At 40.9% G+C, this 285,891-nt stretch overlaps 5 protein-coding genes and 2 long non-coding RNA genes across 29 annotated transcripts; 2 read left to right on the top strand and 5 right to left on the bottom strand.

Annotated features, from left to right (window-relative positions):
• Positions 1-591: 591 nt before the first annotated feature.
• VIT (vitrin) lies at positions 592-37,221 on the bottom strand. 10 transcript variants are annotated; one of them, XM_083496843.1, is made up of 18 exons: positions 36,854-37,221; positions 25,419-25,483; positions 24,799-24,861; positions 24,225-24,381; positions 22,587-22,720; positions 20,323-20,397; positions 19,626-19,847; positions 18,445-18,495; positions 17,121-17,159; positions 16,939-16,995; positions 16,142-16,204; positions 14,997-15,044; positions 11,815-11,877; positions 7,721-7,868; positions 6,939-7,042; positions 5,481-5,707; positions 3,644-4,157; positions 592-3,065 (listed from the first exon to the last, which is right to left on the bottom strand). In XM_083496843.1, the coding sequence occupies exons 2-18, from the start codon at positions 25,450-25,452 to the stop codon at positions 2,887-2,889; spliced, it is 2,178 nt and encodes a 725-aa protein (XP_083352969.1). In that variant the 5' UTR covers positions 25,453-25,483; positions 36,854-37,221; the 3' UTR covers positions 592-2,886. The 10 variants fall into 10 exon arrangements, with proteins under 10 accessions (XP_083352969.1, XP_083352971.1, XP_083352972.1 ...); XM_083496845.1 differs by having other exon boundaries at positions 37,006-37,221; XM_083496846.1 differs by lacking the exon at positions 14,997-15,044.
• Positions 37,222-52,530: 15,309 nt separating this feature from the next.
• Positions 52,531-74,016, bottom strand: LOC310703988 (visual pigment-like receptor peropsin). The gene is made up of 6 exons (XM_083496922.1): positions 73,094-74,016; positions 68,452-68,657; positions 59,161-59,260; positions 57,662-57,766; positions 55,971-56,194; positions 52,531-55,426 (listed from the first exon to the last, which is right to left on the bottom strand). The coding sequence occupies exons 1-6, from the start codon at positions 73,395-73,397 to the stop codon at positions 54,983-54,985; spliced, it is 1,383 nt and encodes a 460-aa protein (XP_083353048.1). The 5' UTR covers positions 73,398-74,016; the 3' UTR covers positions 52,531-54,982.
• Positions 74,017-74,039: 23 nt separating this feature from the next.
• LOC310704050 lies at positions 74,040-77,539 on the bottom strand. Its single transcript, XR_014524526.1, has 3 exons — positions 77,052-77,539; positions 75,230-75,294; positions 74,040-75,099 (listed from the first exon to the last, which is right to left on the bottom strand). It is a non-coding gene; the product is annotated as an uncharacterized lncRNA (long non-coding RNA).
• Positions 77,540-78,512: 973 nt separating this feature from the next.
• LOC310703968 (microtubule cross-linking factor 3-like) lies at positions 78,513-103,079 on the top strand. Of its 11 annotated transcripts, XM_083496867.1 has the most exons (11): positions 78,968-79,041; positions 79,702-79,756; positions 80,711-80,935; positions 83,025-83,183; positions 89,707-89,778; positions 90,808-91,983; positions 93,627-93,823; positions 96,211-96,310; positions 97,109-98,344; positions 99,516-101,109; positions 101,142-103,079. In XM_083496867.1, the coding sequence occupies exons 3-7, from the start codon at positions 80,738-80,740 to the stop codon at positions 93,792-93,794; spliced, it is 1,773 nt and encodes a 590-aa protein (XP_083352993.1). In that variant the 5' UTR covers positions 78,968-79,041; positions 79,702-79,756; positions 80,711-80,737; the 3' UTR covers positions 93,795-93,823; positions 96,211-96,310; positions 97,109-98,344; positions 99,516-101,109; positions 101,142-103,079. The 11 variants fall into 11 exon arrangements, with proteins under 11 accessions (XP_083353001.1, XP_083352996.1, XP_083352998.1 ...); XM_083496875.1 differs by lacking the exon at positions 79,702-79,756 and having other exon boundaries at positions 78,513-79,041; positions 90,808-91,974; positions 93,655-93,823; XM_083496870.1 differs by lacking the exon at positions 79,702-79,756 and having other exon boundaries at positions 78,513-79,041; positions 90,808-91,974.
• A 4,468-nt stretch (positions 103,080-107,547) lies between these two features.
• Positions 107,548-129,710, bottom strand: FEZ2 (fasciculation and elongation protein zeta 2). 3 transcript variants are annotated; one of them, XM_083496926.1, is made up of 10 exons: positions 126,104-129,710; positions 124,057-124,165; positions 123,121-123,237; positions 122,619-122,763; positions 121,291-121,559; positions 118,293-118,373; positions 114,252-114,327; positions 111,407-111,472; positions 108,922-108,950; positions 107,548-108,472 (listed from the first exon to the last, which is right to left on the bottom strand). In XM_083496926.1, the coding sequence occupies exons 1-9, from the start codon at positions 126,592-126,594 to the stop codon at positions 108,940-108,942; spliced, it is 1,365 nt and encodes a 454-aa protein (XP_083353052.1). In that variant the 5' UTR covers positions 126,595-129,710; the 3' UTR covers positions 107,548-108,472; positions 108,922-108,939. The 3 variants fall into 3 exon arrangements, with proteins under 3 accessions (XP_083353052.1, XP_083353051.1, XP_083353053.1); XM_083496925.1 differs by lacking the exon at positions 108,922-108,950; XM_083496927.1 differs by lacking the exons at positions 108,922-108,950; positions 118,293-118,373.
• On the top strand, positions 127,905-132,588 carry LOC310704046. The gene is made up of 2 exons (XR_014524519.1): positions 127,905-128,013; positions 129,704-132,588. It is a non-coding gene; the product is annotated as an uncharacterized lncRNA (long non-coding RNA).
• Positions 130,604-259,474, bottom strand: CRIM1 (cysteine rich transmembrane BMP regulator 1). 2 transcript variants are annotated; one of them, XM_083496818.1, is made up of 17 exons: positions 258,731-259,474; positions 241,405-241,575; positions 181,196-181,438; positions 178,992-179,112; positions 174,065-174,186; positions 167,993-168,175; positions 166,478-166,675; positions 158,452-158,580; positions 148,323-148,479; positions 144,397-144,518; positions 142,984-143,193; positions 141,061-141,276; positions 139,531-139,752; positions 137,003-137,197; positions 135,779-135,901; positions 134,724-134,911; positions 130,604-133,439 (listed from the first exon to the last, which is right to left on the bottom strand). In XM_083496818.1, exons 1-17 carry the CDS (start codon positions 259,080-259,082, stop codon positions 133,263-133,265), a joined length of 3,129 nt encoding a protein of 1,042 aa, XP_083352944.1. In that variant the 5' UTR covers positions 259,083-259,474; the 3' UTR covers positions 130,604-133,262. The 2 variants fall into 2 exon arrangements, with proteins under 2 accessions (XP_083352944.1, XP_083352945.1); XM_083496819.1 differs by lacking the exon at positions 241,405-241,575 and having other exon boundaries at positions 258,731-259,451.
• Between the last annotated feature and the right edge of the window lie 26,417 nt (positions 259,475-285,891).

Here is a 285,891-nt window from a genome sequence, read left to right as displayed (position 1 = left end):
CTGAGAGTAAGCACATTTGAAGGCACTTTCATACACTGCACCACGTTAAGGCCCATGAAAACATGTTGGGGTTGAATCCTGGCACACAAATAAGTTTGAGAATATGCTATTGGAATGCAGCCCCTAAACTCAGTGCAGGCTTGTTCAGCCATTCCTTTAATCCCACTGTAAAACTTTCAGCACTAATGCAATGTAGAAAAACTCGGTGGTCCATCTAGTCAGAATTATAAGGCTATTTAAGAATGGACCAGTCCGGATGTTTGAGGAGGGTCCAAGCTTGGAATGGAACACATGCTTGACTTACGGAAAGTCTCCCTCCCATTTAGGATTTCCAGTAGTATTGCTGCGAAAGACCCTGGCGGCAACCCTGGAGAGCTTGGGAGAGCCAGACTGAGCAATATGAACCAATGAATCTGATGCAGCTTCTTATGTTCACAATCCTAGGAAGCAAAAAGGGTCTACTCATGCCTTCTTTACAAGGGAAAAAGTCCGAACGCAGGCTTTAGCTTCAGAAGTTAGAGGGGGGGGAAGGTTTATTGGGTTTGTGTAAGCGTTCTTTTTCCTCCAAAGCAAATGAGATCTAGCACACCCTTTTTGTAACTTTTATTGCAAAAGGGTACAGCAAGTTATTTTTTAAAAAGCTCTTTAATGTAGGTGCATGTGCAGAGAGGGGAAAGTTAAAATAATATTTACAAACTCATGTTTCATCCACAAATCCTTTGCAAATGTTTGCATTCAGCTGCATTCTTTGCACTTGTCTTCGTTGCAGAAGATGTGGAGAAATACCATGTGTAAACTGACTTTTTCAGGGAGGCGAGGCAAATGATGATGATGAGATAAAGTTCTAAGTCCTAATGACGATTTAAAAATAAATCTCCAAGCCTGGATGGTGTAGACACCCAAGAGTTCTTAAAATAACTCAGATGCGATATTGCTGCTCTTATGTAATAATATGTAAGAGGCCTCTGTACCTGAGAGCTGGGAAATAGGCAACACAGCACCACTTGGGGGGGGGGGAGGAAATCCAGGAATTTACAAGCCAAAAAACCGAACATCTGTTCTAGGAAAACTGATGAAAAACATGAAAGATACAACTAGCAGATACACAATTGGTAGGGAACCTTGGACCCTTCAGCTGTCGCTGAGCTTCATCTCCCATCAACCCCAACCAGCATGGTCAAGGCTGACCATGTAGCTGTAGTCCATATGCAAAGCCAAATGCCCCTCAATACTGATATTTTGACTCACAACAAATTATTTAAAGGCTGAGTCCTGTTAACAAGCACATAGGTGTGATCCACTAGACAGTAAGCACCACAGTTGCCATATTTCAAAAAGTAAAATTTCTGGCACCTGCAAAGGTGTTGAGCTTTTTTCAGGAAGACCCCAAAATGGTTGGGCTTTTGGGGGAGAAACCTCCCCCCCCCCAAAAAATAGTCATTTTAAGCTTTTGGAGCTGCGGTGCATAAACACCTGGGTTTTCTCTGGCATTTTGCTGGCAAAATCCCCCCTGATGCCATTTTTAAACCCGAAAACATGGATATGTCAGGAATTTTCCTGACATATGGGAAGCCTAGTGAATACTCAAGACTTTTTAAAAGATCATAAGATCACTCTCCAAAGGCTCCTGAGTAAACTTAGCAGTCAGGGGTTAAGAGAACAAGCTCTCTTGTGGAACAGCAGCTGGTTAAAAAACAGGAAGCAGAGAGCAGGAATAAATATCTATTTGACATCTTATGCAACACACCAAAGGCCCACTTTGCTGATAAAACTATTCTTGGGCCTGAGTGCTAATAGCTGTATATTAAAATCAAAGAGAATTGACAGGGTCCGTTGCTTGTGACAGCAGTTGTAAAATCAGCAGAGGGCATTTGATGCTGATGTCCAGTGATAAATACTCTGGCTTATGGGATATAGAATAAATAATAGATTGCCACTTTTGCTTTTTGTAATGCATCACAGCACCAACCCTAGAAGCATCTGTAAAAACTGCAGATTCCCTTAGGCTGAGGCTTGATTTTAGAATCTGAAGAGATGGAAGGAATATGATGTCACTGAACTAGGCATGTGGGAAGCTGCTCTCTGGACTCGTTTATGAAGACAGGAAGGAAACTGGTAGGAACCATATATATAATTTACCGCCTTGCTCTTTTGGTGCCAGGTTACAGACTCTGTCTGCCTGGCCTGCATTGCAACTAACTTCAGTTGAACGTTCTGTGATGTGTAATTAAACAATCTGTAAGCTTCAATTTTCCCCAAACTATTCTTTCAACACTTGTGCTGTTATGCCCAACAAAGCAATTGTGGACAGCTGGGGTGAGTGCCATACTCCATCTTTGTTGATACTGATTCCCCCCCCCCAACCAAATCCTGATCTGCCCTGCTTGTTGTAGTCTCTTGTCCTTTGCTTGCTTCCTGTCCTCATGTGTCTGCCAACAGCTCTTAATTAAAGGCCGGGTTCCAAAGCGCCATGTAATATTTTAAAGCCAGCTGTTGGTTAGCCATTCTGCATCACTGGAGAGCTGAAATGGGGTGGTACCCAACAAATGCCATCTCTGGCATGCCTACTAAGTCCAGTGCATCTGGGTTACAGCCTTAGACCTATTAGTCTCCTATTCTATGTGGAAGTTAACTCCAATCTATAGATTTGAGTCAAGTGAATTATCTAACCAAGGACTGTAGCCAGCTCCTCTACTGAATCAGTTTTGAAACCAGCAAGGGTGGGGGGAAGGAGATTGATCAGTCTACGCCGATTATTGCCATGCATGGAGAACAGAGCTGACATTGGCTCTTAGCCACAGATGCCTTTGAGCCTCCTGGCTGGCATTGCTTGCCAAACATTTTCTCATGTAGTGATGCAGTGTTTCCTGGAGCCTGCTGCTGATTTCAGTTCCGTGGTTGCGAATTAAACTCGGTACAAATATTCTGGATGATCCTAGGAACAAATCTGTAGAGGCTGTCAAACTCGTCCACAAAGAAGGAGTGTTCTTTGTCGGGGTCAGTAGCAATGGCTTCCAGCTCGTCTTGGGCAGCCCATGCAATTCCTACTGAATAGGCTATGACTCCTGAAGTGAGAAACATGAGTACATAATGAGGTTAATGCCTTATTTGAAACAATATTGCATTCAAAGTAATATCCATATAAGGGCCCAAAAATATTATCAGAAGTGGTGAGGTGTTTAAACTTAAATAAATGAGGCATTCCAATCCCCAGACTTGTTGTTCCCCATTGTCTTGTTGAATGACTCATACTTGTCCTTCCTGTGTTTCAAAAATTGAAAGGCTTAATGTTCACCAAGAATATACAAATACACTACTTTTTTATTATTATACCAAACTTGGACTTCTGGCTTGCAAAACTTAGATGCCATATTCTAGATCCAGAGCCCCATTGTTTGGGTGCTTTATGCAAAGCTTTATTTTTAAAATAAATGAGGGGTTCTAGCGTAGATGGGCCTTGGTCTGATGGAACAGGACTCTTCTGTTCTTCAGTATTTTCCAGATGTTGCAGGACTCCAAATCCCATCACCTCCAGCCAGTATAAGCTATGGTTGGGAATGATGGGAGCTGTAGTTCTGTGACATCTGGAGGGCTACAGGTTGCCTACCCCTAAAATAGGTGTTTATAGGGTCTTCTGGCTTACCATTCTGATGTGCCGCTGCAGCTGGCCCCCGGACATCATCGTATGATCTGCCATCTGTAATAAGAATCATTATCTTCCTCTTGTTTGGTTTGGATTTGCTGAAGAGCTGTTCAAAGGCATAGTTGATGGCTGCTCCGGTGCTGGTTCCGCCGCTCCAATAGTTGATTCTCTTGATAGCGTTTAGGACATCCTGCTTCGTTCTGTGCTTGTCGAAGCCAAACTCCAGCCTCTGTTCGTAGGTGTACTGCACAGCTCCAATGCGGGTGTCTGTCTCGGAAATCTCGAATTCCTTGCTGATGTTAGCGACAAACTGGAGGAGGGTGCGGAAGTTGCCAGTGCCAACGCTGCTGGACCCGTCAATGACAAATCCAATATCCGCTGCATTCAGACAGGTCTTGCTGCATGCCAGGCGATCAGAGTCACAGACTCGCTTCACTAACTGCTGCACTACTTTGTGTAAGCTGAACCAACTGGGCACATTGATGGAATAGTACCCATTGGTCCTGCACACAGCCTGAAAGAGAGAAAACAAAAGCAATGAATTTCAAGAGCAGTTACAGCAAAATTCATGGAGGCAACTTATTACTGTCAGTCATTGATTTCACCTTACGACAGCTCTGTCCCTATGTATGAAACGTTTTTATGAGACAAACTGGTATTGCATCAAACTGGTAGAAAACACAGCTGAATAATACCCGCCCTTATCGTTTCTTAGATGTTGAGGTCTACATCCAGCTTAAAGGCAGCTAAATGGTAGACTGTTGCGTTTATACTTACTAATCGAGTACCTGCCACATTGCAAAACTAGCATCTGAATTGACTCTACTTCTGTCAACAGGCTTAACATTCATTGCAGGCGTGTTTGCTCTCATGTCTTAAAGTTATTTCCATTTTCTAAGATACAGCTACCATTAAGTCACTATGTATGAACACAGGGCTTCTTGCCTCATTCTACTTTCCCAGTCTGGCAAGTGCACAGAGGCTTACTGTGGCTCTTCCCCCATTCAAACCTAAAGGAAATCGAGACCATCAGCCAGTCCAATTCAGTCTGGAGGCTTCCCAGGTTGAAGGCATTAAGGGGCTTTGAAGTTCATAGGAAATGTATTTCATGGCACAGACACAGTGGAAAGTGCACAAAATTATCTGAAAGGGTGTCCAGAGGGAGGGGGAAAAAGATGTATTCTGAAGGACAGTTCTCAAAGTCCACTTTGCTTCCTGAACTTGGGCTCATTTGCCAACCTTCCAGGAAAGACTACGTACATGCCAGACTAACACCACTCAGTTGAAGAGGCATTTTGTCATGAGTACCTGACCTATACTACATAGCTTGTGAGAATAAGTTCTAACTGAAGTGTATCCAGAACTTTTGTGTGTTTTGGAGGAAAACTGGAGGCAAGAGCACACAGCATTCAGTAAACATGATCTAACACTACACAACTTGATTGAGGCTTTGAAGTGAGTTGATTGCTTGAGTCTTGCAGTCTCACTTGCTGAACCTTCATAATCTGCCCTGTGTGACTCCACTGAAGAACTAAGCGTACATAGATGCATCCTGTTTATAACGGGGATCTTGTAAAACTTTGCCGTATTGAGTCTCAATATGGTGACTATTGTAGCATGTGAATATTTCAAAGAGAGAACTATATAGCTATAGCTGGACATTGTTGGAACAGAGTGGTAGCCAGTTTGCTCACTCATACTTGTGGGTTTTTGGCCTGGCAAGGATGTCTCACTTTTATATTGACTTGCCTACATGTGATGAAGAGTTCAGATCCCACCTTTCATCAGAATCAAGAAATCTTGCCTCTTTCTTGATGGATCCCAATGTACCCCTTACCTTGTCCACAAAGTTTGTTTCAATAACATTCTGCTTTTCATTTTCATCTGGTCCTTCAATGGTGACAAAGAAAATGTTGATGCCGGATTCCCTTGCCAGCCGAGAGGCCTCTTCCACTTTATCTGTAGGCCACCCATCCACCATCACTATAGCAACGTTGGGTGCACTACCTCTGTTCCCATTAGCATCCTCAAAGAAGTTTTTGTTAACAAAGGACAGCGCTCTCCCTGCATGAAGATTGGGTGAGGGGGAGTAAGAGTTGTAACTTGCTGAGCAAAACAATGAAAAGGAACGTTAAAATCTCTTAGAACCTGAGCTCCTTGCCATTTATATGATTGTTTTGCCTATTATTGTCTATAACTAACAACAGCAACTATAAAATTGAGGACAGGAGCAACAACAATTTGAGGATTCTCTCTAATCATCAGTGGCCCAGATCTAGTTACAGGCAACAATGCACATTCAATCTAAGTCGCTGGTTGAGGATACATTTTTCTGTCCACATGGAAATGGACATATATCCCCCCACCAGAGCCATGTGATGTCAAATGGTTGCCTCACATCCAAATGTGCATAACAAAGCTGATGCAAATCTCATTTGTGCATTCACATCCCACATCTGCATGCGATCCCTCATCCAATAATGGAACCTGCCGTGGAATCTTCTTGTATGTATGTGTCTTCCTTGCTTGCTTGCTTGGTCAAATGTGTCTCTAACTTCTGCCTGATACCAGTTACAGATAGGTAGCCGTGTTGGTCTGCCATAGTCAAAATAAAAAAATTCCTTCCAGTAGCACCTTAAAGACCAACTAAGTTAGTTCTTGGTATGAGCTTTCGTGTGCATGCACACTTCTTCAGATACACTGATCTGAAGAAGTGTGCATGCACATGAAAGCTCATACCAAGAACTAACTTAGTTGGTCTTTAAGGTGCTACTGGAAGGAATTTTTTTATTCTGCCTGATATGTTTTAAAAGCCGAAAGAGGGCATAGATTTGCAATAAGGGATACTGAACTAAAGTCTGTGCTTTTTTCTGGGGGGGGGGGAGCAGGGGTACGCATACCCCTAAACATTTTGTGAATCTAAGTTTGGCCTCATTGAGAGGCAGTATTTCAATATGAGTAGGAAAATGGTAGTACCCCTAAACATTTTTTTAGAAAAAAAGCACTGATTAAGGTATTGGATATTTTACTTTCTGTTTGGAACTCTATGGTGGTTGGTGTCTCACCAATGTGCTATATTTGCACTGTGAAAGGGACAAGCTATTCAGAGAAAACTTTCAGATATTAAATCCTGATTCTCTGGAAGACAAAGTATTTTCCAAACTAAGGGAAGAGGAACCAGAAATGAGTGAGGACAGTCTAGCATACCAACATCTAGCATACCATACATCTAGCATACCAACATCTTTTGATTCTTAAACTGATTAGCTGTGGATGTATTGTGCAGGATACATACCAACATTGGACAATCCTCCTTTCTGTAGTATTTTCTCTATGGCATTTTGCAGATCCTTAGAGTTTGTATAGGTCTTCAAGTTAAATTCAGTTGAAGGGTCATCACTATTTGTAAAATGAAAATGGAGCAGTTTCGTTTTGTGTTATCCCCAGGAAAATAAGTTCATACACAATATGGCATTAACTCTTAACACATTAATGATACCAGTTGTAATTTATAGTAATTTCGCATGAATTTTTCCTGTGTTTTCATAGAAATGTGTAAACATGTCATATGTGAAACTTACATTTGTGGCTGCTTTTTAAAAATCAATTATTTGACAAAAAAAAATGTTTGTAGGTGGGGCAACTGCCCTTGATGGGTGAGGGGTGAGGAACCTGCAGTCTCCCCCAGTGTTGTTGGACTCACATAATCCCTGAAGTATGGGCTATTAGAGAGGTTCTCAAATGGTGGTCTACACACTCCATTCAAGTGATCTGCAGAAAGGTTGTGGAACAATCAAGAATCTCTATACTTGGAAATCTTTTTCTGACAATGGAGATTAAGACTGGATTTTGACCATGGTTGGATATATCAAATAAGCTAACAAGGTCCTAACTTAAGATATATGATTTTTATGATGCAGTGCTGGTGCAGTCTAGCAATGTGAGATACATATTTGTAGAACAAAAAAAAAAGTGTATTAAGTAGTTTGCCACAAGAAGTTCCTGTGGTGTTGCCACAGACATGGAGATGGATGTTAGGCAGCATAGATGTTATGAAAATACATCATACTCTCTTACCCATACTGGATGATGCCCATAAGAGGACCAGCTGGGCCCACATCCAGGGCTTGAGCAACATTTTTGAGGAACTGTTTTTGGATCTGAAAGCGGCGCTTGCCAATGCTCCAGCTGCCATCTATCAAGAAGGATAAATCAACTTTGCAATCTGAAAAAAGAATAGATTACAGTTAACTTGGGAGTTCGTTTTGCATATATTTTGTGTTTTTCCTGCATGACTACAAAAACACACCTCAAACCATGATAAGAGAGTATGTACTCAATCATTCACAGAATTTACCAAAGATTACAAAGCTTCACTTGACATAGATAACAATAACCCTACTTGGCAAGTAGAGAAGATCTAGTGTTTCTGTTTCTGTTCAGAAAGAATTCTGTTTCTGTAAATGTTCCATCCACAGAGCTGGGGAAACTTCAGGATTGTTTAATCTACTTTTCTTCCCCCCACCCCCCACCCCCAATTTTTACCAACCAGAATTTAGTATAAAGATATGCACATGAACATGGTGCCTTGGAGCACAGTCTGAGCTTTGAAATGTGTTTTTATTACCAGAACTGAACCAAGTTTACAGTTCCTAAACCTAAAGGTTCTCTTGTCTTGGTCCACTTACTTCATTTCAGCAGGCTAATCTAGGTGGGGAGGTTGTTTGGCTGTTGCTGTGGTTTGACAATCAGAAGTCAGAAACCCTTAGTGATCCACTGCAGACTGCATCCATATCTAACAATGGTTCCCAATCTGCCAAGGTTGCAGGTTTGATCCCTATATGGGACAACTGCAATATTCCTGCATTGCAAGGGGTTGGGCTAGACGATCCTCAGGGTTCCTTCCAACTCTATAATTCTATGATTCTTCCTTCTACAGTGGTGCCCCACAAGACGAATGCCTCGCAAGGCGAAAAACTCACTAGACGAAAGGGTTTTGCGGTTTTTGAGCTGCTTCGCAAGACGAATTTCCCTATGGGCTTGCTTCGCAAGATGGAAATGTCTTGCAAGTTTGTTTCCTTTTTCTTAACACCGTTAATACAGTTGCGACTTGACTTCAAGGAGCAACTCATAGAACGGGGTGTGGTAGCCTTTTTTGAGGTTTTTGGCGATTTTTGAAGCTTTTCCAAAACTTTTCCGACACCGTGTTTCGCAAGACGAAAAATTCGCTAGACGAAAAAACTCACGGAACGAATTAATTTCGTCTTGCGAGGCACCACTGTACTTCTGCTATCTCAGCTGATACAGGCCACCTTGAAATCACACAGACCTATGAAAGGAAAGCTTAGCTCAGAAGGCACTTTTAGGAGTCCCCACATACACTAAGGATACAGTCATATTATGCACACTTACCTGGGACTAAATCCCATTTGAACCTAATGAGGCCAACTTCTCAGAAGATGTATAAGAGGGCTGAGCTTCATGTGGGCTATTTGAATACATCAGGAGCAGTCATATTCAAATCATGTCATTAAATGATTGTGTAAGATTTGACAACTTTGCAAGACTTGGACTTCAGAGGCACTTGAGACAAGCAGTTATTTATATGTGACTCATGCGGACTGAGCTACTTCAGGATGGTGGTGTGAGGTTGAATAATTAGTTGTGTCTCTACAGAACAAACCCAAACTAATAAACAACATTTTCCTTGCGCCTATAAGATGAGTATATTGTGAGTTAGCAACAGAAGAATTTTCCCCTCTCTGCTAATTTTCTATATGCACTGTGTTCTACCCCCCTCTCACCAAGTCTGAAGTGGTACAGTCCAGCAGCAGTCTTACCACATGAAAGTTTTACCACACTGAGCGCCTCTCTTTCCTTCCTGCATTTTAGTGTGCATTGTGGTTATATTCTCTATTCCTGCATTCTGACTTGTATAGCTATTTGGGGGAAAAACAAAAAACAAAACAACACCCCCCCATACAAAAAGTGTTCTTTAATTAGTGCTGGAACAAAAAATCTCCTTCTTTATTGAAGTGGGAATTGCTATTTTGCCAGACATGGAAGTAATTCAAGGAATGATAATCTCCTTTGTGGCTTTCAGATCTGCCTCTCCAGTCTGGATATTTAAAAACTTGATTGTAGTCTTTTAAATGCACGTGTCCTCACTCATCTTGCTATTTTGGCTCGCAGAACAGTAGACAAACACCCAAAGCTAAAGCAACCTCCTCTCTCTATTTTTTTTTTTAAGTAACCAAATTTATTGATTCTGACCTGCAAGGAGTGTCTTCAAGAAATAGCAGTCTATTCTTCTTTTGCTCTAAGCTGCTGAGAAAATACTCGTTTCCTTGAAAGGGATCAACATTTGGATAAGCTTAAATGGCAATTAATGGTTTTTGTTCCTAGTCAGGCTTCTTGTATGGTTTTCTTTGAAACTGCTCCCATGAAGACAGGTGTGCCAATAAAGGTATATTTCACTAAAGAGGTGCCAGGCTTGTAAAGATTCCCCATGCCCTTCACAAAACCCTTTGTGAGTGATCTTGTTCCGAGTGTGTTCCAACTTCCTTACTCCGAATCAGGATTTGTACTGTGTGCTGAGATTGTTCCTGGCTCCTGCATGGCATTCCTTTCATTACAAGATTGGCTCCAGAAGCATAAACCCCTGACAAAATCCAGCAATTATTTGCGGAGAACTGTGATAAAACCTGGTGAGGCAGATACACCCGCCTTGCTATTTTAGGAGGAAAATTAGCACTTTCCTGCAGCTGTTTAAAGGTGATTCATAAATTTTGTCCCTGAGTAGCCATAATCTAAGATTGATATTGATGGCATTAAGAGCAAGAATTAGGAGGGCAAGTTTTGTGAATGAAATTAATGCCTCTGGGGCAGAGAGAGAGGAGAACAGGATGGTCTGATGGAGAACTCAGTTCTGGCACCTCTCAGGTGGATGCCATTGCCATTCTAAGACAATGAGGGAGGCATTCATAGTGCGTTCCGGCACCTCTCTTTCTAGTAAAATGGCACTGTTCTTATGATACCCTTGCATTCTGATTTGCCTTGCATCCACGCTTCCCTACACCAGGTAGCTTTCTCTCCAATTGTGTTTGTACTTGAAGACAGGAAATGGGGAATCTGCGGCCCTCCAGATGCTGAACTCCAAATCCCATCACCTCCAACCAGCATAATCAATGTTCATGGATACTGGAACTGCAGTCCAACAACATAGCAGTTCAGCCCCTAAGTTAGCATAAAGCATCACTTTAAATAGAATTCTATATTGGGTCAGAAAAAAGAAACCTTACTGTATAATCAGATATATATAATGACTGCTCAGGAGCCCCTGATGGTTTTACCATGGCAACAGACCAAGGATAGGGGACCAGTGACCCTCTAGATCAGGGGTCAACAAACTTTTTCAGTGGGGGGCCGATCCACTGTCCCTCAGACCTTGGGGGGGCGGACTATTTTTTTTTGGGGGGGGGAGAACGAATTCCTATGCTCCACAAATAACCCAGAGATGCATTTTAAATAAAAGCACACATTCTACTCATGTAAAAACACCAGGCAGGCCCCACAAATAACCCAGAGATGCATTTTAAATAAAAGGACACATTCCTACTCATGTACAAAACACGCTGATTCCCGGACTGTCCGCGGGCCAGAATTCAAAAGCGATTGGGCCGGATCTGGCCCCCGGGCCTTAGTTTGCCTACCTATGCTCCAGGACTAAAACCGTCTAGCTAAAAGGGTGGATTGCCCGTTGAGCATGCTGTCTGGGGCTGAAAGGAGTAACACCCTGGGCTGCTTCACTGAATTTTTAGGCAAACTTCTGCAGCTCAAATGTGTGCTTCAAACATCCAGTTTATATTATCTTGAAAATCACAACTAGGTTAAACAGCAGCTCAGTCCGCAGCAGTAAAAACCAATAACTAGTCCTGGGTGATTTCTCTTCAGCTAACTTAGGAATGGATTCAGCAAAAATTAAGCTCATTAGCAAAATGTGGATTCCACTGCAACCCGGATGACATCTTTGAACCCTGATACATCCATTCTTTCCCTTCCCCCAGAAATCACAATGGGGAAGCCCTCTAAGAAGGCTCTCCCTTCCTCCCAATGGCTGAAGCTTTGAAAGGGTAGACTCTCAGGTGCCAATACTTGGCTGGTGCACATACTTGGGTTTCCCTGTGAAACTGGTTCCAGGGGATTGGGGACCACGTCTTCCTTGGAACTGAAACCTGGAATGATCAATAATGACACAGTCGGTTATTAAATGCAAAGGGCATAAGATGATGACATCATCATATTTTTGAGGGCCTTCTCAATAGTGGAGCCCTCCCTGTGGAAAACCTTCCTTTCAGATGTCAAGGAAACAAACAATTATTTGACTTTTAGAAGACATCTGAAGGCAGCCCTGTATTGGGAAGTTTCAAATGTTTGATGTTTTAGTATGTTCTGACATGTGCTGTGAACCACCCAGAGTGGCTGAGGAAACCCAACCAGATGGGCAGGGTATAAATAATAATGTACCACATACATCTGAGATATAGTGGTAGCTACTAGCTTTTTTGACTTCAGAATTCATGGATGTTAGACTGTTATATGTGTGGTTGATTCACCTACTGATTAAACTTCACAGCCCTACTTGCTGATATAAGAGGTGGGATAATTACATGAGCCATGAGGAAACATAGAAAGGAGTTCTTGTCTCGCCACAATGAACTGTAAATTCTTGTCTCGCCACAATGAACTGTAAATTATCACCAGTTATTCTTGCACTTTGGGGCATACCACAAAATGGGGCTAACAAGGCTCTGTTCCGCACATTAGACTGTGTTTATGCACTGTGTCATCCTACATGGAATTTACCCCACAACAATTTCATTTTGAAACATGAACAACATGGTCCATGTGGTGTTTATCTTTATTTGAACTTTACACCTCTAGAAAGCTGAAAATTAGATCAGTAGTAGGAAATCTTCACCTCACAGTATGGCTTGGCTCAATCCGTGGCCTTTACCCTCCCCATCCATCACCAGGTGTCATGGACAGGTAAATTCACAAGATAAAACGGAAAAGAAAGCACTGAGAGTGTGCTCTAGCTGCACTCCTAATTCTTCCTTTTCGTGGCTGGTCTGGTGCTTTTTGAATTTGGTGCCGATTCACAGCTGGAAAAGAGTCAGGAGAGCATTCTCATTCTGACTTTGCAGCTGCAGCCATTGTTTGAGTTTAAGCTGAGGCTGTAGAGGGAGGTCTTTCCTTTGCAGCCTGGCTTTCAGGCCACTGCTTGAATGCAATTAGATAATTATATAGTTCTTTTTAATAAAAATGCCACCCATCATGTATCACTGAGAAAAGGCAATACATTGAAAAGGCAGCCCTTTCTAGTGAGCCCTTCTAGGTTGCCAGGCTGGCTTGAAGACTGTATTGTCAATCCTTCGAATTGTCAGTCCTGGGACTATTCCCTCACTCTGCCTTGGTGCTTCACTGCAAGCCAATTAAGCTTTTTCACCACTGAGTTGTCACAGCTGTCCAGGCTCATTAAATCTCCACTCAGGCAATACTTGTCACATACAAAAACTAAAAATAATTCTCTTTGAAGTGATAATCAGCATGCATCAAACTTAATCACTGAGCTAATTTTTTATTGTATTCTGGTCCCTTGGAAAATTTCCCTTTTCTCACCTCAAGCTGTGTGATGAATAATCTTGCCTGCAAATAGGTATCCAGACATCCACCTGAACATTTAGAGTGTTTTTACTTTCTGTTGATGGTAATCTCTTAACATCCTGATACATGTGCTGAGATTCAACTTGGAAATGTAAACCTTTTGGCTGTTCTGACCTGTGTATATGGATGCATTGCCTATGCAAGCCCATCCTCGCACAACAACTCTCCCACTTAAGCAAACAAGAAAGGGCAAAGCATAGCTAAAACATTATGGAATAGGACTAAGGGTGTGTTCACAAGCACATGTACTCAGTAACTGCAACATAATGACTTACACAACCTGCAAGATTCATGTGATGAATCTGCTTTGGGGCGGATTAAGTTAAAATCCCTTTCTCTTTCATGTATGGCAGGATCCTCCATAACGTTGACCCCTCATCTGCAGATTCATCATTGGAACCTCACGTTTCAGCTGTGACTCTCTGCTTTCTGATTTTTAGAAAGGCTTCATTTAATAGCACACACATGCAGACCTAAGTATGAAAACAAATTGCCTCTCTTGCCATAGCTTAATATAGGCCTCTCCTGGTATGCCCCGCGGAGGACCTTACGGTCCACAAACAATAATACTTTGGAGGTCCTGGGCCTCAAGGAAGTTAGACTGGCCTTGACCAGGGCCAGAGCCTTTTCAGCCCTGGCCCCAGTCTGGTGGAATGCTCTGTCGCAAGAGACCAGGGCCCTGCGGGATTTGACATCTTTCCGCAGGGACTGCAAGATGGAGCTGTTCCACCAGGCCTTTGGTCAGGGCCCAGTCGACTCCCTTCTTTCTATAGGACCCTGTATGTAAGTGGCCTCCTTGGCTCTTTCTATCGGCCCATATGGGACCAGCACAAGTGGCCGGGCCTGGTGAGCTTTTAATTCCTTACCCCTATGGTTATGATTCATGGGTTCCCACTTAATTTTATTTTGAGTAGGGTGGGGTATAAATAATAATAATAATAATAATAATAATAATAATAATAATAATAATAATAATTATTATTATTATTATTATTATTATTATTATTATTATTGCAATTTTCTTTTCCTACATTCCATTTGCTCCTGTCAGGGCTTGTCCACCCTTTCCTCCACCCTTTCCAGGCATGGTCCATACTCCGTGTCTGAGTGGCTCTGTTTTTTTGCTGTGGAGCTTTCCCCGCAAAAACCCACTCCTCACCATTGGATCGGCACAAATAGCAATCCATTGGAAACCCAAACTGTGAATTGCAAAAGTAAGAGTGCTTGGACACATAGCTTTGAAGTGCAGACCTGTGCCTCGAAAGCCCAGGACAAAAAGTATGTGTGGATTCGCCCAATTCATACTCAGGATAGCCACTGTTCACAACAGTTCTGTGGAAGTTTATAATGTGTGTGATGATCATACCGGTAGATTTCTTGCATATAGCATGCAAATGCTTCTCATGTAAAAAGGGCCTTGTAATTTCTTCCTAAAGCAGCAAGTGGGGGAGCTTCTAGTCTGTGGACTTAATTAGGTATTGCAATTAGGGGTGCTAATTTGGCCTATGAGGCTGTTTCTCCCAAGCCACGCCCACCTACGTCTGGTGTGAGGCAGGTAAAGATGCAGCTCCAATCAAAAGCCTTAAAATGACAGAGTTGGTGATTAGAAAACATTGCGTAATACTACCTGTGTCAAAAAGGCTTGATCCCAGTTTCCACAAGTCTGTTTCTATAGCTTCCACACACAAGAGGGGAAAAACAGTAATTACTTAAAAGTAAAAGAAACAAAAGCAAACCACTAACCCAAACTAATCTGAAGTTAACAGAACAAATGCTGTTCCTTTAGGCAAGACCCTTTGTAAAATAAAGTATATGTGAGAATAAGCAGAATAAATAGGGCATGACATGGATATGATAGATCCTTCCTTAAGTGAAATATTAAGTTAAGAGACATTCTGTGCCAGAAACAAATGAATTTTTTTTTAGCTTTGACATGAACTTTTGAGGAGGGTACTTATGTGGCTTTCTTCATACTGCTTGTTCCAACAACAAAAAAGTGACAAGCCATCTCTTTCCTGGGTATTTGGCTTGTCCCATTTCTTTTAATAATTGTTTCTCAAAGAAGGGGCTGGTGCACTATGGAAATTGCCTTTTGTGTTGTTGTTTTTTGTCAGCCTTAATCTCCAGTGTTTGGGCAGATACTGTGATGTGAGACGGGTGATTTGTGCTCATAATGCTATTGGGGCAGTCATATGTGACCTCCTTTTCAATACTGTATGCATCTGCAAAGGTTTTTGGTTTTTTTTGTTTTATTTCCAATAACCACATATCCTGCAACTTCCTGATGAAATCCCATAACTTTTTAAACCAGAAATGTTCTGATTTATTTTTGCTTTTGCTTTTATTGCAATACGGCCCTTCCAGATAGCAATAATGTCATAGATAGCTTTGGGAAATGCTGCAGAACAAACCAAAGCAGGCTAAACCCACTACTAATGCACTATGATAATGTCAAGAATATATTGCAGTACAGATCTGCAATGAAACACCAGGCCCTTACGAACAATACTTTAATCAAGACTAAAGTTTATTCTGCATATGTAGGAAACTGCCTGAAATGAAGCAAATTGTTGCTTGGTATCATGAGCACCAGACATAGGGAACTGGATGTAAAAGAATACTCAGATGACTCAAGCACTGCTCTGTTGAAAACAATATATTTTTTGCATACAAGGTGAGAGGAAGTAGTGCTTCTGGTTCAGACTAACAAGCCCAGAGAAATCTAGGTGACAAATCCTGTCAAAATCTGCCTTGGTTTATGGGGAAGCTTACCCAGATTGGCAGGAGAGGTGGAAGGCTTCCGGAATGAGACAATTGGCTCTTGCCGTTGAAGACCTGTGTGGTTTGTCAAAAGGGTCAACTTTAATACACAGAGGCATAATTCTAGTGAGTCTATTTCATTACCTAAGAACCACCAGTTTTATAATGGGGGTAGTATTAATAGGGACTTCCCTGTACGTCAAGACAGTTTAGCTTCAGCAAATTTTAATAGTATGGGCACTCTGCTCCTCAGCATTTAGAGCCTGAAATGCTATCATAATGTCACAAGGAAGTCAATTGACGTCTCCTGGGCTTGGGTTGCAATCTATACATGATTTAATCAGGTCGGTCCTGTTCACTTTATTAGAACTGCTCTGGTGATGTAAATGGGTTATGGATTTCAACTCCTACAAAATAACTTGACTCAAGTAGTTTGAACTTTAGAGGATAACCAGCAGACCACTACAGGCCAGTGGGTATAGGGTGGTATATAAATTCAATAAGTAATAACAATACAGAAATGCTTCAAAATCAAAATGGCTGCAATCCAGCCAAATCTTTTTATTTTAAATCCCAGCGATTTCACAGGGAGAGTCGAGCATGTGTTTCAATATCTTCTACTGAAATAACAGGGAATTAAAATTCTTAACTTGAGCTAAATTGTATCCAGGATTTCTTAGGTGTATTTCCTAAGTAGTAATTGTAGGTAACTCAGGGAAACTTACTTCCAAGAGAACCTCTTTAAGAGTGGGCTCTGGTTGCTGCTATTTATAACCAGAAAAAAATTTAAAATCATATGAAGGTTTTACCTGTATTAGTTCGAGCGATATTTCTGTTACTTGCATGGCTGGAACTGCCTCTGAATGCTTTAAAAATATTTTACTGGTCAACACATAAACTTGAACATAAATTGTAATTAGTAAATATGATTACTTTAAACTAAACTTAGCTTAAATGAAGAAAATATATATTCATTTAAGTTAGGACATACCTTGATTCTGGGTTCTTCCTTGTACAGCTTGAACCTGCCCTAAAATATGCATTAAAACAGAAAATGTTATTTGCAGTTCCCAAAACTATTTTTAAAAGACATTTCTTTTTAAAAGTGATAATTTTATAGCTGCAGGAGGTAAGAGACTCTTGTCCTAATCCTTTAGTTTTTAACATAGAAGCACACAGGTCATCTAGTCTAACCGCTTGCAATGTAAGAATCTTTTGCCCTATGTGAGACTCAAACCCATAATAGTAATAATAGTAATAGTAATAATAAATTATTTATACCCCGCCCATCTGGCTGGCTTTCTCCAGCCACTCTGGGGTGGCTTCCAACAAATGATTAAAAATACATTAAAACATCAATCATTAAAAATTTCCCTAAGCAGGGCTACCTTCAGATGTCTTCTAAATGTCATATAGTTGTTTATTTCTTTGACATTTGGTAGGAGGGTATTCCACAGGGTGGGCACCACTACGGAGAAGGCCCTCCGCTTGGTTCCCGGTAATTTCACTTCTCAAAGTGAGGGAACTGCCAGAAGGCCCTCGGCGCTGGACCTCAGTGTCCAGGTAGAATGATGGGGTTGGAGACGCTCCTTCAGGTATACTGGGCTGAGGCTGTTTAGGGCAGGCATAGGCAAACTTGGCCCTCCAGCTGTTTGGGGACTACAATTCCCACCATCCCTGACCACTGGTCCTGTTAGCTAGGAATCATGGGAGTGGTAATCCCAAAACATCTGGAGGGCCGAGTTTGCCTATGCCTGGTTTAAAGCTTTAAAGGTCAGCACCAACACTTTGAATTGTGTTCAGATCCCATAACCCTGAGATTAAGATTCTTAGGCTCTACCAACTGAGATTAAATATAGGATTTATGAAACAATAATTACAGAGAGAGAGATATTACTTAGCAGAAATGGGGAACTTGTGCCCCTCCAGATGTTTGACTCCAACTCCCATCAGTCCCAGCAAGTGTGGCTTAATAGCAGCTGGAGTCCAACAGCACATGGAAGTCCAAAAAAGTTCCCTACCCCTGTTATGTAGAGACGGGTCTAGTCACAAGAAAGATTCAAACTAGTGGAACAGTCATTATCTTTTTCCAGGGAACCTTGGAAACTGTAGTTCTATGGCATGGATGGAAGGTATGGAGAACATCTTATAAAACAGGGATAATTGAAGTTAAGCTACTTTTTCCTTAGTGAAAGAGATAAAACAATGGCCGTAAAGACATTCCCGTGGTGTGTAATCAGACATAAGCCCACTGATTTCCATGGGCTTCCTAGGATTGCAGTCCTGGTATGACAATGCACTGCCTCTGTACTTACTTGATGCTACAGCTGCCACTGAGGAATAAGCTGGATGGACGTTGCTAGAACCTAATAATAATAATAATAATAATAATAATAATAATAATAATAATTTATTATTTATACCCCACCCATCTGGCTGGGTTTCCCCAGCCACTCTGGGAGGCTTCCAACAAAATATTAAAATATAATACTCCGTTAAACATTAAAAGCTTCCCTAAACAGTTCCCTAAGAACAAACCAGAGAAGCCCTCACTATAGCAAATGGAAAAGGAGAAAAATCAGTATGCAAAACAGAGGATGAGGCGATGGAAAACAAATGGTCAAAGTGCACTGTTCTTTGAAGATGATGATCCTTCTTTAAATTGTAAGAGCAGAGGGTGGGGAGGGGGTGAACGTCAATGCACAGGAACCAGAGCAGCAAGACCCATTACCAGAGCCAGAGGGGCCCCTATCTCCATGAATACAGCAGGCTCTGAGGTGTAAGGAGCAGCGGGAGTGGCATTCTAGGAGGCTGAGACAGGCAAGGGCCCACCGTCCAGCTCCCTAGTTGGCCAGGTGGGGCTCACTAGCTCTGGGAGGACGGGGTGTGATTGCTCAGCTGGAGTAGGCTTGGAGCAGGTGAAGTTCACCTGCCTCATCAAGCCCAGATGCTGCAATCAGCATGGAAATTACAAAAGGGAAGTAGAGCTGAGGGGCTGTTTTTTCTCAACCGCCCATGTCGATAGGCTTTGACTTGGGTGTTTTTGGACCGCCACAGGACTGAGCTTCAGGTTTGACTCTGTATTGTATCCTGACTACTGGACTTTGGACTTGGCTTGACCATGAACTTTGTTTCCTGGCCTTTGGATTTTGGACTTTGCTTGTGTGAGCTGACCCTCAGACATTGAACTTGGCATACTGACTTGCTGCCTGGTATGACCACCCAACTAAGCTGACATCCCATCCTACGGCATCAGGTAAATTATAAATCCAATCCTTTGCAGCCTTTGCTTGACTTCAGAGTTTTATGAATTCACAACATGGCTTGAACACACTCCAGAGTCTTCCTTTTGAATTTAGCTGTGCTGAGATTTTACTCGTCACACTACAAGTGACAGCTTGGGGGGCCTAACTAGACCCACGGGTTGAAGTTTCCTCACTCCTGTTATAGCACAAACACATTGTTAAGCCACTATGACCTCTGCCATTCTGCTCACCTATGTCCCTGACCTTGTGAATCGCAACTGGAGGCTTTGTAGCTACACCAGTAGTTGCCTGGATAGTGATGGTTGTCGTGACTGTAGTTGGGATTGTTGCTGGCTTTGGAGTTGTGCTGACAAATTCGGTTGTCCTGATAGCAGCTTTTGCTGTTGTAAATGCACCTTGTGTAGTTTGTAATGGCACTGCAGTTGTCCGATACTCTTTCCGTTGGGAACCTCCTATATTAGTATAGAAATATAGTGAATTAATATCAAAGAAAATGCTACCTGCCATTTGCAGAGATGCAAAAGTATAGGTGCTGTGAATTTAGTGTCAGCCGCACATTCCTTTGGGATGCTTGTGTGTGGTGGTTGCTACCAGCTTTATTGGACACTTGGCATGGTGTTGCTGAGTCTCATATGGCAGCCTTTGCTCCCAGTCCCTAAAAGCTCTGAGAGGAGAATAGGGCCTCTTAATAACTCTCAGTGCACTTAACAAATTTGAGGACTCTGGATTATTTGGGGAAAACCATGACTACTTAAAGACGTAAGATGCTGATATAAATGTATAGTGCAGGTGGAGCTGTATATGGAAGAACACAACACACACACACACACACACACACACACACACACACACACACACACACTCCTCTCTCTCTCTCTCTCTCTCTCTCTCTCTCACTCACACACACACACACACACACACACTTGCCTTTAACAGGTGTGTTTGAGGAAGATGAATATTCAAGTGTTGATGGGTACTGCACACCTTTTTTGGGTTTGCCCTCTGTGGAAAACAAACAAACAAAAACAAACAAGAAAAGCTAAATTGTAAAGAGTACATGACCTTGCAATAAAGCAAACACATTTTAATCCAGTAGATCTACAGCACATATCTAATGCAGTATAAGATATACATATTTAGCATAATATAAGTTCTTAAATCAGCCTTCAGGTAATTAGACCTTTGCAATTTCCCCCAGGGCTTTCAATTATTCACCGCAAGATCTGCCATGCCAGCTGCTCTGTGGTACAAAAGAACATGTGGGTGGCCTAGTACCTTTTATGCGTAAAGCTGCTTTAATATTAAAGAACAAGCAACTTCATATTGCTTTGCCATTCATGTCTCCTGAGGTGGTGGTGGTGGTGGTTGTTTGCAAGGGTAACATAACAAAACTCATTCCACTGAACTAACCAAGATTTATGTCATGGATGCAAGTAAAACACTACCTCACAAAAATACCCCATGCCTCTAGGTGGTTCCCCTTATTTACCACATACATAATTTTTAATCAAGTTCCATTTCATTACAGATTGTTTTTAGAGCCCATGATTTACCATGATAATAGTGAAAGAATTCAATGGGTGTGTAAGCTACATTTGAGTTCACATTTAAACCACATACGGGATCGTGACAGTTATAGTCTGGTACAAACCATGAACCTTTCATTGTGCCACACCATATGTTACCTCTTGACATTTCCCACATCAAACTACATTATAAAGCAACATTTTTAGAAACGGTAAATGTTTTTAACATTTACAGTGGTAAGTAAATGTCTTAAGAACTCTTATAGCAACAAACAATCATATGCCAGACCTAGCCAGACTTGTAGATGTGTTTAAATCACTATTGTTAATTTTAACTATCTTTAAATCTGTTTTAACTGAATTTTATCTTACAATTTTAATCTCTCGTGTATACTGCTTAGATGTTTTACTGCAATCAAGTGGTATGTAAATTTTGTTAAATAAATAAATAAATAAATAAATAAAATAAATAAATAAACCCAATAGGAGTAAATCCCACTGAACTCAATGTGGCTTACATCTGAGTAGGCATGTATAGGACTGCACTATCAAGCTCCTTAATTTCAATGGGCTTAAATATACACAACTGAAATTCAGGCTGATGTGTGATAAAACTGCAACATGCCCAAGACTAAGCATGTAATTAATCAGAGGGAGTGAATTAGATTGGCTTGCCATGTAGCATCTAGTCATTGGTTTTTCATTTTAACCCTAAATGTGTAAATACATTCTTTTTAAAGAAACAATTGGCAATATAGTTAGTTTTGATCATTTTTTAAATGAATACTTTAATTGCTACATGGAAAACTAAGATGAATATAATGTCCATAACTTCCCCAAAGACATCCAGAACAGATTGCGTTACTTCAGCAGGGAGCTCTCATTGATGTGAATGGAGTCATTCATTTGCACGTAAGCCAGCACATTTCAATACTCTGAAAGTGAGTACCAGCCAATTTGCATACCTCCTAGTGTCCTCATCATTTGAATCCTGTGAACTTGCCTCTCTTCTTCACGCTTCACAATATCTTGCTTCCTAGCCTGGCTTCCTAGCCCTAATTCTTTGTTTTCTATGGGTCTTTGTACAGATCCTGATTGGCCAAGCTGGCAAATCCCACACTCCTAATTGTTTGCTAAGTGGAAACACGCTGCCAGTATGGTTTTTGTTTTAAACTTTGAAATGCCACTATTTTTGGCTTGTAGACAATGAGCTCAGTTGCAATGGCTACGGCTCAACTGCTCAAGCTTAGCTTGGCTTGCTATTTAGATGTCACTCACAGATGACTTGTTGCAATTTCTGTATTTGCAGTGGGAATTACTGAGTAGAGGGGAAGAATTTCAAGTGATTCAGACTGGTTTCAATCTCTGGCTTGTCTGAATTACTTGAAAGAATACCCCAAAGCAAAATTATTCCAGATAACCCCTGCAGACTTAAACCACATCTACATTATACATTTAAAACGCTATTATATCACTGATAACAGCCATGACTGCCCCCAAACAATCCTGGGGACTATAGTTAAGGATGCTGAGACTTTCCCATCATAGAGCTATGTTTCCAGAATAGTTGTGTATCAACATTTCAGTATCAATAATCAGATCATCTGATTTTTAATTTTCAAAGTATGGCAGTGCCAAAAACAAAGAGATTGGCTACAAAAATACCTGAAACAATGAAGGACTCCCGCCACCGTGGTAAAGACAACGATCGGATGCCATTGGAGAAACTACCCTTGTAGCCAGATTGTCCAGCAACCTTTTGAACCAGGATTTTCCCTCCAGACTTGTCAATTGTACCACTGCAAAAATAAGGCATTCAGTTCAGAAACACCCTAGAATGCTGAATGGCTTTTGAATGGCAAGCCTAACCCACACAGGTGCAGAATTCCAGGTGCCTTACACATTTTCTCCAGACTCCCCTCAGAACTGGACTTGTTCTAACCCAACAGATAGTTGTTGTTGTGTGTGTGTGCTTTTGTGCTTTCTGGTGCTCATTAACTCCACAGTGCAGCGCTAAAGCCATTTGGCAAGCTACTTTATAATTACAGGACTAAGGATAATTCTTAGGTGGAATGTACCTAGTCTAAACCTCTGATGTGAATCACTTCCAAGTGCTTAATCTACCCTGATGCGCAAGAAAAAGATTTCAGAGTTTCCAAATTAAGATCAACGAGTTCTACCCACAGCACATACCGACCAACCAAGGCCCAAACATGGAATCCATCACTGTGGTTCCATTGTTTGACTGGCTCCTGTGATGTTTGCCAATGCACCTCCTTCCACCAACAGTAGTTTACATGGGGCTGCTTCTGAAGGCAGTTTAGAAACTTCAGCTGGTGCAGAATCCAGCAGGTTGCTCACCGCAGCAAGACAGTTTGAGTATATTACAACAATCTTGGCCTGCCTGCACTAGTAGCCAGTTAGCTTCCAGGCTCAATTCAAAGTGCTGGCTTTGACCTATAAAATCTTAAATGGCTCAGGACCACAATACCTCAAGGACCTCACCCATATGAACAGAGCCAGAACCTGCAATCTTCATCTGAGGCCGTTCTATGTCAGGCCCCTCCATGAGGTCCAGAGGGTGACAAGAACCACCCTTTTCTGGAGTGGCTTCCCTCTTCTGGAACGCTCCCCCCTGGGTGTTCACCTGGTGACTTCATTATATATCTTTAGGCATCAAGCAAAAATATTTCTCTATAACCAGACCTTTGCCTGATTAAACAATCTATGGCCTTTTAAATGTGTTTATTGGAACAGGGTTTGATTTTGCTTTTTCATTTGGTTTGTGTTGATATTTTGTAATTTTATGTTGTGAACTGCCTGGGATACAGGGCGGTATACAAATGTAAATAATAATAATAATAGTTTTGCATTTAAACTTTTCCAGTTTTACAGAAATTCCTCTTAAAATAACAAATGAGATAAATTGATGAAAGGTAAAGCTAAAGTTTGTCTGAAGGAGAAGCAAGACTGATGTTCATGCCAGTATTCAACCTAAAGGCATGCACACCTTTTGTGAGAAAACCAAGCTCATCCCGTGGCTGTGAACTCTCTACAGAGTGCTTGCTGGTACCCTGAAAAGGTTGCTAGCCCAAAATAAATGTGCTACAATATATACCTGGTTAGCTATCAAGTGCAGCAAAGTTAAAGGGAGAGAAGGGATTATTAGTTTTAAGCGACTGTGGGACTACTAAACTTGTAGAATTATTCACTCACACCTTGTGAGTTTCTACCACTGAAGCAGCAATCATATTTCCCTGTGGTTCTGTGCGCTGTCTTAGATTGAAGGGCAACCCTGCTGACCTGTGAATAGCAGCGCCACATATACTGGAAAAAGAAGCATAGATATCAGTGCCGTAGACACGATATTTGACATCCTGACATCCAGAGGGACACTTAGCGATAAATTCAGGGTTGATGATCTTTGCAGCTTTGATGTCGCAGTCGATCTGAGGAACATCTGTGAAGGCACAAATGGAATGTTACTTTTAATATTGGTGCTCTTGGTAGCATTGAAACCATGCAATTAACACAGAAGTGTTATGTCAGCAGCTGCTTGTTCATATACACTTAATGAATGCCATTTTTGTTTTTAGTACTCAAATGGTGTATATTTTTAGGCAAAGAAGAGTAAGTCAGAATTCTGGACTAGACGGCCCTTTGTCCTAATCAAGCAGCACTTTTCTTACTTTCTTATGTATTTAAAGCTGTGTGATACAACCCCAGTTTTGGTATCTTGCTTTAAGCGGAAGAGATCTGGTATGCCCCCAAGATGTGCAGTGAATACCACACAGGAAGCCTCTCCCTATTCTCACACATGGTTGAGGTTGAAAGCTCCCATCTTTCACCAGTCAGGTGCATTGCTTTTTTTACTTACATAGTTTGGATTTCTTCTTCTTCGTGGCTTCTTTGGTGGCATAGATACAAGTCAGCAACAAAGCTGAAACAGAGCAAGTTGGACAGTGTTAGAGAAGCAGACATTTGCAGCATCAGTTTGCATGACATTGAATGTTTTCTGGAATGTACAGTGCAGTCCTATGCATGTGTACTCAGAGATAAGCATCCCTTAGTTCCATGCTGCTTACTCCCAGGTTGTGTGCTTATAACGGGTAGCCAACATGATGTCCTCCAGAAATCCTTGAACCCCAATTTCCATCAGTCCTAGGCACTGCAGCCAAAATTCAGGCGTGATAGGAGTTGCAGTCCCATAATTCCAATAACCCTGGTGTATAGGACTGCAGCCTCCTATTGTTTATACTGGTTTTAAAATTCTCCAAATGAAACATCCGTACTGTTATAATCTACCTTTGTTACTCCAAACCTTGTATATCAATTATCTTAGATTTTAAACCCTTTTGGAGGCAGTGGCTCATCTGTCTTTTCTGATGGATTTGGTGTAACCCAACCTGAATCTGTGGGATAGGGTGGCATAAGCAAGCAAGCAAACAAAGCAGAGATGGTAAAATATGAAAGTATGCCCCTTACTTGGTTACTTACCAAATATTGTTGCAATTGTTGTTCTTGACTTCATGATGAGAGTCTTGGAATTTTAATCAGGTTCACTGTAAAGTAAAAATAAAACATCAAATACTTCCTCACTTAGCTTAAAAATCTCATTTTCTTACCATTCATCTGTGGTTTGGTTTATCATTGTTTGAGTAGATTAAAGTTATGTTTCTTGAAGTCCTTTCAGAGAACCCTAGTTCCTTCCAATGTTTGCTTATTTATTTTTAAAACTGACACATTTATCAGAGGGACGTGGTTTTTAAAATTATTTTTCATTGAATGGATATGTTACATGCTGTTTTTTAAACATAATGTTTTTGTTGTTGTTGGATTTAAAGACTAAATAATAGTAGCAGCAGCATCAACATTCTAAGGTTGAAGTCAGTGATGAATGCTTTTTGGAAGGACATAGGTGTGGGAGAAACACAACCAGTGTGTAATTCTATCTAGAGAACCATACAGCCATTCCAAAACCTTGTGTAGATAAATCCTGGGACCCAACAAAGGGCTTTTTTGCCTCCTTACTTGCTTCATGTTGCTTCTATCACACCAGAGTATCAGTATTGGAACCCAAACAGCAAGCATAGCTCGTAGAAGAGAGGCTTTTGTGGAGATTTTGATTTATTGTAGCTGATTTGGGGCAATCTGAAGATGTGTGGCAGGACAGGAGTTCTGATTCATAGCACTGATGACCCACAAGTCCACTTGGCTGAAAATGCCCTAAAACCTGGAAAGGTGGTCTCTTTGAACACACTGATCACACAATTAGATATCTCTTTGAAAAGAGATTTTATTTTTAAAGCAACCATCTTTTTCTTCTTTTGAAGAATAATATTGGGAAAGTTTTAACATTTTAAAGAAAATAGATGTTTTGAAACCACACCTAAGCCACAGAATTCTTCCTTTTAAATTATGTTATTGATAGTCTGACTTTTAGAATGCCCTTTGAAGGAGCTGGAAGATTAAAGAGCTTCTACCAGTAGATTGTTTAATCTCACAAGCAGTTTGACCATGGCTAATCTTATGTTTTTAAATGGAAGTGCTGGTTTTCAGTATTTGATTTCCACCTGTGGATTACATGTGCAAACAGAAATTCTTTATGGGAATGATGTGATTATCTTGGGCAATGTAAGCGGTTTACTGTCACTAATCTTCAGGAGTAAGTTTGCACAGTCTTTTCTACAGATGCAGATGTTTTCCTTCTCTCTCTCTCTCTCTCTCTCTCTCCCCTGGTGATAAAGCTGCTTCAGTAATAGCATAATAAACAGTGGGGGACTATGGTCATTTTAAAAATAGTTGGAGGAAGTGACTTATTGGAAACACTCTCAGCTTTGCATGCAGGGCTGGAAGTTAAATATAGTTTTATATGGGATTCAGAGAATGCCTAGTATGGGAATAGGTGATTGAGAGGTAGATTGACATATGTTTTGATTACAGCAGACCTGCACAGCTAGTGATACAGCCACAACTTCCACACTGTAGTCTGCCAGGTGCTTGATAATTCCTGTTTTTGCAGTCCCAAGAGGTTTGCCAAGCATGAATGATTGGCTGCAGTCGGTTTAGAGGGTCACAAGATGTGATATTGGAGACTTTATACCAGTGTGGGTCTTATATAGCTTAGGCAGAACAAAATGTGCAAACATTTAAGATGAGCACTTTCCTTTAGTTGGAACTATACTAAATGGTGCTGAAACAGCACAATAAAGGAAAAGCCCACCAAGACAGAGGAGATTTGTTTAACACTTGAACAAGACAAAAGTCCCTCTGATTCCAAAAAGGAAAATTAGGCAATTATGGCTTGCAAACTATACAGCCTGCCAGTCCGAGCATCTTTCTAGGAAAGACAAATGGTTAAATGATTAGGGCGGCCATTGAATCTATGGCATGGGGGCATTTACCAGTGCTGTTGTGACAATGGACCCCTTTGCTGGTGCAAGGAAATAAGTCACTCTTTTGGATCCCATTTCTCAGTGCTGTGGCTTACATGGCCAGACCGTTGGGCATAATCTCATATGACACCTTAGAGACTCAATGGTTGATTTGGCATGCGTTTTTGTAGGCTCAGAGAGCCAAGAAATTATCAGGATTGTTGATTCAGTTACAGCTTGGCCAGAGAAGGTGGCTTAGTGTGTCAAATTTCATAGCCTATAAAACTGGAATGGCAAAAGAAAATACACCATTCAAGCAAGGTGTGAGTTTTCAGCTGAACTTTCAGTTGCAAGGGTTGAAAGTGTGCAGCTGCAGAATAATTAGTTGGTCCATTAAAAAGGTATACATTTGCCTGCTGTATAGATCCCATTTTGGGGGACCTGCATGGCTATAAACAACTCGATTGCCTTCCTCTTAGAAGTTAGTCCTACACATCTGCTTCCAAGGTAGAGAAAAGCAGTTGCCAGACGTAGTTTTGTATCTGTGAATATAAGCAGAGCTCAGCCTGGTAGCTCTATAAAAGAAGAAAGGACTGGAACAAAGTAGAACACACACGTATCACTAGTAAATATTAAGCATTATGCATTTTGCAAGCAAGGATTGCATGCTGCTGGCTACTACTTGGAGGTGCTCCCTAAATTCAAGTTGTAGGGTTGCTAAAGCTTCTTGCTTTAGCCAGTACTGCCCTCTGTCTTAAGGGCTGTCAGAAGACAGTCTTCTATTTGAAGGCATCCTCTGTTTCAGGCATAGTCAGTGTGGCCCCTCCAGATGTTGTGGACTACAATTCCCATAAGTTGCACCAAGCATGGCCAATAGCCAGGGATGGAGCTGTAGCCAAAAATACCTGGAAGGTATGAAGTTGGCTACCCTTAGATGAAACCTTTGCATGACTATTGCTTGTGTGGGTTGGTCTGTCCTTTGCCTTATCACACTGTTGAGGACTGCTAAATGACACCAGGATTCCATCCTTAATCATGGTGCACTGACTGAAGTTGAATTGGCTCCAGCCTGGGCTGCACATGAAAAGAGCCCTTGTTAAAGCACTGCTATGAAAGTGTCACAAACACTCATTCAGAGTGTCAGCTGTTTTCAAGCGTTTCCCTGAGCATGGGCTCTGCTATAGGATTTCATAGGAACACCTGACACTGAACTTATGGCTCCACATAGCAGAGTTCTAAATGGCGGAAATGTGAAATCTCCTTATGATGATTAACTCCTCCTCCAGGCCCTGCAGGCATTCAGCTTCCATCCCAACTGGCCGACACCTGTGGAATGTTTATACTTTTATTCAAGCATCACTCACACACCTCCATTCATTATACACATCATAGGAACTTGCATGCTTCCAATAATTCTCGCCTAGGTAGTCAGGAGGGGAAGTGTACATTAATTCGAAGCAGTTAAATGACTAGTCTGCCATGCGTTCAGAATGCAAAATCCATGAGGTTTTATAATTTGAATTTTTTTTGGCGTAATTTTCCTTTGATCCTGCAAACTACCTCACTACTCCTTTTCATTTGCATATAAAATATTTTAAGGTTGCTCTTGCAACTACCCTGTGTAGTATGATTCCCATTTTACAAATGGGGAACTGAGGCAGAGGGAGAATAATTGGCCTTGGGTCACTCTGCTTCCCCCAAGTATTCTAGGAATGAGAGACTGTGAGAACAGTGCTTAGAATACATGACTAGAGAGGTACACAACTACAGGTCCCAGAGTTTCATGGGAGAAGGAAGAATGATTAAACCAGTTAAAGAGCTGTCCAGGCCACAGTTCTGGGTTCTACATTCTAAGGACATTGACCAGCTGAAGAGGGAGGGGTGATTGGGATGGTAAAAGGATCTGGAAGTCACATCCTATGAGGAATGATTGAAGGAGTTGGGTATGTTTAGCCTGGGGAAAGAAAAGCTTAAGGGTAGCTGATGGCTGTCTTCAAATAACTGAAGGGCTGGAGCAGGCTCACTCTCTGTTGTTCCAAAGAGCAGGACTAATGGGTGGAAATTGCAGGGATGCAGCTTTCAACTGATTGTATCCGTTCTATGATTCTAAGTGTATGATACAGACATATCCAATGGATCCATTGCAAATGTATTGCTTTAACTTGAGGGCAACTCTAGCCCTACTCAGGGGTTTCTCTGCTCACAGGATGAGGGGGACTTCCCAGTAGTTCTGCCACTTCTCCCACATCCTAGTCCACAGTCCCACCACTGTCCAGGAAAATGCCTGTAATGGGGACCCTGTTGTATTATCCATTGTGATTTAGAACCATACACAATTTGGGCTCTACATTGCACAGGAAAACTCTCCAAATGCATTGGATTCCTCACTACAGACCTGTTTGCCCTCCAGTTCGCAGAGGGTGGTAAGGCAAGGTGGTGGAAGTGCAACAGAAGGAGTGGATCTCACTAACCCAGCCCCACTGGTCTGTCATGTGATTCTCGCCATGCAAGGGGAACACCTGTCTCGGGCTTCCGTTTTCACTGGCTGAAATCTAAAATGTCACATTTATAACCGTTTTCACTCAAAAGGCAGTATAGAAAGGCACCAAATACAGAAATGAATGTATAGTTATTAGATTTATCTCTGGCCATGAAAGAAAGCAAAGCCTTGTACTTGCATTGTACTTTTTTGCAACCTAGGAACGATTTTGCAGTGCCAGCTTTCCCCTGAAGGTACATATTTAGTCTAGGGGAGCAAAGAATTCACGTCTAAGACTTTTTGCTCCTTGGAAAAAAAGAAAACACCCCAGGGTTGATTTTATGAATTTTTCTTACATGTCCGCACAGAGCTTGACATCCTTCTGAAGAGAAGGGCTTAAGAGCAGCATTTCATACAACTCTGTGTTGTTTATACAGTCTCCCCTCGGTAGAGCTAATCATACACTATAATTGTCTCTAACTGGCTGAAGCAAAATGATCTCTGTCTGGGTTCACCTGTTTTGTGCTAAATTCAGATTTATTAATAGAGCATCTTCCATGAACCAGGATGATGTGATATTTGCTCATACTTGTTGCATATGCATCCAGTTAGAAGCTAGGGAGGCTCCCATCTAGGATGTGCCTCAGGCTTTATGGGGCCCTAAGAAGCAGCTGGTAGTGAGGGGAGAAGCTGAGCAGAGGCCGGGAACAACAAGCTGCTCTTCAGAAATGGCTCTGGATCAGCAGCTATGTCCAGATAACACATAATGGTGGGATGGTACAAGGGCCTATGTATTGGTGTGAAAAAATAGCAAAGGAAATCTTCCTCAGTGCTATTTTTCTAGAAAAAGAGTGCTGGATCTCACCCTGAGGACCTCCCCGGTTCAATTCCAGCTGGAAAAAAAAATGCCCTGCTCCTCTTCATCTCCTGTACCACTTCCATGTTTTCCTTCTCTTTTGTTCTGGAAATGTCTGGCAGCCATTTTGGAAAGATCCTCGCTGCTGATTCATAGAATGGCACTGTCCTTCAGTCAGCTGTGGCCACATGAAACTCTGGGACCTGTAGATGTGTACCTCTCTAGTCATGTATTCTAAGAACTGTTCTCACATTCTCCCATTCCTAGAAAACTTGGGGGAAGCAGAGTGAGTAGATACATTGTGTGACCCAAGGCCAATTATTCTCTCTCTGCCTCAGTTCCCCTAAACATTTTTTTAGAGAAAAAGCACTGGGCTTAATAAACCACTTGGGGAATTGCAGCTCTGTGAAGGGAATAAGGGTCTCCTAACAATTTCGGCACTCTACCAGACTACAGATCCCAGGGTTCTTTGTGGGAAACCATGAATGTTTACATCCAGGTAAGTATGCATGGAGTTATACTATAGGGATACGTGAACAATGAACAGCATTGGCAGGAATCAAGTCAAACAGGTTCTTTCTCTGGTCCCTTAAAACTCCCAGATAATTTATCACTGCAAACATGGGTGCAAACTAATAATTAGGATGGCAAGGTAGAAATGGGAATTGCCATGGAGCCAGGACTGGATCTTTCTAAAAATTACGAGCAACTACATTAACCATTTATATGGATGTATATAAAGCCAGGATGTATAACTAGTCCAGTTAATGATTTGAAACAGGCTATCATTAAAAATGTATGAATAAATGTGGCTTTATGCCATAATCAAGATCTTGAACTCCCTGCCCTCTACATTCAGACCTTTGGTTAGTTAATTTTTACTGTAATGTTTTTGATGGCCTTTAAGGATCTGCCTAAAACAAAAAGCAGGCTTTTGAACATTTAGCTGTACTTCCATTTTTTCAGAACTTTTTAGAAATCACAGCTTGTGGTATGACATTGATTTGGAATGGGCTCTTTAGCTGACGTAGGGGTGCAAGTCATGGTTGTTGCTGATTCCCAGAGATTTTGGTCACCTGTCATATTCCTTTACACCAGAGTGCAAAGGACTGAGCCATCTCAGTTAAATAACAGTTTGCTGACTATAGATCCATGATGTCACAGGGTGTGACGCAGGAAGCCTGAGCCAATCAGGAGGTGCTGAAAAAAAGAATCCACAGGCTAGAATCAGGGCTGCCCCTGCCAAGTGAGGTGGGTGCCTCAGGCAACAGGTGCTGGGGGGCAGGCAAGAGAGTGGTGGTGTTCAGTTAGATGACAGAGCTGTGGGTGCCATGTGGCTTCCTTGCTACCACCCCAAGCTAGCCTGCTGCCCCCCTCAATGGGCGCTTTGCCACTGTGTCAGACTGGTGGTTTTCTGTACTTTATCACAGCAAAATGTTATGGATTGACCCTCAGGAGATGTCAACTATTTTGTAAAAAGCTAAGTGAATACTGAATAGTCTATAAACTGGGGCATTGGCAGATAGATTAGGGTATCAGTTTCTGATGTTTCTGTTTAAAGAGCCAGGCATACTTTTATATATTTGGCCCTTCTCTCTCTCTCCCCCTACCCCCCGGCACACCACCAATCAGATTTTATGACAGCTTCCTAGCCTCCAGAAATAACATCACCTTCCCCTCTGCTTGGCATTTCTTCTAGCTGGCATGTGTGGGTGTGGGTGTCCATGTTAAGCAAGAATTATATTCTTAATTTTTGTATATCATAAATGAGCACACAGGTGCTCTGGGAAATGGAAGAGCTCATGCTATCAATTGTATAACATGAGTGTGAGAACTCGGTGTTTACTAAATCCTCATCAAACAAAGCAGCAGACCCTCCTGTCCACTGCCCTGGTAACGATACACAGCTCTCTCCATGTTGGTGGGATAATAACTGACCACCTACACAGATGCCTGCTACACACTAGCTGGAATGTGGTCAGCTCAGCTGGTAACTGGCCAAACTGAAAAACTCAGCTCAGCAGCAGTTTTCACAACCATCCACCTGTGAAAAGGTTATGCCTCTCGCATTGAGAACTGTATCCCAGAAAACAAACAGCACATTCCAGCTATAGGAAGCATCAGGAAAGGGGTGGCAGGTGCTAGATATACATTGATTCCTGCAAAAACATCACATGATGAATGGGAAAGTTTCTTTGCCCATATATTTTTTACCAAAAATATAAAGCATCTAGATGTATGATATTAATAGCTCATTAGACTAACTGGATGCCAAATCAGATGAGTGGAATGCCTACGCTTGGCGTTGCCAGTAACAATAAGTGAGCCTAATCTCCCAGCTATTGCTCCCACAAGGACCACATTTTTTCCAGTGGAATTTGTGTGGGAACAGCATATGTTGGATTGTGCCCAATATATTCAGCATTGTGCAAAAAAGACTCCTCGGTGGAAGTGTTAACAATCAGTGAAAATCTTGGGTTGTATTTATACCAAGGTGTGAACACGTCCTTTGAGGTTTCCAAAAAGTGCAGCATAGCTTACTTTTTGCAGGTTTGAAAATAACATTTAAGAAGCATTAAACATACAAAAAATAACCTTGAGGTTATATGACGATTGCAGCCTAGGGAGCAAGAAGGGCAGTTCTAAGCTCTTCGTTTTAATAGCTTGTCTTGTGAATCTGCCACACTGTGAGGAAGGTTATGGTAATCTAAGAGAGACTAACTGGCCGAGAGGCACCCAGCAAGTTTCATGGCTGTGCGGTGTGTGTGTGTGTGTGTGTGTGTGTGTGTGTGTGTGTGTGTGTTGAGCCCTACTCTCCCAGTCTTAGTGCAACACTAATTACTACACAACTATAGCTCTCAATAGTTATTTGGTATCAGAAGTAAGGTATAGAAACATTCTGATAAATTGGATTAGTAAGGAATAGGTTCTGAACACAACTACAAACCATACATGGCATATTTCTTATTTTAAAAAATTCCATACCTGCTAATGTTTTGTTTGCAAGCATAATTGAACTGATTTTCAAGAGTAGGCATACCATGTGCCCTGGTGTCAACGTTGCATTGATATGTTTATATAGAAGACATATGATTAACAGTTGAATGCAATATGGAGCATAAAAGCAGTCAAGAAACGTTAGAAACACATGATTTGAACTGGGTAACACTTCCATCATCTGAAAATGATATAGGCTTAATTTAAGATGGAGCTCATTGCTGCTGTGCTTATCCTTATAGCTTGTCTTTATGTGAAGAAATGATGGACAAAAGTGTAGCTTTGAGTAACCACAAGCCCTTACACAACTGAGATTAGGGTTGAATGTGGACATTCATTGGCAGGTGATAATTTATACCATTGTGCATGGAATAAATGTTGGATGTGGAAAGCTGTTTGCCTGAATTTCCCTTCCAACTGGTGAGGAGCATTCTATCACACCTCTCTTTCCAATCAGGTAAAGTTCTCCTGATTGCTTGGCAAGGAGATGCAAGTGCTGGCACAAGTGCAATGTGTTAGATTACCCACATGCTAACTGTTTGCATTCATCCCGGGGCTCTCTGGAGGGAGGATACTCTGAGACTTAGTGCTATGTTGACTACACCCCCAAGGCCGATTCCATATGCATCTACCATTGGCACCCCCAACCCAGTCTCCCCGGCAGCCATTAGCATGAGACAATTCAAGACGCTAGTCTATCCCCTCCAGGACCAAAATTATTATTACATGTATATGATAAGTTTTAGTTATTAAAAGTGTATACTGTGTAATTTGGTAAAAAATCTCAAGGCAGATTACATAAGAACAGTAAAATACAGTTAGCAACAGTCATTAAAGTCCTAAAACCCAGATTTTTTAAAAAAGCAAATAAAACTGAGCAGTGTACTGAACCAAAAAAAGAGAGGTTAATTAAGTAATTAAATTAAAGAAGTTTAATTAATAAACTTAATGGAGTATTTTTAAAATGTGCTTTTATAGCCCAACTTGGCTTTTAAAGCACTGGCAGGTATGTCCAGAACCTGGCAAAAGTGAAATTTGAAGCAGTTTTTGCCTGGCCCACATCTCTTTGCAGACATTTCCAAGAGTTTGTGGCAAAATTTTGTACTTTTGCCTGGTAAAAAAATCTAAACCACCTTCCCCAACCTGGACCCTTCTGTGATGGACCATCGGAAGAACCAGAACAATCTTCCCATCTTCTTTGGTGAGGCTGTCACCAATATAATGAAGGAAGAGCAGCCAAGGAGAGGGTAGCTTTCCCAGTCCCCACCTTCTAGCATGAAGGGACCTTCAAAAGGAAAGTTACTTTAATCCCAGTGAAATTGCTTTACATCTACTTTACATCTACAAAAGAAATTGATCCACTTCAAGCCATTGATGAATGCAACTGGTGGCAAACTTTCCAAACACCAACAGCAACGTTAAAGTGTGGCAATAATTGTCCAGGTGAAAGAGGAAAGTAGGGAGAAAATCCCCCACTTCTCCAACAATTCTGAATAAGCTCAACGATAGTAGCTACTGCCTGAAATGTTCGGTTTGGGCAGAGTTTCGATAAGCAGCAATGTGGTCCTCCCTCTGGCTGCTTCAAGCTGGCCAAACTCCTCATAGAGGGTTGGTGTTTTACTCTGCCACATCAGCCATGACCAGATCTCAGCAGCACTTGCAAATGCCACAATCCCTACACGACTCTTCCCCTGCCCCATTTTTGGCACTGTGCCCTCCCAACCCTGATTTCAGCCCATCATCAGGGTCACATTAAATCATCTTGATAGTGATGTTTCCCCCATTTGTTTCCTTTTATGCATGCTTTTTTTAAAATAAAGAAATAAGACGTCTAAATGCATTTCCCTTTTTCTCCCAGAACCCTCACCTCTGCCAAGCAATTTGTCAGATCACATTAAAATGAAATGAGAAACAAGTCTGTTCAGAGTCTGGTAGCAATCCGCATTCAGATGTTATGATGTTGTCTTTTGGGCAATTTTAGTAATAATTTCAGTAATAAAACTATCTGTATTTCCTTTCACCTAATTACACACACACACCCCACCCGCCACCACACACACCAATAAGGATTGCAGGAATATACAAACACACTTTCTTTTTTTAAAAAATGTTTGTAACCATGGCATGGTGAAATGGAAGCTGGCTGATTCTGTTTGCTGTAAAATCCCTTTTGAAAATCTTGTGACATTGACTGAATTCCTTTTGGGGCAGTTTGACAAGCTAATGAATGATGGGATTTTAGCTGCTTTCTGATTTGCCAGTTTCTGAAGGATCTGTTTTGTTTTCTAATTAATGAAAGGCAGAAAGAAGGATAACTACCCAAGAACCCATCCCCAAAGTGTGATTTCTTTATCAATCCGAAAGTACTAGAATTACAAAAAAAAAAAAAACACAAAAAACCCCAACTTTAAAAAAACACACCACAAAAACCTTTCTTTCTCTGAATTTTCGCTTGGGGTGATCGGTACATGTTGCTACTGGCCTGACACAAATCACATTGCAGAGACTTATCAAGAATCCAATCTCCCTGGGAGAAGGTGAGCTGCTGTGACAGGCTTGATAATGCTATTCCTCTTTAAAGTCTTACTAGCATAGCAGCCATTCAACACAAAAGGATATTGGGGGCGGGGCGGGGAGCACAGGGGTGAAAGGAGAGGCAGAGAGATGATTCCAGTGCCTTACACACACACACACACACACACACACACACACACACTGCATTATCAACCCTCTTTTTCACATAAATTTATATATCAACCAGTGAGACAATTAGAACCCCCAGCAAGGAGAAAAATATATCAGTGCCCCAAGTTAGCTCAATATTTGTGCAATTGTAAACTAGTGGTGCTAGTTATTAAATACGGAAAGAAAGAAAAAGGAGAGGAATCCTACTTGAGAAAATAAATATGGTTCTTAAAGTATTAAACAAATTACAGCCACCTTACTTGCCTGTAAAAGTACTTAAATGATGTATTTATCAAAGCTTTGTAGACATTGTGTGCATCTGTATGCGCATGTGTGCATGCACTTTGTGGGCATATCAATAATGCATAGAAATGATGGTATTTTCATCACAATTTCATTTTAAAGACACTTCTTACTCTCAGGGCATCCCCCTAACATGCAAAGCATTGAATTATCCAAAATATAGAATTATGTGCTTGTTCTCTCCCTTCCAAAATTAGATCTATAAATGAATCATACATAGGGAAACAATCAGTATTACCTTGCCGGAGGTGTGTGAATTTTTAAAGAGAAAACTCCTTGTCTCCAACCAGTATGCCTGGGTTATTTTTTTCCAAGATATTCTGCAGCACAAACTTCAGACAATAATATTCTAAAGAATCAGAAATGAGCAAGAAAAAAAATCCAGGGCACCTTTTTCCTTTCTCATCAAATATTCCCGTCAAGCTCCCAGGAGTTTGAAAGACACAGTAAACTCTCTCTCTCTCCCCACAAACACAGAGCTCCTTAGACTGATGTAGTTGCTGAATTAGGCGGTGCTCTTTTAAATTTCTTCTCCCTCCCACTTCCCCCCTCCTTTTCCTCTTGTGGGGATTTTTATATTGTGGAAACTAAATTGGCATGTGCTGTTTTATTCAGAGTGTCAAACCTTGAGGAAAAGTAAAACTCACTTGTCTCTATTTTGGTTCTACTCAGGGTGCGTGCGTCCATGTGTACATTTATTTTACCACTCCTGAAATCGATACTTTGCAACCTCTTTGGTAGGAGAGGGATTAACAAACAGAATACTGATTAGAATCTCATCATCTTTAGCTCACTTGGTAGCACATGAGACTCTTAATCTCAGGGTTGTGGGTTTGAGCCCCACGTCGGGCAAAAAATTCCTGCATTGCAGAGAATTGGACTAGGTGATCTTCATGGTTCCTTCCAACTCTACAATTCTGAGTCTATGAAATCATAAACAGAGCATGCACACAAGAAAAAACAGTTTTCTCAGACAAGTTAGCCCTTCTTTGAACAGTTAATATAGACCCAACTGTAGAGTTAGGACCATTTCTTGGGTTGATGTCAAGAGCAGCACTCTATTATGAGGTATAAATTCACCTGTCTTATCTGCCTCATTAGATTCCATGGAGATCCCCTGAAGCTGTTCCGCTTCCATTCACAAGGGCTCACAAGGGTGACTAGAAAAATGGACTGTCATTTTTGCCAGGGATGCAGAACTGTATGACCTCATGCCTGACTATTGGCCATGCTGTCTGTGGCTGATGGGAGTTTAACAACAACATCTGGAGAGTGACAGGGTTCTCCATCCCTGTTCAGTGTCGTCTTCATGGTCTCTTGCAATGAGCAATAATAAGTCTTTGTGTTCAAGCTTAGACTCTAAAAGACATGGCACAAAAGGAAAGGTTATTGATAAGGAGGAGGAAGAAAGCAAACTTGGACCCCAATTCTTTCTTACAAAGTCATTAGAATTGCTCTGATCCATGGGGCTGGGGCAAGGCAAAGCTCAGTACCTTGGAGAGGTACCTAGGTGGGGGTTTCAGGACCACACTTAGTGATCCTGCAGCTCAGGCAGAGCATACAAGTTGTCTCAACGTTGTCAAGGAGCAATTGACAGAGCCTTGTAGCTTGGTATTTGAGGACCCAAACCCTGGCCCATTAAAGGGCCAGTGCCATTGGCTTATTTTAGTCCTTGGGATTTTAAAATGGAGGAATATATCCGTAGGGCTCTTCTGATCTCCGCAAGCAGTTTGTGGACCAACCAGCATAGCCTGGTGGAGGAATTGCCTCCTCAGGATTCAGGGAAGGAAATTCAAGCTCTGGTTACTGCAGACCAGGGATCAACTCCATCTCCTCCTCAGGGCTACTGTCATTGGAGGACTGCCTCCAAGGACTCCTGACCTGGGACCATAACAGTAATGAGAAGCTGGAATAGAAACAGTTCAAGAAGGAGACATTGCTGGTCTCTCTCAGGTGAACCAATGGCACCAATCCCGTCTCTCCTTGTGCTGCATGGGATGGCAGGGAGGGAGAAATCTGAGGGCTCCTCACCAGAGTTGATGGTGATGCTGCTTCCCTTCTCTCTCTGAGTACGTTTCAGAAACACCTATATTTCTGGTTATTATTTCAATGTCATGTCAACAAATAGTATTAGGATACATTATTTTACTTTTTAAAAATCTCCTAAATATCCCAGAGCACACCTTTGAGTTACAGGTGCTATTTCAGGTGTTGGGGAGGAAAGGTGACTTCAGTGTGAATTTTTCCTCTCCTCCAGTCCATAAATTGGATCCTTATTTTGCCTAGGCAGGCATGATGCTTTGTAACTCTTCTTGCCACAAGGAGTGGCCATCATTCATTCATTTCCCTCATTCCCTTAAAACAATGGTGTGCAGCCACTGACATTTCAAAGAGTGTTTTCTTGCCATACTAGAGGCATAAAACTCTATACATTTTGTTCATACCACTTTGTGGTGAAGGGCCATAGACCAGTGGTTAGAGCATCTGCTGTGCATGCAGAAAGCCCCAGCTTCAACCCCTGCTTTCTCCAGGCAAGGCTAGGAAAGGCTCCCTGCCACAAACTCTGGAGATCTGCTGCCAGTCAGTGCTGACAATGCTGAGCTGGATGGCCCATTGGTCTGACTCAGTAGAAAGGAGCTTCTGCTGCTCCTGTGTATGTCTCATGTTCTTTGAAACTTTGCTGTTGTTGTTTAGTCATTTAGTCGTGTCCGACTCTTCGTGACCCCATGGACCAGAGCACGTCAGGCACTCCTCTCTTCCACTGCCTCCCGCAGTTTGGTCAAACTCATGCTTCGAGAACACTATCCAACCATCTCATCCTCTGTCGTCCCCTTCTCGTTGTGCCCTCCATCTTTCCCAACATCAGGGTCTTTTCCAGGGAGTCTTCTCTTCTCATGAGGTGGCCAAAGTATTGGAGCCTCAGCTTCACGATCTGTCCTTCCAGTGAGCACTCAGGGCTGATTTCCTTATGAATTGAGAGGTTTGATCTTCTTGAAGTCCTTTGAAACTTACTTCAGTTCAAAAGACAGAAATCAGCACCTTGTATGTAGAAGTTGCAAAACAATAACAGCCTTGCATTGTCCAGCCACAATAACTAAAAGATGTTTGGGAAGGCCAGTGGCTGGCAGAGATTATTATCACAATGTGAGGAAGTGTCTGAGCGGATTGCGCTGCTTTCATGACAACATGTCTATAGCAAGAGGGACAGTCCTGCCCAGTTGCGGCAGTACTGCCTAACAGAAGCATAAGTACATAATAAGAGCCTGCTGGACCAGGCCAATGGCCCATGTAGTTCAGCATCCTGGTCTCACAGTGGTCAACCAGATGCCTGGGGGAGACCAGCGAGCAGAACAGGGGACCAAGAGCCATCTTCCCTCCTGGGGTTTCCAGCAACTGGTATTTGGAAAAGCATTGCAGCCTCCAATCCCCTTATTAAAGATGATGGTGCCAATATAACTGGCTTTGAGGAAGTGAAAATGCATCTAGAGCATCAATTCAACACAGACCAGTCTAGTGTCACTTCTGTTGAGCTTCCTCTCTATCATTTCTGTTCCCTGTAGGAGCTGTTTGTGATGCGTCTAGGAAGTAGCAGCTGGCACATTCTTGCCTCTTCCCAGTTTACCGCACTCCATGGCTGCAGGAGTCAAATGTGACTCATTGGAACAAGAGTGACTTTGGTGTCCACCACTAAAGACTTGTTTGTTCTGGCTGACTCTTGGTGAAGGGGGCTAGGTCAGGAAACTGCAAGTCTTTCCCAACCCTACAATTGTACAAATCTCTCTCTCTCTCTCTCTCTCTCTCTCTCTCTCTCTCTCTCTCTCTCTCTGTGTGTGTATGTGTTTTTGGGTTGTTTTTCAGCCTCGAGCAATAATTGAGGATGGAGATTTATATGCTTAGACTCTGAGGCTTAAAGTATACTTAGCAAGTCGCCTCAAACATGACTGCTACCATGGATGGTGTTTCTTGTTTGAAAACATAAGGGCTCTGCCAGAGTTCAGCAGCTGAGTATTCTGTTGATTTTGCAGGTTAAGTTTTGCACATGCTTAACAGTGCAATTACATGCACATTTAGTCAAAAGTAAGTCCATATAATGGGACATCCTCTCAGGAAAGTTTGTAAGGCCAGTAGCCAAATCCCTCAAAGGGATTTAACTTGGACTGAAATGCTGTTTTGGTCAACAGATTTAGGTAAAATGTGTTCTTGAAATGAACTTGTATGACTAGGGTGTGGTGTATTTTAGTCTGTATTTTTAAAAAAAATAATTCTTATAACAAAACTGAAATAAACACACACATACATATCCTACAAAGAGTTTAAAGCATGGGAGTCTAACCCCCACTTTGGGAGTCTGATATGCCCCCCCCACACAAAGCATTTTTTCCCCAGCCTCCTATAAACCACTGTTATGGTGACTGCAAAAGGAAAATAATAATAATAAAAAGTAAGCCCAGCTCTGTGCTTAGCTGAGCCCGAGCACCCTGATAGGAGGAGTACAAGATGCCATCCAACCATCTTAGGGACTCCAGTCTGGATTTGTGTAGGATTTACTCCTTAGTGTTTTTTTCTTCTGATGTTCCACAAGGCAGCGGGTTTGTAGGGTTGCAACCTCATAATTTGGACAGTGTCCATATGTTTTTAGAACTCCTGGTAAGGCAGGAAAGAAAGCAAACTGCACCTCCTTCAGCTCATTCCCTCTGCTGCCCAGTCAACCTCCTCCCTGCCATATTTGAGACTAGCATGCTATAGCAGGTAAGGGCTGGGACATGTGTCATGGCTATAGTTGAACTGGGTGGAAGGAGGTGTGACTGTCTGTCTTTCTGCTTTAGCAGGAGATTAAAAAGTGCATGAAAGCTGTCTGGGATGTGAGGTTAGAAAACAACAGAGATTCCTGTGGCAAAGACTAGGTTGTAACTCCATGTGATGCATCTGCATGGTGTTATAAATTAGATACAATTATGCAAGGTAAGGATCCTCTGCATAGCTGTCAACTTTTCCCTTTTCTTGCGAGGAATCCTATTCAGAATAAGGGAATTTCCCTTAAAAAAAGGGAAACGTTGACAGCTATGATCCTCTGTCTCTCTTTCACACACACATGAACAAAAATCTGTTGAAAGTTTTAAATATATAAGACGAGGAAGGAGGGAGGGTAAAAGATGACAGGGATATTGTGCGATATAAATTTTAGTGTTTTATAAATGATGATGCTATTATACAGTCTAGTTATCGCAAGATGACACTGGACTTACCTGGACAGAGTTAGGTGTTTCCTGCTGCTGCTTTTCCATTCTGGTTTTTAGAGACAATAAAGTTTTTTTCTAGCTTCTTGACTGGCGTGTCCATGACAGATGAGTAAACTCACAATACCTAAGAAATATTGCACAGTCTATAACCTGTATAATGAGCTACTTTGCTATGAAGAAATTTGTTAAGTGTAGTACTGACCAGGCCAGGATGAATGATAAAGTGTGGGCTGCCCAAGCCATTTACACTATATGCAAAATGAGCCAGACTGGCCAGCCAATTTTGGAGCATTGACCAAAGCAGGATAGCTATGGTCACATATTTTAGCTATTTCCCTGACAATGCTGATCAGTTAGAGAGGTCATTTACTTTCAGTATAGAAAACTGGGGCAGTGAAAATTGCAGAGCAAGCACTGACCTACTGAATGAAGTGTGTTCTGGAGAAGCTGCTTTTTCCTAGATGATGCTGGACTTTGTACTGTATTTAGAACTTGAAATGCCCACAAATTCCATGTTGTAACTTAATTACCATCGACAGCAAGAGTCCAAATTTGAATGGTGCCCATTAAATTTGGAATCAGGAAATACCATAGGGTAGAGTTGGGGTGGTGTTGGTGTTTTGGGGTCTTTCTTCTTCTTCTTCTTCTGAGGAAGCTTGTGTTCATTATAGACCACAAGCGTCTTGTTAAACCGTTTGCAGCTTAGAATGAGGGTGCCAACTTCAGAGGCCACTGTGGTGAGAGAAGTCAGGCTGGGTGTTGCCTGCTTTTTATATAGGCTTCAAGCAAAACTTTACTAACTGGGTGAAACATTTCCCTCAGTTAATCCTTTTGAAACCTTGTTTTGACAAACAAGGTGTAAAGTGATACCAGATTGCATTTGATCCTAAGTTTGCCTAGGCCAGGGTGTGGAATGCTCTCAAGGGTGCCAAATCAAATGTAAATAAGTTTCTTTTATGCAAAGCAAACAAGGAATAACAGAATGTAAGAAAACAGAAGCAGAGGTTCCCAGTTTTTTTGGGTTTTTTGTCCAGTGGTCACATTTGGAAAGTAACATGGGTGTCAGTCACAAAATAGCTGCTCTATGGGATGTGGTATAATAGAAAATAGCTGCCGTATCTAAAAGAGTAAGAAAAGGGAAAGGAACATTAAATGAGGGGGATTGCATGTTCAGTGTAAGAGAGTCCAAGCCACTGCAAATAGGAACTGAGCAGGAAGAACAAACAGTTTCTCCTGCATTGTGGAAATTTGTGGGGATATTTACTGAGATATTTTGTAGGCACCAGAGGATGTCCTGGTGGATGCTGAGGTGCCCATTGGCACCTGGCTGGCAACCTATTGACCTCTTACCAGAATCCAAAGAATTTCTTTAGGCACATCCAATAGCTTGTGTGTGTTTTGTTACATTTTTCATTGGTTAGTAATCTTCATGACATAGTCAAAGCTCTCTGTGGACAAACACCAGCTCCCTCGGCCTGAAAGCGAGATGAGCGCTGCAACCCCATAGTTGCCTTTGACTGGACTTAACCGTCCAGGGGTCCTTTACCTTACCTTATGATGAACTGCTTGTGGACCTCCCCTCATTTTCAAAAGTAGTTAATGAGTGTCTGACAAATTAATCTCACCCAATGGACTAGAATGTGGCGTAAACCTCCCTTTAAGTCCGTAGCAGCCAAATAAGGAAACTCACTCTGAAACTCACCTGTAGGTGGTACTTAACACCATGGAAACTGGCACTGATATGCCCAGGAACCTTATCAAGATGTTGGAGAGGCTGCACCTCCACAGGCACATACTTCCACATGTCATGGAAATGCCCTAAAACCCTACCCTTCTGGACAGCAGTCCTACAAGAGATATGCAAAATAACTAAACAGGTATTAGAATTCACCTCAGAACTGGCCCTACTGAACATCTTCCAAGATCATAATGACCACTCACATTATACAGAGCTTATAACCCACCTATTCTCAGCAGCCAGAAGCTTCATAGCCAGACACTGCAGAGACATGTCAGGAGTAAACATGGACCAATGGTATCAAATTGCATGGGAAACGGCCTTACTAGAAAAGCTAACCAATAAAGTGAAACTCACACAGGGACAAATAGAAGAGGATGCTTTCACCCCAGTGTGGCTCCCTTTATCACATACACAGCCCAACAAGACAACAACAAGAATCCACCAACAGCATGCAAATCAATCTGGCCTACCTGACCCTACAAGTTCTTCCACACTCACAAATGCAAACAAACCCCACTGTTGCCAACCACAGATAGCCAACCACACCCTTCCCCCCAATACCTCTCACTACTGACACAAAACCCCACACGCACACTGTACAAAAGAATATGCCTCACCACACCACCCCTCCTCTCGCCCCTCTTCTTTCCCAACCTTATACTGTACTCAACATCAATGTCTCACAACAAATGTAACTGATTTGTAAGAAATATTGTACAACCTGAAAAAAGAGGCCAGGTGTTCTTTTGCAAACCAAGAAAATCTTTAATAATTTTTTTAAAAAAGAAACTTCTAAAGAGTTGACCAATCGTTCGTCTAACCAACTGAGGGAACATCCAGTGGTCTTCAAGCAGGACTTCAAAACTAAGATTTGATGTTACTATATTATTTCCCACTGGGCACTTGCTATTCATTCTCTCTCTCTCTCTCTCTCTCTCTCTCTCTCTCTCTCTCTCTCTCTGTCTCTATCTCTCTGTCTGTCTCTCTTCCCCTCTCTCCCTCCCTCTCCCTCTCCTACCATTATACACAGTGAGGTGACTGACTTACACAGCTGATTTTGGCTTGATTTATTATTGCTGCATTTTTACTGTTGAGGAGGGACTGGTGGGATGGTCTGTCTCAGGTGCCAAAATAACTTGGCTGCACACAGATATTCTGCTCCTTGTCTTGGAGGGGAGGGTGCCATTTGCTGCTTTGCTTCAGGCAGCAAGATCTCTTGGGCCGGCCCTACCAGTGGTGTAAAAATATTTGCTAACCAAGCATTACACAATCATACAACCACAAGGAGTTACATAGTGCAGGTCCTCTAAAATATGGGGTCCTTCTGCCGTAAGCAATCTTATGTAGTGCTCAGGCAGTTAATCAGTTGCTGGAGCTTCCCGTAGCATTGAACCAAAGTGGAAGAGCACAAAGCTAAGAAGAGGTTTTGTGGTTCACAGCTGAATCTGAGTGACTTTTACAGTTTGCTTTGCCCTTCGCTGTAAACCAGGCTTATGAAATATAATTCCAATAAGGGCCTCCGTTGTGCTGCTCCTCACAACTTTTCCTACAGGGCTTCTGCTGAGATTCCGTGTGGCACCAGCCTGTCAAAGCAGGTAGGCAGTGCCAGCAACAACTACTTAGTGCCTGCTTCCATGAAACTGAACAGATCCTCTCTGTGGTGTTCTTGTCCCTGGCTACTTCATTCAGTTCTCTAGGGATTAAACAAAATGCAGATTTCCCCCCTTTTTTCCTGGAGGTAACACGCTGGAACTGTAGTACAGCACTGGCACTTTTACATTTCCAAATAGTTGCTGCAGCCAGAACTGCCAATGTCATCAAATGGGAGATTCATTTATTTCTCTCTCCTGATTTTGAGATAGTTGGAACCCTTCAAAAGAAGCCACATCTCCCCCACTCCTCCTAAAACCCACACACTTCAGCTGAGAACGCAACCGACCGTAGTTTTCCTAACCGATACGGAAAAGGGATTTATTTTTCTGAGAGCTTAACTATATGCCATGGACAACCCACCTAGGTTGTCTGTAATGGTTTTATGGTCACAGTTTTATAACATGGCTCTCATGGGAGAAACGGTGTCCGAGTTCATCACATAAACTGCACTAGAAATACTGGCTGTTCCTAGTCGAGAGTACATACAGGCCAAGTGTTGTTTGAGGAACCAGCTTGAGATCTTAATGAATGGCTGGCACAATCAAAAGCAAAACTCGACACTGGAGGCTCCTTCTTTCAAGATCTCATCAATATTGCCAAGTGTGTGCCTTGCTTTCATTTTGGGTGGCCCTCCTGAGCTCAGAATAGCTCGAACCTTTGTGAAGTGGGAAAGCCTGAATAATTCCTAACAGATAAAAGTGGGGAAAGATGTTGAGGGCTTTGTGTGTTTTCTCTCTGTTTAACAGTTGCACTGCATAGCGGATGGAATGACGTGTGAAACTTACTGCGCCCTTATATAATGTGCTGAAGATGGGGCATGCCCTCCACTATCGTAACACAATCTTGGTGGTGATAGGCTGTTTCAGGGAATAAAGCTGGGATGGTGCAGTCAGGTATACCAGGACAAATATTTCTAACAGCCTTCCTGGAAGGTTGGGGAAGGAGGGGTGGAAAATGTTCCTTTCATTAACTTCCTTAGGTTTGAATCCAAGCATGGTTTGGGCAATTCCCCTCTCCCACATCAGTCCCTGGCTTGTGTCCCATTCTTCATGGCCGTTGTCTGTTCAGAGAGGGGGGGACACAAGTGCCTGCAGAGGAGAACAAGGGAGATGAAACTCGGAATGAACTTCCTTACTTCACTTTAAGTGGTTTATTAAGAGAAGCAGATATGTTGCTAAGTGTCCGCACAAACATTAGCCCCAAATAAATAGCCACCTTGCCCTGACAAGTTGCACATAATCAAAAGTAAGTCAGAAAATATGAGGATGGGCAATGAAGCCAAATTGTTAGTGTGCGCGACATGAATGAGGCCCAGCATCTGTTTACAAAGCTAATAATATGGAGTGGCACATGAACAAAGAATGTCACCCATTCTCAGTTTAAATTCCCTTTAAGATACTTAGAGAGATCAAAAAGAGTTTAAAAGCCTTCTTTGAAAGCTCCCTTTGAAAATACCTGTTCCTTTGTTAGGTCTAAAATGCTGAACATAGCTGTCCAAATCTTGTTAGAGAGATAATGCCTTCTAAATATGTCCCTGACCCTCCTGCTCTGACACTGGCCTCTGGGCAGTGTCTTACCAGGTAAGTCCTCTGTTAGATCATTCTGATAAATGCACAGCCAAACTATGGAGAGACACAGGCCCAGAGGTGACACAATGGTGTCACCATGTTCAATCCTCTCTGGGCCAGGACAGAATAAACCACAACCAAAATTTCCCTACACATTAGACCATATAAAGCCAGTGGGCATCTGTCTGTCTCGAGAAACAATGGAAGAGTCCACCATTGGGGGTTGAAGTCAAACCACTGGAGAGTTACAGTGCCTGCTGTGGCTGTAGAGACCAATGCAGGAGAGACATGTTTTAGTGCAGCTTGGGCAGATGATGGCATCCAGTTTCGCTGTTACACCTTAAAAACCAACAACATCTATTATGGACTTTAACAGACGCCAGTCCACTCCATCAGAAGTATGAAGCCTTAACCAGAGCTGTATTTTTCCTGCATGGATTGACTGAGAGTACAGTATGGTGAATCAGCCATCTTGAGCACAAAGGTTCAACGTCTCTATATTAAGTGAACATAATTTGTTCTTGCTCAGTTAATTCAGCCTCTCTGCTATCACCACCTCATATGAACCCCAGGAGATCTTCCAAACCGCATTAATGTGAAGTCTTCCAAGTTGCTTTTGTATAATTGGAAATCCCTCCCACACCCGTAACCTCATCTCCACCTTGCCCCATTCATAAGGACGATGGCACTGCAAACAAGCCATTCTTAGAGAAGTGCTATGTTGAGCTCTACCAGTTTAGTTTGTCAGTGGTGGTCAACAATCCCTAGCTCTCAAACCCTGGACAGGTACACACAGCTAGTGTGTCTTCAAAGGCTTTTTGAAGGAGCTGTAAAAACCAACTTCCTAGCCACCTTAGAAATTACCCCCTGCTCCACTGGTTTGTTTCACAGCTCGCCCTCCCACGCAGCCAGCTGTCCACATTACAGCTTAACTAATGTCAGATTCGTTTGTTTGAATACACGCCAGGAGGTGTTGGCGAGGCAGGGATGTCAAGAGACGAATCAGCAACAGCTTTAAGGATTCCAATTGGTGTGAAGCTGGATTGCCCATTGCTGCCTCCAGCATACCCTCTTACCTGTAGGGATGGTGGTTAAGGTTGGGGTGGCACCTGTAGAACAAGCACTGGGAATCTGATCCTCTTGCTGATACAATCATGACACATGTCCTGTCCAGGTAACAGCAATGGCTGTTCCCACCCATGCCCACTGTCTGAGATTAGTCTACCTAATGAAGGGATCATATGACAGGACTAACCTATCCTCTAATCCACCAAGTTTTCGGCACTTAGGGGTAATAATGCTGTTTCAGCAGATGACAGTATCGCTCTTGCTGCGAAAAAAATACTGACGTTGTGCTCCCCTGTGTTCCTCCTCTGCTACACTACTGGTCTATCTTCTGGGGGGGACGGACATGATATAAAACTTTGATTTTGATAGTTTCTTGGGTCATACCTTGTGTGCTTTGTTGCGATATGAATTGTTCAGCTCCTTCAAGGAATGAGGTCTAATGACTTGATAAATCTTTCCTTGGGTTGTATTATTTTTTTAAAAAAGACGACAACAACAAACAAACCTGTTAAATCAATCAGAAGAAGTCAGGAGAGTTTCCCCTACTCAACCTGGACTCCTGCTGCTTTTCTATACAGCTGAGCAGACAACCCTGTCACAACATTATAAGGCCAATTAACATCTCGGCTGGATAGGGGAACCATGCAGCGACTTTTTCAGCAAGCCACAGACATTCTGGCAAGGCACACCAAGACTTATTGAAAGAAGCACCTTCATTCTGAAAAGGGCTAGGAAAACTTCCCTGACGTCCTTGTGACCGTATATTAAATCAGAAGTGAAGTATTACTGTATATATGCACTTGTGGGTGGAAGGAAGGCCTGTATACAGTGCTTGGGGTAAAAGCAACTTGCCAATGTTATTATAATCACCCTACTGATGTGGAATAGGGCTGAGGACTTTAGAAAGATTTGGACAAATATGGTGTCAGGCTATTGCCCTCATGCCCTGCTTGTGCACATCATATAAGGCTCTGTGAGAAACAGGATGTTGGACTAAGCAGTGCTTTGATCCAACAGATCTCAGGGAAAACCTGCTCTTTAGTGCTAAATTGGAACAAACGTCAGTCCAGAGAAAACTCGAACTTCCGTTTGCTCTAACTGAACACAAAAGAGAAGTTTTTCTCAAGGGAAAGTTGGAGGACAAAAGGAAGTGTGGCTGAGCCCTCAAAGGTACTCATGGCAAATGTTTCACCTTTCTATTTGCCACCTTAAATGCTGAAAAACTAAGCCCATTGTTACTCTTATTCCTTTTCTTTCATGTTTTATATTAATATTCCACAATTACCTTACCTCCCAATAGTCTCCCATCAGGGAACAGATCAAATCCGCACCTGTTTAGCTTCAGCACTTAGGGAGTAGCAGGTGTTCCCTGAGCCCAAGTAAATGTTGCATTTACTAATCTACTGACTAAACCAATTAAAGTTTGCAACTATGTTTGTAGGTGAGGGAACTCAAATAACACCCATCTAATCTGGCTGGGGAAAAGATAATTTAGTGGAAAGAGTTATAGACATGTTAATTAAAACAACTAGTGACCCTCATCGTTTGCATTGATTTAGGGAACTCAGTTAAAAACAAAAGTCATTATACCTCACATGAAGTCTCCACGGAGAAGGTCAATGGCTTTAGGCCTCTCTCTGCAAGGAAAATGGCTAAAGAATTAATTTCTGAGCACCAGTTAAGATTAAGCCAGTCACAAGGCATCTTAATCACAAGACTTTTTTTGCACAGCGAGGGTCATGCTTGGAGCAACATTCTAAGGGAAGCTGATCCAAAACCCTTCTATTTCCTTGGTCCAGATGGGACAAAGAGGTGTTTGGTTCCCGAAAAGAGACAGAGTTGAATTAAAAATAGCAGAATTGGAATTAAAAACACTAAAATAACCACCCCCATCACTACAAATCCTTGTAAGAAAGTTGAGTCTGTAACACAGATGAAATGAAGTTGTGGTTCATAACCTCCTTCTCCTTCCCACCTTAGAAACAAAAGCTGCATTTCTTAACAGATGACCTTTTTTGATTATTCACTAACAGCAGTCGGCTTGAATAGCTAGGGAAATGTTACATAACCCATTGCTGTGAGTGCACTGTTGAATTCGAAGGAATGCCATTCCTGAAGTTTGTTTAATTATAGCCCAGCACATCAATGTGGTGTCCATCTTTGTTCTCTCTCTCTCTCTTTGGATTGCCAGTGAAATGTCACAGCTTTGGCTTTTGTGGAGGTCAAACACCAGCCTCACTGTTAAGTTAAACAAGGAGGGCTTCTCAAGCAACCATTGTTCGGAGATTCTTTCCAGGAGGGAGGTGCCGCCGACCAATTATCTGCCCTGTTCCCAAATACTCCAAAGCACTTTTACACTTTGCTTCTTTCATTAATTGGATTATTTGTTTTCAAGTATCTTGCTGAGAAAGTCAAATTGTCCCACGCCTGGTTAGCAAAAGCCTAGGATAATTGTGATTGGTTTGAAATGGTTTGAAGTGGGATGAACAGAGCATAGAGGTCTGTTCTGGTTCCTGAGCCTGCTGTGACCATTTAGTACATGCTGGGCTTATCCCCAGATGCCAGGGGATCTGAATCAGCCATCCTATAGTTTAAACATCATGCATTGCACACATGTCGATCCACTTTTAAAGAAGAAATGAATCCAGTCAAACTACTGGCAGGACTTCCAAAATTAACCACATCACCACTGTGGAGAACACCAGCCCTTTGTGTTCCCCACCGCAAATGAACAGCGTTTAGCACAGAAATCACAGCCCCAACATTTTAAAAAATGTAAAAAGTCTGCAAATTAAGCAATGGTGGCATGGAGACACAGCACAACTTACTTGCTGTTAGAGAGGGAAAGGGAGGAATTGGTGATGGTGGGAACAATAAAATGGATAGGTGTCAATGGTGGGGATAAGTGTCGACGCAATAATGTGGGAGCATTGGGAAGCATTGCAGAACAACTGATAAAAGTGGGATGTGGATGATCTGGTACAAATGTATTTCAAATGCACTATTAATGCAATCAGCAACATGTTGCTACATACCTCTACAATAAAGCAGCAGTCTGGATGGGTTCTACTGCTATTTTATATATTGCTGTCCTTGCCATGATCTAATTCTAGTCCTCATTTTCTATCTCTGTGTATCTTCTCGGAGGTTAGAAATAATTGTATTGCCACGCAAAACATTCCACACACCTGAACCACTTGGCAAGATGAGATAGCGAGCTCACTGGGGTGGGAGAGTTCATCCCATCAATTGTATGTGCTGTCAGCCTCATTCATAGGCTTGTGGTACTCTACAAGGCCAAGTATGCCCCCCCCCAACAACAAATGTGCTTTGCATCTCTTCTGCTTTCTGTCTTGATAATAGCTGTACTTCTCCACATTGGTTTAAAAGCCACTCCATATTTAGCCCTTTATTGCCTTTTCAAAATCTTCATCTTGGCACACAACTGGCACACAACTGAGGGCTGGTGACCAGCCTTTGAGCATGATAGCACTGAGCATGTGGTGCAGAATTAGCTGCCTCTAAACAACACCAAAAGAACATTTGTCTGCTGTTAGATGAGTGGCAAAGTTGTGTTTAGGAGCCTGCACACTTTATGATTGATACAATATATGATCAAAAAATGATAGCTATGAATTTCATACTTATATGAATGGTGGAAGGAAGGAAGGAAGGAAGGAAGGAAGGAAGGAAGGAAGGAAGGAAGGAAGGGAATTTGAAAAATACTCGTGTTCGACAGCATCTATTTTAAAAAGTACAGTTGCCCACCCTGGACTGTGGTGAGGCCTTAAAAAGGTAAAGGTAAAGGACCCCTGGCAGTTAAGCCCAGTCGTGGACGTCTCTGGGCTTGCGGCGCTCATCTCGCTTTACAGGCCGAGGGAGCCGGCATTTGTCCGCTGACAGTTTTTCTGGGTCATGTGGCCAGCATGACTAAGCCGCTTCTGGCGAACCACAGCAGCGCACAGAAATGCCGTTTACCTTCCCACCAGAGCGGTACCTATTTATCTACTTGCACTTTCTGGTGTGATTTTGAACTGCTAGGTGGGCAGGAGCTGGGACCGTGCAACGGGAGCTCATCCTGTCGTGGGGATTCGAACTGCCAACCTGATTGGCAACCCAAGAGGCTCAGTGGTTTAGACCACAGCGCCACCCATGTCCTTAGTTATGGTTATTATGGACCTCACTGGTCTAGCCAGGGACTGTGGCCTTTGGCCCTATACAAACAATGCCTCACATGCAAAGACTGAGGCACAGATCTGGAGGCATTTTCCATACAAAGAAACAATGGGGGAAAGACAGCTTTTGCTGCTAGACCAACAGGTGGGCAACTAAAAGGATAATCTGTCACAGACATAATATGTGAAGCATTGTGTTGAACATCAGGAGGGAGTGACAGGACCATTTTTTTAGCCATCCTATGGCCTCATCATCCTGCTTCAGCTTCCAAGGAAAAGGAAAAGACTTGGCTATTGGCATCATTTGGTTCATTTTGCTTCTGAAATGAACCCAGGATGAAACACACTATATGTATTAGCTTTTCATTAGTCATGGTAATGAAGTCCCTCGAGAAAAAAATCTCCTATTTTCTCCTAAAAATGAATGTGCCCTCAGTTCGTCTATGGCCATGAAAGACATCATAGTCCTCTTTCTTATTGCTTATAAAGTTTATTTGTTTTAAAATTGAAATTAGAGATGATAATCTCAAAACAAACATGCTGAGGGAGGAAAGGAAGGTTTTTTTGTAACCATCCCAAGGAATACAAATAGAAAAATGTACCTTTTGCAAAGACACATTAGGCTCTCCCCCCGCCCCCTCCCTTCATGCCAGTGAGTGTAAAATTCCACAAGTTTTAAAAATGATAATGACCCCCCCCCACACACACACACCACATTTGGTGGTCAAATGTACAAATAGGATTCTATAGGCGCATGAAAAAAGAATATTCCAGAGCACAGATCTTTATCACATGTGCCCACTCATGGATACTGTGCTGTTGTCATGGCAGTCTTTGTATAAAAAGCCAAATGAGAAAGAAAGTTGTTTATATCCATGTTGAAAAAGCTGCACCAGGGCCTGAAATCCATGCCAAATCATTTTAAAAACACAAAGAGATCTCTTTCTCTCTCTTTCTATGGTGAAGCAGTGTGCTTTTCATGGCGCATGACTGCAGGCTCCTGGTCTCACCAATGGCATTTTAAGGGCTCTCTGATAGAAGGGCAAGTAAACCCCTCAAATGCTGACCATAGAGAGACCCTAGGTACACCCCAAAATTTGTATGCCCCAGACTTACTCCTAACTACAACAGCAGTTCCTACTTAGCCTTAGCACCTTTGTATAAATATAAGACCTCTCCTGTGACATTTCTGTTTATTTCACAAAAAATAAAGTATGCCTATTAGGGTTTTGCTGGGGGTTTTCTTCCCCCCTGCATGAACAACACCCCCCTTTTCAGTGGAGAGATAAGCAATACAAATCCCAATCTCTCTCTTTTATTAATATTAGGGTCTTGTCCTGCTTGGCAGAAGGTTTAGAGATAAGATAATTCTATGAGGGCCAAAATAGGGACATAGCATTCAGCTGCATAACTTGCTATTGCTCAAATGATTATAAAGGAGCCTCATTCTTACTGGGATGGCAACCCATGGATGCCACCAGCCTCCCACCAATTATCAGAAGAGTCTCCCCCACTCCCATGTATTTTGGAGCCTTGTTTAAAAAAAGAAGTATGTCTTCCCAGTAAGAATTAGGTTCTTCTGCACCTGCAATTATTTAAGACAAAACAAGGTACATACCTTCCTGCTACATATTAAACTCATTTCTTGGTTTGGTTTGATCTGTTGTGGTTTTGCCATGAAGCTGGTGTTGGCAATTAAGAAAAAATCCTTCTGTGGTAGTTAGTTGATCTCTGATTTTTCTTTTTTTTTAATAGAAAAATGGTTTGTATTATATGGTTTTATGTACAATGGTTGTAAACTGCTGTGATATTTTTTTAGAAGTGGCGGTATATAGATATAATTATAAATCAGTAAAGCTAGGTGAAGCTGCTTCTGAGGACAAAGAGGGACGCCGCTTCCTCGCCTCAATCTGCCTCCTCTACATATTACCCACAATTAGCAGGGCAAAGGTGTCATTTGTATTTGTTAATTCAGGCGGGAAAACATGGTAGCAATAGCAACAGGCATGAAAAGCACCGGGTCGTCAATATGGCGTGCAGGGCAGTTTATTACATCTCACCTGTGGCCTGAGTTTCTGTCAAAGTGGGGCTTTGGGGAAAGAAGTCCAAGAGTCCCATTCAGAAGAGGAACAGGAAGGCCCCTCCTCCCCACTGGCAAGCAGCGCTCGGAAGTAAGTGAATTGATGCATGTTGCCACCTAGAGAGGGCTTTCCCCCATAAGACCGTTAAGTCCAGAGTCTAAAATGACCTAACTGCACCTGCGATTAAGGACTCAGGACTTCGGCTCTAGTGGCTCAGTGACAGCCTTCAGATTTAAGAACAAGGGGTTTGGCTCTCATAACTGCTCTCCGGTAGGCAGCACCTGGGACCTGAAATGTTTAGTCTCCCACAGGGAGTATGTTAAAAGATTATCCACCCTCTGGTGGCTGACTGTGGAGCAGCATTGCAGTGCTATTTCCTGACCGGCCCCTGAGTAAATGCACTGTTGGGAGGACTGCAAGCAAAGTGTATAAAGCCAGGATTTTTAGCAAGAAATAAAACCAACCAAAAAGATATGTAGCTTCTGAATTATATTATTTAGGTGGAGAAAATATGGGCGATTTTGTTTTTCTTTTTTTACATGCCGGTGAATGGAGTTTCCCACAAAAACGTCTTTCACTTGCAGCTGCAGAGGGGGAAACGAATCCCTGCTCAGGCTAGATGTGCTGCTCACCTTTATATTTAATCAGCCACGCAGCAATTTTTATGAGTCTCCCCTATGTACCGCACATGCTTTTAGTGCTGGTTTTATGTGTCCTGCTTCATTGGAAGTCGAGCTGGTATGTCATGTTAAGTGCTAGAGGAAAGGGCAGGGGTGGAAGGAATTGGGGCAGCAGTATCCTGTGGGTTGTGTTCACCGGCTGCACGTTTTGAACAGCCGGGTCACAGCCTGTCGCATTCGATATCAGGGTTGTTGGACGGGGTATCAAAAGCACCAAGATACACCTCCCTGTTGACAGGGGGCGGGGTGTTAGAACGACTCCCCACACCAGAATCAGGACTCAGTGCAGGATGAACCTCTGGCGCGTATTTCTCCTCTCTCTGAGAAGGCGAGTTCTCCTGTTTCTGCTTGAGGTTCTTGAACCGCTTGAGCTTCACGGGGTCCTTGATCTCTTTGGCACAGTGCAGCAAGACGAGGATGTCCTTCCGGAATTTGGAGCTCATTCCAAAGTAGATGATGGGGTTGTAGAAGCTGGCAGATTTCGCAAAAAGGCTGGCGAGGATGCTGGTTAAATTGGGCACAGAGTAACCATAGGCGGACCACATGGAGATGACCGCGTATGGGGACCAGGCTGTGATAAAGGCTGTGCAAATGACTATGGAGACCTAGAGGAGAGAAAACGAGACTTGCCAGTTTCCACTTTCTTGCCCAAGGGATCCCTGTAAAGAAGGTGGTCCTGGAAAACTGGGAGACTTGGATCGTATTTCCAAGTGTCTCATTGGCCCACAGACCTAATAAATAGGTTTCAATCCTCTAGAATTATCTGTCTCTTAGCTACCTCACATTTTAAGGTTGTCTAAGCTTCACAAGTGTTTTATATTAGAAAATTTAGTTTGCCCCTCACAAGCGCTGCATTTCCCAGCACCCTCAACAATTTACAGTTTCAGGATTCTTTTGGGGGAAGTCACGTGCTTTAAATGCATGGTTTGTATTCAGCCACACTGTGTGCATGTGTGTTTGAGAGGAAAGGGGGTGGCAGAGAGAGAAAAGGAGTATCCGTCCCACTTTTGACTTTAGCTCCATCCACCACTGGCCTCAATTCCACCCACCCCTTGTATGCTGCTCTGACTACTTCTCTGAAGGAAATGCAGCCCATGGCTTTTAAAAGTTTCTCCACCCAATGCAGACTAAAGAAAAGCCCAGACTGACCCTTGTGACGCTTCGTTCCATTCGCCTCTGTCTATCAGTTGGGTCACCTGCTCCGCTTAATGCATGGCTCGACTTGACAGTATTGATGATGGACACATAAGCGAAAACCATGACAGACACAGGCAGGAAGAAACAGCAGATGAAAATGGACACTATATAAGACTTGTAGATGGTTGAGAAGTTAGCTTTTGCCCAGTCTATTTCACATGTTCCATACATGCGATCTAGGAAGCAAAATAACTTGGTTAGTCATTCGTTGTTGTTTTTTAAAAAAAGCTTGCTGCGATTTACCAGGTTTAAAATTCATCAAGATTAATTTCTCTTTAGAATTCCAGGTGGAAAAGAAAATTGAAATGTCTTAATGAAGTCCAAAAATTACAGCAGAGTTATTGCTGCAATCTTCACTTTAGTTTAGCTTTCCACCAGAGTAATAAGCAACCACTTATTGCTTAGGGACGCGGGTGGCGCTGTGGTCTAAACCACAGAGCCTAGGTCTTGCCGATCAGAAGGTTGGCGGTTTGAATCCCCACGACAGAGTGAATTCCTGTTGTTCAGTCCCTGCTCCTGCCCACATAGCAGTTTGAAAGCACGTCAAAGTGCAAGTAGATAAATAGGTACTGCTTCGGCAGGATGGTAAATGGCATTTCCGTGTGCTGCTCTGGTTTGCCAGAAGCTGCTTAGTCATGCTGGCCACATGACCTGGAAGCTGTCTGCGGACAAATGCTGGCTCCCTCGGCCTATAGAGCGAGATAAGTGCACAACCCCAGAGTTGTCTGTGACTGGACTTAACTATCAGGGGTACCTTTACCTTTACCTTTAATAAGCAACCACCTGCAACCTGCCCTTTTTAGCACAGAAATGGCAATGGGTTTCATTGCACCACCACCAAAAGTGGCAATAACAAAACAGCCATACACTGTTGTGGGGATGTAAAAATGCACAAGGAAAGAGCTTCCCAGCCTCCTTTGGAGATAGTTTTTCTTGAGTGGGTGAGGCATGAAAGATGCACAATCCAGTGGCGTAGCGTGGGGGGTGCAGGGGGGGCCGGCCGCACTGGGCGCAACATCTGGTGGGGGCGCTCGCTCGCACTCGCAGCTCTCTGCCCCTACCTGGCTCACTCACTCTCTCTCACGGGTTAGGGGGCGCAGATTACTTGCCTTGCCCCGGGTGCTGACAACCCACGCTACGCCACTGGCACAATCACAGTAGTGCTACAGTGCTCCTATGCTGACAAAGTGATCCCCCCACCAACAGGAGTTCCTTTGAAATAGTTCCCACTGAGCAATGCAAAATGCTAAGTTAGAATTTTAAAAATCCATATGGATTTTCAGGATAGATGTGTGACTCTTCCAATGAGATTTAGTTTGGGATTTTGAAGACTAAAAAAATTAAGATTAGTGATGCAATCCTAAATATGTCTATTGGACTCAAAAGTAAGGAAAATAGGGCTTACACTCAGGAAAGTGCATAAAGGGTTGCAGTCTAAATTGTAAAATGGTGATGCCTACGTCTAGAATGCTTAGATCTAGAAAACTGACCTAGATTCCAGCACTATTAGACTAAAATAGTGTAAAAATAATACTTTATTTAAATTGCTCATTGTAGATATTGGTTGTTGTGTTTCCAGATTCCCACACATACTTTAGAGAGAAATTCCCACAAAGACCTTCTCCTAGAGAGAAATTAATTACCTGTGTAACTGCCCCATCCCAGGACTGGAGCTACTGACCAGAAGAAAGCTGCTATCCATATAAGAAAAAGGGCCACATTGATGTTGCTATTGTTGATACAATGCCCTGAAATACACAGCAGAAATTTGGTGCATAACTCATTTTGCTATTGTACACTTAAGGCACACAGTCATAATAAAGAAAAATGGCATGGATACATTTGTGCAACCAGGAATCCTTGTCAGTGGCGTAGCGTGGGTTGTCAGCACCCGGGGCAAGGCAAGTAATTTGCGCCCCCTAACCCGTGGATTTGCGCCCCCTAACCCGTGGATTTGCGCCCCCTAACCCTAACCCCCAGATGTTGTGCCCGGCCCCCCCTGCACCCCCCATGCTACGCCACTGGAGGGACTCCCAAGAAGGTGAAGCGGGACTTCACCCCAGGGTATCTTGGAAGCCCTCGAGGCAGCGACGCTTCCACCCCCTGGAAACAGCAGGAAGGGAGAGCGCTCTTGTGCCCCGGTCCTGCTTTGAGTGCTTCTCATTGACGCGTCTGCTTGGCCACTCACTCTACATGGGCCCTTGTGGCCTTGATCCAGTAGCCGGGTCCTTCTTTGGAAAGAGCGAGCGCCTCCCTCCGCCCCCACCACGCGGAGCTCAGCCTGCACGTGGGCAGGCCCTTTGCGTCACGTGCGCTTGGCACGCTGCTCTCTCCAGCTTCCTCCCGGCCGGGCCAGCGGCTCCACCTCTTTTCCTTTGCCTTTGAGCCGCTTAATTCCCAGCAAGCAATTAGCAGGCTTGCTCCACCTCCTCCTCCTCCCGGCTTTGCTGCTGCTGCTGGGAGGCTCTTTTCCTCCACCGACTGCGCGCTGCACCTTGGAGAGGTTCCCGCTTCCTCGAGGGGGGCCGACCAAACGCGCCCCCCAAAATGTTGCGCCCGGTGCGGCCGGCACCCCTGGCACCCCCCACGCTACGCCACTGATCCTTGTAGATTCCCTACCCTTGATGGAAATATTGGGATTGCAGCCCTTAGGTTGGGAGGTTTTGCTGCAGATTTAATGAACCACAGATTAGCAGTGTTGCCAGAACCATAAACTGTGGTTAATCTTAACAATGGTCAGTTGAAACAAGAAAGCTTCATAAACTATAGTTAAGACTAACTGCATTTTGTCCAGGTTTGGACACAAGGCTTAACTGTGATCAGTCTTGAGTGGAAGCAAAAAACTTCTGAACTACTCCTGGCGCTGATAAAGGAGAAAATGGCAAGTGAGTGTGCACAAGTTTAAGGTTCACTTGCTTGCTACCTTAATGATAAACCATGGTTTATTGTTACAGTCAAATTAGAACAATATGTCTATAAGAGATTCTCTAGAATCAAGGTGGAGGGAATAACCCAGTTTTCTTTTAAAAACATTTAAATTAGGGCAAGTTTGGCCTATTGTGAGAAAGGAATACCTGTGAGACAGGATATCAAGCCTTAATAACACAAAGCCATGCAGTTTGTGTTGTCCAAAATACCTTACCTCTGTCTGGATGACATCCTTTTATATAGCGAGTCACGCTAATCACTGTGAGTGTGTTAATGCTAGCAAGGCCAAACAGCAGTGTCAGAAATCCATCAACCTGGAAAAACAAATAGTAATAGGGTTGTTCCCACATCTAAGTTTCAGAATGCCAGGAGCAATAACAAATATTGGGATGGTGCCAGTGAGCTCATATGTTCTTTAGGGCATACAAGCATCTTAGATATCAGTGAAATATTGAATGTCAGGGAGAGTTATCATCCATATGATCAGTGAACATGTAAGTATCTGAAAACCAGGGATAAATCATGTGGTTGAGGAGTACATTAAATGAACAAGCAAACACATGCTTTAGACACACACTCCTAAGCTCCTGAATTACTGAAATGCAAAATAAAGAATAAAAGTGCATTTAACATTCTGTACAGAGAAAGACTATGAAGCAGTCAATCGAAGTATGCCATTGATTTCAGTGGAAGAGGCTCAGTTAAGTCAGTGGGGCTTGCAAAGTGCTTAACTGTGGATGGACTGTAGCCAAAAGAACTAAGCAGAAATCGAGCAGCTGAAACTCCCTATGCCAGGGAACGATTCACCCGCTAAAATAGCTTAGCTACAATGATCCACACTTGTCTGCCAATCTCCTGGTTGGACAACTGTATACATGGAGCTGCTCATAAAGATAACTCAGAAATTTCAGAATTTAGTTCAGAATTTGGCTGCCAGAATTCTGTCGTGGGTAATTATCGAACTTCTTAGAGTATTTCAATGACTGCCCATTCACTTCAGGTCACACTTCAAAGTGCTCCTGCCTACCTTTAAGGTGCCTTCTCCCATACTATCCTGCCCTTGCAGTAAGGTCTTCTCTAAGAACTGTCACTTGTTGAAGTGTCTTATGCTAGGAAAAGACCTTTACTGTGGTGGTGCTCTGACGGACTGGCATTGACCTTATAGTCCTTTGGGCACAAGGTTTAGACATGATTCTTTCCCCAATGATTAAAAAGCGACTACATATATTTGGTTATCAGTTTCTGTCTCTTAGTTTTACTATGGTTTGTTTTCATTTTTAGGATACTTTATATCTGGTTTTTATTGCATTGTGTTATTGTTGTCCTGCTGTCCATTTGGATTTACATGTTCTTGGAGTTGCGTACTATTTCATTACCCCTATTCTTGTGGTTTTAACAGCAGCTTGACAACGGCGTGCAATTCTTTATCAATAGGGATTTTCAAATAATGCAATGAGCACATTAAAACTTAATGCCAAACCATGGTTTGGTGTTCCAAGAACAATTCTTGATGAACATTGTGTTTGTGGGCTCTTGCCTTCCACAGCAATCATTCTTGGTTTACAGAAAACTATGGTTTGAAGAAATTAAGGAAATCAGCCCTGAGTGCTCACTGGAAGGACAGATTGTTAAGCTGAGACTCCAATTCTTTGGCCACCTCATGAGAAGAGAAGACTCCCTGGAAAAGTCCCTGATGTTGGGAAAGATGGAGGGCACAAGGAGAAGGGGACGGCAGAGGACAAGATGGTTGGATAGTGTTCTCGAAGCTACCAGCATGAGTTTGACTAAACTGCAGGAGACAGTGGAAGATAGAAGTGCCTGGCGTGCTCTGGTCCATGGGGTCACGAAGAGTCGGACACGACTAAATGGCTGAACAACAACAAATGGTTTGAAGAAAATAACAGACTATGACTTTAAATGGCAAAGAACTATCATTTGCTGTAAAATTTTCTAAGTGCTGAGCATGAACAGAGGAGGGAGGGCATAAGCCCAAAACTTATTTAGCTTATTTGACTAGTTTATTTACTCATTTGGTCTGTGTAGTTCTCTTCTTCCATACATACAATAACTGCTCAAAAATCCTACAAATAATATTCCATTAACAAATGGGGACTATTCAAACATTACACCAACAACCTACATTGGTGACTGGAATATTATTTGTTGGATTTTTGAGAAGTTACCATACTTACTGAAGTGTGGAATAAAATAACCACTCAGGCATCTAAACTGGCAAATTAACTCTGACAACTTTACTAAACATCAAGGATGTTTAGCCATTCTCAGTATTGACTCTGTCAGCTCTTCTTACCAATTAGAAAATATTAGCAGATTGTCAGTTTTGCTTCCCATCCCACAATTACATCAATACTGTTGTGGGCAATTTAGAGAGTAACAAATTTTTGTTCACTGATTGCGTGCTAAGACATGAACACAAGGAAGGGTCCCATATTTTAAACTGCAATATGCCCAGAGAACCCTATATCTATATCTCAATGTGCCTTTGCTTGAGGGCAATTCCCGTTTAACTCAAAAGCAATTACTTCCTGGTAAACATGTACAGGGCTGAGCTGCTAAATATGGAATGTATGTTTTTGGGGACTTCAGCTTCAGACAGCAAATTCATTTATTCTCCCAACTCTGGTGCACGTAACAAAAGCCTGACACACAGAAATATAGATGAAGCTTTTTCTGGTATGGATATAAGGGGTGAGAAAAGCTTCACTTGCTAAATTCCTGTATGGAATTCCCAGTACGTTTCCGAGCACAATTCAAAGTGTTGGTGCTGACCTTTAAAGTCCTAAAAGGCCTTGGTCCAGTATATCTGAAGGAGCGTCTCCACCCCCATCGTTCTACCCGGATACTGAGGTCCAGCACTGAGGGCCTTCTGGTGGTTCCCTCACTGCGAGAAGCCAAGTTACAGGGAACCAGGCAGAGGGCCTTCTCGGTAGTGGCGGCTTCCCTGTGGAACGCCCTCCCACCAGATGTCAAAGAGAACAACAACTACCAGACTTTTAGAAGACATCTGAAGGCAGCCCTGTTTAGGGAAGCTTTCAATGTTTGGTGTATCACAGTATTTTAATATTCTTTTGGAAGCCGCCCAGAGTAGCTGGGGAAGCCCAGCCAGATGGGCGGGGTATAAATAATAAATTATTATTATTATTATTATTATTATTATGCTCAGCAAAGGTTTAATACACAGGAACACTTCTCCCTAAAAGTTGATAACCATAGGAAGCCCTTGCCTTTTAGAGGACACACTCCTATCTGAAACCCCAGAGAGCTCCTACTAGTCAGTGTATAAACCTTTTGAGATCAGGACACATCACCGCACCCCTTAAATACTGTGTTCTTGGGGGGCCCTCCTGCAGATACCATTTTATCAGGAGGCGAAGGAATCAACCCACAGCAATTCCTTTCTGTTAAGTGTTAAGACAGGTGCCATCTCTATTGTCTTTTGGGCAGCTTTTGAAGATCTCCCTCTTCCAACATATCTCTAGCCATACCGTTCCAGTATGACTGGCAACTATAAATCCAGGCCCTTCAGACAATGAAAGATCCATGCATGGTAGTCAGACAGCAGCAAATATTCTATTTTAAGACTGACAACACCAGAATTTGTAAAGCAGATTTTTGGGGAGGGAATCCCCCCCCCCACAACCATCTTTCCTATACAGTAGTAGGCAACAGGAAATATTAGTAGGGGAAAAGCTCTCTCCACCCTTTCAGCTTTTGGTTTTGCTCCGTGAGTTTATTTTAAAGAGACTCCATTGTTAATTAACCAGGATGCTGAGGTGAGCTTACACAGCGTGTCTCCTCAGCACTTTTACCACCTGCTTTATCTGTTAATGCTCTTAAGGGCTGTCAGTTCTATGGTTTGGTTGTTATTTATTTCCATCTTATACAAATGTCAGGAATAATGAACTATATATAGGCATGAATCCCCAGGAATACCTGTGCTTCAGCTACTACTTAATTAAGTCTGAGAATCTAATTCTCAACGCCCATTCCATTTAACAATTTCCAGAGGGGTATTCGGGTTAGGCTGCTGTAGCAATACCAACAAATGTTCCTGTGGCACTTTAAAAACTGATTATTATTTATCCAGGGGTCAGACTCTTCGTCCCATCCATGCAGTGTTATCCTGAGTTATAGGTAGATATGGAGGAGAAAACTGATGCATTTGAAGGTGAACCTACATAATTCACAATAATAATAATTAATAATAATAATAATAATAATAATAATTGAAATTTGTACTTTTGGAAATCTTTCAATGAAGATCTTCAATCACGTGGGGAGCTGGCTTCAGGCATGAGGCCCACTGGCAGACCAACACTGCACTACAAAGATGCCTGCAAACATGACATGAGCCTGGTAACATCAACCCTGCTGTGTGGGAACCGCTTGCAGACGACTGCCTGGAGACTGACAGTCAGGTCATGTACCCATAGCAGTGACCAGAGGAGGAATGGCCACTGGGAGGAGGGCAGAGAAAAGAAACACCATGATGCATCTGCAGCAGCACAAGCAGACACCTACCTCAGCCCCAGCTGCAACAAAACATGTCTCCCCCATATTGGTCTCTACAGCCACAGCAGGCGCTGTAACCTTCCAAAAGTTTGATTTCACCTCCAAAGGTGCATCCTCCATGGTCTCCCAGGACATATGGATGCCAACCAACGATACTTCCCTCTTGTTTCCCAGTGGCTCCTTTTTGGCAATAGTCCTGTTGCCGCTCAACGCCTGAGTTCTCTATTAGGAGTGATAAGGACCACCAGAATCCCAAACGCTGCTCACGGAACACTACTTTCATGAACAAATGTGTTTTGGTAACTCACGATATGAGAAGACTCACCAGATGAGACATACGTGGAATACCAACATCACTGTGAGCGCAACTCTAAAACATGTTGCTTACTCAGATGTAAGTCCCACAATATTATGTGAGGCTGCTCCCTAGTATGAGCATTTAGGATTGTAGTCTGTGTGCATTTTGATGCTTCGGGGGATTCTTTAAAAGTCAGTCTGAGTTTCAGTCAGTTCCCTTGCAGCTGACATGACTAATTAATCCATGTTGGCAGCCTCTGCCAAGGCAAAAGGTTAAACACGTCCAGGGAATGAACTGTTTCTTGAGGACCGCTGGGTCAGTTTTGACGCATGCTAGCAGGGTGGACTGAGGAGATAAATAGAGTACTTCTATCAACTTCGGCTGATACACCAGCTACAACCATCCAGCAGGATAGAGAAAGCCTGGCCACAGTTACCCATGCTCTGGTATTTAGACTACAGCAATGCATTGTGGGTGGTGTTGCCTTTCTTTTTTAAAAAAAAGTCTAGAAACTGCAGGTGGTTCAATGTAGGCTACAGTACTGTTAACTAGGACTTTGTCTCTCACTGCCAATGTTTCTTCAGCTCCATAGGCCCCCAGTCTGTCCGCGGTTTCAACTTAAAGTGCTCATCTAAAGGTTACAGAGCCCTTAATTTCTTGGAACCTAAATGATTACCTTCTCTTATATATGCATGCTCTCCTTAGAGGCTGTGGTCTATGTTCCCCTCCAAGTAAAGTGGGTAGTGACTAAGGAAAAGGACTTCTTGGTGGTAGCACCTCGGCTATGGAATAGCCGCCCCTTGGAGACTCATCTGGAACTTTATCCAACGACTTTTCAGCACCAAATGAAGACTTTTTTATTCTCCTGGGTTTATATTTATTTAGTTGATTTGTATTATCGTCTTTTTTCACAAACCACAGAGCAGTTTGCAGAAGAATCAAACAAGGCAAAAACAATGCATAAAATCCCACTAAAAACCCACAACCCTAAATGCAAAACATAGCAACCCACAACGGTTTACTAACTGCAGCAGAAACAAACCTTGTACTGCACACTAGAGCTCCTGGCCCTCCTGTCTGATCCTCTTTGGTGATCTTAAGAGCCTTTTAAAACCTCAAATGTTCGCATGTATTCCTAGTCCTCTGGCTACAACAGATGGTCCTGGCTCCCTTTCTATCTTCCCCATCTCTCTTGGGCTGCCAACTGGCTAGAATTATATTGGCCCAGACGGAATTTAATCCTCAATGCTTGTTGCTGGAACAGCAGTTTGTAAATCCATGTGCATGTTAGTCAGTGTTCCTTGCTGTTCACTGTAAAGTAGTTAAGGTGTACAGAATGTATTGAGTCATGAGCGTTCCTGCCGCAGTAAACAAATTAGGCCACAATCCAGTGCAGATGTAGGTGGATTTTAAGGCCCCACTATTCCCGAAATCTTCTTTTTTCAACCTTTTCATTTATTGTCACCACAGGCCTCTTTCTATTGCATGTCTTAACACTGCTATTTTAAATAAATCCATTAGTGAGATCCATTTTCAAAGCACCAGCTGATTTCCTTTATGGGGGAAAACACTGAACATACTCAGAAGCACTGTACCTGTAGGTACTTCCTCTATTCTGTACCAGACAGAATCCTTTCCAGCTCTATATTCTGAACTCAGTACTAATAGAGAATCTGTTCCCATTTTGAAGGAATATTTAGCCATGCAGCCTAATCCTGTGCAGGTTTACTCAGATGTAATTTCCTCACTGAGTTTAATGGGACCTTAGATTTTCTGGAGATGGCCCTGGCCTCTCCAGCCAGATCCGGTCAGGGTGCCATAAGAAGAGCCCGCTTAGATCAGACCAAGGCAGTGAGCAGTGAGGTGGCAAGTTTGCAGGTGGCATTAAATTATTCAGGGTTTGTAAAACAAAGCAAAAAACAGGGTTACAAAGAGCTTTGAAAGGATTTCTCCAAACTAGATATATATGGGCAATAAAATGGCAATTGTGGTTCAATGGAACTAAGAGTTAAAGAGGTGCACATTGCAGCAAAAATCACTAAGCGGTAACTGACCAGAGAACTTGGGGTAGTTGTGGCTCTCTCAGTGAAAATATAGTCTGTGACAGCTATGAAACTGGCAAATTACATGGTAGGAATCATCAGGAAAGGGATTGGAAAAATAAAACTGCCAATATTGTAATGCCTTCATACAAATCTATGGTGTGACACAGTGATCACATCTCAAAAAGGATTATTGTAGAGATGGAAAGGTGCAGCCAGGTTGATCAGGAGCCTGGAGCAACTCCCCTATTGGAAAAGATTGCATTGCTTGGAGACTTTTAGGTCAGAAAGTAAGGTGGAAGGACACACATGATAGAGGTGTATAAAATTAGACGTGTAAAGAAATGAATTATGCATGGTGTGGCTAGAGAGAAGTTTTTATTCCTCATAACATCTGAACCCAGCGAAGTTCAAGATTTAGGGAAGTACTTCTTTACACCTCATTATTAAACGATGGAATTTGCTACCACAATATGTGGTGACAGCTATCGACTCAGATGGCTCTAGAAGAAAAGTAGACAAATTCATAGAGAATAAGAAGGCCACTATTCATGATGGCAACACGCTGCCTCCAGGGTACCAGTTGCTGGGGGATAGCAGTGTGAGAGAGCTATTGCTCTCATGTCCAGCTTGGAGGCTACCCATAGGCATCTGGTTTTCCGCTGTGGGAAACAGGGTACAAAAGTACCGTAGGCCATTGGGCTGATCTACCAGGGATGATGATGATTTAGATCACCATCCTGTTTCCCAGCCTACACTGGGTGTTCATGGTTCACTATTGTGTACCTTGTGTACCATTCTATTGTGTAGAATCACTTATTCAACCCTTGATGGTCAAAAACTTACTATTCACGTTTCACCTCACCCTCAGCAACATCTCCTTATATTAGAGTTTGCAAACAGAATTAGCACTCTTCATTTCTGGTGAAATGAATGCTTAGGACACTCTTCCCAAACCACTGAACAAATGAATTTCACTCCTATGTATATAAAGTTTGTTTGGCAAGTATCACACACATCAAGTATTAGGTATTTTAAATTAAGGGCAGAAATGTGTTTCTATACATGTAAAGCCAAATTGTAAATTCTGGTGTGGTTTATTTTCCTTCAAAATATTACCAGTGATTTCAGTATTGGTCATTTCATAGAAATCTGATGGCATACTGTGACTGCACGTTCTGAAGTCTGTTAACACAATTTTAGTTTCCTCTTTGCAGGTTAGAAAAATAATTAAAAATGGAATGTTGTTGTTGGCAAAAGTTTGTTTTGTGAAGCCAGAGTTCTAGTCAAAATGACAGCCAAACAAACACTGACAGCAGAAAGACATAATTTTTCTGTCACCTGATATATCTGGCATACCTCTCAACAAATTAGGTGGCAATTAACTCATGCTACACTTTTAAGAAATGTTGGCAAAAACATTTCTTCTTTAATTTAAATGTGGACAACGTTCTTCATATGTTCTGTTTAAAGCTCTGTTGTGGACATGCATTTGTTTTAATAAAATATTTACACAGTCACTTGACTAACATTTTTGCATGAAAATTGAATAAAGGGGCATTTGTTTCAGCATCTCTGCCCAAAATGTGGCCCAATTTGGATTTCCATTACCTGCTAAATGGTCTCAGAAACACTATCCTTCAGTTTTTACAGGCAAAATGGAGCCAGAAGTTGACTATAAAATGAATAATCCAAAGGAAAGTGTAATCCCGAATTCAGCTCAGTTACAAAAGAGAGTGCAAACCTGCACTCAATTCAATTGCCTAAATCTTACTGGATATTTTACTGATTGATTGATTGATTTGATTTGGGATCAGTGGGATTTAAGCTGCCTAACTGTGTGCAGGCCTGTAGCCTAACTGTGTACAGGATTGCAGCCAACTGACAACTTTCCCATGGGGGGGGGGGAGATTACATGGTACCTATAGCTGAAAATTGAAGGCCAGTGTTCTGGTACTGCAGCGTCCCAGTGAACATCAGTGTCATCTGGATATCCAAAAGTTACGTTATCTCCTGCTGGTCTCCCAAGCTTTGAGCAGAGAGGTCAATGATTTTTCATTGCACCTTTTAAAATTTATTTATTTATTTAGCTGGACCAGCTCCAACTTTTTTTCCACCAAAGGAAGCACTTGTAAATGCTGGAGTAAATCCACCCCTCTCTTTCCCACATTGATCTTGATTTAGCACAGAGTGCACCCAACAGAGCCTCACCGACGTATATCATGACCTGCCAAGTACTTGATGACCTCTCCTCCCATTTTTTTATTGCACATCAGGGAGGGGAAAAATAAATGGGAAGTTTACTGAATGCTGGATACTTGTATGTAGTTGGTGAAAGGTATTCGGTTTAGTGATTCACAACTTATGCAGCACTAGTATGGCATTATATCTGCCCTAACCACTTAACGAGGGTTTGTAAACCAGCTTCCAATTAATGAATAAGATGCAGGACATGGTTAGCATTGGTGTAGATGTAACACTAATCCATGATTAAAGTGACAAGGGAAGAAAGGTGGTTGAATTTGCTCTGGAGAGGTGAGGAGGGAATGCATTGTGTCTGTACTAGGCCATGGATTATATGATATTTATGTTTCATGACTGACTGGCCGAGCCACAGAAATTTAGTTCTTACCTGACAAGTCCATATGGATGTGATCAGAAATCCATCATCTCTGAATACGTTGAAGATTTCAATGATCCCACGGGAATAACCAAAGACAGACACACTGGCATCAGATACAGCTAGGTTAAATGTCAAGTAGTCCGTGGGCTGAAGGGTAGCCCGCTGTCTATAGAGTACAAAAATTACAATGCTGTTCCCAAACCAAGACATCCAACCTGGAAAATAAAAGGAAATGCTCAGAATGAAAAGCTGCAAAAAGCAGCCCTTGTCAAGTAGGAAACACTTCACAGCACGAACACACAACATTATAATTATTGCAGCTTCTACACTGGAACCTTGTAGTGCTGCAATCAGCTGAACGTAAGTGAGGAATGGGACTGTGTGTTCCTCTTATTTGCTTTTTAATGAACATGCAAGAATATGTTGTGGTACCTTAAAAAGTAACAAACTGTATAATAGCATACGTGTTGGTGAGAAGGGCGAGGTCAGAAGGAAATTAAATGCATGCAGTACTGATGGCCACTTGCATTGTTAAAGCCAGCTGTTCAAGAGCAGTTGACAATAAGTTTGTGAAGGATCCATAGTCAAGCCTTACCAATAGCCCATTGAACATCATAGGACTTAGTTCTCAGTAGATAATGGTTAGGATTGTGTCATGCTTAATGAGATCACCAGGGACATGCCCTCAGGCCTCAGATTTCGCCCTGAAATCAAGGTCTGGGATGCCCCTGACCAGGGAACCCTATAGAGGAGATAGGAGCATACCATTAAAATAAATGCATGTACCGTAACTTCTTCACAGACATAGGAAAATAATACTGGTAGACTGATGGATAAGATGGTCATACTAGCAAAAGTAGTTTCTTCAAGAAGCATTGCTTGAAGGGTCAAAGAGACTTGGCAAAGGCAGGATTTAGAAAGTTTCACCACAGGGTTGAGGGACCTTTGCCCATCTGAGTGCCAGATTCCATCATGCAGAAGCCTTTGAAGGCCATGTTGGTGGGAGAGATCAGAGGAGGGAGAGCTCATAGTGGGGCAGATCAGAAGCAAAAGTGCATGAAGTCATGGAAAGGGCTCTTACCTTTGTACAGTGGGCTACATTCTAGCCGTGAAAAAGATAGAGGTTTCCATGTGCATCTTTTTCCAGCAAGGCAAGCAAAGAGGCCTCATTGCAGATCAAAGACCCATTCCAGCCTGGGAGAAGCACTCAAGAGGGCACAGAGCTGGGCCAGTGAGGACTGTGGCATGGACAAGGAAGGGCTGGATGAGGAGGCCTGAAGGGCTGCATCCTGCACCCAGGCTGGAGGTTCCCCACCCTTACTCTGCAGCATCAATCTGCAGATGGGGACCATCTGTTTATCAAGAGGCTTTCAACCCACTGGACATGTAACCATTTTCCTTTCCTTTTTTGAATTGGGCATCCTTGAGTATATCTGAAGATAATTTTAAGAACACAAGGAAAGCCTGGTATGATCAGACCAAAGGTCCATTGAGTCCAGCATCCTGCTCTTACTGTGGCCAACAAGATGCTTTCGAGAAGCCCACAAGCAGGACAAGAGAGCACTCTCCCCACTTGGGGTTCCCAGAAAGCGCCATTCAGAGTCATACTCAGAGGCGCCAGCTTGTAAAGGCAATGGGGGGGGCAGCATTGTGTGTGTGATGTCATTACATTAGGGGCGGAGACAAACACAGCGGTCACATGGCTCAATGGGCGGCAGTTCCTCTTTCGCCGGCTCTTGGTCCTTTGACCCTCCTCTGCAGCAGGATTTAACTCATTACTGAATGTATTTTAAAAGGTAACTATCGTCAAACAAGGAAAATAAAAAATACCAACACAATTTTGTGATTTTACAAAGCATAATATAACTAATAATTTTCTTAAATTATTGGGGGGGCAGAGCCCCCCCAAACGAATTTTTGAGGGGGCTCGGGCCCCCTCAGGCCCCATGGAGTCGGCGCCTATGGTCATACTGCCTCCAACGCTGCAGGGAGAAGATAGTCACTGTGGCTCATAGTCTCTGATAGCTTTATCCTCCGTGAATTTGTCTAGCCCTCTGTCATGTGACTGGTTTTCTCTTCTTTCTCCACAATTCTGCTTTGTTTTTTGTTTAAAGAGGAAGTGACACATATACAAACAATCAGCAAATACAGACTTTCAGGTTTAATTTTTGTGTTCATTTTTTATGACTTTCTAGTTCGTTATGTTTTCCACACGCCCATCCAGACTGAAGAAGATGAAGATTGTGGTTGTGCAACGTTAAGACAAGCAAACTGCTCAAACTCCAGTTAAGACAAATCAAGGAACATCGTTACTTCAGTAAGTACTGGTTATGTGCTAGAACAACAATTAAGCACATTTAAACAAACATAGTGCACTAATGACACTTAAAGCCCTAATTACTTAGCAGCTGATGATTACAAGGACAAAAAAAAGGTTTTAAACTAAGAGGTGGTTGTCAGTGGCAATTAAACATTAGGGAGCACCTCCTATAAAATTCTGCCAGTGATGCATTAGAATCTTCTTCTTATTTATCTATTTAACAGGATTTATATACCACTTAATCATCAAAACCTCCAATTGGTTTACACAAATGTATTTCAAACTTGTACCTTTCTGAATCTGGCAATGGAGTTCTCTGATCAAAAAATGTTTTCAAAAATGCACATATTGGGGACATGTGCATAAAATGTATATATTAGTGAAAACAGTTTACAAAAATGCATTATACATATTGCATACAGAAATGTACTGGACAAAATTGCATACATAAGGTGAATATTGGGAGAAATCTGCAGTGAAATGCTGATCAGGTCTCATGAGGACTTTTAAAATTTAATTTCACAAACTGATGCAGAGATAGGGAGAACGGAAGAGTAGAAAAATGTGAAACTGAGAGAAACTGAAGTTGACAGATTCATCTATTCCTACCATAGTAAGGCCAACATCTTGGATGGTTTACAACCAGTGGCGTAGCGTGGGGGGTGCAGGGGGGGCCGGCCGCACCGGGCGCAACATTGGGGGGGGGGGCGCTCGCACTTGCAGCTCTCTGCCCCTAGGGCAGAGGGGGCGCAAATTACTTGCCTTGCCCCGGGTGCTGACAACCCACGCTACGCCACTGTTTACAACACACTACATTGTGTTGGAGGTGCTCCTTCTGCTAAACACAGGTGAGAGGTGAGGTTAGGAGACAGCATTCCAAACTGTTTGCCATGACACTTTAGTGTGTCAGTTGCAGTGTGTATGTCTGTCACGCGAACGCTCCCCGTGCTCCTCCCAGGGCTGGAAAGCGGTTGGTTTAACCTCCAGTTTGCTAGTAAAACTGAATTACGGTACTGTGTCGTGAAATGATGTATGTCTAAAAAGTGTCACCAACACGAAATGTTTGGAAAGCTCTGGGTTAGGGCAATGGGTATTCATATTCTCTGTGTGAATTAATTTTAACAAAGCACTCCTATATCAGAAGAGAAACACTTCAGTTTTGAATTATTGTATTCATGTGTAAAACAAAGTTCTAATCAGCTAAAGTAAAAAAGAAAAAGTAGAAAAGAAAAGAACAATTCAACCAGCTGTCCTCCCGGTGTTAAAATTGTAGGAGAAACTGCATCAATAATTTTGACCATTGCCTTAGAAAACACATATTTAGTTCACTAATACCGATGTAGAACGTTATCTAGCAACTTCGGGATATCGAATGCATTAAAAATTAAGAATTAAGAAGATTCTGCTCTTACTCTTAATAGTGTCTCTCTTATTTAAAATGTTTAAAATCTTGACACTAGGACTCTCTAAAATATTGGGTCTATAAGAACAGTGATATTCCTATGATAGGCCTCAGCTATTCACCAGCTTGTTATATTACAGGGTCAGTATCTTAAAGGGGGGGAAATGCAGCACTGCTGTTTTATTATTAAGTAAGCACAGGAGTGCCAGTATGTTCAAACTTCTGTACTCAAATGTCTAGAGTTTAATAATGCTTGTAACAGTAAATGTTACACAGTGTAGATTACTTTTTTGAATGCAGAAACAGCTTAAAGTCTTACAAATTTAACAGGGCAAATGGCATAATTTATTAGTCTTTTATTGTTCCACAATATTTTTATATTTGCTGCAACAGACTAACACAGTAATCACCCTGGAAATTATCAGCTACATACATCACACACAAACTTTAATAAACTGAATTATTTTTAGCATGCAAAGCAAATACATCTTTTAGTTAGCAAGAGGTAGAGTATTGGAACAGTAAATAAGTGACAGCAGTATTTTGCTAGAATAATATGAGGTCATCTATTTCCGCACATGATTCTTCTCCCATCCATTTTATTTCTTTGCCAAAGAATCTTCAACTGCACTTTAGTAGAGGAGCAGCTTGGATTATATGTAGGCTGGTTAACCCCAAGTATTTGGACTCAAGCCATTTTAATCCCTTTGAAATGAATGGGAGCTAATCCAGTTAAAGTCCAGTATTTCATCTTACCTGGACTGGACTTAACAATATTGTCTTCCCCTCCCCGCTTCCAAATGTTTCAATGTTTTCTTTAGTAAAAATGCACCACTGTTCTGTTTCAATAAGAGCTGCAACTAATTAGGCTCAACAGAAGTCCCTGTGAATTTTGCAGGCATGCTTAATCCATAAATCCATATACATACCCAGAGCCAGTAGATAGAAGCCAATGATCTTCTCTCCTTGTTCTGAGACAGGAGCGTCTTTGTTCAAAAAGGAGATATTGTTGTTTCTCCATGGTGCCTGAGGGGAACTCTGAAAAGACATTTTCTGTAGTTTCTGACCCAGAACTTGCCCTTTCCCCAGGTCCTGGTGCAAAGAGAAAGAAACCGACCTGTGCCGTCCCGAAACCTCCGATCGCTCTCTTTCTATGGAGCCCCGAGACTGATAAGGCAGAGGGGAATCTAAGGCGACAAGTAGCAGCTTTGCAGCCTGCTGGCCTGCTTGCATTTGCTAATCCTATCTATTAATACTGGTGATCACCAATCTGTGACTAGACAAAGACCCTGGCGCTTTGTCATTTACCTGGGGCTAAAGTATGCAGATGGTCACTTCAGCATGTAAAACTGTGGCATCAAAAAATGGAGGTCAGCTTGAGAAAAAATATGTAGTAGGTAAAAATCAGGCTTACAATATGAAAACACAAGGTGCCCACATTCATTATGTGCAGAGACACATAGCCATAAATTGTTCTGAAGGAATTTCATCATCATAACAACAGCAACAATAATACCCCAGCCACCTGGGCAGCTTCCAGCATGTATAAAAATGTAATATAACATCGAACATTAAAACCTTTCCAATACAGGACTGCCTTCAGATGTCTTCTAAAGGTTGTACAGTCATACCTTGGAAGTCAAACGGAATCCGTTCCGGAAGCCCGTTCGACTTCCAAAACGTTCAGAAACCAAAGCACGGCTTCTGATTGGCTGTAGGAAGCTCCTGCATCTCCTTGACATCTGAGGGGAGGGCATTCCACAAGGAGGGTGCCACTGCTGAGAAGGCTCTCTGCCTGGTTCCCTATAACTTCACTTCTCTCAGTGAGGGAACTGCCAGAACGCCCTGGGAGCGGAACAAATTAAGTTCTTAACCCAAGGTACCACTGTACCACCCAAATAAGACATTTTGGTGTTTTGTAAAAGAGATTGAAATACTAAGCACCCTCAAGTTACATAACAACATAGTTCCCTTGTTGAACAAGCTACATGAATAGCCCTTAATATTTGTATTTTGGAAAAATGACCTCCAACTTTTGGGCATCCACCTCCCCCCCCCCTTCCAACACGATGGGAAAGGAATCAGCAGTGCAGTTTCTGGGAAATCAAACTGAGGTTTGGCTTAGCATTGGGTCGCCCCTGGTTCTTTTGTGTGCTCGCCAAAAGAATTGTTTATGGAACGCAGGCATTTAGGCCATGTGGTAAAGAATATGAATTTCATCACAAGGCATTATTTCATCACAGCTCAATAGATGCATCGTTATGTCACAGACAGGATATAAGTATTTTGTGTACTTATAAGATTTTTGGCACATCATACTGGCTGGCAATTTGAAGCAACCAGCTTTCTGCCAATATAAAGCAAATATAACATTTTATAACCAAACCAATAGTGCAGCCTTTGTATGCGAGAGCTTTTACTCCGAAAGGTACACGACTAATACTGAAGTACTCAGAAGCCATTAGCCTTTTAGTAATTAGAAAGACACTAATAATCTTGTTCAACAAGCTAAATTATTCACTGGAAAATCCCCCCCCCCCTCATACTGGGATATGTTGCTATGAGCCATGATGTCCCTTTAGGCTTTGGTATAGACAGGTTACTGAAGGCAGGGAGCAGTGATGCCCATATACCTGCAGAAACATTTGGTTCCAAGCATCTGAAATGTTCTTTGAGTCACACATGAACACAGTTTTGACTAGTTTGGCAGCACTACCAACAAGTTAGGGGGAGGGACGTGGCATCATGGCAGCCTTCTGCACCTCCTTTTTCAAAGCCAACTGCCATTGTAACAATCATGGCCAGTGAGTATTTTGATCACCTTTCCCCTTCACTGTTGAGGTTTTGACCAGGGCTGCATTTGCTGCCTGTCCTCATCCCGGCATTCATGGGCAACCTAGGGTTTATTTCTAGCCTTCCTTACAGCACAAATCCTCTTCTGTGGGAAGGACAGAAAGAGAAAAACAACAACAAACGAATATAAGCTTAACTTGTTTTAACAATGTCAACATAGCAATAGGACATGGGGAATATTTTCAGACTTAGAAACAACAACGAACGTTTACTCACATTTTTGATAAACTGTATGAGTAGACTTCTTGTGCTAACATCAGAAATGGTTCGTGAACTTCTGAATGGAACAGAATAACAGAAAATCGCTTTTCATTTGGAAAACCATGTGTACCTTAAAGAAGAGTTCCACACTTGGAGAAGGGACTAGATTACCCCCGAGGCCCCTTCCAACTCTACAGTTCTAGCCCCTTCAATTTATCCTTTAGATCAGAGTGCCCTCTAGAGTCTTGTAGCATTTTATGCAGTCCTCTGATTGTCAGTTCCCTTTCCCAAATCCTGCTTGGTTCCTAAATTAAGACTCTCTCTCTCTCTGGGTGCAATGAAGAGCTTCAACCAGACTTGTACACTTTCTTTATTGTGCTCTCAATAAGAAGTCTTCCTCCAAAGACAAAAAGGTTTTGAATAAACACCGCCAAAGGGTAACAAACACCATATAAGCCAAATGTCAATCCCTTCCAATAAAAATGGCCACAGTTGAAAAGTGCTGGAAATTGACACATTAAGCCTTTTTACTGTTAAACAAGCATGTGATTATTTTTTTCTGTGTAAACTATTATTCATTTAGAAAATTAATAAACTGCTTGATCCAACTACATAAAAACAAGACTCAAATATACAGGGGTACAGAGTTACAGAAGAACAAGCACCATGTATCTTAACAGGCATGTGGTTTAAGGGGTGGGAGCTGCATAGGTAAAGGTAAAGGGACCCCTGACCATTAGGTCCAGTCGTGACCGACTCTGGGTTTGCGGCGCTCATCTCGCTTTATTGGCAGAGGGAGCCGGCGTACAGTTTCCAGGTCATGTGGCCAGCATGACTAAGCCGCTTCTGGCGAACCAGAGCAGCTCACAGGAACCCTGTTTACCTTCCCGCCGGAGCGGTACCTATTTATCCACTTGCACTTTGACGTGCTTTTGAACTGCTAGGTTGGCAGGAGCAGGGACCGAGCAACTGGAGCTCACCCTGTTGCGGGGAATTGAACCGCCGACCTTCTGATTGGCAAGCCCTAGGCTCTGTGGTTTAACAGTGCCACCCGTGTCCCTGGGAGCTGCATATCACACTTTAAAACTCCTGTGTGGATCCACCCTCACTGACCAGCTCCAATTCTTCTGGATTGGAGAACTACTTTGGGCCAAGTGGTTTGAATGAGGCTGGGTGGGACATCTCTCATGGATGCTTTTGTGATTCCTGCATTGCATGGGGTTGGGATAGATGACCCTTTAAGTCCCTTCCAACTCTACAATTCTCATTCTATCATGAGAAAACCGGCATTAGAAAAGCTGCCCTCTTAGCCTGCATTTTGATCTGCCCAGCCTTACAACAAAGAAAGCAAACATCCAGTGAGTGGGCTTTTGGTCAAAGCTTCTTTAGCAGCAGGAGAGGTACAGTGGTGCTGGTGATGATGATGATGGAGGGCGAGATCAAAGCTTGACTTGGCTGCAGAGATTTAAAAGCAAGCTCCACAGGCGACTGCCTCTGCCTTGGAAGACAGCCCTGCACCTTCCTACCTCAGGAAGCCTCATGGAGCAGCTCCACCCTGCACCCTCTTCCCTGTAGGCACCTTGCACCCATGGGGTAAAACAGCCTTGCCTGGTGGCGTTACGAAACGACCCCTCTGCAGTGCCACAAATCCAACTCAATGGTGTAACACTGGAAAGGGTCGATCACTACCTGGGCGGTTATCTTTCCACAAGGGCCAACATTGATGCCGAAATGCAGCATCGCCTGAGCTGTGCAAGTGCAGCTTTCTCTTGAAGACAGGGACATTCGCAGGGAAACCAAAATGATTGCTTACAAAGCTATTGTACTACCAACATTACTGTATGATTGTGAAACATGGACCACTTATAAAAGCCATCTCCTTGAAAGATTCCATCAACAGTGTCTCCGAAAATTTTTACACATCACTTGGGAAGAAAGGTGAACTAATGTCAGTGTACAGGATGAAGCAAAGATCACCAGTGATTGTTCAACATCAACTTCGTTGGACTGGTCATGTTGTTCGGATGCCTGATTATCATCTTACAAAGCAACTACTCATCATGGCAAGAAAAATTGATGGACTCTGCAGAACTGGCAAAACTGACATATAAGCTATGGGACAAGGATAACTGTGACTTCAAAGATGAATGGGAACCCTTTACAAAGTATTTGAAGACGCAACAAAGCGAACTGGACTCCTTGGCAGGCTTTGAATAAACAGTCACAAACTTTTTTATTGATGATAATCAGCTAAATAGTTTGAGGATCTATATAACTGTGTAACATGCAGAAAACAGCATTCTTAAAGAAATCAAAGACTGGAACTGGGGGGGTGGGGGGTGGGTTTTGTGCGGGAGTGTGGGGGGAGGGAGGAAAAATGGGGAAAAAATAAGGATGATATGTTTCTGGATAATATGTTTTGTTTTAATTTTGAATATAAAAAAAAGTTTTAAAAAAAACAAAGCAACTACTCTATTCCAAACATAAAAATGGAAAGAATAATGCTGGTGGTTAACAAAAGAGGTTCAAAGACTATCTCAAGGCCAATCTAAAAAAATGTAGTATAAACACTGACAACTGGGAAACACTAGCCTGCAAGCGCTCCAGTTGGTGAACAGCCTTTACAGAAGGTGTCATGGGCTTTGAATTACAGATAGGTAGCCGTGTTGGTCTGCCATAGTCAAAATAAAAAAGTTCCTTCCAGTAGCACCTTAAAGACCAACTAAGTTAGTTCTTGGTATGAGCTTTCGTGTGCATGCACACTTCTTCAGATACCTGAAGATGATACCTTCAGGTATCTGAAGAAGTGTGCATGCACACGAAAGCTCATACCAAGAACTAACTTAGTTGGTCTTTAAGGTGCTACTGAATGGGCTTTGAAGACACTCAAACTCAGGATGAAAGGGAGAAACGCGCTAAGAGGAAGGCGCGCTCGGCAAACCCTCACCATGATTAACTCCCGCCCAGAAACCTATGTCCCCACTGGGGAAGGACGTGTGGACCTAGAACTGACCTCCACGGTCACTTACGGGCTCACTATTAAAACCGTGTTTACGGAAGACAATCTTACTCGGCTACGAGTGATCGCCAAAGAAGATGATGAAGACCCTGCGGGGGGGGGGGAGGCTCCCTTACAAGAACCCCTCAGGCCTGCTTCTCTCAGCCCCGGCAACATCAGCCCTGGAGCAGCCCCCGAGCGGAGGCAGCACTCCTTGTCCGAGGGGAGCCCCCGCCGAAACGAGCAGCAACCGGCCAAGCGTCTCCCTCCTTCCCACCCAGCCTGGGAAGGGCAGTGGGCGGGGACCGCCGGCTGACAGGCAGGCCGCGCCTCTCGAAGGCGCCGAGCTCGGGGCTCCCGGCAGCCCCCCAGACGGAGGGCGGGCGGCTGGCTTTGCGCTTGCTCAGCCGCCGCCCAAGTCCGGGGGGAAGCCGGCAGGTCTCTCTCTGCAAAGCGAGGGAGGGAAGGAGGCAGCGCCGGCTCCTCCATCTTCTTGTGGCGCAGGGAAGGGGCAGGCCCGGGCGGGAGGAAGGATGCCCGCCAATTGAGCGCCTCGCCTCCCATCCCAGAAGGAGGCCGGTGCCGTAGGGGCGGTGGGCCCAGATGCAAAGCAACCAGGGCGACGGCAGCGCCTCAGCGGAGGAGCAGCTCCAGCCTGCGCCTCCCGCCGCCTCGCCGACCCAGTCTCCAATGGCGCTGGCTGGGCCCGAAGAGGGCAGCGGCCGCGGCGGAGCCCCGGGCCCCGAAGGCGCCCTCAGCCTGAACCCTGGGCAGCAGCTGCAGGAGGAGATGGAGAAGCTGGAGGAGGAGAACGAGGCCCTCAAGGTGAGCAGGAGGAGAGGAGGGCGGCGGCGGGTGTGGCCCAGCCGGGAGGGGGAGGGGAGCCCTTTATTCTGCTCTTTCTTCTGTTGTCAACCCGGCTTGTAGGAGGCGAAGTGATAGAGAACAGATACCCCCCCCCCATCTTAGCAGCAGGTGCAAGAAAAGGGGAAAGAAAGCAGGGGTCCGTCCTTTTTTGGGGGGGGGGTTGTACAAACGATAGTCGTTTTTGTCCGCCCCCGAAAAGGAAAACCATTATATTCCATTCTAGTTCTTAATAGTGCAGCTTCCTGTTGTTCTCTTCCCTTGGTAAAATGTGGGAAACTTCTGCCTCAGAAAAGTTGAGCTCCCTTGGAGGAAACTAGCCCTGGCCATTTCAGACCTGATGGTAGCCCACAGATGGCGAAAAGCACTATATAGTGTGTGCCTTGCCTCATAATCACTCCCTGTGGCATGCTTTTCACATGTCACATACGTGTTTTCCCTTCAGACGCTCTCAAACATGCATGGCTGACATGCTGTGCAATGGTAAGGCCCTGGCTTTTCATCCAGCAGAGGAAGCTATCCATCCTGTTTGCTGCATGCACTTGTGCCTTCATGACATACTTTATTCTGAATGTTAAGGGAGAATGCTTAACATAACAGCATAACAATTACTCTTTTCAGATCACATTCCCTCTACAGTTTGTCTCATCCGTGAGGGAAGGGTCTTGCATTCCAGGCATGTCTTTAAGAGTACATCTACACTTTTACAGTTAGTGGTAAAATGTTCAGCAGAGTAGCAAGCCATCATTCCGCTGTCTAGCTATGGCTATGGTGTGTTGAGAAAGTGAAGACTCAGCACACAAAATTGTGTTCCCATGTAGAACTGGTAAGCTGTATCACAGGGGTGGGGAACCTTTTTCAGTCTAAGCGTTGGATCAACTTCCAGGAGTTGCATGACACCAGAGGGTATGGTCAGGGGCAAAAGTGGGTGGGACAACGGATATGACTCTTGCCTTTTTACAGGAGTTTACATCCAGTCACTTGTCAGAAGTTGCTCTACACCAGTGTTTCCCAAACTTGTGTGTCTGGCTGTTCCCATGATCCCTGGCCTCTGGTCCTGCTAACTAGGGATGATGGGAGTTGTAGTCCAAAAACAGCTCAGGACCCAAGTTTGGGAAACACAGCTTTACACACACACACACACACACACACACACACACACCCCCACACACCTTTCTCCATCCAGGCAAGCAAAAGACCATAGACACATCCCATCCCAGCAAGGGAAAGCCACTTGAGGGAGTGGAGCAGGGTCAGCGAGGGCACTGCCTAGTGAAAGGGGGTGTGGCCTTAGAAGGGCACATGGCTTAGGGAAAGTTCTGAGGGCCAGCTATAAAGAGGCCTGGAGGGCCATATTTGACCCTCTGTCCCCCACTCCTGCTGGTGGAAAAACCAAGTTCTTCCCACACTGCATAACTCTCATCCACCCATGATTTTATCATTGATTACCTCTTCGTATACATGTCACACATGTGATGTTTGAAGGGCAGGCATAAGATAGTGATTGATGCTTCTGGTTGTTGTTGTTTTAAGTGAAGATCAACTTAAGTCCCATTTTTCCTTTCGTTTTATTAATGTGAACTTGCATTGCCTGGTGCATTTCCGACTATCCTTTCTGAACGGGTGCCAGAATGAGATAGATGAGTTGAGGACTGAGATGGATGAGATGAGGGACAGCTTCTTTGAAGAGGATGCCTGCCAGCTGCAAGAAATGCGCCACGAATTGGAGAGGGCCAACAAAAACTGCAGGATCCTTCAGTACCGTCTTCGAAAGGCAGAGCGCAAGAGGCTCCGCTATGCACAGACCGGGGAGATTGACGGAGAACTTTTGCGAAGCTTGGAGCAAGACCTGAAGGTAAACAGGACCAAAAGCTGGCAAGTAGGTGGGAAGGCAGTGAGGGGGAAGTACAGGTAGACTATGAAAGTATCGTAGGCTCAAGTCGTTCAACGGAAAGCAGAGATCTGATTTGCCTCATGGCTCTGAGAGCCAGTAATTTGATGACCTGGATCCTGACTCTCAGAACTCACTTTCTAGATAGCTCACTTTCAGATACAGTGGTACCTCCAGTTGCGAACGGGATCCGTTCTGGAGGTCCGGTCGGATCCTGAGGTTTCTGCAACCTGAAGACTGCTTCTGTGCATGCGCGCAGTGAAACCTGGTCAAATACTTCCAGGTTTGCCGCTTTCGCATCCTGAAGTTTACGTAACCAGAGGGTTAGGTAACAGGAGGTACTACTGTATTTACCCCTTTTCCAGTTATCAGAGAGTAAATTCCCAGGTGTGTTACACTCTGTTGCTTTGACAGTTGTTCCATTGAGCTCTGTGGAAAGCGGGATGAGGCTGTGCTGCTCACTTGACCTCTCTTCAGCTGAGCCACTACTGCATATTGGGATGGAAAGAAGGGAGGACAAAGACAGCGCAGTAGAAAGGGCCAACTAGAGTGACAGGTTGGCTCCACTGGCATGTTTGCACCTCACTGCCTGACGCCTCAGTGACTCGGCTGGAAGGGAGGTCAGGTGAGTGGTGCAGCCACCAACCCACCATGTTGTTCACTACTGCTTTTAACTAATTCATTGATCCGTTAATAAGCTGAAATACATTTCTGTAATGCCAGAGCCTCTTAGCTTGAAATGAATCTGCCCATTGACACATCTTGAAAATATAACTTAGAATTTAATAGAGGGTTGAATCCATTTAAATTATACTTGCAGTAGAAAACAATGAACTTTTAAGTTGTATCAATTGTTTTCACTGAGTATGCTTTGAGTGTGATATAAGTTGGATACAATCTGTAATTCATCACTCATTATTAGAAAGAAAAGCCATTTTAAGGGTTTCCTTTGCATTCCATTTTGCACACCAGAAGCAAAATAGCTCAAAAATAAATGTTTGCCCTTCAAACAAGTGAAAATCTGTACTCACCAAATAAAATTGCTACCCATGATTTATCTACTAAAGTGTTACTTGATTAATTAACTAATTATAAGGTGTACAGTTCCAGTTGTAAATAGGTTTCACTGAAAAAGCAAGTGAGACTCCCATGTTAAAGTCCAGCTTTGGGTAGCATTGTGTCCAGTGTTCTAATAGATAGAGAGTTGGTCTTTGACCTAGAAATTCCATATACAAGTACTACCTAAGTCCTGTAATCATGGGATACTATCAGTGCTCAGAGTCACACTGTCTGGAAATAATCAGGAATAAGCTAGAGTGTATGTGAACTGAGCTTTAATAATAATAATAATAACAATAATAATTATTAATTAATTAATTAATTAATTAAATTTCTGTGAAACCCTTCACCCAAGGATTACAGGATGGTTTACAATATATATATAAAAAGAATGCATACCATAGTAACAAACAAAAACAATACCCCCCACAGTTTAAAAGGCCATATAAAGTATTTAATTAGCCAAAGGCCTGGGAGAAGAGTTTTGGCCTGGTGCCTAAATATTTGTAATGAAGGCGCTCATGTTTTTAAAATGGAATTGGATTGGAGACAAAACTAATCAGAATGCCATTCTGGCTCTAGAATACACTAATCAGCTCTGTTTTTGTTGGCTGAAAACAAGATTATAAACATCACATGATCATAGGGTTGTATCAAACTTAAGAGTAGACCCATTGCATCAATTGACCTAAGTGAGTTATGCCTATTAATTTTTATGTGTCTATGCTGAGTATGACTAACATTGTATACAACCAGCGCTTTTTTTCTGGGGGGACGCAGGGGTATGCATACCCCTTAATATTTTGTGAATCTTTGTACTTTTGTCCATTTACTGTATTTATTTCCCCCGATTTGAACTATAAAATCATGATTTTCTTGAGTCAAAATGAGAGTACCCCTAAACATTTTTTTAGAAAAACAGCACTGTATACAACCCATAATTATCTTCGCCACAAAAATGTTGTCTTTAAATTTTAAAATTCTGTTCCATTAGGTTGCAAAAGATGTTTCAGTGAGACTTCACCATGAGTTGGAAAACGTGGAAGAAAAACGTACCACCACAGAAGATGAAAATGAAAAGTTAAGACAGCAGCTGATAGAAGTAGAGATTGCTAAACAGGCTCTGCAGAACGAACTTGACAGGATGAAAGAGGTTAATGTTCAGTATTTACTTTTGGGGAAATGAGTTTTTATTCTACCCTGAATTTTATAATGGTTGGAATAGTAGTGCATGCACTTAATGGAGGAGGAAGTCAGAGATTCTCAGAATGCTTGACTAAGTAAGGATCCTAAAACTCAATGAATAATTTGCTTCGTAGAAATGAGAACATAAATGAGGGAAACAGTAAACAGTTCCTAGAATTAAAAATGGCTGCCCCTTTCGTACCTTTGCTCTTAGTCAGTTTTTGCCTTCTACTGTGAATTGTTGGTTTTCATGGATGAGTAGAAAGGTTTGAGATTTGTATTTGTTTGCTGAAAAGCATTCCCTGTACCTGTTTTTGAAATGAGATACCGTATTTTTCGCCCTATAAGACGCACTTTTCCCCCTCCAAAAATGAAGGGGAAATGTGTGTGCGTCCTATGGGGCGAATGCAGGCTTTCGCTGAAGCCTGGAGAGCGAGGGGGGTCGGTGCGCACCGACCCCTCTCGCTCGCTAGGCTTCAGGAAGCTATCCGCTAGCCGTGGGAGACCCACCTCTCCCAGGGCTAGCGGAGAGCTTGCCTGCACCCAGAAGCTTGGGCCGCGCTGAGCTCCGCACGCCCCAAGCTTCGGGATTAGCGCAGCGCTCCGCTAGCCCTGGGAGAGCCGTGCGGCTCTCCCACGGCTAGCGGAGACCTTGCCAGCACCCAGAAGCTTGGGGCGCGCTGGGCTCCGCACGCCCCAAGCTTCGGGCTTAGCACAGCGCACCTGGGGGGGAAATAATTTTTTTCCCCTTTATTTCCCCCCCAAAAAAACTAGGTGCGTCCTATGGGGCGAAAAATACGGTACATTTATTCTTGAATGCTATTGAGAGTGCTCTTGTGCTTTTGTTTTGTTGATGAAATTCTCATAGGTATCTGGTAGGCTGGACTGGATAGACACTTGATCTGATCCAATAGGACTCTTCTTACCTTAAAATAAGGCATGTCTGTGCTACTGGATTTTTAGAAAAAGTAAAGCCAAACAAAGCTGCTAGTTCAACCGCTTACACTCCCATTGAGTTTAGAGAACATAGAACTATGGGCCATAATCCAGTGGTCTTTGTAGGTGTATCCAACAACCTGCATGAGTCCTATGAGATTTGTGATAGTGAACTGCAACACCCAGTTCAAATATTACTAGCCCAAATTTCTTTCTTACTGCCGTGCTTCCTAATACTGTAACCTGTGTTATTAATTAGCGATAGATAAATCCACATAGCCTTTCAGGTTTACTGAACTATTTACTGGTTTGTATTTGGATAATGAAACTGCTAATCAAGCACTCAAATGGCTATATTAAGAGTTGTTAAAATTTGGCCTCCATTGTGCTGGTGTGGCCCAGTTGCATTGTGCCTCATTACAAAAGGGTCTAGATCATTCACTGGCACCCACGCTGTGAAAGGGAGTGTTTGTATTGGCTTGCATCTTTCGCTGTCAATCTAAATTGACTGCAGAAATATCCTGTCTCTTGAACATCATATTGGATCCTAATTGACAGCTAATTATACACCAGGATTTATGATGCTCTTTTAGTGTGCGTTTCTGTTAATCCAGCCCCCATTTTTAATATCTCTGCTGCTTCTGTTTTCCCAACCCCTCCTCCCCACCCAGCTTTGCTGTTGTTTTCGGGTGGTGATAAATTCACATTTATTGTTTGATTGGTTGATTACTTATCTTTGGGCAAGCTCTCACTGGAATTATGTATGTTGGTGCAGAGAACATTTCATTGGTAAAAAAATTGAATAGTCCCCAGTTTCCATACCAGGAAGAATTATTTTGTGGCTTCCTGTAATGGAGTAAGGAGCCAAAGAAGAAAGAAGTCTGCTGTATCTATGCTTGTAAGACAAACCAGGCAGAGATTACTGAAAGAAGATAGATGGTGATACCATTGATTAATATCTTGACACTCAGGGTATTGGAAGAAAATAAATGAGACTCTTACCCAGGTAATTTCTGGGTAACATAATACCTCAGTAGTTTGTATTACACCATTCTTTTCTTCTCTCATGAGGAGAAGTAGAATATGTGCAAAGTGACACTGTACCACACTGATTAAATGGTTTAATCAGTATTAAACACCAAAAAATGTAATATCTGAATGTATGCAGGGATTGGGTTACAAGTGCTAATAACTGCTCCAAATTATGAATAGTTCTTCTCTTATTTCTGCTCGTACTGCTGCTAATAATAATTACCACAGTAGTTAGGTTTGTTTTTATCATGTCTATGGAATGGACAGGGAAAATTTGGTTACAGTAATTTATGCTGTGGTAACTTCAGGGCTGAATTACAGTGGTGCCCTGCAAGACGAATGCCTCGCAAGACGGAAAACTCGCTAGACGAAAGAGTTTTCCGTTTTGGAGGTGCTTCGCAAAACAAATCACCTATGGGCTTGCTTCGCAAGACGACAATGTCTTGCGAGTTCCTGCTGGTTTTTTTTTCATCCCCCCCCCCTTTTCTAAGCCGCTAAGCCGCTTATCAGCTGATCCGATCAGCTGATAAGCCACTAAAAGCAGCTAAAAGCCGCTAATAGGGCTAAGCCACTTATCAGCTGATCCGATCGGCAGATAAGCCGCTAAAAGCCTCTAAAAGCCTCTAATCCGCTAATCCTTCAATGGGCTTGCTTCGCAAGATGAAAAAAACCGCTAGACGAAGAGAATCACACAACGGATTCTTTTCGTCTTGCGAGGCACCACTGTATTGCAATGTACTTTATGTTGGGCTGCCTTTGAAAATGAGTTGGAAGCTTCAATTACCTTCAAGAAGCTTCAGTGTATCTGCCCAACTGTTGACACGTTCGAGGCAAACCTGCTCTGTCCTGGCTACATGTATGCTTCCAAGTCCAATTCCAAGTACTGGTTTTGACCTATAAAGCTTTTTCTGGCTCAGGGCCCCAATAATATCTGGAACACCTTTCCTGCTGTGAACTGACCTGGACCTTTAGACCTTATTCTGAGACCCTTCTTTGGTTCTGCCCTTTGCAGTCTCAAAGGATGGTGACAAGAGAGGAAGGCCTATTCAGTTGTGGTTCTGTATATTCAGGTGTTGCTTCCATGGAATGCTCTACCTAGTGAGGTCTGCCTGGCATCTCTCCTAACTGATTTTGTTTTGCTGTTTGTGTGCTACCCAAGCTGCCTGTGGCTGTTATTTTTTTGGGGGGCGGGTGTGTGTGTGTGTGTGTGTGTGTGAATGAATGAATTGCAGGTGTTTGTATGCAAATACTAAATTCACCACATTTGTCAGATAAGGAATTTGAAATTTAATTTTAGTTGAAACTTGCATATCCAATAAATTTATTGTTCCAGTTTTCAGATGACTGGCCATCATGCCTTGGAAATATTTCCTCTGCACCTGCTGCCATTCTGGTTGCTTATAATAAACAGATACTTATATTAATTTAAAGCATGATTGATAGTGTGTGCCCTAGAAACCTAATTACCAGAAGCATATGACTATGCCTTTGGTTTGACTCTGCCTTTAATTGGAATAGATGCCAGCAGTTTAGATTACAATAATGTGATTTAGTTCAATGGTTGTAAAAATGACAGTATACCAGGAAAGTAGGCCTTCCTGATATTGGTAGAGGGAGGTAGATTTCACACAGCTCAACTGGTTAGAGCATGGTGCTAATAACGCCAAGGTTGCAGGTTTGATCCCCATATGAGACAGCTGCATATTGCTGCATTGCAGGGAGTTGGACTAGATGATCCTCGAGGTCCCTTCCAATCTACAATTCTATGATTCAGTGTGGTTGACTTTCATTTGAGAGATGCAAAATCTGAGCAGGAGGATTTTCATGAGAACTTAACACAAGTTGGTTAGTTCCCCATCCACTCTAGCACTATATTATTCAGCATAATTAAAACAGCCGGAGAACATGTAGCTTGAATGTAAAAGGGGGGAAATGGATCTCAACCCTATAACAGCACAAAAGATGAGAAAAAACAGCACCTAGCGTTGCACTGAACAGAAAGGTGTGTATTTGATAAAGTAAAGGTAAAGGGACCCCTGACCATTAGGTCCAGTCGTGCGGCGCTCATCTCGCTTTACTGGCCAAGGGAGCTGGCGTACAGCTTCTGGGTCATGTGGCCAGCATGACAAAGCCTCTTCTGGCAAACCAGAGCAGCACACGGAAACACCGTTTACCTTCCCGCCGGAGCGGTACCTATTTATCTTCTTGCACTTTGACGTGCTTTCGAACTGCTAGGTTGGCAGGAGCAGGGACCGAGCAACGGGAGCTCACCCCGTTGCAGGAATTCGAGCCGTCGACCTTCTGATCGGCAAGTCCTAGGCTCTGTGGTTTAACCCACAGCGCCACTCTTCTCCCCCGCTCCCCAGGCCTCTGTATGTGCTCAAAATCAGCTGTGGAGTGTTGGGTCACCCTCCAAAGCAGATTTGGACGGAAAGCAGGCAAATTTAAAGTCCCATTGTGCCAGCAGTTGTATGTGTGTAAACCACTGGTGCTTTTTTCTACTTCCATTTGAATTCTTAGCTGGGCTACCTTTTAGAATGCTAGCCTGTCATCTTCCAGTTACTTGCAGTGATTATGGACAACTGTGGATCACTGCTAGTAAAGATGAATACTTTTGCCACTTTTAAAAAACCAGGATCACATGATTATGATGCGGACATATAGAGGCCCATCCTTAAATCCAATTCAAGTACCGTGGCTAAATCGAGTTGTGGATTGTCTATTTATTTTTCCTCTGAATTTTCATCAACTTTAATATGCTATTGAAAGCAATATGAAGTTTGTGTATTCCATATATATATAGAGGTAGAAGAGTGGTAAACAAGTGCTATCTCTTTCTACTGAACTGTTAATACGTTGCTTGTCAAAACTGCCTTTAATTTCTGTTGAAATTCAAAGAAAGGATAAAAATGCTTTGCTTTTTGCAAACCTAAAAACATCAGACAGGCAACCGAGGATATTAAACTTGTCATGAAATGTTCTTCACAGAACACTGGGCCTCACAAAGCTGTAGGGCATACTGGGGCGGCAGGAACACAGCATTCTTCAAGTCAAAGATATAGAACTGTAGGGGATGACAGTATCCAAAGGTCATCTTGTCTACCTCTTGCCTGCAAAGGAACCGAATGTTTTGCATCTGGCCACAGTTATTTATGTACGGGCAGCATCTTGTTTAGTTCACTATAATGCTTTCTACGTGGGGCTGCCTTTGAGGTCTGTTCAAAAATGACACATTTTGCCAATTCCTTAACAGTCAAACTGGTTCCTGGTCTGTTTCCATACACTGTTCAGAGTGTCGCTCTTGACCTGTAAATCCCCAAACAGCTTAGGGCCAGGCTACTTGTAGGACCACTGCTTCCACTTGAAAGCACCTGGGTGTTAAGATCAGCTCTGGAGGCCTTGCTCTGGTTTTGTTACCCTTTGAACTGGTTAGTGGCAGGCCTTTTCCACTGTGGCACTTTATATTTGCAACTCCCCTTCTGGGAAGTTTGCTTGCCACTTTCTTTGTTTTCCTTTTAGTAAGTGGTGAAAAACTTTTCATACCCCCAGCCCTTAAATGTGTTTCAACATTTAAACCGATATGGTGGTGTGGATGTCAAAGAAAAAAACAACTATCTGATGTTTAGAAGACATCTGAAGGTAGCCCTGTTTATGGAAGTTTTTAATGACTGATATTTTAATGTATTTTTAATCTTTTGTTGGAAGCCACCCAGAGTGGCTGGGGAAACACAGCCAGATGAGCGGGGTATAAATAAATTATTATTATTATTATTATTATTAGGTAGGGGTGTGTGTAATGCTGAGGTTTTATTTCCTGCTTTCTCTTGTTTTGAGATTTTAAAAAAAATATTCTCTTAAACTGCTTTATTTTAAACCATGCTAAGAGCATTTGCTGAAGACCTCCAAAGAAATAAACAGACCTTCCTGTTTTGTATGGGGAAAGGAGTTCCTTTATTGCATCCTTAGATCTTCAAAGTAGTATCAAAATCATTCTATTACAGAATCATGATAAATAAAGGGCACATATCTGGGAGACAACTATTTACAATTATCTTGGGTCATTTACTTCCAACTAAAAAGTCTGTTTACAGTTATGCTGAATATGCTTTTTGGTTCCAGGTGAGGTTTTTTATGTTACTTTTTTTTTGGACTGTTTGCGAATTATTGTTTTTAATATTCAAAGTACTCCAAAGTATGTTATACATGAATTGTATAAAAATATCCTGGTCTCTGAATTGTGGAGCAACCAATATTTTTGGGTAAAAACAACATTGGTTTTTGAAAAAGCTTCTTGTGCTTTCAATGGTTTAATGGATTTATATTGCAGTCAAGCCTATTGAGTTGTTAACTTTTCTCAGGATTAGCCAATCGTTTTATTATTTTGCATTGTTTTAACAGTGTTCAATGTTTTATTGTATTTGCATATATTGTTGTGTATTAGTTGGAGATACACAGCTGTAAAACAAATAAATAAACAAACACATTTAGTAAAATGCATACTATACCTTATCTTTCTTTTATAGCAGTCCATGAAAAGAAGAGGAAGCAAAGACTTGCAAAAATCAGAAAAAAAGTCACAGCAGACACCCACTGAGGTAACCTCAAATACTTCTGTCTGTCCCATGGCACAACCCAGTAAACCTTATGGTTATGAAATAAAAAAAACATTGATGCAAGCCTTTCCTTATTCAACTTAATTGGAAAACAGTGACTATTTTTATGGCGCTCATTTAGTAGCCTGTTAGTAACCAAATTTTTAAATGTAGTTTTAATAACTATAGCAGTATATTTTTATATATTGGGTTGTGTTTACCAGAGTCATATACATTGTTAACCCATTAAAATAAATGGAATTGTTGCTGGGTCTTCTCCAAGTATAACTGTTGCACACAGTTGAATGGTGTTCAGCTCAGTTGTGTTACAGATAAATTTATTTTGTCATCTATACCTATCAGTCCACTTGAAACTATTTAGAAGGTAGTTATAGAGAAGTTCCTAGCATCTGCACTCCTGAAATTTATTTATTGAAATTTATTCTTGAATGGCTCTTACAATGATACTTGGAAAAATAATGGAAACAGCTATATTTTACTTGAAAAGATGGCACAGACCATGTCCCTGCTATATTGATGTCCTTTATTTCTTGGTCAGAGAGATTTTTAGCTTTCAGAATCTTAACAATTCTCATGACCAAACCCAGGGCCACTTCACACATCACTTGTTTTTAGGTGAACCCTTATACGTAAAACATAACCTGTGAATGCAATAAACACAAGCGTGTCTGTCATACAGGGGTACTGTTAAGGGAGTTATGATAGGTTGCAGCTTCCTGTTGATAGTACATTGACAAATTGCTGGCAGATTGTTTCTGTGTAATGTGTGAAATAGCCCTTGGTAGAGTGTAAAACCTGCTACTGAGTAGGTTTTGAGGTGTAATGGTTCAGAACATGGAGTAATGATTTTTAAATCATTTTGATTTTGTTTGATATTTGAAATGTGTATCAAATAGAGTAATAGAGTTCACTGGGGCTATTATTCTAGGATTTGGAATTTTCATTTGCTGAATTGCCAAATGGTGTCATCACTTGTCTAGTAACTGTTGGATCTTCTTTCTTTTTTCTAAGGAGGACAATGAAGATCTGAAATGCCAGTTGCAGTTCATCAAAGAAGAAGCTACCCTGATGAGGAAAAAGTTGGCCAAAATAGACAAGGAAAAGGACAGATTTGAACATGAACTACAAAAATATCGATCATTTTATGGTGATCTAGACAGTCCCTTACCAAAAGGGGAGGCTGGAGGCCCACCTACCACAAGAGAATCAGAACTCAAGCTTCGTCTGAGGTTAGTAGAGGAAGAAGCCAATATTCTGGGAAGGAAAATAGTGGAGCTGGAAGTAGAAAACAGAGGGCTGAAAGCAGAGCTTGATGACTTGAAAGGAGATGATTTCTCAGGGGCAGCCAACCCGCTCATGGGGGAGCAGAATGAATCACTCTCTGAGTTACGGCAGCATCTGCAGCTAGTTGAAGATGAAACGGAGCTGCTGAGAAGAAACTTGGCTGATGTAGAAGAACAAAACAAGCGCATCACAGCAGAGCTGAACAAATACAAATACAAGACTGGGGCTCATGACAGTTCAAGGCATCATGACAGCGCCAAGACAGAAGCGCTCCAGGAAGAGCTCAAAGCTGCCCGCATGCAGATCAATGAACTCAGTGGTAAGGTCATGCAACTTCAGTATGAGAACCGAGTCTTGATGTCCAACATGCAGCGCTATGACCTGGCCTCTCATCTAGGGATCCGGGGCAGCCCCAGGGACAGTGATGCTGAAAGCGATGCGGGGAAGAAAGAAAGCGATGATGATTCTCGTCCTCCACACCGCAAGAGGGAAGGTCCCATCGGTGGGGAGAGTGACTCAGAGGAGGTCCGCAACATCCGTTGCTTGACCCCCACTAGATCCTTCTACCCAGCACCAGCAGGGTGGCAGAAAAGCTTCACAGACCGGCAGCAAATGAAGGACATCCGCTGCGAAGCGGAACGCCTTGGCAAGACGATTGACCGCCTGATTTCGGACACAAGCACCATAATAACAGAGGCAAGAATTTATGTGGCAAATGGGGACCTGTTTGGACTTATGGATGATGAAGATGATGGCAGTAGGATACGGGAGCACGAACTTCTTTACCGAATAAATGCCCAGATGAAGGCATTTAGAAAAGAGCTCCAGGCCTTTATTGACACACTAGAAGTTCCAAAGTCTTCAGATGATCGAAGTACAGATGAACCTTTGTCAGTGAGTCAGGTAGACTTTTACTTCATAAGATGCCTAGGTAAAAACTTTCAGCCCAAGGTGTTGTATGGATGGTTGACTGGCATTTTCCTTACATTCTTATATATCACGAAAGACACATTGTTTAAATTTGCTGTGGCTTTCTTAGTTTCAGGTTTGTAGCGTAGTCACAATAATTGGGTTACTAGCACCACACAGGGCTGGTATGGGTTGGCATGACTTGGCAACTGCCCACACCTCTTCCATGAGCCCATTGCCAAGAGCCAAGAGCCCCCTCTTCCCATCTGCTGCTTCTCCCTGTCTCTTGCCCCTTCCTTTGGACTCACCGGCGACAAATTAAGGCATCCTTGAAGGAGAAATACCAGATACTTCCTGTGGTAAGGAGGTAATACAGTGAACAGTAAAGCAGAAGTGGTCTCATAATAAAATTGTCGGCCAAAGGTTCTGCTACAGTTTATTCTGGGGGAGCGGATCATATTTTGAAATATGCCACATGTTAAAACCATGATCAGCTCAGGGTTTAGGGAGCCCCCATCTGCACATTAAAATTGAGATAGTAACATGGCAAAAATGATCAGATGCCTGGCAGAATGTTTGAATAATTATCATTTGAGATGCAAAGAAGTGACCTGGTTATATAGAATTATGTGCCATGAAGATGTATGGAAGATGGATACTGAATTTTAACCAGTATTTTCTAGGGCAGTTCTGATGTTCTTCTTCCCTGTCTTACAAAATGCACTTATCTCTTCTGAACCTGAAACTATTCAGGCCCCTATCCGTAGCTGAAAGGACTTCCTGTTACAAATTGTACAGATACATTGAGATACAGTTTGTTCCTCTCTTAAATTGCGGAAACTTGGGTTAATTCAGTGGAATTGGTTGGCAGGCATTTCATAAGTCATTTTAGACAGCTAGCTTCAAAGTGACCTTGTACATATTTCCCTTTTTTGGGGGGGGGGGGTCAGGCGATTTCTGTAAAGCTTAATATATAATAATATCTTTAAGCACAGAAACCAAAAACAACAGCAAGAGGCAATTTAACAACAATACAATTTAATACAATTCAACAGCAACAGTGTTGCATATACAACTGTTACATTAATGCAAGTTACTAATAAATATAGACCAATATCCTTCTCCTCCTGACACACCTCCTCAGCTCCAAGACTGTACACACCCACCCTTGCTCTCATTCAGGGCTGAACAAACTCACAGTTCTCCCACAAAATCTCACAATAAAGAGGGTTCCTGGAATTTGCTGGCATCATCCTAGTTTCCCACTCTAGTCATGTTTTGGAGGACCGGCACCAAGGTGGAAAGAGCTTCCTGAGACTGCTGCATCTTTGTCCCATGCAGCAGTCAGCCGTACTGCACACACCCAGTTCACAAGACTAAGCCTAAGGTGTGGTTCTTTCATTCTTTTCACTTGAAATGTTACGTTTGCTGCTTCATTAACATAGCGTTATCTTGTCTTTGTATTTACCTTCCCAGATGTTCCAGCCTATCATTTTACTTATTCTCATCCTTGTATTATTTTCATCCCTTTCTTATGCAACAATATTTAAACTTGTCTTCCTTTTCACATTGTTCTTTGTGCTGTAGTAAACAGACCTTTTTCATCATTTTGCCATTCATTGTAGTATTCTTTTCAGTTTGTTTTGTTTTGTCCATCCTTCCAAGATAAGAAGTGCAAGAGCTGTAGTTTCTGTAGTAATCGCTGCTGTAAAAACACTGAAGACTACTCACTGGAAAGAAGGGATGCCAGCCCTCACAAGTCAAATAATATAGAACACAAAAGAAACAAAACCCCCCACAACTGAACCAGAATTGTGCTCAACCAAAAAGCTAGGTAAGCATGTGAAAAACAGGTCTTTATTCTTTTTAGAATAATCTTTCTTTTTTAGTAAGTTTGGGATAAAAATGAGGCTGAAACTTACGCAAAAGTTGGCTTTACAGTAATTGAAACATAATTTAGAATGCTAGAAATGTTGTGTGTTCCTCATCCCAAATTCTTACATTGCAGTTGCAAGCTAACTAAAGGTTCCTGCAGTTTGTGCTATGCAAATATACACATTTGTATAGGTGAGAGATAGCAGAGTTGTTCAAAACAGGGACTTTGAGTTTGTAATAGTTCTACATGGAGTTTGCCTGACTTCTGCTCCTGACAGTTTAAGACACAGAACTTCTACTGATATCCTTTGGGAGCAAGGCTCTCGAGTCCACAAACAGTCCTCTGGCACATGAGTGGCAGTTAAGTGAATCTCTTCTAGTCGAAAGCTTGTCATATAAATTATTAGAGCAAGATTGAATTGTAGGTGGGTTTTTCCCCCTGTGTGTGCTTTAAAAAAAATTTAAAAATTCATTCCCTTGAGGAAAAGTTGCTTTGAGAGTCACCATTTCCAGTTTCTGAAAAGCAATTAAAAACCCCCCAAGAGCAGGCTGCTCTGCTTACTCTCCCTTTCTTCTGTTAGGCTGGGCTGCTGCTCAACCCCCAGCACAATAAGCTTGACAAGTTTAAAGATTTAAAATACCACTGGAATGGCTTGTGGATCATGATGGTGCTACTGCAAATAAGTAGAAGGTTCTCTCTTAAAGACTGCAATATTGCCTTGCTCTGAAGAAATTTGTGCCCAGAACTCCTGATTACAGTCATAATAAGACATGACTCCGGCGACATGTGTCATCAACCCTTTGGAAGCAGAAAAATACACAGCCGTTGGATAACAAGACATTCACAGAAACAGTGCCAAAGTCTGTCATGATGATAAAGAGAAAGAAAGCTAGATAGATGAACTGTAGATGACCTTCAGAAGTTGTTTACAGCATGTCTACAGCCTTAGGAATATCACACTCCAGTTCCTTTGCTTAGCTTGTGCTGGATTAATTTCAGGCTGCTGCTATTGCAAGGGAAAACAAAAGCCACACCTGAATTCTATATGCTGGTGCAAAATCCTTACCAGCAAAATGATTATGTGAATGCTATAAATAATCATTTAGTGAAAATGATAGCCATCCATTTCCAATAGGGCACATTAGAAAAGCTACTGTTATCATAGCTATTACTGTTCATTAGATTTATATCCCATCCCTTCCTCCCAAAGGAGCCCAGGGTGGCACACACACACACAAGTGATAATACACTTAAACCAGCTATTTAAAAAGTGAGTACAGATGCAGACTGGAAAAGACCTCTGCTTAAAACGCTTGTTGAAAAAGGAAGCTCTTCAGTAAAGACTACAGAGGGAATTCCAGTGCTTAAAGGCCCAATTCCTGTACTGATAAGATGGTATCTGTGGGAGCCCACACCTGCAGAATGCAGTGATCAGTTGAGACTAGCTTTTAGGTATCTCGAGGTGCCCATCAAATAGTACAAATAAGTGCAGCCTTGCATTAAAATGTTGCAGTGTTGAAGGCTTCTATTCAGAATTCCAGACCACCCCTCTTCCCACTCCCTCTCAGGCTTTCCACCTTCTTCCTCCCTATTCTTTTTTACTTCAGTAAGTCTTTGGGTTCCCCCAGCCTTGATTATACCTTCCTCTTGTATGTAAGTGGTGCTGTTGTGGCTGCCTAGGGACTAGCACTCAAAGATTTAAAATTCCTATTGTTACATGCAAGCGTAACTACATGCAGCTACACCCAAATGTTGTAGTTTATCTCTAATGTGCATGTGTTATCATGCGTTATTTGAGCCTGTGTCTATGGGATTTAGAAGAGGTAGAGTCTTAACAGGATCTGGAGGACAGCAAGTTCCCTGGCTGCACAATAGATGGCCTTATTTTTGTTTTGTTTTTTAAAAAGCAAAAGCTAGTTTTGTTTTTGTTTTGTTTCTACATATGATTGATTGATTGTTAAGATAGATAAATGGAGGAAGGTTGATACCAGGCCTGCATTGAATATCATACATACATGGGCCAGTAAAAGAATTCTCCCTTAGAAAAAGACCACTGCATTTTATAAAAGAAGTCTTAACGTTTTGCACAGGGTGCTTTGGCAAGGTTTTAAAATGAGCTCTCTATGAAACCTAAACATATCATAAACAGGAAATTATTTTTACATAAACTATGAGAATATGCAATGTGATACAGATGGCAGAGACTTCAAAACTCTTCCAGGCGCTGATGTTACATGAAAACCAGTTACTAAAATGATGTTAAATTGTCTTCAGCTGCAAAGTTGATCTAACAGAGTTCCAAGGGTTTTCCTAGTTGATAAGCTGATACTCTCCTTTCTTTGAAGGATATATGTGTAACTGGAGCCCTTTCCCCTCCTCACTGCATTCCCTGCTACGTTGCATCTGAACTGAAATACTGCTGAAAAGATTCTTCCTCTTTGAAAGGTTGGTGCACAGTTTGTTTTTCATTCTAAATTTTATTCTTATTTGATGATAAGAATAATTTCAAATTGAGATGAGTTAAAGCGTGGGTTTTTTGCATATCTGTCTAGTTTCAATCCTGATTTGAATGAAGGTCAGTAACCATGATTTTTTAAAAAAGAATATGCTAAGTGAGGCTTTCCTACATAACTTGACACCACATTTTGAATGTTACTTTTTAAATTTTCTTAATGTGAGTGAGTCTTCGATGTGTACGCACCATAGCACAGAAGCTTGGGATCCAAACTAACAAATGTTATTGTGAGTTCCCAAAAGTCTGGCACAGCTGAATGACTAGGTCACTTGTAAAGAAGGCTGTACATATCTGACAACTGCCTTTAACATCCACTGCTTTCTGCATTTGTCAGACTAGAACACTTCTGCGGCTGACATCTCTGTCCACTATTTTTATGCTTTCCATACACCATTTATTTCAAACAATAAATATAAACAAAGTGGGATATAAACAAAGTGGGATATAAGGATTGTTTAATGCTAGGCAGCATTTTGTTTTGTTTTGTTTAAGGAGAATACTTATTTCAGAGAAGGGCGAGGAAAGCACAGCTGATGCTTGGGTGTGGCTCTTAACTTTGTACAGTACTTTTCATCAAATAGATAAATAAATGAACGTAAACGAGGATAGGTCTCCACTTCAAATTCTACACTGACCATAGACTGATTTGCAGGACTGATTTATGTAGTGCGAAGTAATACAGATGAAAACACTGCTTATCACTTAAAATGCTTTTCTCATTTGTGCAGAAAGTACGTGTTTCCTTTCCTGGGAGAATATGCAGAAAACTGAAATTGCACTAATTACGCAAGAGGTGAAACATGTGCAACAAGAACACACAAGCAGCTTCGGTTGCATTTGAAACAGGAGAAGGAAATAATGGGAAGGACTTGAGTGGCACCAGCAGGTGTTTGAAGGAGATGCAGTCTGATGCTCTTGCTGAGGTTGATTAAATAGACAAAAAGGAAGAAGGGTGGGGAGAGCAGCGAGGAGGGAAATACATCCCTTCAAAAGGCATTTCTCCCTTGTTCAACAAGCTCTCTCTGCACAGGTTTCTGGAGCATTAGCAAAAGACACAATGCACAAAAGCAGTGGTAAGACCCAAGAACATCCAGATGGAAATGGATTTATTAATCCATCTTCTGCAAAGCAGTGTCCTGATTCAGTGCCACTAGTGAAGAGTGGAAATGTGTCAGTGGTTCTGCAGGGGTCATCTAAGAAAGGGATCCATCCTTTGAATGAAAGCTGCCAGCAGGATTTTCTCACAGCTTGTACTCTTGCGATGCTAGCAAATTTGGGAAGTGATCTAAAATGGCTCTTCCCCTCGCTCTGTCCAGAAGATGTCTGGGGAGACCATGAACCCAGATGACATGACAAGCCAAGATTTGTGGGTTGTTGCTCCCAAAGCAGCATGGCCAAGAGCATGGGAGAATGGAGACTTTTCAGCATAGAACTCTTTTGCATAGAACTATCAGTTAACATGTGCAGCCATAGCCAATGTGCGATACAGAACTGGAAAGATGTAGATAAAACACTGGAAGCAAAAGTGGATGAGTAGGCCTAAAGGCCTGAAATGGGCTGAAATAGAACCAGAATGCTTCTTGCACCACCTGCCCAAATGCCCACCACATATAGCGGGACTGTATGACTAGCAGAGCACCAAATGAAGAGTCTTCAAGAAAGAGGTACCAGTGCAAACCCTGCAAAGTTTAACAGAGCAACAAAAGTAACTAAATTGATTTCTGGGTGGCTGAGCTGCCTCAAGATCCCGCTATGTTGTGCTGGAAAAGCTTCAAAAGAACGGGGGGGGGGGATTGACTTTCTCCTGCAATTCAAAGTTCCACGAGGAGCAGTGAGTGCAGTCAGGTTCTGAATTTGCCAGAATGGTAGGAATGAGAAACTGGGACAGGAAGGTTGAGGAAAGCAGGACCAGCAGAAGGATTCAACCAAGTACATTGGCAAAGAGAAGCAGAATTTTGCAGGAGGTATAATCTACTTTCAGGTAGTATAATCTACTTTTTAAAAATGTATTCCATTTTTATTCTGCCCTTCTTCCATTTTACATATTCTGCCATAGTAGAAATTTTAAGAAGAGCTCTAAAGGATGATTTAAATATTTTGATTCCCATTTGGAAGCTGTCAAAAATGCTTCCTGGTTGCAGGGATTGTTTTCCTGAGGTGAAGCTCCACAAACAGGGGCTACCACTGAAAAGGTCTATTCTCATGTGGCCACCGCCACACCTTTCTTGGATGAAGCACCTATACCACTGCGAAAGAATATGCCGCTGGTATATATGTTGTCAGTGTTCCATTGGATGCATTCTAATTCTAAAAAGTACAAAGACCTTGATGCAAGCATATGAACAATGATGACAAGTATGTCATTCTCAGCTAACTGCTTGTCTTTGGTTTAATTATTTTTCCACTTCCTAGAGAGCAGGGCAATTTTCTGATATTCATTTTCATAATAGTAATAACTTTTAATTCTAGAACTTAGCCTTTTTACTCTAAGAGGATAACATGGCATTAGTAAAGGAGAGAAATAATCTCATTATGCTATTGTAAATCCTTTGCCATAATCTTCCTTTTGAACAATGTCATCGGGCTGCTGTGAATGCAATCCAGATAAAATTACACTCTTTTTTATCCTGGGAAAGAAAGAGAGAAGAAAAAGGATTAAAAATAAAAGCAACACCAGGTTATCAAACTGGGTTGGAGAAGGAAATATTATTTAATGAGGAAGAGATTATTGTTTCATTATATTTTTCTCTTTCCACCCTGGAAGAAGGCAACAAAAGTACCCTTCCTGTGTGGAAGCTAGCCAGCTTCTCTAGTGGCAATAACTGGGCATATTTGGTTGTGCTCCGATTGTCTTGCTAGGTTGCCCCAAGGTTGCCCCAAGTGGCCTTCTCTAGTGGTAGAAATCACCAGCTCTATTATAACATGGTTTATGGGCAGTGATTATGGGAGTTCTCATGCAACAACATATGGAGAGGCAGATTTCTCACCCACTTCAAACTCTTTCTGCCTCAGGCATTTTGTGTCTTCCTTAGTTTCTTGACACATACAAGACTTCCGTCATTTCATCTTTCTATTACATGGTTGCTGAGGTTTCTTCTGACTTCTTTACCCAAGAAGCTGCCTTTTGTTTTCTAGGTGCCTTTGCCAGCTAAACAGTCAATTGGGAAAAGTTTCTCTCAGCCTACTTGACAAGCAACTAGATGGGACCTGCAGGTCAGCACCACATGCAGTGTGAAGGATAGCCTGGAATTGACACACTCCTGGGTTTTTATTGAGAGATCCCAGTGGATGCAAACTCAAAAGATGATTCAATGCTGTTGTGAAAACTCCATACCTCACCTGGACTCTCATTTTCATGTTCCTAACCGTGGCAAGTTCTATTGCAATCGTATGTTGGTCAATGATGACCCCACCTTTTGACTTTGCTGGAGAAGCATATTGGATTTGTAGATCATCCTTAGAGTCTTCAGTGTTTTTAACAATAAGAACGCCCTTCTCCACATGTGTATATATATCCTTTCGTAGCTCTCAGCGGTTTTGGTTTTCAATTACATGTGCTGATGTTTATCGCCTCCATCATTTTTTGTAATTTAAATAATGTACAGCTCTGTATATTCTGACTTTCTCTGCAAACAGCGGGAAGAAATGCTGTACGCATGGTCATGTGTTTGTAAGTGCATGTGTTGGAATAGGAAGTATACCAGTCTGTATTTAGAAGAGACAAACTCAGTACTAGTACTGACACTGAAATTATAGGCCTACACACACACACACACACACACACACACACACACACACACACCCTAACTTTGTGGTTTATTTTGAAGGTTAGAAAATACATAGCTCTGGTGATAATTATATTTTGTATATATTTTACAGGTTTCACAGGTCTGATCTAGTATTTAATATACAGAAACTGAAAATAGGCTTTTTGTTTTTGTTTTTGTAAATGGATAGCAGTGATAAGGCATTTGCACAATATTTACCAGAGGCAGAATAGCTCATTGGATCAATTCCTCATTCATGGTTGGTGCTCCTTTTTTTCCTGCTTCACTTCTCTAAACATTGCAGTGCTAGGTCAAAATCAGCTGGGCCTATTTTTCTGAATTAAATGAACTGCTGCTCGTAACTGCATTAGTTTACATACCTAAAAATGGTCAACTTTCATAAAGCGCTTACACCTGCCATTCGTTGTCACATTGCTTGGAGACTAAATTCCAGTGCATTTTTATTTGCAGTGTGCAGTGTGTGTTGCACAGAGGGGAAAGGACAAGACAGACGGCTGCACAATGTCTTTGTGGAGAACTCACCCTTACAAGAAATTCAGAGCTTCTGCTACAACTGGCCCCAAGTCTTGAGATGCCCATTTCCCTGTCAGCTGCAGAACGTGATAAGGAGTTGAGGTTACAGTGTCCAGACATGAAGTTAGATTATATCCGTAACATGGCGGGGGAAGGACAAATTTTCCCTTTCCTCTAAAATTCTGCTTATTAAGGTGCAGCCAAGCCATTTAGGCAATTGCTGTCAGGGTTTGCTGAACGTCGGGGCTTAAAGCTAAACTGGGTGGATTTTGTACAGCTCCTCCTCCTCCCCATTACATTGGTCCAGACTGCAGTCAGAGGTCTGGCAAGGCAAAGTTTGTTTGGAACAAAAGTAGAAGCTGTTGAAGTACAGTGGTCTACTTCTCTTCTGCTTTTCTTAATCTCCAGCTGGGCTTCAGATGTCCAAGGCAATTGCACACATTCTGCTCCCATGCCCAAGGCAATTGCACACATTCTGCTCCCATGGGTGATACAAGCAGCTCTCTGCTGTGATGTTTGCTTGCATTTTGGCATAAAGTACATGCTGAATCCAGATAACTTTTCTGACTTGCCAGAATATTTAGACTGATGGCATTAGAAGTATCTATTTGTCATAACCCGTCTCTGTGTTTTGGGCTATTAGTGTGCTGTGTACATGGCCTGGCTTATTTCCCTTCCCAGCAGTCTTAATGAAATATAGATCCTGCTGAGATGCCTTATTTTAAGTATCATAAAAATGCCTTCTTTTTAACCGCCTTAGAACTACATAGGAGGAGCAAACAGCAATCCACTCAGCTTACTTAGGAACAAAGAGGCAGTTCTGTTACATCAGCCTGGTTTCTTACATTTCCCTTCCCAACTCCAACTAAGTACAGGTAGCATGTTCACAGACATTTCGGGCAAGCTTTCAGCATCCACTAATAGCTCAGTTGGTTAGAGCATGGTCCTAACGCCAAGGTTGCAGGTTTGATCCTCGTACGGGTCAGCTGCACATTTTTGCATTGTAGGGGGTTGGCCTAGATGATCCTCAGGGTACCTTCCAATTTGATGTTTCTATGATACCATTTTGCTTAATGGGCATTTTCTTAAGGTTGCAAAGAGAGGGACTTTTGTTGTCTTGTAAGGTGACTGTAATACTCTTGGGGAAGTTATTGTGCTAATCCAGATAGTGATTCTATTACCGTCATTGTGTCAGTAAAAGAACCAGAGAATAGACTAGTTTATATACTGCACTAAAGTTTGTTTTTTTAAAAAAATCAAAATTCTGTGCTACGTAATTCATGCCAACAAAAGCGTTTTCTCCCTTCCCCCAAAGAATTATATCTTTCTAATCTACATAACCAGATATTTGAATTCTATAAATAGGTAGGTAGGTGGTCGATAGTTTGTTTTTTGGATATAAACACTCAGCCTGATAAAACAGAGCTCCCATTGCAAATAGTACCCAGTGGCTGCAAGGAAAGCTTCAGTGCAATGTGTTATCTATCTACATCTCTTTTAAATGGATAATGGTGTGAAATGTGTTTAGCATTGTATAAAGAAAGTTTGTGACTAAACTTTGTGTAGTGTGTGGGTTCTGGTGTGCTGTGCTCACCTCCTGGAACTTCCAAGGAAACAAAACAGACTTATTCAGACTCTTCCCCCCCCCCCCCGATATTGAGAAACTGTACCAACACTGGTGATGGGTTTACCATATTGGCATAGCTTACTTCCTCCGGCCTCTTGTGTTGGTCTTCTGGCTTCCACTGCTCTCTGGACTAGGAAGAGGAGCTGGCAGTGGTAGCAGAGAAGGATAAAAGGAAGATCCAGGCAGGACAGCAAGTGGTGCTGTCCAGAGATGTTTACAGAGGGACTGACAAATCGCAGTTAAGCTAAATCTTGCTGCTGCAGTTTCTGTAACCCTGTAGGTTTGTGTCAGTGGGAAACTAGCAAACATTAGGTACTAAATTTCCATTTTCTGCTTGATCAGACCTTGCTGAGTGCTTCCCTAGCTCTAGAAAAAATTCTGAAGTATATTAAAGAAGTGCAGTCCTATGATCCCTTACTTGGAGTACGCTCTGGCAAGCAAAGCAGGATTTACTTTCAAGTTAAGATTGGTCTGACATGCTGAAATCCTGAGCATAGTTACTCGGGAATAAATCCTATTAATCACATTTGGACTGATTTGGGAGTAAACATGCCAGAAATTTGGCTGCACCTGAATTCCCCCCCAATAGACTTTCTAAACTATTATTTTTATTTTAGACCATCATGATAGAATTCCTTTTCCATTCTGTGTCTTTTTTTCCAGCTTCACAAACATATATTGAGGCATTCCTTTGCTGCCCTGCTTTTGAGGTGTGTCTTTGTGTTTGGCATTGCCTTTGAAATAAACCAAACGTGTGTTTTATGAACCTTGCATGAGAATGAAGTAAGACTGTCTAAACTGCAACAGAACCAGCTATCTTCGTGGGCACAGAGGACTCCGTCATCAAGTGGTTCACACTACCAACTATTAAAATGTTAGTATGGTGAGGCATGTGGGAAACCCTGGAGTCTGAAAATAGGCTTGATGTAGGCACCCCACTATTTGAAAACTTGGTTTATTTAAAAAATGGGCTTTTGGGGTGCCTGGGAGCAGAAACAGTGGTTGATAAAGCGAACGGCCCAAAGTTTTCTCCAAATTTGGAGTCGCTCAGTGCATGTTTGTGTGCCAGGTGCTGCTTGTCTGTGCAACCAGCATCCAGTGCAAGATTTTGGAAAGCCCACAATATATTTAATTGTCTTGTATGGCCAGAGGGGTAGCCCCTGGAACCTGAGAATAGGCATGTTCCCCCTTCCGTTGTTAAAACACAAAAGGGGAAGATTTTTGCACTAACCACATCTCTGTAATATGTAGCTCTTTGTGTGAAAACAAAAGCATACCTCACAGTGGTTTCCAAGATGAACAGGACTGGACAGCAATACGTGCTCTGATGATGAGTGCACCTCCTGAATGAGAGCTCCCACATACAATTTTCTAATTCCAAAGTTGACTGCCAGCTCCCAGCAGCACTTCAGGGTTGCCAGCCACCATATTGAAAATTCAACCTGCTTCTCAACTGGAATGGCACACCATGTGACTAGGGTTTATTCGGAGTGGTGGCCTAAGAAGCTCGGCCCTCTCAAAGCTGCACAGTTCATCCTAATGTAAGCATCCTATTAAGTTAACATTTTGTATAATAACACACTTGGTTTAAAAAGGCTGCTGTTGACTAATATGTCATAGAAAAAGACATACTGTCTTTTGAGGAGTCACAGTTGTCTGTGGGGCTATCAGCTACATAAATCCAGCACAAGGAACCTCAGCTGGTGGTAAGCATTACTTTCTGGGCACATTTTCTCTAATTCGCCTGAGTGCTAGGAACAGATGCTGCAAGTGAACACTGCCGCCATGTGGTCGTGTTTAAATATGTTTGGAGTCGGGGAGAAATCACTGCTAATGAAATTATAGAGGCAAAATTTCCCATCTTCAAAATACTAGGTTAAGGCCTGATTCAGAAATAAGATGTTAACACTTGAAGACAATGCACTATTTGCTTTTTAGTCATGTGGTACAATATGAAGGCACATTATATAGAACTTTGCTAAACAGTCCTGGGCCTAGACCGTGTCTGGATTGGAGGTTGCTAGGAAAGTTTATATATTCTGCTTTCAGCTGCATGGAAGACGGTGGGATATTAATGAGTTAATGACCGATAACTTTTTGTTGGTGTAATGTGAACAATGGGTAAAACTGCACAGTGCTTGGGCTCATGTCTTGAGGTGCACATCCCCCATCCCTGGAAGTTCTGAGATAAGATGCCAGGTGCACTGGGTTACCATAGCAACACCAGTGAGGCTGAGTCATTCACCCTCCCAATGGTTTGAGATATATGCCTACATGTAGAGATGGGTATAATAGTCTCTAGGGTATCGATTTCATTATGTCTCGCCATGTCCTGTCCTGTTTGCTGTCAGGGTCTAACTCTGAATCTGTGAGAGTCAGGGGAAGAGGTGGTAGGTTTTAACACAACAGCATTAGCTAGCATGGTGATAGTGGATCTCTCTGTACTTACTTATCTTTATTCCAAAGACCAAAAGAACTATATATTGTAGATAGTAGTGTCTAGCTTTGTCTTGCATCTGGGGACAACAAACACTTCGTTACTTTGAACTGTATGGGAGAGGAGTTTTTCCTTTAACCAGGGACTCTGGAATAAGCTATCTGCTGGAAAACAAAATCTCTGAAGACTCTGCTGGGGCTTCTCAAACTCTGCTGATACATCACACTGCTTGATGAACTACCAACTGACTTCAGCAAGTCAACAATTTCCCCCCTTTTCTGAGCATCTTTATTTGATATGATTTTTTTCTTAAAAACTACAATTTCAAATAGTGTTTTTTTCCTTTTATAGTGCATGCCTCAAATAATTGTAAGCTTTAATTGGGTGACTGTCAATCATTCCAAAGTTTTGTCATTATAAAATATTATTATTATTATTATTATTATTATTATTATTATTATTATTATTATTATGCTAAGATTCACATTCTTTGTGACGTTATTTGGGCTGATCCATGCCCAAAGCAGCCAGAGTTGGGGCAAGGTATTTGCTTGGTGTCCGTGGTATGGACCAAAGGAGGAGGAGGAGTTAGATTAGCTGGTTTGCACACACATTTCCCTCCCTCCCCCTCCCCACCCACGCAGGAACACACAAAGAAAATAGTGACACCACAGCCTTCCTGTAGAAGTTAGTGACACAGATGTTTTACCTCAAAATGGAAGGGCAAAGAGGAAATACCCTTGTCTCTAATACAGGGGAAAAGAATACAATTTGAAATTTCATTCAGCCCCATTACTGCATGCAGCTTTTTAATGAGATCTGTGATATAATCTCCCTCAAATCAATACCTATTCACCATTTTTAAAATATTGGGCCTCTGCCATAGAGGTTTAAGCTCTAAAGCTGAAAAGTCAATAGTGTTAATTTATATTTGATCTAGCCCCATGGGAATGGAAGGTTGTTTTTTTAAAAAGGTCAGGCATTGTTAAGCATTTAGACATACAAAAAAAGGATTTTAAATTTTTTTTTTAGTTTTAACTTCTAGGATTGGATTTAGAGTCAGTGAGTTTGACATCTCAAAGTCTTCCATTCAGACATGTAAACATGTGGTATTGACCTAAATGTAGAATAGTACAACTAGAAGAGACCTTAAAGATCACCAGTCCTCTGCAATGACAGGATTTATTTGATTTAAACAGCCCCTCACAGATAATATGGCCAATTCCTCTTTTAAAAGTGCCACAGTAAGTGCCATAAAGTTAGATGTCTGTTGCCTGCGTTTCTATACTATGCAAGAAACAGGAAGGATACCTGACTATGACCTTTTTAAATGGAGCTTCAAAGAAAATCAATGGGCTGGATCCTGAAAATAACAAGCAGAAGAATAATCTGAAGGGGGCTTTCACCCCCCCTTCCTTGCATTCCCTCCTCAAGCCATCTCCAGAGGGTTGGGAGCATCTCCTGAATGGCATGGAATGGGGGGGGGGGGTTTACAGGGGCAGGGGTGAGGAAACGGGCCAAAATCAGGATGAGACACATTGTGCAAGTACAACACAACTATCAAAATACAGGACAGACACCACCAATTAATTATAACTATATCAATCCATGTCTATTTTTGTTCTACTGGTTTAATTGCTTTAAACAGTCCATTGTTCATTGTTTCCTCTGTTAATACTGTGTCATTATTGTTTTATGGTCCTTGACCTAGTGATTTGACTTTTTAGAAAACAATGCAACACTCTACATCTAGTAATCAGTTAGTCGCTTTCCAAACCAGCTTTGCTGGCAAGCAGCCATTGGCCTCTGTAACATGTCATACCGTAGATATGCTTAATATGCAATGGACAGGGCTTCAGTATTATTATTTTCTGCACCAAAATCACTGTACACAATGGAGCCACACTGAGGAGGGGGGTGGGAAATGCACCCTGAATTAATTTTCATTACTTCGGGGGGGGGTATATGAAAACTTACCAGATGGTTTGTGCCCAGGTATACCACATCTATAAAGAAACTGAAAGTCAGTAGATCTTGGAAAGCGTAGGTTAAAATCCGTCACAAACACTGTTGCTAAGCACACAAGCTGCTACCCTCTCAACTAGCTGCTATTTCCGGCTGTCATGAAATATCCTGTGCATGGAGGCAATTTGATCTGGAGGTGGCGAAGATACGTATCGCTGTGGTGAGATTAGCATCCCAGAGGAAAAGTCATAACTTCCTGCTCAGACAGAGATAACGTGAAATCTTCTCAGCTGCAAAATGAATCTGAGATTAGGAGAAGTCCATAAAGACAGGATACCCTTGATAAAAAGAATTTCCTTCTGCCTACCCTCAGACTATATTTCTTACTTTACTTCTAACCAGAGCTGCTGTGATGTGGCTACGTTTGATAAAGGAGGAAAGATTGAACCTGCATAGGTGTTCCTAGGAACAGGGTAACTTTCTGTTCTAGTATTAGAGACACCAGCAGATAACTTGTGTATTGGGTCACATTCTTGACATTTCAGGAAACGGAAGGCTGCAGCAAGTTGCACAATCCTGAAGTGAATGCTTTTTTACAGCCAGTTTTTTAGCACATTCATCTTTTAAGCTATTGCTCTTTCCTGTCTGCAGTTTTAAGGATCCTTTGTAGCTGCTGAGACACTTGAAAACTTGGTGAGACTTCTATTTTGTTGTTATTGCCAAAGTCCCACCTTTGAGAGGAGCTAGTATGTTATGCACCGTAAGCAAAAGAAGTGCAGTGGGCAGACATTGTGCTGCGATACATAAATAAAATCAAATAACAACAGGACAACAGTGTCTTTTTAAAAATGTTCATTAATATACTGCAGCATATAAAATGTTATACTATGACCAAACATTTAACATGTGGACTAAAAAGCACAATAGCAGCAAGATATCCATATTCAACTACATTCATTTAAATAATTAAAATACTGAGCACAATATTAATAGGACAATAATTTGAAACAAATCAATCAGGAAGATTTCCCATGCAAGGCTGACTGTGGTCTTTCACATATCCCATTCATTTCCGTGGGAATTGTGGAGAATAACTTCCTGGTGAATTGTAATCTCATTAAGCGAGCCAACCAGTAATGGAAAAATGATACCCTACCTCTTTTTACTTCTGTAGAGTGCTGAAAAATTGATGAGAATCGGTAAACAGTAACACTAAACACAACAATACTTCTTTTTAACTCTTACATTAAAAAAGGTTCAGTGCTAGTTCCCATATCACTATTCTAGAGTCTCCAATGAAGGACTTCAGTCAAATTTTGCAGTGCAGGTTCAGCTTTTGAGCCATTTTACACATTTAATGCAATAACCTATTGCGGTTATTATTAAAGTTCTGTTTAATGTAATAGGTTTTTATTTACACTAAGGTTTCTTGTTCTTCCACAGACTCAGATTGCTGTGGAGGATAATTACATGCCATGTGTTTGTAAAAAATACTGTTTAAAAAGCCAAAACAATGCATGTGGATAAAACTGTACAGCATTTGTTCTCTGCTCAAATACATCACACGAGTGAAAAAAAATAATGGATGAATTCTACATACTCTGGAGGACTCACTCCAGGATTGAAAAGTCCAAGCAGGCAATGAAAATAGTAAATACATGAGAGCACAGGGCCAAACTGAAAGGTTTTGAACAACCTTTGTCACAGGAATTAGCCTGGCTGCTTTTCACCAAACACAGCTCTCTTCATGTAGGGCACAAAACTGGAAAAGAATAAAGATATGCATATTGGTATTTTTGGATTGGCTCATCCCAAAACAGTGTCAGATATGAGCTAATAAAACTAGAATGCTGAGATCTCTATTCTAAAAGCGTTACCAAATTCACAGGAAGCAATTGCTATGCATAATGAATATGGACCTCATTCCCCATCACACAAACAAAACAAATCCATAAAGGAACACACACTACCATCAACTAATTACTTACAGAAATGAGTTAAATAGAAGGTCATGTCTTAGGTGACACAGAATATTTTTTTAAAAAATAATTGTACTGGATATCTAGCAGATCTCTGAGATACTCCATGCAGCAACAATGAAAGAACAACTCGGATGCCAAGTGTACTCTCTCCACTGACAGATTACAGCGGGAGTCAAGACATGTCCTTTACATATTCCTCATTCCTGCTTCAGAGCTAAAAGACACAAACCTCAGAGCAATCCAGCTTTCAAACCAATGCTAGCACAACACAAAAGCAAATGAAGAAGTAAGGTTTAAGGTTATCAAAAGAGGAAAAAGTACATATTTCTTTAGTATCATGAACATTTTGTGCTCATCTGAAAACAGTTTTTTATTAAGAAAATCTTTACCCTACAGGTAATAAACTATAAAAGTAGTGTTAAAATCCCATTTTAATTCAAAAGGTTGGAAACAAAACCCCAAAGCTCCAAACCACACCAAATATATATATATATATATTTTCTTTGATAGCGCACAAACGTTCTCGTGTGTTAAGTTCTCTTCCACCCTTAAGTCAACCTAATGAGATTCTTGGTCGAATCTGCAAAAGATACTCAACCAGGAAGGTGAACAATTTCTCCCTCTTGTAAATGTTCAACACATTTTACACAAAGCTTGACATGGGAGAAGAGGGGTGTAACCCTTTCCCTTCCCAACCCTGTTGCATGCCAGAGCTTTAAGCAATTTTCTTTGCTGTTCCTCTGCTGCTGCTTTTTGCCATTGGTTTTCATTCCACTGCCTACTTATTTAGGTTCAGGAACCTTTACGCCAGCAAGGGGTTAAAAGTATTTTTTGTATTCCATTTGATTAGCCTTAAGCATTGCATTGGGTGAAAAGTTTCTCTCTTCAAAATTCTGCTTTATTGGCAGCACCAGTCTGCATGGGCAATTGGTTTAAGAAGGTATAAAAAGTTTCATTTCAGATGCCTGCAACAGGAGATACTACTAGATATGAGAACTGTTTTTATATAGGTCTTTAGGTTATATTTTGTGCCTTACTAATGTGGGACATTGCTGGTTTGAAAGAAATATATTTGGTTAGAGTATTGTTTGGTTTGTTAGACATATTTGTACTGATATGTCACTCCAAGTAAAAAATCACAAGTAAAAGAAATATGATAATTGTTTCTAAAAAGTGTATGAGGAGATATTTTTTTAACATTTTATATTTTTTATCCCCTATCCTATTTATGCTATTTGCATATCTGCAGTGCCCAATGAATTTTCCAAAGCCTAGAATAAAGCTCATTTCTAGCACTCACACCTTGAATTCCAACAGGCACAAATGCAAATCCTATACTCTTACTGCTACATTGAACTGACACAAAAGTATTTTGCAGCAGTATTGCACCAGGTATGTGAACAGCATTACATTGTTGTACAGTGGTGCCCCGCAAGACGAATGCCTTGCAAGACGGAAAACTCGCAAGACGAAAAGGTTTTTTGTTTTTTGAGCTGCTTCGCAAGACGATTTTCCCTATGGGCTTGCTTCGCAAGACGGAAACGTCTTGCAAGTTTGTTTCCTTTTTCTTAACACCGTTAATACAGTTGCAACTTGACTTCGAGGAGCAACTCATAGCACGTGGTGTGGTAGCCTTTTTTGAGGTTTTTGAAGACTTTGGTGATTTTTGAAGCTTTTCCAAAACTTTTCCGACACCGTGCTTCGCAAGACGAAAAAAATCGCAAGACGACAAAACTCTTGCGAGGCACCACTGTACTTGCTTTTTTTTGACAAGTCAAATGATAAAGACAAAATGGATTTTCTAAAAACCAACTTAATGGATTGTTGTTTTTTATTCAGCTGCAAGTTATCACCCTAACTTTTGAAATCCTTTTCTAAAAAATCCTCATACTACGGAAAGATTTCTTTACAGTCGACTCATAACTTGCACACATTTAACTTAAGGTGCTACTGGAAGGAATTTTTTTATTTTGACATTTAACTTGTGTGATTGCCGCTTTATGTGCTTGGTGGCCAGCCCCACACTCAAATTAATACCATCACACAAATTAAACACACACAAGGTGGAGAGTTTAAAATACCCCTTTGAAACACTGCACAGGTAGAACAGAACACTGCTTTTCTCACAGCTTCTATAAGAATACCAGGTAAACAGTTAATGAGGAATATGTAATAATTCTCTAGAACCTCAAACATTGCATGGGTCTCATTAAGACATGAGCAACATAGCTTTTAGTGCTGGCATATTTCATGAGAGCAGCTTTTCCATGTGGCAAGTTGTTTACAACCCCTATAAAATACTGGTGTGAGGAAGCGTTGCCCTTTGAACCATTTCCAAAGCACAGACAAATGACTTTTAAGTCTCTGCACCCAATGTTTAATCTCCACATCCCAGAGCTCTCCCCATCTATGTGTCTTCACCTACTCCATTCGTGAAGCCAGCAGTGTGTTTTGATTTATTTACTATTTCAAATTCACAACTCACACCCTTCCTCTCCAAAGGGACCCCAGGGCAGCTCACAATAATTATATTACATAAAACAAGTTTTAAAAACACTGTAACATACTGCAGACCGCAGTTAAAACTAGTAGTGAAATGGCTTTATAAAATTATTGGCCAAAAGCCTGAATGGATAAAAGCCTTGAAATGTAGAAATATTTCATACTCTCAAAATTAACATATTTTTTTTTTAAAAGATGCAAGACTAGCTCACCCTTCAAAATGTAGTCTGTTAATAAGCTTGGCACTTTCTCACTGTCTTCTTTCATGGCATGAAGAACTGTAAAATGTGGAGAAGATGATCAGTGGAAGAAGCACCAACTTAGTCAATATAAACATGGCATTTAGAGCAGTTCTTCCCAAACCCTTTTCACACAAACTATTGGAAAATTGCCAAGGGTCTTGGCAGACCATTTAATGATTTTTCTGCCTGTTGTAATGCACTGTGCTAGATAAGGTGTGATTTTAACTGTATTTTTACAGGCACGTCGTCGACTTACTAAAAGAAGTGCACTGACAACTGTTTAGAAACCCCTCATTAGAGCAACTGTATTGAAGGTTATTGTGCACATTATTTTGCCCCCCTACTTTCATCCAAGTCAACCATGGATAAGAATATTAAACAACCATAGCTTTAATTAAATGTATGTCTCCCCAGCAAAGTGGACTGTTCTATTAATCTGTAATAATAGGGTTAATTTTCCATGATAGCACTACTTGCCTGGGCACCCTACAAATGTCCCCCAAGTTCTCATGGTACAAGGGCAGGGGTGCCCAGCTGCAGTATTGGAAGCTAGAGTCTTTAGCGTTGCACTCCATGGTCAGAAAGTGGTAGATAGCTCACTTCATGGCTGCTTTGTCCTCAAGGCACCCAAATAATTATTTCTTAAGTGCATTCAAAGCAACCCCTTCCCACAACAGGTCTAGAAACCAACAGATGCTGGTAATTTGGTAAACTGGCCACTTGTACCAACCTGCCAAGTGGCAAGGATAATTTTACTATTTCCCTTTTGAATCAATATTCAATGAATCAATGTTCAATGCCATATCTGGATTTTCTGCTGGAGAGGGAGAGATGAGAATCTACCCTAGAAGAAAAGCTATCTAAATGGAACTTTATGGACATGGGACACGTTTTCGCTTTACTAAAATATAAAATTCAATGTGTTGAGATCAAACACAACCTTTTGTCAGTTTCTAGAAGCCTCACTTGAAAAACAAACAAACAGATTAATACCTGTAATTAATCCTTTAGTGCCTTCATAAAAGAATAAGAAGGATTTATATGTGGTGCTAAAAAGATGGTTCCTAAGATCCTTCTACAAAAGTAGCCATTATCCGCTTTGGTTGCTCAAACCACCACTTACTTTTTAAGAAAGAACTCTTGGAATGTAAAAGACATTCATGCCTACAGGGTTTTAATTCATGCCTATGGAACACTGAAGCCACTGCAAATGCAGTAAGAACTTGGGTAGGCAAGTGCCTCCAATTTCCAAGAAGGCAAGCTGCAATTGGGAAGCTGCTCGAAGAGTCAGAAGCATTTGTGTGGTGTGACGAATGCAAAAATGTGTTTAAGAATTTGGAAGATTAAAAAAAAAAAAGCTTGGTTAAGACATAAGCCTTTGAAAGTGTTTTTGAATGAATTCCAAAACTTTAAACATAATATAGCATTCTGAATCTAAGCACAGTTACTCTGTTAAAGCATTCTATACAATCTACAGTGGTACTTCGGGTTACATACACTTCAGGTTACAGACTCAGAAATAGTACCTCGGGTTAAGAACTTTGCTTCAGGATGAGAACAGAAATCGCGCGGCGGCGTGGCGCGGCAGCAGCGGGAGGCCCTGTTAGCCAAAGTGGTGCTTCAGGTTAAGAACAGTTTCAGGTTAAGAACGGACATCCGGAACGAATTAAGTACGTAACCAGAGGTACCACTGTATTCAGACTGTCCAATAATGGCAAAAAGCCTGCTGTTTACAGTATGTGGACTATTTACAAATAGGGACACCGATTCTTTGATAATGCAAATTGCTGCTAATGAATTTCCAAAAAGGTGGCTTTCTTAAATTGTATACAAAAAATGTACAGGGAACAAAAAATTCTCTTGTGGGAAGTTTACAACTCAAGTGTTGGCATCAGCCAGCCTCTCTGATTTCTTTTTTTTAAACCAATCATTATATAATTAAAAGCTCACTAGACAGAGGAGTCAAATAATGGGCAACTTTTATGAAGAACACACCCCAAACTCCTTAATATTTAAGAGTAAATATGTAGAATTATACTTGATTGTAGCACATTTACTGTTTTGTTCTGAAATATTTGTATATCAACAGCTGAGAGTCTAGTGCTCTAAATAAATGTTTTGAGGCCTGCCACACAGTGTTAGCAGGGAGAGTCAGGAAGTCTGTTACTGAGTCAAGAATCAAGTTGCAGCTAGTCAGTGGAAAACAATACCGTTAACTCTTTAGACAGTGCTTCCTCTGAAATGTTTATGAATGGAGAAAGGGATAGTTCTTCATTAATATGCCTGTGACTCTTGCCAAGTACTTGATACGGAAAAACAATCTGGAAAAGAAATGTTTCAGGAGAATTGGACAACTATTTGCTTGGAAGTTACTGCTACCTTGGATGCAGACAGCGAACCTGAAGAAATTTGGCTAATCGTATTATGTACCTGAACTTCTTGGCTGATTAAAGATAAACAGTAGAAGTTAGTTCTACCAGTTTCAGAATATTAATGCATATCTGAGCTGGGAAATAACACTGATTTCACCAAAAGATGCAGGAAGGGTACAACCTTTTAAGTCTTCATTTGATCTCTCTGCCATTGGGCAGTTAATGGCCTCTCTGGATAACATGAACAAGCATATGGCCGCTGATTAACTCCAAGCATTTTTGAGTTATTTCAGAGTTTAGAACATAAAATGCTTGCTTGGCCTTCTAATGCAATTTTCCTCCAATGATACACTGGGAGATGTGCAACACCACTGACTCTTCCGGACACCTGAGAAAATAATCTAGAATTTGACTTTTGAAAATAGTCACTGTTATATACTTACTTTTTGTTAATGTTTGGAGATCTTCAACTGATGGAGGTCCACTTTTCTTCTCATAAGGAATAACTGTTGTCAGGTACTGCCAAATGAATGCAAGGATTACTAAATAGCATCAGTGATTCTGGGCACAACTTCCAGTTTACAGTCATACGATAAATATATCTCATTATGTACAAACCAGATCTGTTAAATTCTATCTAAACACACTGAAGCCAATTCAAATATATTCTAGAAAGCAACAAAATGATGTGTGTTAATACAGTGTGTCAAAATTGATCTTAAATTCCAGAATACTGTTTACAAGGTAGTATCCAAGGGTGTCCATTCCCTTACTGATGGAAAGAATCCGTTTGCAGAATGAGGACAAAAACCATTTCTGGTGATTCCGCAAAGCAGATTTGATGCAGACAAAATGCTGAAAATTGTTTCGCTCTCTCATTCTTCTGACGGATTCCTTATGCCAATGGACACTGTTGGATACGACACATTGTAGTTAGCCAAACTCTTCCTTTTAGAGATTTTCTGTACTGTAAGGAAGTTATAACGGGATAGTACACACAACATTTTATTTTTGCATTTGATAACCTGGATAACCAAATGTAAACCCACAGATCATTTAAATGCCAATAATAAAGAATAGTTACTATATTTGTTCAGGAATTGTCTGCTCAATTTTTTCATCATGGATATGCTATATGTAAGTGTGTGCGTGTGAGTGTTGGGAGGTGACTCCATGGAATGACTTGCTGCATGAATTGTGAAATGAGTCAGTGTAACCAACTGACCAGCATCTGGACCAAGGAACACACCCAAATATATTTGGATGAGTGAAATCGCATTCTGGCAGGCCCAGCTCCCCCAGCTGCTGCTAGGAAAGGTTGTGTGCTAGCTTCCCCTATGCACTTGCATGCAGGCTTACTCAGTGGCAGTGGCAATGTAACAGTCCAGGGAGCTGAGATGCCCATACCATCTGAACAACCCTTATCTGCTTTCACTTTGTGGACATAGCCCATTTTGCTTGGAAAGGCATCTCTGAAGCTAAATATTCTTTTCCACTGCAGCTGCTTTGTGCTGCTGAAGAAGCAAGGTGCTTTAAATCAGCATTCTGTCTCTAGTTCTTCAGCATTTTTCCTTTGGTGGCATGTTTTATTATTGCCACACAGAAGTGTGTAGTAGTAATAATAGTAATGGAAAATAGTAGCAGTAGTAGTAATGTTTTATGGCAGACACCTGCCCACTACTCAAGTCTTTCCAATTATGTATTTCAACTTTAAACACGGTTGTTCCCCATACATGGGCTTACATTATCCACATCTGAATGTAGTTCAAATTGGTTTGAATAAATATACAGATTTCAGAAAACTGAACGTGTTTCTTTTGAAGCTTTTACTGGCAATATTTTTTTGCTCCATAATTTCAAATTTGGCATTCATTGGGGGGATTTTGTAGACTCTCAAACCCAAAACTGAACTCTTGGGGATTTCTGAAATAAAGAAGCCCTCCTTGCCAATAGGTCACAAGGCAAATGCAGAGCTGTACCCATTTTAAAACTCTTTCAACCATTGAAACCAATTGACTTGTTAACCTATGGCAACGTATGCAGAGTATCCCCCCCATGGTAAGAATAAATAGCATAACCCTATACAAGTTTATTCACAGAATCACAGCACGAGGGTTATCTAGCCCAACCCCCTGCAATGCAGGACTCTTTTGCCCAATGTGGGGCTCAAACCCATAACTCTGAGATTAAGAGTCTCATGCTCTACTGACTGAGCTATATGAAAGTCCTGCTATGTTCAACCACTTATTCCCCTTAAGTGTGTTCAGGACTGCAGGCTAAATGACTGAGAAGCTGCTGCCTGAGGCAGAATACCTTAGTATGAAAAGAAGCATTATGCATTTTAAAATTCCAGAAAAAGAAATATGCATGTTAGCATCTCTGTATTTGGGGTAGAGAGCTATCAAACTAGTAAAATACCTATTTTGCAAATTACAGAAGTGGTGTCAAATTAATGTACATAGTACACATACCTTACGATGAGCTTCTAAAACAATGTTGAAGGTTCTGACAGCAAACAATATTGGAGACCCCAAACTGTGCTCAGCAAATGTCACACGGCCCCTCCTTTCAAAACTCTGCCCACACCAAAAGTTGATACAAACTTTGCTCCAGTTCAGAGACTGATAAGTAGTACATGGGCTTTTGCAGCCACAGAGTTCTCTGCCAATAAGTTGGGCATTTATTTCAACAGAAGGGCTTAATTTGCAAGCACCAAGTTGAACAGAGATCTAGGCATCTGCAGGAGCTCAGTGTGCAAACGGATTGTATTCGTCTAGTAAAAGGACTACCATGGAAGCACTGGCAGGGACTGCTTGGAATGGGCTCCACTGGGGACACTGACAACATACACAGCAGTCCAAAAGACCCCAGCTCATTCATTTTAGCTCCATGGCCGCCTTCTGGACTTAGATCGCAAACCACTCTAACCAACTGAGCTACCCAGGCTGACCCAATAGAATTATAGTTGGAAGGGCCTCTGAGGGCCATCCAGCTCAGTTGATTAAAGTGTGGTGGATAACAAGGTTGCGGGTTCGATCCCCGTAAGGGACAGCTGTGTGCTCAGACATTGCAGGGGTTGGACTAGATGATCCTCAGGGTCCCTTCCAACTCTATGATTCTATGCAGCTGTCCCATCCAGGGATTGAACCTTCAACCTTGTTTTTATCACTGCTCTTCTACCTTCCATATTCTTTAGGGACCTGGGATTTAAAGAGTTCTCAACCCTAATGTTCCCAGCCTCTCTTCAGGACTCTCCAAGATGAGGGCTGGTCAAAATTAGATTTTACCCTCTCCAAATCCTATTAGCATAAACTTTGGCGTGAGTAGTGACAAGTGGTGCTAACTGCAAAGAGAAGCTGTCCAATGATTTTAATATTGTTAAAAAGATGACCACAGACTATGAAATGCATACATAGGAAGTTACCTTGTCTTATACCATCTGTCTCAGAATTGTTTTTTCTACCTTTATTTAAAGCCTGTACAAATATAGAAGTACATGCTCTATCTGAGATTTTTAAAATGAGTGTGTTTAGTAAAAAAAAATTGTGTGTCTTGTCTTTTAAGCAATTTGATCCTCATGAAAATTTGCATAGCAGCACTAGCTGTGGGTCTGATCTAAAACAAATATGCCTGATCATAAAAGCCAGCCAAAATCACATACACACCTAGTCATTTGTGTCAATACTATACAGCGACAGTTTTTGATCACTACTCTATATACACACTTCTTCAATAGAACTACATAACTGTAGAGTTAGAAGGTACCCCTAGGGTCATCTAGTCCACCCTCATTATTGTAAGGTTGAATAGACATACCTTTTCAATACTATAATACAGTCTAGCAATCTGACATTGGGATATAAATAATAATAATAATAATGATAATAATAATGATAAATTGTTTGGAGAAAAAAAGTATTTATGGCATTTAATATCCCTTTGGATTGTGGATTACACATATATTTGCTTAAAATGAAATAAAAAATTGTCCAAGGAAACACGTGATGTTTTAGAATCCACAATAAAGAGGCTTTAAACATATTGGAAGTTGCTAGACTTATTTACCATATACTATTTTCGTGCATTTCTTTCTTCTTGTGCTGAAGTATTTAAGCTGACATGACCTTCTACTGCTGATTTCTTATGCATGCAGTTCATTCCAAGTATGTATTATGCTGATGCCTATATTTTATTTTCAGAGGTTAAATGAACCCTAGAGGGAAATTGTTCATTTGCTGCAATTTTTCTGTGCATATCAAGGCTTGTCTGCTCTTTAACTACCGAGGAAAGAAAACCTTTGCAAACAAATCATAGCCTTGAAGGCAGAGAAGACGCGAGTAAGCATGCTAATATCCCCCCCCCCTCCGGTGATCACTTGTAGTCTGAAAATGCTACCGCTGCCAGCTTTTTAAGGCCTTGATTTATATAAAGACAGAAAGGATAGCACAAGGAAAAAAACAAAGCGTCAGAGGACAGCCCAGCACCTGTTTTTCTCCACCCGAGTTTCCAAACGTTTGACGGAAGCCATTCTGAATAACATTTGAGATCCCTTCCATGCTGAACCGCTATAGGGAGCAAGAACATGGCAGGAGGGAAAAGGGAAGGGAGAACAGAAAAATTTAAAAGCTATTAGTTAGGATTTACTAAAGATGCAAGCAAGGTAAATGACAGAGACAAGCTGTTAGGAATGAATAAATGCAACTGCAGTTTAAGCGAAGAAAAACTTACTTTTTCAATATTTAGTTCTTTAGCAAAAGAAAACTATAGAATTTAGAAATAGGACCATCAGTACAATTTTATAAACACAGGCCTGATACCAAAGTGTTTTCTACATGAATTATGTGAGATGCTAAATGTCATAAAACAGACTTGTTTGCAAGCCACAGCCTAAAGCTTCAGACATTTGCCCACCTGTCAAACTAACCTGTGGAGGGTTCACTACTTCTGGATCCGACCCTCTGGCTGGATCCAGTTCCTCACCCTTGCTATAGTAGCTAGTCTTTTACTTTATTCACACCAACCATTAAATTAATATGCAACATGTAGAATAAAGAAGAACACCTAAAACCTAAGATATAAAAAAACTTATACTTAGTTGTTCCAAAGGGTATGTCACGCATAAAAACAAGTCCCACTGGTAAGTCACCTTCTTGACTGGATCCTTTGCATTTAAAAGGATGCTGTGTGTATAGCACATGTGAATGTACATGGGGAGATTGGTACTGGGTAAGGTGTGCATGTGTATCCCCTAACATGGTTTGATGACAGTGGCAGTCACAGGTATGTATTCTACCTTTCTCTGTTCTGATCTCCCCACTGACACAAAAAAGTAATTAAAGATTATAACATGAATAAAACCAACCATCTGCTTTGACTGCTTTGAATGTAAGGCGTTATTCTCACGCATCCCAAAAATGTGCAGGTGCGCAAGGACCATTGATTTTGGTTAACACATCAGCTTAGTTTCTATTTTACGACCCACAGGTGGGGAATCTCAGGCTTGGGGGCCAAACGCAGTCCTCCAGTCTCTCTGTTTGGCACCTGGCACTTTCCCTAGGCCACACCACTCACTGGCCCTGCTTTGCACCCCATGTGTTTTTTGCCTGGCTGAAATTTGCACGAGCTCTGATAATACCTCCTGCTTGTCCTAATGGAGGATAGGGAGGGGTATGCAAATGTGATTAAAAACTACCTTTGTATAGAAATATAACATTTATATTAATAGTTTCACCTCCAGCTCCACCCTCTAATGGAATGTGGCCCTCAGGCTGAAAAAGTCCCCCTCCCCCCCGTTTCAAACCCAATTGTTTTGTATACCAGATGTTCTCCATCTCGTACAGCATTTTTAGTTCCAGCATCTTTTGCAGAGACTGCAGCCGGAAATCCTTCTAATGCAAAGAGCACCCCTCTCAAAACTACTTTTGCCTTGGCTGAGGAGGGGAGCAGAAAGAGGAGTTGCATACCAACAACCCTTTTTCCTACAAAGAGCATATAAAGAGGTTGCAAAAGGGAGAGTAGCATTTAGGGGCAGCTCCCGGCTGTCCTCCTGCATTTCCTCAAGCCCCTCTCGAAGATAAGCAGGCCACAAGGCCCTGTGCAATGCCAGAACCTCTCTCATCCTTTGTACCACTTGCGATTAGGGCCACTTTTTGAACCTGGATACTGTACTCAAGTAAAAAGACATGCAGATTGCATCACACATAAATGGTACACATGATACATGTGAACAAAGGTAGCGAAAAAGACAGTGCCTCGGACGCATCACTAGGGTTCAACTAGAAACTCCTTGATGCTCTAGCACATGATGTTTGAGCATCTGTATACTTCTCTCTGGAGCAGACTGACCTTTAAAATGACAGTCACTTGTGGTACATGTTCCTATTCCTCTTAAAATTAACAAAGCTTATGACTAACCAATCTCCTGGCCAATGCAGAGCCTATTAATGCTGTTATTTATGGATTTACTATTAAAAGTGCTCTATCCTTTTTATGGCACTATTATTTATGCATGAAGTCCTTCATAAATATCTTTCATTAAGCACTTACTCCCTAGCTTTTAAATTTTTTTTTAATGAAGGTATAATGCCTTGAGGCAAAGCTTCCTTGACACTATAGCACAATCCTACTAAGCACAGATCTTACGAAAATCTGTGGCAGGATCTTTCTGGTCCCCCAAAGTCCCTGACATTAAGAGGATGCACTGTATGTGGTAAGTACTCCCGCATCTTTAAGTCGTAGTGTACCTGGAAAAGGGTTTTGATGGGCCTCTACATGCTGATGACAACACTGGCAAAATAACATGTGATCCCTGAGCAACTGGAGGAGGCAGAGGCTTGAGCAGGACATAGAAGACATAAAGAATTGAGAAAAAAGAAGGCTAATGAAAGGAGATGGGGTATGTGGAAAACTTTGTATGACAAAGGGTATGTATGCTATTGCAATGACAGTTACTGAAATCTGTCCAACAGTTCTGCATCCTTATGCACAACTTCACTTCTATTCCATTTCTGTAATCACTCTAATGAAAAATTACTACCAAGACCTCTGTACTTCGGATTTCTAGATTTTAGACTGAAAGGTTTCCATCATTTTCTGAATTTCCAGGGCAGTATCATTCCTCTTTACTCCTTACAAGTTGCTCAAGCAGGTAAAACAAAGCATGTACAGTACGCATTCCCTAAAACATAGTAAGTGCAGTGTTTATCCATAAGGAGTACAACTTCTCAAAGTATTTGACTAAATTGTACTATTGCAAGGATTAGCACTATGTTGAATAGAGCCCACTGTAAATGTATAACTGTTACAGTTTGATGAAGTCATAGTTGCCAATCAGAAGCTATGAGATTCCCCAATAATGGCAACCAGAAAGACAGGAGCTGCATATACTTTAAGAAGTAAGACGTAGATAGAAAGAAAGTGATCAACTAGAGTTAAAATTCTAATTTGGTTTATATCTACAGACACAAAGGACAGTGTTCTTACTGTTCCAGGCATATGACTCCTCTCTTGCTTGCCATTCTGAGGACTGCCATTTTTCAGTTTCTTTTTCTTCTTTGCCATTTCCTTCTGTTCTCTTTGTTTGTTTTGTACTTCAATAAGGACAGAGATGAAGCTGTTCTTTACTTCCTTCTCAAATTCCAGCTCGTCTCGTAGTGCCAACTGCTGTACTAGCTCCTCAGAGTAGTCCTTGATAGCTGTCTCAATCTCTTCTAACAGATCATTTAATTCTGTCACAGATAGATTTTTCACACCTGTTTTCCAAACAGAACAAAAAATTAGGTTGCGTATAATAATGCATACATATCAAAAGCACCATAAATCCAATACTTTGTTCATAACAAATGCACCCAAAGAGCAACAGCTGCCAAATCTATGAACTTATGATGAAACACTCTTCTGCAACTGCAACTCACTTCACATGTGATGGTGCATATCACCTTCCAAGTGTTGTTGGACTACTTGCATCATCCCTGACTATTGACCAGAAGAATTGAAATGCTATTTTCAAGAGGTGTCACCAGTTTTAAGGACAATGTGTACATCTGTCCTACTCAACAGCTGCTTATAGGAGGAGAAAGCCTCCTATCAGGATGGGGCAGAAAAACATTTAGTTATCCTGGATAACTAAAATTCCTCAAGACTGTATTTCTCCAGAGAATTACAGACATGTGCATCACCGAATATAGTCTGCTTCCACTTCCACTTGGCCTTATCTGTGGACAACATTACAGCAAAACTACCAAGAGAATGATAGGCAAACATCATAAATTGAAACATGGTAAATCAGGTGTTCATAATTCTATACTGGAAAATACTTGGGGGGGATATCACTTTTGGGTATATGAGGCAAACTTCTGTATGTTACACAAACCGGTATTTCCTTTTAAAAGTTTTCTTACAATATTTATTATATCCAGATGGAGATCAGTGCCATGCAGGCATTAGCTTTTACAGACAAAACCTTGTTATGTGAAGATGACATTGCAGTACACTGGAGCATAAAGGTCTTCAGAAGAATCCCAGCTCATTGCAAACTATTCCATAATCAGGCAAGTTCCAAAAAAAGCAAAAAGAATCCTGACAAAATGCAGGAAAGTGTTCTGGAAAATGTTTTATTTTGACACATCAGAAACAACTCCTTGGGCTTCATATGACTTACTGTTCTGACCTCTTCAGACAAATCATCCAATCAAGGCATCTAATGAAAATCATGCCTAACTGTGTGTATAGAAGTGAAATGCTCTTTCAAACATTGAACAGTTTGTAAGAAGAGAAAATCAAATGCAAAATACAGCAGAAAGATTCCTTACGTTCTTCATAATTGTGGTTTGTACTAGATCTCTTAAGCGTTTGAATTTCCTGGGACAGTAAGGACAGGCGGTCTGACTGGGTTGGTGTTTCTTCATCATCTGGATCTGGAGATTCCTGCATCATTTCCTCTATTTCTTCAATCACCTTTCAAAGTAAACACACAAACACAGAGTTATGGAAAATCAAAGACACAACGTAACATTCAGGGCTGATTTTCAAAACTTAACGATAACTTTCTAAGTATTTTCCTTCAATAGAAAATATTGTCATATGAGGCAAATCTTCTCCCGATATTTCATTTGTGTCTTTTTATGAGAAGGAAGCATACCTGTAAATCCAAACAAAATTACAATATGATAGCAAAGGCTGGACTTTGGGTTACATTCCTGCATTCCTATCGTTTGTCTCCAAGTGTATTTAGTATTTCTTCCATTAGAGAGATAAGAAGCTTAATAACAAGGTGCTGTTATCAAAGCTGCATGGGTGCTTTCCGTTCTTTACCTGCTCAGCTGTGAAGAGCGGTTCTTCATTGATGCAGGAAACTATAATAGAATGCATGTCTAGTTGCTCTCTCAACTCTTCATCATCTGATAAGTCAAGGTTCATGTTGTCATTAACCTAAATAACAAAAAGAAGAGTAAGAAAATTATTATTAAAAGCATCAAGACATTATGTGCCAAATCCCAACTATTGTTTTTGGATCCTAAATCCTTCCAAGAAATATGTAATCATTTTAAACCAAAGGCAATCCTAAACCCACTGACCTCAGAGCCCCACAACTCCATGGAACTTACTTTTCAGTAAACATGCATAGGATTGCACTGCTAAGCAGTGGAAACAAAACAACTAGGTCAGAACTTTAGCCCAAAATTAGAGGCAAAATTGCTTTTAGCTGTAACCAAAGAAGTCATTTTCTGATTTGGATATACACTAAATAAGGTATGGTTTATGTGCATGGGTACATACACGGTTCAGTATTTTAATATGTTGTAAGTCACTTTAAGATTTTTCAGAAAAGTGATGAACAAATATAAACAAGCAGCCACTAACTTAAATAGAACTTACATAACATTGCATAAAAGTCTGCACACAACTGCAACTATAAATGGAATAAAAGGAATGTTAAATATTATTACTTTAATTTATTACCCACTGTTCATCCGCAGTCACAAAAAATAGGGTGGGTGCTGAAAAAACACAACTCAAGTGTCAAAAGGCCAAGGCAAAGAGGTAAATACGTCGACTCTCATTTCTAATCATAGAAATTTGGCAGATATATTTTTTAAGAGGCAGCCTCAAGATGGAAACAGAATGTTGAGAATTTTATGTCGAAAGTTCCTTCATTTGACAAATGATGCAACAACATTGTGGTTATGTGCCACAGCATCAAGCATTCAAGAGAAAGCTGTTCAGAAAGTATTGCAGGCATGCACTTACTCCCTTTTCAGAAAGATTCAGTGTTGGCAAATGCAGTGCTCTGGTGTGTGAAGACTTCCAGTCAACTGGCATTACATTACCATAATTATCTGTCAGAGCATTCCAAATCCTGAGGGGGGGGGGGGAGAGAATAAATTATATTTTAGCCTTCAAGCTATACAGCAACTACTATATTAAATCTGACAAATAAACTGAGCAACACTGTAGTTTTAAAAATGCATTAACCAGGTGAATCCCACAGTGGTTCCAAAATCAAACATTTTGGAACTACATACATAACAATAAAAATGAATCTCTCAACTAAGATGGGATGGCCCTAATCCATCCTTCCTTGTGTGCAATAAGCTGTGCCCCAGAAGGTAATACTCATTCCTACCCTCTGCCCTTAGGTAAATAAAAAGCTACATCCAGCCAGTTCAATGGGACCCAGATGGATTTCATGATGCACATTTGTAATGCCTATGTGTCCATGGAAGTATACTTGCTTCTGCATGTGGATTTGCCTTGCTGTGATGGAGTGAATACTTTTAAGGTAATAACATACTGTGGGGGAGGGGGAGTATTTGATCCCCTGCTAAATTTGCCAGTTTGCCTCCTGATGAAGAAATGGCCAGTCCATAATTTTAATGGTAGGTTTATTGTAGCTGTGAGAGACAGAAGAAGAACAGGAAAACCCCCAGAAACCCAGAAGACAAAAGTCAGATTGGTGTGCATTATAATGAGTGAAATAAGTATTTGATCCCCTATCAACCAGCCAGATGTCAGGCTACCTGGTATCTTCACTGTATTTCTTCGTCAGAGGGCAAACGGGTAAATTTAGCAGGGGGGAAATAGTCCCCCCCCCCCACTGTGGATACGTGAATAACAGCAGCAATTAGCTTTGCATGCACAGAGGCAAGAATCTAACAATTGCCTTGCTCGGTTAGACTGTATCTAGTCCAATACTCTTGTCTGTAACAGTGGTCAAATCATATTTCTCTGGGAAGCTCACCAGCAAGTCAGCAACACAAATAGCTGACATGTTTATTGTCTCTAGTAACTGGACTGTGTTGTCTGGTTTCACAGGGCTCTGAAGAATATTCCTCAAAGGCTTATTGCTTTTGGGGCAACCCAGAGAATATGTGTTTATAAACACAGAATCTAATCTGAGAGGATTAACTGTATTGGAGAACAAATCAGAGCAGATGACAAACTTGTGCTTGCTAAGAAGCAAACAACATAAAAGGACGAAGTCAAAGTTCCACAGACTTTAAAGAGAAGCCTCTAGTGAGCAAGAGGTTTTAAGAACACTGACAAGCTGGTTCTCAAATATTATGGTTTAGAAGCAACAAATCATGTCTGTGTATGGAAGCTTCCCATGCCTGAGGCTGCAATCTTTTGACCAGGAATAAGCCCAATTGAATGCAGCGAGTAAAGGTGCAGAACCAACACGTCTGGACGGTTTTGTAAAGGGCCTCTCCTTAAATAAATCAAAGGGCAGTTTTCTGCGCACAGATAATTCTCCTTTCACCAGACAGAGAAGTCCCCGCTCTAAGCCGTGTGTTGTCTGGCCGAGTCCTGACGTACTAATGAAGCTTCATAGAATGGCAGAGTTGGAAGGGACCCCGCGGGTCATCTAGTCCAACCCTTGGCAGGCGCAAGCTGGCACGATACCTACAGGAAACAGTCCTGATCTTCCGAGCAAGCCCCCCCCCCCCTCACGAGCAAAAGGCCGAGCTCGCCGAACGCCGCCCAAGCAACCCTAGTGTTGCATTCCGACGTCTTCCTCAAGGGCCTCGGGGACCGCGCAGTGCTGGGGAATGCTGAGGGCGGCGCAGCTCGCTCCCGCCTCCTCGAGGGGGCGATTCTGCGCTCCCAGCAGCCCCTTCATCCCCAACCGCCAGCTCTTCGCGGGGAGAAGCCTCTCAGGCCCTACGCTCCCCCAGGGCGTTAATATTTGCCCCCCCCCCAAACTATGCACCCCGTCCCGAAAAGGCCACACCGGCCTGGGGGGGGCGGGCCCGTCACGCACACCCCCCCCGGAAGGGTCCCTGGCCCGGCCACTCACTCGTCTTCGTGCAGCGCGCTCTGGTCGCTGAGAGGCCGCGGCGGGACCCGCGCTTCCCCTTCGGCGCAGCTCGGCGGCGGCGCCTGGAAGCAGAGCGGCAGCTGGGCCGCCAGGTCGTTGCCTCCTCCTCCGCCGCCGCCCCAAGAGCCGCCTTCCCGACACGCCGCCGGGGCCTCCGGGCAGCCGCTCTCCTCGGCCGGGGGCTGGAAGCCCGAGAAGTCCTGCCAGTCCCCGGCAGGGTCCCGTTGCGAGGCCGCCGCCGCCGCCGCCATGGCCGACGACGCAGCGACTGAGAGGAGAGAGGCCGGCCGGGCCCGGCCTGCGCGTGCTCGCCGCCTCGCCTCCGCCCCGGCGCTCCGCAGCGCGCGCTCCCGGTTTGCCCGGGCGGAGGGGCGCCCCGTTAAGGAGGGAGGCCGCCCATCGCTCGCACCGAAACCGAGATCTTGGCCTCTTGGTTTGGGAAGCTTCGCAATCGGAAGCCAGGCCCGCATTGTTGAGCGGGGCTTTGCTCCCTCAGTTTATCCACTCTCCTCTAGAATTTGCAGCCTCTTTGAATTTAAGAGCTAGCCAAGTGCCGTAGTAAACCACACCTGTGCCCGGTGCGAACCGTATCCCGCCCCCATTGCTACCTATCACTACCTGCTTCAATTAGAACAACCGATTTTGAATTGGATTTAAACAAGAAGAGTTACATCAGGGGCCGCTGGTGGTAACATTTCGGGTGGGTTGGGCTGCAGTTTTTAGCCTGACATGTTTTCATAGGAAGTGAGTGTGCGGCACTTTTTAAGGAAAGGGTGCCATTACACATGTGCAGAGTGCTGCTGTCTCCACACTTTCTCTAAAATAAAGGGGGGCGGCGGAATTATTCTTGTGCATCTACGGACATCTTCCAGGCAAGAGCACTCAAGTATGATTTTCAAACAAGGTTGACGCCATAACTCTTATTTAGAAATTTAGTTGTTCCATGTAAGTTTTAAAATGCATGTATCGATTTCACTGACCATAGTACACACAACTTTTTTAAAATGTGAGGAACGCTTGCTTCCAATGGCATGCAGTTTTCTTGCCCCTACAAATCAGTTTAACTTTTAATGGAAAAAAATGCTTTCCCCACTTAGGTTTTTTTTTAAAGGATTCCAACCAACAGACCAAATAAAATAAAATAAAATAATTTCAGCCAGGGCATAGCAGCACATGCAGAGCATGACACTAGGGTAATCATAATTGGCCTCTGTGTTAGGAATAGTATTTTCCAGATTTGAGGAAGGATGTTGAGTCAGTCACTGTGATATTTAAACAGGCATAGAGACCAAACTTCATTTTAAAAATTCACTGACAAACTCTCAAAAAAGCAACCTCTAAATAATAGTGACTGCATTTTCATGCATTCCTTTGCATTCAAGATATACTGAACTTAAACTAGGAGAGAGGCTTGTTGGAAGCAGATCTACAAGCTCGGTGGATCAGGGGAATGCTGTGGACATAGCGTACCTTGATTTCAGTAAGGCTTTTAAGCATCACTTAAATCCTAAAATGAGTGGTGGGGATGAACTTCATGGATGTCCTCCAAAATGTTTGCACTTTTCCCCTCCAAAAAACCAAACAAAAACATTTTGCTTCTCAGTGAGTGACTGTGAACATGTACAGAACACCTTTCCTATTGGATGGGAAGCATCTAAAAATATATATCTGAGCATAGAGTCCATGGGTAGCCAACTTGGTGCCTTCCAGGTTAATGGATAGGACCTTCCCTACCAAGCAGAGAGGCACTACTTCACACAACTGAATGAGGGTGTCATGGAAAAGCAGCAATTCATTAACTATTTATTTCTATTTTAGTGCCAAGGAGGAAGGAGAGGTGCTTGTGGGATTTTATGTCTCAGCTGTCATAATAACTTGATAGGGCTTGGGTAAGCACCTTTATATGCATAGCCATATGCAATTCTGCTTCTTGACATATGCAGGTGTAGGAGTGAATGTGCAAGACAGATAGATGTATTGCTGCTGTAATGGGCTGGATGAGAGCCAATAACCTGAAGCTTAATCCATAGAAGACTAAGGCAATGGTAGGAAGTGGTTCCTGAGACTGAATGGAGTGGCTTGCGCTGGATTGGGTTACACTACCTCTGAAGGGCTTTTGGATCCACTACTGTTGCTCAAAGCTCAAGCCTTGCAGTGAGGTGCCTTCCACCATGCACCCTGCATGGACAAGCACAGTTTAACATCTGTTGTCTAGGCTCTGGTTAGATTGCTGCAATGCATTGTATGTGGGGCTGCCTTTTAAGATGCTTTGGAAACTGCAGCTGGTGCAGAATTCAGTGGCCAAATTGCTGACCAGGGAACGATGGTCCAAACATATAAAACCAATTATGGTATGACTGCTCTAGATACCAGTTACCTTCTGGGCTCAATTCATAGTGCTGGTTTTGACCTAAAAAGCCTTATGCGGCTCAGAACCTCAATACCTCAAGGACTGCCTATCCCCTCATGAACCAACCTGGAGCATGTGTTCCCTTTCCAAGACCCTTCCACAGGGTGTGGAAAGTGGTGACATGAGAACAGGCTTTTCAGTGGTGGCTCCCTGCTTGTGGAATGCCTTTAGGCACCAGTGGACAGCTTTAATACATTTTTTTGTGAGCTAGTAAAAATGTTAACTCTAAGTTGTAATTGGCATTTCTGCTATCTAGTACAGTACCTTGGTTCTTGAACTCAATCTGTTCTGGAAGTCTGCTCAATTTCCAAAACGTTCGAAAATCAAGGCCCGACTTCTGATTGGTCCCGGAAACAATGCTGACAGCCAAAACAGACGTTTGGCTTCCAAAAACATTCACAAACCGGAACACTTACATCCGGGTTTGTGGCATTTGGGAGCTGATTTGTTCATCAGCTAAGCCGTTTGGGAACCATTTTTTTGCCATTATATGTATTTCTTTCAGATACTTAAGCCCAGTAACTCTGAAGTAGCACAATTTGAAGCAATAGTTGGCTCCTGTTTCTACATGCTGTGGAACCACAACCAGGAGCTGATTCTGTGTGTACAGCAGGGGTAGAGAACCTTTTTTCATTTTGAGGACCACAGTCCCTTATGAGGGGCCCATGTCAGTGGTGGACAGAGGAATAAATGCAGATTTTACCTTTGTACATGCTAAAGAGCGAGCTGGCAGTAAATTACAGAGTTCAGAGTTGGAGAAAACTTTATCAGCAGAAAGACAAACTGCAGAGACAAGGTCAAGTGTCGGGCCTAACGAGCACAGCCGCTCCTCCTCAGTAGGTCTTACTCCATGAATCAGTTGCTGAGACTCACCACAGCTGTCAGTAAGTCCACTCCACTCTAGTGCTTTTTTTCAAGAAAAAGTGCCTGTGTGTAGCCAATCCTCCACCCCTTTCATGCCTTTCCTGGTTCTGGGAGATTGAGGGTGTGGGGAGCTTGTTGCAGCAGGAGAGGGGATACCTGTGACTTTTCAGCAGCCTGACTCATCTCTGCCTCGTTCTCGCCTCCTTCAGCTTCTGCATCCGATTCTGGTCTTCTTTCTGCCACACTAAGCCCTGTTCCCTCTTCAACTTCTGACACCTCTTTCCATTCTTCTCCCTCGTCTCCAGCGTCATCACATCAGTGCTCCATGGTCTCTGAGTCTTCTTGTCCTGGTGGTTCTCCAGCTGGTTTCTCTCACTATTCTGCGTCCAAAGAGTTCATGACAGTACAGCCCTCTAGTTTCTTTGCACTCCCACATCCCTCTTTGGCCTCCATCCAGACCCCCAAGAAGCACCATCAGAATTCAAGGAAACATTCCAGCCAGGTAAAAGCACTCAAGGAGGGTGCAAAGCAAGACCGGTAAGGGGTGTGGATTTGGAGGTGTTGTGACATCATGAGAGCTTCAAGGGCCAGGCAGAGAGGCCTGGAGTGCTGCATTTGGCCCCTGAGCCCGAATGTCCCCGCATACAGTGACAACAGTGGCAGTTGGGTCCTATTGGTTACATAAAGATACTTGCTGTCCCCCTGTGCCACCCCCTTCCCATTTTTGTACTAAAATGCTCTCAATCTCTTTAACAATTGCTGCAGTGCCTGGTCAAGTAAAATTTTTTGTCATACATCAGTATTAGTGGCATACCAACAGAATGAAGGGTAATGATAGAAAGTTCTGCATATGTCGCAGTTAAGGATTATGTTAAGGATATGAATGCTTAAGTGTTGGTGAAATGTTTGGTACAATTCTTCAAAAATAAAGGGGAGAAATTCCCCTAAACATCCCAATATGGACTGAGCATGCTTAGTGGACACAAAATGCTGACTGTTGGAGGAAGGAAAACAGAAAACTGCAGTCAATATATTGGAATATCCTAGCAGAGGGCACTGTTTGCTGGAATCGTGAACAGGAACACTCCACACTGCAACACTGTGGCAGCAGGTTCCACTGTATACCTTTTTTGCCACAATGTAACTGGGAAACAATAATACACTAAAAGATGTTAAACATAACAGAGAAGAAATCATTTAGAAACTTATGAAAAGTTCATCAAGTTAATTTTTATTGTGCTGCCAAGAGCCAAATTACAAGAAACCGTCTTACATTTTAAAAAGTAAACAAGCAATCTGCCGAATTGCAGTGCACTCCAAGTGCCACATATGCATCTATTTATTTTTTTTCCAGAAAATTATCTGCATTTCTCTTACAAGAGCACAACAGGAACCAAAGTAAAAGAATGTAATGGATACAGCACATAGGATAAATAATATCTTCAAAATAATAATAAAATAATAATAATAATATAATAATAATAATAATAAAACATTTTACACCATGTCCTATATCCTGCTAATATTTCTCAGAATATGGCCTTGACTGTAAAATAAAAGCAAGCATTTACAATTTCTGGATAACGACTGCTTACTCTTATGAAAGGAATGGATGATTTATCTTGACAGAATCTGGGTAATAACTGGAGAGTAACATTTGTTTCAGTGTTGTCATATGAGTATAAAATGCTGGGGGGAGTGACTACATTTTTTCTTTGTTTTTTGGAAACTGAATTTATAAACAGAAAAAATGTTGAGCCTTTATGATACACCTATTTTTCTCTTTGATGCAAACAGCTAGAACACTTTTTTGATATTCTAAAACAAGACATTTGTTAATCTTCGGATTAATAAATTAGGTCATATAATAAATTAGGTTTTTCAGTTTTAAAGTTCAGTAACCTCTGACCAAGTATTTACAACAATACTTGAGAGTTCCTTTACAAAAAATACATTTTCTTTTCACATTAAGCATACTGGGTATCTGTGTCTTATGACAAGCAACTGTAAAAGAAAGAGGCATACACAAATGGGCAGTTAGTATAAAAGTGCCAAGACATATTTGGAAAAGTTAATGTTGTATGATACAGTTAAAAGTTACGAGTCAAGCTGCAACAAACTTCCAGCTAGTTGTAGACTGTACTCCAGTAGTTGTTTCAAACAACTGTTTTCAAATATATCCAAATGCTGATGCAGTTAAGTTGTGGAACTGATGAGTGCTGCCTGTATGTTATCAGTGTATCTAGCCAATGCATTGAATTAACAGCCTTTTTAAGGCCATGCAGGAAAAGAAAAAGGAACACACCCTGAAATGTAGCAAGTAGCAAGAGCAATGCTTACTGCTAAAATTGTGCACATACTGTACACATATGCAAACACAAGGGCACGCGTGCACACACACTTGCATACTCACACTTTCAAATCAAATAAAACTAGGTAGAATGAGATACTCTCATCTCGTCTTTCCTAAACACAAATGATTAAGCAAAAATGTGGAATGCCTGTGTTTCTGTTCTGGGTAAAATCTCAGTTAAAAATACATTCAACAGGGGAAAATACAAAATTATACTGATATATACTGTATATATAAATACCATATATATATACTGTATATATACATATATATATATACACATATATAGTGTGTATATGTGTGTATGTATACACACAGAGACGTATGTATACACATACACACATATATACACACACAGACATACAAATGCTTTGTTTCCAGCATAACTTTATTTACATAAATATTTCTATAAAGCTAAAGTTTTAAAGAAGCATGATCTCCTTTCTTTCTGAGCTTCCAAAAAGGTGCTTGAGTAATATACAATTAAAATTAAGCAGCTTCCTAGCATGGAAGTTGTTTCTAGTCTGCATAATCAGTAACAGAAAAAACCCTTAACATGATTAAAAAAAAAGTAATCTGAGCAAGATCTTCATCCATCTAATCTATTTCTTTTCCTCCAATGAAATATCTCTGAACCACCTGAAATTGATACACAATGGTAAAAGAAAGAAAAAAAGACACACGCACACACACAACACGCACACACAAGCTCTGGAATCAGATAGTGTTTTTAACTTTCCCTCCCTTTCTCTCCCTCGCCACTACTGTTGTCAAAAGATCCAGTGCTCATATCAGGAATTATACAGGCCTTAGCCACTTGCTGATTGCAAAAAGAAACTTGACAAACAGCATCAAAAGGAAAAACAAAAAGCAGCACAAGGTATAATTGTACACAGCTTCAATAATTCACCCTTTGTAATTCTGCTTTAATGTTTCCCTCACTATGTCATTAGCTCTTGCAGCTTCTGATCAGGTAGAAAAACATAGTTGCAGCTATACCACACCTGTGATGTGACAGGTACTATATTTTTGTAGCACAGCTGGAAAAAAACCCAGACTTGGTTATTTAAGTTCAGGTATGGTTATGCTTATACTTCACTGCAATAAATGCTATTTTGGAGTGATAGGAAAAAAGCTATATTCTTATATTGTTTGACTCCAAGTCAAGCTGACCAGCTTTTCTTCTTTGAGGCTTCCTGTTATTACCACTCAAACTCAACCCCAATTTCCCCTTTCCAAACAATCTCTATTACTATGTTACAAGCAAAACATCTTAACAAGTTTTAAAACTTTGGTTCTAAGAAAACACTTGGTCAGTTATCGCAAGGAGAAATGGGAATGCTTGTTCTGGCACACTGCAGGAGTCAGAGCCCATCCCAGTAAGGTCTTAGAGCTGTACATGAAGTCACAAATCCAATACAATCCACTAAGCAAGTGCACAATTCTAGTTTTATCTTAATAGCAGACTCAGTCTTTGTTTCTTCTTAACTTCTTTGTAAGGGTGCAACTTCTCACACTGTCTGATAGAAATTATCTGCCTGTAAGTTGTTCTGTTTTTGCATGCTGTAGAATCCACTGTATCTTGAGTCTGGGTCAGCAATTCTGAGCATCCTTTGAGAACTGTCCACCTGAACCATAGTTCCTTTCTTGCAGTCTACGTACACCAACTGATTGTTTAGACAAGAAGGCTGTTGGAATATAGAAAGGCAAAGGATAGGAAGTCAGGATATATGAAAAGCCACACGAGCTAGTAGCCCTTGCCACATCTTTTGGTAGAGCATTTCATAAGTCAATTATGTGCTGTGCGGAACAGTGATTTCTTTAACTTAGGAAGCTGGCTTTTACCAAGTCAGACAATAGCCCAACTAGCTCAGAATTATCCATAATGACTGGGAGATGTTAACCAAGAATTCACACAGGAATCTCCCCACCCTACCTGGAGGGGCCAGGAATTGAATCTGGGACTTTTGCATGCAAAGAGCATGCTTTACCACTGAGCTGTGACCTGAACCTACTGCCAACAAATTAGCTCATGCTTTGCATGTAAAAAAATCCCAGGTTCAATCCTAAGGATCTCCATTTAAAAGAATTGTGTAGCAGATAAAACCCCGAAGAGCTGCCATCTGTCAGAACAGAGTAGATAATATTGGATAAGATAGACAAATGGTCTGATTTGGAATCAAACTTCCCAAGTCCCTGTGATTTATATGAATGCAAGTTCTAGCATTGTGAGCATCACTGTTAACCATAATAGTTGGTCCCAAAAGTTGGAATCAAAAGCTAGAGAACACAATCCAAATAGCAGAAGAACACTCAGTTAATTTGCATGCACAAAAGTGACCTCCATGAGTCCATCATTCAGATCCTTCACAGTGTACTCCCACTCTAGTGAATAATGGCAAGCAGAGAGGATTCAATAAGTACCTGATGCAGCCTTTGGCCACAAATGAAGGTCTCTCTGCTACCTATGATAAGTAATATTACGGCAGAAGGGACAGCTTTATTTAACAAAGGCTGCAGCTGCATCTCTTTATCTACCAAGGCCCAGGCAAGCGTTGATGTTTCAGACCTTGAACCTACTAGGGGGCATACTCTAGATCAGGCACCCCCAAACTTGACCCTCCAGCTGTTTTAGGACTACAACTCCCATCATCCCTAGCTAACAGGACCAGTGGTCAGGGATGATGGGAATTGTAGTCCCCAAACATCTGGAGGGCTGAGTTTGGGGATGCCTGCTCTAGATTTTGTTTGAACTAGACCCTATACAATCTGGGGTGTAATCTAAAACATGTTCAAAGGGAACAGCCAGACAGACATTAGTATTTGCCCTCCTGCCTTTTTGGAGCTTTCTGCCATCCCTTTTCAATTTTTGTTCAACTTTGTTAGCCAATTCAAGAAATCATGCTACCTGTTTATACCAAATGCAGTACAAGAAAGATGGTTTAATGCCTAAATATATGAACTCCATTTACCTTTGTTGGTGCTCTGTAGCAGGACACTGGTATCCACTGCTTTTTCTGATTGATAAGTAGAAGTGCTATTATAAGAACGAGAGCTGTCATGATGGGCACTGTCACCCAGGCAAGAGAACTAAGAGATGCCTCTGTACTTGGTTGCGATCCTCTGGTTTCTCTATAATCCCCCTGAAGATGACCCATATCTGAAAGGTGTGAATAAGCATGTTGGCAATGAACAATTAAATAACACCACTTACAGAGTAGCAGACAAGCTCCATCATGCCACTATTTTTAAAATCCCAAGACAAAACACCCTAACTGCTACCTTGAGTAACAAGAATTCTACACTTTACCCTATCAAGTTACCCTGGATATGCATTATCTTACATAATAATATGACATGTAACAACAAAGTGAAAGAGTACTATAAAATTACAGTAGAAATTACAGTAGAATGCATGAAATATTTCCATGGCACTAAAACATCCTATTGAAGACATGGAAGGGAACTGATTCTGGTAAAATCCATAATGTTCGAATCCAACATACCGTATTTTTCGCCCTATAGGACGCACCGGCCCATAGGACACACCTAGATTTTTTTTTTGGGGGGGGAATAAAGGAATTGCTTGAAGTTTTTGTTTTTTAATGCACCAACTACACTGATTACCCCAAAAGAAATAATCCTTGTGTTTATTATCTGCTTTGCCTCAGGTTGTTTTAATCTCATGAAACCACATGAATTTAGAGGCTAGTCCTATTGTCTTATTGCTATAAGACAAATGTGAGATATGAGGTTGATTGGAAAGGCATCTACAATAGGTGATGTGGGTGAATGTAGACTAAACATACAATGCTTGTATCAATAAGTAGAAACTCCTAAGTAGTTGGATGTAAAAAGAGAAGAAAAAAGAAGAGTAGCATGTCGGTAGATACTGGACTTAGGCTCTGTAGTGAAACCTGGTTCTCTTAATCATAGATTAAAGTTTTTTTAAAATACCCCAAAGAGTGCTTATGAGCAAAAAAACTTCCCAAGCAGCCTCTGATTCATGACATGAAATACAATTTACCTCTGTGGATATGAACAATGTCATTTTCACTGTGTGTAGGCCAAACTGGTGCTTCCCGTTCATTATCTCCTCTATGATTTGTCTTCTCAATTGGAATGTTGGTAGGTTCAGGTACATACATTTCTATTAAAAAATGAAAATTGTCAAAGGAACTTATAGCCATTAAGCTTCATCCCTTACATTTTCTGCATCTTAATGTTCTACTCTATCCTGTCCACCTACTGCTTCTATCATGAGGCCAAAGTAAAACTAAGAAGTGTTTGAGATACCTTTTGATACTTCATTAATGTTTTTCTTGATATTTTCTGGCACATTTGTTGTTCCTGAACATGACCAAGAAGGCAATTTTTGAGTCATCAAAAATAAAATAATTTAAACAAAGGGCTGTTCTAAGTGTATCACTACTGGAAAAAGGCACAAAACGTAGGCTTATGTGCTCTTCTCTCTTCCTCCAGTACAGCTGCATGGAGATTTGAGAAAGTTGCTTCCTCTTTAACAGGAGCTGTAATTTATTGTTAGATCCAAAAAGGGCAAACTGTGGTTCAACTACAGCTTATTTTCAAACAGTTATGCCTGAGAGGACAAAATGGGTAGGGGAGTGTGTGAACCTATGGCTACCTAATGTTAAATCACAGTTTACTTAACATCTGAAATAGGCCAAATAAAATACTGTAGAACAAGCATAACTTAAAAACTGTGATAGATATAAATAAATAAGGCATTTCTGTTTATTGAAGCATATTTGAATGGCTGAATTATTTGTTCTGAGAGAAAACAAGAAAATATTCATTTGCTGTATTCCAAATCCTGATTCAAGATATATTATATCTGAAACAAAAACAAAATGTTTACTTAATCCTCGGTCTAAATCAGGCACCCCGAACCTTCGCCCCCCAGATGTTTTGGACTACAATTCCTATCGTCGCTGACCATTGGTCCTGTTAGCTAGGGATCACGGGAGTTGTAGGACAAAACATCTGGAGGGCTGCAGGTTGGGGGTGTCTGGTCTAAATGATACCAGTGGTGTCGCCTTATCTTTCTCAATACAGTAGCTAGATTGTAAGATAGTTGCTGGGAAGGTCTCAGAGGAGACAGTTTGGTTACCAGTACATCTTGCAATCCTAGATTTGCATAGTATTTGCATGTGTAGGTGAAGTGATTATCTATTTTATGCTTGTGCAAAATTCCTGATAAACTCTTAACATAAATATGAACGTAACTTACCTGGACACATGGGACAGCAACTTCCTTCCACGTTGATGGGCTCCACACAAGGAAGAGGAGGGCAACTGACTGTGGAGCAAAGGGTTTGACCCTGCAGACAGTAGCAGTGTGTGCAGCTATCAATATCCCAACGCTCTTCATCTGCGTATGTTTTCCCATTAAAGTGACACACTGCCTTCTTTGATGTTGTGTCTTCTGTTGAAATAATATTGCCACAATTGGGAGTTTAGAAAGCCATTTCAGAGTAATTGAAAAAGAGAAACAAGTGATTATAGACCCTGCCTTGGGACTAGATGATTTGTTGTCCTCATTGCGTGGCAGGTTGACATTCTGCTCTTGGCTGGAAGCATCTGTTTACTGCTAATCAAATAATATATAGCAGGTACTGAAGTTCCGTTAGGAGAAAGGAATCAAATAAATTTTGCAGATCTCCTGAGATCTGAATTGTTCTCTTCAACTTTTCCAGTTAGTGAGAAATTAAAACATTTTTTGTGTTAACATTTTTCAGTTTATAAAATAGATAATGTATCTATTTAATGTGGTGTTGTGACTGGAGTATCAATACTAACCAGCAAAATTAGAGTTAAAACCTTTGCTCAGTTAGTTATGAAGTCATTAGGTTAGTCTCCTTTTTCTGCATTAATTCCTCCTCTGTCAAATGGTAATAACAGTCTGCCTTACACCTGATAAGCAGGTATACCCTGATAAGCAGTGGAAAGACTTAAATGTACTGGAAAAAATTATTAATAGAGTCATTATGCTAAAACCAACACTGGTTTTACTTAAGCTACCTTAAGTAAAATAAGTCCACAGTTCTTATTTCTCTTGGTTTCCAACGAAATTCAAAATAAAAACTATATATTTCTGTGCTTAATGCAACTATTGTTTAATTATATTTTAAAAGTTTCAGAAACTAAAGCAGAGATGCATGAAACTTCTCTAACAAAGCAAACCAAAACCACTCTTATTCTGGGCTGGGGTATTTGGCTTAGGTGATCTTTTGGCATCCCACTAGCTGCTGGGAGGTTTATGTAAGGTTCCCCCCAGTGGGAATGGTATGTTCCGAGGGCAAGAAGTGGGCAATGGATGCCAATATGGTCTCACAGCCATTGTGTGACAGCATGCCCTTTCCTGCACTGCTGTCACAACCCTAAATTGCTAAAATCAGTGACTTTACATTTTAATTCTAACTTTCTTCCAAGATGCTCGCTGGGGTGCACATGATTCCTTCATTTTATCCTTATATCATGGTTCATACATTTCTGGGTTACTGGATCATTTCTATGATCTTCCCTATTCAGAAATTTCTGAGGAAATATTTCAGTATCCAGGTTTAGGGGATTACTCTACAGTGAACAACTAGGATGGCATGATTTGGGTATTGACTTCTATGTAGTGTGGGGAGACCCCAGTGGAAGAGGGGTGTTGAAGAAACACAATAACCTGAGGCATATTACAGATGTGATGGGGTTAAAATATCAGCCAAATGACCCCTAGATATTTTGGACTACAAGTGCCATCAGCCTCAGCATGGCCAATGGTCCGAGATGATGGGAGATTTAATTTAAAACTTGTGGATGACACTAGGTTGGGGAAGGCTGTCCTGGAGTCTTGACGTTAAAAAATCCCATCAAGCACCCAGCCACAACCTTCACCTATCTGTTAAAACATCTGTTCAGAATCTTGGTCTTTTGAATATACACCTGCCATACTGAAGGCATGAAAAACACTGGCTGTTCCCAAGGTTCACTGCTGAGGAAGGCATTTTTATGCGCATCTGGTCTCTCTTCTGCACAGTAATTTTATGCTGTTGACAACAAACGAAAGCCAAATGCATGGTATGGAACCATGGACTGTGCCAGGATGAGTGGGATCAAAAAAACAACAACACACTGTTTCAATGTGCAGTGCTGCCAAAAATAGGGGTATTTGCATATGTAATTATTTGTATGCTGGGGTGGGGGCAATAGTTATTATAAATTAAATCTGTTTCTAGACAGAAGAGGGTCCTCTTAATAGCTAAAGATGATCTTTTTGCAGCTTTACTAAATAAAGTTTAAAATAAGAGATTAAAGGATAATGCCACTGCATTAAAAGCCAACCAACCAACCAACCAACCAACCAACCAACCAACCCCCTTTAATGTCTAGATGCACCCTTCAGCTCCACTGACACCAATGAAATACAGTTTTCGGTTAAGTCAAGTTCCACTGCTTTTAGTGGGAGCAAGGCATGACTCATTATGGCTGGATTCTGGACCGTTGAAAATAAGAACCTATTTTGGCCCAAAATGCAACAACACATTCTCAATCCTTTGAAATACTTTCATGTTAGAAGATGACATACATAAAAATATATCTGCTAATAGTATTAATAAAAATAGTATCACTGTTCTCAGCAGAAACAGCAGGATACACCAGAAATAAAGCATAGAAGTCAAAGAAGGTAAAAAGTGAGAAGACACCATGACATGGAGTAACTGAAAAAGCCCTCCTACCACATCCTTCTTTCCCCTTTTCAGAACTTACCTATACAATAAGGACAACACTGTCCCTTTCTCAAAACAGGTCTGTCACAAGATACTGGAGGGCAAGACTCAGAATAGCAGCTGATTTCACCATCCATGCAAATGCAACTGGTACAAACATTGGGCTTCCAGGATTCAGCAGTCAGGAAAATATCACCATCATCATTTTTGCAGTAGCTGGGCATGCTCTCGTTGCTTGACAAGGAAGGCTGAACCGGCTCATCTAAAAATATAAGCATGCAAGTAAGCAATCAAGACTTGCAAGGCCCTCGCTATCCAAACCAGTAGGAGGAGTCATCCTGTTAAATGAATGTCCTCCAGTCCACTCAGGCAAAATCTAGGAAATGACTTTGGTGAGCAATTTAGTTCTCAACAGATGATCTCCTATCTTTCATAGTGTAATTTTTATTTAAAGGCTTATCTGCACAGTTTTTTGTGATACAAAGTATATACAAGCCATGAAAGATTTCTGAATTTTGGCAACTTTACCTATCACACAGTTCCCTCATTCTTATATCACTATAGACTTGCATCTGGAGAAAAAGAGGTACAACTTTGAGATAGCATTATGAGAAAGTACAGCTAGCTGTTAATTTAGTCATGCCCATCAGGAAGTTGATCCACATATACCTTCCCCGAATACAAAGGCTACACTACTTCTGGGGTATGCTTAATCAACAGTAGTGAGACTCACAAAGCCAAAGGAGCAACTTGGCAGGAACAGAAAACTCATCCGTAATTTTATTTTATTTGTATTTAAAGTTACAATTTAATTAAAATTAAAACTTTTTTTTAAAAAAACGAGGACTTAAGTCTGAAGTGAATTTTTGCTGGATTAAGAAGCCCATCACTGATGCTGTTTACAACACTTTTTCAGGAAAACACATTTTAATACCTGTTTTGATAAGAGTTATAAATAGTGAGTTGTATCCAATGAAGCTTTCCTGTTCATGCAAGGACTTTTGCTTGCACAATTGCACCTCCCCTCCCACCATGCACCCCCACCACCTACAGCAGGTCAGGGGGTGGGGTGCACAGGGAGGGGGAAGAGAAGTTCTGTTGAGCAAGTCAAAGTCCTTGTATGAAGGGGGCGACATTCCTGGATATAATCTAGTATTAGCACTGTGCTTTCAAATAATGAATTGTACAAATATACTAATGAAAATTCATTTTGTCAGAATGTAGGCTCTAGAACAACCCATAGTAAAAATTCTGCATCACAGTATATGAATGTCTAATTAAGCCAATAACTTTTCAGTAATTCTTGTTAAGAACATCTTGATTTATGACTGAATATCTGCATGCTGACTCTCATACTTCCTGTTAGCCACAGGTTACGCTATTTGTATCAGAGCTTTCAGCCCTACTAAACACTCTTCTAGCTTCACAGACTTTTGTTCAATAATTGTCAGTTTAGCTTACTTCTTGCACACTTTAACGGGGAATAAGTATCATATTTTAGAACAGCATCCTGCACAGAGAGAACAAACAACTGGGAAGTGTATGCTGAAACCTGGAAGGTAATGCTCACCTGGGCACTGTGGACAACATGAGTCCTGAGTACGGGAGGGGTTCCGACAAAGAAGAGGTGGGCAGACTTCCGTGTCACATAAAACTCGTGCATTATGACATGTGCACTGTGTACAAGTATCAATATTCCACGTATCTCCTTCCAAAAAATACTCTCCTCCTGGAACATAGCAGATGGTTGGACCACTGAGTTCCGGCTTCTGCACAAGGGATTCATCTGAAGGGGGGAAAAGAACCCCAAAACAAAGTAACAGAAAATTAGACTCTGCGGAATTCAAGCAACACATTAAGTTTTGCAACAATAGATTTATGAACTTGTTTATGCATAGATAACATGTAAAAAAAATAATATAGTACAACATTATTATGTTAAAAACCCAGTTTCCTGTATTTCATCAGCAGTGCGATTGAGTGACACTATTTTTCCGCATGCTATCTCATATGTGACAGAGCCAAGGAAATTTAAACTAACTACAAATCACCAGTAATGAATATTCCATATAAATAAATGTAAAACGAGGCACAGAATGTTACCATGGCTACCAGTCTCACAACAACTTTAGAATACCAATAACATAGCTGTCCTCGGTCCTTTTCCCTTACACAACTGACCTTCGAAGTTTGAGAGAATTATTAGCAATATATCAAGATCACAACAGTAAATGACTATTAAGAAAATGTGTTTTTTAGATCATGTTTCTGGACAAATGCCCATCCAAAGTAGCTTAGGGGCAAAACAAAAGATCAAACCAGGGCTAAATTTAAAACCTACAAATCAATCCTTGACAGAAAAATCGACTGAGCTTTCTCACAACACCTCCCCCTTTCCCTGGGTCAAGCGTTTCAATACTGTCCTGCACAAGACTTTTATATGCAAGGAGGGAAATAGGAGATTCCTTACTTACTTCTGATTTCTGAGTCAGGTCACACGGAATAACCATGTTTCCTAGAAAGCCTAACCCTCTCATCTCCAGTGATCTACTTTTGTCCATAATTTTTCATGCTACTTTTTCCCTTTCACTATAAAACCACAGTGGGCAGCAACTAGACTCTTGCATGCTACTTATAACCTTGAAACAGAGCACAGAAAACTTGCTAAACCCAACACTTTAAAATTGTCCCCCATAATGCTTAATGTGCTTTTGGCACACCTGATAGCTGCTTGCAAGGTATACATGTGAAAATGAACACAGCGTGAAAATGAAATATACAGATTAGTATTCAAACCCTGACCTAAATTCTGGGCTTGAATACAAATTTGTATTCCAGTGCTCCAATGGTCAAGTATAATGAGAGTTGCAGTTAGCCATCACTGCTTTAGGCACAGGCTAACACATACACACAGCGATTCAGATTCTGTTATGATTCAAGAAAAAGCAATAGTTTGTAGTGATGTTTGGGTTAGTTTCCTTGCCACATCAGGGTGAACTCTGTGCATAGAGTATGAAATAGGTGAACATATGCAGTAAGAAAAAATACTAACTCAACTAATAAATTGGATTCAAAAGTCACTGACAGGTTGGCAGCAACTGGGACAGAATTTGAGAAATATGCTGTCTGCCTCACAGTAAGTGCATCTAAAATTTAGAGAATTCTACTCCCCTCCCCCTTTATTGGAAATAAAAACTGCTAAATGCTGAAATACACCTCCTTCCTTCTGCTCTCAAGACTTTATTTGTCTGCATTAAATAAAAATGCTAACAGTACTCAGAAAAAATACTAGGCAATATATTTTATGGCTAAAACTGAACATTTGTGATATATAAACTTAGTGTCAATTGTTAAGTTACAAAGGTCAAGGCAGAATTATATGGAGACAAAATACTTTGTCTTTACTGTTCAATTTTCCTCCAAAAGGAGAAAAAGAGATGCAGACAGAAAGCAAGGTGTGCTTTATAGCCCAATAGGGAACACAAAATGGTACCTGGACATGATGGGCAACATTGCCCTGGATGTATGGTGGGGTTGCCACAGTTCGGTACAGAGCAGGTGATCAAAGCACACATCTCCCGTCCATTATGACAGTAGCATTCACGGCAGCCATCATGCCAACTTTCTTCATTTTCATGACGGTGCCCATCCACTGACAAGCAAGAACCTGCCTTCGCTGGTGGCATTACAGAAGCTGGTATCTCTGTATGAGTTTTTTAAAAAAACAACAACCAGTGCATCAATAGGATGGTAATAACAACCGACAGCTAAATCTTCTCTTGTATTTGTTGTAGCAACTTAGTAAAATGTTCAGACTGAGCGGCTATGTATAGCATAGATTTCTAATATGCAGCAGAATGCTGAAGGGCACACATACAGAGCATTTTATAGTTAATGGGAACAAACTCAAAGAACTAGAAAGAGATCTGTAGGTTTATTTTTTCAAAAGTTGGTAACAGAAGAATATTCAAACACTGCATTCATATAGTAGTATTCTCCTGGATGTATCCACCAAAAGCTGGCTCTGTGAAGGACAATACTATCTTTTAGAATGCATGGGAGAGCGATCTAACTGAAGATTGTGAACATTTCCCAACTATTTTGGGTATTGAAGTCTGGAGAACAGTTACTCATTGCCTCCTCTCCTTCTGTTTAACATCTACCTAGCCAACAGCTGCCCAGAGTGGCTGGGGAAACCCAGCCAGATGGGTGGGAAAGAAAGAAAGAAAGAAAGAAAGAAAGAAAGAAAGAAAGAAAGAAAGAAAGAAAGAAAGAAAGAAAAGAATAATAATAATAATAAGTAGTAGTAGTAGTATGCTAGGTATTACAGGGTTGTACAGATCTGTTTTATACCACTGTTTCCTACTGAGAACTGGTATCTTACACTAAGGACCAATATCCTGGTCCTGATAATTTCCTTGAGTGATGCTCACATCACAAGGGCTTCCGTGGTCAGTTCAAGAGAAATGAAGATCCATGTGTCCATTCCTCTGAATGCCAATTAGATCTTTCCAGGGAAACACATGCACTTAAGAGCTCTATATCTACATAGATGCTCTGGATAAGGGTGCATAATGGATCCATTACAAATAATTGGCCATTTTTCAAATAACTGACACCTATAATGTACAGTGATCTTTTAACTGTAGGTTAAAAAACCCCCACTTTTTAAGAATATGATACTATACAGAGTTTTTTTTAGATTGAATAAAATAAGCAAAAATTCAATCTGCTTGTTCAACTTTTCATTTTCAAATTCCTATTATCATTATCATCATCATCATCATCATCATTATTATAGTTGGGGTTAGATGGGACTCGCTTTCAAGACACATTACTGAAATATACATTTCCCTTAATATCAAAATGGGTTGGAAAGAAACAGCTCTGAAGGAGTTGAGTCTACCTGTACATTTGCAGACAAGGCATCCTTGATTGTTTTGCTGGTAGCCCATTGGACAAATCTTACCACATGAAAGTTCTGGGCATTTTTTACAGCGGCAAATTTCACAACCATGTTTGTTCTTCCTACACGATTTAAAAAGATATATACTTTGATTAGTTATACTTTAAAAATCAGTCTAAACATTTGTAATTACTGCAATTCCCCCCCCCCCCAAATGACAAATGTTGAAAGTTATTTAATTATAATTCTGTTCTCAAAGGGAGTGAAACAAAAAGGAAAAAAAACCTTGTAAAAGAAATTTAAGCCTTTTGTTTGTATTGTGAGATGGCTTGCAGCAAGGTCCTGTTTATAACATCACTTAGGAACTACTGTTTCGGTGTGCATATAAAAACACCTATAAATTACAGAACATTATGAACTCTTCTCCATCTCATAGGCAAAGAAACAGAACAAAACTGGACAACAATTGTGTAAACAAGATTACAAGTTTTTGATTACTTGCAATCTTTTATAACTTTTAAAGAAAATGACAGCTTCCCCCACCTCAGGACTGAAACTATGGTGGTGGTAACCCTTCTCCTATAGAGCAGGAGTGTGGAACACTTTTGACTTGGCGGGTCAGATATCCTGTGACCACTGGCCAAACATGATGTCACAGAGACATCAGGTGACTGATAGGTGGTCGCTCCCACCCCCGTGGGGGAAAGGGTTGTGCTTCACCATTGCAGTGCCTGTCGGGATGTGATGCTAAAGCAGCATCCAGCAGGACTGAACTGTCTGCTCATCAGACCTTCCTGCTCAATACAGGAATCTCATTCCCCAGTGCATTCCCCAGGGAATAAGCTGGCAAAATAACACCCAGAACAGAACCCTCTGTTCTAGCTGACGAGTGATGGTTAAATTCTGCTGGCTGAAGGGGCTGGTTTTGCTAACACATTCCCCACAGGATGGGGTTGTCAGCTGATGGACAGGTGACCATGGTTTGGGGGATATGGCCTCACAAGCTACCGTAACCTGGACTTCCAGGTGGGCCAAGATTGTCCTGTGTGCCAGACATTCCATATTCCTGCTGTAGTGTTTTCACAACAAAAACTGACCACCCCACTTCAAAAGGTGTTTTCTTTCTTTCTAGGGCAAAAAAGCACTCTGTATGGGATTCTCTGTATGGGATTTTAGCTGGGAAAATGACATCAAGAAAAGTTTATAGCTCATTCCCCTGCAAACTCTGAATAGACCTACTGAAATTAATGGACCCAAGTTAAGTCATGCACATTAATTTTAATGGGTCTATGTTGAGTAAAACTTAAGCTGAATATCACCTTCTACCTGCATTTGGGCTCACTGCAACTTTAAAAAAAAAAGACTTGAGGAGGTACAAAATCCATGCATGCATGTTTAAAATTTACTTGGGCCCTAAGATTATGATTTTAAAAACATTTACTATGGAGCGACACAAAGTGGAACATACTTTGGAGTACAAGGATTGCACTGTAAATTTATAAAAGGATCTAACACTATGAGAAATCAGAAAGGAAAGATGCACATGAATACCAGAATCAACATTTTAGAAAGGTCTGGCATATCTATCTCGTAAGCTTACCCAAAACCTTAAAAGAACCATTACCACTTAGGCCAACCTTGTGCTCAGAAACTCAGTTGGCTGGACCTCTGGGCGAACAGCTACAATTCCATATTGGAATTGACAACACTTAGAAGTGTGTGCTGACACTAGTAGCAGCCACAGAAACTTATAGGTAACTTAAGAAAGATATGTCTTTTCCTATGTCATTTTTTAATAGAGCTTGGCACAGCTACTCCTGTTCATAGAATGGTAGAGTTGGGAGGGACCCTGAGGACCATCTAGTCCCAATCCCCTTTAATGCAGGAATATGCAGCTGGTCCATATGGGGATCAAAGCTGCAACCTTGGCATCATTAGCACCACGCTCTAACCAACTGAGCTATCCAGGCTATCTCAGAACAGAGAAAAAGTAATTCTTGTCTAAACTATTACAATTTCAGTAAGATTTTGGCTGTGGCCTTGTCTTCTTTCTGAGTTCAGAAGAAGAAACTAAGAAACTCATTTCATGTAGGAATATGCAAGATGCATCAGTCTTTATTCAAAAGTACAAGTGCAGACATCATCTTATCCACCAGATGGGGCACCAGTACAGAGTCTGACCCAATGGTTAAATTTCACCAGCTTCTGTAGACACAAATGGAAAAGAGAACTAGAGCTGGGTCTCATCTATTTATTGATGACACAACACTCCAAATCATTGGCTGAGCTCTCCCAGTGGTTTCACACGTATATTGAATAATACAGAGGAACAAGATGGAACCACGTGGAAACACCACAGACCAGCAGTGAAGCAACTAAAAGTAGTTCCACAGTAGTTCCTTTTGGTTTGTCCCTCTGGGAAGGACCAGGAGCCACTGCAGCAAAGTGCACCCAAGTCCTATCCCAACCAGGCAACCTGGAAACTTATAATGGTGATGGTAGTGAAAGCTGAAGAGAAGTCCAGCAGAACCAACAGCCTACCCCCCCCCCCACCGGCCAGTTCCTCATCAATATATCAAACAAGGTGATAATGACTTCTCTCCATCCTGAAACTGAACTTGAGGCTGGACTGAATTAATTTAGATAATTTCTAACATCCAGGAATCCCTTGAATTGAGCTGCGACCACATGCACCAAGCACCTTGTCTCAAAAGAGATTATGGGAGACTGTCTGTAAGTTGTCCAAAATGTTGTGACTTAGAAATAGTTTCTTCAACAAAGTTTTACAACAGCCTTGTTGTAGATTGTGGAGCTATATTCTCCATCAGTCTAAGGAGGCACTGACCACTACCTTTATGTAATCGCCTCTGGCTGCCTTAAAGGCAAGGGCCAAGCACTCAGGTGCTTGGCATCACAGTTCCAAGAATCCTGCTTATCTGCTCAGGCGGTACAAATTGGGATCACAAATTGATTGGAGTCACACTTAAGGATGAGATTTGGTAGCTTGTAAGTGCCCAGCTAGGTCCCATCTTGGGGAGAGAGGATCTGGCCATAATAATCCATGATCCATCAAGGCTGGAATATCGTAAAGCAGGGGTAAAGAATCTTTTTCAGTCACAGCATGACATTCCCTTGTGGACAAACGTCCAGGGGCCACACGCCATGGGTGAGCATAGTCAAAACAGGTGGACATACCCACCGCTAGGCTGATGGAGGAGATAAAAGTGCTCAGTGAAGACCAAATATCATTAAGAAGGGGTATTGGGGTACTTTGCTAAGCAGAATTTGGCAGAAGTTTTTCTTTTGGCTAAATTCACACAAACTATTTCTCCTGATGACGCTTCAGTAGTGCTCCTCAAACAACTGTTCAGTAAACCACACATCAATTTCAGCTGGCCACAGGAGGTGGGATAGTAAGAAAATACTTCTCAAGTTCTAATTTTCTCTTTTTATAGTATCATTTTTTGCCATTTCTAGGTAATCAAAAGCATTTGTAAATGTATACACCGTATTTTTCGCTCTATAAGACGCACCAGACCACAAGACGCACCTAGTTTTTGAAGGAGGAAAACAAGGAAAAAAATATTCTGAATCTCAGAAGCCAGAACAGCAAGAGGGATCACTGCACAGTGAAAGCAGCAATCCCTCTTGCTGTTCTGGCTTCTGGGATAGCTGCACAGCCTGCATTCACTCCATAAGACGCACACACATTTCCCCTTACTTTTTAGGAGGGAAAAAGTGAGTCTTATAGAGCAAAAAATACGGTACATTCAAAGCTATCCATGTTGATATGTACTTCTGAGTCTATTACATACTGTGCTTGCTACATGTTTTCCTATAATACATAGAACAATGTTAGTGGGCTCTACACAGTATTATTTGTTTATGGATTGTGATAAGTATGTTTTAAAAGTAAGAATACGTACAAGTATCCAAATGGACAGTACTTGTCACATACTATGGGTTTGCATTTCTTAGGTCGTGGGCGGCACTGGCAGGTCTTACAGTTGTGGACGTCAGTCTGGAAGCCAAAGGCACAATCCAAGGAACAATCTGACATGAGGTCAGTACACAGCTCTTCTCCTGTGAAGAACACACGAAACTTAGCAAAAACCGCTAATAGTTATTCATATCATAAAATGCAGGCACATGAAGATTACTCTCCCCCCACCCCCGCAACACACCTCACAGAGTATGGTATCTTGGAATAGGTCATGGCAGCCTGACTGGAACCACGAGCAAGAACATTTCATTTTGATGCAGTTCACATTTGTGTAGACTACTAGTTAGGCAAGTGTTTAAGAAAGCACAGGAGGGAGCCAACAGAACTAGTTGCAAAATGAATTTGCCTTTTCTGGAAGCAATAGATGAAGACAGTAGTTGTAGTCCAAAGACAACATTTAATCATAACGGACCTCTCTATTCAGTTAAGAGCCCCCCCCTCCATATCTTCTCTACTGCAGCTTCCACGCATAAATTGCAAACTGCAGTTTAAAAATCATGCTGCCTCCTCAAAACTGGAATCTGTTGCAAAAGACCACTAAATAAAAGCTTTGGGTACATGGGTTTTCCCCTAAACTACATAGAAATTGCTTCCCTAGACTGCAAGTAGGGAACTTGCCTACATATACACCAATTAAACTAATTATGATAATGGTTAAATCAGTAGGAGTTTCATGTAATGCATTCAGAATTAGGCATCAGAGCCTTGCAATTCTGAAAGGGCTACAGAATCCTCAAACCAAAGAAGTCTCTCATTTACAGATTTTCAAACCACTTGCCATTGAAATTTACATAAAATCATCATATTTTTGTCTAGAATATATCCACAGGATTCGGAATAATACTAATAAATGAGACCATTAGTACTGACCTGTGAATTGTTATTTTTCATGCATATCATGAAATCAGGTGAGATGTGAGCTCCACCAAGTGGTTGAAGGCAGAAATTGCTGCTCAATTTGAAGAGGCTTCTGGTGCTTTGTTGTATACACAGCCAATTGTACGCAGATAAGCCATGTATACAAGAAGCAAGAAGCAAACAGCAAACACAAAAGGCAAACATGCAACAGTATCTGCCTAGAGAAAACTGGAATGTGGGAAAAACTGGCAAGTTTCAGAAATTTTAACAGAAGGAGTTAGGCAGCCAGTATAACCACAATAGGGTGATGTCCTGGTATCATGTTATATGTATGAAAAAGAACCTTCACAGGTAAGTACCAATGGTAACTTTTCTCTTGTGTATCATGACATCATGTGGGCCATACCCAAGCTGACCCATGTAGGGTTGGACATTAATAAAAGGCTGGCTACCTGTTAGGGACAGTATGTTGTAGGACACACTTCCCCAAAGCTGTCTCAGCTGCAGCAAAGAAGTCCACCTTATTTTATTTATTAGATTTATATACCACCCTTCATCAAAAGATTTTCGGGCGGTTCACAATGTATAGTGCTTGATACATGCACTGGGGTTAGCCCAAGCAGCTGCAGTACGGTGCAGGAGCATATAAAGAGAATGCTGCCCCTCTTTTGGGGATCCTTAAGAGACCAGAGACGGATGGAAGCGAATTCCAGCTGTAGAACTTTGCAGCACCCAGCAGCCCAATGTTATGGACCACCACCTATCTCAGTACTTTAGAATATCACCTCCCACTGGTGGCAGGGTTGTGTCAGAACTGATTTTTTTTTTTTTTGTATTTGAACTGAGAGGAGGAAGAGAACATGCTCTGGAATTGCTGTTGCCCTCTACTTGGAGTTGTTGCCTATCCCAGAAGGGGTGAGAGGACCAGACATATTTTCCTCTGAATGGACAAAAGGACTGAAGCAGTTGGTATGGGTGGTAGAACCAGTGAAAAGGACAGTGATCTTCTAATTTCTTGGCCAAATGCATAGACTTCGTCTTGTCTTTAGACTATACCAAGTCTGTGCAAATAAACAAGAAAAATGTTGAAGGAAAGAAAAAGTGGTAGGTGGCTAGACCAAGGGAGAAACAAGAACTCAGATTAACCACCAAGGAGAGCGACTTTACTGAAAAGAAGCTAGGCAGACCCAAAAGGTTGAACACACTCATACCTACTCCAGAAAATTAGATACAAAAAAGCTTCTTCAAATTGAACAGATATTCCTTCAACCACTAGGGGGAGCTCACATGATATGTACAAGCAAACAGATGCAAACAGTTTTGAGTGACTAATAATGTACTACTGAAAACTTTCACTTTTACCTTACTTTTTAATAGAAACTTAAATAATACACAATTATTTTACAGCTACAAAGGTTGCAATCCTAGGTCAACTACCTTGGAGCAAGTCCCACTGAATACAAGAGGTCTTACTTTTCAGTAAACAGTATTGCACTGTAAGGCATAAAGGAGCGATCCACAATATAAGGAAATGCAAGGCAAAGGCAACAGAAAAGGAAGTCACGAGGTGAAAATGAACTGATAATAAAAATGGGATGTACCTGAGAATGGATGAAACAATGGATCAAACCATTATGACAAAATAAAATACTGAGAAACTTTCGTAATAGGGTAGTAACTGCATAGTTCAAAAGGATTCTAAACGTCAATGTTGTTAATCTAATACAGTAGAATTCAGTAAGGATACACTCTGATCTCCTGAATAGAAGAACTAATTTTCTGAATGAGATCAGTGATAATCCAGCACCAGTCAGATGCCACTGAGTTAACAACCCTTTTTTTCCAGAGTATGGTAATCAAAGGTACAAGACATCTGAAAATGAAAATGCCATTTTTAACTATCATTATAGTCATTGATTGATGATTTTTCTAATCCTTTTTTAAAAGAAGATACATGAGCTTATGTCCATCACCATATCTTATGGCAATGAATTCACTAAGGCCAAGGATATATTGCATCAAAAATACGATAAGTATCTTGAAAAGTAAGCACAGTAACAGCATGTATGATATGTAATCCATTAATACAGATGTCATAAAGAAAACAGTGCAGCTTTTCCAAAGTACTATGCAACACCTGACATGCAAAACCTTCAACAACATTAATGGCAAATTATGTTCCAATAACATTAAAGTCAAATTAAGATCCTTCAGACCACTTCTTCCAAATGCAGCTTATAACTATGTATGGGTGTATATCTTGCAAGTTAGTATAAATTCACATATATTCATAATACAGCATTATTACGCATTACAGCAGAGGCAAAATCTCCTTCCCAAATTGCTCTTGGTAATTTGGATGTGTGGTAATAAAAAATATTTTTACCAAATACATAATGTGGGATTAGCCATTTGTGCCTGCACACAGATTCTTCATACACAATGAAAATCCTGGACCACTTACTTCAAAGACTGTCTATTGAAGCTTGGGACCCAAGAGAAAGAGGAGGCTTCCTTCAACTCCACAGGCAGCTAGTGGCCTCCATTGCTTTTGGAAACCAAGAAAGTGATGGAAAAAAGTTTCACGTTCCACCTAGCCTGGAGGAAATGGAATGGGTCTTTTCAAGTGCTCAGGCAAGACAAGGAAAAGTCATTCAAAACTCAGCAAAGAGATTTAGGAATGTAAGAACAGTATCCTGTGTTTTTCGTTGGTTGCAACTGTACTGCCATATTCCTAGTGTATTTCTGGAGCACTTCTATATATATAAAATAAGTCAATGATCTGAGAGAAACATACTCAATTCTCCTCATGTTTTGCACAGCATCTGCTGAATCAAGTAAGTTCTTCGTCAGAATTGTTTTCCCAAAGTGGTGCTACTTTTCAAACTTTGAGAAACATATATGAGGTACCCCCTTCCTCTTTTTAGATGGGTACTTTTATTATAGAGGGCACTTTGTTAACTGAGTTCTGATGCATTACATAGTTTTTGCCGGTTTTAAAACTACAGTGTTTTATATTTGCATAGTTTATTGTTACTGGGTTGGATCCAAAGAAAAGTCTACAGAAGGCGACTCCTAAAAATATATTATAATTTAGTAAAATATAAGTCATAATTATAAATATTTAAAATAAATAAATAATTACTTTCCTGCCCCCTCCTTTCCCTGGCAACTTACTGAAAAGCCCGTTCAAAAGGCGGGGCGGGGCGGGGGGGGGGGCGGGCAGGCTGTGGCTGAAGAAGTGGGCCGCAGCATGGGAAGTTAAAGGAAATCCCCCAGATTGGGCAGAGGCAACTTCCACAAGTGAACCGCTCACACTATTCAGTAGGACCCTCCAACCTGCAGGAGCAGTTTTTCACAGGCTTGCCTGGGAGAGAAGAGGAATGGTAAAATCAGCACCTGGCAGCCCCCTTCTGTGGGCTTTTCCAGATCTACCCCATTATATTTTATGCCAACTGCTTTAGGACTGCATAGCTTCTCCACTGCTTTAGGCCTGAATTGGATATTTCATCCTAGGCCAAAAGGCCAGGTATAAATTAAGTAACTTATTTTTTTCTATTTTGCCTCATTTTTTATTTGACTTTCTTCTGGTTAAATCCTTTTACCACATTCTATCTCCCCTCCTTTCTTCTTGATCTTTCCTATTCTTTTTCAAAAGATGGCCAGGCAAAACAGTAAAGAAAGAGAATTCCACACTTGGTGGAAACTAATACAACTTGACTAAAAGCTGATGAATACAAATAGCAACCCACTTCATGGATATTATTTATGAAAGCAAGCAGAACTTTGAGCTACTTGTTCTTAAAACTCACCCAACAAGTGATGCTGCTTTTCTTATTCCCATTTCCTTCCCTTTTACCACACATGTAAAAGGGAAGCCCAACTTGTTTGTTGTACATGTTACTTGGGGACAGAAAAAATAGTAGGTACAAACTCAGTTCAGAGGGAACAGGCACATGCTGCTGCTACACTGTTAAAGCTAAGTAGGTCTCAGCCTAATAACTGATTGTTAAGGGAGATAACCTGGAGATTCCATGTAAACCATTCTAAACTTCTTAGAGTGTGCAATATAAACAAACAAGCAAACAAACAGGCAAGGTTTTGCAACAACCTGAATATGTTATCTTCAGTTTGTGCTCTCAGCAAAGTGCCGCCTACTACTACCTCAGAAGGCCTATCAAAAATTGAAACACCACCTCCTCTTTGGAAACTTAAGATCCAAAACCCCATTGCATATGAATTTGTGAAAGCTGACAACCTGATAGTCAATTCAAATGTACAGAAGAAACATGAGGACACTGCAAGTTCACAGATATGTTAGTTTTTAGAATTTTCAAACTATGGTTTGTATGAAAATATTGGTAAGACAGAAAATGATGGTCACAACTTGTGTTGTACAAAATAGTAATGAGTAGCTACAGCAATAACCACATGTGATTTTAAAAGCTATGAACATGTATAGAAAACCAGCTTATTATATCCTTCAGTGTACCTTGTTTACTATATGTTCACAACCATAAGGTGAATCACAGAATCATCATAGAATTGTGGGGTTGGAAGGGACCTTGCAATGGAAATCTCAATGAAAGCATACATGACAGGTAGCCATTCAACCTTTGCTTAAAAACCTCCATGGAAGAAGAGTCCACCACCTTCCAAGGGAGACTATTCCACTGTTGAGCAGCTCTTGCTGTTACAAAGTTCTTCCTGATGTTTAGTCAGAATCTACTTTCTTGTAACTTGAAAGCATTGGTTCAGGTCCCAGCCTCCAGAGGAGGAGAAAACAAGCTTGCTCCATCTTCCATGTGACAGCCCTTAAGATATCTGAAGATGGCTATCATATTTCCTCTCTGTCGCCTCTTTACAAGGAGTGTAATTCAATTGTGCCTCGCCTCATAAGGCTTGGTTTCCAGACACTTGATCACCCTGGGTGACCTCTGCACATGTTCCAGCAACATTCTTACATTGTGGCACCCAGAACTGGACACAGGACTCCCGAAGTGGTCTGACCAAGGCAGAATACAGCAGTACTGTTACTTCCCTTGACTTGGACACAATCGTTATGTTGATGCAGCCTAGTACAAATTGTGTATAAAAATGTTGAACAACAATGGGCTCAGGACAGAACACTGTGGCACACTACTTGTCACTTTTTTACAGGGTGACAGGGAACCATTAGTAGTCTTTAGGTTTGGTCAGTCAACCAGCTACAAATCCACCTAACAGTTACCTCGCCCAGCCAACATTTTATCACCTTCTCCACAAGAATATCATGGGGAACTTTGTCAAAAGCCTTCCTAATATCAAGATACATTATGTCCACAGCATTCTCCTGATCCAACAAGTTTGTAACTATCAAAAAGGCAAACCAAACCAAACCTGATGTGATTCATCTGGCATGACTTGTTTTCGAGAAACTCATGCTGGGGTAATCACAGCCTCCTTTTCTAAGTGCTCACAAATTGAATATTTAATTATCTGTTCTGGGACCTTTCCGCGTATCAATGTCAAGCTGGTCGGTCAGTAGTTACCTGGGTCTTCTCCCCCGGCTTTTTGAAAATGGGGTCAACAATTGCAGGCCTCCAATCCACAGGGACCTCACCAGTTCTCCAACAATTCTCAATGATTATAGACAAAAGGCTCTGAGATTACATCCACAAGCTCCTTTTGAGTATTCCTGGGTGCAGCTCACCAGGCCCTGGAGATCTGAATTCATTTAAAGCAGCTACGTGTTCCCTCATCACTCTCTTTTCCTATCTTGGTCTGCACCTCCTTCCTTGTATCATTTATTCTGTTATCACCAGGTGGGGCACTGTTTTCCTTTTGCATGACGACAGAGGCAAAGTAGGTGTTGAGCAGTTCCACCTTCTCTCTGTCACCCAATAGCACTTATCCATATTCTCCACACAGAGGACCTACCACTTGTTTGTTCTTCCTCTTGCTTTGAACATGTCCGAAGAAACAGTTTTTATTATTTTTAACCTCTCTTGTAAGTTGGCTACTTGTGCATACTCCTCCTTTGTGATTTCTCCTTTATTCCATTTCTTATATATGCCCTACTTAACATCTCAGCTCATCCTTACAGCCACACTGGCTTCTTTAGGTGCCTCTCACCATTTTTTTCTTGTTGGAATTGCCTGCATTTGTGCCTTCAATATTTCACCTTCAATGAGAAACTCCCATTCACCTTGAACTCTCTTTTTCTTTGAGTATTTCTGACCATGGGATCTCACCCAGTAGCTTCTTAAGCCTTCTGAAATCAGCAGTCTTAAAGTCCAGAGTGCATGTCCAACTACATTCAGCTTTCCCTTGCCTCTATATAATGAAACCCAAGAGAACACGATCACTTCCTCCCAAGGTTCCCATGTACTTTCACTTCATCGATCAGTTCCTTCCTGTTGGTGAGGATCGTGTCCAAGAGAGATGACCCCCTCTCTTGGGCTTTACATTCTTGGCAAAGTTTGCATTCCAACAGATATTGGGGTAATTGAAGTCTCCCATGATTCATATATCTCTCGTTTCTGAATGCTTGGTAATCTGCTCTATCAAGGCACACCCAAGTCTTCAGTCTGCCTTGGAGCTCTATAGCAGACGCCCCCATTAAGGTCACTATTGTTTCCCTCTCCTACAATTTTTACCCATAAACTCTCAATCTGCCTTCCATGTTCCAAGTCACAGATCTCTTCACAAGTGTACACATCCTTTACATATAATGCTTCTCCTCACTTCCAGCAAGGGAACCAAATTGCACTTGCAGGAAGACAAACATGGCATAGGTGTTGCGGGTCACTGCAGCAGCTCCTTCATTGTCCATGTCTCTTGGGGCCCACCTGATGCATTAATTCCCATTTACTGGTGGCAGCAGGGACAGCAAACCCTACTGAAACCAAAGGTATGGAGAAGTAGTGCTTCAGGGAGCTCCACACTCAGGACTGATTTTTCATTTGGTGGAGGTAAAAATGCAGATCATGTTCAACTAGATCAACTCTATAATGTTAGAACTGACATACATCACAGTACATTTTGCTAACCATTATTAGTTGTTTAAAAGAATTGCATTATATGGCAGAAATGCTAATGAATATTTCCTCCTTGTATATATTTATTTCTAAAGGTTTTTTGAGAATCGCAGATTAAGTATTCAGCTACCATAAGCAAAGTGTAGTTCGAATAGCAACTTACCAAAGAAAAAATTGCTAGCCTGTGCTTTCTTGCCATTTATCGTCACTGTTTTTAAGTACAAATAAAACAAAACAAATTCAAGAGGTGGAGGAAACAACAGGACAGCTAGTCATGGTGCCAGGCAAATGGCCAAATGTGCTAAGAGGAAGGCACACTTGGCAACTCCACACCGTGATCGACTCCCGCCCGGAAACCAATGTCCCCACTGTAGAAGGACATGTGGATCCAGAATTGGCCTCCACAGTCATTTACGGACTCATTGTTAAAACCATGTTTATGGAAGACAATCTTACTTGGCTACGAGTGATAGAAGAAGAAGAAGAAGAAGAAGAAGAAGAAGAAGAAGAAGAAGAAGGCGGCAGTGGGAGCATGCCCTGCTCCAGAAGTTGCAAGCAGTTTCCCTTCTGTAAACAACCCTGTGCTGCTCTTTGAACCGCTGGTGCTTAAAACTTTTAAACCTCTGGAAGTTTAAACAACAGTGCAGGACTATTTAAAACCTCTTTCACAAACTTCCCTACATTCCTCTTCAAAACTCTAAAAACTAGCTGGTTTTCTGAAATTCAAAGAGTAGCACAGGACTGTTTGAACACTGCCCAGCTGCGCATTACATTCAGAACACTCAGGGCTTTAAAGTGCAGCATCTCCTGATGTCACAGGGACATCTGTGAAATTGGATATGGATAAGGATCTAGTCCACCAGTGAGAAATGGTTCACCATCCCCTGGACTGACCAGACAGAAGAGAAGGGCAATCGAAAAGAACAGCAAATTGCATTCTCTGTAGTCTGAAGCCTCTAAATGACAGTTTGTCAAAAGCACTGTCAGGCTTGGAAAGAAGGAAAATGCAGGACTAAACTCCTAAGTGCAATTATATTTAAACTTGTCTATAATTATAGCTATAGATCTGTCTATGTTTTTAGCTTTTGTTTATTTCAATCTGCGTAAGTGCTATCACAAATCACTGATCATTCTTAACCCCTTGAAAATGCACTGCTGATAAAGTTACAGCTTATGGCTAATACAATCATTGTTGTACTTCCTTCAAAATCCTCTTAAAACTGACCTCTTCCATGAAGTCTTTGGCACATCCCCTTAGTTCCCATGATGCACTAGAACTCAACATTAAGCTTTCTTTAAATATGTCCAACTAAAACAACCACGTAATGCTTCCCTGTTAACCACTCCCCTCAGTTCTCTTTATTAGGACTTGACCCCAAACATCAAATTTGCAATCCCACCAATAAACACTCCTTAGAGCATGTCTGAAATCCAGCATTGTGTGAGTTGACTTCTGCTTGTGTATGGAGACCACTGGGTGTCAGTTTGTGGCTTCACACATTCAGGTCTAAGGTGGAATTTATCTTCCCTCATCCCCAAACCATCTCAGAAGAAAGCCTGGTTGAGAGGAGTTAATCAAGAGTCTAGTAAACCCAGACATTCATGAGGGACAGGGCTATCAATGGCTGTTCTGCCTCCATGGCTGGAGGGAATATCCTTCTGAATACCAGTTGCTGGAAATTGCAATGGGGAGAGTGCTGGTGACTCCCTTAGGATGAACAGGTAGCTAGCTATATGTAATGTGTGAATAGCGCTCTCTCCCCACTCCCCATTTTCATGGGCACAGAAATGCTAACTGAACTGTTTTACATCAGTAAATCAGGATCACAAACACCTTTTAAAAATGGTGGATGACCATTCAAATGCTCCCAAACTGTTTATAGAGCCATACTGACCTTTATCTGCAGGGTCCAAAAATATGACTGACAAAATTAATATCAAATATATATATATATCTGGAAATTTATTTCTGTTGCATAGATTTTTCAAAAGGGTATTCTCCCACCATAAGTTTATTTATTTATATATTTTTTGGAAAAGAGAACATGGTATATTGTGCATGAGATAGTACTGAAGACGGAAAAAAGAATGCAAAGATGCTAAGAATATTTTGAAAATGATTTTGGTCAACGTAGGCTCTTTAGAATCACAATTCAGCATCAACTGTATACTTACTAGTTTTGCACTGGCAGATGCGACAACCATTTTGGTCTACTCTGAAGTCATAAATACAATCCGTCTCAGTTAATGTGCAATTCACCAGAGGATAACACGTGGGTGGACCTATTGTGATGTATGTTGGCTCTAATGGAAAGAAACGAATAATTTATTTTAAAATATGCACATGCTAAGATCTAAGAGTCATTAATGGAAATGCTTATTCAAGTGAGTTAAAATTTGGACATTGTCGGCTCTAGCCAACTAGAAAAACTTGACTACGTTTGTAGCAGAACAGCATTTAATTGCTCAGATCCCATTAGCTATCTGCTTTGAAATCTGAAACTGAGATTTGTTACACTCCCCCAGTTCCTGCCCCTAACAGGATCTGACTTTATCTTTGCCATAATTTTGCTCAAGGTGCTAACTGTTGCTTTGTGCAACACACTTGGTATGGCTAGGGACTAAAACCATTGTCTGCAGTGGAGAGCCTACCATATTTGTTCAGTGACTCATAGTTTCAGCCTGCAACCAAACATATCCCAAAGCTAAGACCAGTCTCACCAGAATCCATCTTTCAGTAAACAAAATAATTAATTTCACATATTATGCAAATGAGCTTGTGGCAATCATAGCCTGCACAACTCCTTTAAAAGATCAACTGGAACTTAATGTGTTGGATCCAATGTTTACTTAAAGCATACAAAGATAAAACTCAACATCCATAAATTTGAACCACATGCCTGTATCTCAACTTTCTGTGGCTTGTTAATTACATTGAAGAGTATGCACACTAGACAGTACATACACAAGTGTTATATTCATAGATGTATGTATGGTGTGTTAAGCTTGCCTAGTAGGCAAGGAAATGCAGTCTTGTTTCGCCACCACAAATACTCTACACATACAGAAGTTCATTGGAACCAGACCATAATTCTTAATTTCAAATCAGTTTTCTAGTTCATATGATAAATTTCCAGACCATCAGACACAGAAATGTACATATTTTATATTGCATAGTATTTGCAAGATATTTTAGTGGCCATTTCGCACTATTTTTGTGAATACATAAAATACACCATGTGAACACACAATACAGATATGCTTTGTCAAGTTTGAAAGACTTATGTATACACATTTCACCATGTTCTTTAAAACGCACATGACTGAGGTCTCAAACTGGCCTTTTGTTAACACCATTAAATTCATACATTCTATGTGCATAATTTCCTATGAATGCAATGAAAATAATGCTGCCAAGGATTTGTCAGTAATAAGAAAACAGATGATTTTTGAGAGAAATTCAGAACACCTTACATATTTGTCAGGGAACTGCCATCAGCTCAGAGGCGAGAGGTGGAAGGGCAGTTGGGTTACAGGGAGCCTCCAAAGATCGTGAGAAGCAGCACTTCCTCTGCAGAGGAGGGAAGCCACACTTCCAGTGGGGAAGGGATACAGGGCTCGGAGGATGCAAGGGAGAGCCACAGCACCGAGCATGAACAAAGCGGGAGGGGAGGCAGGTTTCCCTTTGCCCACGCCCTCCCTGTGCAGTCGGTTTACGGCAGAGAGGGGAGGCATAGGATGGGGGTCAAGAGACTACTCTGCTGGGGAAAGTTTAAGGACCGCCCACTCCCAGATTCTGCTAGCGACTGAGAAGACATGGAAAAGAGTCGATCTGCATTGTGAACGTTTTGGACAGATAATAAAGCCTTGAAAAGACCAACGGGGAGTCTTGCCTGTTTGCTCTCGAGCAACCACGCCAGCACTCATAACAATATTTAAAAAACAAAACAAAAATATAAGCTATTGGTATTTGGAATCCTCTGATTCTGCAAGGACCAATGCCAGTGCCAAAACAGATTCGGTTCATTGAACTGATAAATGCTGCAAACAATTTAGATGAGCTTGAGAATTCTATTAGATCTACCACAGAGGCATAACAAAGTGAAGCCAGCAAAGGCAGTTATTAGTGAAACCATTATCACTCAGAAAGGCTTTCATGTTTTGCTGTGCACTGTGCAATTATTGTAAAAGAAAACCACTGAAATGGTGCAAATATCTTATTTCTAATGTCATAGTAGTCCCAATAGATTTTAAATGAGTTTGAAATTTCATTTTGTTAGGCACAACGTATGTAGACTGACTCCACAAAGAAAATGTATAGTCCAGACAGCCATGATCAAGTGTGCTAAATCATTATTTTGTATTTGTGATATCAGATATAATGTTAAGCTGAAAAGAGCTAACATTTTTAAAACCTTCATTTATGTAAACAAATTATTGCAAAATTGGATTACAAATACATGTTAGATAAAGCTAGATGCTAGCAAAACAGCTCCCTGTACATCTGAATGTTTTGAAACTTGAGGTAGGAAAAAAAATCAAATTGTTAACAGGGCCTGGGGGGGGTCAATGCGCTTTTTATCTAGAAGGTGCTATGCCACATGTTCAATATGTGCGTCTCAGTGAAAAATCACAATGTTTGATAAGGAAATCCTTCAGAAAACTTGACGAACAATCCTACCAGAATATGCATAGCTTAGTATTTACCTAAGACAAAGGTTTTATTATTCATAAAATTATTCATGTCATGCAGCTAGAGAATGGATATTCTTTCCCATAAGGATATAAGAAGAGCTTGCTGGATCCTAACACTAGAGTTCATGAACATAAGATGGAACGGAATGTTGGACAATTAAGGGCAGATACAAAAATATACTTCTTCATGCAGCACATAGTTAAACTATGGAACTCACTCCCACAGGAGCTAGTGATAACCACCAACATGGATGGCTTGAAAAGAGAATTAACAAATTCATGGCAGATAAAGCTATAAATGACTACTAGTCATGATGGCTATGCTGTACCCAAAGGAGTGTTCTTGTGGGTTTCCCACAAGCATGGGTGGCCACAATGAGAACAGGATGCATCCATTGGCCTGACCCAACAGGCTCTTATTATGCCCTTGTGTTAAAAGCCTGTTGAAATTTTAACATGGTGTTCAGGAAATATTGAAATATTTATTTCAGTCTTTGTTGGATGCTGAGAAGAGATCTGGAAATAAATTTTAAATATTTTATTTATACATTTACATTGCTGTGCTGTTATTCTCAATTACTTCTTTCAACCCTTGAAAACTACAATTGTTTATGTTTTGCATATTCCTGAAGGATAGCTGTTTTTTCTTGAATAATGTGTTAGAACTGCTGTAATGCCTGGCAGAAACAACTGCTGGTAGTTATTCATATGTGGGTTGTTGGTTTTTTATGCTGCAGCTACTCCCATACAGATTCCAATTCTATACATCAATTTTTTTTCTCAGAACAAGCTTATCAATAACTAACTTTTCCTATCCACAAAGGTAAATCCCAAGATAGAGTAATTTTATATGGATGCCTGAGTTTCAATAAGCTGCAAAAGAGGACAAAAGAAATAATTTCAGTCCCCTCCCTCCCCCCCCCAAATGCAGTTACAAAAAAAGGAGGGGGAAATCAGCTCTTTTCACTTCACTGAACAAGACTCAACAAATAAAGCTAGTTCAGCTACTGCCAGGCTTCTAGCTATTTGAATAGACAAACAGTTAAGCTTGAAAAAGCACACATGGTCATGTGACCTAGGTTAGCCTTTCATTGCTGCCCTTGACAAACTGCAGAAGAAAGACTGAGTGCACAGATGACGAGACAATGGATGGGAAAATAACATTCCGTCTCTGTATATTTTAGATGTGACTCTAAACTGTAGAAAGATTTTTTTAAAAAAGGGATGGAAATGGTAAAGAAGGCTGCTGTTGATATTACTGATTACAATTATATTTAAAGATAAATGTAATTGCATCAGACAGCCATTAATTCATAGGAATTTCTGTGGAATAACACTGTGGTATTTAACAAACTATATACACCAGCATTCAGAAAGTCTATCGAGAAAATAACATTGACAGACTAAAGCTTAATGCTGAACTAGCTAAATAATGTTGACAGGTTTACTTGTCATAATAAACACCCAATGTGATGCCATTTTAAAAAGTGAATCCACCAACCCAGCTGCATATATGTCTGTAACCACTGGGCAATTTTATTTTTTAGTTCATGAAGAATTAAAAGAATGCTCAATGTAAAGTTTCAGCTCTATTTTCAGTGTTTCCCTGGTATAACTGTCTACTGTAAACAGTTTGTCTACAGATCACCAAATTCATGATGTCATTATAGCTGAAATTGTGCAAGGTCTCCAAATAGTTACAAAATATTTGGTAACGACAATACGACATGCTACATTATTATTATTGCCTGCGGAGTCTAGGTTTCACATTACTGTATTGCAATCTCTTGGTCAGAAGATGTGGAACCCTGCCCTTAAAAACCAACTCAATCCTCTTATTTTGTGATCACAAAATCGCAGAGAACACAGAAGGCTTTTCTCCGCTGGTCCTACAAGAACTACACTAGTGACCTGGCAACTTTATTTGTAGGTCCCTGTGTGTACTAAGTACTTACAGAAAAAATGAAGGCAGCAGTAGAAAGAGCCTTATTGAAGGGTAAGTCAGTTACTGAGGTGTCATGAGTGGGAGAAGAGTTCGGACAGCTAAGTACCAGAAAATACTCAACTTCTCTTTAAATGCCTCCTGTATTCAGATTCTTTAGATCATGAAACACAATGCAAATAGATGTTTTCATTTTCTTTATGAATATGAGCTGTATTACCTACAACTGCTAAATAATTTCTCTGCTGAGTACTTTCCATTTATGAGTCATTTCCTTTCAAGTTTAGAAGAAAGTGTTTTAAAGTTTCAAAATGCAAGGTGCATATTAGAATTACCTCAAATAATTTGTCCACATCATCTAGATCATGTTGCGTCACAGTGAGAGAGACGGCATTAAGAAGGTGGCACCTCTAATTAGTGGCTTTTCAAAAACATCTACTCTCCTTACCAGAGACTTTAGTTAAAACAATCTAATAATTCAATATACTCTGTCTTCTATAATAAGGACTGCTTGGTTAATTAATTTTTACCTGCCCACATTGCCCAGTGATTGCTTGGGCACTGAGGATCAATAAGGTTTTGGTAGTCTATAAAAATTTTGAAATTGCTAAATGATCGGCATATATGCTTTGCATTATAAAACATTCATGAATATCCAAAAGAATTCAGATTTGGCAATGAATTGTAAAAAAAAACAAAAAACAAAACAAAACAAAACAAAACATGCACGAAAAGATTTAGCAGACAATACAGCGGTACCTCTAGTTATGAACTTCATTCGTTCCAGAGGTCCGTTCTTAACCTGAACCTGTTCTTAACTAGAGGTGTGCTTTTGCTAATGGGGCCTCTTGCTGCCACCAGCACACAATTTCCATTCTCATCCTGGAGCAAAGTTCTCAACTCAAGGTAACTCTTCCTGGTTAACGGAGTTTGTAACCTGAAGTGTTTGTAACCTGAGCCGTTTGTAACTTGAGGTACCACTGTATTTAGGTGAACAATTTCTAAGATCTACTCATGCTGTCTCCCAAAAGATAGGAAGGGTAGAACGGCCACCCCATTCCAGAACATGATAGTCCATCAACATAAACCAAAAATCTTTAAGTGTTATGGTCCTCAAAGGAGCTGGACTTATTGTGGACCCCTTGTGTTAAATTCATATGACAGAGCAGGCAATAGAAAGTTAGTTAAGTTTCTTGGATCTTAACTCCCACACACAGTGTTCTGCTCATAGAATGGAGCTTCCTTACATCTTCCTTCCTAGCTCAATTCCTTCCCCCCACTGCCCCTGAACAACCCCTGGAAGCTTGGGGAGCCTTCAGAACAACAAGGGTGTGATTCAGGGAGGAGATAGGAAATAAGCAAAAGTTTGGGGCCTTCCTTATATGCATGTGGAAGTTTCTCTCCTCTTATGCCAGGGATCTTTCTATCTAAGCCACAGAGGCAAATGATTCATTAAAATGCCTATATCATAGTTTATTAAAATGTTATAAAGATATGCTCAAGTGCACAAAAGTGTGCAGCTGCAAGGTTAACTGATTAATCAAACATAACAGTCTGTTTTGCCCCTGACAAACCTGTTCCTTAATTAACTTTTTAAACTTCCATGTTCTTTGTGGAACATTGTCTGTCTTCCAAAAAAAGTTAAATGCTGCCTCCTGAGCTGCATAATATGCGTTTACTTAAGCTTCCTGGAAAAACATTCATATCATTCCAAGGGTGACTAAATGTTTTCCATCCTCATAGCTAGCATTCCAGACAGCTTTTCTTTTCCCCGAGTTCATTACATGAAAAATACCAGTTCCAAGTTCAGTGCTAGAGAATTTCCTTCCTGGTGCCCAAATTCCTAATGCAGAAACAACAAAGTGGTTTTAAGGCTGCATTGCTTGGTTTGGTCCTTTAATTAAAACTTTACAGAAGAAATAAAAGCAAAGAATTCACAAAGGAGGTGATATTCTACAGCAACAATAGAGGCAAAGGAAGAAACATGAAAACTCTCCCAACAGAGCAGATATGAGTATGGACAAGCCTGGAACAGAGTTGCATTCATTTCTCTTTTTTCAACATACCTCCACCTTCTCAGCTTTTTATATGAAGGGCAACACAGATTCACCAACTTCACAAGATGCATATCAGTTCAGGAATATTTTCCCAAAACAATGTCTAAACCACGGGACTCCCATGGCTATGTATGGTTCAAGCATTGTGTGTCCTTTTTCAGAAAAAGGTCACAAGACTGATCATTGGAAAGATCATGGAAAACTGCCACAAGTGAGAGTGCTCTTCACCATGGAATTCAGGTTCCAAAATTAATGAATTAATTAATTACACCTGAGGTATCTAGCCAAAGGCCTGGCTCTCTGTGAAATCAATGTCACCGTGGGCATCAAAAAAGGAAAGTCAATCAGGAGTGTGGCTTGTTGCTAACCTATCACAAATTTGGCCTCTTAGAATTTTGAACAGCTGTAGAGCTAGTGCTCTGAAAGTATCTAAAACCAAAAAAAACCTAAACATTCGGGGGGGGGGCATATTTTTGGTTCACATGTTCTTATTTTCAGAAGCCTAAATTTTTTTAATGCAATTTATAGTGGGGAGCCTGAAATAAAATTTATTTCTTTCAGAAACAATGTTGTTTTGAAGCCAATTCAGTCTTGTTGCAAATCCCTTAGATCTATGATCCAAAGCTAATAATATTAGTGATGATAGTACTGAAGAGGAAACAGGACTTGTTTTTTTGAGAGAAATACTTTCCAGTGTTTCAGAAAACGGAACATCTTCAGATACTTGGCACCTTCTCATTTTTTCACTCCTAATCAACAGTACTCAAACAACTACTAAGTTGCAATGGGAAGTACATTCATGAAAATGTTCACCGTCCCCCACTATGAAATACAGCCCCTTTTCATGGCATTTGTATTCCTGCAAGAAAGTGTGCAAAGCTGCCAGGAAAGCTTGGGAAGAATTACAGAAAGAATCACCCAGTTACCTGGGCAACAGAAATATATCCTCTCTCTCTCTCTCTCCAATTCAGAGTGAGGGCAATGGGAGGGCTTTGTTTGCTTTCACTACTATTATCACATAGTCAAACCTGATCTGATGGTATTCAGAAGGGGGTGCATAACAGAAGGAAAAACAAACATGCCCCCCCCCCTTGTCAGGGCAAGGGAGGCAATGTACCCTCATCAGAAACTAGCTGAATTTCAATGGCTGATTGCAAAGCAGTAGGGATGGGGACCTGAATCTGCATCTAGAACAGAGCAGAAAACATTGGTGGGCAACGAAACTACCAGCAAATATGATGAAGCAGTGAAAATTTCTGACCGATAAAGATGTGTTCCTTCTTCCTCCTATGCAGAGTGTGGGAAATGGGAAGGCTTCATGTGCCCTCGGGAAAGTTAGCACCTAGTTGCTCTGATGTTCACTATATAATCTGTGCCTGGCTGAGGTCACATACTAGAGAAGCTCCTCTGAATGTTAACAGTAACTCTAGCACCACATCGAAAATTAACACTAGAAAAGTTTTTATGCCAATTCTTAAAATGGTATTTTGCATTCTCCACGCCTTACCTTCACACATTGGACAGCATTCCCCAGGCACTTTTACAGGGTTCAAGCAGCTCTGTCCACAGGCTGTGGCAACACAGTGAGATTCTCCATTGATACACTGGCAGAAAGTGCAGTCATCTTCCCTCCAGCGGTCACCGTGTGCTTGAATCTGGCCATTAGCGTAACACCCAGCAGGGTTACTAACGGGAGAAATGGAATCTAAAAACAACAACCCCAAACCACATCAAAATGGTTCAATTTATTTGTAGTGTTTAATACATATGTTTTATTGATACTATAGCATTTTGAACATTCTGAGAGAATGTCAACACAGGATTAAAAATAATTTATTACAAGACCACATTGATATTCATTACAACAGCAAGGGTGCACAGCTTTAAAAGTGTCAAAAATGTAAATTATCTTTCCCAAATGTTATCAACAGTGAATTATATTTTTACAGAACTTTATGAATTGGACTCTCTTTTAATAAGGAAAACTGACAGAAATACTACATTTGCAGAAGATATATAAGCACTAGAGATAATTCAGATTATTTATAAAACTCTTGGGGTATCAAGGAAGTGAATAGCATCCTGAGCAGCCGTCCCAATTTCAAGGTTCTTTTTCCAGGAATTATGAGCTATCGCTTCAACACATTAAATAATACTAAAATCTATGACGACTTACAACTGGTGCAGGGGTTAGCTTCCAGGGACTACATGTAAAGCTGAAATCATGTACAGTGGTATCTTGGGTTACAGACGCTTCAGGTTACATACGCTTCAAGTTACAGACTCCGCTAACCCAGAAATAGTGCTTCAGGTTAAGAACCTTGCTTCAGGATGAGAACAGAAATCGTGCTCTGGCAGCACGGCAGCAGCAGGAGGCCCCATTAGCTAAAGTGGTGCTTCAGGTTAAGAACAGTTTCAGGTTAAGAACGGACCTCCGGAATGAATTAAGTACTTAACCCGAAGTACCACTGTATAGCTAAAACAAGCCCAGAACCACACCCGTGTGACCATCCCAACCTTCCTGAAGCCAGTGTGCTGAGTGGGCCTTGCCCCTGGGTGTAAAGTGGAGCCTTGCTTACTGGACTCTGGGACACTTCAGTGAGATCCCAGGACCCATTTGAGACTTTCCCAGAGCCCAGTAAGCAAGGCAGAGAGCTTAAAAGTGCTTTCTGTGTCAGGGAAAACAAGCCTGGATAGCCGTTTTAAACTCTCTGGTTTGCTTACTGGGCTCTAGATGTTTCACAAGATCTCAGATGGTCCTGTGAGATCTCATGAGACATTCCCAGCGTTCAGTAAGCAAGCCTGGGAGCTTTCAAGCTCTTCACCTTGCATGCATTTAATTTGTGCAATCGCAGCTGGCTGGCCACCAAACACGTAAAGCTGTCATTGCTGAAGTTAAATGCATCCAAGTTGTGAGTCGACTGTACTTTTAAATCAAATTCAAAGAGCACCAGACCTATAATAATAATAATAATAATAATAATAATAATAATAATACAGTAGTAATAATAATAATAATTACCTTCACATACTGGACAGCATTCTCCTTCTGGTACATAGTATCTGTCACAATGTAGCTCACCACACTGTGCCGAGAAACAAATAGACACACCACCTTGGCATCGACAAAACCGGCAGGCATCCATTCGAAACATATCTCCATCATAATATTCCACACTATTAAATATACAAGCTGGCTTCACTTCTGAAAATAGCAACAACAACAACAAAATAACTTTTCATGAAGGCGCTTGGCTATAAAAAGAACAGTGACTTAACTCATGAAATTCTCAGATATATGATTATCTACTCCTTGGTAAAAAAAATAAATCTGGATTTTTGTTTCTGAAATGTTTCATGGTTTACTTAATATATACCAGGCTGAAAGTGCCTCAGCTGAAATTGCTCCTACTTGTGAAAGCTGGGGAACATGATTTTTGCTAATCCTACCTTCACCTACTGTAGTCCTCCATGATACATCCTATTTTGTTCTGGAGGGTCCCCTAACATTCAGGAACGCTTTTCAGGAGGGACTTAAGCTTGGAGGGTATTTTTTTTCTGGATGGCAGCTGCATATTCTAGGGCATGTTCTACATCTACAGTTATAAAAAAGAATGATAGTGACAGAAGAACTACTGGTGTACTCCAGCTACTCCATCCATCTATCAAGGAAAGAGCCACTTATTTTGAACTTAGCCTCAGCTTCATCACACCTGAGCTAGGCCTTTGCAAAAAGTCGGAAGAATTCAGGGTGCAGAAACAAAAAGTTCTATACACAGCCTCTTTACTGTGAGGCCGTAGGGTGATATTTAGCTCTCTTGTTTTAGTTCTGCTACCAGAGTTTGCTGGTGAACACCCAGCCCATGTTTTGTTTTGTTCAATGAAATATGACTGTTGCTGTTCATTTTACATTTTATTTCAATAAAGATGTATTTTTTGAAAAATGCTCATGACTATGCTGGTTTCACAGATATAAATTTGGGATAAATTTCCTTCATTGGATCAAATGTCATGGCAAGCCCCCACATTGCACAGAATCATTTGGCAGCACTCCTGCCCTTTTATCTGAGCCCAATTTATATGCCAAACCCCATTCTAACTTTATGTACTACAAATACTTATGCAAGGAAAAAGGCTCTGTTGAAACATATTGCTAATTATTGGTTGATAATTAACTATCCTAATTTTTATTTTATTTTTTATCAATTATCCTGGAAACATTCATATTCAAGAGTGGCACATGAAAATGAATTATTTTACCGATTCATCTCATGGATAAATTGCCTAAGAATTTTTAAATATTGTCTATTCTTAATGGAACCTAACATACCACAGCGGCTTCAGGCCAAATTAGATGCAACATTAAACACCTGCTTTAATGTTGCATGTATACCTTTACAATTGCAAATAGCAGCACCAGCGCCCCCAATCAGGAAGTGAGGGAGGAGCCTTTTCCTGTGCCTGCACTGTAGCCCTGACCAAAAAAATGCCCTTTTGAATGTATTTACATTGGGAAGGCAGCTCCCACTTAGCCCAACAGGAAATTCCCTCTTAATGAAAATTTGTTGTGACTCTGACCCAGGGGAAGCATTAAGCTCTCCCTCCCTGTTGTGGTCCAATCCTAATTGGGGGAGTCAATGACTGCTATTTACAGTTTAAAAAGGGCACATGGTCATTAAACAACATTAAACCACAGAATGTGCAGTGACACAGACATCTCCAATTCAAGGTGGCTTTGGACTAGCAACACACTCTTTCAGCCTTAGCTTCTTTACTGGCAATAAAGGAAAAAATAAATATGGATCGATCTCACAGAGTTGTTGCAAGTACTACTGTGATAATGTATACCTAGCACTTTGAAGACACTAAGGTGGAATCTACTCACATATTAAAAACATTCTGAAAATGCTTTTTTTAAAGCATTTTTAAAAAATATGCTGAATTTTCCATTAGGCTCACCATCGCCATCTATTGTCACATTGTATATTGCACTTAAAACGTTTTATTTACAGCTGTATAGCTGAGTCCTAAGATTCTGTATGAGTAAATGAAGCTTTCTCATTATGAAGTCAGACCATTGGTCTAACTTGGCACTTACACCGACTGGCAATGGCTCTCTAGATTTCAGACTAGTATTGAACCTAGCATTTTCTGCAAGCAAATCATGCAGTCTATCACTCTGATTACATTAAAAACAAACCACAACCCCTATTCACTCGGTTAACAGAAAGGTAGCTGATATATAGCTAAATGTTATGGGCATTGGGGTGTGACAAATAGTCCTTTGTCTCACAGCCTATCAATTTAGAATGCCTCATAATGCATAATGATTTCAGAAGAGTCCATGTTTGCAGTGAAACATCAGTGCACCTTCTTACAACTTCTACACTACACTGCTGCCTGTGCCTCTTTCTGCTCAAGCAAATCCCAGATGTACCTGGAGCTTAGGAACTGTAGGTGGATCAAAGAAGTCCAAGCATCTCTGGGTCAGGAGTTACATACCTATGTTGTCTGGCAATTCTGTCTGTCCACTGGACTATCCTGGCTTTCATATATGCCTGGGGTTTCTTAGGGTTTAGCTATCTGTACTGACACTGAAGGGAGTTATTTCAGTGCAATGAACAGAAACAGAAAATATTTGATGGTACACTATTGGATTAATTAACAGAAACTGCACTACATCTGGAAAGTTACTGGAACTCAGAGAATGTTTTTAAAAGGCGATTAAGGTCTGTTAAGAGCAAGATCATCTTACTCCAACCGTTTTAGAAGTCAGAACACATTAGGAAAACAAAACAATTGCAGACATTTCTTTGCAGACAATTTCTAAAGGTGACTGCAGCGTCTTTTGATTGCTGTGAACCCTGGATGACACTTTTGTATTTAATTCCGAAGATTATCAGCAGGAAGTTCTTTTTCCTTCACTAAGCCATGTAGCACACTCATGGGATATCTGTTGCCTAAATGTCCTACCTAACCTATCTTAAATCTGCTTTTGCGGCTATGATAATTAGTAGCTGCTAAATTCCACATAAATAATAGGTTTTATTCTGTAACACTATAGGAAGTTACCTCATACCAAGTCAGACCACTGGTCCATCTAGCTCATTACGGTCTACACTGATTGGCAGTGACTCGCCAAAGTTTCAGGCAGGAGTCCCTCCCTCCCTGAGAATTGAAGGAGGGACCTTTTGTATGCAAAACAGATGCTCTACCACTTAGCTACAGTCCTTCCAATTATGAATTTTATTTTACCTGATGCTACACTGCCAGCTCAAATAGTCATCATAATACTGTAATTACCGTCAGACAACTTCTTTTGTCTTTTCAAAACAGGTACCACCACCACTGGGTGAAAGCCCACATTCCCTCTTGGGTAATTTGTTCAGAGCTGCATGCTAGTGCTGGAGAGGGCCAGAACCAAAAGTGCATGAGCTAGAACCTCCCACACAATTTCTTTCAAAATCATCACCATCCCTCATTCTTTTTCTCAAGATCACCACCATCACTCCTTCTCCTAAGATCATATCCACCCTTCCCAAAAGGATTGGATCACACTGCCATCTCCTGCTCCAGCCTGGCTGCATTGATACCATCACTGAACAGCAGCAGCCAGTCCACACAAACTTGGGAGACTTTCAAGATTGCTTTCTAGATCAGAAAACACGATTACAGGTAAACTAGAGAGCAGAAATCAAGCCCTACTTTGCCCTCATCTACTCTACCCCTCACAGTGTTTCCTTCTCTGCCAGAAAACACTAGGAGAAAAATCTAAAATTGCAAAGCACCTAGGTCTCCTACAGAGTATGCTCACTTCATTCTCTTTATCATTATTTGGAGCATGGATTTCCCTCTGACCCAGGTGTGTGTGTGTGTATGTGTGAAGTTTCAGGAAGCACCACTATGAGGTACTCAGCTTGCTTCCCCATCTCTGGCTCTTCTATATCAAAAGATTGTTGAGGGTGCTTCAGGAGCCGTTACTTCAAGGCTGCCGGTGAAGCACACTTTTTCCACTGGTAACCAGTGGGTGGAGGGGCAATGAGTAGGCATAGGATGGAAGGGAATGTGAGTGGGCTGTATCTGGCCAGAAGCCAGTAGATCTAAATTTAAATAAAGAACCTCTGTTATATTTATAACTTTATGACTTTGGATATAGAACCCCTAAAGGATACTGATTTTTAAACACATATTTGGACAGTAACATTCATTAAAGAGCGGTACATAGCATGAACAGAAATTTCAGGAAAAGAGAGAAAGAAAGAATAAAATAATAATCCTTAATTGAGTTTGCCTTTTAAAGGCATAACTTCACTGTTGTTAGATCTATAGCCCAGTAGCATACTATACATTTATTAGTTTGAGTTGTTATTTGTATAGTAAACATTATTTCAGAAGTGGTGCTTTTTGTAACATAATTCTCACAATGAGAGTTATTATTCTATCATATCATTTTGTTTGTGATCTTTGATGTGTTTTTTATATCAAGCAAACAAAAGATGCTTCACTAGAATACCTGCATCTTGCCTGGTACTTAGGGAAAGTATATTAATGTTTACTTGGTTTACATGTTATAATTACACAGCATCTCAAAGAGTAATTAAAATAGCATGTGTCCCTTTGATTTTTTTCATTCAAAATGAACTCAAAGATATGAAATGTAACAATATAAAGAGAGGTGGCAGAAAACCTCAAAAATTCTAGAGATTATAGGCCTGTTCACCCTTAACGCTAAGTCAAATCCTGGCTAAGCATGAACGAGCAAGTATGTGGGCTCTCACAGCAAAAATTGTGGCGGCTTTACTTTCCCTTGATCCTGCTGCTACTGCCCTAAGCCATGGTTTAGCTAAGCATTACGTACATCTAAATCTGGGTTTGTATCAATATCTATTGCCCAATGTACTAGTGAAGATTTTACTTGCTCATCCTTTGTCTCCTAATCCAATAATATCTTATACATTTTAGACAGCACTTTAACATTACATTCCAACAGATCTCTCTCCAATTGTGATATTTGTTTCCCAAACCCTCGTTTCATATCTTTCTTAAATACTTCATTCAAATGGTTTTAGTTTGTTTTAAACTGATTTGTTTTTGTTCTTGCCATCTGTCCCAGATTTAATTAAGTTTAAACTACTATTTAATTAATCTAATACTGAGATGCACAGACTCTGAACATTTATAGTAGTTTTGTTGATACTTATTGTTTATTATTGATATTTTGGGAACTAATGGGTCAATAATCTATTTACACAGAGGTGTAAAGAGGGCTGGGTTCACCCCTTGAAACATGCCTCCCCCTCCATCTACTGAGTTGCCTGTGATGGCACCTGCAGCAGACTTTGAAAAACAACAACATGAACTGCAAATAACAGCAAGAGCAAAGGATTGCCAGGAAGATGGCTGCAAAGTGCTCAGGCACCAAGAAGGGGTGCTCTTTCCTGAGTGGTTTGCAATCATCACCAGGACTCGGAAAACATTGTAGCAGATCTGAGTGCTCCTTTCCATTTTCTAAACGCAGTAAGCACATCATCTTATTTAAGACAGCCTTCTGTTAGCACGATAAATAGGAACATGGTATACCTTTACCAAGAGATAAAACTCTGTAATGATTTTGATCAAAAATAGGAACAAAATCTTGGAGGCAGAAGTTCAAAATCTTGGAGGCAGCAGTTCCTGACCTCTTTTGGGATGAAGGGTAGGCATAAATCCAATGAAATAAATATTTGCACGACTTCTGGCACATGGCTAAAACCTGTCTTTCAAGGTCATCGTCAAAGGTTCTGGTAGTGTGTTCAAGAGGTTTTAAATTAATCTATGGCTGTGGACTATTTAAAATGGCTTTCATATTGTTGTATTATATGCTTCTTTTTTCTGAAAAATAATTAATTCATAGAAGTACCCTATCATACCCAATATGCACAGACCCCTACTAAATAAGGTTAAGTTTTAATACCCTACAAGTTTTTAGTAGGAATATTGTCCTATGTAAACTTATAGTTTCTACTTGTGCCCCATATTGGACAACATATTTAAATTAGCCATAAACCAAACTCCTCAAAATGTTCAGTCCAAATACACTGAGAACGTAACATACCATTGACACATTCAAAGACATCACAGCACTTGCCAGGTGTTCCGTCTCCACGTGACACTATTTGGGGGATGTAGCCTGCCTCGCATTTTGGAACACCACATAAACCAGAGAGACATTCGCACCTGAAACCGAAGCATTGAAAGCTCCATAAATAAGTGAGGCAACATATGAGGGAGGGAAAGCACAAACATGGGGGGAAACAGCTGGTGATAGCAAGTTGGTTTTCTGCTGTTACATAATAAAAGACAACATGACTATTTAAAACACAACACAGTAAACAAGATTTAACACTTGTTCCAATGGACAATGCTTGGCTTTGATCAGAAGACTGGTGTTCCAAATCTTACATACATCCCAAGCAGAAGTAGGTCTGTTGAAAAGCCACTAATTCCTTAGTTCTTGATCATAAAAACCATATATCTCACAGGGTTTTTGGGAGAATCATCAAAATAATAACGAAGGAGCATTCTATGCTACGAAACTGCTTAAATATTGCTGCTGTACTATACAGTACTAACACTATCTCTTAACTCTGTGATGTGATATTTAATTTGAAATGGCATGGAAATGTAACATAAGGTGACATGAGTAATTAGGATCTGTATAAATATTTCAGAAGCCCAAGGACAGTGTCGCAAACTCAACCATCAACATTTAAAGTTTACTTACACAAGTCATTTCAGCCTCATTCATGGAAAGTGAACAACATCCCACCCCAGACATTTTCTGGTCATTTGCTTTTCAAACACATATGGTTAATAAACCTTAAACTGTCCAAACAATCCAAAATTCTAATCTACCTACAATGAGTACTTAGGAGGTTTCTGAGATACACAAAAGATACTCCTCTTTAAAGAGGAGATGGCACTGAAGACATTTGCAAATTATTTTTTAAATCATGAATGCTAATCCCTGAAATATCCATCCAGAGAAGTGAGAAAATATAGAATCATCCTTTAAGAACAAAACATCATATACTTATATATTAGATAAGGGTAACCAATGTGGGACCCTCCCCCCCATCCCTGATCACTATCTTTGCTGGTTGAGGCTGATGGGAGCTGAAGCCTAACAACATCTGAAGGGTACCATATTTAGTACGCACATACTGAAAATTACTGAAAATATATGTTTGAAAAATGTCAGCACAGGGGAAGAGAATTTAACTATGGCAGCAGATTCCCCCCTCCCCCATTTAGTAGTAAAACACTAAATCACCTAAATCAATCAGTATTACCTCCAATAAGACAGGGGCTTTTAACTGCTTGGGCAACTCCCAAGCAATGCAGAAAAACTAGTTTGTGTACATCCCTGACACTCAGCGTCCCAACTTACCCCTGTATACTATATTCTTATTAGGGTCCTGACCAATTCAGGGTCAGAAGAAAGGTGCTTGCTCTATTCCTATAATATATAACCCCCTCTCCCAAACAGTTTAAAGTATCTTGTACTGAGATTAAGATAGGGTTGAGAGATCTGTGCCATGAGACCCAAACTCTTCCCACACAGCATAGGATGGTATCTCTAACCACACTGTCGTGTTTAAGATTATTATTTGCATTTGCTAGTTGCTTTATACAAGAGAAATATCTCATAGAGAGCTTATTTTTATTTATAAAAATATGTATATAAAGCAGCAACTGTTTTGCACAGAAATTCCATTCCTTGCCCATGTGCACATTGGTGGAGTGTCCATAAGCCCGCTCCACCCTGTTCTGTCCTCTTCTGGGTCAAAAAGGACCTATGCTTTGGCAGCCACACATCAACTGGACGCGCACAAAATGGTCACTGCCTGTATTGCTATATCATAAAAAATATCAGAATGGTTTACAATAGAAACTTTTGAAAATCCCTCACTGGTTTTTGAGCAGTCACAAAGACTACAAATCCTCAATAGTTTTGAGGCAAACAATGGTCACCCATCCCTTCATATAGTCTCTCTCACAATATGCTCATACTGAACAAAATTAGCACTTTTTTTTAAAAAAAAGAGAGATTAGTTAGTTATGTCAAAAGTGGGGAGGGTGGCAAATCAGATTTCATTACTCAATGTTGTATTAACTGGAATGTTTACTGCTTTATTTGTTCTATGTTTTTATTGGTTGCTAATCAACAAGGGTGAATCTGTATTTGGGCTTAGAAGATCAAATCACTAAGTATACAGGAACATTCAACAGAATAACATTTTGTATTTATTATTAACTTACAAAACACGTGAAAATAATATTTATGAATTTCTTACATTTCTGCCCCACCTTCATGGCTATTATTATTACAGTCCCCTATTCAGGAAATGAGCAGATCTAGAATTGCTTAGCTTCAGCAAGGTGTTGGTCTTCTATGCCTTCAGACCATAATATAGTTAGATTTAAGAAAATAAAAAATTTGAAAAGCTCTCCACAAGTCCTGTGAGTAATTTTGAATTCTTTCAGTGCCAGCTTTTGTCAGGCCAATGGGTAATAAGATGTGTGACCTCTGTAGTACAGTGGAGCTATTTTGATGAGATTAAACTAATTAGTATATTGTGTTTTTATTCATTTTTGGGTGTGCTTTAAATCTTGTTATCTGACCTGAGATCTTTTGATGAAGGCTGGAATTCAATTGCGAAAATAAATAAATTGAACTACATCTAACTTGTTAAGTGTAATCAAATATAATATTTTTTTATCAAAATAAGTCAAAAACAAAAGCACCAAGTGATCTACAAGATATAACTTAAATCTACATGGGACAGACAAATAGATTAGCAGGGGCAGAATAAGGATTTTTTAAATGTTGTCTCCCCTTTCTATGGAAAGAATGTTTCCCCTTATCTGCCACTAAGGAATACTGAAGAGCAGAGTGTACTCTCTCTTCCCACAGCCATTTGAGAGAAGGATGGGAGCAACAAGCCTGGAACCTACCCTGGCAGACTACTTGAAATCAAGCAGTCACTGAGGTGCAATGTCACCAAAACGGCTCACCCCTTTTGGCGAGAGTAGGGCTGGGATGTGTAACCATGGGTAAATCATCTCACCAAGCCTAGCACACAGAAGAAATAAAACGAACAACAACTGTTCTTAATAATTGTCAGAAGGATTTTTGTTAGCAGGATGGAAGAATCCTTTAGGCCTGATTATTGTGACTATACAGATACTGTAATGATAGAGGAATTGTTTTGCGGTGTTTTTGCTTTTTCAGCATAAATCTAACACTACTACTAATTACTTAGCTGGTTAGCTAGGACTATACAGAAAAGGAAGGATAAAATGAATATATACTAAGAAGAAATGGAAGCACAATGTATGATAAGACTGGACGTTGAGTACTAATAATTTTCTCCTCTGTTTTCATAAATGGCTAGGAAGCAAGAGTGATTATTAAAGAAGCTAAAAACTTCTATCAGCAATCATTAGTATATGCTTAACACACAGCTCACTTAAGAATTGTGAACCTAACAAAAAGAAGCAGTAGAGAAGTGAATATGATAATCAAAACAAGTAAGTGCAGATTAAAGATTGGAATAAACTTACAGAAATGCAACGAGGAAGAAGATTAAAATAACCACTTAAGTCAGCTGACATAAAATGCAACATTTTCTATGCATCAGTTTGGGATATGGATAACCATGCATTTTGTACTAGGATTTCTGAATGCATTACCATCAGTAGTTAACCAAAAACTGTTACTTATAGTTATAAGAATGAAAGTAATTACTCTGGATTAAGGAGTATATGAAATTCTACTGCAACATTAAAACTGTAAGACAGCTTTAAAACTATTTCAGAGAACAAATTTCCTGTCCTGCTGTCACTCTTTCCACAACTAAATGATTATACTGTTTGAAATCAAGATACGTAAGAATGTTTAAGACCAAGACAGTAATCAATGTTAGATATCTAGTGAAATGGTATGGACTTTTGCAGTCCCGGTGTCACTAGTTCCTAAATGCTACATAGCAGAATAATTTTTAAACTCATTTACTGTTATATTTTGTGCTGTTTTTAGACTCTTTTATCTTGCCACATCAGGTAATTTCTTGGACCAGAGAATTATCTACAGTGGGATTAGATTCCAGATCTTCAGCACATGATGGTTCTTTGTTGCTGAACACATGACTGGAATGGTAGTATTTGGATAGGATATGTGGAACCTTTGGGGAGCAGTTGTTGGGACACTCTCAGGATCTGCTTCATCTTACAATATTAAGTTAGAGAATCCAGAAATGCCCTATAGTTCATATATACCACATTACTGAAGTCAAGACTTGAGGTTAGGTCATAAATTATTGTTGCAAGATTGAATCTGAAAAAATGTACAGCTTCTTACCAGGAGGCGTTTATTGGTACCATCATATCCCAAGATTCAGGGTCATCCTCTATGCACCCAAGTTTAATCTTATATTTCTATATAACCAAATACATTAAGAAAAAGCTACATGACATTAAGTTCTCTCCTTGTGTTTTGAAATAAAACTGTAGGACATCTAGTTTTCTCCTTGTGTTGTTCCCATCTATAAAATACGCTATTTCTGTACAGCCTTTCTAAATAAGTTACTAAGTTAAGGCTAATAAAAACATGAGAACTGCAAGCTAAAATTACTCCTATTTTATTTTTACATGAATGAGAAACACATCAATTCCCCCCTAAGGATTTTAGTTAAAGAAAAGATTTAGTCACTAATTCTTCTCATATATCTTATTTCAGAAGTCAAAGCAGTTACTAATTCCATTTTAGTCATGAACACTTTCACACAGCAATTGCTCAACATACACCTCCCAAATCTTCAATAGGAATTCAACTGAGAAAAAGCTGTTATGCAAAATCATCTAGAGCAACAGTGATGCTCAGAACTCCTTTGCTACTTGTATCGCAACTGCTTTGAGTTCTTAAGTAGAAACCTTAAACGCAGTGACTGTTAAAGTCTTGTATCAAATGTATAACAAACCTGGTAGGGAGAGTACAACATCCATCGGCTGTCAGCCTGACTTGAGTTTCATAGCTATCCAAGGGGCAAGCAACTTGCTGGACAGGAGGACATTCTACTGTGCTACAGTCTATGCTGAACACTGTTGGAAGAAAAATATATTTAAAAATTGATTAGAACTCGTATTGCTTTAGAAAAAATGACAATAAAGAGTCCAATTATTTCACAGGGTACCTGAAGGAGTGTCTCCTTCCACTTATATATGCCCAGAATAAATAAAGCAATCCTCTGAGACCCTCTTCCAGGTGCCCTTGCCAAATGAGGTGAGGCAGACAGCTACTAAACAGAGGGCCTATTCAAAGATGGCATCTTAAGTTACAGAACGCCCTCCGCAAAGATGCTCACCTGGCACCTACACTTAAGTCCTTTTGTCACCAGGTGAATACATTATCATTTTCTCAGGCTTTTTAAAAGTGTTTAAGTATTTCTTAGATATTTTACACTACTGCTATTGTATGCTTGTTTTTGGACCTGTATTGTGCTTTTAATTCTCTTTTAGATTTCATATATAGTTCTATCTTGTGGTTTTAATGTTCACTGTAAACTACCCAAAGAACTTTGGTTATTGGGCAGTGTACAAGGAATAAATAAATAGATAGATAGATAGATAGATAGAATAATATGGTACAAAGGTCACTAAACGCCAACCATAATACTTCAACACCAGCTTCTGGATGATTGCAAATGCAGACAAGGACATATGCCAACCAACAGTCCCCAAACCTAAATTCTCAAAGGTTTAATTCACAGCACCTTAACATAACAAGTAGGTGGAGAGGGTAATTATGCCTGCTTCCATGCATTAATATAACATGTAAGTCTGATATTTGCATATTAACTCCAAAGCAAGTACAACTGATATGTGCAATCTTTAAACCCCATTTTGAGTCGTGTTTACATTTCTGGAATACATGCATTGGAATTAAAGAAGAGAGTGTATGTTGCTTTTATATAATATGCCAAAACATCGAGGCAAGACATGCTCAGAGGTGGAGTAGCTCCAAACCATTCTGGCCAAAAATGGTGACCATAAATTTTATCCTGGCGACAGAGGCATTATAACATTAATTTTATTATTTCAAAATGGAATGCTGTTAAGTGATTTGCCAACCAGCAGTATACAATTTATAAAAGGCAGCTCAGTTGCCAGAAGACTTGGAAGCAGCCATTTCTGGCACAGTAGGCTAGGTGCTTTGCAGAGGCTGCACTGGCATTGCAGAACTTACTAGTAGTTCTCCCTCATGATGGATAGATATCCAATCCACTTTTAGTCAGCAGCCAGCCATCACACCCACTGGCTGTTCCAAGTGAAACACAACCAATGCAGCCAGCATGCCATGTTCATTTGCGACAGCTGAATTAGTGACAGCAGCAGTGTAGAAAGCAAAGGGACAGGACAGAATTCCAGTGATCCACAATGGTAAATTTCCATTTTTTGTGTGTGCATAGCAGAGAGGTGGGCTGTCTGTGTCATATCCTTTATCAATGAAGGAGGTTGTGCTGTGTTTTCCAGGATGTGTTTTGGTATTGCAATCACCATCTAGACAGATTTAGTCCCTTTGAAGTCAGCTGGATTTGCCCTTGAGGAGACTTGATTTCAATCAGTCTTGGAATGCCCCTTATTTCTATGAGTAAACAACCAATGAAAGGGAAGGTGCAGGATGGTCTATCTCTACATCTTGTACTCTAAATGGTCAACTTGATCTCTGTGCTTTCAATTACTAGAGGAGATGCTATTCTGTCAGACAAAAGAAACCACAGATCATAATATAGTTATAGTCTGGCTTTTATCATGCACTGCTTTCCACCAAATGGTTTTATCATCATCTGTGAGCACTAACTGCCACTGGACTGAAAGCTTGCATATGATTATCAAACAATTACATTACCTAGCTTGATAACACAAGGAGTCAGGGAAATCAGTTTTGTAGCACCTGCCTCACATTTCTTTGCATATATGTTATTCCATCAGTGTTCCTGTTTTGAATAGCTTATAAGATAGGAAAGAGTTTGGCTGGAGTGAAATTTTCTCTGAGAGTGCAGTGATAGAGACAGTGACAGGAAAAGAGACACATGAAGGAGTTCATTTTTGATAGTCAGCTCTAGGTTAATATGCATAAACACTGAGGTAATTGGGCTGGGCTGGGGGTAAAGGTACACATTACCTGGTTTACATTCATAGAAGTCACAGCATTCCCCCGGCTTGCCTGATGCTTTAGAAACCAATATATTCAAATAGCCTGGTTGGCAAACTTTCCTCAAGCACCCTGTAGGGTTGCACACGCAGCGGCTAGGTAGAGGGCAGCATTCACCAGGTGGCGCATACCCTTCAATCAAAATAGAATCTTCTGGACAGCGAGGAGAAAACTGTACTTCACAACGGGCCTTGGAGCAGTCAGGCTTTTCTTCTGAAAACAAGACAGTGTGTGGATGTCAGTAATATGTTGTCCTGTTAATTTAAAGCTTTGGACATTCATACCATACAGAAGAGGTATCACTAGAAACTGTGTTGATGGAGCTATGTCCATTCCCCCAAAAGGGATGTCAGCTGTTTTTGCCAAAATCTGCCATTGCAGGTAGCAGAAAGATGGACAAAGAGGCCCATAACACCTTAAAGCAGAGCTTTCCAAACTTTTCATGTTGGGGACACACTTTTTAGACATACATTTCACAACACAGTAATTGACTTTTTCTAGCAAACTGGAGGTTAAACTAACCCCTTTCCAGCCCTGTGAGGAGCATGGGGAGCATTTGCATGATACACCTACACACTGAAGCCAACACACTAACATGTCGCGATACAGAAGTTTGGAAAGCTCTGCCTTAAAAATTAAATTAAAGAAGAAAGACTTTTACTGCCAAGTACTTGTTTCATCATAGGCATGAAGTACACAGCAGGCACACATTTTCATCATTCAAGTTTTTTACTCAGGCACACATGTACACACATACACAAACATGCTGGTACAAGTACACTGATTATGGTAGCTTTACAAAGGGGAGCGGGGATAATAACCGTCCTGGCAGATTTACCATTCTAAGACATCACTGGTATCAATCACTGAAACCTAGGCATGCCTGAAAAGCAGGGGCGGCCCACCCCCTTTTGCCACCTAAGGCAAAAGCGGAAATATTTTGCTCCCTGCCATACTGCCCACTTCCACTGTCACTGTATTTCCCCCATCTCTCTGAACTTGGAGATGAGCAGCAGCGCTGTGCGCAGGAACACCTGGCTCTTGCTAAACTCCTCCCCCTGGCTCTCACTGAGGCACTCCTCAAAGCATTGTCACTTGTCTTTTCTGCCCCCGAGATGAGGAAGATGGATGGCAATGCTAGATGCCAGAATGCCTCCCTCTCACCAGTGAGAAGGGAGAGCTTTGTTACTGGAGGCAGTAGGGCAGATGGGGCACTGACTCTTGTGCTTCCACCCCTTGAAGCAAGTTGTTTGTCCTCACCCCACTGGTGGGCTGGCTCTGCTGAAAAGGGATCAAACTGTATATGCCACAATATACCATAAATATTAAAATCCTATAGATAACCATTGGAAGTATGGGGGTGCCATCAGAGGGATAACCTCTGGAGTGGACATGTTGTGTTCCTTCTGGGGTAGACTGTCCACCTTTGGTTCCCAACCTCCATATTTGTAGAGCTCTCACCTGTGGCCCCTAGATGCCCCAGAAATGGCTTCAACTGGCTGGCTAAACCAGATGAGGGTACCCAAGGACTAGACCAATAGTAGGGCCAATGATCAAGAAGGCAGTTTCTGCACATGCTGTAGAGGGAAGTGAGGGGTAGATGGGGATCATCAAGCTGGGAAGATAGCCCATCTAACAGAAGGAAATCTCTGATTCTAAACCTCCACTGCCTTGCGGGATATCTTTGGGAGAAAAAAAGGCTGAGGAGTAAACCCTACACAAATCTGGAGTGGAGTTCCTAAGATGGTTGGATGGCACTTTGTATGCCTCCTTCCAGCAACTCCTTCCTAGCAGCCAAGCTGGTGCCAGACGTATTGCTCTACTTTCCTTTGGACCACATCAGTGAGGCAGAGAGGGAGGTCTTGTCGTCTGGGCAGCCCAGGACCACCATGAACTTTGTCCAGGCTTCTGCCCTGGAGAGGTCACTTCAGTACTGCTAATGCAGCAGCTTGACATCATCCCCGGAAGCACACTTCATTGTCTCGAGATAGACGAATGCCAACACCTGGATAACCATTACCTTATGTAAAAAGATAACCACTTGTAGCCCTTATAAAGCTTTTATGTAATCAAATTTGTCAATGAACTGGGTGCAGCCTTAAGTTTAGGAGACAGAAGTAAAATAAGTTTTTAGGGATTAGGTGCTTAGGTATAATGAATTTATGGTCAAGGACACATTGTCCACTTACTCTGACTTGTTCTCTAATAGTTTCTGGGTATACTCATCTTCTTCAGTACTAACATATAGAGCTGTGTTGATTATACATGCTATGAGAGTATGCATGGTATAAAATATCAGTAGTATGGTTCACGCTATCACATCAAGAAACTGTGTTGTTGGAGTATATGAAAAGTATAGCTGGTTATACTGGTGTCCTTCTGGAGAAACCTAATGCTAATGGATGATCAGACTGGATGAGTATAAGCAAACACTAGCATCTTTCCTCAATAACTGTCTGTTTTGCTTTATTCCCAGAAGCTCCATGTGTGGTACTTTCTATTGTTATTTCTGTTCAACCCCATCTGACATTTACTTCCCCATCTTTACAGTCTCTACGCTAGGAGTGGCTTTTTACAGGTCCAGTTGGTACTCAAGCTATGATCCTTTTCAGTAAGAAGTAACTTGGCCACTTTGGTAACTTCCAATTGGGTTGTTGTGGCATGCTGTAAGTGCGGCTGCCCTTGAAGAAAGAAACTTCAATTGGTCTAAAATGCAGTGGTCAGATTACTGGCTGGGATTCCAATTAGGTAACATATGAATCCAGTTTTGCAACAGTTGCACTGGTTGCCAGATCATTTAGGAGCCCAATTCAAGGTGACATTCTTGACTAAAGCCTTTAACAACCAGAAACCCAAATACTGAAACACTGCCCTACCCTTCCATCCTACCTGAACCCCTTAACATAGGGGTCAGCAACCTTTTTCCAGCTGTGGGCCGTCCACCATCCCTCAAACCATGTGATGGGCCGGACTATATTCTTGGGGGGGCGTGTGAACCAATTCCTATGCCCCACAAATAACCCAGAGATGCATTTTAAATAAAAGCACACATTCTACTCATGTAAAAACACCAAGCAGGCCCCACAAATAATCCAGAGATGCATTTTACATAAAAGAACACATTCTACTCATGTAAAAACATGCTGATTCCTGGACCATCCGCAGGCCGGATTGAGAAGACGATTGGGCCGGATCCAGCCCAAGGGCCTTAGGTTGCCTACCCGCCTTCAAATTTTCCATGTAAGCAGGTTTCAAGATAATATATCAAATATTTAACAGAACAACATAGTGATCTCTTTTTCATGCATAACTGAGAGGCATACAAAGATTGGAAGAAATCTTTTCTTAAGAACTCCTTTGATTTTATGGGATGTAACAATGTGGCCATTATATTTTTCAAATTACATTTTTATGTTCAAATTAAGCTTTATATTTTCAATGAATTTTACAGTAGGACTGCACAATCCATATTGTTAGTAAATCAACAATTTCACATTTCTTCACCAAGAATGCCATAGGGTTCAAGTAACTTGTTACTTTCTAATTTGTAAATTTAGTTGTTCTTCCTCTTCATCTGACATAGTTCTTCAGATATATTCCTGAATGCAGTGGTTTAGGTATGGTGCAACAAATGTTCAGCTTTGATAGTTTTTTCTGCAGTAGTGACTTTTGTGATTTAAAAATCTTAATTATGCATTTATAGTGTAAGCTGACTTTACATTTACTGTATAGTGTAAGATGCTGAGCGCTGAATGCAGAAATGAAGGGTATAAGCTGTGTGAATAGTGAGTAAGTATTGCAAATATTGCCCTAGTTGCCTTCTTCTGGCCTTTAAATCAGGTGTATTTGTTAGTTTTCAAATCTGTAGCAATCCACTCCTCAAAGTCTTCACCCATTTATTATTTTATTCAATTTATATTCCACACTTCCTCCAAATGGAGCCCAGGTTTAACTATTTAAAAGTGATTCAGCAGAGGTTCTTAATTGTTTCTTGAGCAAAACTTCTCTTTTAAAGAAGATTTCTCACCTATTTAGACCCTGACTCTCTAAGTACAATGGGTTAGTTTTGGACTTGTCCATATAAACCCTGGGATATCAGATCATTATTCTATGTTTAAATACTATCTAAGCTTCCATAAACTGAACCACCCACATTACCACTTTATTGTTCAACAGTCTAATCCTCACATTTGTTATAAATGGCCCTTTTGAAATTTAATATAATGGTTTTGAACTTTCAGGCCATTCCATTATTATATACTGAGGTTAGTTGTGCTGCAATCATTAATTTAAAGCAGTTTGACTTGACTTGCTTCTTGTAGTAGAGAAGCACCATTTTGGATTACCGTAAATCAATGGTCCCTCTCTCATTTCTATGTTAGAGCACCTTAAGCACATGCCGGTATTTAACTCCCAGAGGTTCAGAAATCTAAAATGTTTGAAAAAAGTAGTGGGTTGAGGGAGTAGAGATACAAAAAAGCAGAAACTGACATTTGCAAAAGTTTATTCTAATTGGTTTATCTCAATTAGAATTTGAGATAAAGTTTATTCTAATTGGTTCATCTCAATCTTCCAATGCTCAGGGTTTCTGTGTACCTAAAGTAACATTTATCTCTGTAAAATTTATTCGCCCTAATTCAGGATTTGTAGGGTAACATAGAAATAGCTTAAGTACAGTTCTGAAGAAGTATTTCAGTGCAATACTACAAGATCTGGGCATTTTCTATAGGATCCTTCCTGTAGGATTCCATTCTTTTCCTCTCTCCTATAGGGCTGAATTTGGAACATGCACTTAAGCTGGATCAGTAAAACAGTGACAGCATTAAAAAGTCTGAGCTTACAGACAGCAGTAGCCAGAGTGGTTGTTGTTATTTTTTTAAATCAACACTGTGTGCTCAAAAAGAAACTCACTGAACCAGAAATATACAAAAAAGGGAAAACCAAAATGATTTAAATGCCATGAGTGCCTTCCCTATGATGAAAGGAATTTGGGGCTTTTATAGTTTTGGAGGGGAAGAACATTGGGGAGATGAGATGCTGAGATGCAGTGAATTCCATTTGTGGGTGGGGCATAGCAGGAGAGTGCACCCACTTTGGATGTAACCTAATAATGAACTGGATTGATTTGGGAGGTATTCACTCTAAAGAAAAACAGGTCTTCTCTGAAGTTCAGTGGGCTGCTCACAGAATTTCAATCCTGTTTTAGGTCTCTTTTTCTTTCTGGCCAAAAGTGGTAAATTTCTCAACCTCCCCTCAAGCTACCCATAAAAGGGAAATGCCAGGCAGGGGGGAGGGTGGCATCTTTTGTGACTGAAAGCTGTAGCTTTCGACCAGGGCTCTACAATCACAACACTCTTGGAGGGAACGTTTCCTTAATGCAAGGGTGAGAAATTTGTGGCCTTCCCAATGTTCAGACTCTAACTCCCATCAGTTCCAGCCAGCACAGTCGATTGTCTGGGATGATGCAAGTTTGACCCCAGCAACAACAAGAGGACCATAGTTCTCTGCCCCTGAATCAACATATTAGAAGTTATTTAAGTGTTCTTTTGCAAGTTGAAGTTGCAAGTGCATTACAGCATATGCTTTCATGAACTGATGCCCTTTTCCTCAAATGCTTCCTCTAATAAATGTGTTAGTCTTTAAGGCACCAAAAGGTTCTGGTTTCTTTGCTGCAGAAGATAAAGCACACCTAATCTTCTGGAGGAGAAATCAGGTTGACTCTGCTAGGAAGGACAACACTGAAGAGCTATGGAGTGGTGGTTGTATTTTGTTATTCATATACAGACAATAAGAAAAGCTATTGTCAACTTAACCCCAATACCATTCCGCGATAGGAAAACCACTACCACTTACCTGTTCTAGAAAAGCTCAATTATTTGAAGGACTCCCATACCATTGCTGAATGGATGCTTTAGGTTGTTTTTATTTTTATGTTTTATATTTCATCAAAACTTTTGCTATCTCAATGTTCTAAGTCAATATTTTGGATGTGTCATCCACGTGCTCTTTGTTGGGTCTTATGTGCAAGATATAACTGACCATTTTGTTTATAGTGAAATAATAATTTTTTAAAAAAAAAATCCTGACCAATCCCTTTCTAAAATCCAAGCCCTTCTATCCCAATTATTTACTCTTGTCGTTGCATTTTGGTTTCTGCCTGGTATGTCAGTTATTAGTTAAGGCCAGAGGTCGGCAAACTTTTCCAGCACAGGGTCAGCCCACTGTCCCTCAGACCTTGTGGGGGGCCGGACTGTATGGGGGGGAGATGAATGAATTCCTATGCCCCACAAATAACCCAGAGATGCATTTTAAATAAAAGGACACATTCTACTCATGGAAAAGCATGATGATTCCCGGACCGTCCGCGGGCTGGATTTAGAAGCCGATTGGGCCGGATCCAGCCCCCGGGCCTTGGTTTGCCTACCCATGGTTAAGGCCCTTCCTTATACCCCTACCCCATTCTAGCCCTACTTGCATTTGAGTAAAGCTCAGTGTTAAACATCTTTAAGTCTGTGTATCTAAACAATAGTATAACATCTGTTCGACTGTTTATCTTCCGGCTAAAAATTGATAGGCTCTACTTCCCCAGGAGGAGCTAGCATGCCTACAAATTTCATCCCAGGGCTACCAAAAAAAGAAGTTATGATTTTTTACATATTTTTTTAAACCAGGGACACTGACCCTGACATTCAATGCTACAAAGCTATTAATCTATTGCAACCATATCTGAAGACTACAAAACTGGACAGGCGAGAAATCTCTCTACATACCAGTGCCATATTTATGTCTACATCTAGAAAAAAAAGATTTATCAAGTTCAACAGGACTTCCAGATTAAGTATGTTTGGGACTACAGGATGAATGAATGTGTAAAGCTACCAGAGGACATGTGCTTCCCATTATGAATTAGTTGACTCTAGAGATGTTTGTTGATTTAGTTGATTCCCAAAATCAATAGCCAAATCACTTGCACAAATAACTAGTCACCCAAGAAGCGTAATATTACAACTTTGAACTCTTCTGGAAGAGGGCAAGTCATAGCTCTTCTGGAAAGGGCAAGTAAACCAGCTGATCAATGTGCATAAACTACTACCCAAATAATAATTCAGGGATAATTTATATATACAAGTCACTGTTTCAGAAAATGCACACTAGCTACTGATTTCAAGCAACTTTACAATAGCAATGTAACTGACATGGTGCATAGTTACTCCACCTAGTCCGAGGAACGGATATTTCACTTAAAAGATGGAAATAAAACTGTATTTGCAGTTGATTGTTGTATTTGCAGAGAGGGGGGAAATCAGTCATCATGTGTTTCTCCAAGGCCCAGGTACAACCTGAATTATGTAAAGCACCTAAAAGGCCCTTTTTGAATGCCTATCTTTTCCGACACTCCATCTTAAAACACTTGTCAGACGAAGACATGGATGGCTTGAAACTTTCCTTTCTGTATTTTTTACTATCTAGCCTAATGAAAAATTCTGTGAAACTTGAAAGCTTGTATGTGGCATACTATTTTGTGACCGTTTGTTTGGCCTACTAAAGATATTGTCCCCGTATCAATGAAGCTTTTGGACCAATTCTGAAATGCTAACATACATAAAATACAGTATTTAAAAATTACCACTATTTTATAACATATATTACCTTTTATTCTCTATAACCAAACACAAAATCAAGTTTTATTCTTTCAAAACTGATGAAGTTTTGCACAGAAGTCTAATTCAGCTAAAGCAATGTTATTTTTCAGTGTTTCTGATTATGTTTCTATATAATCTTATCTAAGTGAAATTATTCTTTTGAATGTTTTCCTCCTCTAATGCCTGAAAACTAAACAAATAAGGCATGAGAACATCCATGGGAGAGTTGAAAAACAGTTATTTCAAAACAAAGCAAGATTTGTTGACATAACTCTTTTATTATGTAATTTGTCTTACTCAGAATACAATCCTAGGCATGCTTCCTTGGAAGCAAGTCTCATTGAACATAGTAGCACTTACACTTAAGTAAACATGTATAGGATTGCACTGTCGGACATGCAAAGAGTTCAACTCAAATTATGCCTGGTATTCTTTGTGGTCACTGTGCTGAAAACAGTTGTTCTTTTTATTTTATATCCCTTGTTAAATCCACACTAAAACACAAAACACCTTTCTTCCACTTGGCAGTCCCTTACAGTTGTCATTGAAATAGATGCCAAACAATGGAAGTACTGTACAGTTATACACATGAGCAGGAAGGAAATATTAAAAGGATTAGGGATAAACAAGAAAAATGATTACCCAGCTGAAGCAGTCAGCCAGACAGGCATCCCTACAGGAATGCAAAATACCCAAAAGGATTTTCAGGATATCAAAAGGATAGTTAATTAGATTTTAAAGAGAGATTATCTTGGACACACAATATGTATAACATCCCACATGGATGAACTGGTTTGAGATAAAAAAGAACTACACTGAACTTTTACATAATCTTCAAATCGTATCTGGACTTTTTAAAAAAATGCTCTGGATTTTTAGGGACAGGATCGAGGTTTTACACAACATACATGACAAACTGGCAGATTATTTTATATAGGTTTATATAACAGCATTGTAATATTGGCAGTTTTATTTTCAATCCTTTCTTAATGATCCAGGAACAAGGACTTTGCCTTTCTTGCAGCTCCACACACTGGATCAACATTTTCACTGAGCTATCAAAAACAATCTCAAGATGGCTTTCATGGTCAAACCCTACAAGTTCAGATCACATTAACATATATGCAGATTTAGGATTTTCTGCCCCAATACATATCACTTTACACTTTTATAGTTACATTTTTGATGACTTGCTGTCATCAGAAAACTTGACTACCTCACTTCTCACTCCTAACTCCAGGTCATCTATGAACAAGGTACATGTGCCAATACTGACTTGGCAGACCCAACATCTTGTATCCTTCCCATTGTGAAAACTGTTCATTTATTCCTCTCAGGATTCTGCTCTTTAACCAGTTACTGATCCATTAGAAGGGCTCTCTTATCCTATAGTACTAAATGATGAATTTAGACCATACACTCCTATGTTCAAATCCCTGCTTATCTATGAAGCTCACTAGATGAAGTTGGGCAGTCACTCTCAGCTTAATCTAAACCTCATGTAGTGGTTGTTGAGGACAAAGAAAGACAACTGGGAAGCATGTATGCTTACTTCAGAGGAAAGAAGTGAGAATGAGAGAATGAAAGAATGAGAATTTCTATCCTAGCCCCTCCCAAACAAGCTACAAAGAGAATAAGGCAGACCCTCTAAGCCAGGCATCTCCACAGTCCGTTTCGGGGGCCTAATCCAGCCCGCCGGTCGGTTTAATCCAGCCCCTGTGGCAGTTTATTTCCTGGGGTAAAATCCTAAAAAACCTCAACAGCTCCAACCCTAAAAGAAGCTCAACAACTCCAACCCTAAAAAAAGGGTCAACAACTTTGGTCAGCCCTTTGGTCGGCCCCCATGGCCCTTCACTTCGTCAAATCTGGCCCTCTTTGAAAAAAGTTTGGAGACCACTGCAAGAAGAGCGTAAGAGATTCCTAGAAGTCAACATCTAATATTTACCTAGGAATTTGATATATTTTTGAGCCCTAACTCCACCCTGCCACATGTTGAACACTCATAATTATGTCAGGTTAAACTAATTTTATTAATTTTCACGATGATCTTTAACAAACCAAAGTTTCTAAGCAGCACAATCCTACCTGGTGATGTAAGATAGCTAACTGCTCAGTGTGGCAGATTTCCAGGGGTACTGCACATTAGCAATATCAATATCAATGACTCGGAAAACCACTGTCTATACTTTCAGGAAAAGTGCACAAAGCCAGTTGTGTAGCAAAACTGAATGGTATCACCTGCATTCCAGGAAACATGATTCAGTTTTCTGATTTCCATACGATAGGGTATAAATACAGGTATAGGGGGAAGTAGAAAAGGAGCAACCAGAATGAGAATGTAGCAGCCTGGTCAATTCTTAGTCAATGCTGCATTGGTACACTACAAGTGGGGGTGGGATTTTAATTTATTCAGGAGAGGAAGAAACCTTAATCTTGCCCACTTTTACTCATATCAGCCAAAAATACCAGCAGCAGAGAGAGATCAATGTAAGATAAGAGACAAACATTACAAACCCAATATAACTACAAAAGATGAGATGGGAAGAATACATGTCACAAACTGACACTTTATCACTGAATAATAGCATAAACCTGCTATTAGCGCCATATTTAATCCAACTGTCAGAACTGAAGATTAGGTATATAAGAAACTAAAGCAGCTCCCCCATTCTCTCTTCAGAGTTAAGACTTCATACCATTTTGCAAGTAAGACAAGAATATGTAAACTGGGAGTAGGTAGAATATTGACTGTGGTGCTCTCATATTCACCATTATATGGGAAACAGCAGAACTGTCAATTTCTTCATCACTTATAAAAGGTTCTGAGAAAGGTCTCTGTCAATTCTCCACCTATGTGGAAGGTACTGCGTTTCAATCATCTATCTTGACAAATTCAAAAGCTGTTCTGAGGGAAGGCACAAGGAGGCAGTCACTGGGTTGCACAGGTTGACAGAAGATGAGGAAGGGAACACAATCATGATTTACTTTGTTTTAAGTTAAAAATATCCAATTATAGGAGATTCATAAATATGTCACATAATAGATAGAGGGGGTTATTACAAACAATTGCAAGAAAGCAATTCATTTATGTGAAATTTATTACTAAAATAATTCAGTAGTAACCATCAAGGCAGAGCGTGGATCCAAAAATACACAGACACAAGAGAAACTAAACAAGATAGTGTTTAAAAGAAAAAAATATGTGCACAACCCAACCAAAAATGTTAACATTACTTATCTGGACGTATATTTCAAATTCTGAATTCGCAGGCCTTACAGCCATTAAAGTATGTGCTATCAGCTTGTTTTTGTGAGATACACTGATGTCATGCATCAGTTGTGCCAGCTTTGCTTCACTAGTGTGCAAGAGAAACAAACCACAATTCCTGCCTTAGAAATGTGTCTGAACTGGGAATTGTTAAAACTTCACCCACAATGTAGTATCAATTATATTGAATAATACTACTTAGTTGAGCAACACAAACTTCAGGAAGTTTCAGCTTCAAGTAGAAGAACAACTTAAAATATTTTTAGAATTACCTTGGAAAAAAGGAAGCTACACAAATAAAAAAACTTTAATAATGACAACTGGAAAACAGGAGTGAAGAAATGGCGAGAGAATTAAAAAAAACCTCAAGCAGCACACTCAAAACTCAGTTGTAGCTTGGGGGGGGGGGACACGAGCTGGGTTTTTGGCCCTGGGTGGAGCCTCCAGAGGGGCATGCAGGGGTGGGTGGGTGTCAAACTGGGTCTTTGACCTGGGTGACAATGAGTCTAGTTTCATCTTGGTCAAAACTTATGGATCACTTACCTAAGTACCAATTCTAATGCACACTAGTAAATGTAAGTAGCCTGCTACTTATTCTGGATTTATTCACAAACTTTACAAAAGTGTATATATTCTCATCTAGGGAATCACAGCAATACTACCACCACCTTGGTAGGCTCACACCAAGCATCACTCTCCTCCACTAATTGTCTCTGCAGATATACAAACAAGTTTTGAACACCCAGAAGATAGGGAATGTGAAACAATACTTTGGGTGGAGATGGACACTGGGGCATGTGTATAATTATGATCTAACACAAATCAGCAAAATGAAAGTGGTAAGTCTTGCATGTATCAATCTAGTATTACACACATGGTGTATTTCTTAATGTACAAATAAAAATATAGAACATTTAAGGAGCAGTTTTTAACAAAATTAATCAAGTCTTGGGGCACCTTAAAGACTAGCAAATTTATTAAGGCATAGGTTTTCAAGGATCACTGTATACTTCATCAGATGCATGAAGTGTAATCCTGAGTTGTCAAACATTTGTACACATGGAGATGAAGGAAAGGCATACCTGAAACCAAAATAGTAACGGTGATCAATTAACAAGGCTCTATTCATGGTAAAACATCCTGGTACTGGTAAGCTGATTAACATATACAGCAAGATAAAAACCCATGTTGACTGAAGCCACAGGTGACACAATGGAATTGCCTAGTAAATTGTAATTCTACATTTGCACTGTATTATTCTGTTCAAGTATAACCACCATAAGATCAGTTAGAGAGTGTTCTTTGGAATTTAAATTCCCCGTGTACTCCTCAATCTTTTATGCACACACCTTATCATACATGAAACAGTGCAAAAAGAAAGTAGAGCTACTAGTGTGATCCAGCTGAAGACCATTAATTTAGGGGAGGGGGGAGGCAAAGATGATATAAACAAAGTTGAATGAAGAAGGGTATTCTTTATTAAGGTAAGGAAGCCTCACAATCAATCAATCAATCAATCAATATCTATCTATCTATCTATCTATCTATCTATCTATCTATCTATCTATCACTCCAAGCTTTGGTATGAAAGATTATCTTTATAACTTCAGAGCTGGAGGGAGGAGCAAAGGATGGATCAGAAGAAGAGGAGGAAGAGGCAGATCAGGCAAGTGAAGGACCAGGTGCTTCCCCATCTTCTCCTGCATCACTGCCTCCCAGGACCAAGAGGGACTGAAAAGGGATGAGCACAGAAAGTTTCCATGTAGGCGTAATCTCCGGCTGCATGTGCATAGCCTATCAGGTACATAAACCAGTTGAGGGGGAGTAGGCCCCTGTTGCTGTAACTGCTCCATGGAGATGTTGCCAATTAACTACAGGTTCTTTACAGGATCTTTAGTAGTCAATATATGAGGCAAATATATATGCGGGTGGCGGTGTGAGTTAGAGCCTCACCCACTTGCCGATCAAAAGGTCGGCGTTTCGAATCCCCGCGGCGGGGTGCGCTCCCGTCGCTCAGTCCCAGCGCCTGCCAACCTAGCAGTTTGAAAGCACCCCCGGGTGCAAGTAGATAAATAGGGACCGCTTACCAGCAGGAAGGTAAACGGCGTTCCGTGTGCTGCGCTGGCTCGCCAGATGCAGCTTGTCACGCTGGCCATGTGACCCGGAAGTGTCTGCGGACAGCGCTGGCTCCCGGCCTATAGAGTGAGATGAGCGCACAACCCTAGAGTCTGTCAAGACTGGCCCGAACGGGCAGGGGTACCTTTACCTTTATATGAGGCAGAGGGTTTTTTTATTTGAACAAAATAGGAAAACTTCCTCAAACAGAAAAAAACCCAACAACCCTCAAACAGTAAACCTTCTTACAATGAGAAATAACCCGAAAGGAATAACCCCCCAAAGAACAATTCCCCCCACCAGACCTTCACCGACATACAACACCAGATCCAACCGTGGGAAGCCTCAGCAGTGTTTGGTCCATCATCCTCTTCCTACTCAACCACGTTGCCCTGCACTATTTGTACCTGCCTCAACCAGGCAGGGATCCTAATCTGGGCAATCAAGCCCCATGTGGGCCACACTCAAGGACAGGAGTACACCTGCAAGGACTCATAGGAAGGGTTGGCTGTGTAAAGCCAAACCCACACCTCCTCGATTTCTCTTCCATGTTTTCCACTAAAAGAGTGCCAATCTGGGAATAGCTGAGTAGACACTAGACTGGTGAATGTAGGTATCCAGAGCTGTAGAAGCAATTGTAAGTGCTATCTTTGACAATAAAGTTAACTATCTGCCGTGTGCAGTCCTTTGGCTGAGAAGCACCTTTGACAATAGTAGGCTGAGAGCTACACTCAGTCAGAGTTTCAACCTGCAATAAAGGTATAAGAGTGAATACTACTGCTGGTTTGTGGTATATCCTAACGGAAATGTGTGAATAAAAGCACTGAATAACAATGCATAATTGTTGCAAGCTATTCTCTCTCTCCAACCCCCAACCTGCAAAGGCACCCAATACCTCTAGACAATACTGTGGGGTTCTTATAAATCACTCAAGAGCTTGACATACAGTTTACAGTGTGCATTACACTGCAAGCATGTCATAAATGCCTACTACATCCACAGTCCCTTCCTGCTACACAGGAATGGTGAACTGCATTTTTCTTCAGAACTTGCATTAACAGTTTTTTTTTTCTTTTAGTATTTCACACATTGAATAGAGGAAAAGGCAGCTGTACAATCTGCTTATTGACTTGTGATCATTAAATCACCAAAAAATATTCCCTTCTTCCCTCCAGTCACCAGAAGAGTTTTGTGCATGCATCACCTGCCTAATGTACAAGGATAGGGATAGACTAAGAACACATCTTAATCTTTACTAATGTGAGAGAGAAAAGAGAAAATTTTACTTAACTGAATTGTGGTTTAGAGTCCCCATCCACCAGGTAAATGAATGAATACAAGCATAAAAGACAGCCTGCAAAGCTAGGCTCACACCACAGAGAAAGGGCTCACTGTGCAGAACTTGTAATAAAACCCAATTGCATCACCTTACTTTCATCATAAAACTGTACACAATTTCCTTAAAACATATAAAGCTGCCTTTTGGTGAATCTGACCTTTGTCCCATCTTTTTAGCATTACCCTCCAAGCGTCAGACAAAATACCAGATACTTGGTGGTTTTAACTGCAGGTTCCAGGGATAAAACCTGGGATATATGCAAAGTAGGTACGCAGCCACTGAGGCAAATCTCTCTGCCAAGCACAGCTTCTCATCTCCTATGCAAGTTGAGAGTGGGAGTCTAATCTGAGAGGAAGAGCAGTTGGTGGTGGTGGTGAGGGTCTGCAGAAGAAAGCTACCAACCAGACATACCTAAATGTTTATCTCATCCTCCTGGCCCCCATTTCTACAATATGTAGTTCCATGCTCAAAGTAGTCCAATTGCTCACTTTGTCAAAGCTCTGATCCCAAAGATCTACTTGTGACAACACTTGTACTAAGGGTAAAATCAAACATAGTACATGCACATCCTCTTGCACAATGGGGCTTCTTCCTCCCCTTCCCCTTGCAACTCCGTGTTCCCTCTTAAAACCTGAGAGTTTTGGAGCACCCTCAAAATCAGACTTTGGGGGCACATGAGGACTGGACTGAGTGAAGCAGGAAGTTCCTAAAGCAGCCATTAGAAAGCAATACTTGAAATATTTACTACTGAAGCTTATTATTTACTATTGGCTTTAAACCAATCCATTAAAGTATGTTTTGCTCATATATGAATGAAAAGTAGTATGGAATTTCATTATCCTTAATGCAATACAAATAAGAGCAGAGATAATCAGAATTAGAACTTACCAAAGGCAGGCTAGTTAGTGCTTATATAACAGTGAAACACTCTAAACAATGATGTGAGAATTTGGCTGAGGATGCCGAATAGTTATTAAATATGGATTCCTCAATTTGAGCCTTAGCTGGATGTGATGAGTTCTAATGCAACAGAAAGAAGTTCTGAAGAGGGAACAATGTGTTTATGCCCAAATATCAAAGATCTTTCAACATTACCCAGAGCTGTCAGCAAGTTTAAAAATCAAACTCCTTCCTGGCTTCAGACAGGCGGCGGCGCGGGAGACCCCATTAGCTAAAGTGGTAACTTAGGTTAAGAACAGTTTCAGTTGAAGAACGGACCTCCAGAGCGAATTAAGTTCTTAACCCGAGGTCCCACTGTACTGGCCCAGAAAGTAGACAAGTTATTTTGGCCTGGGGGAAAATATGGCTTCTGGGGGAAGCAAATATGGATGACTCAGGAGAGCAGAGGAGAATGTGGCTTAAGGAGCTGCATTTTAGATCAATTACCATATTTTTTGCTCTATAAGACTCACTTTTTCCCTCCTAAAAAGTAAGGGGAAATATGTCTGCGTCTTATGGAGCGAATGCAGGCTGCGCAGCTATCCCAGAAGCCAGAACAGCAAGAAGGATCGCTGCTTTCACTGTGCAGTGATCCCTCTTGCTGTTCTGGCTTCTGAGATTCAGAATATATTTTTTCTTGTTTTCCTCCTCCAAAAACTAGGTGCGTCTTATAGAGAGAAAAATACGGTGGTTATCAGCCAAGAAGGATTTCCCTGCAATTTGAGCAATGCAGAGGAGCTAAGAACAAGTGGAAGGATACATGAAGAAAAATCCCTACCTTGAGTGAACAGAAGGGGGATGCTACATCTTACACCTTTCCCCCTTATAGTGAGAGATGCATCTTTAAATGAAACCATGAAAGACAAATTATTCAACTCGTATAGCTGGCCACAGTTGGGAACAGGATGCAACACCATAGGGCTCTTTGGTGCAATCTTTGGTGCAATCTAAGAAGCAGAATATCTCTGAATACTAGAAGAGCATTGAAAGATTTAATTTTACGCAGTTGATAAATTGGTTTGGAAATTATACAGCATGAGTTTAAGGGCTATTTCAAGACAAACAAAGGTAGGGAGGGAGGGGTGATGTGTGAGGGAAAACAGTGAAAAATAATAGATTAATAAAATAAATTCCTGGCAAATAATTAGAAGTTTTTGAAACTGAGTTGCAGCTATCTTGGATGAAATTTGACAGTCACTGAAAATAAATGAACAATAAATACCTACACATTCAGACGACAAGAGCAAGGGGCAATCCAATTTTAAATAACTTTTTTTTACAATTGTAAGGACTCTCATGAAATAAAGATTTTCAATCAAAGGTAGAACTCTGGATCAGCATCTTCTCACAACTGTGGTGGGAACAGAACTCCTGAGCCAACAGCAGCTTCAGTTTTCTTCCTGATTCAGAACTGTTTTCAGTGTTTCAAGTATAAACAGACTCATTGTCCTTCTATTGTAAAATATCAGAATTTGCTAGGAACTACCCTCCACTTCGAGCAATAGCCAAAAGCAACGTCCTTGTCACTCCATTTATACGGAAAGTAAAGAACTTTAGGAGCTGAGAAGTTGAGGTACAAGCTTGTTACTTCGTGAGGGGCTTGGCAGCAAAATCTACTTTTTGGATGAATGGGAAAGAATATGCAATCTACTTTTTATTGGTTGTGATTAGCCCAGCTACTGATCAGCAGGGGAAAGTTTGCCTCGTGTGCAGCTGGACCAGAAATTTTCTTTACTCATAAGACAGCACCCAGATTTCCTGTTCAGTAAAGTGGACAAAAAGGGGTGGAGGCAAAAGGGCTGAGCAGAAATGGGTCCCCAGGTACAGATGGAAGGATACAGAACACAATGATGACCGAAAGAGTATGTTTTTCCATTTAGCTGACATAACTATTAAGTCAGAGTATTAATTTCCTAAGTACTTTACTCAATTAAAAAAATAGGGTGAAGGAAGCATTTCAATTTCTACATATGTGCAAAGGGGGACAATGAATAACATTCAACTTTTTTGCCCTGCATGAGATTGCAAACAAAATGGGCAAGAACAACACTGTAAATGAATACAATTTGTTTCAGCAAGCAAATTGCTAATAAAACAAGCAGAGCCACCAACAATTTAGGACCAAAGGAATGTAGAGATTGTTAGAAATAAACAAACCCCAAAAACCTGCTGGAGGAGCACCATATTTGCCTAAATCCTAAAAACAAGAATGGAGAAAAGTTGACCTTCAAAGGAAGAGTTGTGAATAAACTTGATACTGATGTTTAAAAGGCTCTTTCCTGTGTAACAACCTTGCCTCAGATAGCCCGGAGAAAACTCTAAAGGTTTAGTTAGATTCTTATGGGAGAAGGCAGCCCTTGAAATGTCCTGGACCCAGAGAGTTTTAGAGTTTTAAAGTGCAAAAGCAACACTAAACTGGGTCAGCACTGAACCACTAAATGATTGCAAAAACTGTTATTTTATATTCCAAATGCCCTACTATTGTCAATACCCTGGAAAGCACATTCTGAACCACTTGTAATCTCCAGCTACTCTGAGGTAGCCCCAGATCAGAGTACACATTGTGGTAGACGACAATAATGTGAATGCTGGAAGAAGAAGAAGAAGAAGAAGAAGAAGAAGAAGAAGAAGAAGAAGAAGAAGAAGAAGAAGGAGGAGGAGGAGGAGGAGGAGGAGGAGGAGGAGGAGGAGGAGGAGGAGGAGAAATAATTTGGATTTGATATCCTGCTTTTTTGACAGGCATTTAACTGCCAAGCAGCAGAATCATGTGCAGTCTGTGATAAAGACAGAACAAATGAAAGGAATCAACTACCAAGCAAATAAAAAGTGAATTCATACCATAGACAGGTACCCACAACATTGCACAATATATGCCTTGTGTCATATTTGTGCCCTCTTCAACAAATGGGATAGATAAACCAGGAACTACAAAATATTAGTATGCCTAACAGACAATGTCAATTGGTGAAACTTTTCCCATAATTGTATTTTCATACCAGGAAAGACTAAATCCCACTGAATTTCTGTTTCCAGAAATCCTGACCTGCAGTTAATTAATTTCAGCTAGGATGGGGTGATCTTCATGAAGATTATACCTTGGAATGGAAGGTTAACTCCTATGTCCCCAGCTGCAATCTCCAGGAAGATCACTGCCCATGCAATTTGGCATTTAAAAAGTTAACACACTTTTTTCCAATTACATGTCTGAGAATCCATTCTTACTAGACACAGGTATAAATACCAGCACCTCTAGGTTCTTCAACTATATCATCTGGACTTTTACAAAAGTCCATCAACAAGGAAAGCTAAGAAACTAGGTCTCCTCTTTGAGGCTAGAAAATGAAGCACTGCCCTCATTCTGATGTCACTTTTACAAACCTAACTATCAGCATCATGTTGCCACACAGCCAATGTCATGCCTGACTGGCCGTCAATTTAAGTCAAACTGTGAATTGCAGCTGCTATAAACATCAAACAAGCAGGACTAACTCCCATCCCCTTGCAATCAGAACATTTTTGTGGGCAAAAATTCAACGCAGTCCTAATAAATATAGACAACCATTGAAGTCTCCCCTAAAGATCTATACCAAATCTTGTTCCCTTTAACAAGTTGGTACACACATGGATCTAATGTCACAAGAGCCTATCTACAGATAGCAAATTAAGGTGGCCTAATCCCAATAGAAGGAAGAACTTAAAAGGGCTTTCTTCAAACTGTTAATAAGTACCAAAATGACCGAATAACTTAACATGTTATTACATGGAAAATTATCAATACAAGGAGATCATTCCATATCAAGTGATCCAACTTTTTTACCTCATGTCATCCAATTTTATTAATATTTTGTACACTTGTTGAACAATCAAACCTAAGTTTAAATCTAAAACTTTTTCCTGTTTTCGAGTTATGAGGGTTTTATGAGTGTTTGTAATTTCAAAAAATTGACAATTTTGGCCCTGCACAAAAGCCTTTAAAAGCTCAGCTCAGGATTGAGATAGATCAAAACTAAAAGTTCATGAGATAAAGTACTAACAAGAATTCTTTCAAAGCGTTAATTCTACCATGCAAAATGGGATGACATGGGAAAAAAAAATTTAGATTTAAACTTAGTTTTGATCATTCAACGAGTGTACAAAATATTCAGACAAGTGGATGATATGGGGCAAAAAGTTGGATCACTTGATATGGAATAATCCAGGAGTAAAAAACACTGAATTTGACATGCATCAATGGGGTCTAAAATGGCTGGAGCTAACTAGGAAAAAACCAGTTTGAACACTATGCAATGCTCTGGTCACTAATTTCAAAAAGAGTAGGAGCTGATAAAGAAATGTGTCATTTATTCTTTCAGAAGACTACAAATCAGGCCTGCTCCTTGAAGCCTGCCTCCACCATGATGTCATGGAGGTAGATACTTACTAGTAATTGTGTTCACATCAACTTTGCACCATACAGAGACCTTCTGTTGGGAACACTGTGGAAAAATCCATTATACTAAACCTGTGGAGCAAAGGTTCCAAACTCAAGGCCCATTTCTTCTTTGCATTCTGTTCTCCCGCTACCATTGCCAGCCTGATTAAAGTTTCCTGATTTAACAGATGTTCAAATTTAATACAAATATTCACAAAAGTTGTGGTTTGCAGATGACTTCTTAAAAGATGGCGCTCTCCTTTATTTCACTATATTTTGCATGCCATAACATGCCATGTATTCAAGCAGTGGTGCCCAAGCTAGGAATGGTCCCTTCTTGCTAGCCACTCTCCTAGGACAGGCCAGAAGCGATTGGGAACCACTGCTTACGATCAGGGTATATTCAAGCCAGCACCTTCCCAAACGAAATAATAAGCTAAATAATACTATTTATATTTAAAAGTTATTTGTCTTCTGTTGAAAGCATATCCCCCCATCTCCTGTCTCTTCTATCCATGCATTAGTACTTTATGTACTACTATCTTTCCCAACTTCAACTTCTGCCTATCCTGAATCTCTTGAATCTGTTGTCCCATTATCCCACCCATCCATTCATTGTACTAATCCTCAATGGTTCCTCTCTATTCAATATCTTTCCTGAGCTTGTGCCACTGAAACCCTAGAGTCAGCATGAAAAATTTGTGACATTCTATGTTACATGTACAATTTCTCCCCTGCTCCCCATCCTCTTAAACCAAGGTCTACTCAGAAATAAGTCCATTGACTCTAATGAAGCTTACTCCAAGATAAGTGGAATTGCAGAAAAAGTATTGCCTCTTTACCTTCCCATTCCTCATTAAGAAAGGCTGAAGGAGGATGAGAGGGTAATAGAAAGATTGCAGCAGATGGCTTCAACTTCCTTACAGAAGAGCCAACACAGTACCTGCTCTTCAGATAATAGCTTCATTTCTACTCTCCCTTCCCCATGCACAATCCAGTCCACCTTCTTCAGCATGCAAATCTCTTAATATTGCTTCCCTTTTTTATATAATCACTTCATGTATCACCTAAATCCAATTTATCTCCCAATCCCTGGTTGCCATCACTCCTACTATTATCCTGTTAAATATCAACCGCTCTCTAACTTCTTTCACACTGCCATGAAATATGTAGTATGGGTGGGGACAGGAAGAGCCACTGTTGCCCAACACTGAACAGCTGGAGCAAGCAGTCATCTTCACTCTTCTCGAGTGCACCCACTGTTTCTGGCTTACTGACAAACCACAAGCCTAGGTTCAGAAGTATAGGCATAGCTGCACAGAGCACAACAGCAGGAGAGGAGTGCTGCAGCCACAATATTCGTCCTGGAACCTGTAGGTTTGTACTACACCATGGTTTGGCTTAAGAGTTGTGTGACAGGTCTGCATATGATGGCACCTACAGTGCCACACAAGTTCATCATCTAAAATACGAAGAAGTAATGGTTTTCAAAACAATTTGTATTCATATGCATATTTATGTAATTTAATCTATAGATCTTAATTGTATAATCAATTAAAAATCTACATGATCAACTTTTTTTTCTAACCAGCCCATGTAATATATTTACACTGAAGTAGAAAATCATTGCTAAAATCATACATGCATGTCCGTTAGTAAAAATATACTTTCAAAACCAATCAGTGTTTAACTCTTTCAAGTACTTTAGATATCTTTGAAGTTTGCAAACTCAAGTAAGTAAATGGGCAGAGTAATCCAAATCCATTTACAACGGTCTGGAGGTAGGGTTTGGATTGAGTTAATAAACAATGTTCATAACAATTTTATTATTTAAACACCACCTATCTGGATGGGTTTCCTCAGCCACACCTTCCAGCCCTGCCAGTCTCTGCCAGTGGAGTGAGACCAATGTTACTCTTGTCGGTGCTGATCCTCCCAGTCTGCCTGCTATAGGTGAAACCAGCAAGTGGAAAGACCCCCAAACAAGACTTTCTCAGATCAGGGAAGGGCCAAGTCTGCCCTAAACCCTGCCCATCAGGTAACTTCATCAATTAGGATTGCCTCCTAAGTAAACTAAATGCTGTTCAAAAAGCAACTATGCAAAGCAGTTTGCTCTACAATTGGGTTCCTTTCCCTATCTCATATGTAGAAATAAAAAACAGTTTTTAAACTAGCAGACCCAAAGGAGCAGCTTACTGAAGTAATGAGTACCAGATAGTACTAATTCTCAGTTATAGGAGTACATATTTTAAATTGACTGCCAACAGACAGTAGGATTTACATGCATGTTCAGGAAACAGTAATTTGGGAATGTCTGATTATTCACCTCCCTTTGTGGATCATTTAAAAAACCCAACAACCCATGCATTAAGTGCAAAATTAAGATACCAAGAAGTTAAAACAAAACCAGATCTGTAACTCAGTGGTAGAGCATTTTGCTTTTAACGCACAGAAGGTCCCAAGTTCAATCCGCAGTGTCTCCAGGTAGGCTAGAAGAGACCCATCTGAAAGCCTGGAGACTTGCTGCCAGTCTGTGTAGCCAATACTGAGATAGATGAAGCAATGGTTGACTTGGTATAGGGCAGCTTTTTATATTCCTGATTGAAAACTATAGTTGGAGAATCAATAATTTAGATTAAAATACATTGGAATCTCAGTTACTCTCAGAAAAGGTCTATACACCTGACCTGTAAAAGAAAAAAAATGTGGCATTCCAGTGGCCAATAAAAATTAAGAAATCTCCAAAATCCCTGAAGTCTAACTAAAACTTGAAAAGGTGGTTTTAAGGTCACTTAATAGTACTAAATACTCTTCAAAATCTTGCTAGGTATATTACCTCAAGAACATAGATTTTGAAAGTATGGTATGCAAAACATATCTGAGCATACCTTTTGTCATTCCCCAGTCTACGCAGCTCATTACAATGAGCCCTCAAGAAATAGAGCACAGTGCTGTTTTGGCTGTGCATTTAGGGCCAATATAAATACAGGAGCCACAAAAACATAGTTACTTCTTTTGGCCTTTGTGCAGCCTTACATCTTGCCTAAAGTGATTTTAACGTGTCTGCCAGCTCTATCATGCCAGAACAGCTTGTGCCCATGCAACAGACTGCTGGTGTATGTGAATGTTTTCTCCAAAAGGGGTGTATAAAGAACCCTTTATAAATGTCAGGCATGTATGGCTAAGTTCACTTGTCTACCCTATATCTCACATGCAATTGACACTAAAATGTTGCTGCCTTTTATATTAAAGGTCTAGTGCTACATGGTGCTCTCCAGCTTCCTGTACTTGTCCTTTAATAATTGAAGCCACACACACATATACACACAAAACACACACACAGGATTCTGCAACTTCACATATACTAAGCATGACCACTCCAAGTCAAAGAATAGGGCAACTGAACCTATACTTCAAACCTAATTTCCAAGAATTTGCTCACACTATATTTTGATAGTAGCTGCCATTTACTGATTGCTAAGAAAGACAGAAACCAGAAAATATTAGTTGCTAAGGAGTTCAGCCTTCAGACAAAGTTGGCATGAGTGCTGCTTCACATACTTCACTATAATAAAAATGCACATGTGAAAATGTAAAATTATATTCTACAGACAGACATACATCAAAGGAGGCAGATTGACCACAGTTCATTGTCACATAATTTATTCAATTACACGCAGGTCCCACTATCTGCCCACTTCCAATGTGAAAATTCATATATCTGTATGCAAAGAATTATGCCCAAACCTCGCTATACACTCTGCAGATTCAGATATCCAAACATCCTGAATTGCCCACTTCCTATGTGAACCCTCACCTAACAAACAATTTCCAGGGAACGCATTGTGTTTAGTAAGCAAAATGCCACAAAATGAATGGTACAGCCTTCAAACAAATTCTTCACCTGTTACAATTATTTTGCTTATGAATCAGAGGACACTGCTTACTCAATGAGATGTCAACCTGGAATTACTACATTTGCATAAGAAAGAATGATAAAACAAAAGTTATCAAATGATATGTCTCACCACTAAAATTAATTGATAGTTGCTATCGAGGTGGTTCTAAAACATATTAGAAATTTTGAATAGCCAAGGGTGGGAAGCAAGAGATAATTCAATTGAAGACTACAGTGGTGTCTCGCAAGATGAAAAGAATTCGTTCCGCGAGTCTTTTCGTCTTGCGAAGCACGGTCCATTGCAACTGTACCTCTTCAAGCGGCTTTTAAAAAAAAGCGCAAGCCGTTTTCGTCTTGCGAAGCAAGCCCATAGGGAAATTCGTCTAGCGAAGCAACGCAAAACCGAAAAACCCTTTCGTCTAGCGAGTTTTTCGTCTTGCGAGGCATTCGTCTTGCGGGGCACCACTGTAGATGCACATGGAATACTCATAATAAAATTAATACATGGTATTATAAAAAGAAATGAGAAATGAAACAACTTTATTAAAACAGACACTTTAGATCTATTTTAAACTCTAGAACAAGTATATGGTAAATACTCTGTACTTTAAAGGGCTTTTGTTTCCAAAATAAGGGATAAAACAACTGATAACTGAATATGACAACACCAGATAGCTTCCTCTACAATATTCAGAAGTTAGAACTGTGTAGCTGTTGCCCACTAATAATTTTTTTTCCATATTTTGCATACTAGTTGATTTTTCACCACCATAAGGCTGGTCCTTTAAAAACATTTAAATTAGTTCCAACCAAGTAATTCTGCTTTCCGAAGCAGAAAACTCCTACAGTCCACTCTCACTTGAGTTAGTTTAACCCCCTTAATAAAAAGCTTTCCTGTTGAGACAAGTCTGAAAAATTATAGGCCTTGCTTACACAGGTCAAGTATAAGGCATGTTCTCACATACCAACACTGACATAACAGGTTACATTCTTCCATATGTACACACCCATCTGTGCTAACTACCAACCAGCACTAATTTAACGGAAGCTAAGCAAAAAATGGCAAGTCTCCCAAGTTACTTGGCAGAAGCTCAAACTTAGATGCCTACAGTGAGTTATTTATTTGGTATGTGCAAATGACTTGTCTAAAGATCTAAAGCCTTGTTCTGTAAAGTCTATTCTGTGTTCTTTATTCTCCTCAAGGTAACCAAGTTAAATGGTTTTATACATAATGAAAAGAAGTTGCAAGTAAAGCTTAAGATAGGCACACTTACTGCATGCAAGAAAGACACACACAAGATCCTTCTAATTTAACATATCTAGCTGTGCAAATAATGCCAAATTGTTTCAGATGACCTAAAGAGGGGCTGCTTAAGTGCACAAGATTGAAAAATTCTATTCATGTGATATAGTATGCATTGTATTAAACAGCTAATATGGTCAAAATGTACAGGAATGTGTCAACAGTGGTATGAACACCACAATTGCAGTGTGTATTGACAGACAAATTAAGGGAAGAACTAGAAGTTGCAAGAGATGTGAGCCTGCCAGTGAAAAGAGTCTTGTAGGAATTAAAATTATGGTAAAAATATGGGCTACAGTATCATGTTGTTTCTCTACCTTGCAAGCTATAGCCAATGAAGTAGAGAAGACTCATCATGTGTTTTTATTTACTTGACTACTTAAGTCTAGAGGACCAATTCTGTCACATATTATAGAAATGTCTACATAGCAACAGAGGTATGATTTAAAAAAATCATTAGGTCCAAGGGCCCGTGTGCACATGTACATCTAAACATGAAATTAACTTACACTTAACTGCTAAAAAGTTGAAATTATGTTTATGCTTTACACAGCAGCAGAAGCCAGATTAACCCAATCCATCAGGCAAGAATCTCATGGACAGAATCAAAGATGGCTACTGAACTATATAATTGTGTGCTTATACTTAGTGAATAGGTAATTTCTAAAATATCATGGCCTCACTTTAAATAGGGCTCAACCACCAATGAGAGGCGTGTCATGCTCCTCTATTCCTTCTAATCAACATTTCAATTGGATTTGATTGCAAACTGCAAGGACTGCATAGAGTACATTAAAACTTGAGGAATGAACACAACTGAGAGAAAACTGTACGCAGTGCACAATTAAGACAGTCATACTTCTTTCAAATGAGGTGCATGTGACCACAGCCCTTGGGAGTCCTGCAGAAGAGAAAGATTGGTGGAGAAAGAAAAAATGGTTGCAGTCCCAGGCGAAGTGTGCTCAGGGTCATCTGGGTTGGGGTGTTGGAAATGAATAGTACAGTAATGGCAGGACAATATCTTGGGATCAAAATGACCATAATTTCATTGATTCCAGATGTCAGTAGGTTTTGGCATAGGCACTGGATGTGTTTCCGAACCGACCCACCCTTTTGCTAGGTGATTATTCCTTCAGGTTCGATCCTTGTTTTAGGATCACCCTATGGCATGTATCAATTCTGGGCAATCCCTCCAGAGCACCATTTGGGGAATTCTATGGCCCATTATCCCCCTCTGGGCATTTGGATAGAATCTTTCCCCTTAGACCCCTTTAATGGGATATTCTGATACTCTGACCGAGTAAAAGGAGGTGGGGCTCCAGCCCACCCCCTCTGCAAGACTAAGGATCCAACCCAATGCCTTTTTTCTGCCAGGTCAACCTTACCATTTTGGCTTGCAGTCAAACAACTCACATTACCGGGTTTTCCCAGAGCCCCATGCAACCAACAGAACAGAAACACGCATCAGCCACACAAGAGTCAAGGGATTCTCTCCCCACCAACTACACCAAGTTGCAACTGCTCCTGCCTGTCAAACCGGTAAGCAGGCTTTAGTGGACAACAGAACAGTCACTAGTCTAATATTTCATTTCTATCCTGCTACATTGCCAAGGTGGATAGCATTAAAAATACAGTGGTACGTCGGGTTAAGAACTTAATTCGTTCTGGAGGTCCGTTCTTAACCTGAAACTGTTCTTAACCTGAGGTACCACTTTAGCTAATGGGGCCTCCCGCTGCTGCCACTGTGCGATTTCTGTTCTCATCCTGAAGCAAAGTTCTTAACCCAAGGTACTATTTCTGGGTTAGCGGAGTCTGTAAACTGAAGCGTCTGTAACCCGAGGTACCACTGTACAAGTGCCACAGTATTTTATTAGTATTTTATTTTACCTCCCAGAATTGCTCTGGTATAGCACATCCTCTCAAACACACAAATCCTAGTTCTCATGAAATTAACTTGGCTCTTCATATAAGGCTTTCATCACATCACAAACCTACTTGGGAGTAAGCTCTACTAAATTTAAATGTGATGTACTCTCAAACTTAAGATCAGACTGAAAACCTCAGGTGATGTGGGCAGATCTTCCAAACAAGTACATTAATTGTATATTTATCCTGCTTTTTATCCTCAAGGAGCTTGAGATAACATATATGGCCTCCTTTTTATTCTAAAACTCTCTGAGGTTGGTTAGGCTTAGAGTATGTCAGGCCAAAAGTCATTCAGTAAACTCCATAGGTGAGTGGTTATTTGAACCCAGGTCTCTCTGGGTCTGCTATTTAGAAAATAGCATCTTTTCCCCTCCAAGTCAGGATTTAGTGGGCCCAACCAAATAAAGGTGCAGTGCATTTCCAACTCAACCCAATGCATGTAATTAACAATATAGTTAATTGTTACTACTAATACCAAATACTATTTACCATTTATGCAGTATTCTCAAGTGTGCTTTACATTCATTTCTCACAACCTGCCCTTTTCATTAACACAATTGCTTAAGCTGATGTGCCTTTTTCAGCCCTTACTGAACACACATAGCCTGATCACAGCTGACCGCAGTCCTGGTAACATCCAATTTCAATTAAGGTTACCAGACTTTTTTCCAATGAATCCGGGGACACTTTAATTAATTAATTAGTTAATTAGTTAATTAAATACTACATGGGATGTTGATGCTGCAGTGATGGCGGTGGCAGAGGGGTGGCTACCGCCTTGACCTCAACAGGCACATTCCCCCTTCCTCCAAGGCTTCTATCTCCTTTCTCCACAAGCCTGGGCAGCCCCTGAGTTGTTGAGGTGGTGTTGGTGGGGAAGCGATGTGCGGTGGGTCATGCATGGAAGGCGGAGAAGGAGGGCCGAGAGCAGTGGCAGTGGCAAGGCTCGGGCAGCGCGATGCCTTCCTTCCCATCGGAGCAGCCCCAACCCCCTTCCTACTTGCATGCAAGTGGGAGGGGGCAGGGATCCCTCAGCTGGGAAGGGAGGCTTCACCCTGCCTTTTGGAGCAGCCTCATCCCAACTCCTACTTGCGTGCAAGCAGGAGGGAGCAGGGATCTCTAAGGCAGCGCAATGCCTCCCTTCCCATCGGAGCAGCCCCAATCCCATTTCTACTTGCGTGCAAGTAGGAGGGGGCGGGGACCCCTCAGCTGGAAAGGGAGGCTTCCTGTTGCCTAACTGAGAGATCCCGGCCCCGCTCCTGCTTGCACGCAAGTAGGAGTTGGGAGGCTGCTCCAATAGGCAGCATGAAGCCTCCTTTCACAGCTTAGTTGCTGGGGTCAGAGAAAGTGGAGGCAGCCTGGAAGCTGCATCTTAGAGCCCTTGAACCACCATCATATGGGGACTTCTGAGCAGCTCCTGAAGCCAGCCAGAGCCAACTGCACTGGGCTGCTGAGACTGTCGCTGCTGCATTTCCCGGGGGCATTAGATGAAATCTGGGGATATTCTGGGGATGGAATTTGTCCGGTGACTTATTTGCAAATCCGGGGACTGTCCCCGGGAAATGGGGATGTCTGGTAACCCTAATTTAAACACTGTAACTGGCTATATGTGGGCCTGCCTTTTTTAGCATTACTTGGAAATTTACAGTTGGTGAAATACACTAAAGTTACATTATTTATTTATTTATTTATTTATTACATTTACATCTCATTCTTTCTTCATGGAACTCTGGGTGGCCTGCATGTGTTCCATTTCAGCCACAGAATCACCCTGAAAGTGACAGCGACTAGCCCCAAAGCACCAAGTGATCCTCTTGACTAAGGGGATATTAAACAAAGGCCTTCCTAGGGCATCGCTCTAACAACTACACTACTCTGGCTAATTTATACTATCAGCAGGGAATAATACCAGTTTTGACATTGCTTCTGTGGTGTCCTGAGCAACCACCACCCAAGGAGGACAAATTGCCAGCAGTTTAATTCTTTATTGATAAAGCATGTACTTACAGTAGGTGCACTAAACATACACACATGCAGCTGGCACCCCTCCCCAGGCTTGTGCCCAGAGCTAGACTGTTGGAAAAACAGGAGCAAACTTAAGTACCATTGCGTGACTGTGTAATAGCAACTCCTCCTACGTGGAAGTTGTTGCTGTGCCTGCCTCTTCAAGCCCTTCCTAGTTGGAGAGGATGACAGTGGGACGTCGATGACAGCAGAGGGTGACTGCGGGGGGGGGGGGGCGTGTCACAGCAAGGATTCTTCCACCTCCTCCCTTCAGGCACAGTCTCTCTGTCAGCTCCTGGTGCATCCTGTCCTTCCTTCAAGCTCTAGCTCCAGCCTCACATCGTGCACCTCCTCCTCTATCTAAGACTGCTCCTCTATCTAAGACCCCCCCCAAAAAAATCCTCTGGCTGCTGCCTCACAGGAGGCACAAAACCCCATAAATCACTACCCCTCCTTCCCCTGGATCAGCCTCTGGCCCCGCTAACTCTACTACCCATCCTTAACTCTTCTGTGCCAGCCTCTAAGATGTGGTTTCCTATTTATTTCTGAACAAAGTTTAAGATACAGGTATTTAAAAGTCTTTATCCTTTCGACTCAAGTAACTGAAAATAGGCCTCAGTGGTGGTGCTTGTCTCACGACAACAACAGTCTTAAGACAGGTTGCTTAGCAGCTTTGTTAGCTTAGGCACCACATTAATATTTTTGCAGTTTTAGGAGTAGGTACTCTGGAGACCTAGGGACATATGGTATGATTTCAAAATCCCTCTGGAAGTGAGCAGTTCAGACTGCTGGCAAGACAATGCATTTCCTCCAGTAGCCCACTGAGTGGAGAGGGAGAGCAAACTGAAATCAGTGGTGGCCTCACCACTTTCAGCACTGACCCTACCCACAGTTGTCTTCGGTCTCATACCAGCATATTACACACACACACCCCAGCCACCAAAAAGAAGAAGGTGTCACACCCTTATTTAAGTGAACAATGATTTGTATTTATCAGTTAAGTATCACTGCAGACTCATTTTCTGTTTTATCTGCTTTTTAATACCTAATGCTACTTTTCCTGCTCTGCTGCTATTTGATTTGGAACTCATTCAGGGGAAAAAGCTTACTAAATGGTTACTAAATGGTTTTCTTTTTAAAAAAATAATTATTAAACAATTTCAACAAAACAAATTGTCATTCCAAATAGTCAATTACATTATTTCCTCCCCTTTTATCCCCCCTCCCTCTCCCTCACCCCAAGACTTCCCTCAGCTCCCTTCTCTGATTTGTTAGTGCTTATTATTCTCTGCATGTTAAAAACTGTACATAACCTTACCAAATGTTTTTCTTTATATTCACCAGAATCCCAATAATGCTGGGTTATTATTTTATTTATTTTTTAAGAAAAACAAGTTTAAATCCTTCAGGATTGTGACAAGATTTTTAGAGTTATTTCTCTATGATAACATGACAGTGTTATCATAAAGTCATGCAACAATTACCTCTATAGATATATATAAAACATATGCAGTCTAATTTGAAAATTGGAGGAACATTGTAAAATGAGAAAAGGACTGTTGGTGCACTCACTACTTTTCCAGTGTGGGGTTTTTAATCTGTGTTCACCAGTGTTATAAATTCAGATAAATAAGCTAATCACCAAATGACACCTTAAATGTAGGTTATGGTTGCCACAATGGAATGACTAGGTGCCTTTTTTGAAAAATGAAAAAAAAATGCAATTGTTATTATTATTAGTTTCATCTCTATACAACTTTATATTTTAAAGAAAAAATCTCAAAGCCGTTTATACCACATTAAAACATCAAATAAAACAATTCAGAATAAAACAAATACAAGCTTCCAGAAAAATATTTCAATCCTTTTCTAAATGACATTCTGCTTTCCCCATATTTATTTACCTACTTAATTTATATAGCTGCCCCATATCATAGTACTCCAGGAAGCCAGTGTGGTGCAGTGGTTACAGTATCAGACTAGGAACTGGGGATCAGGGTTCAAATCCCCACTCAGTCATGAAGCTCACTGGGTGACCTTGGGCCAATCACTGCCTCTTAAACCTACCTCAGAAGGTCACTGAGGAGGGAGTAAAGCATGTCAAAATGCAATAAATAAGCTCTTCTATTTCCCTGCTTCAGAAAACTGGAAGGGCCAGCTAGATGGCGATGACAGTCGGCAACCTGGAATCCAGAGATCTCCATGTGATCGCAACCGGACCTGCACCAGTTGCAAAACATGCCTGACACCTGAGTAATTTCTAACACTGTTGTTCACATGATGTTGTCCAAAATGCATATGTATACCATACTTTTAAATATAAAATATCACTGTTTGATGTGTTTTTTTCTGAAGCCACCTTCACATCAGTTGGAGTCCTTAAGCTTGGTTACCACAAGGGGAAGAGTGGATTGGGATGTTCTCAGCAGCATGCACTAGTATGATGCTCATTCACATTAAACCATGGGTTATCATTTATAACCGTAGCTGACTGTGACATGTGAATTAGATCAATGTCTAAACTGATAACATATTCTTCTGTATAAACAGAATCACACAAGGTGGGTAAAACTACACTGACGGGTGTAGCTTGAACTGGCTTTGCTATGATATGGAAGGTAACAAGTTGTAGCTGAAGCTACCATGGTGCAGTTCTGACTGTCAAACTCAGTACTTATTTGCTTGGAGCTTTAAATAGTCCTCATAACTATTTCAGAAGCAAGGTATTGATGCTTCCAAGACTGCTGTGGGCATTGGTTTAAAAAGCAAGCAGAAGTCGGCTAAGAGGCGATTTTCAGCAGACAACTTCCCTGATCTGAGAGCGTGTTCTGAATTGGACCCCTGGTGCTGCTTTTCCATAACAATAAAAAACAACCAGTTTATGCACACTTGCTTAAACACATGAGCAATTTCAAATGTAGTTTGGACCCAATTCGTTCTCTCTGTATCATCAACTATGTCTGTCAAAGAGGGTGAACAGGCTCCATATCACTGTTTACTACCATAACCAATCTCATGAGAAAAACCAATTAGAAACTGTTGCTCTTAAGTATATTAAAAATCACAGGAATTGTCATACGGCATATTTCCATACATATAAATAGTCTAACATTTGTCAAAAAAAGCAGTCTTAAAGCAGCAGTCAAAGAAGCAACAGTACTTTTTCCGAGGCTTATTTATACAATTTATACATCCTATGGCCTAAAGCAAGTCACTGACTAATTATGAAAACTGGCATCTCAGAATTATTAAAACACCATCCTAAAGGTGAGCCCAAAAATAAAGTGAGTTAAATCACTTCCAGAATATGTTCAGGGTTATTCTACATTTAGAGGCCACTCATCAAAAATATTGCCCCAATTGTTTAGAAGTGCCAGCCATTACCAGGTTGGGTATTGCTGCCATATAACTTTATACATGATCCATATCACATACTGTGATGAGTGGTCTTCTGCATAACCATTGACATAGCTGAAGTTTCTCCCATGTGGAAGAAAGTATTTCTCTGTCAGTAAATGAGAATCAGCTGAGAAGGCTCTGTGTGGAACTGTGCAGGCCTAAATTGTTGCACATATAATCTTTAAGACGGCACTGCCACTCAATCTTAAAATTGGTAAATGTCAGACCCGAGCCTGATCGCTTCAAAATGGCAAATCTCTCATCATGTATAGAATTCACAATTAAAGGATGGAGAACATAAGAACATAGGAAGCTGCCTTATGTTGAGTCAGACTATTGGTTCACTTAGCTCAATATTGTCTACATTAACAGGCAGCAGCTCTCCAGGGTTTCAGGCAGGGAACATTCCCAGTCCTACCTGGAGATACTGGGGACTGAACTGGAACCTTCTGTATTTGGCAACACCTTACTCCTAGCTGCAAGTTCATACACTTATGAACCATGACTACTTTATTTTACTTATGCAAAATATTGAGGAAGTAAAGCCCTTGAGGAGGCTGGAAAAAAGGAGGTATGTCAGATCAAGTGTTAAACCACAGGAATGAAAATTAACTAATTCTTGAATAAACAAAATACTTAAGTGGAAATCACTCGAGTATACTCATGCTATTTCTCCTATAGCCTATCTACAGCATCTTTTTCTAATCTCCAAACTATAGTTCCACATTTATTTGTGACCCCCAGATTGTTTTAAGCATGTATAATGCTATTTGCAGTTCTATTTTAATTTTATCCCCTGCCCCCATTCATATTTTGGTGTACTACAATTGCATTTGATTCATTTTATCAAATATAGCAGGTGTCTACAATTCCTCCCAACTTTCAAATGACAAAACTGCACTTTAAACGTCTTGGAGTGTCACAGAACTTATTCATCCCATGGGACAGAAATCTTTAAACTATTCCCTGGATGCTCAACCAAAAAAATAGATGACAAAATGATAGGCCATCCTACCTCCAAACAGGAGACAAAGGCTCAAACTTTGTTCACACATGAGATTTTCCACTATGCAGAGAAACTCCATAGCTTCTGAAGCATCGCACAAAGTTTCACCTTGCTGTGAGCACCCAGATTGGAAAAGTCGCTATCGACACAACCTTCCCAACCTGCCTACAGACAACACCACACATACTTGTGCTACACTTCAGAAGAGGTAGGATGGTGTGTACATTTTTCCCATGCAGATTTATTTCCATCTAAGAAAAGTGTCACTTGTGAAGCAGCCTTAAGGTAATTACACTAAGGACAAAGTATGAGAGCTGGGGAAGAGAGGCACTACAGTCCAGGCCCAAACCCTGGCAGCCTCTACTCACCCTCAGAACTGCTGATGCTGCTCCTCCCCACAATGGATCCAGCTAAGACGTCATCAGCAAAGTGGGAGTGGTCCCACCCTATAGCCAGGTTGTTGGGGAGGGGCGAAGACCTAAACAGAAAAGAGAGAGACACAGAATGAAAGTTTAAATTTTTAAAAAGCTGACTTAGGTTCATTGGCCAAATTGAGTGTCGGGTGGCAAGAGTGACATACACCAAATTCCATATCACAAGCTGAGTAAATTCATGTTAAACCACACATCTGGACTACAATGTAAGGATGCATGGTGTAACATCTCATTATATAGATCTTTTGGATAACATTTTGCTTCGAAACATTTTCCTTTAAAAGTCATTATTTATGGAAGTGTTTAAAAAATTTAAGGCCAAAATTCCAGTTCAGTAACCTATGGCATGAAATAGTACAGCACTAGAGAAAAGAATGCTTATACAATTTTCTTAAATATACTACATATTTAAGGGTGGTGGTAATGGAAAGCCAGGGGAAACTATAATTTTAAAGTATGGCAGTTTCCACAAGTATTCCAACTAGTTCCTGTGACACCAACAATAATATTCCAAAGTCCATATTAGAGTGATACATTTATTAGGTCAGCCTGATTCCCCTTATATGTTGTTGGAATATTTCTTATAGGCCAACACAGCTACCTGTACTTTTTGTAAAACTTAAAATGTATTTAATTTCATGCTATGACCCTTACGTACTCCATCAAGAGCTTTCATGCATGCACAGGCATGTGACCATATTTAAATTACTGGATCTGATTCACTCATAAGACTGGAGAGCACATACATTAGCTTCCTCCTTGCCTTACAATAGGTACAGCCCATATACATCTCAGAAGTTCCTCATACACTAGCACTGCTGAATCAGGGCACACAATTGCAGTTCTGTGCATATGCTGAAACTGAAGAAACCCTATGTAATTATTGGGATCTAGACCCTAACTAAAGAGGCACTAACATTCAAGTCACTGTAGACAAACTATTTCCTGAAAAAATAACCTAGTCCATTCAAGCTATTAAATTGAGCCATCTAGAAAGTCAAAGTGGAAGCAAATCAGTGAAATAACATTTCAAAATGATGCAGGCACAGGTTATTAGCTTTCCTTCTGATGGGCATGGATTTTATTTTAGTGAAAATGTATTGTTTCAGTATTTGTCCTTGCTGCAAAATGCCACTATATCTGTGAACACCAGCAACTGCAACAATCTACAGTACATACCTTCTCTATTCTTAGCTAGCATCAGTACCAATCACGGTTGTTATTTGAAGTAAAATCTGCATACCACAGTTTGCCTTGTGACCAGAAATACCAAATTATAACTTCTGAACTAATACTATGTTCTTCACTGGTTCCTAATGGCTACCAATTCCCATCCAACCCACTTTTTATTTGTACGTTACATGTGAAGCTCTCTTAATAAGATAAACTCCTTTTCCTCAGTCTAAACCACTGGAGTCCACTGGTTACACTGTGATGAACAAACTTTAAAGATTAGCAAACATTTCAGAACAGATATGAATTTTCAGCATGGAAAGCAAAACTATCTTTTTTTTTATTATAGTGGTTCCAGAAAACTACTATGTAGCCCATCAGGAAAGCTTTTTTGAAAGCCATGAAGGCCAGTTAGTCTTGCAACAAGAATCTGTAAAACCCTTGTTTCATTCCAAACAAGTGTTTTAAAGAACTCAACAGTAAACTCATCTCACAGCCTTTCTAGAAAGATACATCACAAGCAACTTAGGCTTCTGAGTTACAGTGAATACCTCATAAAGCTTCAGCATTCTTTCCTGACTTTTTTCAATAGACAGCAGTACAGACTAAAAGTTAGTCATTAACCTTCCCAATAAATCCTTTTTCTATCTTGATTTCAGTGAGGAGCAAGGCAATTTCAAGCTTCTTGATTTAAAACCCATGCACAACATCTGAATTCAGATACTGCCACCAAGATGAGGCAGAGGTATTTAATCTTCCAGACAAAAGCAAAAAGGTTGGAAACTGCAAGCTTGCAAAATGGAATGCAAATACTTGTTTTGAAAGCATTCACATAATTAAGCCATTTCAGCAATATACGCAGAATATTACTACTTCAATTCCTTTAATGAAGCTGGTATTTTTTTATGCTTAATGCTTCTCAATATCACATCCTTGCTGAATCAGTTTTCTTAAAACAATTGTTTATTGGTTTTTAAACAAAAACAAAAACCATTAAACACAACTAGCAGTACATCTAATTGTGTATGTTCTATCCACTGACTGTTATTTAGTGAAAAGTTAAGATACAAAGTTCCGTTGCAAATTTTACTCCAGCCTGAAACTGGTTATGTGACCTGAGGAAAACTACACTTTGAAGTTCATGAAATACGGTAGAAATATGGCATTCATTATGGGATGATTGTAGGATTACTGAGATAACATACACAGCAAATTGAGCACTTCTAACAATTACTTCTTATTTATTTCAATGATTCGTACTGTATAGTGCTTATAGTTATCAAAGTGTTTACAGGAGACCCAATACAGTAAGATTCAAAGTGAGTTAAAACTCTAAAATCAGAATGCAATTAAAAAGCCTGTTGCAATAAAACAGTCATCAGTAAGTGCTACAGATTCAATGGAAGGGGCCTTGTCTGACCTCAACTGGAAAAGGAATTCCACAAAACTGGGCCCACAATACTTAATGCACAGCTCCTTGTGAATAGAAGCCTTGAGGGACCACTAACAGTAACTTGCCCAGAGACCTCAGTGTTTGAGCAGGGATCTAAGGCATCAGTCCCTGCAGGGACCAATGTTGTAAAGGGCCTTGTATTAATTTTCAAAAACCCTGAACCTGGCCTAGTAGCATTTGGGCAGCCAATGTAAACTTTTAAGGGGTTATGTGCTAGCAATAGTATGTTAGTATTTATTACTAAATAGTATTTAGCCACAGTGTTTTGCATCAGCTGGAACCTCTGGATCAGGCCCAAGAGTAGCCACACAGAGAGAACATTGCAATAATCAAGCCTTGAGGTTAGCAATGCATGAATCACCACAGCCAGATTATCCCTAACAATGACCACAGTTGGCATACCAGCTGTAGCTGGTAAAAGGCACTCCTACTTGAGCGTTCAGAGACAAAGATATAAGCAAGAGTACCTCCATACCTGTTTTTTTTTCAGCAGGAGCCCAACCACATACAAGAAAGACAACTGGCCAATCTCCCAGGCATGGGAACAACCAACCCACAGTGCCTCTGTCTTCCCAGGGTTCCAGCACAGCTGGCCCATATTCACTCCACCACTGATCTTAGACAGTAATCTAGAACATGCACAGCCTCTCTTTACTCAGATGTTATGGAGAAGGAGAGCTGGATCTCATCAGTGTACTGTATTATACTTTGCCCCAAAACTCTGAATGACCACATGCAGTGGCTTCATATAGATAATGAAGAGCACTGAAGACATGGTCCTGTATGTAGGAGCAGAGCCACTGTAGAAAAGTGCCCCCAGTACCCAATTTGCTACCAATTTGTGTGCATGTGTGTGCGCACACGCACATACACACACACAAGCAAACAGCTATAATCACCCAGAAAGTGACCCAGCACAAATGCTCACACATTTCTACAATCTGCTCCTTGAAAACCAACTCAATCATGAGGCAGGATGGCACTTCGGCCCAGTCTTCACACAGAATGCATTCTCATATGTACTTGCTTTGAACTACCTTGAATGCCAGAAGACTGTATCATAATAAAGCATGCCTAGACCAAAGTAAGTACTTTGATATTACAGAAGATTCTAAGTCTTTTACTAGACAATATGTATCACCTTATGTGATCACCACCCTTAGGTTCTGAGGCATGAAGCTATCAGCCTTTAAGGAACACTAATTATAGTTGCACACAATCTGCCATAAAAACCACCTGCAATGTTCGACAATTTACTGTTTTCAAGAAAGAATCTCAGTGCTTTACTTCCATTCCATCTCCTGTAGACTGAACTTCAGGTGAAAATATATAAGCTTCTTTAAAGACAAAGTTGCCAACACAAACTTTTGTTGTTAAAAACAAAAGAAGTATTACATTTAGTCAAAGTAGTACAACTTTTGACCACTCAGATGTATCGTGGGGGGGGGGGGCTGCAGTGTTCGAAATTAAGTCATGCGTCAGGTGCATTTTGCAACTGGTGCAGGTCCAACTGCAACCACGTGGAGATCTCTGGATGCCAGGTTGGCGACTGAGATCTCCATCTGGCTTGCCCCTCCAGCTTTCTTAAGCAGGTAAGCGGAAGAGCTTATTTATTGCATTTATATGGCTGATGAAGAAATTAACAAAACAGTAGTTGCTATCCGGAAACACTGTTCAGCGGAGTTCAGAGTTGGACATCAGAATTGGACATTTGCCGATTATACAAAGCTCTACAAGCTTGATTTCCGCCGGGTAAAGTCTGGCACTGTGACTTATTCAAGGACTTTCAGAGACTTCAGTTTGATAGTTTTGATGTTTTGCATTATTCCATAAAGTTTTCTATACTGTAATTGTTTCTGGCCATCATGTTGCTTTTGATATTCTTAAGCAGGCAAGCAAAAGAGTTTATTTATTGCATTTATATCCCATTTCTCTCTCCAAGGAGGACATGGTTCACCCCTCCTCAGTTAATCCCTACAAGTAATAATCAATGCTGGTTTTCTACAGTAATCTAGGCACAATTTAAGGTGCTGGGTTTTACTCTGTAAATCCTAAATCAATTTTAAAAACCCAATGCATTTTAGCCAACTTCTTATTAGACTACAGTTTCCATCATTCCTGACCACTGTCCATGATGGTTGGGGCCGACAAGAGTTGAAGTACAACACCATCTGGAAGGCATCACATTGGCTATCCCTGCATAAAACAACTACTTCTCTATACCACCTAAATATGGGGCTTCAACCTGTATTTTGGCTGCTTACATAACTTCCACCAGATGTAGAGAAGAACATATGCAAAGTAATTAGAATAATTCGCAGTCTGATTATAACAACCACCAATTGGTTGCCCACTCCTTCCAGTTAGCATAGTCAGAAATTTACACATGTTAAAAAGGAAAGCTATTGGAAATTGTAAGTCACAATAAGTAACTAACAAAAGCCAGAATTCCCCAACCATTTTGGACCTGTGGAAACATCCAGATTCTGAGCGAGTGCTGAGGACACCACACAAAATGAAATAGGTACAAGGCAGGGGAGGGGGGCTGAGCTACAAAACCACTCTTTTGAACCCAGTTTTCTGTTCCAACAGAACACCCTTCACCAGAAGGCAAAACTCCTATTCATTTACAGAAGGCAAACTTTTTTCTGTCTGCTGAACATATCCTTCCTCACCACCACTCAGAACCACTACCCAAATACACATGCACCACTTTTCTTTTCCTATCATGGCTACTCCATTTTATTATTATTTTTTGCTCCCCTCCTTCCCTATTCAAGGCTGTTTTTTCTTCCCCCTTTCTTTTTGCCTCCAGTTTGCCTCCTTTTCCTTCTCCATGCAGGCAGTGTCAGCTATGCATCTACTGAAAAACAAATATATATCCAAATGCTCAGGAAAACCCCAAAGTTTGCAGAAGTGCAAAAAATAATTTAGGAAAAAAAATTAAGGAGACAAAACCCCTCAAAACTAAAGCGGTCCCAGGAAAACTGAGAATGCTCTGTGACCACAGAATGCCAATTCTGAGAGCTGGATAGGAAAGGGTTTCTACCAATGGCAAGCACTCTACCCTTGGGAAAGTGGTGAGACGACTGAGCTCTAAGGATACATGCAAGAGAGTAGACCCATTTTCCTCCACAAGTGTGAAGGCAGGCCTTCTGCTTATTAAAAAGTGTTACTGAGGGGAGATTTTTTCCTTTCAATTTTTGTGAGGACCTCATAGTTGCATTCCTTATAGGCAAGTTTAAGACATTTGTTAACAAATGATTCTAATTTTTTCTAATATGCAACATTAAATATGGAATTTCTTGAGCAGTCAAGAGATGTTTAATTTACACTGGATACTGAATGCAAGTGCAAGTTATCATACACAACATGTAAATAGTATCACAAGCCTGAAATATTTTCAATATTTGGAGTTTAGAAAAAAGTACTACAGTGTATGTTTCATAGTATGCATACCACAGCTTTATCATCACTTCTGTCTCATATTTTCCACCCTATTTACCTGTACACAAATAATTCATTGTAATGGTAATTTACAGAAACTGAAGGGTTTTCATGTTATTCTCCACTTCAAATGATCTCAGTAAATTGGTAGAAGTTATTTTCTCAATGTCAGACAGAGAAGTAAGTATCTGAAAAGAAGTACAATGGACTTTACAACATGAAATCAGGCTAACTTACATATGGTTAAATCCATGGCGATCTCATGAAAACTTGACACCCTCACAGTAAGCAAGTCAGAAAGACTTGCATGGATTTAATTTGCACAATTTCAACCGGCCAGACTTCAAACACACAAGGATGAAATCACACAAGTTAAGCAGGTGTAAGATGTGATCATACTGTAAAGCAATGCTATAATTCTCTGCCTATTTGAGATACTAAAGCAATTTCCAGAAACAATCTCAATAGAATACTGTATAGCATTTTAAGAACATGACTGAAACCTCATAGAAATTCCTTTAGGAGGAAGGGTGGGATATAAATTCAATAAATAAAATAAAGTGTCATACAAAATCACATTAAAATATATTACTTATAGTACAGGCTCAGTTCAGATATGAGCTAGTTAACTTATGGTTCATTAGAATGAATACTATGAAAACTGTGCAATGTACTCCCTTCTATTCTGCCCTTCTATACATTCGATTTTTTTAACCCAGTTTCCTGTTACATCCAAATTGGGAAACAGATTAGAAGCCAGCATATCTAACCAAGATCTGAACCAAGAACTTTGGTTATGCACAGGCATGACACTTTATTAGTCTAATAAACTATGGTTTATAAAAGTTATATGTGAACTGAACCTAAGGGACAACCTGGCCAAGACAAACTTGTCAGATATTCTCTTATTATCCCCACACCAAGGCAAAACCCAGACAGAACTGCTTGCATTAAAATGAGGGTGAGGGGGGAGACACACAGATGGATGGACAGGTTTTAACAGCCACGAGAGGTGTGTAGCAATGCTCTTGATACCCTGTACCATTTTCTCAAATAAGAGATATTAACAGGAATTTAGGCAAGAATTTTAGGCAGGAATGGGTTAACCATTTTTTTAAAAATCATGATAACTATTGATTCAGCATGTCTGACACCTTTAAACTACACAGGGGCTCAATCAAGCCCTGTAGTAACCACTAGTAGTCCATACAGATGTAGACAATATCAGTATAGTTGGTACATTTTATTATGAACACCCATACCAATATTCCTGCCACAGAATTACATCAGCCATAATAAAGCTGACATCTAAACACAGCCAAAACCTAGGCCCATTGCATACATTTCTCTGAAAAAAATGTATTCTTCCAAAAAACATCAAAAACAAAAACAAAACACAACACAAAGATTAATGATCCAAGAAAAACCCTATCAGATCACATTATTTATTTTGTGGTAGAAATTTATTTTTTTGTTTATATCACTTTTCAATATTTGATAATGCATAATTATATCCAGTTTATCCAGAAGTCCAACTGGTAGATCAATGTCCCCCTCTATTCATCCTCATTCATTTCTGATACAAAGAACACCCACTGCAGCCTAGTATGACTTTTTTAAAATCTGAAACCTTCAAGACATTCACAGTATTTATAACTTTTTGTTAAAATTAGAAATCATAGAAAGTAAGAAAATAAGAAGAGAAGTGCAAGGAACAAGGATGAGATACCCCAAGGGATTGCTATACAGGGCTCAGAAATTTTGACTTATTTCCCAAAATTTAAGAAAATTTGACCATGAAAAAAGGCTAATCAGAAGTTGTTTCTCTGAAGTACAGGCATAGGGCTAGAGTCAACTACCCAGCATTAGCAGAACCCAACACAATGGCTCCCACTAGTGCAACAGGGCTTCCAGCTCTCTCCCTGCCCCCATCTGTTCCTACATATCCCACAGATCCGTTCTGGAGGGTTAGGAGCTGGTTGGAAGGTCCTAAATTGAAAATCCTCTGAAATGTTAGAGAGGGATGTAGTAAGCATAGGATATAGTATTTTCTGGCATCTGGTTACAAATTAAGTATGGACAGCCACAGGCGCTGACAGAAAAGCTTACAGACAAGGTAGTATCTGGGCATTAACAGATTTTCATAAAATCACGTAACATTAGTAACGTGAAAACTGGACACTGATTTTACAGATGTCACTACTCTCTCACTAAGTGATTTGTCATCATTGGGACTCCTTCAAGTAATTACTCACTACTTCAATAAACAATAAATTTGAATGAAACCAGCTTGTTTTGTAGTTTACTTGTTTGTTTTACATCGGGCTTTTGTGAAATGTGCACAGAAATATTAGAGCTATAAGGATTACAGTACTGAGCAAACTTTGCATCTTGATTTTAGACCATTACTATACAAATGTTGCTATGCTTTTCTAGATTTTAACAACGCAACCAGTATTTACTCCAGTACACTAGAACATGGTCTTTTAGGTACTGTACTTGGAAAGCATCCTATTGCTAATATTGTGTTCCCCAAAAATTGCACCATGAAATTTTATGAAAATGGAGTGGAAACTGCATTACAGTCATGATTAGTAATACAACTCTCTAGTTCAAGCCTACTAAAGTGTCCAGTTAAAGCTACTAGCTAAGTATTTGCAAAACAAAAAAGCTAATATAGAAAACTTCCACTTATTCTTACAAGCTTAGATAACTGCATATTAAGATTCAATCAATTTAAACACCAAGAGTACAAACACACACACAAAAATTCACTAATGTCACTATGTTAAAAGAAATCTCTCTCAAGAGTTACAGTGCCAAGACTAAACAGCTAAACAGATATATTAGGGAGAAAGCATAGAGTCTGTTTCAAACAAAATTCATAAAGCCAGATTGCATCCACAGTTCATAGCTGATTTAAGTCATTAGAGATAAGATTTGCCTCTCACATCATATTACATCTTAGTTTGAGCAAGAAACATGTCTGATAAATCAGAAGAGAAGATGGCATTATCAGACCATGCAAAGAGCTACACTGAGCGCCTGAGAAAACTGTATCACACACTCACACACTTAATATGAAGCACTTGTAGTTCATAACAGTCAGAACACACTGACCAGATGCCTGGAAGCTGTGGCTGGATGGTTTTGTGGGAGCCGATTGAAACTAAATCCTTCGAAGACAGAGGTCCTATGGCTGGGTCGGGATGGCATGGGGATGAGGGACCAACTCCCTTCTCTTGCGGGGGCCCAATTAGTGCCATTGCCTTACGTTAAGAGTTTGGGTGTAATCCTTGACGTCTCCCTTTCCATGGAGGCGCAAGTTACAGCAACAGCCAAGGCGACATTTTTCCACCTTCGCCGCATCAAGCAGTTGGTCCCTTACCTTTCCTGCCCCGACCTGGCCACAGTGATCCATGCGATGGTCATCTCCAGGCTTGACTACTGTAATTCGCTCTATGCGGAGCTGCCCTTGAAGCTGTCCCAGAAACTCCAGCGGGTACAGAATGCTGCAGCGAGGCTCCTCACAGGGTCTCTGCCATGGGAGCATATTCACCCAGTGCTTTTCAAGCTGCACTGGCTCCCGGTGGAGTACAGGGTCAGATTCAAGGTGCTGCTTTTGACCTTTAAAGCCCTTCACGGCCTAGGGCCCTCGTACCTACGGGACCGCCTCTCCTGGTATGCCCCACAGAGAGCCTCAAGGTCCATAAATAACAACACCCTAGTGGTCCCAGGCCCTAAGGAGGTTAGATTGGCTTCAACCAGAGCCAGGGCCTTTTCAACTCTGGCTCCGGCCTGGTGGAACGCTCTGCCTCATGAGACCAGGGCCCTGCAGGATCTGATTTCTTTCCGCAGGGCCTGTAAGACAGAGTTGTCCCGCCTGGCCTTTGGCTTGGAGCCAATTTGATTCCCTCCCTCCCTCTCTTTCTTTTTTCTTTTCCTTCTCCTCCTGCGATGAGTCTACATTTTAATATTTTAATGTTCCAATATTTTAATGTTGTATTTTATTTTTGTTTTTAAGTTGTAATCATTCATCTTGTTTTTATTATTGCTTGTAAGCCGCTCTGAGCCCGGCCTTGGCTGAGGAGGGCGGGGTATAAATTAAAAAGTATTATTATTTTTATTATTATTATTAATCCCTAAACAACTCAGGACCAGGTTTCTTAGAGATTGCCTTGCCCCATATCCTCATCTGGTCTCTGTACTCAGCTGATTAGGCCTTACTCGTGATGCCACACATTCAGTGTGTGGGGCCTTCAGCGTGCTTGAATCAGCATTACGGAACTCTATCCCACTGACTATTAGAGAGGTGCCTACTTAGTCTGGTAGCATTTCCTGCACTTTAGGCACCAGGTGCCTTCCTTATTTGAACTATCCTTTTTAGTTTACAGTCAGAAAGATCTACAAAGAAGGATTTTTATTATGCTTTGTAATTTTGTTTGCCTGGTTGTATTTTATGCATTTTTATATACTCTTGTTCACCACTTAAGATATTCTATACAGAGCTGTTTATAAATTCTTAAAATAAGGATAATAAAATAGATATGCAACAATGTTGGGTGTAGAGTCTCTTGTGATCTCAAATACAGTCTATTTTTAGTATAGAACACCATGTTCATGAGTTTCTGTACTACGTCACTGCATCATACAACACAGAAAGCTGTATTTGGATCTTTCACCTGCCATAGACACTGTTCCTGCAAATATACTTTAATGTAATTTTGTGTCTATGTACACAAGCTTTGATAGACTTATTTTGTTAAGATTTTAGTACTTATAATGTTCAAGGTAAAAGTAAATAGTAAGAAAGTATATAGGCAAATTATTCTACCTGCATTTAAGCCTTGCTGCCTCACCATGTGCTTCCCTAAGAACATACCAAGTGTTTTCTCTACAAAATATTTCAGTGTATCAAGATGTTCATCAGATCAATCCATTCTAGATTTCCTACTGTATGCTGTGATTCCCGGAAGGCCTTACTCAGCAGTCTTCAATCTGACATGTAGCAAAGCCTTCACATTATCTTTTGTGTGATCGGTACAAATGAAAAACAAACTTACCAGCAGTTCTTTTAACAGTAGTCTTCCTCTTCCTTCAGCCTACAACTGAGTCCTTATACTAAGCGTAATGGCTCCACCTACCAGGAAGCAAAAGAATTGTCAATCAAGAACATCACAAGGTACCACCTTGCCCGCTTCCACCTCATTTAAAGCTCTTCTTCGGGAGGATAAGTACGTACTACAAAGGTGATAGAAAAATATAATTAAATGTTTCTTGGGAGAGCTGAGCTTACCAAGAAAATGTTTGGAAAAAAGAGGAAAGCATGTTCACTATAGTAATATATAACGTCTTGCACTATTCATACACTTCTCTAGCCTAAATTAGGTTTGCCCAGTGTTTATTAAAAGAATCAAAGAACTCATCTGTGAAACCACTGAAAACCCAACCACTACCCAAGGACTGCATAAAACTGAAAAGGTTACAAATGAGCAGCAGAAAGAAGAGCCACAGCATTTCCTATCTGAAAATACAATCACTTGCCAGCTACGGTGAAAGAGAAAGTTTAACACACTGCAACTGTTATCTAGGAATCTGTTTTAAGATGTACATTTTAACATGCACACAATATTCTCTTAACATGTTGCAACCAAAACTGTATTTTTAAAAAAATCACAATATGGTAGGTTTTACTGCTCCACTTAAAACTTGACATCTAATTTTACTGCACAGAAGACACTTCAGATTAGGATTCTTTTACCTACCTATTTCTCCACCTGAAAAAAGTCTAATTGTATAATCCAGACAAAGAAAATATCGTAACATACACCCCCTCAAATGCTTGAAGGTGAACTGCAATATATTGCTTCAACCAAGTCTGGGAATTTGGTTACATGCTCTGAAGCAAAACCAGAGACATGCCAAAGTACAAAACCATTGGGTTGGTTCATATTAAGAGACACCTATGCTCTGTAGAGAGTTACTAATATTTTAGAACTTTATAAAGGTTCTGGGTTCCATCTTTATTAATATTTCACGCATCACTTGGAGGCTTTATCTGTTGAAGAGACCAGTCATATTATCAGAAATAAAACTAAAGGTTGCTGTTTCTCAGTAATAAACGTTTTCCAGTTAGTAGCATAAAGTAATCTGCTTTGAGTTCAAAAAACTTGAAATGAACATTACTTACAAGATTTAACATAAAATAAAAATAGACCTACAGGATGAAACCAGTGGTCCATCTAGTTCAGCATCCTGTTCTCACAGTGGCCAACCAAATACATATGAGAAGTCTGCAATCAGCACCTAAGGGCAACAGCACTCTCTTCATTTATATCAGTTCTCTTTATAAAATAGGGGGTTGTTGTTTTTAAAAAATAATCTTGTGAGTAACATTTCTAATGCAAGATACCTTTGTAGATGGCAAGTCCATGGAATTCTGACCAACGGGTTTCATACAGTACTAACACTAACCAGAATATGCAATGTTGTTTCATTTTAGAAAGCTCAACTGAAAAATAGTAATAAAAGAAATGTGCTGTAAATAAAATGTCAGGAAAGAACTGAATAGAATCAGGGGTCTTGGAAGCACATTGGGAAATCCAAGAAGCTATTGTGGGCATCACGAAATGCCCCTAAACAGGAGAAAAACAGATGATGGTCAAACCTCACCTTAAAAATCAGGTAAAACATCTACATACACCACAAACATCTACATACACCCCAAAACAAATGACCATAAAGCGAAAAAGAAGACAACTCTCCCCATCCAAATTGAAACCCCCTCAATTCAACAAAAAAATCTCAAATAAAAGTATTAATAATTTGAAGGGCCAGAAGCCTTGATGAGCATGGGGATTGTCTGACATTGGTGTGGTATGCCTGTGCATCACTTTGGAGACACCATAAATAAGTCATAACAACAATTTTGACTTATCTCCTTTGTACTATATGCAATCTATTGCAAGCTAAAATGCCATCTGTGCAAAGCCTACAGAGAATACAGTTTAAGAACATGACTGGAGCACTGGAGCAAGCAGATATACAAGTGTACAGTGGTGTCTTGCAAGACGAAATTAATCCGTTCCGTGAGTCTCTTCGTCTTGCGAAGCACGGCTATTAGCGGCTTAGCGGCTATTAGCGGCTTAGCGGCTTTAAGAAAAAGGAAACAAACTCGCAAGAACTCGCAAGCCGTTTCGTCTTGCAAAGCAAGCCCATAGGGAAATTCGTCTTGCGGAACGACTCAAAAAACGCAAAACCCTTTCGTCTAGCGAGTTTTTCGTCTTGCGAGGCATTCGTCTTGCGGGGCACCACTGTATACTCTTTCAGACTACAACTGATTAGTTTTTTGTTGTAACTCTCTATTAAAAAAAGAGGAAGATGTGTAGGAATAGGATTTCTTTAAAAATTCTGGAACTATCAAATATAAATAATGACAAGTCACTGAAGAAACTTAACAGAAACAAGGTAAGTTGTCAGAAGTTTTGGTGCCAACCAAGATACACACATATAAAGAGAGCGCGAGACAGAGCATACTTCTGCATACACTTTCTACATTTCTTTCTGTTGATCTGACAGAAAGTACTGATTAACTGTTGATGGAGAGACAGGCAATTGCATTTGGTCCCTTATCCCCGGGAACTTTGTGCTACCTTTCACAAAGTCTAATCATCTGATAAGAACTACATGTGTTGGTCTTGATCTAGGAACAGTTGCTGTTTATGGAGATCCCAGCTTCTGGATGCAGAAATCTGGCACAAGGATTCACACATATCACACTTTTTACCTACACCATTCCTGATGCAGCAGGTGATGCTGGTGTACAAGAAAATAGGGAAAGAACTATTCAGAGGGGGGCATTGGTTTTTTGTGGGGGGGTTATGCATTCTGTATTCCCATTTTGTATTTTTCTATTGCAAATCACTCTGTGATCGTCAGATGATAGGTGATATACAAATTGAATAAATAGTAATAATAAATAGTAATTTATTATTCTATAGCTCTCCTCAGCAAAAGTGAACAGTAAATGACTTTGGATTGTCCCCCACCCCACATTAACATTATTCTTACACTTAGGAAAGGCATTCAGAAGTCTTAATAGATTTTTTTTTTTTTTGGCCTGAGATACCAAATATAAATCAGTCACTAATACGTGCTCACACATTCAATATTGGTTTTGGAAACAAGAAATGAGCAAGTAGGGAGATGCTTAGAATCAATTCTATATGCTTCTTGGTATGCTCCCTAATGGGTACAAATCAAAGAAAGAATGCTGCAGTCCATATTAACAACAAACCTATAAATTCATACCAGAGTGTATATAGCCATACTTGTACTTTTGCTTCAGACAACTACACTTTTGAAAACAAGTGGGAAACATATTTCTGCCAGAGAGCCACATTCCTTTGTGCCATATACTAGTGGTGGGTGTGGCCAGATACACACTGTCCATTCCTCCACCCAAGTATTATCACAGTTCAAGGACACATTCCAGCCAAGTCAGATTGCTGAGGATGAGATAGAAAGGGTTAGAGGGCTGCTTTCAGTCCCTGGTCCTGAAGTCCCCATCCTGCATTATTGTTTATTATTATTTTATTTATTTATGAATCGCTTCCTTTGAAGAATCTCAAAATGATTTTACAATTTGTGTGTGTGTGTGTGTGTGTGTGTGTGTGTGTGTGTATCTATATCTACACAATGTCAAATCCAATACAGATAACAACTGGGACTATCATGAGTCCTGAGGTGACATATTGACAGGACTGGTGAGGAGGAATGGGATGAGACAAAAATAGGAGGCTTGTTGAAAAATGAAAATATTCAGATACCAAAAAGGCAAATCTAACCTACATGTTATCCTATCTACATGTAATCCAATCTACATGTTATCAGTCCAGAAATGGCTATCTTACCATCCTAGACCGATATCACCTAGGCCTTAAGTAACAGAGATAGATCCAGGAGCAACCCTAGACATGAACTTGCCTTTCAGGGGGGGAGTATGACCCCATCCAAAACAGGAAATTGAACAATAATGTGGACTCAGGAAGCACTACACCGACAGCACACATCAAGTCCAGCCCAGGCCTTACACAGCCTCTCATGATTCTGATGTTACAGAGAAATAGAGCTAAATATCATTAGCATATGGACCGCATCTCACCACAAATTTCCTAATGACCACTCCGAAAGATTTTGCAACACTGTGGCAATTGGCACAAACCAATGGGTCCAGGGGGTGCCTTTCCATGAGTGGTTGACTCACCTCTTTCACGGTGACTAGGACCACTCCCTCCAACTATGACACACTGACTGCATCCTGGATCCACCTGGTCTTTCCCTTTGGGAAGATTTAATAAGCCAAGAGCTGCAAGGGAACATGTTGTTGGCTGCATCATGGCAAGCACCTTGTCCATATCATTAGACCGCATCAGCGGAAGCATATTCTAAGATGGTCTCCTCCCTGGAGACTGCAGCAAATATAGATGTGGCATCAATATTGAGGTTATAGTTGCTTGTTTCCACAACAAAGTGCCTTATAAATTAAGTCACAAATTAGAGCTTCCAAACAATCTAAAACATTAACAGACCCTGGACAATCCAAGAAAGGTCTGCTGGATGGCTACTTTAGAATGCAATAGAGATGGACAAGGCGGCCTGCTTCGCTGCCCTCACCCCCCACAGTAGGCATGGTTATCCTCTCATATATGTTCAGTCAACTTCACAGCGTGTCTTTCCCTACTTGCACTCTAGCTGTTATCCAGACTATTTCACCAGCTCTAGGTTTCGGGTATAACAAAGTGCAAAATGGGTTCTGCAGTGCAATTCCCCTTTTGCACTGCAGCTCTGTGTGATATAGCCCATGCTACTCACAAGGGCTGCAGGGAGAGGCAGAGACAGGAAAGACTGATTATACCAACTGTCATCTCCTAGCACAAACATAAAATACAACCTTTCTCCATTTTGGATTGAGCACTAGAAGCACACTATACCAGTGCTCTTGTTCCTTCTGCGGTTTCATATCTTTCCAAACAACTCAATGTGCTGATAGTGCTTTCAGTACCTGCTAGTGTTTCAATAATTTAAATGGATTTGAAATAGGTATTTTAGAATATATACATTTTAATCTTTTTCTGCCCATAGCCCTTACTAGCAGAGGACTAGCCAAAGATCCATGCACATCCACAGAAAGTATGAACAGGTAAGAAGCTACCACTGGTGGTGTTCCCACAATAGCCAGTGGAAGGCTCTGAAATGGGACATTCTGGGGCTAAGTTGAGCAAGGCATGGATCCACTAGATGCTAGGCTAGACAGCTTCCTGGAGAGTGGTGCAATTCAGCCTAGATTTGTAGCAGGAGACAAACCCAGTGATAAACTCAGATAAAGAAGCTAATTGCCAAACGGAGCCTTAAGCCTAGGTTATGGTCTAGGCACTATTCTTTCCACAACGGAATTTGTTATTAGAGTGTCACACGACTAGGACCTGGGAAATCAAAGTTTAAATCCCCACTCAGTCATGAAGCTCACTGGGTGACCTTGGGCCAGTCACAGTCTCTTAACCTACATCACAGCATTGTTGTAGGGATTAACTGAGGAGTGGTGGTGAACTATTTACTCCTTGGAGAAAAAGGTGGGATATAAATGCAATAAATAAGCCCTTCTGCTTACCTGCGTAAGAAAGCTAGAGAGGCCAACCAGATAGAGGTGTCAGTCACCAACCTGGCAACCAGAGATCTCCACGCTGTCGCAACTGAACCCGTGCCAGTTGCAAAAAGCGCCTGGAAGATTTCTTACATTCCAGAGGATATGCCACTCCATACTTCCCTAGCCCTTATGACAGCTATGCCAACCAAATACTTTCCATTATATACCGTAATATTTATGTGCTTCAGTTTCAAGTTTCCCTCCTGCTCCCAGTTTTCCACAGTTGAAAAATATATATTTTATATACCTCAGAGCACAGCAGTTTGTTGCTCCATATTCAGAACCTGAGTATATTTATGAACAATATTAGATATATTCGAAGATAGATAATACTTTTAAATACATTTTATGTTACAGTGTAAAGCTTAGGTTTGGCAAGTAAACAAGCAAGCATTCACCACTCCCACTGAAAAGATCAAACATAAACCAGTAAAACTCAGCACTCCTGAAATCTACATTTGGAATTCAGCCCAGGCAGCCTTTAATTAACTTTAGGCTGCAGTAGTATACATTACTGGGGAATACGTCCCACTGAACTCAGTAGTACGTGCTTCTGAGAAGACATGCATGGGATTGTGCAGTCAGGCAGCAGATTTCTAGTCATTAACATACAGGTTGAGGTACAAGGGTATAACTGGAATTCATTCCATGCATTAACAGTACAGATCTCTGTTCAGTGCTCTGCAAAGTAAAGAACCTAAGAGAACACTACAGCACAATTGTTCTTATTAATATTTTATATGACAGATAGTTCATCTGTCAATTCTTGGCAAATGGTAACTAAACGAATTGGGTTGGACTCGATGGCCCTGGGTTGGACTCGATAGCCCTTGTGGTCTCTTCCAACTCTATGATTCTATGATTCAAATCTGAATGTCTTCCCCTCATATGCATCTGCTGTTAAGCAAAATATTAATGCTTGAATATGTCAACTATCTACATCAGAGGTGGAGAACCTATGGCCCTTGATATTATTCAACTTTCATGAACTCCAGATAGACTACATATTTCACTGATGACTGTGTACCACCTCCAATATGGTATAAATTAATATTTGGAATGATCGCTGGGAGAAATGCAGAGAAAAGAAACACCACGGTGGATCTGGAGCAGCAGAAGCAGACTGCAGACTGTCACTGGCCCCAGCTGCAACAAAACATGTCTCCCCCATATTGGTCTCTACAGCCACAGCAGACACTAACCTTCCAACAGTTTGACTTCTCCTCGAAGGGCGCACTCCTCCATTGTCTCCTGAGACTGGTGGGTGCCAACCAACCAACTCTAAGCATTCATAGTCTGCAATTTTGTATCTTCCTAAGCTTGGGAAATGGTCATAGCTTCAGGGACAAAATAGACATAGCAATATGTTGTTTGGCCTTATGCAATTGTTTTTCCTTTAATCAATAGTAGGGGAGATCAAATCTTTAACATTATTTTAGCAGCTCTGAAAAGCTAAGAAATTATCAACCCTAATCAAAAGATAGATCTTGATTAACTGTATGGGAAACTCTCAACGAAATAGCGGTGATAGAAGTTGTGTTTTCATAGCTCTGGTTGCACTACTCTGAAGAGATGCTGTTGCTAAAAGTTAAGATTTGAGAAGGTAGAAAAACTGAAGAACCCAGCACAACCCTGTACTATGACAACTGCCATATGCTCACCTTAATAGTCAGTTCCTGTGCCTATAGACAATTTCCCCCGCCTTTTTCTTATTATAACTGGCAAAAATATGGTAACATATATTCAACAAGTTTATTTTCCACATGACTTTTTTGTTTCTAGAACCAACAGCATGATAGGAATGCACACTTTCCCCCAATTGATTTAAAGAGAACAATTTAAAGAGAACAATTTAATAGGCTGACAAAGCTAACTAAAAAGGCAAGCTTAACAAAGAGAGCTATGCCAAGGGAGTCTGGTAATGGTCTTTGTGCCATGTAGTACTGCACACAGGGCTTGCTTTGCCAGCAATCAGGAAAGTAAGAGCAAAACAAGTCCGAGAGGTTAAGAGTAGGACCAGTAGATAAACTGGATCTACTTTCATTTTTACTAATTGTTGCAAAAGTGATATATTCCTTCTACTGCCTATTTTAGTAACCATATGGAATATATATTATAATTTTTAGTTAACTACAGTAAGCAAATAAAACATGTTATTTAAGAACTACTCTAATCACAGATTTGCTTTTCAACTGAAGCCAAGGTGATGGTATTTACCTTTAATGCCATTTACAACCTGACCCCATGTACCTGAGACAATTCTTATTCCATATGTTCCTGACTTTTAAGCTCTGAATATGAAAACCTTTTTGCAGTATCCACCTGTTAGACAGTGGCTACCATACTAACATGCATTCAAAATAAGCTCTCCACACACTGTTGGAGCTTGTCCCTGTCAAGTGAGTAGTTACAACTTTCCTTTTCATACAGCTTTATAATTAGTGTATTGCACTGTGAATTGTAGCATATAAGTAGGTTTAAAATATCCTATATGAATCCTGTTTAAGTTACTAAAATACAGTGGAACCTCGGGTTGCGAACGTGATCTGTGTGGGAGGCACGTTCGCAACCCGCAGCGCCACGTCTGCACAAGCGTGGGTCGCGATTCGACGCTGCTGCGCATGCGCAAGTGCCAAAACCCGGAAATAACCCCAAATCGCATAACCTGAAGCGTCTGTAACCTGAGGTACCACTGTACAGCATTTGGAAAGTCCAATCTTAGGCTCTTACAACTGATGTGGATGAAAACCATTCAGTTGTTGAAGATATCCTGGGAAACACTTTGTTCCCTCCAAAGTGTATAACCAATTCACAATGCCACGAATGTAGTTGTTCATATATAAGTTTAGGCCTCTCTTGCAAATATTCACACATTTAAGCAATGCATTAAAACTATCTTTTTACACACACAAACTTATGCCAAATTAGATAGTGATCTGTAGTGGTTTGAGGTACCATTTATAGATGGTATAAAATTCACTTCCTGCATTTTAGGACCATAATTTTGAATGGCTAAATATTCTTCAAGGTACACAAAAAGCAAAAGGTAGCCATGTTGCCTCATAAGGAGAAAATCCAAATCCACAGAAGCACAAAAAGGATCATATAATATGTGCTAAACTCATCCTGAATTCCAGGATGCAGACACAGGAAACCACTACACTACTTCTGGTTAAACACTAACACAGTTTTAACATCCTGCCTTTTTAAGAGTTCTGGGGAATTCAAAGGCTTGCTCACTATTGCGATATTGGGCACTGTGCTGCTGCTAATTAAGACATAATATTGCTTTAAACATGCTGCTGAAGTTTTTGTGGAATTGAATGTAGTAATCAATACTTTCAAGTTTAATTTCTTAACTGCAGAAAGCCAAATTTCTCTCAAGCTATTCTCCTGTAATAAGTTATTTAATTATGCTTAGCTGTAGACCAAAGACACAAACATATTGCTTTTGGCCAATTTGCTATATCTACTTTTTGCAAAACATCTGGCTTAGCTGCCATGGAATAGAGGAAGTAAAAACCAGCTTAAATAACTGTGCCAAGTAACATGAAGACTCAACCCCAGATGCTAGAATGTTAAGCATTTCCTTTGCAACTATATCCTCCAGCCAAAGGTCAAAGAGAACATCCGACAGCCTGTATTCGTAAGCCCTGGGTGAATATTTTCTTTGGTTTTCCAGAACCATGAATGCCCATGTCCAGCATGATTAGCAAAATCTGTTTGAAGTCCTTTAAAAAACTATCATTACAATTTTGACACTGTAAGTGTCAAGTGGTTTTATCTCAAGGCAACTATATAGCTGCTTATTAATAATTGCATTCTTAAGAATGTTTCTCATTAATCTGAGCTTTTAATTTTAGCTATGATAAGTAAAAAACCAAAAAACTACTGCCATTGGATTTAAAGCTGCTAATGATAGAACATATACTCTTGGAGAGCATCTGTTTCATAGTTAACATGATATGGTTCAATAGAGTAAGACATTACTAAGCTGTCACATGATTGAAACTGTCACAAACAACACTGCCAAAGGAATATACTTCTATCTAAAATATTGGTATCAAGTCTACAGAATGTATTATTTCTTACAACCAGTAAATTTAAGTCTCAGTGCCTTAAGGCAGCTAATAATCAGTTTTTAGTTCTCTGATAGAATAAAGTCCATTATTTATCCACAGCATCACTTCTAAACCCACAATAATACTTTCATTTTCTTTTTCAAATGATATAAATATTTGAGGCTCCAAATGTTTTTATCTTCCCCTGCAATAGGAGTGCAAACAGAATATACAGAACTAAGGCTGACAAAAGTAGAAGCACAGAACAAAGAGAACATATAGAACAGCAAGCAGAATGGGATAATATTTGTGTTCATTTTAAAGGCATTCTAGCCAGTCTGGTCACAATTTGCTGGCCCAAGCTATTCTAAACAAACTGCAACTGAAGGATAGAACTGAATTACAACCCAGCATTTTTGTAAGCTCTTGGTTTAGGATAGGAGTGCCAGAGCATTCTGCCAAAACTGAAATTGCACAAAGTGTGAGATTTTCAGGAACATTCAGGGCCACTGTGCATGGAACACAGATGGCTAGATGAGGGTGAAGCTTAATCTGGACAAGATGGCCAATACTATATGTGAGGTAACTAAATGCCCTGCATGGAAATTTGCAATGAGCCTCAGGCAGGCCTGCATCCCCCCCGAAGGACATGTGCACATTTGGGGAGTTCTGCAGGGCTCAGAACTAAAAGAAAGAGTTCAGGTAGCAAATGTTCCAGGAGTGCCTTTTAACAGCTGAGGTTGGTACACCAAGTGTGACCCTGTCTCAACAGATGGAACATGCTTCAGTTACCCATGCTCTGGTGACATTCAGAATTGACTATTGTAAGGTGCTTTCCATGGGGCTGCCTTTAAAAACAGTTCAGGAATTTATAATGCTGCAAAATGTCTCTGTCTGGGTAATGGCAAGGGCCAGGTGGATGGAAGATATAAGCAGCAATACTCGTCGCCTGTTTTCTGGCCCAGTTTTAAGTTATATTGACCTTTAAAGCTCTAAATGGTTTCCAAGGCCATGCTCTAGCTGTTCAGGCCCACAAGCAGTCATAAAAAACTTATTTACCATGGCCTTTTCATAACTCAAACTCAGTGTTGTCTATAGCAGAGTTTTCCCCAGCTCTACCTGGAAATGCCAAGGACTCAACCTGGGACTTTCTACATGCAAAGTTCTTAAGCATTCCTAAAGAAATAACACAACACTTTATAGTGTTAAATAAATTGTATTTGACCATAGGCAATTCTGCAACACCCAAAATGTCAGACAACACAACCAAGTAACTTATATATTAAGTATGCTATAATTAAGAAGGACTGAAATATATAAAAACTATAATTCCTATGAATTTTAAGTCTGTCACAGGCAAGGGGGGGTGCTATAAGCAAAGTTCTCATTCTAACCGCCAGCATACTATAAACAGTAAAGAATTCTCAAATGATCAGTTGATCATGATGTCACTGTGCCCTCTGGATCCAAGCAGGACTACACAGGGGGCAGGGGGTTGGGGGGGATCATTTAAACACATCAAAATTCTGGCATTTTGCTCAATGATTTCTTCAAAATGATGCATGCCATCTTTAAATATAAAATATGTTTCAAGAAAGTTTGACTTCCTTAATTTGAACTAGATCCCACTTTGAAGTACATGTGTGGCCTCAGTATGGGCGTGCTAGGAAGAAATAACAAAGGGCTGTATTCCTCATTGGAAATTTATATAATGACCATGTATGTATGCTTATGCAAGCCAAACTCTGTAGTTCAGTCACAAGAAAAATCCAATTTGTAAGAGGAGAAAAGAGTGCCTTTTCCTTGGCTAAATGTTATAACTAGCTCTTTGACCGCAAATATTCCAAAAACTTTCAGAGAGATTCATCTACATGTCATCACAAATTTAAACCTGACAGCTAGGAACTTTAAAAGTATTTGAGAACACCCCCCCCAAATATTCCTTTAACAGGCAAATGTTAAAATACCTGTTCAACCAGTTTTAGAGTTATTCTGCAACAGGAATGTAAATAGTATGTTGTAAACAGAGAGGTTAGGCTGGCCTCAACTAGAGCCAGGGCTTTCTCGGCCGCGGCTCCAATCTGGTGGAACGCTCTGCCACAAGAGACTAGGGCCCTGCGGGACCTGACATCTTTCCGCGGGGCCTGCAAGACAGAGCTGTTCCACCAGGCCTTTGGTCAGGGCACAGCCTGACCCCTTCCTCTGGCAATCTGCACAGAATTTTGCTTAATGGTTGCCATCAATTTGATTTTAATTAATTTTTATAATGAAATGTTTTTAGAACGTTGGATTATTTTGATTGTTGTTAGCAGCCCTGAGCCCAGCTTCGGCTGGGGAGGGCAGGATATAAATCAAATTTATTATTTTTTATTATTAATATAAAGGCTCCCAAAAGCTGTTTTAATTCCTAGTGAACTCTAGATTTGAACTGCCAGATGTGAATAAACTGTCTTCCACATGTTAAATCTGACTTAAACATTTCAGGGATATTGACCTGGATATATCAGGTACCAGTGTTCGGCCAAAGACCTTTTGAACACACTTAAAAGAATTGACAAGCCTTAGAAAATTAACAAATTTGTTAGCTTTTATGGGCTATAGTCTACTTTATCAGATCCATGAAGTGTTATCCTGACTTCCTGTGTGTAGATAGATAAATACCATTTCCAGGCTGGATATTCAGACTGCCATGGAGTAATCAGTCTGATTCAAGAGGGTAAGGGTGAGAAAGCTATTAAAAGCAGCAGCCAACACTCCTACCCCCCATGGTGTAACCTGCTGATGGAAAGGGTAATTCTTCACCCTATCTTCCTAAATGATCTCAGTTCACATTAGTTTGATTCAAATTCTACCTTCTTTTTTCTCAGTCAAGTGTCCACTCAAACCAGTCACTCCAAACTGCTTCTTCCATACTCCCACCCCAAGATTAATGAGGCTGTACTTCCTTTTCTTACTCAATATGAAAGTGTCTGCAACTGCTGGGTGGTAGGTAAAACATGGCAGGGGGAAAGGAAAGGGCTTGTATAAAGAAAGCATTAAAATCTGCATTTTATAACAACCTTCAAATGGTGTGTGGCAGATGGTAGGGTTTAATTAGATTAGACTCTGCTAGGTACAAAACTGATTTCTGGTTGCATCAAGAGCTCTAGTGTGACTGCATTTCAAAATCTCTTTTGCACCTAGCAGAGTCTAATCTAATTAATTTATCCTACCATGGGCTGCACTCCAATGTAATTAGATTTGATTCAGTGCAACCTGTTTTGCACATAGTAGACTCTGGTCTACATTCTGGAGCTCCTGACTTGTTCCCATTTCTGAACCTTTGAACTCCAGATAACCCCAGTCAGCCTGATTGACCCTGGAGCCATGGTTTAGCATATTATTTTTGTACACTTCCACTTCCAGTGAACTCTACCTTGTAAAGACTTGCTGAGGCTGAGAAGAGTTCTCTTTTTAATATTTTTTTGTTTCACACTGGAGAATACATTCTAAATTGCTTTGCACCGCACTGGTATTTGTTATTTTGATATTGGTTGTTTTCATTGTTTTATTTTATAATTTTAATTGTACACTATAGTTATTTATAGGGACGCGGGTGGCACTGTGGTCTAAACCACAGAGCCTAGGGCATGCCAATCAGAAGGTTGGCGGTTTGAATCCCTGTGACAGGGTGAGCTCCCGTTGCTCGGTCCCTGCTCCTGCCAACCAACAGTTTGAATGCACATCAAAGTGCAAGTAGATAAATAGGTACTGCTCTGATGGGAAGGTACATGACGTTTCCATGCGCTGCTCTGGTTCTCCAGAAGCAGCTTAGTCATACTGGCCACATGACCCGGAAGCTGTACACCGGCTTCCTCAGCCAGTAAAGCGAGATGAGTGCAGCAAACACAGAGTCGTCCGCGACTGGACCTAACGGTCAGGAGTCTCTTTACCTTTTTATAGTTATTTTAATTATACTTTGTAACCTATCTAGGACCATTTGATGAAGGGCAGGCTATTAAAATAATAATAATTTATTTATTATTATTATTATTATTATTATTATTATTATTATTATTACGCCTCTTATCTACCATAAATGATCTGAAATTACACACCAGTAGTCTGCCCACCAACAAAGTTGCAGTGGGAAACCGTTCTCTTAGCACATTTAAGTTCAATTCTACCCAGTCATTCCTTTTCTATTATATGGACAGATACTATTGCCTTTGAAAAATGAATAAATACTAAAGAACATAGACATGGCTTAGCAGGTGTGAACGGCTTAAAATACTTGGGACATCTTTAAAGTAACAATAATAATCTAGATCAGTGTTTCCCAATTGATGGTCCACGGACCCCAGGAGGTCCACATAACCCATCCAGGGGGTCTGTGGCACCATTCACATAACAAAAACTACCACAGAGATATCAGAATTTTCAAAAGTAGGGGGATCATAGCCTGGTTTTTGGAAAAAAGGTTGTCCACGGTACTTAGCTAATTGGGAACCACTGCTCTAGATTATACTTTAGATGTCACAGTTGCAAGTACTTTCCTTTATTGTAGAACAGTTTTAGTAAGGACCCAACACCAAGACAACTGCTCCCAATTCTAATTTTACACAACACCTTGATAAAGCTGCTATTTCAAGGAACAATCCACATATACACAGTAAGACCCCATGGCTGATAGCAGAATATTTTAATGGCAATTTCACATATGGCATTTTTTCTACCTGACAATATCCTGTGTATATATTCATTTCCTAAGCAGAAGAAGTAATTATTTTTCTATATGGACATTAGTAAAGAAATTCCTAATCTCACTAGCTATACCATTATATTCATGTAGACAATATGCCATTTAACATTAGACAATTAAAGGTGCACTGGACAGCTTATGCTACTAACATATTTTAATGAGGCAGGAAAGACAGAGCAAAGCAAATAAATGTATAATCTTTCACAAACCTGAGAAAAATTAGAGTATTAAACATCGATCTCAACTTGTCAACTGCTCAGACAACAGAACATATTTGATTCAGAACTTTAAAAATCAAAAAGTCTCCACTTTTCAGGGTGCTGTTTAATTATTTCCCTACCACATTTGGGATGTTTTGGGTTTTGTCCACAGAGCTATGAAAATCAAGATACCTCTACAGCAGACAAAAGAACACAAGTTTGCTTCACCTGTCTAAAAAAGCCCATGAGTACTTTACAACAGTCTCAACGTGCACTGCAGCAGAAAACAAATCAAGCCACGCCTTGGGCAGAATGCAATTGTATGGATCATCTCTTTTCACAGGCTTGAAATATCCTTGGATTGGGAAAGGGAAGTTTTCCAGAGACAACAAGGGACATATGTGCAATTACAATAGACACTAGTAAGTAAACTCTGATCAATTTGCCTTTTCCCCACAATAAAAGTCACCTTCTTTATTCAGGATACACAACCAAGCAAAATATCCAATACTCATGATTCACGTACCACAACTGAAAAAAACTTTAAATCATTATATTCAATCACAAAACCAGAAACATCTCATTTGCCAACACTATTGCTCTAACATCTCCTTTCAACAAGCATGGGATACAGAATAAAAAATTACATATTAGGCCTTTAAGGTGATGTGCCAAAAATAATTACAAATCAAGTACTAGTGAATACAGACTTACCTTCAATTCTTTTTAAAGCTGACAGGCAAGTATCCCGGCTTGGAAACTCAAAGGGATTACTACAGGTCCTAATAGTATCACATTCGCATTTTCCATTGATTATATTGCAGCCTGTTATGAGGTTTTCATTGCAAGGCTCAAATCCAAGTAGCTGATCATCCCAGTTTTCATCTAAAAACCAAAATGAAACAACTATAATACCAGTAGGTCATTGATTTGTTTCATTTAATATATTTTGCCAAACACCTACACATCTAAATGAAAATATTAAACTCAGCTTTAGCAGGTACACTATGAAGTTCTGTACAGTTCACATTTCATGTTTGTATAACTTCATTACAATTTTTTAAAAAGTTGTGTGTGAACCTATAGCACTTCTATTCATCACAGAAGCTTCAGAACCACCTTATTCCCTCTTTCTCTTTTTAAAGGTGTTTCTAGCACCTGTAACAGAATAGAGAATATAAAATCCAGAGCATCCTACAGGCTCAGACAAGGCCCTTTATTTTCAAGTCATAACCTCAATTTTGAACAAATGACACTAACTTTCTAGAGGTTTAGACTACCCACCAAGTCCCAATTAGAGTCTCTGTGAAAGAAGTCTAAGCAATTTGGAATATTGGCAGCTTTTCATGAGAAAAATGTGTCTTTCATCAAGCTACAAGCAGTTCTACAGCACTGCCTCCCAGGTATTCCAATATGCAATACATACATATACATATACATATACATATACATATACATATACATATATGTGTGCTTGTGTGTGTGTATCTCCACTCAATTATGGACTGCCTACTCTTAAAACACTTTTTATCCAGCACCTGCGTATGTTTCCATAATGACTGCATACAACATGGATCTGAAAATGGCACTGGTGTGTCAAGCTTAGGACCCATGTATATGATCTCTTATCACATTGTATTTCCCTGCTTTTACTCCAAATCACTGACTGTTCACCACTAGAAACAAGTATACCTGGCAGATAAATGTGTTGCTCATAACTTATAGCTCTGTCTTCTGCAAAGTTTAACGATACAGTAGCTGCTATAGCACAGAATGATAAGCATTGACAGATCTCTGTCATCTCTTCAGTGGTGTAACTAGAAAGGGGCAAAAGAGGCATCTGTACTAGGTAACAAAAGGCTAAGTACTTTACAACAATGGGGTGGAAGTTTTCAACCCATAACTATTTTTTCCCATTTCCACTTTTAGAAATACAATTACATAAATGTAATTAGCAACATAATGAACAGAAGCCAAAGCTGTGGAATTGTATAGGATAAAATACCATTCCAATTTAAAACTGAAATTGCAATTAACTTCTTTATAGGTGACTATCCCTAGTTATCATATATTTAGTGTACAGTTGTTTGGATATCCTAAAATTAGGATATGTTTTTTCAGTATCTTCATTTACCACTGCTCTTCTGATTTAAATTAGCTAAAGCAGGTATATGTTACTGAGTTACTGCTACTGAGTTGTCATTAGAAATGGGAGAAAAAATAGACTAAAAAATGAGCCTACATGATTTGCACTTCTCTAAGTTTCGCAAGATATTCACCACAAGCAAAAATACAAAAATGTATACAGTAGGAAAAAATGCATAAAATGCATGTATTATTGAAAACAGACAAAAATGCATTTTAGTAGGGGAAATTGCTTTACAAAATAATCTATGTTTGGAGAAGTTCACTGATGAAATTTCATTAGGACTTTTTTAAAACAAACAAACTGATGTGCAACTGCAGAAATTGACAGATTTACACATCCCTAACTTAAAATATTTAACAGAATTCCAATGGATTGGTTTAAATATAATATTTGATATATAAAGGTATTTCTAAACCTCACCCACAGCATATTTTAGTTCAACAATGTTTGGTTACTGGTGGGGGGGGGGGGAATTACAACATGGAAAATCAATCTACTTTCAATTTTTCATTTTCTAAGTACTGGGGGAGTAGCCACAACTCAGCAGTAGAGAATCCCTCTTGAATGCAAAATAATAATACAATATAATTTTTTTATTTATACCCCCCATCTGTCTGGGTTTCCAAAGAAGGACCAAAGTTCAATCCCCAGCATCTCCAGGGTGATTCTTGTCTGAAACCCTGGAGAGCCTCTGCCAGTTAGTTGAGGGGATTGTGGACAATACTGAGCTTGATGGACCAGTTTGCCTGACTTGACATAATGCAGCTAGCCTCTAATGTTCCTAAGTTAATTAGATTTCCATTTATGGCAGCTGAAAACTGTCCAGAAAACCTACTGGTCATGTTTGTATGTGGAAGTGCTAAGGATGTGAATGGAAGATGCTACTACGAGGCAATGGAGGGCAGCAGAGTTATTTTGTTGGGTGGCTTATATTAGCTTATATGTGGAATTTTCTTTCATGTTAATTATGCTACTTTAAAATGTAAATATTTTGTTATATTTTGTATTTGATTTTCATTTGTACTTTTTTGCTTTTGATATCCTGAAATGTTATAATTAATGTTTTAAGATTAACTGTGAACCATTCATAATAATATAATATAATATAGTAATAATTTATTATTTATACCCCGCCCATCTGGCTGAGTTTCCCCAGCCACTCTGGGTGGCTCCCAATCAAATGTTAAAAACAGTACAGCATTAAATATTAAAAACATTCAGCATTTATTTTCAGAAATGTAAAGCTATATGTGAACTATTTAAAAAACACTTTTAATAAACACTTCCTATAGGAGTCAGTATTAGGGTTTACCACCTTCTTTATACTTTTAAATTCTTTAACTGTTCCATATGATTTTGAAGTGTTTTCAATCATATATAGCATGGGGCATAGAAATAACTAGTTATGGCATAACTTCCATATTCCCCTGTTCAATGAGACACTGAACTTTTACCCCACAATCCAAAACTCTACTTTGCACTATTGTCAAGCAATGAGGTAATAACTCATTTCCACTTTTTTTAATGTCTGAGGTAATTCAATAAATCTGGTTTACAAATAGACCATTTAGCTATGAAGCATGCAATGGACATGTGGGGCTATATAAACTCACAAGTTCACTATACTTATTGAATATTTACATAGATTACAAATATTATGAATAAAAATATCACACCAGCTGCGTGTAAGATAATTGGATATATAAATACATACAGAACACTAATCTTAAAAAGTATGTATATTTTTCATTATTTGTATGTATGTATATTATTTCATTACTTTATTCCAAAACACAGCAATATAAAAACCCTATTAGAATAGGAACATAAAAAAGGAACAAAGTATTTGAGAGGACCTGCCCCCCCCCAAAAAAAATTGATGGGCATTGCCATTCAAATGGTGTGTGTGCATGTCATCTTGTGATTATGTGGGGTGGGTCTTACCTGGTCCCCTCCCCAGTATTTTATTCAAGTTGGCACCCCTGCTGCTGACAGGAGCAAGTCCTTGTCATCATGTAACACCTGTGGGTGGCATCTACACTTTGGAACCCCCTGCCTATTGATATCAAGCATACACCTTCAATGTAGCTTTCAGCTCCTGCCAAAAACATTCTTGTTCCGACAGATGCTTAGGAAGTTGAGGTGACTTTAATCTGTTTTAGTATTTTAACTTTTTCATGTTTTAAATTGGATGACAATTTTTTATCCTAGTCCCTCCTTTATCACAGCCCTAAGTTCAATTAACCCCCATGTTTCCACATTTCCCATAGCTTCATATCTCCTAATGATTCTCTCCTTTTGCACTCAATATTATAAAAAAAAACAGTGACGTGACAATCCTGGATGAGCATGCTCTTCCAGTTTTTTAAAATGGCAAAGTGATAGGGTCTGGGTTACTAACTATTAAGTTCCTCCAAGTGTTACCAAAAGGTGTTATTTTATTTTACAGAAACACCTTTGTTCAATTTTTTAACTCTTAAATTTCAAACAGTATCTTTAGACATTCAAACATACAAGCAAAATAAAACGTTTTATATTAGGAAATGCCAACTCTTCTAAAGTTTATTGACTGAGCATTTTCAACATAATTCTGTTTCTTGCCTGACCGTTGAAAATGTAACAGAATATTTTTAACTGATCATTTGCTTTTAATATGATTTCATAACAAACAGAATACAAGGCATTATATTCATTTTTATTATGGTGCTACCTACTCATGAAAGTTTTAGACTTTCCCAATTAGATGATATTTTCTCATTTCCTGAATTAAATTGGAGTGGTTATGTTTAATTTTATTATTTTTTATATTTTGATGGAAGCTGCCCAGGTAAGTTTTTATCATTATTATTATTGGGTTTTTCCCCAGATCCTAGGTAATCCAGATTCCGAAATATCTATTTGGGTTTCCTCTCCATAGAATTTGGTATCTTTTCCCATTACACTCATACCTCAGGTTGCAAACGTGATCCCTGCAGGAGGTATGTTCGCAACCCACAGCGTTCACAACCTGCAGCAGCGCACGCGCGTGATGCAATTTGGCGCGCATGCGCAAAGCAGGATTTAGCATTTCTGCGCATGCACGAGTGCCAAAACCAGGAAGTAACCCATTCCGGTCCGAAACCCAAAACGCGCAACCCGCAGCGTTCGCAACCCGAGGTATGACTGTATCTGTTATAGTCCTCTGCTTATGATAACCAACCTATTTTAATTTTGCAGCTTTATCTTACATTCAAAGATATAAATGTACTTAAATATCAAGTATCTTTAAAACTGGCTTTATTTCCTCTGGGTCTCTCAAAATTGGGACTATAGCAGCTGCATGAAGATTGACTTAAGTAATTACCTCCTGCTTTTTGCCCAACAATTCCTGGATGTGTTCCAACAGACTCTGCAAACTATTCTATTGAAATGTTAAATAACAATGGTGACAGTGAGCATACTTGACAAGTGCCACTCTGAAATTTAGATTTTTTCCAATTTTACATTATTCACAAATATTGAGGCTGTTTGATGGCACATATCAGTTGAGTAATAAAATGAAAACTATTCCCAATCTTTTTTACAGAAACTGCAATTGATACCTCCATTCTACTCTATCAAACTCCCTTTTGGCATTTATAAATAACAACCCATATGGAATCTTTGTTTTGTATCATTAGGTGCCATTTTACCACTCTTAGGAAACGCCACTTGATCATCCTTGATATATTTGCCTATAAATATATTCAATCTTTCCACCAAAATATTGTTCTAAAAGTTGAAGCCCTAATTGAGTAAGGCAATGAATGTGTGGCTGGCAGAACTTCTGTTTCCAAAAAGACTACAGAATCCTGGATGAGTATCAAGTATCATTCATTTCAGGGTGTATACAACAAAAATGTCCAAAAGTGTCAATTTTATTCATTATATCTCATCAGTATAACTGTATAATACATGTTTCAGGGAATTATCACCCTTCAGGCTACATTAGAGAATGAAATAAAAATAAAAATGATCAAAGTCTAGTTGAAGTCAAAACCACACTTTTACAGTTCAATTCATACAGTATAGCACAATGTAGATCGCTCCATTAAGCTTCAGTTAGGACTCATGTCCAGAATGTACTCTTTAAAAAGCCATTCAGTTATCCTAAATCTGTTGTTCATAGCACCATATCATATTCTGTTACCAGGAAATTGATAGGGTCACTAAGGTAATTTTCCTACTGGGGTAACCTGTTCACTATTTTCTCCACCATTACTTTTACTTATAAACAAGGTTGCTCACACACTTCAACAACAGAAAGTGGAAAAAGAACAAGTTTAACTTAAAGCATAAAGGAAAGGAACAAATCAAATGGGTGTAGCCATGCAGGTACTATTCTTTCATAATGTCTGAAAAGATGAGGCCTCCTAGTAAAGCAACACAGAAAGAGATGATCAGCCGAAAGTAATTGATGTAAAAATTAAAAATCTCTTTAAAAATATGTTTCAAAATATTACAGTATTTTCAAAGTGCACTAAAAATAATACTGCAGGCATTAGCCAATAAATACTCCCAACCATCAGAATACAATGACCATGCTTCATGAAAGGAAAATTGCACCCAGTTAAGCAGGCTACCTGCTTAAAAAAACAGCAGTATGACCATTACTTCTTGCTGACGCAACATCTCAAAAGTCAAATAAGTAACTGGTATGCATTCTCATCATAAATCAAACATCTGAAAAGGCCCTCTGGTTTAAAATCTGTCAGACAAATATCTGAAGCCATGTAAAAATTCATTAAATTCTCACAGCTTTTACTGCTAATGTTGGTTTGTAAAGTAATATTTTTTTCTGGCTAGCAACAAAGGAAATTAAAAACAATATATATCTCTAGTATATCGTCATATGGAAATTGTTCCTTTAAAATGCAGATAGAATGATGGAAACTTAAATGATTACTGCTAGTCCTCAATACAGTGAGACTAATAGCTTTAATTATAGGATAAGTAATATATTTGTACTAGAATAACAGGACAAGAAAATTCAAGTTAATTCAAGAGGGAATATATGTAATACACATAAGATCACTCTTAGGGCTAGTGTGAGTCTGTAAAAAGCCACAATAGTATTTCTGTTTGTAAACATACTTCTCCACACTTTGCAATGTAACTGCTTCAGGTGTATCTTCACATACAAAATATTAGGAACAAAAGCTAATTAACTATAGTCTCTCTATTGAAATACTCATGACAATGAAGCCAGAAATGAGGAAACTAGTGATATGGAAACTGGTTGCTAAAGCTGAATCAGTGGTCAATCCTGATTACATGAGATGGAGTAAATGTGACACTAAATGGAATTCTGGAAATGTCCAACATCGAGCAGCAATCCCTGATAGCTAAAATAATAGGACCCAACACTTATTACATTGTCAGTTCTTTTTTGGAACTGTGTCAGGACTAGAAAAAGCATTCATAGTTACCAGGATAAATATTCTGGATGCCAACCTCAAGTTTTTCAAGCAAACGAGACAGTGTTAAAATTCTTAGAAACATAGCTTAACAATGTCACTGAGGTCTTCTCAGTTCTATAAGGTAATGGTAAAGGGACCCCTGACCATTAGGTCCAGTCGTGGCCGACTCTGGGGTTGCGGTGCTCATCTCACTTTATTGGCCGAGGGAGCCGGCGTACAGCTTCCGGGTCATGTGGCCAGCATGACTAAGCTGCTTCTGGTGAACCAGAGCAGCGCACAGAAACACCGTTTACCTTCCCGCCGGAGCGGTACCTGTTTATCTACTTGCACTTTGACGTGCTTTCGAACTGCTAGGTTGGCAGGAGCAGGGACCGAGCAACGGGAGCTCACCCATCACAGGGATTCGAACCGTCGACCTTCTGATCGGCAAGTCCTAGGTTCTGTGGTTTAACCCACAGCGCTACCCACGTCCCTTCTTAGTTCTATACAAGTCAGATATTTGGGGGGCAAATATCTTATACGCTTAACAGACAAGGTGACTAAATTGCTTACAGTTACTTGCACTGGTTCCATTAATTTGAATGGGAACCATGTTTTCACACTCATCTCAAAGTGCAACTAACTTGGTATGGATCCAACTGGATATCATCAAATTATTGGGAATAGAATAACACTTTTTCCAATGTATTTTAAAACATTGATATATAATAATGCAGTATATTAGTAATGAAATGAGAATATATTAGTGAACTGAGATGAAGAATTTAACTTGTTTACTGATCAAAATGGAATAAATCCTTACAGAATTTTACATCAGAACTTCAATTCACACTAATACAGCAAAAACTTATTTCAAGCATGGCATATGCTCTCTCCCCTCTTCCGAGGACTCTAAGTACTGCAGAGGAACCCAATAATGAGTTAGATTACATAGTGGAAACCTATAAATTAGAGTTGGATCCAAGTTGCTAGCCGCAAACTTGATCACTCCTGGCCCCTAAGTTTGCAGGGTCAATGTGAATACATAATTTTAATAGTTGATACCCAATTCAAAATAGAAATCCATATAGCTGATCAGAAGTCCTGCCTATTAGTCTGCCTGAACCAACAGCTTGGCCCTTGGCTCCTCCCCTTTCACTCATTAGATCTCATTAGCAAGTTCTGTAAATAGCCACATGTCTGCTCTCCTATGCCAAGTAAGAATCATCCTTGGAAGATCAAGGCAGAAAACCTTTGTAAGCTGGAGAGGTAATGATACAGTGGTACCTCTGGTTACGTACTTAATTCGTTCCGGAGGTCCGATCTTAACCTGAAACTGATCTTAACCTGAAGCACCACTTTAGTTAATGGGGCCTCCCGCTGCCGCGCGATTTCTGTTCTCATCCTGAAGCAAAGTTCTTAACCCAAGGTACTATTTCTGGGTTAGCGGATTAACCTGAAGCGTATGTAACCCGAGGTACCACTGTACTAGAAAAGATTACTGGGGGTAAATGTAACAGTAATCTTTTGTGGACAAGTAACTTTGTGGATTTGTTTCCAATACTGGTCAGTGAGCCAAAAATGGTTATTATAGGGATTTGTGATAAGATGGGCTAGCAATAAACCTACATTTGTAGACTTATTTGCAAGGCTGCATGGTCAGTCAGTCACACTCCAATTCACAGAGGGTGGGGACACAGAGACAACAAGGCTTTATGTTTCAGCAAGTTTCAAGCAACTGCATTCTTCCCTTCCAGAATTCAGACCAGAACGCTTTTACTTCAGCTACTAATTTCCACAAATTAAGAACATTTAGGATTGCAATCCTATACATGATTACCTGGGAGTAAGTCTTCAATGGGCAGCCATTGTGGAGGTGTGTCACTGTACACATGGCTGCCCAGCAGTGTTGCTGCATGTTGACTGGGGGAATGAGGGAGGAACAAGGCAGTGATGTGATGCAGGTCAAGCAATAGAAGCACTGAACTGATTCCCCCACTGTACCTGTACCATGCTGAACTCCCCATAACTTCACCCCTCTTCCTCTCAGTAAGCAAAGTGATACTGTTGATAGGTCAGGTGTGCTGCAGTGGAGCTCCACACTAGTTGCCCTCACTTACTTCTGAGTAGACATGTACGAGATTGTCTTGTTAAACTGCTGTAACTAAACAAATGACAGTTTAACCCACACATTTACTTTTCTGTTCCTCTTTTATTATTTATCTTGCATAGCTAATATTTCATATTGCAACTTAAACAAGGCAGGGGATTGTGTCATTTAAATGATGCCCGGTTTCCTACATTTGCCTGCCCTTAAATGATACCCCAAAATCTGCTGTCTGAGGCAGGCTGCTTTCTTCTAATTAAAATGGCTAGCCCTGCACCTTGTACGTTAAGTATTATACCAAGTAATTAGTATGTGCTTTGATACCTGAAGAACACTGAGCAAATATTAGCAAAATGCCAGTCATGACAGGCAGGTGTGGAGTGTTGGCTAGTATCCTGCAAGCATCTTCAAGAGATGCTTCCCTGCAAAAAAATACATATACTTTCCAGTGGTTTGGGCCAACCATTGTAAGGGATAGAGAGCAGGCTTTGTCCCCCATTAAACACTATTTGTAAATAAAGCACTTACTTTTTTCCTGTATGAAGGCATGTCAGACACAAGTTTCATAGATAAAAAGGAAAGGCACATTAACGAGCTAAGGCACAATCTTTCTATGTCCCAGACATTAAGAATCAAGTACAGTGGTACATCGAGTTAAGAACTTAATTTGTTCTAGAGGTCTGTTCTTAACCTGAAATTGTTCTTAACCTGAGGTACCACTTTAGCTAATGGGGCCTCCCGCTGCCACGCGATTTCTGTTCTCGTCCTGAAGCAAAGTTCTTAACCCAAGGTACTATTTCTGGGTTAGCGGAGTCTGTAACCTGAAACGTCTGTAACCCGAGGTACCACTGTATGTTCTTTCCTCTGAAGTGTCCCTTTCTGTGTTTTCCTTCTTGTTCACACAACAGCAAAACAAAAAGTTTGGGACTCTTGTTTCAGTATATTGGGACTACTGTGTGGCTGAAATGACAAACCATGGCTAACTGAGCATAATCCTGGCTTGTATGTCCAATTCTAACCAGTATCATTAACTATGGTTAGCGCCAACAATTCAAACTATTGTTTGGGAGTACCTGCTTCTGCTAAACTTACTTTATTTTAAATTTTTTTGCTCAAATTTGAAAATATCTGAGCAGTGTACTTAACACTAAAAATAACAGTTTAAAACAACAGTACACCAGCAGATGCACCAGCAGCCAGCAATTAAAAATTCAGTCAGAAAAGGTGAGTAAATAAAAAGTTCATAAGCATGCATTTGAAAGAATATATAATTGGTGCATGCCTTATCTCAGGTGGTAACACATTCCAGATTAAAAGGGTGACAACACTGAAAGCAAATATTAGGACCTCTCAGTAGCACTGGGGGTAATCTATGCAATGGGTAGGCAGGGGAGAGATGGTCTCTCAGGTAGCCTGATGCCAAAATGTTTAGGAGTTTCTAAGCAAGTAATGTCACACTGAATCTGGCCTGGTAGTATATTGGTAGCCAGTGCAGTTGTGTCAACAAAATGTTTAATAAATGGATGATGGTTGGCTCTTGATAGTAATCAGTCTTGATATTATCAGTACATGGATCACTGTGGTCAGATCATCCCTGTCCAGCAATGGCTGTAGCTGCTGTACCAGCCAAACCTGATAGAAATTACTCCTAGCCACTGAAGCCAAAGATGAATAAATGAGAAGGCCCCAAAGATGAACCAGCTCTTTCAAAAACAATGTGACCAGTAAATTTCTCACTTCCTGGACACAAGAACCAAACACCCAAAGGGCCTCTATCTGCCAGGATTCAATATTGGTTTATTGTCCCTCTTGTACATCACCATCCAGAGAACAGCTCAAGCCTTGAGTGTCCATTTCTGAATCACACGAGAAATAGAGCAAATGTCATCAGCATAATTAAGACATTGCACTCCAATTGACTGCTCCCAATGATTTCATGTAGATTTTAAACAGTATTGGGGGTAATGTGCCTGGGGTGGATGGGGGTGAAAGTGAGAGTAAAAGAGAGAGAGAGTACTCCTCTCTGGAACCAGTCCTGCAGTTAGTAGCAGAATCTCTAAATAATAGTGCCTCTAATCCCCAGCCTAAAAAAACCAATCCAGGAGCATACCATGGTTGATCACATCAAAAGCCACTGATTTCACACTGACACCAGATTGTGCCACTGCAACAACATAATCATATATTTTATATCTTTTAAGCTTTCTGCATTTTATTCAAGTTGGTTTTAATTTTTGTAAGCCACCTTGAGTCCAAATTCTGGGGGAAAGGCAGGATATAAATATTATTATTATAATAATGCACAAGAAAGCAGGAATTAGAACCTCCAGATGAAGAGGATGTAAAAGGCTAAGGTTAAACATCTCAGTCTGGTTGACTACTCAAATATCAAAACAGTTTGGAATATTGCAAGCAATATTCACATAGAAGCAGCACACAGAAGCTTAAACTAGACTCACTTCATAGCAAACAGATTTGCCTGAACAGGCTACCACATAATCCTGCCAGTTTTGCTTTTTAAAAATGATACTGCTATTCTTGAGCAAAACTGTAGCAACAGTCAGTTGCAGTACCAAACTGCAGTTAGAGTTACAAAACGTTTAATGAAGTTAACTTACTAAATCCATAGATCTTTTATATCCCAGAGTATTTCTTTAGAAATCAGTATTTATGATAAAGGTGCTGCATACCAATATAGCCTTTGAAGTTTAGCAAGAAAAACATGCCAAGGTGTCAAAGGTAAGACTGAAGGCATTTTCAACAAACTTTACAGTATTCCTATCTTCCCTGAAAATGTTTATTGTGGTAGTAAACTAGGAATCGCCAATATTTTGCAGTATTTCAATCAACTGCCCTTTCCTGGATTGTTTGAGGAAAGTAATGAGAAAATGATATTAAAATGACAGATCAGTGTGGAGAATCTTTTGCAGCCCAAGTACTGCATTCCCTTATGGGGTTGGGTGGGACCAGAGGCAAAAAGTGGGTGGAGCAACAGACTTTACTTTTACCTTTTTGTTAGCTTACATTCCAGTCACACAAAATTCTGAGAGCTCAGCACACACACATCTGTCCAGGCAAGCAAGAGGCATTAACATAGTTAAGTGCCTTTGCTTGGCTGGAATGTATCCTTGAGGCGAGAACAGAACAGGGACAATGAGGAGTATGTTTTGGGGAAAGTCCTACAGAAGAGAGACCTGAGGTTCCGTTCCTAAGTACTGCTTTTGTGACAGTACAAAGTTGATCACAAACATCTCCTACAAAAACTAACATAATTCATTAACTGTAAACTAGAACTCATTTACAATCAATGAAGCTAAATGTTCGAAGATTCATGACAGATAAAAGTAGGCACGATTTCCGGCGTCTGGGCATGAGCAGAAGCGATTTCCGGCGTTGTACTGCACTGGCCCAGCCCACGGAGGATCTCCGCGGGAGTGATGCGGCCCATGCCTGGTAAGCCTTGCCGACCCCTGGACTAGACAAATTCATAGAAGAGAGGGCTATGGCAAGCTCCTTGCTAGGATGAAGAAGAGTTTGGATTTGATATCCCGCTTTATCACTACCCGAAGGAGTCTCAAAGCGGCTAACATTCTCCTTTCCCTTCCTCCCCCACAACAAACACTCTGTGAAGTGAGTGGGGCTGAGAGACTTCAGAGAAGTGTGACTGGCCCAAGGTCACCCAGCAGCTGCATGTGGAGGAGCGGAGACGCGAACCTGGTCCCCCAGATTACGAGACTAACTCTTAACCACTACACCATACTGGCTCACTGCCTCCACAGTTGTAGGAAGCAATGCTTCTGAATACCAACTGCTGGAAACCACAGGAGGGGAGAGTGCTCTTGACGCTGGACTAGATGGGCCACTGACCTGATCCAGCAGGCTCTTCTTAATCTCTTATGGAAATTTAGCATAAATTTAGGAAGCTATAGTATTCAGATCCAGGGAACCTGGGACACATAGAGCACTAGCCATAGATGTGTTATTTTAGAATGCTTTAAATGGAAACAAGTAGTTTGATAATGTATATTACTACAGTGGTGCCTCGGAAGACGAAATTAATCCATTCCGCGAGTCTCTTCGTCTAGCGGTTTTTTCGTCTTGCGAAGCAACCCTATTAGCGGCTTAGCGGAATTAGTGGTTATTAAAGGCTTAGCGGCTAAAAGGCTATTAGCGGCTCAGAAAAAGGGGGGGAAGCGGAAAAAAATCACAAGACTAGCAAGACTTTTTCGTCTTGTGAGGCATTCGTCTTGCGGGGCACCACTGTAATTTATTACATTCATATCACAGGGAACATAAGAAGCTGCCATATATTGATGCTGACCATAGCTCCATCTAGCTCAGCATTGTCTACAATGACTGACAGTGGCTCTCCAGGATTTCACGCAGGAAACATTCCCAGCCCTACCTGGTGATGAAGAGGATTGAACATGCACACAAAGCAGGTGCTCAACCAGTGAGGTAGGTCACACAAAGAGACAGTGCCTGGAATAAGGTCACCGAATGAGCTTAAGGCACCTTATGTCAATCAGCTGCAGCAACTTCAGACATTCATCACCAATTCTTCCCCTAATAAAAGTAGCGTTGCTTAAGAAAAAAAAGTTTTATGAACTTTTACAGAAGTATTGTAAAACTACATTGTCTAGCACTGTTATGGAAAGGGTCAGGACTAAGTTGAGTCCATGACATGCAAATATTCCAGAAGGGAAAGTGAAGGTTTACACAGTTGAAAGGAAACCAAACTATTTCTAAACACAGACCTCCCAGAAGACTATTGCCAAATATTAGAATAGTTTCCAGGCCAAATACTGGAAATAGTTTAAATAGCAGTTTATGTCCCCTAACCAAAGCCAGCATGGACAATGATCAGGGATAACAGGAGCTGAAGTATGGATGGAAGGCTACAAGCTCCACACTACTTTTACAGAGCTATATTTCACAGCTGCCCTACCCCCCACAGAAAAGCTAAACAACTGCTTATTGGCATCACATACATAACCCGATTACATTGGTGTGACTCTCCAGTTCAGCACCAATCTTTTCTCAGTAATTAAAATGGTGTCAGGGCTTATTTCTAATGCAATGCATCTGTTGTCAATACTGTTAAAATAGTTTTGAGTTGTTCCATGCTCGTTACTTATATAAAGGTTTTTGAAATTAGTTACATGAGTTCATATGGTACTTTACCACAAAGGGATCAAGACCAGCGGAATACCAGTAGCACTGCAGCTTTCAGCAAATAACTGTTGAACTATGGAATCATAGCTGGAGCAATGTTAAAAAGGAACTCCACAATGGTGAATCTAGGAAGCAGAACACAGAGTATAGCTACAGTATAGTAGCAAGTAGTAGTTCCAGTCCTGAATGGATATTTTTCCAAAATCAGAATGCACACCTAATGCTGCTATATAAAATGTTATGTAAATATATAAAATAAATTTTGTTTTCTTCTGAGAACATTTAAATAACACCCTTATTGTTAAGGTATCATGACATTACAAAAATATCAGTCAGCTGCTGTGTTTGCTTTATTCTATTTAATACATACTGCTTTCAGAGGATTTGAGATAACAATTTGCCACTGCCGATTAAACCATGATCCATGTTAATAACCACTGGACTGAGAACACATTTTTGGCTGTGTCAGTGTTTTTCATGAACCCATCTAAAAGCTTTAAAAAGAGTTCTACATTGTGACCAGTAGGGGTCGTTTCAGGATAAAAATTCTATTGTAAGAAAGACTGAAAAGAAAATAGATTTGTAAAAATGTGAAAACCTACTCTTTTGTGGCAGATAGGCTTTCATCTACAAATGATATTCATGTCAAGACTGTTACCAGTAAAGCTTTGTTGTATCAACAGATAAAAAGAAACAGTAAACTCAACCACTGGTACCAATTCAATTGTTGGAATCGGTAACAGATTTTAGCTCTAATATTTTTATGTGAAAGCTCAAAATAATCTTATGAATGTGTTGCCAAATTCAAAGCTACTAATACTTCAGCCCAACTGGTGACCAAAAGCTTCAACTATGCATACTCATGCAGCTAAGTGATTTATATGGCAACAGTTTTGCTAATTTCTATAGACTGTTTCTGTGGGATAGTTGGAACTGGGACAGCTGGGTCTAATGTCAGGTCCACACTAGCTGAAGTCTCTTCTTGAGAGACTCTCCATATTATTTTCAGCAGGGGAATGCCAGATGTGCTTTTCATTGAAGTCCAGCATTGCATCACTTCTAAAGAATTATAGTTCTCCTAAAACTGCCAGAAAGCTCTAGACTACTATACATTAAAGGAGACAGTGTCAAAACATTATAGGAAGTTTTCAATATAATTTCCCTCTTATATAAAAATTAAGGTGTAGTTACATGGAAAATATGCAACATCTGAATGGAAGATCATGACAGATTTATTCACAACTTAATATGCTTGCATGCTCCTTATATTTAAACTCTCCCCATACAAACATGTAAAGCAACTACAACTCCAAACAGTTGTAAAAGCCTGACAGATCCATGCCGATTCTCATCATCTTCAGAAAACCCAACTGATAATGTGCGAAGGAGAGCTAACCTGTACAGAAAACCACATCTTATTTATGTCATAACCAAGAGTAGTACAAGTAAAACTAAACTATGAACAAATGTATGTACCAATTGTTAAGTTTAAATGTCATTTTGGGAGATACAAGGGCACTAGCTATCTTTAAACAGTTGGAGTGTGTGCTTTTTTATGACTTTACTACCGTTCTCCAGAGGAATTCCTGAACTCACGGCTGCTCTCTAGCGGATCTACAAAAATCGTTTTAAGTAACCAATGAAAAGGGAGGGGGAAGACAAAAATTTTCCATATAAATTTTGATTCTCATCTGCACTATAGTATCTCAAACTTTCCTAATGTTTGAAGAGGTGAAAATGGATAGATTGAACTCTCTCGTGTCACTTACACAGCTATCAGGCAAAACATTCATATATTTCCAATTTTTTGACTCAAAGAAGAAGAGCGACGTACAATACAAATTATAGCCAACTGAATTGCCCCCTTTTCTGCATGAAAATGAAAGGTAGATTTCTGCCCCCCCAATGATGCATAAAGTGATGGGTATAAGCATTTTAAACATTTCAATAGATGGTCACCCTTTGATTCTTTCCTGATTCAAGAATTCTCATTCATTACTGATTACAAGCCATTTGAATCCAGAAAATTGAAAAGACAGGTGTCAATCTGACATTTCAAAAAAAATATGAAACAGGGCTAATAGGTAAGCAATATATAAAGCTACTCTTATCAAATAGTCTGCATGTTGCAATGTTTCTGAAAACATACCATTAAACAAAAATTATGCAATTATGATAGCTTTCAAAACTATAATTTCAGAAAAGCTGGATTGCTACATGACAATCAATAGCCATCTGTCTACACATCTGGATGGGGGGGGGGAGTCAAGACACTGATGACTGTAGCCCTAAATGCACTTACTAATATACAACTCTCACTGTCTCACTACTAGGTGGAAAACATGGTTAGTGATGGGCTGCAAAAACAGGTTGAAAAAAGAGCAGACCAAAGCCAAAAGAAAAAGAAAATCGAACTGTTAGGACCAGAGATACCTAGATTTTAAAAATAAGGAAGAACGTATCCCGACTTCAGAAAAAAACACGCCTTTTATTTCCATGCCCTAGTGCCAAAGCCACTTTAAAATCCACGACTGTTGGGAACAATAAGCAAAGGGAGAGGGAAATGTAAAGGACGAAACAGAAGAGGAAAACGCAACATCCACCTTGTGAGGGGGAAGCAATAGGTTCTATACCGGCAAAACACACGCGTACACATACTACTCTGAGCCACTGTAGCATTAAAGAGAGATGCCTCCTCTTTGTTGTTTTTTTTTAAGCAGTGCAGATTGGGGGATGAACACCTGCATATGATGTGGGCAAGTATGGAAAATAACTATGAGGGAAGCTGGGGGGGGGAGAGGGGGAGGGGAGAGAAGAGTCAGAACATGCAATCGACGGAGACAACACGCCACACTAGGAAACCCCAACCTTTCCTTCCAATCTACCTACCAGCTTTCACGGTATATGCAGCCAACATTTCACACTACAAGTGTACTGGAAAAAACGGAGTGGCTTGGCGGGGGTGGATAGACCCCCGAAGCACCAGAATACTTTCAAAGTGGGGTCTGACAAGGGCCCCAGTCCTCCCCGCCCCACTTTCCTCCCGGAAAGAAATCCCCAGTCCCTCTCTCCGCCGCCGCCGCCCCCCAACCTCCCAAGACACGCGCTAGCTCGACGCTCGTCGGTCCGCGCCCCTCCGCCTGGAAGGAAGAGGCGCCCGTCCGCCTTTGGAGGGGCTTTTTGCCTTGTTACCTTCGCAGACGCCCGCTTCGTACTCCGTGAGCGAGTCCCCGTTGAGCGGCGGGCGGATCACGCAGCGCAGCCCGCGGTCGCAGGCGCCGTGCAGCCCGAAGAAGCCCCCGCAGCTCTCGTTGCGCTGCCGGGCGCACATGAAGCAGCAGCCGCAGATGTCCATCACGACGCCGCCGGGGCAGTTCTTGGGCTCCTCGCAGCGGGACTCGTCGCAAGGCAGGCACACGAACGCCCGCGTCCCGGACGCCCCCAGGAACGCCACCGCCAGCAGCAACCGAGGCCAACCCGCCGCCCAGGGCCAGCCGACGCCGCCCCGGCGCCGCCGCCCCGCCGAGACCGCTGCCAGGTACATCCCGGCCAGGGCCGAAAAAGCGCCCCCGAGTCCGGCAGGGAGCAGCCCAGCCCCGGCGACGCCTCAGCCGCCTCTCCTCCCCCGGCTGCGGCCCCTCGAGAAAAGTTTCCTCAGCGGCGGCGACTCCAGCCAAACTTCTACCCCGGGCGGCTTCCCGCTCCTTTCGCCGTCGAGAAGCGCCTTCCGCCCGCTCCTCCCCGACGGTGCCTCCGAAGCCTGCGGTCTCCCCTCAGCGGCCCCGCGCGCGACGGCGGCGGCGGCGACTACGCAGCTGCTATAACGGGCGCCAGAGAGAGCACGAGACGAGCCTCAGCAGCTCCACCAACAAACTCGCCTCCCGACTCCGGACTCTTTCGCCGCCTCAGACTCCTCACAAGCTCTCCCAGAGCTCCGCCCCGCCCCAGCGCCCGTGCCATTGGGTAGCGGCGCGCCTGGCTCCGCCCCCAAGGCTGCTTTCGTTCCCGCGGATTGGGCCGCTCGCGCCGCCCCTCTCTCTCCCGGAGCCTTTTCGCTCTGTTGGTGGATGGAAGTGGGAGAGGCGCTGCTGCTGCTTGGGCTCCGCGGCGGCTGCCTGCCTGCCTCCCTCCCTCCCTCCCCTCGCGCTCTGCCCCTCCCCTGCCTGTGGCGCTGAGTTCTCAGAGGCGGGCCCGGAGAGCGACCAACCGGAGGTCAAGCGACATGCCCAGCCAGTCCGGGAAAAGGCAGTCGCGGGTGGGAGGGGCCCTAATTAAATAAAGGGCAGCACTGATTGCGAAGGGGAGAGGTGGGGAAGCGAGGCTGCGGGCGCGCCTGCACCGAAAGTCAACCTGGAGGCTGCAAATCCGAATGCGGGAAACTAATTCCACACGGCGCTTAAGTTCGTCACTAGTTCTTCCCTGCCCCTTCTTGGCTCGAAAGCACAAAGCGAGAAGAAGAAGAATGAAAGCTCGCGTATCCCAGAGTGCCAAAAATAATGTTATTCAGTTGAAAACGTCATGCTTGCAAAACGCTCATAAATTCACGATGACATCGGAACACCATAATAAATATATAATTGGGGGTGCCCACCCCAAAATATGATCTGAGCCAGGGCAAAGCCCACACCCAGGCAACATCAAAAAGGTTTCTCTGCTATACCAGTAAATGTGCCCCCTCCGCAGAACTTCCTGTGAGCACATTGGCACAAACAAGGGTGTCTGTGCACACTGAGGATAGTCAACAATAGGGATGGCTATTCCAAAATGTGCTTTGGGTCAGCATAAATCATAGATACATCTTCTAAGCAAACAAAATTGCATTTGCACATACCAATGGATCCAGCCAAGCCCAGCTGCCTGCAGATGCATGGTACAAACAAAGGCATCTATGCACACCAATAACATTGGTCAATAAAGTCAATCCTGTTTGGTGGGAGGCGTTCCACAGGGCAGGTGCCACTACCGAGAAGGCCCTCTGCCTATTATTATTTATTAAATTTGTATACTGCCCTGTTCACAACATAACATTACAATATAAAAAACACAAAATATATAATTATATTATATATTCTATAAATATATAATAAAGACAAAGGCAACCCAATAATCCCCCCTCATTCCCTTCTCACCAGAAGGTCCTCTGAATTGGACCTCAGTGTCTGGGATGAACAATGGAGACAAGATGTTCCTTCAGGTATACATGGCCGAGGCTGATTAGGGGTTTAAGTTCAGCACAAACACTTTGAATTGTTCTCGAAAATGTACTGGAAGCCAGCGTAGATCCTTTAGGACCCGTGTTATATGGTCCTGGTGGCTGTTCCCAGTCACATCTGGCAGCTGCATTCTGAATTAATTGTAGTTTTGCAGTAGTCCAAGCAGGAGATAACCAGAGATACATAGGAAAAAATAAGCACCCCAAAATACAGTATGCCTTGGGACACCTCTAATCATAAACCCACATGTACAGGATTTGTACACTCTTGCACACTGTTTGCCTAGTCGCTCCTTTAGGTGCAGCTGGATCCCATTTCTACTGACACTCAGAAAGGAGGGTGGTGCAAGTGAGCAAGCAGTGGTGGCTTCTCCTTTCAGCTGCCATTCACTTGTCCACTGTGGATGGAAGATGAGTGAAAAATGCCTCTGCTCCCCTTTCTGTCTGTGGCGAGAAGGTGCAGAAATGGTGTTTTAAAAGAGCAAAGAGGATGGGACCTTTTCCTTGACCAGGGTAAAAAAATGGGAGGCTGCAAAAATTTCTAGGATTAGGAAACTTGACTTCTCTCTTCACTGTATTGTGTGAATCATAAGTTTGTTATTGTTGTTTTAACCCCATCTTGCTCCAAAGGTTTTTTCTTTTTTCTCCTTTTTTAAGAAGGTTGTTTTGCAATCAAAGATGATAGATGTTCTTTATTTCAGAAAAACAAGCCTTTGGCGAATGAACCACAAAGCTTCCTTGTGATGCTCCTTTAAAAAAAATAAAATTGATTTGACAGGTAACCCTGCTTTACAGGCACAGCCTGAGGTGGGAAACTGTGAATTACTGTGAGGTGGCTTGGTGATTGAAAAGTCATGACATCCCATAAAAGTGTGCCTTTGACCTCCCTGGGAAACCGCTTGTAGAGCAGGGGAGTGGGTTCAAAAGCAGCAAAACCTCCTTGTTTCTCTTGGGCCTGAATGAGCCTGCAGGGAAGTGTGGGCCAAGTCATAAAGCCAGAAAATGAATGACTAGAGTAGCCTTCCTCAATCTGCTGGCCTTCAGGTGTTTTGAACTCCCACCAGCCACCAGAAGACATGTAGAGTCTTGGCTGTGACTCCAAGGGTACCATTTGGGTAGGACAGCTAATACGCACACCCCTCCACCAACACATTTTCAGACCATGTGTGATGAGTCTTAGGCTGAGCACTTTCATCTCTGGCCTACTCCTTGGCAACTGAATCTTCTTCCTACACAAAACAGCTTTAACACAGTGCCCCTGTCAGTCAGCAGGCAAATGCTCAGGAAGGATTTAGTTATCTGTTTACCATGTGAAAGGAATCTGTGAAGAGGCAGCATGCCTCTGATTCCCTAAGGCTGAGGCATGCAACAGAGGGCATCTGTCTCCAGTCTCCACTGTACCCAGGTTGGATATGTTTCTGAGACATTATCTGGAGTTGGCCACTGATGGGCACAGTGCTTGATTAGATGGACGTCCGATCTGACCCAGATGTTGTTAAGCTGCTCACAACAAGTCAGCAACACGACACATGCTTCCCCTTCAGGGGAATTCAGCCTTCTGCCTTTTCCATTTGCATCAACCCTGAGCTTTTCAGCGGCCCTCTCAAAACAGCACATGAAATAGTTTGTGTGTTAACTTTTCTGATCTTAGCAAATGAAGTCCCCAGTTGAATCCCTGGCCTGTACTGGAGCAAAGATCACAAATCTTTCCCAATAATCAGTAAACCTCCTTGTCAAACAGCTCCTGCAAAATGGAACATTCCTCCAAAGGAACACAAGGATATGAAATAACTAAGCGAGAAAAAGGACAAGAGAGGGTGTGAGTCTGCATGGTGGAATGAAGGCCCAATTGAATTAAACATCTGAACCGCAGCCCAGGGGAAGAATAACGAAGAGTGACTAATGAGAGAAGGGAAATGCTGAAAACAAACACAATGCCTACTCACTTCGCTCTCAGGAAAGTAGTAAGCCCCCAAGAGGGCAAGGTGGAAATATAAAAAGCAAAGAAGTCTAGCAGCTGTTTGTGTCTAGCAGGGCCTTGTTCCTGACAATGCCAAGCACTCATGACATACACTGGTACACGTTGAAAGCAGGAATGAGTAATAAACACATGGACCTGAAATGCTGAGATGCTATAGCTTGTAAGGATATTTTGGCAGTGTTATGTACTGAGCTGAATCCTAGAACAATGGGATCCAGAATGCAGCAGTCTGATTGGTCCGCAGGAGCCACCCAATGCAGCTCCGGGTGGAAGTGAATCAGCGACCTGATTGGCCTGCAGGAGCAATCCGGAATTAGCCAATCACACAGGGCCCATTGTGTAAATAATGTATATATAGCTATATGTTTCAGGGAAAGTTTCATTCATTGCTACTATGAGCTGAATAAAGAGCATGAAATTTACACTCAACTCTGAGTATATTCAGGCAGGATTAGGCCCACCTCAGAATTTGTGTTCTCTGGCAGTGAATTGCTTAGCCTAGGAAAAGCTGCTACCTGTTGACTGCTCTTGTGCATCCCAACAGAAACTTCAGCTGCTCTCCTCCCCTCACCCCACCCCACAAATCTGTTTCAGAGGGCTGGAGGATTTTCCAGAGCAGATTTTGATTGAGGGTGCAGGGAAAAGAGAGGAAGGGGAAGTACCATTGCATGACTAGAACTCTGCTCATTCAGTGTAGGATACAACCCAATGCATGTGTTGGGAAGATTACTGGGGTAGAAAGTGCACTTATGCTGAGACTATTGCTTTTCAATATTTGCCTGGCTTTTTCAGGCCTCATCTGCACCATCTCAAAACTCTCCTTGTAGGTTGCCTGTTCCTGCATTTTTTAGCTATGAATCACATTATGCTTACACTGTCCAGGTGGCATCTCAGTTTCTCGGAGCTAAAAGTCGCTTTTTGCCTAACTAGCATGAAAAATTATTCTAAAATGATTATATCCCACTGTGTCATGCAACATGTGTTTGCCATATCACGTTTTTGGGGTTATCCCATTTCCCCCTCAGCTCCTCCTCTGTACTGCTGCCCATACTCCACCCACCAAACCTCAAATCTCCTTGTCTCATTTCTTTCTTGTTGTAGCTGATGTTCATTCCAAGGGCACCTTTCTCTTCTTTCTGGGTGGATTTACCTAGAAAGAAGCCCCTTTGCACTGTGACCGAGTTGTTGTTTGTATTAAAGGTACACAGAGTGGATTTTCCTGTATTCACCAGGGGTGAGCTGTTGCGATAGAACAAACCGCAAACACTTCATTCTTAGCTAGACGTGGATGTGAAGTTTAGCCAGAGTGTAGTAACAATCTAACAATGCCCTCCAAATAGGTGGGGAAAGTGGAGAAGCAAGGGAGTAGCATAAAAAATGATGTGACATGACCAGATCAAAAATACTGTTTCACGCTACCCTAATTTATGAATGGTGCGAAATTCCAGGGGTTCCAGGAGCATACCCAGGGTTCGTATTTCCTTCAGAATGAGGCACAGAGGAGACTGTGGTGTCTTTATGATACATGGTTTATTTAAACACATAAACAACCTGAGCCTACGATGGAGGGGTTCACAGCATTATCACCCCAAGAGGGTCCTGCCTCTCCCATGGCTGCAGAGAGGCAGAAATCAAGCATGCTTCTGACTCTCTGGTTTCAGCCTGCTTCCTCCTCCAGCACAACTCAGCTCTGGACTACAATGGAATGTGAGAACAGCAATCAACCAGCATTGATATGGAACCATGAAGGGCTACAATGAACAAATTGGATTGGGAAAATGTGGATTTCCAAAGGCTGTGCTGAAGAGCCCTCAATTTTCTGAAATGAAGCTAGAATTTTTTAAACAGCCATTGAAAGATTGATGTTAGTGAATGAGTGATTTTAACTGAGTGTTATTAACCAGCCGTATTTAGTTTTTATTGTTGTCAGATGCCTTGAAAGATCCCCTCTGAGGGAAGGATGTAATTATTTTAAATAAATAAATGCAATAAATATTAGGTACAAATTTACTAATGTTCACATACAGTGCTGGCTTTAGCGTACAAAATGAGCTCTCTTACATTGCTATTTAAAGGTATTAATATTTCATTACATTTGTCCAGAAAAGGCTTTTAAGACAAATGGGTAAATTTTAATTGGTAAATCAGTCTTAGGAGTATATTCATCTTTTTTATGGAAATGTTACTTAACAGTAAAGTAGGCTGATCAGGACATCTGTTGGCCCATTTAGCAGTGTTACACATGAGTGAAGTGGTCAACTCTGACATTTTAAAATTAATCGGAACTATACACCTTGGTATTTATCGTGCTTTGGACAAAGGAGAGAAAAAGGAGCATAATGTGTTGTGCATGTCTGAAATTTAGTAAGTCACCTGAACCTCTCTCTGTTCAGAACCTCTTATAACCCCTTTGCGGGGCGGGGCGGGGCGGGGCAGGGGAGAGGTCTTTTTACAGTCAAGCAGTAGATAAATGGTATGAATTAAATAATAACCCTAAAATCTAATTTGCAAACGATGAACACCAAGTACATGGGTCAGCATGGAGAAATCCCTCTACTCCAGAAAGGATCATAGACTGAAGAGGTTTCACACCGCCACGCTGAGCCTGCCCGCTGGCTCAGGGGAGAGCCCAACTGGTCGAGGCAGCTCTTGGTGCGCACATCCCTCCAACGCTGACTGGGGGTCCAGCGGCAAGGCCGCACCCCCTGACGGCAGGCCTGGCTAGATGGGGTTTTCTGTGGGGGGTGCCTGGTTCACACCTGCTCAAAATTATGTGCCTGGGCCTACGGGTCCCTGGCCCTCCCCACGCCACGCCCCTGCCAGGTAAGCCACACCCTGCACAATCATTCACAATATGCGGTGCACACAAACACACCATTCGAATGGCAGTGGCCATAAGCTATTGGGGGCAGCCCCCTTAAATATCTAACAAATAAACATAATTTTTAAAAAATCCTTTTAAAAATTGATCCTTAAGATGGGTTGTCTAATGAAGAATAACTCTTTTAGAAAAACAAACGACAGTGGTACCTCGGGTTAAGAACTTAATTCGTTCCGGTGGTCCGTTCTTAACCTGAAACTATTCTTAACTTGAGGTACCACTTTTAGCTAATGGGGCCTCCCGCTGTCGCCGCATGATTTCCGTTCTCATCCTGAGGTAAAGTTCTTAACCCGAGGTACTATTTCTGGGTTAGCGGAGTCTGTAACCTGAAGCGTCTGTAACCCGAGGTACCACTGTAATGTGCTTCTCATCACATAGTGACGTATGTCCAGCTTCATATAGCGGCCAGTGTCGTTGACTTTGCAGCACAAAACCAGCAACATGGACTGAGAGCCAGTTTGTCCCTGTGGTCTGTTCACACATAGAATGACATTTATTCTGTGATTTAGGGAAGCCCTCTCTCCTGCCTAGAAGCCTAGTGATACATGTAGGATTTCCATGTACTACCTGTTCTCATTGTGGTCAATCAGATGCCTATAGGAAGCAGAACCTTAGCACAAGAGTCCTTTCCTCACTGGTGATTCCCAGCAGAAGGTGTTCAGAGGCATACTCTATCTGAGAGTGGAGGCAGTGAATAGCCATCACTTCTAGTAGCCCACCCCTGAGTTTGTCTAATCTGCTTCAAAGCCAGCTGTTCTCCCCCTAATGTTCCTAAATCAGGTTAAAGGGAGAAAACCTGTAAATATTTCTTTTTTGGGGAAAAGTTTCTAGTCTATTAACTAGAACAGTGTTACCCAGTTAGCTAATTACTGCGGACCCCCTGTTTTTCAAAAGCCAAGCCATGAACCCCGGACTTTTGAAATTTTTGATACCTCTGTGGTAGTTTTTGTTATGTGAATGGTGCCTTAGACCTCCTGGGTCGGTTACACAGACCCCCCCCCGGGGTCCCCAGACCACCAACTGGGTACCATGCAACTAGAAAATATTACCGTAAGTCAAGTTGAAGATGGAGTCAGAGCCCAAGAAGTTCTGTCAGAAAACTGGAAGAAGGGCAGTTACTCCTCTTCAACAGTCAGGAAGACAAGGATACAAAAGATGATTTTCCTAAGCCCTGTTAGAGCAAGTGGGAGGAGCAAACTCACTGCAGGGTATCATTTCCCACTGATTAAGAAATTTAGAGTCTCTTGCCAATGAGATCTGGAGGTCTCCCACATTTTTCTTGCTAGTTTTTAGGGCTTTCATAAAATTCTGTGATAAAGCAATCTTCTTTAGATGCTGAATAACCCTGGTTATTCTCCTGGTAGAACTGGGAATGTCCTCTGCTTGCAACCCTGGGGAAAGGCTCCCAGTCAGTCCAGACAATAGTGAGCTAGATTGATCAATGGTCTGATCGGTATAATGCAGCTTCCAGTATACTTCCCCCCACAATATATTTTAAATTGCCATCTTTTAGTTTTCCAAATGCTGTGCTTTGTTCAAACACTTGACCCCAAGGAAAAAAATTAATTGCAAATGAGTTACATGTAGGATTTATTTAGCTCTCTATATCTATCAAGCACATCAAGTAAACCGGCTTTCAGCAGTTTTGCTCATTCATGGGGTTCATACAGTTTGCAGGAAGTAAGATAAAACATTTTCTTAAAACTTCCAATATTTTTCCTACAGTCATTAAATTTTTCGGTACAAGTTTCCTCCTGGGTGATTTAGTAGCCAACACAAATATGTATGAAGGCCTGGCTCTCAGCACACCAGCTAGTATTTTACAGAGTTTTGTGTTAATTTTACAATATCTGATAGTGCATGTCTTTGGTGTGTTTTTTAAAAAAATGTAGCTTAAATCTGTCTTACATTATTTTTGGAACATCTTTGATGTATTAATTCTGCTACTTTTGAAGTACCCATTTCCTGTTCTACAAGTACTTTACTTTTTCTCTCCTCCCTCTTTCCACTTAAAAATATCTGTTGCAATGTTATGACCAATAATTCCCTTTCAGTGCTTCCCACAAGAACTATGGGAAGTATCGGTAACTTCAGAGCAAACAATAGTTCTACTGGAAATACAGTGGTACCTCGGGTTGCATACGCTTCAGGTTACAGACTCTGCTAACCCAGAAATAGTACCTCAGGTTAAGAACTTTGCTTCAGGATGAGAACAGAAATCGTGCTCCTGCGGCGCGGCGGCAGCAGGAGGCCCCATTAGCTAAAGTGGTGCTTCAGGTTAAGAACAGTTTCAGGTTAAGAACGGACCTCCGGAAAGAATTAAGTTCCTAACCTGAGGTACCACTGTAACTGCAAATAAGCTATCTCTTTCTGCAAAGCAGTGCCAACCACCCCTAATTCAGGCAGCGGCTCCAGAAGGATACTGTCATGACGATATTGCGAGCATTAGTATCACAACTACCATCCTAAGCTGGGCAAAAGCTTCCCAGGCTTTGGAAAGGAGGTGCTATGCCTCTGACAGGAAGTTGGAGCCTACCTTTGGGAAAGTAACGGGAGGGCTCTTGAACCCAGTTGCAGCATTGCACCTCCCATCCTAAGTTTGGAAAGAAGCTTCCTGGGCTTTGGGGAAGGAAGCACTAGGCTTTAAGACTTTAATATTCTAATTTGCCTGGAACATTTAGGGGACTAGTCTGCTGATCGCACGCCACTGGCCACTAGCTAGGTCCAACAGGCTCTTCTAAATGGCCTCATCCCAGTATACCTGAAGGAGCATCTCTACCTCCATCACTCAGCCAGGACACTGAGGTCCAGTGCTGAGGCCCCTATGGCGGTTCCCTCACTGCGAGAAGCAAAGTTACAGGGAACCAGGCAGAGGGCCTTCTCGGTAGTGGCGCCCGCCCTGTGGAACGCCCTCCCACCAGATGTCAAGGAGATAAAGAATTACACAATCTGATGGCAGCCCTGTATCGGGAGGTGTTTTAATGCTTGATGTTTTTATTATGTTTTTAGATATGCTGTTGAGGCATCAGGCATAAGCCTGCATTTTATTAATGTTTGATCAGGGCTTGTATATTAAAGAGAGGGCTTAGATTTTCAAAAGTTTCATGCCAGGCAGAGAAAACCTTGGCCATTCTCCTAAGACAAGGTGCCCCTCTTGATTGATAGCAGAAAACAATTCTCAAAGTCGTAAAAGCTGAAAATACAGACTAAGAGCAGGACATTGACCCTACATGTTACAGAAGATAACAAAGGCAGAGATAAATATAATTAGGAATGGGCAAATAGTAAAATGATACCATGGGCCTCTCTTAAACCTTGAGCTGTATTTTCTAAGGCCAGAGGCAAATGGGGAGAAGCATCTAGCTGACAGAAAAAGAGAGCATTTTTAGGAAATCTTCTAAAAACTGTTTCTTTCTTAAACTGAGAGAAAAGGCAACTGGCTTGGCTGGGGAAAAAGAAGCTTCTTCCTATTTTATTTTGAGGCTGGAAAGGAGGGTGAAAGGGGGAGGTGTAAACTAAAGAGCCTTCTTTAAAAACTGTTTTTTTACTGAGTTCCTTCCTTTCTACTTTGAGAAGCTTTATTCTTTTAAAAGGTTACCTATGATAATGTATGAAATATATTAGCTTAAATATATTGGCTTAAATGTAACTATGCAAAGGATTTAGAAAGTAACAAATTTAGATGTTAGATTCTTATTTCATAGAATCATAGAGTCCTAGAGTTGGAATAGACCACAGGGGCCATTGAGCCCAGCCCCCTGCCAGACAAGAAGACGCCATCCAAGCAGTCTTGATATATGGCTGTCAGACATTTGTTTGGAAACCTTCAAATGAAGGAGATCTTTCAATGTTGATGTGAAACTCAAGATCCTTGACATATGTTTAAGATAAAAATTTAAGATTAACCATTTGTTTTAGAAGGCAATAGGGCAAGGAGGGCAAGAGGTGAGCTGGTAATTAAGATTCCTTGTTGAGACACATGTAAGATATATTACTACTTATTTGTCATTTATAGATGTAACAATATATAGCTCTTTGTCCTCCATATAAGGACAGGAGGATATGGGTGTATCTTTTTGTGATTGGTTCTAGCAATCAGCCAATAGGAAATTCAACCAGGCTGATTGGACAGAGGCAGCCACAGGAGGAGCAAAGGGGGCTGGATTAAGGGAATATAAGTGCTGGCCATAATGGCAGGAGCCCAGGCCAGAGCTTGGTAACCATATACCACTGTGCCTCTCATTTATTTGTCTGACAAATAAATAATTATTTTAATTTCTCTATTGCTGCGTTGAATATTTCATTCCAGCTAAGCGTTAACCACAAGCAGGGTGCTACATTGTAAGCCGCCCAGAGTGGCTGGGGATACCCAGCCAGATGGGTGGGGTATAGATAATAAATTTATTATTATTATTCACTTATACTCAACACTTTTTAAACATAGGCAGTCTAGGATCTCAAGTGATAAATTACGCTGTAATGCTTCAATGTTTCGTTGATTGAAAATCAATATAACCTGAGCATAAACTCAAATGTTGAAAATTTCAATTATTTTTTGGAACACCCTTGTACTTTTTTAAAAAAAGTTTCTAAAGTGCAATCCTGTACATTTTAGTCAGAAGCAATCCCTATTGTGTTCAAAAAGGCTTCCCCCTTAGTGAGTGCATTTAGGGTCACCTGCATACTCTGAAGAATAACATAATTCATAAGCCTTGAAGGACATATGGACCCATTCTTCCAGAGAAGTTATTGTATGGAATATTCAGTAGAGGCATGGCTTCCAGAAGGTTCCATGACCATGACCACCTTGAGCTCCTTGAAGGAACAGGATGAGATATAAAACACATACCAAAAATAATAAAATCACACCGCAAGTCATGGGCTACAGTGGCTAATATGGAATCTAGTCATTTTCAGCCTAATCTTCTGCTGTGTTTGGTGTAATATCGGTGGACCTTAGATGTTTCTAACTCTGTACAGAACCAAGCAGATATCCATATTCCTGAGAGGTATCACATTTCTGTACACAAGCAGATCATACGGTTCTAAATATTAGTTGACTGTGTTCAAAAGTGATGCTAAAATTAATATAAAGGATATTATCTGAATATTTAACTCTACCTACTTACCTAATGTTCTAGATAGCCTTAGATTTCCCCTGCAAATGAAATAGATGATTCTGCTTTTAAAAATCATGTCTGCAATTGGGATTTAGTCACAGGTGAAAAAGTAGTGACTGGAAGCAACTGCATAGAATTCTTGTTTGCCTTCTGTCTATATAGTTACGCTATTTACATTTGTGCAAAGTGACTATGAAATATATTCAATTTGAAATTCATTAGTTCCTTTTCCCATCAGTATTTTCCATTAATTCTGCCCACTTCCTCATCGCTTTGCCTGGGGGTAAATTATTAAATGTAATGCAAAGCAATGTAGAATCAGAAGAAGACCACCATTTGCAAATTAAGCACTGATAATTGTAAGCGTTTTTCATTACGCTTTATCAGCTTGTTGTGTTTCCTGCTTCCCAAAGCAATCCAAAAGACCCAGAAGTGCTGGTGAAGAGACATTTGTGGTTCCAAGATGACAGCATTCCTGAGGGAATCACGATGCACTGTACATTTAGTACAGCTATATCGACTTCATTTCCCTCCGTGTAGTGTGAGAGATATATGGCACTTCATGCGTGGGGGGAAATGTCATTGTGAAAATCTTGTGAAATATGTTACTCTGTTGTTAGTCTTCTAGATGTAACAATGTCTTCCTAAGGTTTGTTAAGGTTGATCAGCTCCCAGCCATTTCGACGTTTCTATTTTACAGTGTGAGCTCTGTTGATGGTCATTATGGTGGTGATGTGAATCCTAGAATCCTAGAACTCAAAGGGACCATCAAAGTTATGAAATCTAACTACCTGCAATGCAGGAATCTTTTTCCCAACGTGGGGCTTGAGCCCACCACCCTACATTTAAGACAAAAGGTGGAACAGGTAAAGAGGCTACAAGACTACAAGACCCTTCCCCGACTCCATCTGTCAGCACAGTTGAATGCATCCAGGAGACACACCAAAGGGCACAGCAGCGCTACCGACAGGCTTAGTCCTGCTACTGTTTGAAGTATTTCTCTAAGCACCATGGCTCCAAAAGTCTCAATTTTGCCAGGGAAGGATATACTAAAACGGAGGCTTAGTTGCTCAGGCCAAGAAAGCAGTAAGCGTACCCTGGCCGTCGTCCATCAACATAAACCACAGGAGCGTTCCCACCCTCCGTTCAGTAGACCTGGGACTCTGGAATATAACTCCCAATCCACTTCATAATGCAATAAAGCCTTGAGCTACAACTATGGACTGGTATTTCAGAGGGCTAGTGAGGAGAGCACCACACAGGAAGTACTGTGAAACTCACTGGTAATTGTATTAACACGCACACCCACCCCGCAGAATGTTATGTTATGCCCCTTCCTCTCTCTCACTTTTCTGGCCAGTGACAGCGACTCCACAGCCAAGAGGGCCCAGAGGGCAGTGACACCTCACCTCACCAACCACTCCTGGGTGGGGTGGGAAATTCCATCCAACCATTCGCCTTTCAGTAGGAAGTGTAATGAGCCTATTTCAATTCTAAATATGCTGGAACTGCACATCCTGCCCATGTCAGCAAAATCCAGATTTTTAGCCAGTCGTTCCATAACCATTAGAGTTGGTGTAGTTTTCCAGTGCTGGGCTAACATAGTCTTCATTCCCTATTAGAAGATTTAGAAAAAAAATAAAATAAAATAAAGTGTCACTTTAAAGGCTTAAGTCAAATAGTACCAGACTCTGCAACTCAAACTATAATCTTAAAACAGTAATTTGAAAATAACCTGCTACTTGAGGCAATAGGATTAAATATAATTATGGTCCCGCCATAAAGAATGCAAATCTGCATGGTCAAAATGACATTTATAGCTTTTAAGGGCATCGTTCTATATTTAAGACACACGGGACAAAGGGCTATCCTATAGCTGCTATAGGATATGGTGAAGTTGCAAAGCAGTGGCTCCATGAAAACTGGAGTATGGGATTATTTGGCCCATGTGTAAATATGAAGGAGAAAAAAACCTGACTTCATCAGAGTCATCTGCCAGCAATAAATGCATCGCGTTTCTCTTGATGAACAACATAAAAATGTTTAAGCAAAGATGTGTACACACGCTAGCTGGGAGTTCCAAAGGATACTGTATTTCCAAAGTGTATGGCTGAGGAACAAATGATCTGGAGATGGTGTGGCCAAAATGACCAGGGACTGGATCACCTTGCCTATGAGGAAATGCTACAAATGACTGGGACTTGTTAGTTTAGAAAAAAGGCAACTAAGAGTAGGTGATGCTGGAAGTGAATATGATTGTGCACAGCGTTGGGAAAGTGGACAGAGACGGTCTTTTCTCTCTTTCTTATAATACTGGCACTGAAATGAACCTGCTTGGCAGGAGAGTCTGCCAATTAACGTATGGAATTTACTGCTCCAAGACGTGGTGATGGCCACAAGCTTAGATGGCTTTAAAAGAGAATGAGAGAGATTTATGGAAGAGAAGTACTCATATCAGCTAGGCCTGTTCCAGGTTTCAGTAGAAGTATGTCACATAGTATCAGTTGCTGAGGAGCAGCAACCTGAGAGGGCTATTGATTTCATATGCTGCTTGCGGGCTCCCCAATCGCTACTTGGCCACTGTTGCTAACTGGATGGTAGACGAGAGGGGACTTTTGGTCTTGCCCAGCAGGGCTCTCTTTATGTTCTTGTAGGGGAAACTGCAAAGGGTCAGAGGGAAAGGTATAAGAAGTCTCATGTGGTCACCAGGCACAATGTTTCCCATTCACACAGTACCATATCCTGAAGAAGGTAGTGCCTGTTATTGAGGAATCAGTTCAGCAGTTGATAGTAATTTTGCACAAAACTTCTCAAAAACATCTAAAAAGCATTTGTTCTCAAAATGGCCTTTTCAATTTGCTTATTTGCATTGGAGATGCAAATAACCTCAGAACTCAATACTGTGGTTATAAAACAAATAAAGTGCCCAACTGGTTATTCACCTATGTAGGGAAAGTGGTCATTACACAGGCTATACCTGCCTATTATGTGTGAAAATGGCAATGCATAAACGGCAGGAAGGCAGTTTAACAACAGGAGATACATAAATGAGATGTCTGAACAACTTTACGTTTTGCCAAATGCCTCTCACACTGTCAGATAGATTCATGGCAATTAAAAAAAAAGTGACATTAAGGCAATTCGTATGATTTCATCACAGGGAACACAAGATGAATTATTCAGCACGATTTCAGATGAAAGTAAATGAGCCAGTGATACCTCCGCTCCACTGTGCACAGGAGTTCTGTCGAGATGGCACCATTATCCCCAATAAAGAACAGTAACCTTTACTCAGGAAACCATCCAGATCACACAGCTATGCTCTCAATGGTTTATTAAAAGGTGACATTAAAAATACAAGTGATTCGGAACAAATGTAAAAATGCTACAACCATGCTTTGTGATGTATCATATGATCTGCTCACTTGATCCTCCTAAATTACCTTGCTGACCCAGGGGAGAGAAGTAACACCAGTAAGCTAATAGGATGGGAAGATTAATTAAGGAAGTAAGATGAGTCTGCTCTGGTGAGCTAGAGCAGTGCAAGGAAACAGTGTTTACCTGCTGGAGTGGTACCTATTTATCTACTTCCACTTTGACATGCTTTCGAACTACTAGGTTGGCAGGAGCTGGGACCAAGCAATGGGAGCTCACCCCGTCGCAGGGATTTGAACCGCCAACCTTCTGATCATCAAGGCTTTGTGGGAGACTGTAGTATGTGGTAATACTGTACTGTCCCTTTGAGACTAGTTGTACCACTCCAGCAGAGGGCCTACTGTATTTCTTGTAGCTGAAGAGGGAGTGTTAGTTGCTCAGGGAGCTGAACTTGCAGCAGGAGCCTTTTTGTATGTGCTGAACATGGTAAAAGAATACAGGCCTACAACTCCGCAAGAGCTATCCTTTGAGAGCGTGCCACATCACACAACTTAGACTTCCTTGGGATCCTAGAATCCCAGCATCAGGCCCTCCAGGCTTTCTTTAATCTTGTCTCTACCTGTGATCCTCCATGCTCCTCTTTTTCCGCCTCAGAAAACATCGGTTCTACTTGCTTCTTAAAACCAGACTTTGCAAGAGGAACATATATGTCATTTCATTTTCCTGTACAGGATTGTTTCATCCATAATTACTCTAGAATGTACAGTATTTTGAGTGCTTTAATGTATATATTTGAAAACACATTCTCTTGTGTGTGTGTGGCGCTGATAATAGCAGGCTACGAGAGAATATGAAGCAATTTCACTGGGAGATCAACTTCCCAAGCAGAAAAATGTTCTTTCTTTCATGCCAAACCTCTGTTTAATTCTCTTAAGTCTGTGGGAGCCAGATCTACTGAATGTTTTCATGCTAATTTATATGGATTTTTAAATAAGGAGTCATGGAAATCCATACCTCATATACATTTTCTTTCCATCCAACGGAATTACTTTGGCTATCGTGTACTTCAGTGAAAACCACCTCTGTAAGCAGAGTGTGACTGAGCAAAGGCTAGCAAAATGGAAAATTTCATTTCCAAAAATATAATAAAAGTTTAGGAGTAGTAGAGGAAGTGGATGTTCCTTGAACTTATGGTACACTCATCTATATTTCCCCCATTATACTTCTATTTGCACAAATTAAATTGGCTGTAGCATTTAGAGCCAAGATAAAGATTTTTTTTTTGCTGCTGCCGCCGCTGCTGCTCATTTTGACTTTCACTGAAAAATAAATATTGACACATTTTAATATGTCTGTGATTAAAAGTGTGATGCTGGGGAATGCCTTGGTTTCATTCCCATTATTTTAGTCAAGCAGGAACTTTCCATGACATTTGTTTTTTAACACAAGATCATTCCTGTGTGGAAACAACAAGGACATTCGCTTCTGGAAATCAGTGGGCTTTTGCATACCTGCCAGCATTCCTCTGATGAAAATAGGGACACCCTATTGTACATCAGGAAGCTTCTCCCACATTTGATCTCATCACACACAGAGAAATCATATACACATACACATCTGTCACCTCGAGCCAATTATAACCTCTCCGCCTCACCTACCTCGCAGGATTGTTGTAAAGAAAACTTGAGTGAGGGAAGGGATTGTGTACAGCACCTTCCACAGATAAATGGAATGAAATAATTTTGTTGTTGTAAGCTGCCTTGAGTCCCTATCTGGGGAAAAGGTGAGATGATGATGATGATAATTTAATAATAATGGAAACTCTAAGAATGATCAGGAACATACCAGAGAGTAAATATTGAAAGTACAGATGGGCCTTTGGTCTAAGCTAGGGGGGCTCGATTACATAATGTTCACCCCGTATATTTGTGTTAAATTATGCTGCCCTGCAGAAGTAACTATGTATGTTTTCACCTGAAGATACAGAAATACATTTGGCTGGATTCACCTAATGAGTCCTTCTCAGCAGAAGCCCTGCTGAAGGATTTCCACTTGCATAATAGGGCTTGCCCTATTATAATTTCCTATAGAAATTTCCTATAGAGGAAAACAACAGAATGGGAAGAACCAGAGATCTGTTCAAGAAAATCGGAAATATGAAAGGAACATTTCGTACAAAGATTACCATAATAAAGGACAAAAGTGGTAAGGACCTAACAGAAGCTGAAGACATCAAGAAGAGGTGGCAAGAATACACAGAGGAATTATACCAGAAAGATATGGATGTCTCTTACACCCCAGGTAGTGTGGTTGCTGACCTTGAGCCAGACATCCTGGAGAGTGAAGTCAAATGGGCCTTAGAAAGCTCTGCAAATAACAAGTCCAGTGGAAGTGATGGTATTCCAGCTGAACTATTTAAAATCTTAAAAGATGATGCTGTTAAGGTGCTACACTCACTATGCCAGCAAGTTTGGAAAACTCAGCAGTGGCCAGAGGATTGGAGAAGATCAGTCTACATCCCAATCCCAAAGAAAGGCAGTGCCAAAGAATGCTCCAACTACCGCACAATTGCACTCATTTCGCACGCTAGCAAGGTTATGCTTAAAATTCTACAAGGAAGGCTCAAGCAGTATGTGGACCGAGAACTCCCAGAAGTGCAAGCTGGATTTAGAAGAGGCAGAGGAACCAGAGACCAAACTGCAAACATCCGCTGGATTATGGAGAAAGCTAGAGAGTTCCAGAAAGACATCTACTTCTGTTTCATTGACTATGCAAAAGCCTTTGACTGTGTCGACCACAGCAAACTATGGAAAGTTCTTAAAGAAATGGGAGTACCTGATCACCTCATTTGTCTCCTGAGAAATCTCTATGTGGGACAAGAAGCTACAGTTAGAACTGGATATGGAACAACTGATTGGTTCAAAATTGGGAAAGGAGTACGACAAGGCTGTATATTGTCTCCCTGCTTATTTAACTTATATGCAGAATTCATCATGCGAAAGGCTGGGCTGGATGAATCCAAAGCCGGAATTAAGATTGCCGGAAGAAATATCAACAACCTCAGATATGCAGATGACACAACCTTGATAGCAGAAAGTGAGGAGGAATTAAAGAACCTTTTATTGAGGGTGAAAGAAGAGAGCGCAAAATATGGTCTGAAGCTCAACATCAAAAAAACGAAGATCATGGGCACTGGGCCCATCACCTCCTGGCAAATAGAAGGGGAAGAAATGGAGGCAGTAAGAGATTTTACTTTCTTGGGCTCCATGATCACTGCAGATGGTGACAGCAGCCACGAAATTAAAAGACGCCTGCTTCTTGGGAGAAAAGCAATGACAAACCTAGACAGCATCTTAAAAAGTAGAGACATCACCTTGCCAACAAAGGTTCGTATAGTAAAAGCTATGGTTTTCCCAGTAGTGATGTATGGAAGTGAGAGCTGGACCATAAAGAAGGTTGATCGCCGAAGAATTGATGGTTTTGAATTATGGTGCTGGAGGAGACTCTTGAGAGTCCCATGGACTGCAAGAAGATCAAATGCATCCATTCTTAAGGAAATTAGCCCTGAGTGCTCACTGGAAGGACAGATCGTGAAGCTGAGTCTCCAATACTTTGGCCACCTCATGAGAAGAAAAGACTCCCTGGAAAAGACCTTGATGTTGGGAAGATTGAGGGCACAAGGAGAAGGGGACGATAGAGGATGAGATGGTTGGATGGTGTTCTTGAAGCTATAAACATGAGTCTGACCAAACTGCGGGAGACAGTGGAAGACAGGAGTGCCTGGCGTGCTCTGGTCCATGGGGTCACGAAGAGTCGGACACGACTAAACGACTAAACAACAACAACAAAATAGGGCTCTTCCCCCTGTACCTTCTGAATTTGGCTTGAGGGTAGGAAGAACTGCACCCCCCCCAACAGTTTGCAGTGGGGGGAGGAGGAGGGATTGTTCTATCTGGCAAGCTCAAATACTTATAGTGACATAACAAACAAAGTTGATTTCCCCCCCCCCCCATCACTCTTCAATCCTCACTAGTCTAGATAAGATCATGACATTGATTTGTCACATACCAGGAGAGTCGTGGATGTGTTCATTCCATTTTTAAAGCATTAAAGCCATTAAGACTATCACCATGCATAGCAACTCTAGACTTCAATGGTAGCTGCAGTTTTATACTTAGCTTTGGAGCCTGCAGTGAGAATGTGTTGTTCCTACAGAGCAGAGAGGAGCACAGGGCCAAATTAGGCATAAGGATAGATGTGTCTTTGCTTTCAACATGATAAATCCTTTTAAAAAATGCAAATAACATGCTGTGGTCCTACAGGAAAATCCCGCCTCAGAAGCCTTGAGGAAATCCCCCCCCCCACCAAACCCTATGTTCAGTTCTTCACATCAGCTGGAGATTTTTCTTTTTTAAAATAAGCATTTCTTGTGAATATCTCCTAATATTTACATGTTTGTATTCAGTTTTGTCTAACATGCACACTTTTGCAAAGCAACCTTCCCTAATGTAATGATTTTTTTGTATCTTATTTTCACTGTACAACTTTATATTCTTATTTTACCTGTAGGAACAACATATTCTCACTGCTGGCTCCAAAGCTAAGTATAAAATAAATATATTATTTATTTTTATATGTGCATTTTGGCACATATTACTCGGCTATAGAACTGCATGGCAAAACTTGGAGAAGTGTGAATTTCGAAGGATGGTTGTGCTTAAGTTCTCATATTGCTTCAGAAAGGCTGAATTATGGTAGGTCAATTTGCCTTTAAAGGCCAGCTGAATCGAATGTCTCCCCCATCCCTTGTTTCCTATCACAGAGAGAGATCACTACGTGTATGCATAGGATCAGTTCAAATACCTTCAGAATTAATGTACGCAATCCCATTCCCCCTGCCTTACATGTTCAAGGATTGTGTGAAAAGCCTTGTAAAAGCTGAACTTTGGCTTCCTGCATCCACCAGACCCAGCCAGCACAGCCAGTCAGTGGCGTAGCGTGGGTTGTCAGCACCCGGGGCAAGGCAAGTAATTTGCGCCCCCTAACCCGTGGACTTGCGCCCCCTAACCCTAACCCCCAGATGTTGCGCCCGGTGCGGCCGGCCCCCCCTGCACCCCCCACGCTACGCCACTGCAGCCAGTGGTCAGAGATGCTGGGAGCTGCATTCAAATTCTTGCAAACTGGATTACAGCATAAGGATCAATCAAGGTTCCGCTTCTCATTCCTAACATCATATAGCAGGTTCAGAAACTGAATCATAAAATGAAATACTCTCACTAAGCTCAAAAGCTAAATAAAGCCAGAAATGCCACCTACAAAACAGGGGGGCAATCCTTTCCTAATGGTGCAGCAATAAAACTGCTAGCACATTTGCAAAACTAAGCAGGGTCTGATATGGTTTCAAATTGGATGGGGAACTGAACTGTGTACAGTCATACTGGAATGGGTTACTTCTGGGTTTCAGCACTCGCCCATGCGCAGAAACGCTAAATCACACTTTGCGCGTGCGCAGAAGCGCCAAATTGCGACCCGCGTGTGTGCAGACGCAGCACTGCGGGTTGTGAACGCTGCAGGTTGTGAACGTGCCTCTCGCGCGGATCATGTTTGCAACCTGAGCGTCCACTGTATTGAGATTCCTGCATTGCAGGGAGTTGGCCTATAGATGATCCATGGAGTCCCTTCCACCTCTATGATTCTGTGATCAAGCCCAATTCTTTGGAGGATTTAACTTCCTGCCTGTAGAAAGGACTGTGTGCCAGGATCAGCTGTGATATCTTGACCCAGTAGCTGTTATTTGCTTTGCTCCTGGATTTTGATGTGCGTGCATGTCTATATTCTTCAAGAAGAGCAATAAATAAAACACAGCAGGGCCAGATTTTGAAGCTTCAGACATTCAGACATGTTTTCAAACAGGTACAGTAAAGGAACAATAAGGACTCCTCCAAGTTAGAGGTAATATAAACAAATGAAAGGGTTATGTTTCAATAACACTAACCGAAGGCTCAATTATTATTTACAGTCCCAGGCATGCACAATAATAATCCAGGGGTACAGCAACAGAAGCGTTTTCAAAAGGTACTTATTTCACGTCCTACATACTTAAAAGTTCACCTTGCAATCATTATGTTTGTAGGTTGGATAAGGAGACAACCTACGATTCTCCTACTACAAGCAGTCTATTGAGCCCAGCATTTCTGTATAAGGCAGTATCTGTTGTGTCTGTTGACCATTTCTGGTATGTTTTTTCTCCAGGTGTCTCAACAGTCTGAAATCAATCTGGCAGGCACTGTGTTTCATGTGGAGGTGGTTTCTCAAAGCTCCTTCCTGATTTGGCCTCACTTGAGCAGCACTCTTTTTTTCTTTTTTTTTAAGTTCAGAGCACCTGTTCAACTAATGCGAATGTTAACTTTAAAATTAATGAGCAAAAGATCCGGTCCCTATGATACTGACATTCTCATGCCATTTGGATAGCTGTCTTACCAGAATAACAGGTCACTATGTACTTCCCATACAAACATTGCAGGCAACACACAAATTCTAGCTTTATTCTAGCTTTATTTAAGAAAGAAAGAAAGAAAGAAAGAAAGAAAGAAAGAAAGAAAGAAAGAAAGAAAGAAAGAAAGTTGTGTGAAGGTTATGGTTAAAAAGTAAGCCTTATCCCTTTCCCCCTTAAGATCTTTTACTCTACGGAAATGATGGGAAAACTCGGGACTAGGGACCAAATATGGCCTTTCAGATCTCTCTATCTGGCCCCCAAGCTTTCTCCCTCAGCAGCCCTGCTTCATAGCCACCTTCATTTCATTTTACTTTGAATTTGTATCCTGCCTTTCTATATGAAATGCTGTTGGATGCTCACACACAGAGGAATCATGGGCCCATATGGCATATTAATGCCGTAATGCCATATTGGTATACCTGTCCCCTACAGAATAGAACTTTTATTTTAATGGGAATGAGATTCCAGGATCCAGAAGGGATTCATCAAAATGTGGGTAGAATCCGGTGAACAACTGCCAATGTGGATTCCTCCACCGAATTATATCCTGTGCCTTCCGTACCACAGAGTGTATCTTCCCATAACCTTGGACAGGTGATTCTTGACTCTCCTTGAAAAAGAAAAATGTCCCTTGTCTATAGATCTCCTTTCCTGGGCACTCTTGCTTTGCTTGCCATCACCAGGAGAAGCCACAGGCTACACCCCCCCCCCCCCGGTCCCATTTCCTGTGCTGCTTGACAGGCATAGCAGCAGTGGTGTGCCTTGCGTAGTTTCTCCCCTGGCTCTTGACCTCGCTTCTAAATTTGTCCTGATCTCATAAGAATTCTTCGTGTGCTGATGTAATCCAGCCAATACTTCCACATTCCTGCATCAGGCAAACTGTCTCAGAACCGGTTTCACAGGGAAGCTGTCATTTAGCTATCTTTTTGCAAGCTCAACAACTACAATTGCATATGCCACTCTGCTAGCTGTGTACCCAAATTCTGCATACCACACAGGCACATGGGATTCTACAGCTTGGTCCAGATTCCTATTTACAGCCGAAAGAATATGGCATGCATAATTAGGTTTGAAAGAGAAGTAAAAATGTAACTGAAGTACTGTAATGACTATGTATATATTCAGACTATTTTCCTATGTTAGGTATTTATTAGTATTTCTCGTAACAGCCACAGCACCTTGATTGCAATATTATTTAAATATGAGCATATTTATTCAGATTATATATCATTTCATTTTCAAACTACCTCATCAGTGTCATCTGCATCTAAATCACCCTTCAGTTTTTCTGCTTTGGGCATATATTTGAACAAAGTTTCTAAGATCCAAATTGGTAAGAGAAAAATTTTGGAGTGAAGTATAAACCACATTTTGCCATTGCATTCACTCTAGCTGATATGTTCTTCACACCTTTGGAAGGGAATATATCACCTCCCACCTTGCTGACCCAGCAGTTCCCCAAGAGAACTCTACTGTGAGAAACCCCTTCTCCCCACACCAAAGAGCTGCTTTCACACTGGGAATTTTCTGTGGAATAGCTGTGCTTTGTTCACTCACTTTTTACAGAGCATCTATACAACACTGCAAACAAAACATCCCCATCTCATGTTTCCCCAGCATACATACATACATACATACATACATACATACATACATACATACATATGGCTCAGAAAATAATAATAAAAAAACAACTCAGTGGAATAACCACGCAATATCTGCCAGGTGTTCATCATCCACTGTTCTACTGGATTCTGGCTTGGGTAGTTTGCTTTAGCTATTTCCTTCTCAGTGATCCAACTTTCCTCTTTAGGAATCAGCCCTACTATTTTTACCATTCTGTTTCCCAATAGTATTGCCTTTGTATCACTTCCTTCTCCACCCCCACTCCAGTGGGCAGGGGAATAATGAAGGGGAGTGGGGTGTGGGTGTGGATGTATTTAACCCTTGTCCATGGGCACAGTGGTCACAATGGAAATTGCTCTTCTACGGGGAGAGTAGCTATTCTGCTTAAAGCAGCTTAAAGCAGAACAGCAATGGAGCTAAATCACCCACAGGTGGAAACACCCCAGGAATCACTACATGGAGCTGCTTACAGCTTGATTCCACTGCATGGTATGCGGGTGGTGCTGTGGTCTAAACCACTGAGTCTCTTGGGCTTGCTGATCAGAAGGTTGGCAGTTCAAATCCCCGCGACAGAGTGAGCTCCCTTTGCTCTGTCCCAACCTAGCAGTTCAAAAGCACGCCAGTGCAAGCAAATAAATAGGTACAGCTGCGGCGGGAAGGTAAATGGCGTTTCCGTGCGCTCTGGCTTCTGTCACGGTGTTCTGTTGTGCTAGAAGCAGTTTAGTCATGCTGGCCATATGACCCGGAAAGCTGTCTGTGGACAAATGCCAGCTCCCTTGGCCTGAAAGCAAGATGGGTGCCACAACCCCATAGTTGTCTTTCACTGGACTTAACCCTCCAGGGGTCCTTTACCTTTTACCTTTACCTGATTCCACTACACTCCATTTCACCTGTGCATAAGATGTTTTTGTTCACCCTGTCACAATTCAGTGTTTGCAATCTTGTTTATGCTTACAAAAATAAAAGGAAAAGCATTTTACAGTGTGTTGACTTGGAAAACCAGGGTTCAAATCCACACTCACCAGTGATGTTACTGTAAATTAACTGAAAATGGCAAGTTTCTCCCTTTTCCTTCCATAATGTCTGGTTAATCAATCTTGTAATGAGGCATCACACTGATCCACATGTCCTGCACCCACTTCACAGCATTGGTGGGTGAGGATGCAAGGAACTTGGAATGGCGTGACATTAAACGTATAGCTGACATTAAAAGCATAACTGAAGTGTTATGTTATATGCTGTCTGGATTTGTTATGTGATTTTGTATGTACTCTGCCCTGGCACTGTATAGGGAAAGACAATAATAAATACATAATAAGTTTTTTAAAACTGATATAAAAAGAGGAAGGGGAAATTAGATGGTTTGCTACTGTTTTAATAATCAACCTTGCATTGGGAATAATACCTAGCTTGGCCCTTAGACTCTAGAGAGAAGCTTGATAGTTTAGAATTTACATTGGTTATCACAGAGAAAGTCTGTAACAAGAGTAAACTACTGCAGACTCGTTCGAGTTGTTCTGTGATTTTGGACTTGACAATATTGTTATGCACGCCCCAATCTCGAAACGGTGAGAGGTTTCAGGATTCCCACCACATCCCTTGCGCTTGAGTTGCTTGGAACAAAGGTTGCATATCATTTATACATATATTCAGGCTGAGCATGGGATGGAAAGCTCACAACATTAACATTCCAACTGGTCCTGCTTCTCCATTAGATTTCTAGGATTCTCCAGTGTCATAGCATTGAATTTATCACAGAGAGCAAGCCAAGCCTCTGAGTATCGGGTCCAGGTTCAAGACCGCCTGACCATTTTAGCAACCCCTCCTTTTCTACAGAATCCCATTTAACAGCTATAAAATCACAGGATTGAAGGGCACCATTTAGTCCAACCCCAAATTCCATTACATATGGCACTGTAGGTGTATATTTGAGAATTTCACTAGCAAAATGCTCTGCCTTCTTCAGTGAAGCTTATCTAGGATCAACATTTTAAAAAATATCCTTGATGCTGATTAATGGTGCATTCACAGTTTCTTTTCTCTGATCAAGCCACCCACACTCACCTTGCTGCCCCACGCTCACATTCCCATATAATTGGGTCTTGGTAGGGTGACCAGGTGAAAAAGAGGACTGGGGTCCTGCACCTTACACCCACTGGAATTTCTTCTTCTGCATGACTATTAAAGATGCAAGAATCCTATTCTTTTTCTTTTCCCCACCTGGCCACCCTAGTCTTGTGAAAGCATTCCGTGAGTTTCTAGGCTAGCAAATGGCAACTCTGACTTTTGCAATGTACTGTTTCATGTCAGCACAAATAGGGAGCCTCATTTCTCAAAAAGGGAAACAGAAGCTAAAAATGAGTCGAGGTCATCTTCCTTTTGTAGTAAATGCAACAAACTGTATGCAGTTTTGTTATTTTTGTTTCAACCAATGATTCACATTAAGCATGTAGCCTACATACCAGGACGGGAACCAGAGAAGCTAACCTTTTAATGCCTGCTCAGCAAGCTATGCTCACAAGTGGTGTTGAGTTTACGCTGAAGACATAGATTTTATCACCCACCTTACATAGTTATTTCCTTGGAAGGTCTGTCACCTATGAAGTACACAACACAACAGAAAACAAGAATGCTTCTTAAACCTTGGGAAAGTGCTCCTACTTTGGATAGCAGCAATGTGTTTGGATTAAAGCCCTCATTTCTACTGTCATCAATTGCAACATTCCTAATTACTTAAATGGGAGAAAGAAATCTACGTCTTCAGCTTTAAACTGATGAAAAGGGCAAACTCTGCATACATTTGGGGAAATATTCAATCCAAATGCTAAAATCCATTTTCACATGTGACTTAATTAAAAGGGAGGAGGAGGAGGAGGAGGAGGAGGAGGAGATTTTTCCATTCCATGAACTATAAGATTAAGTTTGTCCACAGTGTTCGCTGGGGGAACCACGTTAAAAAACAACACCCTTCCTACGGGGCTGTAGAGACAGCTGATGTTTACGAGGGAAGTGGTGACCTGATGAAAGCAAAAACTTGAAACACTGCAGTTTAGTTCTGTGGTTATTAGAAACAGAGAGGAATTCAGACTGGCGTCCTTCCAGCAAACATGAGAAAAGGAATTGCTGGTAGGATTCTTTTATGATATCCGCTTAAGCCTGGATGTGAAACTGTCTTTGCAGGTATCATACTGCCACGTGAGATAAACAAAGGTGAACCAGGCTGGCTGTTTGATATTTGTGGAAGTAGGTAGGAGGTAGGGAGGCAGAGGAGGAGGCAGGGAGTTGCTGTGATTATCGTTTGTTGTAGCAACTTCTGGTGCTTAAAAGAGAAAACAGCTTCAGAGAACTCGTCTTCTGCCTGCAACAAGAAAGTATTGGCATGCTCAAAAATACAGAAAACATCAGTGCAGTTAGTATCTCCTAGGGTATGTACCAGGTTCCCACAAATTCACATTGGTCATTTAAATTTACAATAATTTTTCAATTAAAAAAATCGAGGCCTTTTACATCATTGGGAGAGGGAGATAAAGAAAACTGCTGTAGACCAGGCTTTTCCCAATTTGGGTCTCCAGCTGTTTTTGGACTACAACTCCCATCATCCCTAGCTAGAGGACCTGTGGTCAGGGATGATGGGAATTGCAGTTCAAAAACAGCTGGAAACC

This window comes from Podarcis liolepis (genome assembly GCF_965112155.1).
Source record: "Podarcis liolepis genome assembly, chromosome: 3".
Classification (NCBI taxonomy): domain Eukaryota; kingdom Metazoa; phylum Chordata; class Lepidosauria; order Squamata; family Lacertidae; genus Podarcis; species Podarcis liolepis.
The sequence above is the reverse complement of the archived record's forward strand: the minus strand, read 5'-3'. Positions and strand labels throughout refer to the sequence as shown.

Bases quoted from the DNA above. Each gene is read 5' to 3' on its own strand.
- LOC310703988 (XM_083496922.1), bottom strand. From the start codon at position 73,397: ATGCAAGCAGGCCAGCAGGCTGCAAAGCTGCTACTTGTCGCCTTAGAT. The intron at 59,261-68,451 runs GTAAGAACTAAA...TTGTTTTTCCAG, and splicing joins CATCCATATGGACTTGTCAG to GTTGATGGATTTCTGACACT. The intron at 55,427-55,970 runs GTCAGTCTGGGC...TCTCTCCTCTAG, and splicing joins TGGAACGAAGCGTCACAAGG to GTCTCCATAGTCATTTGCAC.
- FEZ2 (XM_083496925.1), bottom strand. From the start codon at position 126,594: ATGCGGGCCTGGCTTCCGATTGCGAAGCTTCCCAAACCAAGAGGCCAA. The intron at 118,374-121,290 runs GTAAGAACACTG...TGCTCCCTATAG, and splicing joins GGAGTCATATGCCTGGAACA to CGGTTCAGCATGGAAGGGAT. The intron at 111,473-114,251 runs GTAAGTATATAA...CACATTTTACAG, and splicing joins TCTCCAAACATTAACAAAAA to TTCTTCATGCCATGAAAGAA.
- LOC310703968 (XM_083496869.1), top strand. From the start codon at position 78,820: ATGCAAAGCAACCAGGGCGACGGCAGCGCCTCAGCGGAGGAGCAGCTC. The intron at 89,779-90,807 runs GTAACCTCAAAT...CTTTTTTCTAAG, and splicing joins CACAGCAGACACCCACTGAG to GAGGACAATGAAGATCTGAA. The intron at 91,984-93,626 runs GTAGACTTTTAC...TATTCTTTTCAG, and splicing joins AACCTTTGTCAGTGAGTCAG to TTTGTTTTGTTTTGTCCATC.
- CRIM1 (XM_083496818.1), bottom strand. From the start codon at position 259,082: ATGTACCTGGCAGCGGTCTCGGCGGGGCGGCGGCGCCGGGGCGGCGTC. The intron at 241,576-258,730 runs GTAACAAGGCAA...TTTGGTTTTTAG, and splicing joins CGAAGCGGGCGTCTGCGAAG to ATGAAAACTGGGATGATCAG. The intron at 179,113-181,195 runs GTAATGTGTACC...TTCTTCCAACAG, and splicing joins CTTCTATGAATGTAAACCAG to TGTTCAGCATAGACTGTAGC.
- VIT (XM_083496843.1), bottom strand. From the start codon at position 25,452: ATGAAGTCAAGAACAACAATTGCAACAATATTTG. The intron at 22,721-24,224 runs GTCAGCAGGGTT...TTATTTTTGCAG, and splicing joins TGTGGCGCTGCTATTCACAG to TGGTACAATTGACAAGTCTG. The intron at 18,496-19,625 runs GTGAGCAGAATG...TATTATTATTAG, and splicing joins TCACAAGGTCAGGGACATAG to GTTCTAGCAACGTCCATCCA.